Genomic DNA, 282873 nt, shown 5'->3' with positions numbered 1-282873 from the left:
GGCAGAGACAGGAGGATCGCGCAGGTTCGAAGCATGGGGGGTGGCTCAGAATGAATACACCCCAAGGCTACTTCTTGACCTGCCCACTAATGATTTATGTTTAGTAATAAACAAGAGAGAGAATCTGAGGAGTAAGGGGTTTTATCTCTGGACTTAGAACTCTTCGAGGTGTCTAACTTTAGCTATGGCCTAAGCCGCTTGTTCACTCTTCTCCTGACACCCTTCGAGGGCCTGCTCTGGGTCCTGATTTCAGCCATCCCTGCTTCCAGATGCCTCCCCAGAGGGCGTCTGGCTCTGGGTCTCGGCTTCTTGTACATCTCTGTAGTTGTGGCCCTGCCTCAACACTGACCGAGGCCTCTCTGCCTCAGGGGCCCTTCTTCCTAGCATCCTGTCCTCAGGCCTGGGACATCCATCCTTATCTAGATCGATGGGTTCTGTGCAGACCTACATAGTAGCCAAGGCATCCTTTTTGCTTCTAGGAGCGGGCGTGCTGGTGTGGCTGAGGCCGTGTGAGTGTTGGATGTGATTGGCAGCGGCAGAAGAGGACGGGGCTGGGGTTGACAGCCCTGGGAACCAGGCACCATGCTGCCACTCGCCAGGCAAAAAGGTTGAGTGGGCTCTCCAAGACTTCACCTCCCTATCTATGAGGTGGGGAGGTTAATGGCCCCTGTCCAAGAGGGAGCATGTGCTTTACTGGATTATAAATAATGAAAAAGAAGGAGCAGGCTTTTGAGCTGTGATTATGAGTCTGAGACCACCCAAGTCATTTGCCAGAACACCTTGACCATAATCCGAGACTTTTTCATCTTTCCTTTCATTGCTGACAAGCTTCATATGTGCCTTTGACCACCCGTCTCTCATTGTTACTGTTGGCTGATGGTGATCCAAACCCACCCATGTGCAACCTGAAGGAAACTGAGGGAGTTCTAGGAGGCATCCTTCCTTGGGCCAGCCACACCATGCTATTCCCAGGAAGGTAGACCTTGTTGGGTTGAGTTTCTGGATCAAGGAATGTATTCAAAGACCAAAGGTACCAAATAAAGATGTCACATCTCTAAAACATAGAAAGAGGGGGAAGAGAGAGAGGGGAGAGGAGGGAGGACTCGAGGTAGGGAGGGAGGGAGAGAGAGATTGATTGGAAACACAGAGGAAGGGATGGTTCAATTTCTACTTGGCTTCAGAAAAGTGTGCTCAAATAGGTCTCCTCTGATGTGTTTGATTAGGCAGCCAAGCCAGGGCCTGGTGGTGGTGTACTGGGGCCATCCTGAGAGAGAGAGAAAGAGAGAGGGGGGAATGAATGTGTGTGTGTGTATGTGTGTCAGAGAGAGAGAGAGAGAGAGAGAGAGAGAGAGAGAGAATAAACATGAGAGAAATCCACCTGTTTAGCTATGAAAAACATCACTATAGTCTCTCCCACGACCCCAACTACCAAAGAACAAGGAAACCCAAATTTCTCTTTCTATGTTATATAAGGCCTGTCATGGTCTAAATGTGTCTTCCCCCCCAAAAAAAAAAAAATTGTGTCCTGGAATCCTAACCCCCATATTGATGGTATTAGGTGGGGCAGTTAGGAGGTGACTAGGTCATGAGGGTGGAGCCCTCCTGCATGGGATTCGTGCCCTGTTAGAGATATAAAAAATCCCCTAAACAACACATTTGTTAATATTCAGGGTTCATATAGTAGAGTCATGAGGGTTGTAATGCCAGCAGTGGATGGATAATGGTGATGGGTTTCGCTGAGTGTACCTGGTGAGCCAGTCGGGTATGGCTGGAGGTGGATACCTGGGGTGCAGGCTTGAAGATTATATATAGTTCCCCCTGCCCTCTCTCTTGCTTCCGGCCTCCATGATGTGAGGAGCGCAGCCCATGTCCTCTCCTTCTCTCCACCTCCTGCCACCATGCCCTGAGATCCGTGGTCTCTGGCCTCACATGGACTGAACCTGAAACCGTAAGAAAATAAATCTTCTTTTCTCTAAGGTATATGGTTAATCTTTAGATTACAGCTAGAGAATGCTGGCTGGAACGTGCCCCTACAGAAGAGAAACAAGGATCTCTCTCTCTCTCTCTCTCTCTCTCTCTCTCTCTCTTGCTCTCACTCTCTCTCGCTCTCTCGCTCTCTCTCTGCTCCACCATGTAAGAACACAGCACCACAATAGCCATTTATGAGCCAAGAAGCAGCCCTCACCAGAAACCAAATCTGGCAGCTATTTGACCTCACATTCCCAGCTTCCAGAACTGTGAAAAACAAATTTGTGTTGTTCATAAGCCACTCAAAATGTGGTATTTTTTAGCAGCCCAAATGGACCAAGATAGGCATGTTATACAATTGGTGTTGGGCAAAAAAATTAAATTATGTGCTCATATTCCCTAAAAGCAAAAGTTTAGAAAAGGGTTTTCCATAATTACCTTTGTGGAAACATTGACCAAAGTGGGTAAACTCGATGTAGGTGGGATCTTAGTTTAAGATAATCAGTGATAGACTCCTTCATCTCCTTTTCAGAACCCTCTGTAGAAAGCTGAGCCTGTTGCAAGCTAAGGAGCAGCCATCAGTTTAATAAGAGTTCTGGAAAAGAGATTTGAAAATGAATGACCCAGAGGGGACTTTCCATTTCTTCCCTGAGGGATATGTCCCCAAATTTGCCCATTCATAGGACTGAAGAGCCACTTATTTTATATGATGGGCAGCTGACTTTTCTCTAAAGAACTGACTTAGAACTTGAAATAAACTCGGAATGAGTTATCTGTCCAGGGTTACATCACAGTTCTTGGAAGAAAAGACTGAAGATGGTGGGGGATCAGGAAATAAAGGCAGACTCTCTCTACAGTGCTCCTCCTGGGAAGATAAGCTTGTGGCCCAGTGTCTGCATCAGAGGTGGAGGGGGCTGCACCAAGGCAGGTAAAGAAAGTTATAATTTTAAAAGTTGGGTGCTCACTTTGCTAAGATGTATGCTAAAATTAGAACGATAAAGAGAAGATTGGCATGGCACCCATGTGAGGATGACATGCAAATTCATGAAGCGTTCCTTATTTTTGGAACTGGAAAACATCATGCTAAGTTGGATCAGCCAGACTCAGAAAATCAAGGGCTGCAAGTTTTCTCTCATATGTGAAAGCTAGAGAGAAGAAAGGGAAGAAAAGGGACATGATTAAAATTAGGAAAGAAACCAGTAAAATAGTGCACATGTGAATATATCACTCTCAATCTCATTTCATGTACAATTGCAGTGCACCAATAAAAATTTTAAGTAAATAAAAATAAAAAGTTGAGTGAGGAGAGAATAGAGATATTGAGGGAGATGGGTCAGATGGCCAGTAGTTGTGGACATGCTACCTCTTCTTCAGGAGAACTGGATATTTTCATCTGATAAAATATCCCCCTCCCCTACCTGCACTGGAGTCCCAGGTTGGTGAAATATTCTGCTGGGAAGGATGGGCTGATACCAACATTGGTTCCTTTTAAGTTTTGTTCCTCCCCTTTCCTCCAAAAGGCCACAGTTTGAAATGGAAAATGCCCAAGCATGCATCCATGACCCATATGACCACCCCTTGTTTTCTAGATGCCCTTTGAGGACTGTTGCAAATCAGCACAACAGACAGCCCCCCCCTTGCTCCCTCCTTCCCTGCCTCCACTGTCCACCCCACCTTCAGCCCACCACCCAGCAGAGAGTGCAAAGTGAGTGCCATTGTATTCGATGATGTTTCTTGCCACACAGTAATAAAAACAGTCCTAATGAGAGACCATCCTGCCGGATGTCCTTGGGGCTAGATCTGCAGGCAGTTTGCTCCAGAGATTCATCAACAGAATTTCTAGCGTTAGACTGGGGGTGGGGGGAGGTTATATGGTAAAAATCCAGAACTTCTCTTTCTCCCAACCTCAGATCCCTATCATCAGTGCTGAGATTCCCTCTCTGGCTGCTGCTTGTCTCAGGTTCTTTGGGACTTCCCCTATCTACCCCCTTGACCTTTATCCTCAGCCTTTATTCAAGCTTCAAGAGCAAGTGTTCCACCGTTGCAGGGCTTCTGCTCCCTGGGTGCGGACGCTCCATGCAGTGTACTGTACACCAAGAGGAGGGCGCTGCCTGGCAGGCCACCCACTTACCTCCTTACTTACGACTCCCTAGCCCTCATCATTGTTTCCCTTCCTGAGCCAGCTGCTCCTGATGCTTAGATGCAAGAAGCCTTTTGCCCAACCAGAGGCCACCCTCTGCTCACACCAACACCAGCCAGCACCCAGAGGTTTCTACCCCAACCACGCTCATCCCTCCCCCACTGTGCACAAAGGAAAAGGCACACACACGTGTTATTAAAATGAACTGTTTATATTATCTCAGTTGAGTCAATACATTATAATGTATTAAAATGGAAAGGTACAAAATTGAAATAAATACTTTCTGATTCATGTATAAATCTTTTTTTTTTGTCAAGATGACTTTTATCGTCATTACATGTCACAAGAAAACATTTAAAATGACACCAAAACAATCATTGAAATCATGGTGCATGGAGGAAAAAGGTAAAGAAAACAGCTGTTGGCTTGTTTTGGCATGAGACCTTGATACAATTTGGGTTCCCCAAAACCATGTGAAGGGTTGGAAAATAGAAATGCTCGAAACTGACTTAAAAAAATAAACAGGCTTTACAAAAACCCTCTTTTTTTTTTTTCTTAACCCAGCCACTTCTTCACACGGTCTGCACTTACAATAGATACATTCATTATTGTCCAAGGGAAGACAGCAACTGCCTTTCATTTAAAGAGCTTGGTGGAGAGGCTGAAGAAATAATGCTGTAGCTGAAGGTGAGTAGAATGTTCCAGAGAACAAAACAGAACAAAGCAAACAAAACAAAAAGTCGAGATGGTCTTCAGGAACAGCACTGAGCATGGGGGGGGCGGGAGGGGGAGGAGGACAGGGGGAGAGGGAGGAGTCCAGATCCGAAGCGATGGAGGCTGAAGGACGGAGCCGGGTTGTGGTGGTCACAGTGGGCACCACAATCTCTCCACCTGAGCAGTCCTGGGTTTGTCCCAAGCCTGGGAGCATCTCTCTGGCAGGAAGAGGAGAACCCTGGGCTTGGGAGATGGGGCTCGGACTCGTTCAGGCACAGCAACCCTGGGGAGATGGGAAGGGGAGGGACTTCTCTCCTGGTTCTGACTGCTTATTAGGTGGTTGTTAAGGCAATAAGGACTTTAGCAAACTAGAAGTTAAGGGCAGCTAAATTCAGCCAGATAGAAGGTAAACGAAAGGTGAGAAGGGGCCCTTTCTCCTTAGCTCCCCCCGCGCCCCCCCCCAAGTACAGGAAGCCTCGGCTCCCAAAGCGCTGAATTTAAAGTACGAAATCACGGAGGGCCTGCCCTTTGAAAGGCTCCATGGGCAGAAGGCTTGTCCCCGACTTGAGGCAGCTTAACTGAAGTTCCTACGCTCCAGAATCTCTTTCCTGTGGCCACTTGGCTAGAGATGGGGCAAGGGTAGAAGCACCAAGGTTCCTGCAGAACTAAGTCAGTGCCTTCGCTGTCTACTGTCTGGCCATCCCTGTGGCCTCGAAGGCCCAGCGTCCCAGAAATCCGGGCAGATGCTCACACAACCCCTGACACCTATGCTCAGCTGGAGAAGAGGGTTCCGGAATGGGCCCCTCAGAACAAAGGGAAGAAGAGCTGGGACGGCTATGGGGATGTGGCACCCTGGCTGGTCTCCAGGGAGTAAGGGACGCTCCTTTGGCTTCAGTCTGCTCACGGAAACGTGCAGAAGACTGGCCAGGGCAAGCTGTGACCTTGGAAGGCCACGGGAGTGGGAGCTCTGAGCCGCCTGTTGCTCTGGGCCAACTCCCGCCAAGACGTTGGGCGATTTCATCTGACACCCTGGAACTGAAGAACTGACTCGCAAGCAGTTGCGGCCAGTGGGTGAAACTGCTACTCCCACAGTGAACCAGGTGTGACCTTGGTGGGCCAGACAGAAACTCTGCCTTCCCTCCTCATGAGAAGGCAGAGTCCAAAGGACAGTCTCCAGGAGATGTCTGGGCCTGCAGGGGCAGCGACTACACTCCAATCACTCAGGATTACCTCAGAGTGGGACACTGGTGGAGACAAGGCAGTCATGATGGCTGGCCATCTGGGACCAGTGCCCTGCCTGCCTTTCTCTGATGGAAGTTATCTTTATTTTGGTCCAAAGAAAAATGGGCAAACAAGATTGGCCATTATTGTTAAGGTGAACTGGTAGATCCAGAGGACTTCTTCAGGACAATTCTATTTTAATATGTGTTTAGATATATGTTCTTAGCTATCCACAATGCAAAACAAGTCCTCTTGTTGTCTAGATTAAACCCCTCATTGCACAGGCAGACTTCAGTGGGTAGGGCCCACAGTCACGTAGGGCGTCATCACAGAGACAGAGCTAGAGTTCAGGCCTCTTTCGGCAGGGATCAGGGCCTTGTGGTTGGGTTTTTAGTCTTAAATCAATGTGATGTTCTGCAGCTCTGCTCTTACCACGGTGAAAAGCAGGCAGTGATCTTTAGAACTCCTGCCAGGGAGCCTGAGTAGCATAATAGAAATGCCCTTTATCACTTTGCTGAGCTTGCAGACATGTGTCTGGGCAGCCAGCTAGTTCAGTGGAGACAGAGCCCCGGGTTTGGATGTTTCTGTGGGCAATGGGATGTGTACTGGCAGCAGCAGCCACCAGCTCAAGTTTTGTGCTCACCTACCCTGCCTATTTCTAGGTAAGTCTCAAAAGATGGGGGACATAGGAGCTCTGCTGACTGACTGTAGAAAACCAACAAGAACACCTAAGAATGGGGTTTGCTATGGCCGCAGCAGCAACTACATAGAGAAGGCACGCACGGAAGGATGAGGAGGGCATGGTACGTTAACTGGGAACTCAAGACAGTACAGAAAAAGTCATGCCAGGATGCTGGAGTGGGCTCATAAAATAACATGCTTCCAAATTCTATCATGGTTTTTAGTTTTGTTTTTTAAAAGAGAGATGATAATCATTATTGTTAATATCAAGCAAATTAGTTTCAGGACCCGTGGCCCTAACTTGGGGGTGGTAGCTGCTGCTCCTTTTCTTGACAGAGCTGTCTGGCCATATGGTTAATTGACCAAATCTGGATGTGCCCTCCTCCCGTGAGGCCACCAGGGGCGCTCTTTAGCACCAGCATTTTCAGATGAGAACCCCACCCCCTGTGCCCGAGAGGACACACAGGTTACTATACCAGCCCGCCTCTTCACGAGAGAAAGCCTACTAGGTATGGACACTAAAGGTCTTTCTGGCTGTGGCACAGGCTTCTCTGGAGCTTGATGGAGGGGCCTGGGGAGGGAGTGAGTGAGTGTCATATTTAGAAAATGGGATGGGAGTGGGGGTGGGGCATTAGGGCCAAGATAGTTGTCCCTTAAGGGAATAAATGAAGCCCTTTAAAACACCCTTCAAGAGTTTGGTCTCCTTTGAAAGTTACTGCCTCAATATAATCAGAAGCAAAGACATTTCTCCATTTAATAAGAAAAAGACTTCAGAACTGGAGGCTAGGGAGAGGGAGGCCAGAGGCCAGAGGCCAGATGCATGGGTCCTTCTCTGTGATGGCAGTCAGAATCAGGAGGCCTCAGTAGCAAATTGCAGACTGTGGTCCAAAAAGTCAGATAAAAACACATTCAGATTAGGTCTTTTCAAGCTTTGGGGGATAAAGGTCAGAGAGGAAAAGAGACCAGGGACACCAGGCACTTTCAAGCTCCTTAAAGGGAGACTGTGAGGCCGGGCCATACGGCCACTATTAGGAAGTAACACCCAAAGAGGTCTCTGGGCCTATCGTTTTGTTTTGTTTTCATGAGGAAAAATACCCTTTGGCTTCTGGAAGCGCAATAGAAAGAAAAGGTGCATTAAAAAACAAAAACAAACAGAAGGGGTGTGTAATAAATGTCCGGGAGACTCACTGGGGTTAAAACGTTGTGGAGTATCCTGAAAAAGATTGCTGAAAGGAGCCGTAGAATGCTCTCCCTAGGGCTACCAGATGCCTCAGGAGTGCAGCCATCCAGGAAGGATAGAATGAAGACGTTAGCGGAGGGTTGAATGACCGGGGACGATGGATGGATGGTCAAGCCACTGAGTGATTATTTGGAAAAATGTTTCAGCTCGAGTCTTAGGGAAGTTAGAGACTGAGATTCTGCTGTTTCCTCTTCTCTTTGTTCTTCCTCATCTCTCAAACAAGGTACTTAGAACATCAGTGTATTTCTTATCCCAAACAACAACCTGCTTAACTTGGCTTATCCAGGGCTGGGTAGAGAGAATGGAATGTATACACACGTGATAACACTGGCTATGGTCACTGAGAAAATAAACTCTTCTTTCCCAGGGACTTATATCAGCATGATGGCTGGGGAAATATCTGTATTTCACAAATCAAAAGTCCCCACTGAGAGTCTCTATTGAGGATTCTGAGTTACGGTTATAAGTCAGGAAGGATGAAGGAGCCCCGGGCAGCAGTATCTGGTGAGACTCTGCTCAGTTCCAGCTGTGTTTCTTTGGGCACACCACTTCCTCTCTCTGGGCCGCTTTCCTCATCCACCAAGGAAGAAGGTCAGACCGCATGAGATGCTGGGATTTCAAAGATGCCATCAGTCTGGAAGGAGCATGATGTAGTGGCTGGATTCTAGGATCTTGTTGGTCCCTACAGCTTTGCACCCATACAGAGCTAACCCTGCTCTGGGGAGTAGTGAGCAAACTTCAGAACAGCTTCCTTGAGACTCCTGACTGATGCCAGCGCCTTCCCACTGCTCCATCTGAATCCCGCATGGAGGAGGTGCTAGAGATGAGCGGCACGTGCCACATCTCTGTTGAGCCCCACCCCTTTGAAGCCACCTGTGACTTCAGGGAAAAGAAGAAAATGCACTCAAACTCAAGGGAAATGTCAACATATTTGGAAAGATGTCCAGCAGCAATGAAAGGCAACATGACTGAGGCTCATGGTCATGTATGTCACTGAGGAGTAAAATATCATGAGAAAGAAGATGCTCATGAAGAATCCGAGCTCTAAGCTCTTAACTTGGAAGAGGGAGAGAGACAGAGACACCTAAGCATTGGGCTCCACTTGCTGGCCATCAGATGGATGCTGGGCTCTACTTGGTGGCCATCGGATGGATGCTGGGCTCCACTTGCTGGCCATCGGATGGATGCTGCAGAGCCAATTGACCCAAGGACCTTAGGGAACTACCTGTCACTCCAGCTTAAGGAGGATGGAGTGGCCTGTTTGCAGAGAGATGCACTGTTCTGTCAGAGAACTGCATCTGAGAGACAGAGATTTCAGAAATATCTGCTTAGATGCTTCTACCACTAACTGTACACGTTGGCTCCTAGCAGGGGTATAAGAGAGTCTGTCAGAGTTTGGGGTAAGAAAATATAGAATGGCAAACTCTTCGCATGGTCAGGGGAAAATCAAGCTGATGGATTCTGATCCAATTAGAGAAAAGATCAGATTCTGGGACAGGGGCCAGAGACACTGCTTGTTGATTTCCTCCTTCCCAGCCATGCAAGAGGCACCTGGCTGAAGAAATGAGTGTAGACCCCAGGGTCATCTTGAGTCAGAGTAGCTTGTGCCCTTTAAGATGTGCCTCCCCCCTGAGCAAGTCTCGATGTTCAGAGGAGGAGAGGGATGCGGAGAACACTGTCTCCAGACATATGCAATTCAATCACTTCTGTAGTGAGGGATCCACTTTTGCTTTAAGTTCGCCCAAGACCCAAGAAAATGTAGTTGCCTCTCCCGGCTCCCAACACTGCCCTTCCCATTCTTACACAGGGTGAAACTGAGGCACAAGGTAGCCACCATTTTTCTGCAGTCTTTGTGTGGACCTGATGACACTCCTGGTAGGAAAGCCCAGGGTCTCTCTTTCTGAATCCTTCACTGTCTTCCATCACCTTCCGCCTTAATTCACATTTAACGTCTGCCTGCCTGCCTATCTATCTACAATATATTATATGTACTATTTTGTATAAAATATAGATAATTCTTAGATTCCCGCTTACCTTCCTGTCCTTGTCTTCTGCTTTATATAACTAGGATTGAAAAACAAAAACAAAACAAAGGCTGCTCCATGCTAAGGGAAAACCACAGGACTGCTCAAAGGAATAGACCTCTGGAAGGAGAGGCAACGGGCTCATCCATGGGGCCTGGGGTGCTTCAGATCTGGGCTGTACAGCAATCGGGTGAAACAGTTCAACAGAAATCAGCATGGAGACACCTGTGCCGGATGAAGTGAACTTCCACAACCTGGTTTTAAGGAACAGTAAATACAATAGAGATAGATAGATACACTATGTTGAGTCTTGAGTATTAAAACAAGTCATAAACAGAATTATGCTAAATCAAAGAAGACAGACGTCATTGGGAATCATCTGGCCAACGACCAGTCACCATGAGAATCATAAAGTAAGCCGGCCTTTTCACGGGGTACCTCCACGACAGTTCTCAATGCACTAAGTACATTTTAACCATGCAAAAATACACAAACATCTTAACTAGGTTGGGTTTTTTTTGTAAAAAAAATCAAACACCAACATTATGCATTTTTGTTAATTATATTGGTTAAAGTAACAGCCGGTGGCTGCCAAATATCAGATACATCATATACATATTTTTATACAGAATCTGGACAACACAACATTACACATCAGAGAGATAAAGAGAGAAAAAGAGAAAGATTATTTGTTCCTTTGTGGGTTTGTTGTTGTTGTTCAGTAAAAAAATAAAGTAAAATATGAGAAGCAATGCTAAGAAGGAAAACACTTCAACAGTTAGGAATACATCGGGAGAATTGCTAATCAGAAATACAGGAGGAAAAGAGTTCATATTTAGGTCTGTGTCTAGAATTTTCTTCACTAAGGAACCACAGAACACAACAGGTGTATTGGTTTGGGAAAGCAGAAAGAGCGGTAACAGCATGCTGTTTCCCAGCACGTTTCCAGCAAGGAGAAGAAAAAAAAATCAGAATCACAAATTAATTTCACAAGTTTTGTTGTCAAAAATGTCCTCCCTCACCCAGGACACTGGGTGATGCAGGGTGGGGGGCAGCTCAGTTGAGAGAGTCCTTGGCAAAGGTTTGGCCAAAACTGCTGGCCTTGACTTAGTTGGAGATGTGAACTGTCTGTGGGAATTCACGCAGTGGAATGCGACTTCGGCTTGCTCCGTCTAGGCAAGAGTTTCTGTTGCCAGCCAGTCGCCTGGCTGGGAGACCACCCCCACGACAAGTTCTGCGAGCCAGGCCCCAGTCCTGCCCCTTACACTTTTGGTGTCAACACAATCTTAAGAATTCCACCTGGAAAGAAAACAAGATCTGAACACATGCTACGGAAGCACTACCGTGGTCACGGTTAGATACAAAAACGTGAAAATTCAGATGTAATCAAAAATACAAAATCAGTTTCAATAAGATTTGCTCTTTTTTTTTGAAACCATTACAGTGCAAGGTTTTTCAAATTACAGTAAAAGTTATGTGTCTGCTTACAGTAACTAGAATAAATAGCTGATTTTGTTCTCCTAGAATCAGAGGTCCCTGATAAGAAAGAATGCACCAATCCGAAATCAACCCAGCACAACTGATGGAGAGCTTAACAGAAATACAATCCACTACTGCCTTTGCCCCTTCGCACCGTAACAAAAGCATGGTGTTATTTGTACAACTCATCGGTGCGAAGTTATTCCCCACTTAAAAAATGATAATAAGTAGATGGTATAAAAATCCCAACAAGGAAAGAACTGGAAACAGGGGCTGAGGGTGGAGGATCCCAAGGGAATTTTCCACATCACTGAGCTTTTTTTTTTTTTTTAAACCATTGTACTTTTTTTTTTTTAAAAAAAAAAGAATGTTCTAGCAGGAGCCTCCTTGGGCAATGCTGCTTTATACTTCAACCCCCTGCACCAGGCTGTAGGGAGAGGGGGAGGCAGCTCCTACTCAACAGAAATAAAATGGAACAGGGGTCAGGCCCATTGCACCATCATCGCACCATCTTGTTTTGAGACAAAACAAGAGTGGGGGACAGAGGAGCCCCAGTCTCACACATGGTGGTCCTTGGCAAGGCCATGGAGTCTCTTAAGGTCTCTTGGAAAGAAAAGATGAGAAAGAATCAAGGATGCAAAAAGGACATCTGAGAACAGGAGCCTCACCTTGGGGCGAGAGGCTGAAAAGGAGGGACATGGCTACAGGAAGTGACCAGGCAAACATCTTCCACGTTCATGTTGTGGGTCAAGGTAAAGAAAGGAGGATGTAGAAGAAGAGCTCTTGAGATGTGCAACGCCATCGGGTCTGGACAGGGTTAAGAGGGACTCAAGCCCTCCTGTCCATGGCCAAGAGGAATGGAATGACATTTGGCACCTCAGGCACAGACAGTAGGCAGAAGCCCAGGGGAGCCAGGCAGCATGCCAGGGGGGGGCTTTGGCTTTCTCCTGCATCCCTTCCTAGCCCTCTCCTGGTCCCAACAGCCCCTTCCCCAAACAGTCTTTGACTCATCTGATTGGCCCCTTCCACTCCTTAAGTCCCTTCTAGCAGTGTGGGACAAGCTCTTTTCAAGTGTGTTGTATGTTAAGAGGGGCCTCTTCTAGACAACAAGAGACTGCTACTTAGGATATAGGATGGGCCAGTCCCATGTGGGATGTGAGCTGCACCCTCTCCCATCTCCCTTGGGTTGTGGCTAGTGGTTTGAACCACAATGCATATAGATGAATGAACCCTTTTCTCACACCTACAACCGAGAAAAGAAAGAAATGCAAAATCCTCTGCTACCTTGGCAGTTTCCAATCCTTGAGACAGAGTGTAAAGTGGTTCTGTGAGCCCAGGAAGCACCTATTTGGTTAAGACCCAGACACTAGAGTTAGTCTGGGATTCCATTGAAAACTTGCCTATGTCCCTCAAGAAGAAGTGAGTGCCCCACAAGGCTCAGTGCCCACCAGCATCCATGTTGCTCTGGGTCGCCATCTCACGGGTCAGGTGGGTGAGCACGCTCGGCCAGTGCCTGATTTTACAATGAGCACCCTGCAGCGTGTTCTAAGAGCGACCAGGATCAGGCAGAACCTGTGTGCTTGTTCCTCTGTTTTTGCATAAACAGCTCACTCTTCCTCATTTCCATCCCTACCTTCCTAGGCTTCTGAATTTGCTTCTTACTAAGCTTGCCCAGAGTTCTGGACCCATCAATGGCCTCTTTAGCAAAGTAGTTGTCCTGGAATATAACACACTCTGTGCTCCTTTAGCCCACACCTAAAAGGCAGCCTGGTCCTTTACTCATTGCTTGCATACTACTACGTGGTTGGCCCTCTGAGCTAGCCGAGGTCTGCAGGGACTGCTGACCTGGCTCTCCACTTGGATGGAGGGTCTTTAGGAGCTGATTTAGTCAGCTGCCCTCATAAATTCCTGTGCCTTTTGGACAAACCCCCAGAGCTCTACCTAGCTAGAGCTGCTCTGATCAAATGGAGCATTTCAAATCTGGCAGTCTGTGGTTGAAACAACATTTAAGGGTTAGTGATCATAGATATATTTACATAAGCAAGGGGACAGAATGAAATTGGGGTATGGGATGATTAGGAGTGTATCTTAAGGGTTAAAGAAATGCTCCAAGGGTCTGGAAAATGCCTGAGACAAGGCTAGGTTGCCCTGCTCTTGGTGAGATATTTGGTCTCCTTTTCCTCAAGTCAGGAGCCACCCGTTACTGAAGGTCACTCCCAGGAATAGCATTAGGAGATCAGACAGCGTCTGCAAAGGCATTGGTGGGGCTGGAGGTCTGTGTTCTTCTAGCTCTCAAGAGAAGGGCTTGCACATCCAGCTGGAGTCTTGCTCCTTGGGAGTATTGTGACCTCAGACAGGTTGCCTTCACTGACCCTTATAAAGGGCAGAGGAGTTTGCAGGATTCCTTTTTGCTTGGTTTTGTTTTATTTAGTCAACAATCTCTGTAGATACAATGTGGCCAATACTATCTCATGACAAGCTAACACCCTGGTCTTAAACCCAATACACTTTAACTGCCTGACATAAGTCACAAAAAAGAGGTTGAAGAAGGAAAGATAAGGGTGTTGAGTGTGTTTATTAGGTTGGTGAGAAGTTGGGTTCCTCTTCTCTTTCAAATAAAGAGAAAAATGATTTAGGAGATATTTACTTTCCATTTGAGAGGGGATATCCCTGGGTTCCTATGCTTATAAACATTAGCATGGGCTAGGAAGGGAATAATTTTTCTCAACTTGTTGAATGAGTGGATGTGTTGATAACAGAATTTAGAAGGAAAAGCACTTCTGGGGGTGTCTGCTTCATTTTCAGGAGAAAAACCGTGCTGGGTTAGTGTAGTAGGCTGCTTGGGAGTCTTGGGCTATAGAGAGACCTGGACTGGCTTGGAGGGGAGGAGAGGCTGGACAGATGCTGTCCATGGTCCTGGAAGAGCTTCCTAAACTCTGCACTTTTACTTACAGAAGTCATTCTGGACCAGTTCTTGCCAAGAAATGCTTAGAGAAAATTGCTGGGTACATTCTTTGTGGTCTTGTAGTGGCTCAGTTTGCTGAACTGAACCAGGAGATCAAGGAGGAAATGGTATTTATTTCTTGAAGGTTTAAAAAAAGGACACTCTTTCTCATCACTCTTAAATGGCAAGGATTTAAAAAAAAAAAAGAAATCACTTGCTATTGACATGATCTTCAGTTTTAAAATGGATTTCCTTGAAGGTTAATACATAACATCTTAGAGATGTGGCCCTGGTAAATGGTGAACACAATAGATACAATATGCCTTAATGTCAGAAACTTCTCAATAAAGTATCTCAAGGCAGATCTTGGCATTGATAAATAAAAAAGTGACAAAGAATAATTCTTAGAAAGAATTAAGATGATCCACTGTTGTCTAACGGTGCATTGTGGGATTGGTCTAGGGCTTCCTATCTCACAGGGACTCTCTGTGAGATTAGCTGACTGATACAAGGCCACTGTTGGCCCTTGTGACATGCTATTGGGCCCCATGTCTCTTTTGGCTGTTCCTAAGAAAATACCCTTCACTGTTCTCTATCACTCACATAGCCCTTCATTGCATATGGCCTAACCTAGTCACTGTAAGTCCATAGGATTCAGGATGGCAGTGTATGATTTATGGACATGAAGAACTGATGGATAAGAATGATAGCAAGCATGGTGCAGTGTTGTGGAGTTCTCTGCCTTTCATTTCTCCTGGAGGTAAGCAAAGGGACTCATTCTTCCATCTCTCGGTTGAGGCCAACAGCATTAGCAGGGGTGGGGGGAATCTACTTTTCTTTCTAGAACAATCTATCTCAAGGAATCTTTTCTTACTCTATCCTCCTTTGCCTTTTCTTTCCAGTCCAGCCTTTTTTTCCCCCAAGAGAGTATTGCTTTGGATAAAGCTCTTACTGATTTTGCAAGAAGCATCCTCTAAAAATGGTGGTCAAGAAAGACAAAATATTTGTGTACAGTGGGGCTACTCTTAGGGAAAGAAGGGGAAGAAGAGGGAACACACTGTGTTCACAGGACAGGTGAAGACAGAGAGCTCATGAGGCTCCATGTCATCTCCTCTGTCTTTGAGCTCACTGGTCCTAGGCGTCTTCCTTCCTTTTCCTTTGCATTCCAGAAGCTCAGAGGCTCTATCTGCATTCAATGCTTTCAGTCTTATTTTTCAGCCTTTGAACTCCCTGCCTTCTCTCTCCTTTCCCAGACTGTGAGTTGTTTGGCCACAGGGTCCAGTCAAGTGGATCTCTGCTAGGTGAATGATGAGTAAGATGGATAGAATGAAATGGCTGTGTGGGAGCTCAGGAACCCATGGTTCTCAAGAGAGGAAATACCTTCCTTAACCTCAGGGAAGATGGCTACCAGTGTGGGCGTCAGACAAAGCCGAAGTCTCAGCAAGCTTCCTGAAGCACAGTAACAGCTCATTTCTTTGGGTCGGCCAATTTGGAAGCAGTGGCTCTTGTTAGATCCAGAGCTTTGTTGCTTTTAGTTCTTTTTAGTGATTTGGGCTCAAAAAGTTAATGGTGCCATCATCCAGTGCCTTGATCCTTTCTCTACTACATGGAGGAATACTGCCAAAGGGGCCTCCATGGGAAGTTCAGAGGATACCAACTGACCTATGAAGTAAGTTCTTACAGGATCTATGCCAGGCAACTTTTTAGGAATATCTCTGGAAATAAGGGGAAGAATTTCTTTTCCATAGGTCAGAGTAGACCATATTCTACAGAGCCCTGATTCTCAGACATCTCAAGATGGGTTGTTTTTACACAGATAAAGCCATTCTCTGCTGTTCCAGGCCCAGATTAAATGTACCATTGTACGGGGTGAATAGTCAAAGTCCCACTAGGCAACAGGAAGTGGAAAAAAGTTAAAACACCCCCACCAAATTAAGCAAGGGAGTGCATGGTCAGAGGTGTGGTAGAAAAGGAATGGGGCTTTTGATCGAGACCCCTTATTAAGGGAGGGAAGTTGGGAAGATCACTCAAGCATACAAGTTCCATTTCCTCATCTGTAGCTTAAAGCTGTATGTCACATTCCTCTAGATACTAAGGTCACTATGAAGATAGGAAAATTAGGAAAATAAGTTAGGAAAATTAAATAAGAAAAAAGACAGAAAAGCACTTAGCAGATTGACATGAAGCAAAAGTTCAGCCAATATGAGTCACGTCTGAGAAGAATAGCACTCTGGGTAACACATTCCTGGCAGCCGACACAGTGAGCAAGGTACACAATGCGGTGTGCAAGGTACGCAACACGGTGTGCAGTGTGTGCGGGACACGGGAACCAGCGAAGATCTGTGTGTCACCCTCAGTAATTGGGCATGGGTGGCTAGACTCATCCAAAGCACAGCTGGTGGGTGGTAAAGGGAATTATTAAAATTTAACATATTAAAGCCTGGAGTCTAAAATGGCTTGTATATAGCAGAAGTCACTTTCTCTGAACAGATGATGGGCTGAGGATCACCTCAGGGCAGAAGGTGGACACCAACCGGTCTATATTGAAAAGATTTGGGGCTACTGACTGGCAGCATTATTATTATTAACAATTATTATGTTGTTGCTGTTCTTGTTGTGCTGAGTATCAAACCCATCCTACTGCCAAGCTATACTCCCAACCCTATTTTATTTCTTATTTAGATGCAGAGTCTCACTTAGTTGCTGAGGGACTTGCTAAGTTGTTGAGGCTGGCCTTGAACCTGTGATCCTCCTGTCTCAGGTTAAAGAGAGAACGATATGGGGAATCAGACCAAGAGACCTGTAGGAATTTCCATTTTGTTTGTTTTGATAATAAGTCCTAAGGTTCAGAACTGCCATCCCTGCATTGCCACTTAGACATGCTGAGTTCTGAGCTCTATACCAAAGGCAAGGCCACACTCTCCAAGGTAAATGCCAGTTCCAGGAACAGACCTACCTCTGGGGAGGTTCTTACACTGACTCTATTCTTTGTGTCTTTGCATCTCTCATCCAACATCCAAATGTTTTTGTCTTTATATTTTTCTAAACTTCAGAACATAAGATCTTGCCAAACATACTGTGGAAGAATCTGTGTTTAGGGTTGGGGACATTGGGGACCAGAAAAAATCATCTTGGCCTCCTTTTCTATACTCTCGGTGGTATCTTGAAAGGCCAGAACCATTGCACAAACGATAGGAGGAAATGGGACTTGCCCCAATCAAAAGACCCGGGCTCCCATCAGGATATGTCTGCTGTGCCTACTGTGACCAACTGCCACCACAGTCGGTAGGGGCCCTGGCTGGTGAGGACACTACCTCCATGTTGGGGGTCCTGGGATGACTGAAGCCTGCATGGCTGGACCATCTTATAAGGCTGTGGTGGTCTCAAAGATTCCAGAAGTTTGGCCTTGTCAAAGTGGAACTGAGACCTTATTAAGAAACAGAAGCTGGACTCTTCTGTGTCTCTTGGGAAGCTTAGGCTTTAAGAAATTTCATCTGCTATCCAAATTCCTTCCCTTTGGCCTTAAAAACTCAGTGTTTCCAGAAGAAGGGTCAGTTGATGTTTTGCAATCTTCTTCAGTCTGTCACTGGGGGAGATGAACAAGTCACCACTTTGGACCTCATCCCTCATGGCTTCTACCATGTATGCAGGACCAGAGGGACAGGTTTCAGATGTACCAAGGCTACAGTGAACTGAACTTTGAGCCATGGCATACACACCAAACCCATGTGAGCACCATGGCATATGCACTGGACACCTATGAGCACCACGGCATACACATTGGACACCTATGAGCACCACGGTATACACACTGGACACCTATGAGCACCACGGTATACACACAGGACACCTATGAGCACCTGCAAGCCCAGCTCTGGGTGGGGTGTCCTTGAAGCCTTTGAAGAAGGAACGTGGGTATCCAGAAGAGGTTCCATTCCCTGGATCACATTTCCAACCCAGAGACCACCCAGCTGCAGCTAAAGGACTGTCCTTTCAACAGTTGGGTGAATGTTAACAGATGGTGAGATGTGGTCTGGTGTGAATATGCATTGCTGGCAATTGTCTTGCTTTCTTCTCAGAAAGCAGACAACATCTCAAATGAATGAATGATACAGCATGACAGTGGGCATGGCCATCCCTGTTCACCCGCCTCCATCTCCTGTGACTCCTTCCCAACCAGACCTGAGTTGCACTCGCTTCAAGGCCGCCTTTGTTACCTCTGCTTGGAAGTATCACCTCTTCTTTTGGATGCCCACTGTACTTTGTGCCTCTCTTTGGGCTCTGTTTTTCACTGTATTGTGGTTATTGATGTACAACGCTTAGCTCGCCTATTACATTCCCGGGAGCTTGTCTTGCCTTTAGATCCTCTACGCTTCTAGACCTGTGCTTGGCATAGCAAATGTTCAACGAACACTTGAGAAGCGACTGGAATTGGAAGTGGAAATACTGTTCTGGCAGGAGGGCACCCATGTGCCAAGCCTGGTTCATTCATTATCTGCCACCCTGTGCAAGGAGAGCCAGAGTGTGGCAGACCCCATGGCCTGAGAAATCCAAACGTGAGTCTCTACCATGGTGCTACGGCACCTTGGTAGAGAAGTCTTCGTGCTGTTTGCAATAGCCCATGGAAACCTGCCTTTGGTCCAGGGAATTCCAACTTCCTCAGGCCTGCAAGTTGTTCTTGTTCAGAAGCAGAGCACCCAGAAATCAGCCGGGGGATCAGAAGTGGGGTTTAAATTGAGGATTTCAAGAGCAGCTGGAAACTGTTCCCAGGACCCAAAGCATCCATCCTGAAACGGTCACTCCTGGGACAACACCTTCTTCCTTCCCAGAGGCAAAGAGGTGCCAGATCGGTAACAATGGGAGAACCTGCCTAGCCTCCTCAGAGCGGTGCAGAGCACTCCCACAACCACCCAACAACAGCAGTCAAGCCCGAGGACCAGCCCACCCTGCAGAGAGATGCGGGGGAGAGAAGAAAACACATTTTTACAGACACTTGACTCTCACCTTCCTTTCCCCCTTTCCCATGCTGCTCTGACAAACCAGGGATTCCCTCCAACCAAGAGGACTTTGTCCTTGAGGGGCAGAAGGTTGCTATGTGGACAGAGCTGGCTCAGCTGAGTCAGAGTCCGATCCATGCTCTTGCTTGGGTGACCATCAGCATCTGGTCCATTTGGACCCTACCACTAAAAGAAATAGAAGAAACCTCTTGCTCTGAGCTGCCAGCACTTCACTTAGAATGTCTCCTTGAGATGCAGGAAGAAACTCCCTAGCTATGCCTGACATTCCTGTTCTCTGTGCCCTGGGGAAAATAGGTGTGTCCACCATGGAGGTGGCCCTGAGCCCTCGTGGAGGGAGGAGTCAGCCCAGCATCAAACTGCAGAAGGGTCTGCGTCTGTGCTAAGCAAGTCCTCCACGGAAACCAACCGGAGACCACAGTGCATGCAAAGGCGAAGCCGACATGAACAGCTGTATGTGCACCTGCCGCCAACTTTCTCTTGCTGTCTGATGGGATAGAAGGTACAAGAAAGAACTCCGCAAAAAAAGACCTAGGAATAGGCTCCTCTGAACCCACCCCAGCTATGGCCCCCAAAGAATAGGAAATAGTAAGAATTGTGCTTTCTAGTACCAAAGTAAATAAATAAATACATAAATAAACATGAAAACAAAAATTTGAAAAGTAGCAAACATTTTTGAGCATTTAATGATTTCATTGGAAATCTTGGAATTATAGGAAGCTCAGTGAGGTAGAAAATTCCTCTGAATCAGAAACCAACTTTGGAAGCATACTGTTATTGTGCTCGTGTGTGTGTGTGTGTGTGTGTGTGTGTGTGTGTGCGTGTGCGTGTGTGTGCACACATGTTTCTTGTGTGTGTGAATATATCATATATTCCCACTCACCTACTTATACATATGTATATATACATATAAATAAATATTTATCATTATATTTTTCCCACCAAATCAACTCCAGTGTGTTCCATCTTCAGTTTACATTTTCTCTGCATTTTAATTCATAGACAGACCATTATACCACAAAAAGAGGGAACCAGCCAAGGATAAGCAAAGTACAACCCGGCCAGAATTGTTTTGAATGACAGTTCAGCATTGCTAAAGAACAAAGCAAACCTTCCCAAACACAAGTTAAAGTGTCAACTATCAATACACACCAGTAATTCTGTATGATTATCAGAAGAAAAAAGATTATGAAATTGAATCTCAGATGTTTTCATATTTTGTAGCATTGTATGTATTTTATGGAAAAAGTCACCATTTGTAGAAATGATTTTCCCCCCCTCCAATTACTATTTTTCCTAGCTCCCCGGAGCTAGGGAATAATAAAATACTTATAGGGTTTTACAGAAGGGTCACTTTAAAAATATTTTACTCTAATTTATTAGACTTTTCTTCATGGATTTGAGAGAAGTCTTACATAGTTTTGGCCAAAAACACAGATGAACAGGGATTGTTAAACCACACAACTCACAACCTAGATGTGCTTAGCTAAAGGATAGTAGTTCTGTTGAAACACACAGATAAAAAGAATTCATTGCAGACTATCCACCTTCTATTCAAGATCCCATGAACCTGTCTTCTAATCGGTCAGGACTCTTCTGAAAAACTTGTCTTTCTGGAGTCGCTGGCTTGTAGACTACAAATGTTTCCAAAGTATCATCCCTCTTACCAAATGGTACAGAAGAGAGTTCCAGAGGGTTTAGAGAAGAGGTGGGGGCTGGGCACAGCATAGTTCACCACCAAATAGCACAATGCACAAAATCAGCCTAGAGGAAACGGCAAAGTCAAAAAGTAGGAAGCAGACAGATCAGACAAGAAAGCCAGGGGGTCAGGGAGTACCATTATTCCATGCCAAGACGTGGAAGTGACAAAACAAACAAGCGGATGTCAAAAGCTTCAGAAAGTCAAAGCCAAACCAATGTTTCCTTTTTCCCCCTCCACACAAACCTGTCTTTCAGAACCCAAAGCACAATGACGTGGAGATCGATAATTTTATCTGGAAGATTAGAGTCTGCAGAGACACTTCCGTTTGATCATTCGAGTCCACAGAAATAAAGCACCTTTGAAACCAAGAGTTGTTCAAGAATCCTAGTGTCTTATTCAATGTGTCAAAAAATATAGTCAAAAGAATTAGGATAATTTTTCCAATGACAAACACAACAATATTGACTCTAATGAGTAGGCAAAAGGGCTCCCGAGGACAATCCACAGCTAAGAAGATAGAGCACGAGAAAAGGCTATGACATTTCATGAATATTCTGTGTTATAGCTTTGAACTTTATTGCAAAGCAAAAATATATATTTTTATATATATATATTTTTATCTACATTTCACCTCTGACATTGTACACAACACGAAAGCACAGGAAACCAAAAAAATCATAATGAGGTAGATACATAACACAGATGGAGGAGACTAAAGATTTTAAATTTGGCTTAATACTGTGGTCACCAATGTCTGCATTTTCAACACAGCAGCAAGCATTAATGCATGGGGCGAGAAGCCCAGTGATCTCAAATCCCAAAATAATCCCCACTGAAAAATACTTGCTTTCAAATGAAAATTATATATATATATATATATTTTTTTTTAAAGTTAGGGTTACAGATGTGTTCAATTGAAAACCCCAATGAAATCAAGAAAAATTTGCTTTTGCTTTTGTGCCCAGAAAAAAAAAAGTAATTTTACCTTATCTAGCCAGGAGTAACCTGTCCCGTAGGGTTGTTCAGTGAGTTCTTTCCAGGTGAGGCTGACGTACCTGATGAGCTCAGCAGCCAGGGGCTGATGGCCATGAAGTCAGGGAAGCTACTAGGTGGGGACCACTGGCCTGGGGGACTTTCGGAGCATGCTGGCTGGAAATTGCTGTGGCTGTGAAGTCTCTGAAAAGCTTCTCCTTTTTAGGATCAGCTGCTCTCGGAGCGGTTAAAGCGAGGGATACCTAGCACTTGGGGACCATGGGACACTTCTTTTCCCTTTGTCATTCCTAGAACTGAACAGGCCACCGAGAAGGGCACTCTCCAGACTTGACTTTTAACTCCAGGTGCATGGTGGCACTGCCAGCAGTGGTAGCTGCTGCAGAGAGCAGCTCCCTCTCTGTCCTCAGGCCTGCGTCCCAGGTGACAATATGAGTAGGTAAGGAGAGTGGGCAGGAGAGAGGGCCCTTGGCTGGCTGAGGCAGTGACTGGGAGAAGACAGCCATGAAACAGCCAACCAAGGAAGGGGCAGCTTGGTCCAGGGCAGGCAGCCAAGGGAGGTCTGTGGCTCCAACCAGATTGCCAAGGAGTACCTGTCAGCTTTGTCCTAAGTCTAGAGACTAGAAGGCTCTAGAGACACTAGAGAAAGATGTGGAGGAAACAGGGCTCAGATCCATCTACAGAACTCAACGTGGATCAATCTTTCTAAGATGGTTTTAAGTCATTTTCGCACTTGACATGATCCTGCTTTGGGTGAGATCTGCTCTACTGAGAAATAGCTGGGAACAGCCTTGGACCAGAGCAAAGACTGAGGGGTCCTGGTGGAAGGCCTGGTTCCTTTGGGAAGGATGGGCAGGGGCATATGTCTGGGTGGGAAGATGGGCATGGGCAAGGACACCTTAGGAAGTGTGAGGTTGGCCTCTGCTGGGCAGGAGCACCCTGTTCTCCCTGAGCCTGGAGCCATCTGGACTGCCCCATGTGTTTGTGCTTCATCTCCCCGGGAAGCTGTGACTGCCTTGGGAGACCCTCTTTGTCTTCCCAGAGCTGAGCACAGCACCAGCCCATGGAGGGGGCCACCCAGTGTTTGGAGAATGCAACAAAAGGATTGGGTTTGGGGCATAAGGGGAGGTATCTGTGGTTCTCTTGGGGCTTTGGAGACCCCATGAATATCTGTTCCCACCCAGGCAATAGCAGGGTCTCTTCTTGCCTTCCTTGGTCTATCCCGTGGGGAGATGAACATTTGAACTTTGGACATAAGATACTGGGCACAGGGGAAGCAGTTGGAGTCCATTCATCTGGTCTGTCTCCAGGCTGGCTGGGCAGGAGTTGGAGAACAAGGTGCTTCTGTCTTGAGCAATCACATTTTAGAGGTGAGCTTCTGGCTCCTATTTCTGCCTCAGGAGTTCCTGAGCGAGGCAAGGCCAGCAGCACTTCAGGGATCCCAAAGTTCATTAACCCAGAGCCTGGGTCTCTGTCCCCTGGAGACCCAAGGCAAGAGAAATCATTAGGACTGTAGCAGGTGACATGTGGCCAGTGCTAAAGGGGAGTGGGCTGGTGGCCTGGTTTCCAGGCTCCTGGCAGTATCTTCAGGGGCCTTGGAGAAAGGTTTGCTATCGTCTTGTCTGTGGTCAAGCGGACAGGCAAAACTGAGGTGGTGAATCTTCTTTGCACCCTGAGGTCCCAGTGTGTCTTGTGCTTTGTGAAGGCCCAGGTCTGCTTGGGACTGAGAACTTTTCCCCCTGGATAACTGTTGTGATTAGGGACGGAATGGGAGTGTGTGTGTGTGTGTGTGTGTGTGTGTGTGTGTGTGTGCATACACACCTGCCCAGTAGACAGTCGACTCATATCATTGCTGTAAACCAACCTGTAAAACGTGAAGCCTTAGGATTCCCTTCCTGTAAACCCTTCTTCCTTTCTTCCTTCACCTGCCCATTTCCTCTCTCATCCCTTTTCTGCTCCCTTCTGCTCTCCTCATCATTGGTATTGCTTTCCCCTGTAATCAGTTGATGAGCTGCACACATCACTTTCTTAAACCTCCTATTTTGAGAGAAAGAGAGGGCACTGCATTCCCTGGCTCAGGTGAGCACGGTGGTTTTTCCTTCCGAATCCTAATACCTCCCGTCAGCATGGGGGAGGTTTTCCATCGTAGCCGTCACTGCGGCACTGCTCCATCTCTTTTTGATTTGGATCAATCACAGAGGTCATCGGGCTTACTCTTGTGTTTTAGAGATGGGAAACTGAGGCTCATGGAAGGCAAGTGATTGGCCTGGGAATGTGGGGACAGGAGTGGATGTGGTCCCCTCTATGCTCATCCCTGATCTCAAGCTGTTCTCCACCCAGCACAGGAAGTTTCTTGCCAGATCTTCCCTGCCGCAAGCCACAGCCATCATCTTCAAAACGGACACAAAACTGACCCTGAAAAGCTCTATTCTAATACCAACTGTCAACTTCTTTCATGAATCCTTAGAGAAATAATTTAATTATCCGGGAGTCATCTTTTTGAGATCATGGAAAACCTAGTCCAAACCAAAGGGGACACAGTGTTATCAGGACAGTAAGACAGACGCCTGGAAGTGTCTGGAGCCCATAGTTCCAGGGAGCTCCAAGGCCATGCTTGGGGTGAACGTGGGAAGCAGGTGCCTTTCCCGCAGGGGCACCCCATTTCATAAACAGTCTATGCCCTCAGAGGTGAGATGCCTCGCCTCTGAGGGCATCCAAATGGAAATGATGCTAACATCCTGGGCATCTTTTTCAGCAGTGCTATCAAGCACCAGGAGCCACTTGGTCCTTGTGAGCCATGGGAGAAGGGCAAGGAGGAGGAACCTAGACAGGAGTGGACCACGAGGTGGACCAGAACCAGAATCCAGGTCTGACCACCAGGACCTTGCCTAAGTTCACGGCCACTCCTTGAGCCTCAGTTTCCTTGTTCCTAAGATCCAGGGGGAAATCTGCATGAGCACTCCAGCACAGGACTTTGCCCTGCACTGGCCTTGCTTATCTTCAGCCAAATCTGACATCCCTGTTCCCAAAAGGTCACCACCACCGTTGGCTAATGTCACTCACCACCCAGGTCACTCTGGGCTTATTCTATACCTGTCATTCCTGGGCTCACAGTAATGCTAAGTGCTTCTCTCCTGGAAAGAGCTGTCTCCTGCTCTCAGCAGAGGGAGCACAGTCCTTCTGACCACAGTCCCTCTTTAGAAGCACCAGCGTGGGAGGGCTGGGGCCACAGCTGACGTCTCTGGCCCCACTATTCAGAACTCTACAGCTCTGAGCCCTGCAGGGTCTCAGGTGCTGATGGATGGCAAGACCCCATATAAAGGGATGGCCTGAAGTTCATCTCAGGGCACAGCTACTCCCATAGGAAGGCTCCCTCGGCAAAGTTCATCTGTGCTGCCAAGGAGCTGTCGGGCTCTGGGTTGGGTCCAGGTCAGCAGAAGCCACTTGATCCTGCCACTGTCCCCAGAGGGAGGCATGTCCCTTCACAGCCCCAGGGTGCTGAGCCATCTGACTTGGCCCCTGGAGAGGAACACAGGATGTAGAAACATCTACCTTGTGGATTCTCCTCACTGCGCCCTAAACTCTGAGCCTCTTGGAAGACCTGGACACGGCATCTGCAAGGCCATTCTGAGCCTGAGTATAGATGGGGCAGGCCAGAGAAGGAGGGCACCCAGGTGAGGAGCCCCTGAGACACCCAGCCCCCAGTTGCTTCTTAGGGAGTGTCAGGACTGGGGGACATGGCCTGTGTCTGGGAGACTCATCCCCTCGGGATTTTCTAGGGCTTAAAGACAGGTTGGCTCCTGGGAAGACTGGTGGGGGGTGCTTGTGCAAGGCTGGAGCTTGCTATAGGGTAAAGAGGACCCTTGTTTCAGGAGAAAGAAAGAGTGAGGCATTCCTGGGTCTCCACGGCTGTGATGTGTGAGTGGGCGAAAGCAAAGGAACAGTACTTTGTTTAGATCCCCTGAGTAGCTAAGAGAGGGTGGGAGGTGGGAGAAGGGCAAGGAATGAGGTGCTAAGGACCACGTGCTCTCATCCCAAGACCCTCTTTCTTCCGCATCCCAAGGGAAGTCTAGTGAGGCTCCCACTGGCCGTGGAGTGGGAGCCCATTGTGCTGTAACACATAGGCAGTGTCTGCATTTGTCTTTTAAAACCTGTCTCGGATGGCTTGGCCACCTTGTGCAAGATTTGTAAACCGTGAGCAAAACTCAGACTTGTGCAGAGTCACAACCAAAAGAAAAATAATAATAATAAATAAGTAAAACAAAAGGTGAGAAGCTGCCTTCCATGCCGCCATCGTTTGTGCTTTGCGTATTACCGGGTCCTCTTTCTTTTCTCCCCTGCAACTACTTCTTAAGACCTTGCGAAGGGATGCCAGCTCAGCCAAATTGGCTTCCTGGTAGTTTGAGAATGTGCTAGAACCTGCTGCCCTTCTTGGTAGCTAAGAGTTAAGTTTCAAATGTACCTCCAAATGGTGTGCAGCCTGAGGGCTGGCTTCCTGAGCGCTTTTGATACCAGGCCCTTGAAGATTCCCCTCATACCTACGTCTAAAGTGAAAGCAGGAACACATTTACCTGGCCGGAGAAAGTTGCCCTCGGTGGCAGGGGTGGCAGGGCTGTTAGCAAGGGCAGGAAAGTGGGGTTTGGCACTGGGTGTGGTGCATAGCTGGGAGAGTAGCTAAGAAGGATGGAGATGGCTGAAAGCTAAGGCAGGAAGTTCTAGGTGACCCAGTGGGGACAGGTTACTCCATAGAGATGACCACAAAGAAGGAAAGAAAAATATCTCACATTGGTCAAACCCTTCCCAGAGTACACCAGCAACCCACCATGGTCTTCATCTGGGACCAGGAGGCAGGGCTCTGACGTCAACAAGTGCACCGCATCCCCTCCCAGAGTACACCAGCAACCCGCCATGGTCTTCATTTGGGACCAGGAGGCAGGGCTCTGACGTCAACAAGTGCACCGCATCCCCTCCCCAACCCCAGCAGACACCTGCTCATTGTTCCACATAAGCCAAATTTTTGTTTCTTGCCTTAAGTCAACACATCCCCCAAACAAACACTGTATAAAAAAGCAGAATCTCTAAGGAAAAGGAATCATCTCAAACTCAAAAGAGAATGAAAGCAAGTTGTAAACGCGTCACCGAAACATAAATCGCATATTAGTTCACTTACAGAACCCCGTGGGTACATTGAGTCACTTCAAAGGAAAGGAAAGGAAACCTTTTGTTGTTGTCTTTGTTGTCAGCTCTTAAATTAGGACACGAATCGCTGTAGCATGCTCACCTTGAACCAGGGATTGAATATTGTGATTCTTGGACAAAGGAAAAAATTCTGTGAGGGATATGGAAACGAGTTTGAAGATTTGAGGTGAAGGAGGGAGGGGAGAGAACTGGAAGATTGCATAGTTGTGAAATAGTGGCTTCTCATCAAGGTGAATGAGTGTATCATTTGACAAAATAGCATCTGATATATATTTTTCTCTGTTCATTTCTGTTTACGGTATTTTTGTTCTCTGTCCACCAGACATATCATACACCGAAACATATACACACTACACACACACACACACATACACACACGCACACGCATGCCAGCACTAAACACCTGAATTACACAGCCATCCTCTTGAAAGGACCCCTGGCCGCTTGTTTGGCAAAGTTTGGATTCACCAATATACTTTTTCTGCACCCTGACCCCCACTTCCTATCAAAAATCATCTCCCAGATTTCTGCCTTTTAGTATCAACTAAAAGAGAGAGTGGGGGGTGAGGGTATGAAGAAAAAGCACCAGAAATGGTTCAGTTCTCTTATTGAACTTTTGTGGAAGTGCCCCACATTTTGGTTGGGGGGGGTCACTACTTTTTAAGAGTTCGGAGAAAATAACAACTGCCTCTTTTTTTTTTTTTTAAGCATTCTCAAGGTAAACATTATTTGTTAACACCCTAGGCAGTAGCCATTTTTTACAGTGCTGTTGAGAAACCCTCAAGTAAAGAAGAAACAACACCAAAGGGTAACATCGATGCTTAGAACATTAAAAAGCACATCCACATCTTAATTTATTTTTCTTTCCTCTAGTTCAGCCTATACCTTCTAATAACATATGGAATGAAACAGAAATAAATTCTTCTATTGCACTGAGCATCCCTCGTGGGAGCCCACCAAAAAACCTCTCTTGCGCACACATTAAAAGTTGTGAACCAAGTGAAATTAAAATAAAGATGAGCATACTGTCCGTTTTCCCATTCTTTCTATCTGCCTTAAGCACATATATATGTATTATATATATATATATATTTATTTATATGGTAGTTACATCAATATAGGAAATAGCAAAGGTCTTTTAGTTACATTTTATACAGAATCTCTGCATTTTATCTTTATTTTCTATTCTCTCTCACTTTTTGGATAAACAATTGGCTATAACAATCTATATAGTAAGGCTTCACAGAAAGAATTCTGCATGTTTTGTTTTTTTCTCTAAGAACCAAAGTATATAAAATGAGGTTTGATTCTAGCACCTTATACAGTATTAGTGATGTTGTTCCCTTGGGAGAAATTAGCACTACCCGATGCTCTAGCGAATCTCGACCAGTGACACAGCATAAAAAGGTATTACCAGAGGGAGGACACAAAATGGAGTTGGAACGAAAGAGGGGGCTGAAGCGAACCCCAAGATTAACATGGCAGCAACATACAAATACAATCTCCAAAGCAAGCCAAGTTGCTGTCTCCAAATTAAAAATGATTAATTGATTCAGTGCCGCCAATTAGTCCTTTTAAAAAGTTACCCTCCCACTATGAGGTCAGGAAATAGTGTGAGACCCATTTTAAATGGAGAATCTAAGCCCGGGAGAACCATGCGGGTCATAGAGGTAACTGCCCGAGTTAGCACTCAAGGTCAGCCTCTGACTCCCAGACTGGCCCTTGCCACCTGGGATTGGTGAGTTGAGATCATTTTGGAAAAGCAGCTTATCGGCCACTGGCAGGAAAGCAAAAGGAACAAACAAGAGGTTTAAAAAAAAATATATATATATATATATATCAGCACCAAAGGAAGTCTCAAAAGAAGCCGCGCTTAGCTCCCTTGTCAAAAACAACCCATGTGATGGAGACAGCAACTTTCACAGAGAAGAAGAAAGAAAGTTTGTTGCAGAAAAACAACGCCACTCATTGTTGGTGTCTGTCCCCAACACCACTCGCAAGAGAGACCTCCATCCCCACCGAGTAGTAGCAACTCCCACCAAAGCTGCATCAGAACCTCAATTATATAATCGTATAGCTCTAGTGATATATCTATATCTATTTATAGGTGTATATGTTAAGTCTCTTATTGTACAAGCACATAATACCAAGGAGAAATACTGGCACTGCTGTTTGCTGCACGTGGCTGCCTCGAGTGGGGTTACAGGACAAAAAAGCACCGCCAGGAAAGGCACCACAAGGTTTCGAGAAGTTAAATTGCCCATCCTCACCGCCTGCCTCACCATGGTGGAGGAATTGCCGTCTTTCACCCTTTGCAAGGAGTCGAGCCATGGGTTCAAAAGATCTCAGCCCCCCGGACATCTGTCAGTTCCAACTCAACAGGGAGAGAGGGAAGGAAGAGCCAGGGGTTGTTCTTTTGCCTGCCATTTTTCTTTTGGGCTTAGAGAAAAGGAAAAAAAAATGATTTCGGTTTCTAAAAAGAAATGACACTGGAAAAAAAGCCCTTGGAGAGAGAAAAAAAAAAAAAAGGACAAAAGTCTGTGCTAAGGGACGTCTGACATGGAAATCTGTCTTGCTAACATCATTATCTGGTGATAATGCATTAGGAAAACAACATGCTGGAAAAGACATCTATAGGCACAGTTTGCCACAAATAGCACCGGGGCTAGATGATGAGGATGGATGGGGTGTGTGCTGACTTAGCATTGATGTCACTCCATCCTCAGAGTCTGGCCATGAAAACAAAAGTCACTGGCCACCTGGAGCACCAAGAATTCTGAGTGCTGCTGACGAACAGGGAAAAAACGCAGAGTGAAGGGTATGTGAGCTGACATTAACATGCTGGGCCCTCTTGACATTTCCCTTCCTGTGTTTCTTGTTGAAAGCACAAAACCTGCATTTGTGGCAGGAAGGTATGGGCATGAGCTGGGGAATGCAGATTTTGTCTTACTAGACATTGCCCTTGCCTGGCTCTGTGAAGGGGTGGGGGAAGCCACTAGCCAAGCTGCTGCAGCCTTCAGGGTCTCAGGACCTCATTTCCACCATCCAAGCCCGTGATGCCAAGATGGCGAGACCTGGGTCCAGCATTGAGATAGCTATCTGTACAGGGACCTCTCTTTTCCCACTGGGGCCAAAGCATCTCATCTCCTGAAAGTAGGAGGCTGGTCATGGTGGGAATTTGACCTGGCAGTTTCTGTGGTTTACTAAATTAAAAGGAATCCTTGCCTTTTCTGCGGGTTTCTAGAGCTGGGGGTTCTAGCTTTAACAGTTTTCAAATCCAAATGCTTATCTAGACCAAAAGTGATCCTCCTGTTGAAAAAGAAGGGAAATGAGTGGCTCTGACCACCTTCTAACATTCTGAATTATTAATCCAAGCCTAATTCTGGGAAATTGACAGCAGAGACAGACAAAAGACTTCGGCCAAAGGGACTTCCTCCACTGCCTTCATGGAACCAAGAAAAGCCACCTGTCCTGACACTTTCCCAAGTCTCCTTTGATGTTCTTTGCCACACATGCCTTCTGTGTTTGTGGTCCTAGGTGTCTGGACAGCCCTGTTTGTCCTGAGTTTCATGAGAATGGCCTCTGCCCATTTCTTCCTTCCTGGGCTTTGCAGGACTTCCTTCTGGATTAGAAACGCATCACTGGCTTCCAGACCCTGATCTTCCTCAGACCTAGGGTTCCAGGTTGCTCCTGACCACTGGGTGAAACCTCAGAGCAAGATGGCAGGCTCTAGCGGCTGCTGGTCACCAGAGCAGAAAGGGAGGGAAATCCCAAGTTATTATCAGGCACTCCCTAAGGGAGGCCTGGTGGAGATGGAATGCATGGTGCACAGGGGAATTTTAGAACTAAAGGGAACCGTCTGCAAACAAGGAAAGCCATAACTAAATAACTGACCCAAGACCACAGAGTTCAGATTTAATGACTTCCTCCTGGGAGTCTTTATGCCCTCCCATTATGACAGACTGAGATTTTCTTTTCGGCCTCGACATCTTCTAGATTGTTATGTGGTAGTTTTCCTCCCTTCTTGCTTTGTCCATGGGCAGGGATTATGTTTGGCATAGACTAAATGCTCAGTTAAATGATACTTTAGAAGAATCAGGACATCCTTCCCCCTCCAAAGGGGTGGATTAATTAGATGGCATGTCACCTGCCACATGCATTTGTGCACACCTTGGCTTCTCAGGGGTCATAGAGCAGTGCCTGTGCAATTTCTTGTGCGATAAGAAGTAGGTTACTGCCCAGCCCTCTCCTAATCTACGTCCGCACCAATCACTTCAGAGAGAAGAGGACTAGAAACGAGCTCACTTATATTCCCTTGGGTAAAGCATGTGGTTGACAGCCGGTGGCCATGAGCATGTTTGGGTGGGCCTTGTTCTTAGCCCACAACTGGTTCTCTATTATTATTAACAGCAAAGTCAACAGTAAAGGAAGGCATGGCCTGGGGTATGGACGCTGTATTCGCCTCCCTAGCTTTGCTCGGGGGATGAGAACCAACCATGTCAAGCAGATAGTACAGGAAAAGAGAAGAAAAGAATCCTGCCTGGACACGGTGAATTTGCCTCTTCAGAAAATTGCCTGCCTTGTGAGATCTGGCAGGAAGGGGCCGAGATACCTGCCATTAGTTGCAAATGCCCAAGCTCTAGAACTTTGCCTTCATGGATGAAGCCCCAATCAGTTGCCTATGGAGGGAAATATTTGAGAGTTTCAAATTAATGGTGTTTATGACCCTGTTTCTTTGAAACCCAAGAATGAACACACAACCCCATTTCTTGGAGAGCCAATTCTCAGAGTTGATAGAAGCAGCTGGAAAATTGTTAGCCCTTTAGGGAAAATTACAAAGCATACACACTCAAGGCTTTGAGTTACCTGAGAAATTCAACTAGTTCTGCTCTCTAGAGAGCTAGTTAGCTACTCACATCATTGGCCTTATTGGGTTAGATGGAAGAGTGGTAAAAGAGTATCTAAGAAAAGCCAAATAAATGTAAGAAAATAACCAATGAAAACTATTCTCAGAAGAGAGATTGGATTTTAGGCTTCTGAGTCCTATAGGCTGCCTCCCTGAAGTGGGCAGAGGAAGGCAAAACCTAACCAGGGCAGGGTCAATGAGGCTGGAGCCATCATGATGCCATGGCTGGTTCTCAACAGACAAGGAGCTAGAAAGTGCTGGAAGGCTCAGCCCAGTGGCAGGGAGGAAAACACATTTGCTTTGAATAGCAAACCACAGAGGCAACCTCATGACACCAAGATGGTGAGATCCCACGAGGGTCATTGTCCTTCCTTCTCTTCTCTTCTCTTTTCTTCTCTTCTCTCCTCTTATATATTTTTTTCTGTAACCCACCTGTCATTTATCTTAGTAGTAAAAGAGTAAAGCCCCCCTGAAGGTGTGCTACCTGCTGACCCCTAGTTCTGCCAACTCATGTCCATCTTTCTTGCCTTTCCTCCCAAGGAGCTGCTTTCTGCAACACCAGGTGAGTGTTGTTTTTCAAACAGGAAAGCCAGTTTCCTGAAAACATGCTTTGTTGCAAAAGAGTCTATCGGGGGAAATATAATGGAAATATTACATAGTCCAGTGGAACTGGGCTTTAGGGGGCCTGATAATGTTTTTAGGGCCTTAAACATATTTGGATGTAATAGGGGATGTAGAATTAACATGCTGCCTGTGCGACTCTGGGGCTACTGTAGGACAGCTGGGGTAAGGCAAAGCAGGAGGGATGACAGGTGTGATGGGTGGTTTTGCTGACCTCACAGCACACCACTGGGTGTTAGGAGACAGATGAGAACAGGGGCTCCCAAATCTACTCCTGGGTACCTGGGCTGGGAATGTTCTAGGGCCATTGGATAGACCCTGGGATCTTCTTACACCTTACACTGGGCCTTTCAGGTGGTGGGTGGCCACCTTCACAAGCACCTCCTTAGACCTCAGCTCTCCTGGTACGTGGACGGTATCACTGCTAGTGGACATCTGGGCTCTTCCAGCCAGAAGAGGCACCTGAGGAGGCGTGTGCCTACACATGCTGCTACATGCACACCTTGTCCCTCCAACCTCTAGAATGTTCTTTATCTTTCTGAGGGAAGATTCTTTCCATATATCCAAATGCCTGTCATCTTAGCCATGAAGATTTTGTTGCCAGTGCATGAGGGAACAGGAGTGGCCTTGTTGTGCCCTGTACACCTGTGCTTCTGAAGTTGCTTGGAGAAACTCCACACTTGCAGCCCCTGAAACAGGGAAGTACATGGCCATGCGAAATCTGGCTCTGCCTTACATGAAGAAATATCTCAGACCTCTCAGAGCCACCAGGAGGGCTTTGTATTTAGACAGGGGAGTCCCTAAGTCCTCATGTGGCTTTTCCAGGCTAGTCTTGCCTCACTTGCAGATATTGACCCGACAGGTCACACAGGTCACTGTCTCAAAACCCTAGTGGCCAAAGAGCATCTAACAGTGGCTGGTGTGGAGCCCTTCATATGCCTGGTTCTCTTTACCTGTTCTTGTGAGTCATGCCATGAGGCAGGTCTCCTTGGTATGATGGGAATTCAAGAAAATAGGGAGTACTTACAAAGCAGCTTTCTGGAGCTCACTCTTAGCCTGTGAATATGCTAGGAATATTGTTAGCAACTAGAGTCTCTCAAATGCCAGGCTAACCCTGCTATTGGCTTTCTGTCGCAGATCAAGGAAATCAAGGCATTTACTAGCACAGGAGTTTCTTTATGACCCTGTGCCTAGGAAAAAGAAAAAAAAATCCAATTAGGCTAGATCTATCCCAAGTCTGGCAAGAGCTCTAGACATGAGAATGCTCTTTCTCATCAAGCTTTTTAAAGCCCTTTGAGAAAAAAAAATATATATATATATACACACATTGATGTAATCAATATGCTTAGAATACAATTATATGGCCATGCACCCCACAATTCTGCAAAATTCATGATAATGCCATCATTTCAGATGGCCTTCTAGTTTGTGTGGTTTGGGGTGTGGGTATTCTTTTTCTCTCGGGAATTTTATAATCAATATGATTTCAAGCAAATACAAATGAAGTCAGCCATCAATAAGGAGCAGATACAATAGGGCAGTTAGGGGGATATGGTGAGGGTTTTTGGTGGAGATAATGCCCAAGGGGCTGTGTAATTTTGCCTTTTCATTTCGTGGCCCATGGTGGCCTCATGGGTTATCAGTACCCTGACTGTATAAGTCCCACTATCTGTCCCTCTTGCCTCTGAAAGATCTCTGCTAGGACCCAGGGTCACGCCTTTTAAAGGCACATGGACTTAGAAGGAAGAAACAGCACCTGTCCTTGACTCCAGGCAGGTAAGATCAGGGTGACGTTGGAGGCCGTGGCGCAGAGGGGTGACAGGACGTATTTGGCAGAAGCTCTTAACAGCGATAGTGCCGTCAAGTGAGAGCCATAGGGTAATGGTGCAGTCAACAGTCCTAACCCAAACCCCCATGCATGTAAGGTCTGGCCACACAAAGAAAGGCCTGCTGTAATCAACAAGTCAGTGCCAGGGCTAGGAGCTGCTCATCAGCATAGGTTAGAGAAAGGCGGAGAGCAGCTGGAAGCTCAGAATGATCCAGAGCAAGTTGGCAGCACCAACACCAAAACAGAACCTCTTTCCCAGTCCTGCCTTAAGTGCCTAAGGGAACTTGTCCTGGGCTTCCCAGTCAGAGGAGACCACTACAGAACTCTGAGTCCCATGTCTCTTTCTGCAACTAAAGGGTCCATTCTTCAAACCAAACAACCTTTCCTTTTTCTTTCTCAGCCTTCTCTCTGATAGAAAAAGAAAATAATTCCCTTCTGTCCTTAAAGGCTAGCATCATATAATGATTTTCAAAATAACAAATGCTTTTACTCTGGTTCTGCAACACTGAAGAACCTGCTGGGTCCTAAGGCCGTCCTTTTGTGGCAGGAGAATTTCTGAGGAGTTGGGGACATAGTCCATGATGCTGAAAGAGCATTCCTAAAGCTGCAAGCCTGCCGGGAACATTTCCAGGAAGCTTTGGTTTGGGGCTAGAATCCCCACCAGCTCAAGGGGTGGTTTGGCTTTTTGCAAAAACTAGTGAATCCCAGGCATAGAACTCTCCAAATCATTTGAGATGCACTATATTTTAGAATCCAGATTAGATTTGTCATGGGTGTTTGGGAACGAAAAAAAAATTTCTGCAGACGGAAAAAGAAAGAAATTTTAAAAAGCTTAGTTTTTTGTGAGGCTAAAAAAGTGAAGACTCCTCCCACCAAAAACAAGGAAAAAAAGAGAGTCACATTTTTTTTTACTTTTCTAGTAAAGACTTTTGGCTTTGGAAGCCAAGACTTTTTCAGCAAACAGTGTACCAGACTTCCCGAGGAAACGGACTAACCAAAAAGTACCTGCTATTCCAGGACAGCAGAAGCAAATCGCTCTTTTGGTCTGAAGAGAGAAGATGAAGGCCATGGCCAAACTGAAGTTGAGCCCAGGAAGAACGAGTGAAATAACAGAACCATGTGCGCTGGTCACAGAGAGCGCTGGCATTTGCCTTCATCTTCCCATAAAGGGAGTAGAATGACCAGTATCTATTTGCTTCTCGGAAGAGCATTCTCTGATGGAAGCCAAAAGATTTGAAGCCCTTCTTTCTTGCCCAAATACTTGGGAAGGACAGGAGAGTAGCCTTTCTGGAGAAGGAAGACAGAGAACACCTTTCTCGCCCACAGGGAGACAACTCTGCTATCCTTCTCTCTGTTATCCTTTTAAAATACCCTTAATTCGCAGAGAGCAGAGGAGTTAGCTCACATCTCTCCACTGCACCTAACACGCTGCCTTGAATACAGTAGGTGCTAAATTAATATTCAAAAGGATTTTAAATGAGAAGCAAACTTGATAACCATAACACTTTTACCCTCAAAATGTTTTCCTAGACATTAATTACTTAAGCCTCACAACACCCCTGTGAGGTAGGTAAGCAATATTCTTTTCATTTCATAGAAAGAGAAACTGGCCCCAGAGTGACTTAACTTAGGTGAGTCTGCAGAACAAGAGAATCATGAATATATGTGTGTTTGTGTGTATGTAGATATATTTATACATATATACATTTATATATATGTATATATATTTACTTCCAAAGACATAATCTGTTCATGAGACTGTGCTTCTCTTTAGATGTGTTCTCTGACCTTTTAAAAAAGAAAAAATGCTTAAATATATCACTCTGTGAAGTCATCTTCCTGTTTGAAAAGAATATGCTTGGTTCTTTCTGCTCCAAAGAGTTAGGAAAGACTGACTAGCTGGTCATTACTGTTTCCTCTTCTTTGACACTCTTCCTACCATCTCCTCAAGTTCCCTGTGGCTCCGACTGTCCGCCGTCAAAGTGCTCATCACACAGGCTGTACGGTCCATTGGCCAATCGAGAGGGGTGCTGGTGACAGCAGGGGTGAGTCTGAGGTTCCATGCACCCCTTCCTTCTGTTACCAGCAGAAAGACCTTGTGAAAATAAGCAACCCCAGTGGGGCTTGGCAAGCCACAGAACAACCAGACACAAAATCCAATGGCAGCCATCCCCGAATTCCAGATGAGAACCCGGTCCCTCGTGCAGTCACAGTATTAACCTGGTGGAGCAGAGTCAGAGCAGGTGGGAAGGGGGTTCTAGCCAGGGCTCCAGTCAAAGAGCAGGGGAATTTGGCAACAGCAGCTGAGACCTGTCCTGGCGAGCCCTCTGTTCCTCTGGGACAGTCTCAGGAGGTGACTTTCCTATCTTATCTTTTCTTTTTGGTGAGAATTTCTAGATCAGAATATACCTGGCCAGGGCCAGGTTGACTGATCACAACAGTAGAAGCTTCTAAAGTTCAAGGTTCTCAGAGCCAATACAAAATTAGTGTAGAAGCTGGCACCCCTGAGTACTGGTGTCCTCTGTGGATCCCACCTGCCCTCACTCTGGATTAGGTCCTAAGAAGAAAACAGAGGTTCTTAGAATGGGTCTGTTTTCTTGCTTAAAGTATATCTTGGTAGTTGAAATGATAACAGTCAAACCATAGTAAAAAGGAAAAAGAAAAAAAAAGGAAATTCAACTTAAAACTTTTCCAATTCAAATTACAGGGGGAAAAGAATATCCTAATTTTGCAAAGAAAAACTGGCAGTGTTCCCTGGTCCTGTTTATCCCTGAATCTCTGCCTAAGCACATAGGGAGTGATGAAGACCACCACGGGAACCTACAAATTTGGCAGACGGGGTGACTGCTTACAAAGCAAAGCTGTGTTTCCCGTACTTTGCAGAGAAGGGGAGAGAAGGTGATTCCATTTGATCAGAAGGGTCACAGGGCCTAGAAGAAAGGCAAGAGCTACTTCTTGAAGAGTTTCCAATCACCTTTAAACCAACCTCCAGCATCCCATTTACTCTGCTCCTGCCTGCCCAAAGCTCAGCCAATACCAGTTTTCAAATGGATACTCCCAAGTGTTCTCTGGTCCTTCAGAAAAAATTAACAGTAGGCAATTTGGTTTAAGAATTACAAGTGGCCAGGTTGAGTCAGGTCACCTGGGTCACCTGGCTGGGATACCATGGTACCAGGTTCACAGTGCTGTGAGGTGTCTAAGGACTGCAGCGATGTGAGACGTCCCCCCCGTCTACCGGTCCTTCCCACTCATCCTGTGGGCTTCTGGATGCCACTGCATCCAGAAACCCCGTCTCTTCCTGAGGTTCCACTTGTCAAGGGACGAGGTCACCACTCTTCCTTAGACGTCACCTTCTCTACGAGCAATGCTGAATCCTCATGGCATCCCTGAGCCAGGAGAGAGCAGAGGTGGCCCGCTTTCCCTCCACTTGAAAGATGGGGAAATCAAGGCACCGAGAGGTGAGCTGGGTGAGCTGTGATCACAGTGGGGCCCCTGAATCAGCCTGTGGCATTCCCTGATCTTTCTGGGTATGAGAAGAGTGTCTAGGAGCTGTGCCACTAAAACAAGTCTCCAGGCTGACTCTTACAGAAGGGCCCCAGAGCTGCACGGTGGATGGACCAGAGGAGTTCACCTAGTGGACTAATGCATCTTTGTACCCGCCATGACAGATGGACAAAGGCTGCTTATGGACAGATGTTCACCGAGTTACCATTTGGTACCACACCAAAGGGAATAAATAATAAATGTCATTCTCCCCGGTTTGAGATGACTTTTTAAGAGCGGTACTCCCAAGAGGCAGGAGCAGAGACTCGCTGACTGACCAGTTTGGCGTGGGGTCTTGGGATTCCTGCTCGGAATGCCAAGGGCAGTGTCTCCTACCAGGGTCTGTCTGTTGTTCAGCCCGGGGCAGGTGTCCCTAGGTCCCACCTGCTCATGTTCACTGTGGTCTATTCTTAGCCCTTGACACACGGTGTTGGTGTCTAGAGAAGGGGGAACTCCTATGGCGGCCCGTCTGCTGCCCTTAGGAGGGGCTGTCATTAATAGTACTCACGACCTTTGGCTGGAGAACAGATGAGCCTCAGCCTGCCAGCCAATGCAAAGAAAGGCACAGAGAGCGAGAAGAAGCAGATGGTGCCCCAGGAGTCGAGGAAGGCAGACAGAGCCAGGCAGGCAAGGGAAGAAAGGTACAGCTGGGTTGAGCCAGTATCTTTAGATATTTGGCCAATAGCACAGGATGCAGCGTTTTAAGAAGTGGAACCTTTAGGACAGCTCAGGGTGGATGAGGGAGATGCTTGCAGGGAAAACGCAAGAATTAGGGTAAGCATCCTCTTTTGTTCCCCAGGGAGGGGCTCGTGGAAAATCTCTGAGAGGACAGACTTGCCTCTGGACACTAGTACACGTTTTGAAGTTGGGACAGGCACACACTCATTCCGGGTACCCAGGGACTCTTCTTGCCAGCTAAGGGATTGTAATCTACAGTTGGCTAGCTACTGCCATTTCCATGGTGCAGAGGCTGGGCTCAGATGAGGATGGAATGCTGCTCCTGTGCCCGTGGTCAGAGAGGGACAGGGGAAAGGGTCACTGGGTGTAAGCTGGAGGAAATGACCATTGTGTGCGTCTCGTTCACACCTGAACTCTGAAGAGCAGGGTTGACCTTGACTGATGTTCCCTTCCTGTAGGCTGCTGCTCTGTGAGCTAGAGTGTGGCCCTCCAGAACATGGCCATCAGGAGATGCTGGGAACTGCTCCCCATAGGCCTGGCCCAGCTCCTGAGAGGTCAACCCTGGTCCTCTCTATTCACGCAGCATGGTCTCTCTCATGGCTCCCTCGATGGTCTCCAGCCTTCCCCGGACTGTCTACACTGACAGTGTCACTTGGATCTAGGTGAAATTATAATGAGCTTTCCTCCCTTTACATCCTCCAAATTTATATCTCAGACCCCCACCTCCCACCCCCAGCCAAATCTAGTAATGTTACTTTAATATTTTTTAAGTTTAGCAAAGAGAGTGCCACTCTTTGGGCCAACGAATGCTAGCTGACCATCCCCAGTCCCCATCTGAGAGGGCACGGGGGCCATAGAAAGCACCCTAGCCTTGCTCTCTTTTAGGATCAGACATGGTTTTCTTCATACCAGAGGCCCTGACCTGCACACTGCTGTCCTCTTATTCCATCCTTAGATGATGGATAGAGAGCATTTTGCTCGGGTGTGGAAGCACCAAGCCTTGTGGCTTGTTAGGGCCCCCATGCACAAGGAGCAGACTAGACAGGGAAGAGGAAAGCATGCAGTCTCTATCAGGCACCTACAAACTGTGAAGGGAACCTAGGTGTATGTGAAGACGCCGGGCCATGGCCCACCCAGTGCACTCCAAAGGAGCTCAGCATCTTCTGTCCTGATGACTAGGTACTGGTGGAGGATGTAAAACTGAAGAAAGAATGGAGAAAAGGATATAATTGGGCACTTTTTTAAAGACCTACAGGTTTTTCTCTCTGGAAATCAGGCTTCTGTTGGGATGGGGTTTGACGCCTATGGCCTGAGACCATGCAGACAGTAGAACCATCCCCAGAGCTAGAAAGGATTTGCCTTCTCTTGGCTGCCATGGGACTTGAGGGGCCCCAGGGACCACATGGTACTGGGCGATCCTGTGCCTGGGGAGGTGGGGTATGGAGGACATGCTATCTTCCTCCATCCAGGTCACATCATGGCTATGCACATCCGAGGGTCTGTCCCCTTCAGGAGCCAGCTGCTTAGGGCATGTGGGTTCCCTGTAGCATCCCCGGCTCCCAAGTTGTTGGGGGCAAGTCAGACCCTCAAGGACAAGGTGACGCCTTCCAGAGACAGAGGGATGTGTCCAAGATGAAAAACTTTGGGATTAAGTGAGGTTAGGGAGTGCTGAGTCGATGAACTTAGACCTTTCTCAGCTCCCCTCCTCGTGGCCTTAAGAGACACGAAGCTTCCACTTGGGAGGTCGCAGACTGTGACAGTGAGCTCAAGGCACTTCACTCCCAACTCATCTGAGCAGGCTGAGGTCTCCTTTCATGCAGAGGCTGCGAGAGGAGCAGTCTACCTGGGCCGGGGGATGGAGCCTGCGGAACTGATGCTAAGGAAAGCAGTCCTGTCTGGGTGATCTGACCCCACTTCACAGAACAAAAAGAAGAGCCAGGTGTTCCATGTGGCTAAAGGGATGGAATGTGGGCTTGTAGCATGAATGCAAGAGGCGATGAGGACAGACGGGAAGAGTTGGTTTGATCCTACGTCCCTGCTACCAACAGGCCTATTTCATACCAGTGCTAAAGGCTAGTTGATTCTTTGTTATCAGGGTGGGAGGTGGGGGTCCTGGGAAAGAATTAGGTCTGGCAGTTTCTTTTTAAAACCACTGTAGATGGTCCACTGAGAGGCAGTTGGGGCAGAAGGACTTGGCACCATGGGTCCAGAAAGGAAAGGTTGTCGGGGCCCAGGCAAATGGCTAAGAGCAGGTGCCCAATGGAAGAGGCCACTGTGTCTCACTGCGTGCAGGGGCCCGATGCACAGTACCCTTAAGCATCTGAGTTTTCAGGATTGCAGTCATTCCAAGAGGGAGACGGACTTACAGGGAGGGAGCTCAGAGTACTGATATGTGGGGGTCCCTGCAATGATGTGCCATAGCCCTCTGCAGGGGTAGAGAGGACGGCAGGGCTGCTGATGTGGGGGCCATGGGGGAGGGTTTCCTTGTGACAGGGAAGGCAGGGATGGCTAGGGCACAGGGAAGACCCCCTCCTCTGGGCACACCTTTGTTTCCCTTCTTCTGCTCTTCCCTACTGTCCGCTTCTTTTCTCATGTTCCCTGGCTTTCCCTGTGCTGCTCACAGATGCACATATTCAGCTGCTGGCATTGTGGAGGGGCTTGTGGGCAAGGTGGCAGCATCACAGGATGGCGAGTTCACGGAGCCATTTGAGGTGTAAATAAAGGGCCGCCCTTCCTCGGCTCTCCAGGGAAGCTGCCCCCCAACTCCTCGTGCTCCAGGTCAACACCCACAGTTCTCTTTCTAAGTTTCATGTAAACCTGAATGCACACACGCGTGTGCACACACTCACATACACACACGTGTGCGCAGTGTGGTGTAGTAAAACAGGTGGCAAATGGAGCGCTACGGTAAGGTGGGGATGAAGAGGAAATTAGAGGGAAATACACCCAAGGGTAGATGAACAAGCCAAAGTGGTCGAGCTCCCAAGGGGATCGTGGGGCTAGCATGGAGCCCCAGACCTGGGCAGCCCACAGCTGGCACTTGGCCACCAAAGACGATGACCGCCGTGAGTGGCCTCACCTTCCCTGTCTCTGCAGAGTACGGGGCTCAGGAGGAGCAGAGCGCTTGGCCGCTGAGTGGGATAACAGGGATGTTCCCTAAGTAGGCACCTCTGCCCATGGCCGGCTCCCAAGTGGCTGGGTGTGACCACAGGCTGCACCCTGGCTGGGCAGAGCTGGCCCGGCTGGTCCTCACCACAACTTAAGTGTGCTTGGCTCCATCTTGCTTCCTAGAATGGAGACCAGGGAGTGTCCCAGGGGACACTGCCAGGGAGGGGTTGAGACACACTGCAATGCCAGCTAGCAACACATGGGACCCAGAAGACCCGAACAAGGGAGGAGCTTGGGCTTCACAACTGATATATATATGTAAAGGGGTAAGAAGGAGAAGCCTCTTTGAATAATAATTTAAAAAGCTCCACAAACAAACAAAAAGTCCTCAGTTTCTGAACTTCTGTTAAGAATAGTTCAGTGTGAGTTCTTGCACCCTAAGCAGTTATATCTGGATTTTTTAAAATTGTAACTACACACAACAAAGACTAACCGTTTACTTAAAATATTGTGTGTATGTGTATATATAGGTATATATATACTTCTCTATATATATTTGTGTGGAGATATTTTTCTTTTTCTTTTTTATAATTTTTTTTCTTTTCCTTTTTTTTTTGTGCCCAAGTACAGATACAATGGTCTTGAAATGATGCCCCAGAACACAAATCGTCTTTAAAAAGAACAATACTTAAAAAAAAAATCCCAGAAATTTTACAAATGGTTGAACATACAACACCTCCAGAAATTCAACTGGATACAGTGAGAAAAACCAAATCCTCCCCAGATGCCACGGTTGCTAGATCTGCACTGCTGCCGGTGGAGACCGCTCTCTGGGGAGGGGTCTCCACACGGGAGCGGCAGACCCCACTCTCACCTCGGCCTGGAGCCGCCCTCTGCTGATTACAGCAACATCTGCTTCACATCGGTTTTGTGTATTTCTGGCAAGACCTTACAGCAAAGACACATGCTTGTGCTGTGGGCACACACATGTACAAACACACACATGCACGCACACACACACACACACACACACACACACACCACATACACACATGCGCAAATTTCTCACACAACCCAGATGCACCAGATGAGCTGAGTGATCTTCAGCCAACCACATTGACAGAAGCACCAAACAGTCTTTGAAATGGGTCAGTTATTACAATTTGATTTTTTATGGATATATATATTTTTCTAGTTTTCCTCTTAGTGTTATGTTTTTTTTTTAAAAAAAAAAAGAAAGAAAGAAAGAAAAGGAAAAAAAAAAAAGCACAAATGAAAAAAATGAAGATTTTTTTCCAGATCAGTTTAAGGCTTCCCACCGAATGGAAACGGAGACCTTACACGCTATCACATGTGACAAATGGGTACCATTCTCAGCCTTAAAATGATGGAAGAGATCATCATTACCAGTCACGGGTTAAGTATTGTGCCTTGTTTTTGATGTCATTCTTTTTGCTACTATGCTGAGTTTTATTATTACTGATTCTTGCTGATGGCATATATGGAAATCTCCTCGGATTGGCCTCAGAATTTCTTGACCTTGCCAAATTATTAGGGCGGCTTTTCATTTTGTTCTATTTTTCTTTTTGCCAGGGAACAAATGTAATTCTTGCTAGGTGAATGCTAACTGGCACATAGTCAGCCTTCAAGTAGCTCTTCTGGCCATTTGAGATCCAAATAGCCCTTTAGCTTCTAGAAGGCTCTGCAAAGTGGGGGCAGGGACAAGAGAGGAAGGGGGAAGATAGAGGGACAGGCTTCTATGCTTTTGCTTTGGGTAAATTTGATTTCCTCAATACAAATAATCAGAGAGCTAGGAAGAGAGATTGCTTTGTATTGTATTTGTTGGTTGTTTTTTGTTTGTTTGTTTCATTTGATTATTTAATTTTCCCTCTCCTGGTACAAAAATCACCAGAGAGTTTTGCTTGAGAAAACATGACAGTACTTAATGAAACTCAGCACCTAAGGGCATAAGGCAGCTGAAGGTTTGTTTGTTTGTTTGTTGTTTGTTTGTTTGCGTTTTATTTTGTTTTGATTTGTTCTTTCAATCAGCACCAATCCCATTAATGATCTACACTTGGTGTAAGGTATAAAACTGTTTTTTTCTTTTGGAGTGGAGACGACGCCTCCTTCTCCACCCTATTAACCATAGTGTGGGATTTTTCAATACTGTTTCTTATGTGTAAAAAACAAAAGAAAGGTCTTCTTTTTGTTTTTACTTACAAAACATAGAGAATATCTTTGTGTACATATAGCGACTGGAAAGAAAGCTTATCTGAAGGGGACGTGACTTATTCGGTTTTTTTTGTTTTTTTTTTTGGAGTGGTGGTGTTGGTGTTGGTGTTGGTGGTGGTGGTTTGGGTATTGGGGGAAGGGAGGGTTATATTTCTTGCAAGCGGCTTTGACCGCAAACCCAGCTTAAGGTCCCCTTCTCAACTCGGGTGGCGGTGCTATTAGAGTGAGGACTCATACTGTAGCAGCTCATAGAGAAGCGGCCCGTCTCGATAGCGGATGCCTACTGCCGTGGGGGTGACATACTGCAGGATGTTAATAGTCCTTCTCAGCCTCCTGTCCACAAAATGAGCATCCCAAGCTGGGTACCTCTTTCTTGGCATGTCAATCTTAATGAGGGGCCCTTCTGGGTGGTAAGGACGCCCCGACGGGGTAGAGGGCACCATGGGTCTCACTTGGAAAACGGGCAAGCAAGTGTCAGCCGTGAGATCCTCCTGTTGTTCCGTCACGGCTCTGGTGGGCGTGACCTGGGTCCCCCGGTACCCAGGGGTCTGAGGTGCCATGGGCTCAATATCGGGGGGCAAAGGGATGCCCCAGAGCAGCTCGGCACAACAGGAGCTGGCAAAGATCTTAGCCCGTGGCCCCATGGGGTGCAGCACTCCATAGTATAAGAGCATCAACGTGATCCCGGCCACAAAGCTAACAAAGACACAACACAGTGCTGGCACCGCGTAGGAGTCAGTGGTCTCCGGGTTTCTGTAAAAATACCAAAGGAACGTCAAGGCAGCGTTCTCGGTCAAGACTATCGTGTAATATGCAAACATTCGATATCGAGTCCGCCCTTCCTTGACGTTAAACCAGCAGAAAATGTACACAATCCCTACCACCATGTTGAAGAGGATCTCCTCCCACTTGGACATGCAGAAGTCTGTCCCGCCATGGATGATCCAGAAGGCCATGGCGCACCAGTGCACCACCACGAAGATCCCGAAGTAGAGCTGGAAGATGGAAGCAAAGAGGGCAAAAGAAATAACTCGGGATGAGATGGTGAAGAGGCGCCAGAAGAGGTGGATGAGGGCCCCTCTGTAGCTCATGCTCTTCTTGTCGTCCCTGGAGTCCCGCAGCAGCTTGTGATAGGAGGCTAGCACCCAAGCCAGGGACATCAGGGAAGTCACAGAGGAGACACCTGCCGGAAAGACACAAACCCACACAGTCAAAACCTTGGATATCAACCGCAGGGCCCAGCGGGGCTGCCGGCCGAGGAGATGCCCACACGCACCGCGATCTAAAGGAGGAGGGAGAAAGAAAAACAGAGTAAGGAACCGGACCGGCATCCCAGCCGCTTCCCACACTGGCAGCGTTGGGAATCTAGTTTCACTCCCCCCCCCAACCCTCCCACCCTGTTTGGGATTTCAGGAGCTTTGTGGCTCAGGAGTGAAGCCGAAGCTGCTGTGTTTGGAATTGGGGCCGCATCTGCAGCAGTCAGGGCTGCACGTGTTCTATCTCAAGGGATCCTTCGTTGCGTGTGGATGCGTGGCTGGCATCGGTATCCCTTGTCCTCTGTAGCCCGTGCTCCCAGAGGAGCCCGCGACACAGGCCGCCAATTGTGGAGAGGAGTGGCATTCTCCCCAGCTCAAGCCCTTGACCGTCTTCCCCTGCTAAGGTTCTGGAATGTTCTCATGCCCATCTTCCTCTTACTCAAGGACCCTGGGAGCCTTTCCTGAGCCTTCTTCCACATGGCTCCTCCCCATCTACCACCCAAGGCCACCAGACCAAAGACCCCCTTGAGCCATCCACTTCTCTCCCTTCTGTTGTCTCTCAGCCTCTGCAACCCTCCTGTTTGCTCCAACCAATGCCTGCTCCAATTCTCCCAGCCCTGGGCTTGCGAGGCTGTCCTCTGCCTTCCCTCGCAGTTCAGCTTTGGGGAGCCCCTTCCCCTTACTGTTATGGCGAGGTGTCAACGGCTTCTGTATTCTGTCCCCTGCATTTTCCCTGACCCAGTAAACCAAGGTTCAGAGAGTTTGAATGAGTCCGACCCCAAGTGATACTTGAATCGCTGTCAGGCAATTTTCTTTCTTTCTTTCTTTCTTTCTTTCTTTCTTTCTTTCTTTCTTTTCTTTTCTTTTTTTTTTTTTGCGGGTCTGGGGGTGGAACCCAGGGGCATTTGATCTCCAAGCTACACCCCCTGCCCTATTTTTTTCTATTCTTTATTTTGAAACTGGGTCTCACTGAGTTGCAGAGGGCCTCACTAAGTAGCTGAGACTGTCCGCGAACCAAGATCCTCCAGGTCTCAGCCTCCCGAATGCTGGGATTACAAGCGTGCGCCACCACGCCCGGCAAGGCAATTTTATTTCTAACTCTGCCTACGGAATATTTGTAGCTCAGTCAAATGAAACACCATCGATGGTTCCTGGCCTCTGCAGATCCACCGTGAACAAGCACTCATGGCGCTTTGCTGCTGTGTAGTCTCCTCCCAAGCAAGGTCCTGCCCCCGCTCATCTCCCCGAGCATGGCTTCATTCAATGCACCGAGCGCCTCTCTTGCTGCTCCTTTTGCCCCAAACTTCAGAACTAAATGCACCAGAGGCCAGAATGTTGTCCCATTGGTAAGCATCCTCTCGCTCCCTCCCAGAGCATGATTCCCCTAAAGTCAACGTTATTTGTTCATTTTTCTTTCCTCTTAAGCAGGTTGGATGGATTTGGGAGCCCCTTACATCCAGAAGCTAATTAAGCTGCCCCAGACCCTCCTTACCCTGCTTCTCTCTCCAGGTCCCTGCCCACCTCCTGCAACCATCCCAGCCTCAAAGCAGAATCAAAGTCCTGCCACTTGACAGACCCAGCATTCACACGCCCCAGCCCACCTCACAGGCCCCCGCCCCTCAGCCCAGGTCCCTGCTCTGCTCTCAGATTGCAGGACAGTATGGTGCCATAACCACACAGTACGTTGGCCCAGGCAGAGAAAACACCGGACAGTCCACACTGTGGACACCACAACGTGTGCTGCGTTTATAATAACAACCCATATTCAAAACAACCAGGAGAGGTGAGACACGATGCCAGTCTTTCCGTGGAAACCAGTCTGGAAAAGGCCTTATGAGCAGCCATGCGGTTTCCCCACTTCTCTGGAAAGTTCTGCAGGAGACCTTCACATATCTCGCCTGTGCGTGGCACACAGGGCTTCTCCTGCGTCTCCCAGGTGGCGCATGGTTCCTGGGCTAAGCTGGTGAAGACCAACTGTGTTCATGCCATTCGGTTAGGACAGGGAGCAGAAGAGGTTCTATTAGGATCGACGTGACTTAGATGTGGGTTTCTAGGGGGCAGGAAACATGTAGTTACATCTTGGCAGGCTTTACAAGACTGATTCCCAGTGCTGAGACACCCTCAGAACGTTCCTCCCAGGCACTCTTGTGACTCCACCGCCCTCCAGCTCAACTCATCCTCCATATTCATCGTGTCGCATCTGGTGGGAAGTGTCAACCCCTGGAAGCCGCACAGGAAGAAGGCTTGATTCGGGGCTTCCCTCTAATAAAGCAAGACCTATTGATGTCTCTTTTACTTTCCACCCAGGAAAACATGAGTGTTGAGCTCATAGAGCAAGAAAAAGCAGCTTGGCTTTTGCAGGAGCGTGGTCTAATTTGGTTTAATTCTGAGTGTGTTTTTTTATAAACTTTTATGAGTGCACTGCAGTTATAGCGTTCAGTGTGGTTATAGGTTCAGTGTGGTGCAGACGTACATGCACACAGCTGTCGGTGCACGTCCCTCCAGATCCCTCCCACGGTGCCCTCTCCCCTTCCTGCACACGATGGTAGGGCCACTAAGTACCTTCGTCCCCTGCCATAGCACTATTTGAACTCTTTCCTTCCTCAGCCCTCCTTTTTCCCCTCTTCCACCCTCCCTCAATAGCCCTCCACCATTCTACCAGCCTCTCTCCGTGTTTATCCAAAGCCCCTTCTGTTTCCTATTTTCTCTTAACTTCCACATATGAGAAAAGACATATAACCCCTGACTAGCTGATTTCACTTGGCATAACAGTCTCTCATTCCATCCATTTTCCTGCAAATGATATAATTTTGTTCTTCTTTACAGCTGAGAAGAATTCCATTGTGTGTAGACACCACATTTTCTTTGTCCGTTCACCTGTTGATGGGCACCTGGGCTGGTTCCACAGTTTGGCTGCTGTGGTTTGCCACTGTGTGTCAGGGTGCGCTTCTGAATCGACTCGGGGCGCCAGAACAGGACAGTCTTCAGCCTTTTGTTCTAACTGCACTGTCTGTGTGCTGTGACATTAGCCCCATGCGTGTGGAATCCAAGCCAACAGGAATCTGAGTGCATGCAATCACCAGTAGCCAAGCCAAACACAGTTCTTCGTGTCCCACCTGTGGGCCTCCTGTGTCCATCCAGCTTTGTCGCTGGGGGTCTCAGGACTGGTCTGTTCTTTCCTCCTTCTAGGGTGTGGCTGAAAACTCCCTCCTCTTAGCTGACCAGGCACCGCCTTGGTTCTTGGCTAGGCTTCTAGATCCTCTCTTTAGCGTATGGCTCAAACTTTCCCCGAATACTGGAAGACGCCACAAGGAGGGCTTGGGAAGTGGTCACATGGAAGGCTGGGACGCTGAGCACGGGGCCGGTGCTGACCTGCTGGGGCCATCGACGGTCCAGCCTCTCTGCCTCGTCTGTGGCTGACTTGGTAAAGTAGGTTCAACCTCCACTCGCTGTGTCCAAGGGGAGCTTCCTAACCACAAAGTGCAGCCTGCTCACCCCACAGGAAGCAGAGGACAGGTGCCGGGGTGGAGAGGGGCCTCATGCTCCTCTCTCTGTCAGCAGCAGGGGTTCATGTAGGAAGGGGCCTTCCTGCAGGGGCCCAACCCTCACAATGGCCACCCTCCTGTTCACAGCCTTGCCAATGAACTTTCTGTTCTACCCGAGGCTTTCTGCACTTTTTTTTTTTGGTTCAGAGTCAGTGCTGCTAGAGGACTAAGTCTATCCATAGAGGAGACCAGAAAGCCAGGCCAACTCCAGGCCCCCTTGGGAAACTGGATTTTCCCTCACTGCTCCCACCAGAGAGTGCCCACCCTCACTGATGCCCTCAGAGCCCTGGGGACCGAAGACATGAGCAGCACTCGGGGCTGTCTTCAGCCCAGCCCCAAGGGACTTGCCTGGACCTGGCTGGCACATCGGCCACACTGATGTCCAGCTGATGGACTAAACGTCCTTTGCTGAGCCACCTCCACATCTTTTCCCTGGACAAGGCCTGTGGAGTCACCGACCCATAGGACTAAAAGTTCAGCTCCCTGGAGGGCCATCAGGAGGGCGCCTGGGCAGCCCGCTAACTCTGGGGGCTCCATAAAGAGAGAAGATGGGATCGGTGCTCTGAAATCCCCCTGTCTGTGCCTGGCCGATCCAGGGAATGCAGGGGTGACTCGGGAGCCCACACAGCGCTAGAGCAGCCTGTTAGCGATGACCTGCTCCTGGGCTCTGTTTCACCCGCTCCCAGTTCCTACACTGGGGTCTTAACCCCTGTACCTTAAGATGTGGAAACAGAGTCTTTTCAGAGGTAGTTAAGATGGGTTACCCTAACCAATCTGACTGGCATCCTTTTAAAAAAGGAAGTTTAAGCTGGGTGTGGTGGCACATGCCTGTAATCCTAGTACTTGGGCGACTGAGCTAGAAGGATCATGGGTTCTAGGTCAGCCTCAGCAACCTAGTGAGACCCTGTTTCAAAACAAAACAAGAAAATAAAATAGGGCTGGGGGTGTAGCTCAGAAGTAGAATGCACCTGGGCTCAATCCCCGGTAACCACACACACACACACACACACACACACACACACACACACACACGGGGCACATGTGCGAGGGTAGCAGCTGCAAACAAGGGAGAAGGGCCCCAGGAGGAACCAACCCGGGGACAGGACACCTTGATTTTGCACTTCAGCCTCCAGACTGGGAGGAGAGCAGTCGGCTGTTGAAGCAGCCCTGGGAAACTCATGTAGTTCTCTACTTAATCTTGTTTATTAAATAAAGAACCCTCCCCCCAATATGTCTACCAAGAGACAGAGCAGGATTTCTTTCTTTCTTTCTTTTGGTGGTACTGGGGTTCCTGGCAGCCCTTCTACCTTCGGGCTACACTCCCAGACCTATTTTATATTTTTTATTTATTTGGAAACAAGGTCTCTCAAGTCAGCGAGACTGACTACGAATCTGCACGATCTTCCTGTCTCTGCCTCCCAAGTGCGGGGATTACAAGTGTGTGCCACCACACTTGGCCAAAAGCAGGGTTTAAAATCATGGTCCTGCTCTAGGGACCTTAAGAGTAACCACTGTACACCGGGCATGGGGGCGCACGCTCGTCATCCCAGCATTTGGGAGGCTGAGACAGGAGGATCATGATTCCTGGCCAGACTCAGCTACTTAGTGAGGCCCTTTGCAACTCAATGAGACCCTGTTTCGAAATAAAGAATAAAAAATAAGGCTGGGGTGTAGCTCAGAGGTAGAATGCCCCTGGGTTCCATCCCCAGTACCACAGAAGAAGGAGGAGGAGGAGGAGGAGGAGGAGGAGGAGGAGGAGGAGGAGGAGAAGAAAAGTAACTACTGTGCCCCAGTCCCCGGGATGCTGGTTTGGGAGAGGCTGGGCAGGAAGATAAAGAAGCTGGGAAGGACTTGAATCTTGCAGGCGTGGATGGGAAGCGTGGGAGCTGTGGGAATCTGCGAGGCCCTCGATTCTTGCGATGAAATCCACATTTGAATTCTACGCAGCCTTCCCTAGGAGAGTAACATTCAAGCCACAGAGAAAGAGGGGACTTCAGTAGAATGAGCTACCGTCACCATCCTGGCATTTGGTGGTTAATTCTCAAAGGCCCGCAGGGGACTCCATTACCCAAGAGGCGACGTAGGCTGTTCCTTCTGCAGCACTTGGAAGGTTTCTGTCTTGCCCGAGGTCAACCCCAACATTGACGAAGTCTCCCAAGCCAGACCCCAGCCCACAGGGCCCCGTGAGACCCCCGGGCAATGCCGGGCCAGGCCTGGGTGAACTGTGACTCCCTCCCACTTACAGTTTGGTCACTTTGTGCACGCCAAAGGGCACACTAGGAATTGTTGAAATCTTCGTGTTCAGCAATGACAAGTTCTGGGCCGCGACCTTCACAACTCACTCCGTTTCCCTAATGCAGATCAGCAGCTGGGATGTGCGGTTTGTCCACAGAACTGACCTGAGTCTGGCCTGGTCACCTGGGAAACTGCTGAGCTGGACCCTTCTGGAAGAGACTGTGCTGGCGCAGGATTGGAGAGAAGGCCTTCAGGCTCTGACCGCTGGCCTGGGAGTCTCAGGACCCACAAGTGTAATGACCACACTGTTACGGTTTAGATCTGAAGCATCCCCCAGAAAAGCTCATGTGTTGGCCGTAGAGCAAGGTTAGAGGTGGGTTGCTGGAGGAGGTGGGTCCCAGAGGGCGGGGCCTCCAGCACCGTCTCTGTCCCTGGCAGATTCCTGTTTCTGTGCTTCCCACTGTGATGAGCTGAGCGCCTTCCTCTACCATGTCCCACCACGTGGAGCTTCTGTCTTGGAGCCAGCCAACCATGAACGGAACCTCTGAAACCATAAGCCCAAATAAACCTTTCCTCTTCTAAGCTGCTCTTGTCGGGTATTCTGGTCATGGGGATGCAAAAGCTACTAAGACAAACGCCTTGTGGCCTGCTGGGTGGAGCAGCAGGGAGGGTTCAACTTGGTCTCGATGGCATACTCAAGGGCCACTGCCACTTTAACTTGGACCAGCTGGGGAACAGAGCAAAAAGTGTGAGCATGGGTATCCCACCTAGTGAGCCACACAGTCACAGGGTTCCTGGGGAAGGATGCGACTCAAATCTGGATGAAGCCGATGAGAGGTGAGGAAGTGCCAGGCAGGAGGAGGGCCTAGGGCAGCAGGGCGCCCAGACACCCAGGAGGCGGAGACCTCAAGATCAGGCAGGGCCGCCACCCAGGGCGGCCGGGCCGAGCATCACCGACACATTAGCAGAAAGGAGCCCAAAGGAGGAAGGAGAGCGGCAGAGCTCCTGCAGGAGAGGTTAGCGCCGCGCAGAAGGGACGTGCTGGTGAGCCACGGCAGTGCCTAGAGATGCCTAGCAAGCCGCTTCCCAGCAAGAGCCCCTGGCAGCCTCTTCTGCCCTTCTGTCCTCTGCACCCAGCCCCAGAGCCAAACCACATGATAGGAAGCCACTTGAAGGAGAGGGGACTCGGGGGCACTGAGCGCAGAGCAGGGGCTGAGAGGAGGCCGGGCCACACGTGGGCCCCCAGCCCCCAGCTCCCTCTCCCTGAGCTCCTCCCATCAGCAGGGGCCACAGTCAGGTATCTCCAGGCTATGGAGAACAGCGCTGCACCTGCTCCTGATGCCATCCCGCCTGCCTCTTTGCAACCTTCCTGAGGACCGGCCCATGGCTCCCTTCCTTCTCCCTCCCTGTCCCCAACCCCAGCTGCAAGCTCACACAAAGGCGGCCAGCCAGCCCCCAAGTGAGGCCTGCATTGCTGGAGGGGTGGACGGGAGCAGCCTGGCTGTGCACGACACTGGGGCCTGGGATCCGCGCTGCCATCCAGACTGAACTGCCCCTGCTTCTCCTCCTGCTGGCCTGGGCTTGTGACCACGGCTCTCCAACCTGGGCACACTGCCCCATGGCACAGATGAGGAAAGCGGACCTGAGATAAAGGGACTTAGGTGTGGTCACAGCCCCGTGCCAACACCGCGCACCTGCACAGTGGCCTGGGCCTGCTCCCGACCGGTGGTCTCCTAGAGGTTCCTCCAAACAGGCACACGCTTAGCTGGGCACTTGTCCATCTGCCTGTTAAGGACAGTGTCTGCCTCTCAGCCTGGCCTCCTCCTGCCGGCCTTTGACACCAGTGCTGGGGCGAGGAAGGGCGTCCCCTGCTGGGCCAGTTCCTGCTTTGTATTTTCCCTACAAGTTCCTTTTAGCGGCAATCTTCCTGCACCATCCTATCAAAATCACCCCTATCTTCCTACAGTCTTTTTAAAGAGCTCAGTCCCTTCTTGTAAACATTTCCAGAAAAAGATGTCCCCACCACCCCTCCAAGCACACCCCTCTGTCTCCTTCCTGGCTTTTGGCCAGTTGACCTGCAAGGAAGGTGTGGGGCAGAGGCACTTTTTTCTCCAGGAACCCAAGGTGGCAGGAAATGGGCACAGAGATGTTAAGAGACTTGGCCAAGGTCACACCGTTGGTGAGGGAGCTGTTGACTGAAGTGTGGGGCCAAGGTCAGAGAGAGTGGGCGCTGCAGCCACCAATGGCTAAAATGTCAGAGATTTCTAGGCTGGCTAACGTCACACTGAAGGCTTAAGGTTGGCAGGGTGGGAATATTTACACCATGAAAATTGGCAAGTGCTACCAAGCAGGGCTCACCCAGTCCTGCCCAGGACTGTGGTTCCACACTTACCAGCCCACCACTGGTCAGGATCAACCGCCCCTTCTAGAAATCTTGGTGAGTATCTAGGAAAATTAGAAGGGCCTGGCCCCATCATCCTGGTATGTTGTGGGAAAGACAGGTGCTACCTCTAGTAATCTGGCTATCAGTCAGGACTGACTGCACCCCTTAAGTCACACAGGAAAGCCACAAAACAAGCAATCTCCTTTTAAACCTTCACGGAAAGTACATTCACAGTAAATAATTCCAGGTGTCCTCAGAACGTAACCTTTCACAAGCACAACACACTCATTTTCCTCCCACCATTTCTTTTCTCTTTCTTTCTTCTTTCTTTCTTTCTTTCTTTCTTTCTTTCTTTCTTTCTTTCTTTCTTTTTTGGTGGTACTGCGGTTCCTGGAAACCCTTCTACCTCCGGGCTACACTCCCAGACACCTATTTTTTATATTTTTATTTGGAAATAGGGTCTCTTAAGCTAGCAAAGCTGGCTTTGAACCTGCGCTATCCTCCTGTCTCTGCCTCCCAAGAGCGGGGATTACAAGCGTGCACCACCACACCTGGTGTTTTTTTTTTTTTCTTTTCTTTTTTTTTTCTTTTTTTGTGCAATACTGGGGATGGAACCCAAGGACATTCTACCTCCGAGCTCTACCCCCAGCCCTATATTTTATTCTTTATTTTGAAACAGGGTCTCACTAAGTTGCAGAGGCCTCAGTAAGTAGCTGAGGCTGATCGTGAACTACAATCCTCCTGTCTCAGCCTCCCAAGTACTGTGATTACAAGTGTGGGCCACCACGCCCAGCTATTCCTCCCATTTCTGTTTCTTGAGAGGCTGTGGTCCCCTGAGGTTCTCACATGGGGTAATCTATGGAACCCAGACACTTCCAGACGGGCCCTCAGGAAGGGCGAGAGGGTGTGAGACGGCGTCCACCATCTGTGGCCTAACCCTCAGGCCTGACGCATCTGTGGGGTTAGGAAACCTCCACAGCTGAGCAAAGTGAAATGGGGTCCACACAGGAAGGAGGACTGGGGGCTCAGGGAAGCTGAAAGAAAAGTGCTTCAACACAGGGAGAAGGTCGGAGGCAGACAGAATCTGAATCTGACCCCTGTGTGGGTAGTTTCTATTGTACAGCATCATGTCTTATCAGTTACACACATGTCTCTTTCTTGGCTCTGCGTCTTGCATATCGCATCATCTGCTAAATTTCTAATAAGTTTTCAATAACAAGAATTCTTCTTTTTTCTTGAATGGCTGCTTGGGCCCAGACTCTGAGCTAGACACTTGACCCAGACTAACTCCATTATTCTTCCTGACGAAACTCTCTGAGGCAGTTTTAAGACGGGGAGACTGATGCTCATAGGCTAAGTTTTTTTTTTTTCTTATCAAGTAGTTAGAAAGTTGCAGAAATAGATTTGGAACATAGACTCGCCTGAATCCAAAACTCAATTTTTTTTTTTTTTTTATTCCTAGGAAAGTTCTATCTCCCCATCTTCACCTGCAAAATAATGAATATGCATTCAGGTTTATCCGTGGTTCCTTATCAGTTTGGTTACTGCATGCCAGCCCCTCTGATCCTCTGAGTGATGACAAAGTCATGGTTGTGTCCCTGCAAAACAGAGGACCCAGCCCAGGAGGCCCTGAGTGTTCAGGCAGCTTTGGAGATAGAGACGCTGTTCTGTCCTTCTTGCCTGGATTTTGAAACAGCCTCCTTGCTAGTCTCCCTGAATCTGCCCATGTCCCGGCACACTATTCACACTGTGGCAGATGAGGTGGTAAAGCCAAAGTCTGTCCCAACATGAGGCTCCCTGTGCCCAGGACACTGCCAGTAGGCACCTGCTCTCCTGCCTTTCTCAGAGAAAGGATCTGCCTTCCCCTTCTGCTGCATCCAGGTGTGGCTGTGACTTGCTTTGTCCAGTGACGCTGGAGCAGAAGTCCGTGTGGCCCTGCCAGGTGGAATGGCCTGCTGGCGAGCTCGCAAAAGGGCAGCTCCACAGTGACCCTGAAATCACGTGCAGTGAACACAAAGGAAGCTGAAGCTGCCTGAGGTCCCTGCTTTCTAAGCTCTGCACGGCTGGTCTGTCCTGGCCACTCCAGTAAAAACCACAGTCCTAAAAGCATCTTCAGAGCCCCACACGATGTGGGCTGCCTCACTGCACGTGGAGCCTGCTGATCCCCTGCTCCGCCTACCGGGAGTCTCCATTTCCAACAAGCTCTGATCTAAACTCCTTCAGTGGCATCGAAGCCGGCATCCAGGTCCTTTCTGAGTTCTCTCCTGGAGGACGCTCCTCCAGCTCCTCCAGGCACGCTCCCATGCCTGTGTATTCACACTGGCTAGTCTCTACCTGAAGAGCTCTTCCCAAGAGCCACACATTGGCCCCCAAATGTCACCTCACTGAAACCTTGGCCAGGCCATCTCTGACCACTGTGCGTAAAAATGGAACCTCCTAAGGGGGATGGAAGGGGAAGAGGGTAGTTCCCTAATATACATCACATATATTCACAAACATATCAAAGTCAGTCACTAAGCCAAACCTGAGAAGGAGGGAGGAGGAGGGAACGGGGTGGGAACTGGGGAAGGGCTAAATGAGCGATGTGTGCACGCACGCCTCCAGCATCTTGTGCTCCATTAACATGTCTGACTACAATGCACCATTAAAAAATTTAAAAAAGAAAAGATGCCACCTCCACCCACAACTGTCCTCCCTCTCCTGCTCCGCTCTTCACCCTGGCATGTCCCAACAACCTGGATATGCCAAATCTCCTACTTGTGACTTCTGGTCTTTTGGTTTCTATGTCCCCAAATGGCTCCCCTGCAGCTTTGGTCTGGTCTTTCTGGAATTACATGCAAGTCTGTGTAAGTGCTCTTCTGGGGAGGAGTCCATAGCTATCCTGGGATTCTGGAGCAGGTGTCCAGGGGCAGGGTCGTGACCCCTCCCCACCCCCAATGTGACCCTTTCCCGACCCTCCCCACACCTAGCCATCACAACTTCCCACGTCTCTCTGATTTGGAAAGGGCAGTTCCAGGGAGCCTCCATTTGTGGTTCTCCATCCATTAAGAAGAAAACTTTGGAAGCAGAAAACAGGGGAAAAAAGGAACTAACATTTTCTGAAGGTTTCTAATGCATCAGACATTGTGCCAAGTGCTTGGTGTACCATTTCTTTTAATCTTGACAATAAGTTCGTCAGAATGCCTATTAGTGACCCCATTTTGCAAAAAAAAAAAAAAAAAAAAAAAAGGTAACTGAGGCTCAGAGAAGTAAGAGGATACTTACTGTATCTTTTGAGCTGGGTATTGTGGCACATGATTGTAATCCCAGTACTTGGGAGGCCAAGACCAGAGGATCGCAGGTGCAAGCCCAGACCTGGCAACTTTGGGAGACCCTTAGTGACTTAGCGAGACCCTGTTTCAAATTTAAAAAGTAAAATAGGTCTGGGAGTGTATCTCAGAGGCAGAGTGCTCCTAGGTTCAATCTCCAGTGCCACACACATACAAAGGCATGTCTTTGTAATTAATAGTATGCACACTCTATTAGGCATGTTTTTGTTTGTTTGTTTGTGGGGTTTTTGTGTGGTACTACAAATTGAACCCAGGAACATTCTACCTCAGAGCTACACCTCCTGACCTTTTTTATTTTGAAACCAGGTATTGCTAAGTGCCTGAGGCTAGCTTTGAACCTATGATCCTCCGGTCTCAACATCCCAAATATTGGAATTACAGGTGTGCACCACCACACCTGAACAAAACCTATACTTTAAGGTAGTTAAATTAACAAGCTATTGGAGAGGGGGATTCATACTTAGTACACCCAGCTCCAAAGTCCCAAATGCCTTGGGCTTCAGTGGGAAAAGCATCAGTAAGTTCCTTCCCCAACAAACTCAAACGTGGTGCCTGAGGCCTGAGTCCGGGCCAGGCTTCTGGGCGCATGCTCAGGACTAGAAAGATCAGGCTGCTCACAGAGATGGGAGGACACCGAGCTCCTGAGTATTATTTTAGCTTGAGGCCAGAGCTTCCAGCTTCCTGACACAAGATGCTGGGTATCCCACCTACCTCCTCATCTGTAAAAAGGTGACAAGAACTGAAAACCCTTGTGAGGCTGCTGCAAGGATTGAAGGAGACAAGGCTGTGCAGGGCTGAGTTCCTACACAGCTCAGAGCAGACCAAGGTGCCCAGGGTGAACAGAGTCCCACAGCCCACCTACATGCAGCCTCTCTGTCTCTGCTCACACCATTTCTTCTACCTAGAGTAGTTTCCCCTGCCTTCCTGCTTGACCAGCTCCTGCTCATTTTCCAGGCTGAGCTCAGCTTTGCCTCTTCCCGGGAGCCCCGTCGGCTCCACAGTGGAGACCTCCTCTGAGCTCACCACTGCCTCGCCTAAGATGGCTGCTATTTTATAACCATGGTTTCTATAGACCGTTCCCCTCCCTCCTCTGGCTGCAGCTTCCCTTTACATAGAACTCACATGTATTCTTGAGGGTAGAGAAACTGTCCGACCCATTCCTGTAAGCTCCATGCCTGCAGAGTGCTCCCCATCAAATAATTCTTGAGCTGATGCCTCAAGGACATCTGACCACAGGATGCTGGCGACACGCCCGTCTCTGATTCCTGTCCTGAAATCCTCTCAGGTGAACAGAGCACAATGGCTCCCATTGTTCAGCTAAATCTACCTTTCATACTGTATTAGTTTCCTACGGCTGCTGCAACAAATGAGCACAAATTTATTGGTTGAAAACAGCCAAATCTCTCATCATGTGATTCAGGAAGATGGAGATGGATCAGCAGAGCTGGGTACCCGCTGGAGGCTCTTGGGAGAATCTGTTGTCTTGCTTTTTCAGCTTTTTGAGCTGCCTGCATCCCTCTGCTCATGGCCCCTCCCTTCACCTCCAAAGCTAGCATCTGTACATCTTTCTTTTGGCTTTCATTGTTATGGTGCCTCCTGTCCCTCTGATCCCCTGCTTCCTTTGTATCATGTCCAGCTGGGTAATAGGATAATCTCCCCATCTCAAAATTCTTAGCTTAGTTCATGCCTGCAAAGTCCCTTTGGCACATAACATGATATTTAGGGGTCCAGGTTAGGAAATAGACATGGAGGGTCACATTCAGCCAACACCATTCTCCATTGGGGGACAGTAAGCAACATCTGGAGATGTTTGATTCTCATAGCTTGGTACAGGTGCTATTGGCATGTAGGGGTGGAAACTGCTAAATATCCTGCTGTGCCCAGTACAGCTCCCCAGACAGAGTCCTCTGGCCCCAGATCCAACTGCATAGAGGTTGAGACACCTCACGACATAGTATCCCTACTCCCTTGGTGTCCTATACAAGTTAAACCAACTAAACCTAGCTGTGTCCAACATCTGGAGACTCAGGCTTGCCAAGGAGCTCCCCGGAGAAGTGGTGAAGAGTCAGAAAGAGGCCCATGAGGTACAGACGCAGGGACCTCAAGAAGCAGAGAGAAAGAATCTCTCCCCATCTGATAAAGTGTGGCTGGTTCCTAAAGAAAGAATCACCAGCCCCCAAATGGGTTTCTCCTGAAGCAGAAAAATGTAACCAATACCACAGGGGCTTTAATGACACCAAGACACTTCTGAGCAGCCCACAGAGGGCTCGTGGCCACTCCAGGGACGTGGCAGACCTCAGAGAGATACCAGCCTTCCCTTCAAGGACAGCCAAGGTCAAACACCCACATTCCAAGGACCCAGCAAGAGAAAAGCCAACTCTAGCCTACGCCTCCCTTGTCTCTTCCTTCTAAGATGCTGTCAGAGATATCAAAATACCATCTTCTCAGCCATCTGGATGGAGGCAAGCTGTGGAGAGCCTAGAACAAACGTCAGCCACTCGGCTGGCATGGCATGGGGCTGTTGGCTGCCTGACTCCTGGTTGGCCGGGAGCGCCCTAGGAAGAGGGCTGTCCACTGTACCTGGAGAGCTCCAGAAAGTCCCTTCTTGTAGAGGTGCAAACAGCTGGCCAGGCCCTGTGGCTCCCAGAAGTGACAAGTCCAAACAGGGGCAATGGCATGCCCTGGGCAGATGGCTCTGCTGCGGCAGTGTTTGGGTCCAGCTGTGCGGTCTCAGGCAAGGGCCCTGCTGAGCCTCAGTCTACTGTTTGTGAACAGTGGGTAAAAATATAGACTTTGAATATGTAACAAATTATGAATGTAAAATGTGTAGGCAAATCTTTGGTTAAACACACACACATACCCCATATATACACACGCACTATTTATATACATAGTGCATACATATATAGATTATGTATATATAGAATGCATACAGAGAGCATAAACAGAGCTTCAGGAAGCTCAGTGAGCAACATCTTCCCTGTAGCTGGAAGTTCCTCTGAGCCTGAGAATCCTTTGTTGCCTCCAACATGAATAAAGCCTCATAATGGGAGAGCGCTACTGCCCGTGTCTCGCAGGGTCTTCCCACTTCCTCCTCCTCAGCGCCACAGCCGGAGGGCAGAGAGGGGCTTCGGGAGCGGCCGCCACCCTCCGGCACACTGCCGAGGCCCAGAGGAGATGAGAGCAGAGAGCTTGCCCCAAACCCCTCACAGAACACCAGCTCAGCTCAAGAGACTTGGGTGCTTCTGTGCGAGACAAGAAGGGAAGGACCTCACAGAGAGAGCTCTATGCCCCATGTTGGGCAGAGCTGAACTGTGAAGACAGGGGCCCCCGGACCTGTCCCCTGTGCCACGGGACACATACTGGGGTTACCCCATCCCCCTTTGCCTCCAGCTGCACCCCAAACACCTGAGGCTTCGTTTGACCAAGGCCTCTTCCCTCCCCTGCAAGACTCTTCCAGCTAGCTGCCAGCCCGGACCTCTCCTCCTGCACATCCTGGCTCTCCAGTCACCTCTGTGATGCCCTGGCTGCAGGGCTGGGAGCTGTGCATCTTCCTTGGTGTTTGTGATTCTCTAATAAATAAAACAAAATATTTGCTTTTTTCTTACTGTCACCTGTTTTTACAGGAAACCTGTGTTCCAAGAGGGTAGGGAGCTGCTTATTCTGATTCTCGTTGTATGCATCTGCAGCTCCTATGGCCATGCTAGGTGCATAATAGGTGATTAATGAGTCACTTCTAAAACAAATGGTCCGATTGCAATCACTGCTCAGGGTCTGAACTTGCCACCCTCAGGTCTTCCCTGGTAAAGCCACCTTGGTCACCTGTGCTTGGGAAGCTGCACCACGTCCCTCTTTGTCTGGCACAAACATTTCCAAATGGCCAATGGCCATTTTGTTTTTATTAACTGTGATGAAATCAATTTAGTTTGTTTTTCTCATATTTTTCTGCTGCTTTTAAGACCCTCCCTCTCTCCTGTTGTTAGGGGCAACCTGGGCCTGATTCAGACTAGACGGAGATGGTGGATGGGCTTCGATCTGTGTTTAAAAGCATGGCAAAGTCTGTTTCACAGCACAATATTTTCATTGACCTTGTACAGGGAGCCTTTGGAGCTAGGAGTTGCGTGGCCTGAGGACCCTGTGGGTAAGACACCAAGCGGATCCCTCATGCTGTTGCCACAAAAGGAGGAAAAGAAACAGAATTGGAGAGGGGCACTTCTGTGTTCTGGCCAGAGAAGGAGGTCGTGTCTTTAACACGCCTCTCTCCATTTCAGTGCTGGGCAAAGATGCCAGACAGCCAGGAGAAGGGGATGACAGGGAACTGCACCTTTGCCTGCATTTATCTACTTGTGACCAAGCCAAAGAAGGGCAGTGAGCATCCTGGAAGCCGAGACCAAATGTGGGCAGATTTATATTCCACTCAGTCTACGAGCCTGGAGCATTTGCCAGAGATGGTCCACCCCTGGACTGGCAGAGCGTGAGTCAGAATGGGGGCTTTCCTTGGCTGGGGTCCCATCTTACAGCACTGGCAAAGGGTTGGGGGACGCAGAAATGCCCTGTGAGCCTGGACAAGGTGATTCATTATCCAGTGCTATTTGATGCAGCGAGTTGGTTTTGCCAATAACAAATTTCACTTCTTGTTTATGGGGGGTATTCACCGCTCTGACATAAAGCACAGACACTCAACCTTCAACTCCCACAGCAAGACCACATGGCCTTCCAAGCAGCAACCTCGCCCTATCACCCTATTTTAACCCAAGGGATAAACGCAATGGTTTGAATATGTCCTCTTGAAGTTCATGTGCTGGAATCTTACTCCTCAAACTTATATGTTAATGGTATATGGAGATGAAGCTTTGGGGAAGTAATTAGGATTAAGTGAGGTCATGAAAGTAGGGCCCCTGTGGGGTCCTGGGTGGCTTTATAAGGAAAGGAAGGAGACCTGAGCTGGTGCACCGGATCTGTGCTCATCTCTGATGCTCTCCACCATATTCAGATGCAGCTAGAAGGCCCTCATCAGATACTAGCGCCATGCTCTTGGACTGGCCCGCCTCTCAAACTGTGAGCTAAAGACACTTCTTTACAAATTACCCCATCTCAAGTATTTTGTTATGGCAAGAGAAAGACAATGAAGTCATTGCCTTTTGTGTCCTAGACTTTGAGAGAGAGACACCTGATGTCCATGTAAGTGGGACTGGAAAGGGACCAGAAACCATTCTCTACATGAGAAAATAAAATAAAAAGAGACAGAGATGCTCCAACAGGGGAGGCATGGATGTGGTCCCTTGTGGGGAGAAGAGAGAAGAGAGGTTGTCACACAGATCAGCAGCCCAGGGCCAGGGCTCTAGCCTTCCCACCCTGTGGGCCAGCACGGGGAAGCTCTGCCTTCCAAGGAGGAGAGGCCAGGCATGCAGCAGGAGCTGAGGCTTCCTGGGGGACGCTCTTCATCCCCACTCAGGGAAGAAAGAAGAGCTGGCAGCTGAAGAGAAAGGCGCGGGCATTTTAGCTTAATGGGAGCAGAAAAAAAGGGAACGAACACTCGCTTTCCTGGGTCGCTGGGATGCTGTCAGTTGAGCTCTCGCTAGAAAAAGAAGCGAGTGTGTCGCTCAAGTGCAAGCCAGTGGAAGGCTTTTGATGTGAACGAAGCTGGCAGGGGAGCCAGGGAAGGAGAAAGCTGCAGGAGGCTGACACCACACACAGGCAGAGAGCTCCCTGACTGTGTCTTAGACTCCCCGGGTGCTGGGGGGCTTACACGCAGGGCTTAATATTTGCTCCCACTTCTCCGCCTTAGTAACAATGTTTGTCTGGGCATACATTGGGCCCTGGGTATCTGCAGCTATTGATGGCTCGGAGTGGGGGTGGGGAACCCCCCAGGGCAGAGCATGGCATTTGGGGGGGTCCGCGACACACCTCACTCCCATCTCAACTGCCCGCCCTGGCTGGGGGCCGACAAGCAGGAGAGCCTTTGTGAGTGGCTGCCTTGCTCTGTGACCTTGGGCCACTTCCATTCCTCGCGTGTTTTGTGGGCCGTGTTAGACAGGAGGAGTGGGCTCGAGGGCCTCTGTGGGTGTCATCTCCCCAGCTCCACTCACGGGTCTCTGAGCTCCTGCAAAGTGTCTCTTAAGAGAACAGATCAGCCCCTGCCTTGATCACTTCTGCCCTATAGGGACCAGGTCCTCGAATGTGTCCCCTGAGTAGGGCTGGTGTTACCCCACCAGCTGCCCCATTTTGGAGTCTTAGGTCACTCCACCTCAAGATTTGGCCTTAGCCCAAGCCCTGATCCCATCCAGAGATTTCTAGTCTTACACCCTAGCTGAATTAAGGGGGTACACGTGGCTCTGAGGATGCCAAGGCTTTTCTATGATAGTCATCAGGGGAGCCCTGGCTCCTCAGAGCCAGAAGAATCTAAGAAGACCCAAGAAATGCCTGCCATATTGGAAATGTGGGGCCCTGGTTTCAATACCAAACCTCTCACTAATTAGTGAGTCTCCTTGGACAAATGTCTTGGAAAAGTGTTAGACAACATAATATCTAAAATCCCAGGCCCTAGCACAAAGATTCTGCTCTTTCACACACAGGGAGGCAGACGGGCAGGCAGCCTTAGAAGAGGCTGGACTCTGGTTGGCTCTCAGGAACCTCACGGCCCTCAGAGTTTTCAAGGCCAAAATGGTGGCGGGTGCTCAGGTATCACCACTTATCCAACCGTTTCTCCAGAGCTGGTGGTTCTTCAGTCTTTGTGTCTAGACAAGGCCTTTCAGTTTCTGGGCCTAGAAAAGAAACCATCTCCAAGGAGCACCAGGAAAAATGATGTGATTTGTGCATCAGCAGGGGTGTCCTGGGGAGCTGGGGGGTCCCCAGTGTCAGGTCCATCCCTTCCCTTTCTGGTCCCCCAACCCTTGAGTTCTATAGCAAGACAGCAAGGCTTCTCCCTGAGCACCCAGAAGAGGTGGCTCAGGCAAGACACTCTTAAAGACTGAGGACATGTTCAAAGTGCCAGGCTACGGCAGAGACTCAGGGTCCAAGAGGCAGAAGCATCATTTCCTGACCGGGCCATTTGTGATCGTCCTGGGGTCCACACACGTGCACGCTGGTCCTGACAGGGGCACGTGCACATCCGTCTCCCCTACTTCCCACCCCCGTGACCAGTCCGCAAAGGACGCACACAGCTGTCTCTTCAAGGCTCAGCACAGCTGACCTGGGGGCCTGGCCACTTAGGCAAAAGCCCTGTTTCCACTTACAAGCCTTGTCACATTGTGCCCAGTATTTCCCCTCTGTAGACTCAGTTTCATCATCCAGAGAATGGCTGCGCTGGGACGTCAGTGACCTCATTCAGCCATGTCGACCTCTCAGATTAGACCCCCTAGACTCAGTTGAGCTCCCCAGAGTGTTAGCACTGCTGGCAACACTGCCACCATCACCACCACCCTCCCTGACGTGCCTGCGTCCTGGCCACCCAGAGCCACTCCGCGTCTGCCTCCAGGCTCTCTTGGGCCTCTGCCCAGCCTTCTCCTCTAAGCAAACTCCTACTTACCCATCAGGACCCAGATTGAATGTCACCAGAAGTTATTCACCTGCCCTGTGCTCCCAGAGCATCTAAAATATGTCTATTACCACATTCTAAAATGTAGAGGCCAGGCCCTAAACTGAAGGGTGGGTGTCTCTGCAGTTGTGTTCCCTATTTCTCTGGCCCGTGGCAGGATAAGAGAGAGGCTCCTCAGAGTGGGCTTGGCCAGAAAGAGCAGACTCACCCTGGCACCATGGGGGTGCAGCAAGTCCCCATCCTGACCTCCTGTAAAGTCTGGGAGATATTAGGTCCTGATCGGTCCCTGAGACCCACCCTGTAGGCCCAGTTCAAATCCAGCGTGCCCAGTTAGAAGCTGCCACCTTTCCATCACTGCCCATGTCGGCACGCTGCGTCCTGTGTCTCCTCTTCAGATCACCTCCAGTCTACTCAGGGCTTGGTTTCCCAACTCTCAATCCTTACAACCTCACGCCTTGACCACCCAGTGGCCCCCAGTGGTGATCCTGGCTCAGCCTGCCTTTGTCTCTGTATGTGAAAGGGTGGCTTTTTTGAGGCAGACGTCAGTGCACGGCTTTTATATATTCTCCTCCTTGTACACGATGTAGGCCCAAGCTTGGGGCCCTGGAGGTCCTTCCTCCTGGCCTTCCCTTTAGCTCCACTCCCTCTCTCCAGTCACCACCAAGTTCCAGTCGTGTCATGTCCTTCAGCTTTCTGGCACAGATTTTCCTACCTCAGGGCCTTTGAACATGCTATTCCCATGGCCTGGAAGGCCGTTTCTGCTTCTCCTTCCTCCTTGTTTACACTCAGCCTCCATGGCAGCCCTCTGGAGTGGCTTTCTCTGAGCCCTACCTCCTCCGCCTCAGCACCATGTTTGTTTGTATTAAAATGCTTTGTACATCATGTCTGTCTGACTGTCTTGTGGAAGATTCACCAGGGTGCGGGTGTGGCTGCTATGTTTCCTAACGTTCCTCTGCACATGGGTGCCTGGCTTAATACACCCTTGTGGAATGACCGATTGTATCGTGTGCCCGCAACATGGTAGACATAATGGAGCTTTGCGTGTCGCTCAGTCAACCTTCATAACAGTCCTACAAGGTGTTATTATTCCCACCTTGTGGATGAAGAAACAGGAAGTTACCCTGACCCGAGTCATGAAGTCAGACTGTGGCCAAGCTGGAAGCTGCTCACAGCTCTGCCGGCCTTTCCCACCTTGCCAGGCAGCCTCGGGCTCGCCACAGTGGGGGTACGGCATGTCAGAATGGCGGGCTCTCTTTATATCTTTATTTTATCTTTACTTAAACTTTCAAGACATCAGATTTAAGAAGACTGCAGAAATGCCCAAAAGATTCTAGTGTAATATTTCATCATTATTAATATCACTATTATTTCACCTGCGTTCATAGGTATGGGAACACTAGAAAAACCCCATGTTCTTGCAGGCTGAGCACTGTTCTGTGAGCCCAGGGACTGGGGAGTAGCAGAGTGTGGAGAGATGGCGGGGGCGGGAGGTGCCAAGATCGATGGGAACTTGACTAGCAAAGCAATAGCCCCAGGGAGCTCTCCGACCGTCTACAGCACTAACGGTGGAGGGTGGCTAGGAGCCATCACAAACCCACCAAAGAGAGGCCAATCCACTGCAGATCTCACTAGCAAAGCCTGGAGGTGGGAGCCCAGGAGCCCAGGAGGCCCACTGGCCAGGGAGAGCAGGGGCAGAAGCTGGGCCCCTCTGCCCAGATGCCTTGCTGCCAGGTCATGGATGCCCCTGCAAGCCTCTGGAGTCAGGGCTGAGTCCCCTTAGCAAGTTCTCTGCTCAAATCCTAGCCAAGAAACTCACCACCTCCCAAGACAGGCTTCCATTGCTGGATGGGATATCAATGTCGAACTGATAATAGTCTCCCTGCCCCTCAGGACGACTGTTCTTCCCCATGAAATCTCACATGCTGGGAGTCACCTCTCCCAAGTCTTCCCAGACTAAACACCTACGCCCCAAGGAGTCACCTTTGCTGGGCCCGTCTCGTCCTAGATCCTGCCCCCAGCATACGCTCTGCGGCTCAGCCTGGCACTTGGAGACTGGACTGGCCATGCAGCCTGACCGTGCAACTGCTTCTCTGGCAGCCGAGGCGCCCTAAATCCTTTCTGCTGCTGCAGGCCTTGATGTCTGCCCTGTGCCGGGCTCCTTGGAGAACACCCAGGCAGCAGGGGCTCTTCAGAGGATGGCTAGTAGCTGGCGTGGGCTCCTCCATCTGGAGGACTTCCACGTGAACTCCAATGTAAGCTTGAAGCAAGAGCGCCACAGTTTTAAGTGTCCCCGACCACGAGAGATGCGTACCATGACTGCATCCTCGGCTATCTCCAGACCTAAGCTCCCCCATCCCGAGATGTGCCGGCACTGGGTCTCAGGCCACAGCACCCCAGGAAAGGGCCAGCCCACCTGACTGGGAGACTCGGAGCTGTCCAGCCCTGCTGGGGGTCCTCTGCTGCCCCGAGATACACTAGGTACCTCCATTCTGCACTGCTCACCAAAACAGTGTCTTGGGGAGGCTGAGCAGGCCCGCATGCACATGGGTGTTGGGGAAACACCGGTTACTCTTGTCTGCCATGTAGGCTAGGTCAGCTTTGCTTGGGGACTTGACGGCCCGGGGAATAAGGGCCAGGCCCGAGATGCCCTGCGGTCCCATGCGGGAGGTGGGGCCTGGTGGAGGGCGTGGCCGGGCGGAGGGCGTGGCCGGGGCGGAGGGCGTGGCCGGGCGGGGGTGGGCACTCACAGGGCAGCGTCTCAGCGTGGTTCTTCTGGATCATTATGCAGAGCTGTAGCACCAGTTGGGGGGCGCTCTCCAGGAAGGTCTCCAGGAGGCGCAGCATGTTGACATCTGCATACTCGTACATCATAGCCCAGTAGAAGCGTCGCTGGTGTTCCTTCTGCCGCTGGCTCTGAATCCCCAAGTACATGGTGCGGATATACCTGCCGGACGACAGGGGACAGAACACAGAAGCGTGGGTGAGGGCTGCAGAAAGACTCTGGCCTTCCCCCTAAAAACAAAAGCCCCCCCCCGCCCTCCCGCCCTCCCGCCCCCATGGGGAGGCTTGGCGGGGGCTCTGTGGTCTCCCACCCGAGGTCATGGGTCATGAGCCAGGCGTGGGGCATGCCCTCCGGCTCCAGGCACCTGCCATGTGCTCCTCTGGAAGATGGGAGGGTGGGGCCGGATGGTTGCCTAGGGCCAGCTGGAGTGAGTGGGCTTCCTCGGGTTCAGGATCACAGGGGGAATGTCCCAGCAAGACTGTCACCATTGCTGCTCTGGGCGGGATGGAAATTAATTTTATGGACCTTCCCCTAAGTGTCACTCTCTGGCTGGTGTGCGTAGGCAGGTCCAGTGCTCTTAAATGACAGACAGGGACCAGCTAGAGCCCTAAAAAGTCACGGCACGCTCACAGGCTGGCAGAACAAGAAAGAGGTGGCCTCAGGCCCCTGTGCACCAAGGCCTGTGAGTTCCCCTCTATGCCAGGGAGACCCAGAGCCTGAAAGGGAGGTTCCACCCCCGCAGCCACGAAGCCACTGAGCCCTCTCAGGATGGCGCCATGGCGAAGAGTGAGGGGTAAAGAAAGCGCCAATAGGTAAAAAGCATGGGTTCCAGCCGGGCGTGGTGGCACACTTGTAATCAGCACTTGGGAGGCTGAGACAGGAGGATCGCGGTTGGCGGCCAGCCTCAGCTACTTAGTGAGGCCCTCTGCAACTCAGGCTCCTGTTTCAAAATAAAGACTAAAAAATAGGGCTGGGTGTGTAGTTCAGAGGCAGCATCCCCGTGGGTTCCATCCCCAGTACCACCAAAAAAAACCATGGGCTCTCGGGTGAACCCATAAACTGAGGGACCTTGAACTAGCAATTCCAGCTGTGTGCCCGCTCCCCTTTTTAATGAGGGCGCCTCCTGGGGGGATGGGCAATTAGCGAGATAATACGCTTAGCGAGCCTCCTCTCTGGGTGAGTCTCATTTTTACCAGAATTTTCTGTAGCTGTGTCTCCAGGGCCCAAGTAAGCGGAGAGTCTAAGTGCCATCTAAACCCACCAGTGGCCCCTGAGGCAAGGCCAGGGTCAGGGGTGTGGGTGGGATGGGCCCCAAAGGAAGAATCCAAGAATATGGCTCTGTGGGCCCAGTTAGGACCAGCAGCAAGAGCCATAAGCCAGGCCCACGCAGAGCCTGCTTCCCCACTCGGCAAGCAGTGATGACCCATTTCCCCTCATGGCCAATGGATAGAATGTGAGCCCCTGGGAAGGAGTGTTCTGTACACATTACTGAGCCTTCCAGAACACCTGCCTGGATCAGAGATGGGGTGCTTGGCTGACACCTCAGCTGTCCTGAAGCGTTTCCAAGTGCCCGCTTGGGGCTTCTAGATGGTCCTCTGTCCCCCTCACCGCCGCCTCCCCCCTTGCCTGCATCGACACGGGGCCTCCTCGCCGGTCTACGCCTGCACTCCTGCCCCATAACAACCCCTTTCACACGCAACCCAAGTGCTCTTTGGAGATCCTCAGGGTGACGCTGCCACCCCATCCACAGCCTCCTGTCCTGCTTAGAATAACTCAAAGCCCTCCTCATGGCCAGGGACGGCCACCGCTCCAGCCTCACCTCGGTCCCCTCGCCCCTTTCTCTTCTGTCTCTCTGCCTCTCGCCAGAGCCTGGAAGCACCCTGAGAGCAGAGACCTCGCTGGTGATTCACTGCCACATCCAAGACAAGACCCAGAACACGGCAAGGTGCGCAGAAGGCGTTTGCCAAGGGAGCGGTCCACGGAAGGATGCCTGTCCCCTGCTCCAGCGCCGAGGAGTCCAGACAGGACAGCACCGCCACATGTCAGAGGTGGATCCCGCATGCACGGGCAGAGAATTTGCACAATACAGCACAAGGTGGGTCCCTGAGAGGGGCCTGTGTCCCCACGGGAGCAGTAGGGACTGATGCCACAGAAGCATGAAGCCAAGACCCGACAGCCTCCACTTGGGATGGAATTTCAAACTGTGACGCTATGCTCCGCCCCGGCTGTGAGCCCTGAGCCGCACTCCAGGGGCTAATCCATACTAGACCCGCGACAGACGAGCGCTGCGGGCCCCTCAAGGGCACCCCAGGACACGCGTCACTGAGCCACAGGTGTGGCCTCCCATCAGTGTGCTAGCAGCAGTGATACCCCTGTGATATCTGGGGCGTAGGGACAGGCCATTCTCGCTAAACTCCTAAGGGACTTTGGGGAGGCTTGGGTCACTCTCTGTCTTGAAGCCCTGGAGCCAGGTACCCACCAACACCTCATTTCTCTCCAGACACATCTGGAGTGAGCGGGGACACACCCCTGCTGAGAACTAAAGCGGGGTGCACTGGAGTGGCAAGATCAGCAGGTAGGGACACAGGGGCAGCTCAGGAGTGCCGGCTCCCCTCCCTGAGCACCGGTGGAGGCGTGGGCGTGCCCGCAGGGGTATGGGTCTGCTTATCACCCTTGGCAAGTGGGGACCTGAGGCTCTGAGGTGATGCAAAGCGCTGAATTCTGGTCCTGTTTATGTTTGGACACTTGCTGGCAGCGGCATTTCCCATCAGTTGTGTCTGTCTGTCTGTCTGTCTGTCTCTCTGCCCTTGTTTGTGAATCCACAGCAACAGGGGACCAGAGGAGAGGCTCAGGAAGAGGGAGACTGGTTCTGGATCTGTAAAGCTAGGTGGGGAGACGGAGACAGAAACAGAGACAGAGAGAAGAGAGGTAGGAGGGGATTGAAGGAGGAGGGGAGAAGGTGAGGAGGGGTGTTCGTTTGGGGCTGAGGGCTTCCTGGGCAGGTGATGGCTGATGGCAGTAGCGGGAGGGGAGGTCCTATAAAGAGCCATTCACTTGTGAGGGAGTGGGGAGTTGGCCCCTGAGCGACAGATGCAGAAGGAGGGACTGACGGGCATGGCTGCAGCTTGGAAGGCGGAACCGTAGAGGATGAGGTGCACTGGTTGAGCTTCTGAGGTTCTGTATCTGTAGCTAGAATAGCCGGGTGCCTGGGGCAGCCATGATGCTGTGGGTGTCACCAAGACAAGTAACCTCCGATCCCAAACTCAGCTGTATCCACAGGCTGTGAGCCATGGACACATACCAGGGACCAGACCACAAATCTACATTCTTCCAAGGAAACACTCAGACCACAGACTCTGCCTCTCCCACCTAACAAGTGGCTCAGCTGCTGAATGAATGATTTTGTGGCAGAATTCTACCTATCCATCTAGATCCCAAGGTAATGTCAACACTCAGGTCTACCCACCTCTGCCCTGCCGGAGCACCGACGCCCCTCCATCCTCCGTTTTCTCTAAGGCACAAGCTCTGTGCCCACAAGGCCATGGCCAAGGAAGACAGTGAGCCCACCGCACACTGATCGGACTTGAAGCCCTCCAGGAGAAGCCAAGCTGAATCTCTTCCATGAGAGAAACTGGTGGCCCACCCAGCTGGTCTGCAGACAGAGGCCAGGCAGGGTGCACCAGGATCACCTCAGGAATCAAGCTCGGACGACATACTTTGCGGCCACCAGCCCAGCATCCTCTGCCCACGGATAAGAGCTGAGTCAGGGGCCAGCTGAGGATTCCCCCGTGGATGCCAGGCCCCAGAGCCAGGCCCCCACCACCCCTGCACTCTCTTCCTCTGCCCTTCAGTCCTGGGGTCCCCTGCAGGCAACAGCAGGTGCCGGCTCGAAGTAAAAATAGACCAGGACGCGGAGCCCGGCATTCACAGCGAGCTTTATAGGTGGGATTTCAGGGTCCAGAACAAGCTCCTTCTCAATCAGTCAACCAGGGTCAGAGTGCATGTGGGTATGGGGGGTCTGACCCCCCGATCTTGCCGGTCCCCCCAGACACATGCAAAGCTGTGGTCCTACCTCTCCTGAACTTCTCTAGAGCACGTTCTCTCCCCCAGTCTACGGAGCTATCCAGAAAAAAAGCAGCTGGGCGGGCTGAGGCACAGAGCCTCTCCTCTGAACGCCGGCACTGGCACTCTCCTCTCCCTCCATCTCGATTTCCCACACGTAGCACCCAGAGTTGGTCTGGGTGACCTCTGAGGTGGCCCTGCCAGCTGCCTCTTGCTGGTCTCCAATTCCCTGTGCAGACCGTTATGGCTGTGGCCACACGGTGGCGCCAGACCCCAAGCATGGCGGGAAGGATGCTCCACACCGGTGATCTCATACCTAAAGGCCCGTGCCTCCTATGCGACAACGTGGGCTGTAGGGGCCATGGGTGAGGCTGTGGTGCCAGCTCAGATGTGCGGGTCCTAAGGGGGGCACCACATCTGCAGGAGACACCATGGCTGCCCTGCCTCTGCACTCCCGTGTTCTCTTCTTCTGAAGGTTCCAGAAAGCTTACCTCCCGCAACAAGGTGGCTCTGGAGGGAAGACGCCCAACCTCTCCTTCTGGATCTGCATCTGGCGTCACCTCTGGTCACGCCACCTCTCCCCTAAAAGCACCGGATTGTGCAGCGCACAGGTGTAAATGTAGACAGACCAAATGTCTGTCATGGAGTGAGGACCCAGGGAAGCTGGGCCGGCCCGTGGCCAGCGGCGTGCGACCTTGAGCAGGTCGCTTCCAGGGGCTGGGCCCTGATGTCCACCCCTCACAAGACGGGCAGGCTGGGGGCTTCCTCAGCTCCCACCAGCCTTGTATCATTCCATCCTTCCAGTGACTGGTATTAAAGAGCAAAAAATATAGCCCTCATTTCTTTTCAAGTAATAAGGCCTGGTGTTTGTAGGGCACTCATATGTGCCAGACACCACCCTGAGCATTTTGCATTAAAGAATTCATGGCATTACCTTAATGCTGAGGACAAGCCTAGGAGGAGGCTCAATACTGACCACATTTTACAGATGACACAGGAAGCACTGGAGCCTTTGCTCCTCAGTTTACCAGCTATGCAAGTGGCCGAACAGAGCTTCAGGCCTGGCGCCCTTGCTATACACTTATTGGGAAGATCATGTGTCCTGGCTTTCTGGACTTCAGTCTAACCTGTTCCTCTCACAATGGTGGAGGAGCAGAGTCTGCCCAAAGCACCTGGGGTCCCTTCCAGCCCTGCCACACACGGCCACTTTATGGAACATCTCCTGACTTCTCTAAGCCCTAGCTTTCCTCATCTATAAAATGCACAGTCCAGAGTAGGAACCCAGGGCGTGGTCCCCTCAGAGGGCCGCTGAGGCCTTTGAGAAGGGGTGGGAGGGCAGCCCCACTATTGGACTCCTGCTCCTCAGCGCTCTCCTCCTTCTCCCCCTCGGCCCACCATGCTCACGTTCTCCCCTCCTTTATAAGCATAAAATTGCTTGAAGCTCTTTCTACCTGCTTCCAGAAGGCTCTGTTTCTCTGAGCACATTTTCATTTTTCTACCAGCACTTTCAGGAAAAATAGTTGTCATCTTTTTTTGTGTTGGCTCATCTGGGCTCAGAGTGGCTGAGTGATTTCTCCAAAGTCAGCCACACAGCCAGTCACGGTTCAGGCAAGTCAGACTCTAAGTCCTGCCCAGACTGTGTCGTTCCCCTGGAAGTTAGCCAGGACTCTGCCCAAGACTGGATGAAATGGAAAGTCAGTGATTTCTACCAGGGCAGGAGGCTGAAGAGGTTCGCCTCGCTGGGCCCAGTCCCTGGCTGATACTCACGACCTTCTCAGAAGTGGCATTTTGAAACCTCTGATTGTGGGAACATACCACCTTCAAAGTCCCAACGAGGGCTGACCTGAAGCTTAGAGAACCGCTCTTGAAGAAAAATAGTAAATTCTACCAAGAACTTAAAAATATAAACAGCACCGGCTCTGTACATTCTTCTCCAGAAAACAAAAAAAAAGGAAAGAATACTTCTCATTCATTTTATGAGGCCAACATTGTTCTGATAATAATGCCAAACAAACTGGGTACCACCACCACCAACAAACTACAGACAATATCAAAACAGAGATGCATAAACAAAGGGGCAAAAACCCCCAACAAAATATTAGCAAATTAAATTCAATAGCATGTAGAAAGAATGACACACCAGAGCCACTGGGATTTATCTTAGAAATGTAAGGCTGATTATATATTAAAAATCAATGTAATCTATGATATTGATAACAAGAACCACACATCACATCAGTTGATATAGTAAAAGCAGTTAATGAGATTGAACAGCCATTCATGACAAAATGCTCAGCAAACCAACCATGGAAGGGAACTTCCTGATCCTGATATAGATATTTACAGAAATCCACAGATACTATCACACTTAATGATGAAAGACTGAGAGGAATAAGGCTATGACATTCTTTCACCACTCTTATTCAGCATCATACTGGAAGGCCTAGCCAAGACAGGAAGTCAAGGAAAAGAAATACATAAAGTACATACATACTACAAAGGCAGAGGCAAAACTCTAATTATAAATGACATTACTGCCTAGAATGAAAATCCTAAGTCAGATAAAAAAATTTATCACATCTCACACTGCAAGGTCATCATATAAAAATCAATTGCATTTCTATGCACTGTAAATACACAATTAAAATTAAAATTTAAAAGTATATGCCATTCAAATTTTCCCCAAAAAATGAAATTCTTAGATATAAATCTAATATAGCATACAATATTTGTATACTGAAGCTACAAAATCCTAATAAAGGAAAGAAAAGAAAAACTGATAGAGGCTTACCATGTTCATGGATGTGAAGATGCAATATGGTTAAGATGACAATTGCTCTAAAGTTTATCTATAGATTCAATATAATTCCAATAAAAATTCTAGCAGGATTTTTTTTGTAAATATAGACAAACAGATTCTGAAATTTAAATGGAAAGGCAAAGGAACTAGAATAGCCAAAGTAACTCTAGGGGGAAAAAGAATAAATTTGAAGAACTTACAGGATTTGATTTTATGACTTACTATAAAGTAGTTAAGATAGTGTGATATTGGCAAAAAAAGAGAAACATGGATCAGTGGGATGGGACAGAGTTCAGAAACACCATACAAATATGGCCAATTGATGTTTTCACAAAGTTGTAAAGACAATTTAATGGAGAAAAGAAAGTCCTCCCAATGCTGTAGAAACAATTAGTCATCGATAGGCAGCAACTAACTTAAAGGGTAGCCTAGGCTAAATTGTAAAATGATAACACTCTTAAAAGAAAACATAGAGGCAAATCTTTGTGATCTTGCATTTGATAGAGTTACTATCCATGTCAGCAAAATCATGACCCATAAAAGTAAAAGCTGATGAATTAAATTTCATTAAAAACAACAACCTTTTTCTCTGTCAATGCATTGTTGAGGGGCTGTGGCTCCCTGCATGCCCTGGCACAGCGGCGCTGCACCCCAGCTGCACAGGAAGCACTTCTGAGAGGCCTCGGGGTCTGCGTGGTTGTTCATGTGGCCAGGGTGAGCTGCAGCCTCAGGGCAGGGTGTGGTTCACCGTGCACCTTTCTGGGTAGGCCTGTCCCTGCGCGGCTCCATGGCCTGTCCCCTGTCTGGCTTTAGAACTGGGTTGTGCGTGTTCCTCAATGAATGAGGGGTGGACTCTGAGAAGCCCACCTCTATTTTTTTTTCTTGATACTGGGGATTGAACCCAGGGACATTCTACCTTGAAGTTACCTCCAGAACTCCTCCCCCTCTTTTGAGACAGGATCTCCCTAAATTGTTGAGGCTGTCCTTGAACCTGTGAGCCTCCTGTCTCAGCCTCCAAGTACCGGGATTACAAGATTAATTCCATTTTAAGTTGAAAGTACAGTAAGTCCAGAATGCTTTTGTGAGACTGGGGTATGACTTGATAGTAGAGCATGTGTGAGACCCTGTGTTCAATCCCCAGTACCACACACGCACACACACACACACACACACACACACACACACACACACACACACGTTAGATACACCTAACCCAGGGACCCTCGTGTTTACGACAGGCGGAGTTCTTTCTCCTGTCATCATGTGGCTGGCTTCTGCTGCCCGGCCTCATGAGAGAGGATGCTACTGCATAGCACCAGCCTGGGGAAAGACACACACTCAAAATTCCCAGTACAGTTTCCACTGAGTACAGACTGTTTTTGCACTATTAGAAGGTCGACGCATTGTAAGCTGGACCCCCTTAAGTCCAGACAAGTTTGTACTTAAGTTTGTGGTAAAAGGAAGAAGGAAAGGAATGGAGGGGAGGAGAGGAAATAGAGACAAGAGGAAGGAAGGGAGGAGACACGGAGAGCAAGAAAGCAAGAAGAGAAAGGAGGGAGAGGCGAGAGGAGAAGCATGAAAAGCAGAAATAAAAGAAATGGGCTGGACTCCGACAGCAAGCTGCCGACAGCACTGGGCCCACCTTGCTCCTCTGCCCGGGCCCTGGTGGCCATGTAGCCTGGCTCAGGGAGCACAGCTATCACTGCTAAAAGGCTATGGCTTTCTCTCCAGAGCTTGTGGGCCAGTCAGGAGGGATGCAAGACCCCAGGATGTCACTAGACATCTGTGGGTGTAGACTGGGGGGAGACCATGACAGGCCCTTAACTCCACCTGTGACCCCCCAAGTGGCAGAGCAGGTCTTTCTGAATCTCTGTCCATCCCCACATCCCCCAAACAGAGCCCCAGCCCTTCAAGAGACCCCAAGTGCTCTGGAAGGCCTCAGATGCAGAACCACCTGCTGAGTAGGGACATGGGCGCAGGAATCGGGGAGATGGTGTAATGCCCGCAATAATGAAGTCATAACCAAGGGCAGCAGTCGTAGCCAAGGCCGTAGTCCCGGTTAGGAGCATGCGGCACATGGCTCTATCTGCACTAACTCCACAGGGCCGGCAGATGGGGAATCTGGGGCCAAAGACTGGCTGAGATCACCCAGCTGGCGTTGGTGACCCTGGTGCTCCTGTGCTGCTGAGGATCTGTGACTCTGGGTTAAGATCTCTCTCTCAACAGGACTCCAAGCCCCAGAGGCAGCCCCCAGCCCTAGCAGCATCCAGCTCACAGGAAGACCCTGCAGGACATCTGCTGATGGGTGGCTCCAGTGCCGGCCTCCAGACCTCAGAGCCCACGGTCTGCAAGGCCACGTGGCCTGGCCACTGCTTGGGCTATTGAGGAGGCTGGAGGGGCTGGGCCAGGCTGCTGGGCTTCCTGGGAGGTCTCCTCCTTGGCCTGGCCACTGAGTCAGCAGGATCTTGAATGGTATTCCCTGGAAACCCCCGGGGTCACTAAGGAGGCCCCTGAGCCCCAAGGTCACGGCAACCTGTGGGCCAGTGATGACTTACCCAGGCCTGTCCAGGGCTGCCTCCACCACGCACCCAGGCCTGGGGCCGCACTGGGACCCCCCCCATGGCCAAGCACTGTTCAGGCTCTTTCCAGAAAGACTAGGAAAAGCGGACCTCAGAGGCAGGATCAGACTGTTCTCTGAAGTTAATAAAAGTCATCCACCTGCAGCACTCTTTGCTGGGTTAACAAGGCCTTTGTACTTGAATCGATTTGAATTCAAGTAGCCATGCCTTGGGGGCCGCCCATGGCATCTTTACCCTCACCCTGGGTGGGTACTGCATGCACACACTGTCTTCCACACACACATACATACACCTGCACCCAGAAAACCGCCCACACTCCATGCAGACACACCACACGCTGACCTGCACCACTGCACTCACAACACACACACACACACACACACACACACACACACACACTACAATGCAAAACCTTCATATACCCACGTGATCACTCTACACAGACGTGCACACACAGAATACCAGATATATGTCTGTGTGACACACACCCGCATCCCCTCCTATGCAGACCCCTGTAGACACACAGTCTCATCTGCACAGCTCTGCCTCCACAACCAATCTGAATTACTGGGAGGGGGAGATCTCTGTTCCTTTTCCACCTTCCAGGGCCGGCCACTTGCTCCTGGCCATTCGCTATCACCATGGCCTCCATAGGAAGATGGGCAGACACAGAGGAAGAACCCGAAGCCACCAGGCCTTTCTTGTACTGTAGAACACTGAGGAAGAGCAGGGACCTGCTAATTACTGGTCTAATGAGAAGGGAGAGGGCCTCCAGACTCCATGACAGCTGCCCAGTTATTAGCCAGGCCACGCTCGCTGCCGCCAAAGCACCCCTCCCAGAGCTTGCTAGCACCCCAGCTTGGCAAGTCTCCCCTGCCCCCAGGTGACACGATTCCACTTCCTCTCACCCCCACTGGGCTGATCTGGGAGCCCCGCCTTGCCCTAGCAGCGTGACGTGTTGAGACCCTGGAAGATCTGCACGCTCTGCTGAGGATGGGGTGGGTGGTTGCCTTCCTGGTGTCCTGTCCATTTCTGACCACATCCCAGGCTGAGAAGGTCCAGCAAGGTGGCCATGTGCAGCAGCTGGGGAGAAAGTGGCCCCAGGAGGGCAGGGAGGCCCCCGCACGGGCTACGGGGCTGCCTGAGTCTCTTCACATTCATTTCACAGCTGAGGAAGCTGAGGTCTAAGGACCAGAGTGGCCCCGGCCCCTGAGTCCTGGAGTGCAGTCTCCTGCAGTCAGCACCCCCTGCCCTCCCTCCGGCCATGCCGATGGTGCTCCATGCCCAGACCCTCCTGGTATGCCCCTCCCTGTGCCTTGGCCTCCTCCTGGAGACCCCTGGTGGGCAGGCCAACCCCCCCAAGCCTCACTCCTTCCCAAGGCATGTGACTTCCTGTCTCTGATCCTCACAGGGACTTGGTATAACAGTGGCCCCCATTTCTGTTCTTCTTCTTCCCAGCACAAGTGAAGCACTCTACACATAGTAGGTGGTGCAACCCTCCTGGAAACCTCAGGATGGCCTCAAGCTGAGGCAAGAGGGTGCCCAGAGAGGTACCAGGGTGCGCAACCGGGAGGCAGACCGGGGATGCAATTCTAATCCGCAGGCATCTCCTCTGTTTCTGTCTTTCTTCCATTTGCTGTCTCCCCTCTTCACTTACCCCTTCAACAACCCTAGAATTCGGTCATCTATTAGCCCATCCTAGAGATAAAGAAACAGGTTCCAAGGTGTTAAGTGGTGTGCCCGTGCCAGAAAGCCAGCGGTAAGCCTCCGACTGGCTGTGTCCGGTGCCTCTGTTACCGCCCTGGAGACCTCTCTCCTCTGCGATCAGAGCTCTCCTCCTCCTCCTCCTCTTTACACCCTGCTCTGGAGCTACTTATGAATACAGATGCCTGTCCATCTAGACTTTAACTGCCAGGGCGCAGCCAGGGTAGATGTCCACACGGAGTAGAGCGGACTTTGCACACCGATGGGAAGCTGGTCTCCTTGGCCATCAGAACCCTACAACCTGATGCACCTGATACACATTCCCAGAAGTAGCCGGTCAGAGCAGGGGCTCAGTCAAAGCGGGAAAGATTTACCAGTTAGACGGAGCCAGGTTTTCTGCCCTGCAGAGTTGGAGAAGATGGAAGCCATCTCCTGCGACTATCAGATGCTCCAGCTTTTCAGGAGAGGGGTTGATGCCATGGACTCTCTCAAAACCACCCCAATGGGAGGCTGAGACAGAAGGAGTGTGGTTCTTGGACAGCCTCAGCTACTTAGTGAGGCCCTTTTGCAATTCAGTGAGACCCTGTTTCAAACTAAAGCACAAAAAATAGGGCTGGGGGTGGAGCTCAGAGGTAGAATGCCCCTGGGGTCCATCCTCAGTTCCACAAGAAAATAAACAAACAAAAAAATGGACCATCTGATGCCTGATGCCTGAGGCCTCAAGGGGTCTGCATAGCCCCAGCTAGGGGCCAAAGGCTCCATGGCTCTCTCTGAGTATGAGGATGGATTCTAGAGCCTTCCACATCCTGGCTGGCTCTGGGGGACTCTCTAATGCCTCCTCAAGTGAAGACAGCCCTGGCTTAGAGGGAAGGCGAAGGGGGCAGCCACTCTGGGAACAGCGCAGCACCTCGGAGCTATTTTTAGCCCTTCTCTCGCGGGTTCTAACATCAGCAGAGCGACAGTGATGGGCCCAGGGCACACATCTGAGAGAGCAGGCATGAGATGGTACTCCTTCCCTGGCCCCCGGGGAGAGCACCCTGAGGCCTCAAGAAATAGGCTCTGCGATAGCCATGCTGAGAGATCTTTCTGGATGCAGGGTCTGGATCACAGGGTAGCTTGAGCCCCTGCCTGGGCCAGACCTCTCTGAACATCCCAAGGCTGGGAACAGCAGGCCAAGGCTAGACAGGGCCCGTCACACCCCACTCCAACCTCATTTTCCTACCAGCGTTGAAGGGCATCTTCTGCAGGACGTTGCAAAAAAAAAAAAAAAAAAAGACTCCATTAAAAAAGCAAATGCCACGCCAGGTGTGGTGGAGCACACTTGTAATCCCAGCACTTGGGAGGCGGGGACAGGAGGATCGCGCAGGTTCGAAGCCAGGCTTGCTAGCTTAAGAGACCCTGTTTCCAAATTAAAAAATATAAAAATAGGCCTGAGAGTGTGGCCCGGAAGTAGAAGGGTTTCTAGGAACCCCAGAACCACAAAAAAAAAAAAAAAAAAAAGCAAATGCCTAGGCAGGCCCATGGATTGGAGAGGTGTCTTTTGCTCCCCAGTCTCAGCTCCCAGGACAGAGACCAAGTTCAGGGGTGATGTCATCTTCCTGTGCCTGGTATGCGGTGCACTAATAGGTGCTCGGCATTGTCTAATGACTGAGTGGACAGACTGTGGGACTTGCAAGAGCCTTACACTCTAGGGTACGCAGATCTTTGCACCTCAAGTTCCCCGGAAGTCCTTCTTCCCAGGCTCTGGCACGTCCCAGTGTCTATGGCAGGGGCTGAGAGCTAGAGGAGCTGGGAGCAGCTCCTGGGGCTCTGCCCTGCTCCGCCCTTCCCTCTCTTGACTTTGAGCCTCACTTTGGGCCCAGCCAGAGTCCCCACTCCTGAGTGTCAAAGATGGCTGCATTGACTTCCTCCCGGCTGCTCCTGGTCTATCCACCAGCAGGACAAGCACATCTGGGTTCTTCCTGCTTGGAGTTATCACGGCCGCCATGCCTGCAACTGGAAGGGCCGCTTCACCTTTACCCAAATTAGGGCTGTAGACTTGTGACAAGAGGCTCCTGCTGGTGTTGCCGCTGTATTCAGCCTAAATGAATTTGCCAGGGGACTCTAATGCCCTCAGGCAGCCATCCAAAGCAGCCCACATCATCAAGAGGGGACCCGTGCGTCTAAGGTAAAGCCTGCTGCATACCACCAAGGGCTTCCAATTGCAAAACAAACATGTGACTCAGAGCACAGGGTGGAGCCGCTCAGTGCAGGGCCCAGAGAAACCCTGGGCATCCGCGGACAGGATGCAGATCCATGCAGGAGGCCAGGGAGGTGCAGAGCGGATGTCCACATTAGACAGCTGTCTCTAGCTGCAGCAGGAGGACGGGCAGGAGCCAGGGAACATGGCACCCCAGGGACTGTGAGAGGGGAGCCTGGGAGCCCCTGGGGAGGCATGGATGACTTCACAGTTCGAGCCGCAGAGGGATGGGGAGGAAACTGAGGCAGGGCTGAGGGAGGTTCTGTGGGCCAGATGGGTGGGGCTGCCCTGAGATGGACCCAAGAGGGGTTGGCTATGGATGAAGTCCCAGGGGACAGCCCGGCAGGTACTGGTAGGAAGCACGGGCTGGAGGTGGGGGCTGGAGCTGCAGACCCCAGAGTCAGGGGCCCAGGTGCTGAAGCCAGGGCCATGCTGGGGCCAGGGGGCTTCCAGAGAGCACACAGAGAGAGGACACTGTAGGGTGACCCCGAGGACAGCGGCACTTAGCTCCAGGAGAGGATGATCAGAAGGAGCAGGATGTCCCTGGTGACTCTGAAAGAGAACTCTGCCCAACCAGGCTCAGAGAAGGACAAAGACAGCTTAGCCTGGTCACCTAGGGCCCTGAGCCCAGTGCAGCACCCTTCCGTATTTATAAATTCCACATCTGCATATGCAACCAACTAAGGACCAAATATATATATATATACTGGGCGTGATGGCGGATGCTTGTAATCCCAGTACTCGGGAGGCTGAGATGAGGATTGTGGGTTCTTGTCTGGCCAGGCTCAGCTACTTAGTGAGGCCCTCTGTAACTCAGGGAGGCCCTGTTTCAAAATAAAGAATAAAAACTCGGGCTGGAGGTGTAGTTCAGCATAGAATGCCCCTGGGAGGATGGACACAGGTTTTCGGGCAAACGCCACAGCGTTTTCTGTGAAGCACTTCAGCACCCAGGACCCTCTGGAGCCAGGCCCTTGGGGACACCAAGGAGTGAGCACCTGGGCCCGGGGTTCTTGAGGCTGGAAGGTTCCGTTCTGTTCCTCCCTGTCTCCGCTGTGCAGACATAAAAACGATCTTCACCCTGTGTCTCCTTCTCAGTGAGATGGGCAGAAACCAGATGAGCGCCAAGGCGCTGGCATCCACCCCTCTGCAGGCCTGGCGAGACCTGGTGTGCTGCCCAGGGACCACCTCGCAGGACCTGGACCACCCTCCTCGGGCACCCTCCCCGGTGCCTTCCTGCCCTGGAGGAGCTCGGCCTGTCCCAGCCTGACTCCCTCCCCTGCCCGCACCCTTCTGGGCAGCCAGACACTGCTATGTGTGATGTTCCTGGAGCCTCCCTGGGAAACAGGCTAGAAATAGAAACAGAAGGTGACATTTGGTGGAGTTTGCACAGCACCACCCACGGTGGCCAGTGACAGTCCCACGTCATAGGGCCCACGTCACTGGGGGCTCGCTGGGCAGCTCCCCAACGTCATTGGGGGACAGGGCAGCAGGGGCCTTAGACGCCGCTGAGCGAGCCTTGCCCACTCAGTTCTCCATCCACTGCTGGGCTCTGGGATGCAGGATGCGCACGGGCTGAGAGTGCAGCAGCCCGAGGCCCGGGGCTCCTCTGCAGTGGCCGGCGCTGGGGCTCCGACAAATCCTGCTCCTGCACCAGCCCACCTCCTGTGGCTCCTAAGCTGGGCACAGAGAACACTCATTTCTAAGGCCCTCCCCATCTCAGACTCCGGGCCAGGGGCACCCAGGTCTGACAGCCTCACTGAAATAGGCTAAGAGAAAAGAGCAATCCTAGGAGCCAGCTCTGCCCCCTTGCCTCCTGGGTGGCAGCAGGGCCAGCAACTAGGTTATAAGGTGACCCTTTGGGGATGTGGTGGGGCAGGGGCTGGCCCTACCATGCTGGGACCGGCTCTACAGGGCGGGGCAGGGAAGTGGCCTCTGCCCTTGGGCTTCAGTACCTGCCAGGCTGCCGGGGGAGGCGGAAGCTCAGGGACAGAGGTGACACAGGCCTTTCCCAGGCCATCCCACCAATCCCATTTCCAGGCACTAGGTCTCTACTGCCCACATCAAGGGAGAAGGAAGAACAAGAAGGAAGAGGCGAATCTCCATTCTTTATACGTACCGCTAATATAAGGCCAAGGAATACAACCACAGTACATTCACCCTCTCTGTTTCTGTGCCCTCTCCTGGCCCTCCGGCCTTCCTGGGACACACCTGCACAGCCCCTTCTCACCTCCTCTGTGCATCCACCTCGGGTGTCTGAGTCTCTCCTACAAGTGGAAGCAGTCAGACCACGGCAGCGCCGTGTATAGCTGGAGGGGCCAGAGCCAACCCTGGGCACTGTCTCCTCCTGAGGCCCCGGCCCTTGCTCTTGTGCCAGGAGGGCACAGTGTTCATCAATCACCTCAAAGAAGGTAGCAAGGCCTCCTGTGAGCCAGGCACAGGCTGGGTGGGGCTGGCCCTCCCTAGGCGCTCCCGGGGAGTGGAGGGGCACCTTTCCTGCTCTGTGCTCCCATAGGGCCACAGGACAGCGTATAGCCCCAGGGCTATTGTTATCCCCAGGCCCACAGGCCACAGAGGAGGCCAAGCCCAGGGCTCCAGCGCCCTCTGCTGGCTCTTCCTAGCGAGCAGTTACAGGAAGGCCAGGAACAAGGTGCGCCTGCCTCCCCATCCCTTCTCGCCCAGGAGTGGGTGACAGCGGGCATGTGTGGTAGAATGAACTGAGAGCTGGCCGGCGGGGTCGGTAGTGTTGGAGAGAGAGGAGCAGCTCCTAGCAGGGAAGGTACCGCCTCCTCCAGGCCTGCATCCCGACCCACAGGTTGTGAGGGACTGCGCAGGGCTGGGCGCGGGGGCAGCCTCCTCCAGAGTCAGCATGCTAGGGTGCCCTCCCTGTCCAGGCCAGCTCAGGGACCTCATCTCCCCAGGGGCGCCCAGGCCAGTCTGGTTGAAGCAGAGCGTGTAGCGCTGGGGCAGCAGCCCTGAGCCAGGCAGGCTGGTGTGCAGGGACCCAGCACCAGCCTTCTCTGCCATTCCCAAGAACCAGCCCGAGCTGGCCTGCCTAAAAGGGCATCATGTCACGATGGAGTGCCATGAGCCTCCATCGCCTCCTCCATCGAATGGAGAGGGGAATCTCTCCATTCTCTTCCGACTTCTCGCAGGCGTGAACGCAGAATGCCAGGTGTCCCCGCGGCAGCCTTGGTCTAAGCGCACAGAACCAGAACAGAGCGGCCCCGTCTCTCCCTCAGACGGAGGGTGCTTAATAATTCATGCGCTCGTACCTCAGCACATTTGGAGAAGAATCTGAGATGGCCGGAGCGTGCGATACAGCTGGCAAGCTCGGCCCCCCGCACAAGGTCACCCGCGAGCAACTGTGGGACGTGTTCTGAGGCAGGCAGCCTGCTAGAAATGACTCGCATGCCATCTTGGGAACCCGCCGGGCGGCTCCTATCCTCATATCATTCCACGACTAAGAAACCGGAGGCCCAGAGATGGCGGGTTGCTTGCCCAAGGTCACACAGCGAGGATGAGGAAGCATAACCTCCACCGCCTCTCCCTGAGCTTCCAAATTGCCCAGTGGAGCCACGCCTCTGTCGGGGGAATAGGATATGCAGGGGAAGGAGAGGAGGGAGATCCCGTGGGGGCGACACAGGGCACAGACCCCAGGAGCAAGGACTGACAGAGCCGCGCCAAGAGAGGCGGCGGCCCACGGCTACAAAAGGGTAAGAAGGAGAGCAAGAGCAACGCGGGCAGACTGCCGGGGGCACGGGCGGGCTGCAGGAGATGGGGCTGCGCCGTGGAGGAACCTGGCTTTGGCCTCAGAGGACCGAAGCAGCGCCATGGGAGCCCCGCACAGCGCCTCTGTCCCCGGCTCGCTCTGCCCTCGGGGTCCTTCTCTCTCAAATGGAAGGGGGCGACCTTCCGATCCTCCTGTCCTCATCGCCTTCTGTGCCCAGTGCTGATGGCTGGACATTTGGGACAGGATCTGCTCCTCCCCTGGTGGCAGCCTCTGTAGGAGGGGCCGCCCTGGAGCTTTTGCTCAGCCGTCCCCTAGGGGACGTCAGTGACCCGGCCCACGCGGGGGAACTGGGACTGTATCAGAGGCCCCGTCACCCTCTTGGTGCGTGGGAGCGAGGGATGAGGCTTGCTCTCTGACAGGCCTGAGCTAGAATGAGATCCTGAGCCCGAGCCCAGGAGGGTTCGGGGAGCAGTCCTGAGCCCCCACATCACGAGGGCCAAGCTTTGCTGTGCAGTAGGTGACGGGGTAACGCTGAGCCGGCAAGGGGGGATTGCCAAGGAGAGGGACCAGGGATAAAGGAATTCATTTCCCTGAGCCCAGCAAGGGTCTGCCCCGCAGCCTCCTCCCGACCCCCCATCAGTGTTTCCCAAAGCCCCCGCCCCACCCCACACCTCGGCTCTACCCGCTCGAGCCTCTGGCCAGGAAGGGGGCCGGCTCACCTGTTATATCTATTACATAATATACACGCTCGTGAATTATACACACGGCCCATGAGCCTCCCACCACGCACTAATGAAATAAATAAATCAGAGCCCCTTGTGACGGTAGCCTGCCGTGGCGTTCTGAATGCTCACCCCCTCGCTCTGATGTCTGAGTCTTGCAGGGATTGTGTGGATTTTTCTGTGACTAGAAGCGGGGCCTCCAAGGAGAGGACGGAGGAGGTGAAGTCATAGGGTGGCCCCATGTGTAGGATTTGTGTCCCACCAAAAGAAGAAGAAAGCCCATGAACCCCTCTTTCTCCGCACCTACCCAGAGCAAAGGCCAGGCAAGAACGGGAGAGAAGGCGGTGACCCCAGCCAAGGGACCAGGCCTCAGGGGATCAACACCTTGATCCTAGACTTCCAGCTTCCAGAACAAGTGAAATACACGTCGGTTGTTTAAGGGGCCCAGTCTGTAGGCTGAGCAGACCCATAGTCTTGGGACCGCTCAAAGAGAAAGGAGCCTCCAGTTATTCATTCCACACACAGTACCGTGTGGCTCCTGACCCACGGCCGCCCGGCCAGGACAGGCTGGCATGGAGCGTGCACTCAGGGCTTCTGAGCCCCGGTTCCAATTGTCAACTTTTCCTGCCATTAGACAGGCCATAGTTCATCAATGCTCTGGCATAAACCAAGTGAGAGAATGCCTTCCACCTCACCTTGCACAACAAAAGAGACAGGGAGAGGGCGAGGGGTGAGGAAGGGGCCCTCCTCCCTACACAGATGAAGAAATCTGAGCCCCAAGAGGGCTCAGCCCCATCCTCCCACCTCCCAGCCTGCGTCTGTCATACCGCCTGGCTGTCTCCCCTCATGAGCCCTCGGCTGGGGCAGGGGAGGAAGGAAGGGGCGCTGGGCCGCTAGGACCCTGCTACAAGTGTCTGGGGCTGACCCTCGAGAGTAAGAACTGTCTGCTATTTGGCTTACTATGGTGGTACATCCCAGTAAGCCCACTGTAAGTGAAAATAGACTAATAATAATAATAATAATAATAATAACAACAACAACAACAAACCAAAAATGCACTTATGATACCTGAACTTCTGAATCTCCTGGCTTAACAACACAGAGTACTGACCAGGGGTCTGGACAAGAGCTGCCCAGCAGCCTGACAGGACCGGGCTGCAGACCGCCCATCGCTGGCCCTGGAAAGCTCCAGATTCAAGACTCGAATTACAAGCCAGGAACAGTGGCACACAACTGTAATCCCAGTCCTTGAGAGGCTGAGACAGGAGGATCTCAGGTTCAAAGCCAGCCTCATCAACCTAGCGAGACCCTGTTTCAAAATAAACTAGGCTAGGGGTGTAGCTCAGAGGTAGAATGTCCCTGGGTTCAATCCCCAGTACCAAAAAAAGAAAAAAAAAAAAAACCTTGAAGTATAGTTCCTACTCGTTTGTGTTCCCACACCATCAGGAAATGGACAAGTCTTGTTGGAACTATAAGCCAGGGACAGTCTCCTGCAGGGCGGCACACCTGCGGCCGAGGGCTGGTGGCCCGCCTCATTCTACCATCTGCTCACTTGGCCTCCTCTACCCCCGCTGAGCAGCACCTCTGTGTCCTCAGAGGTGGGGAAGACACCAGCGGCTCTCCCCATCTCTCTTTTGCCCTGAGACCCACCTTCTCTGCCCTGGTACACCGGTTTTTCACCTTCTGGAGCAGCACTGGGCCTGCCCTGTGCTCTCAGATGGGATCCCAAGAGGCCAAGAGCTCGCCCAAGGCTGGAGAGGGTGAAGGCCTCCCAGCGACTGTCCCCCCGTGATGCCCAGAGTCCACTGAGGATGGAGAGCCCGGAGGGTGGATCCCGGCGACCAGCTTTGGGCATCTATGGCCACACGGGCTACATGCTCACTCTTCCAGGAGACCCTCAACACATGCCAAGAAAGGGGTGGAGCCAGTGGCTTCACGGGGCCCACAGAAGGGCTGGCACCCCACTCCGCACCTCTGCAGAGTCAGGGTGAGAGGTTGGACTGGAACTGGGGAGTACCATGGCTTCAGCTTCTCAGATGTGATGAGCCCTATCTCCTGTCCTCATCCCCAGAGAAGGAAGGACCCCGCTTCTGTTTTGTTGTAGTTATTCTTGCCATGCTGGGATTGAATGCAAGGCCTTGTGCGTGCCAGGTAACTGCTCTACTGCTGACCTACATCACCAGCCCAGGACCCATCCCCTCTTGCAGGCCCTCCCATTTCCTGGGGTCTCCAGAGTTGGAGGGAGCCTCAAGGAGCCGCACTGGGGGTCCACAGTGTGTTCTGTCCCAGCCATCTCCTTGGTAGTGATGGGCTCCCGGTGGCTGGGTCAAAGTGGCCACCTCATGCCAACTGCTGGGAGATGGGCAGGCAGCCCTGGGACCCGACGACGCAGCCTCCCATGGGGAGGGAAGATGGGCAGAGACTGCAGGCAGATGGGGAGTCCGCCTGTTCCTGTCCCTCCTGGCTGCTCCCCCATCCTAGCAGGGGTGGGCCATCCCAGCACCGGCCTCTCCTTCCTGCCTCAGAACAAGTCAAACTCTTACAGGGAAATCCATGCAGTTCCTAATCAGTTGTTTTTGTTCCAAGAACTTGAACTAAATCAAATTAGGAGTCTACAAGTATGCCAAATCTAAAAATGATCCTCAGTATTACTATTCTTTAACTAAACCAAAGTTAAGGAAAAAGACTTAGTGAACTAGAGTTGGATTTGCAATTAAACTTGGACGTCTTCTAAATTTACCGAACCAACACTAACACAAGAAGTCCCTAATGACTGGGAAAGTGTGTTGGCCCAGTTATGTGCTGTGCGGCCTTGGGTAAGTAGCTTGCCCTTCCTGGTTCCCAGTTTCCTTCATTTATGTCCAACTAGAAAACCTAAACGGTTCGTATTGCTGTTTACCTAATCTCTAAATCTCAAAAGAGTCTCCAAATGGGCTCTTCCAGTCCTTCCACGAGGCTCCAGGTCCCACTGGACAATGGCCAAGCCATCTGGAGAAGGAACACTCTATCTGTGCCATCTGTGAGGAGCCAGAGAAGCAGGGGCCCAGACCCTGGGACTTGGGAACGCTCTGGCTCTCTGGCACCGGCACTAATATGATGATGTGACCAGGACATTTTTCTTGGTTTTCTCTTGCTCTGCTTGGTTAAATGTAAAAGGACAATGGGCAGGCGACTGGGTGCCTCCCTCTCCCAGAAGGGCCGGGGCATCCACAGCAGGGTGGCCAGTTGAGGAGGCTTGGCACCAAGGCCACCGGGGGTGGGAGGCACAGAGCTGGGGTGGGTGCAGGGGCGTCCCCAGCCAGCCCTTCTTTCCTGAGGGAGAAGCAGACTAAGAGCCTGGGCTCCGGCTATCGCTGCTGGTGCCCTTCACACCTGTGCTTCTTGTCTCCGAAACAGAGTGACTTACACATTCCCAGTTCACAGTGAAATGGTGAGCTGGCCCCTTGGTGGAAAAGGACGTGTGGCCCGAGAGGAGCAGAGAGAACTGGGGCATTAGGAGACGTTGTCACTGTGGCCATGCTGGGGAGGGGCTCTGCTTTGGTGCAAAGCTATGGCCGCATCTCAGCGCAAAGCACTCAGTGGACCACAGGGCCTCCCCCGTGTGCAGGATGGCAGACAGATGTGGGGGTGCCGTAACCTGAGGATACTCGACGCTCTGGGTTGTGACTCCTTTCCTGGGTTACCTTGGGCACTGGCTTGCTTTGCGGATCCCTGGACATGAGCTCACGCAGAGAGGATGGTTCACGCAGCTTTCTCTAGTCTCCTCCTGATGGTGGGGTCTCTCCGTTGCCTCTCCCCTCTCCACTCTACAGCTAGGGCCTGGCCCAGATACCCCAGGAAAGGGAGATGACTGGGTTCCATATGCTGACCACACAGAAAGGGTCCTGGCTAGGGGAGGCAGGAGCACTGGGCATCATTCCAAGTTTGGCCCAGGGCCGTGGTCAGTGTGAGCTGCCCTGAGCAGACATCACAGTGAGAAAAAACTGCTTAGACAGTGGACACTTAGTCCTCCCAGCTCTGGAGTCTAGAGCCCAAGGCCAAGGTGTCCGCAGGCCTAGTTAACAAGGGCTCACCTCCTACCTGCAGGTAGACACCTTCTTTTTTTTTCCTTCTAAGAATCTTTTTTAAAAAATTTTTTTATTGGTGCATTATATTCAAACATCATATTGGGGTAAAAACTTGTGTGTACAAACATGTACACATCACTGATTTAACCCCTACCCAATGGTAGACACCTTCTTGCTGTCCTCATGTGGTGGAGACAGAGTGTGCCTTCTGGTGTCCCTGCTCTTCTTACAAAGACACTAGTCCCATCATCCTCCTCATGACCTAATCACCTCCCCAAAGCCCTGCCTCCGGAAGCCACCCGCACAGGAATTAGAGGACACGAACATTCAGTCTAGTATCAGAGGAATATGGAATGGCCAGTAGCTTAGGCCTCTGTGCTCCACTGGCAAGAAAGCTCTGGAAGGAGTCCAAGAATGAGCGGAAGGCAGTTAGCTCTCAATGGTCCCTTCTAAACATGAGTTTTGTTCCATCAGGGCTGAAACTAGTGAGGTGCCCAGGGCATAAGATTTAAGGTGGCGCTCCTCCTCAAGGGCCGCCCCGGGTCTGCACACACTTGAAGGTGAGGGCCTCCTTAAAACATGAGCCTGCCATCTTGCTTGTCTTGACTGGTCCCACCTTGTCAGTGACCCTTCCACTTGCCCCTGACCCCGTCTCTCTTCCAATCAGGATCCTGCAAAACCCACGCGCCACCCACCGGGCATTGATGTAGGCACTGCCCCGTCTCCCAGGGCACAGGTAGGGACTAGATGATCATGTGACATCCTAGGCCCCTCCTTTGATTCAGGGAATGATCCCCTGTCCTACCAGAGAGGAAAACACCCATGGAGTTTCCACTTGGGCCGGGCTGCCTGCCCTTCTGTGTGGTGATCTTATTTGATCCTAAACACAGTCCAGTAAGAGGGTGTTGTTCTCCATGGAGAGTCAGAGGTGTAAATCAACTAGCTCCAGGGCACAGAGAATGTGCGCCTTAGGTCTGACACGAGGCCAGCTGTGAGCCCGGAGGCTGAGGCCTCACCCCTTCTCTCTCCCACACCTCCTCTCCACCCACTCCTCAACACACACCTGCGGCAAGAGCGACTCCAGGAGCCAGGAAGTAAAACCTGAACAGAGAAACCAACAACCCACAGGGAGGGGTCAAGAGGAGACCAGGCCGGCGGGTGAGCGAGGGAAGGGCCAGCTCCTCTCACTGACCAGAGAGGCCTGGCCGAGGAGGGAAATTGGGTGCCAGAGCTGACTGCCATGCGGAGGGCTGCATAAGCCCCCCGGGCAGAGGGCCTGGGGTCTTTTGCAAGCAAGGACTGCGATGGCATTGCCCCAAGTCATGGGGGGTGCTATCCGAGCCCCGCATAAGAAGTGGGGTTTATTCTAAGTACTCAAGAAGCCACCGACGAGGTTTGGATCTTGAAGCAGCAAGATCCAATTTACCAATGAAGAGGAAGGCGGTGGCCCTGGTGCCTGATCAGAAAGACCTTCTAGAAGGCTGGGGCTGGGGAGACCTTTGCTGACCGACTCCTGGTCTTGGGTGGGTGAAGGAGACAGGCTGGAGGCAGGTCCCTTGAGAGCGGGCAGCCACGCGGCCTCACACAGCAGCACCAATGAACAAAGGCATCCGAAGGGCTGATCCAGGATGTCCCCTCAGGCAGAACCTCATGTCCAGGGACCTCCCTAGATGGGTACCATTCGTAGACCCAGCCTGCAACCAGCCCCCATGGGTGGAGAGAGAAAGCCATAGTCCAGTTGTCAGAAAGACAGGCTCGGGGACTCTGTCCCAGGTTAGCTTGCTATGTAGAATTCCGGTAGCTGGATTTGTCCACAATTCCCCATCCTTGGGCCAGCAGGAGCAGCCCTGCCTCCCTAGGACAACCTCCCAGCACCAAGGGAGGCCAGTGAGCGGGGGCGGAGCCTGTAAGCACGCGGAGGCTCCGAGAATCATTATGTCACTGACAACAAAACCGAGGCACTGAGCATTCACCGGGCACAAATGCACGTCTAATTATCTGCAGCTTCGTGGGAGCAGAACGATGCTTTCGATGCGGGGAGGGCAGCGGGCACCTCCACCACTTAAGACGCCAGGCTTGCTGTGCGCTGTTCCCGAGGTACAATGGGCAGCCGGGCCTAATCATGGCTGCGTGCAGGCCTGCGGCAGGGCGAGGAGGCGGCCCCTCCCAGGGGCACCGAGGGACTTATTTTCAATCTTTTTTAAGAAGTAAGAAAATGCAAACCCTAAGTAGGCTTAAATGCTTTTTTTTTTCCTGAAGCATAATATTATCATACAATAGAGGGGTTATTAAGTTGCATAATGCAACTTGTTCTATAACCAGCTTTGGGCAACATAATTGCACCGCCTTTCTGGGGCCCACTATGGGCCAGGTCCCCACAGTGGGGCTGGGAGCCCCGGAAGGAAGTCCCCTGGTGCTCTCCGGGATGGGACTTCATTTTCTTTCTGGAGATGTGGCCCAGGGAGAACTATCTCAAGGAGACACAGCATTTGATGGTTTTTGTTTTTGTTTTGTACTAAGGGTTGAACCCAGAGGGTATTCTACTTCTGATTTACACACCCAGCCCTTTTTATGTTTTTATTTTCTTTGTGTTCACATGCGTGAAACAGGCCCCAAGTGAGCGTAGCATGTCACCACGAGCTCACCAGGCCTTCGTTCCACAGCTGCATGAGAGGGCAGGTGAGGCTTGTCTGACACCATGAACAGTGCAGAATACACAGTCAGTAGACGCCAGCCTCCTGCCACCCCCTTTGAGTTGGTGGTGAGGGCCCCTCGGCAGGGCAATGCTGCTGGAGGCTGGCAGAGCCCTGGCCCTCGCTTCTCCAGCAGCCGCAGCCCAGGCACAGCTTTGCTGCCAGACCTGGTGCCCTGGGTAGGAGTCCTGGACTTATGCCATGGCATTCTCCGAAGCCCTTTTCCCCCGACAAGGTACAGGGCTATGGAAACTGTGCTCTGACTCAATTTCCCTGACCAGCACCCCAGGGCCCTGTGACCTGGAGTCCACAACACCTAGCACATACTGCTCCAGGCCTCGACCACAGGGGGAAAATTCCATTTTCATACGGCTCGCTCTCCCTCTTCCTCAAAGGAGTTGGCCAAGAGCCACTAACTCGGGGGACCATCTCCGTGAGCCTGCTCAGGGGACCCAGCCTGTCTGTCCCCTGAGAAGCCACATTTCCAAGATTGCCAAAATACCCCAGGACCTGTACACCAGCTACCGAGCTCTAGTGTCATAGATGGTGGGTCCCTGGGTCCTCTGAGCACCTCTCCATTCTAAGCCTCCCTTCCAGTTCTGGGAAAACCCACAGTGCTATTCTGAGCTCTGAGCTGGGGACTAGCCCTAGAGGCACGGCTGCAGCCCGGAGACCCTGCTGTGATTTGCTCATAGCAGAAGGATGAAACTGCGGACTGGATAAAACACATGAAACCATCGGCTGCGCAGATGCGGGGAGGCGGCTACGAGAACATTTCCGGTTGTTTGACAGATAAACTCAGTGCAGGGGGCCTGTGGGAGCAGGTCTCTTTCCAGAAGGAAAAACCAAGACAGCAAACAGCTGGCTTGAGACTTGGGGAGAGGGGCTGGGTGCCCGGAGGCAGCTGCAGGGTGTTGCCTGGGCAACAGACGGCTGTCTAACAGGATTTGGGGATTTAACTCTTTCTTGCACCAAACACCAACCAGAGAACGCCTGAACAGCTGCGCCCACTTCCGACAGCCGAGCCAGGGAGAGACGCCTGCCCGCCTGTGAGGCTGAGGCGTCTGGCCCCGGCACCGTGAAAGCATTTCCAATCTCCGCACCATCCGTCTCTTGTGAGCAGGGCCACCTGGCTCCCCAGGATTCGAAGAATGGTTTTCAGCACCACAATACCAGGTCCTCCAGGCCCCAAGCTGGCTTTGCAGCCGCAGCCCATGCTGGGGAGGCTGAGCTGGGACCCTTTTCAGGTGAACTAAGCCAAAAGATTCGATGGTGCTCAGACATAAGGTGCCCCCAAATGACTGGGATAGGGTGAGGGCTGCAAAACACAGATTGCGAGGTGCCATTCCCAAAGTGACTGATTCAGTGTGTCTGGGGTAAGGCCCAGGAATGTATATTTCTGTTTTTGTTTGGTCTTATGGAGCTGGGGATTGAATCCAGGGGCACTCTACCTCTGAATTATACCCTCAGCCCTTTTTATTTATTTTTTATTTTGAAATAGGGTCTTGCTAATTTGCTGAGGCTGGCCTCAAATCTGTGATTTTCCCATCTCAGCCTCTCAAGTACTGAGATTACAGGCCTGTGCCACCACACTTGGCTAGGTGTTTGCATTTCTTTTTTTAAAAAATCAATATCACATTTATTTATTTATTTATTTATTAAATTTTTGCGGTACTGGGGATGAAACCCAGGGGCACTCTACATCTGAGTGACACACCCAGCCCTATTTTTTATTCTTTATTTTGAAACAGGGTCTCATTGAATTGCAAAGGGCCTCACTAACCGAAAACCATGATCCTCCTGTCTCACCCTCCCAAATGCTGGGATCACAAGCGTGAGCCACCAAGCCTGGCAGATATTTGCATTTCCAACAAACTCCCAAATGACGCAGATGCTCTTTGGTCCACCATAGAGCCTCTCCACCTGCTGTGTGGTCCACACTTAGAAATCACTTAGGGATGCAAGTTCTTGGGCATTGCCCTTAGACCTCCAGAACAGAATCTCTGGTGAGAACTTGGCTCCTCAAGCCCTCTAGGGGATTCTGATGCACCAGGCTGTAGAGGAGAGCCCCGCCACACACCTCTAAGAGGGTGAGGCCCCTGCACCAGCTGCCTCTCCTGCTCAGAGGCCTCTTGTCTGACAGCCAGGGTCTTCCCACAGCTCCTTGCCCAGGCCTGTGTCCCTGGGCCTAGCACCAGGAGCATAGCAGCCACCTCTTTTCTGCCCAGTAGTCTGGCCCAGGCTGGCTGGTGCTCCGGCGGCTTCTCGGGTTTGTTCTGTGGCCTCCCTGGCACTCCTTTCTCCCATTGGCCGATCCCAGGTCTCCCGGCACTGAAGGGATAGGTACATTCATAGACAGGACACAATTCACCCATTTGAAAAATTAAGGGCAAAGAGACTGTCATTGTAATCAACAAGTTATAAAGAACACACACCTGTCTCTGTTCCCTGTGGCCCTGGTACCTCCTGCTAACCTGCAGGTCCTCTCCCCTGCCCCGGGTCCCAGGGGCCAACCTCAGCATTCATCCCCTCTGGATGCCCTGGGCTGAGTTTAGGTAATGGGGCATGGGAGGCAGCTGTGGATAAAGAGAGGCGAGAGGCTGGCTGCATCCCTGACTGGGCTCCGTTGTGGCCTCTCTGACCATTGGCCCTGGCCCGTAGGCCCCAGTGCTAGCAGCTCCCACTCCTAGCCCCCTGTCAGTTGGTGACTAAACTCCACCCGCATCAGCACTGTTTGACCCAATTCCCAGTTAGAGAGGGCCCACTTCCTGCTAGATCCTAACTGATCTGCCAATCAGGGAGTGTGCGGGAAAGAAAACCAGAATATAGGGAAGAAGAAACTTCCTCTAGAGAAGAAAGACGGGTAAGGAGCCGGGTTTCCAGGCACAGGCTCCAGCAGGTGTAGGCTGGCTGTCCGGGGCTCAGGGGCCAGGGAAAGCAAGCCCCCGTCTCTCTGAACAGCTGGATGCCTCTCTCCCCATCACAGAGTGACCGTCCTTTGGCTTTTAACTTCAAACTCAGTAAGTTAAATGAAGACCTATTTTTCACCAAGAAGCTGCAGTTTAGAAAGGGACCAAAATGTCTGAGATTGTTAGAAATGTTCTTAGGAGATGCAAGCAGAGGGCCCCAAACTGGAGTGTGCCTCTTCCACATGCTTGAGGTCCCGAACAAAAATCCGAATCCTAGGAAAGTCCCCCTAGATATCTTTATTCCCGAGGTCAGAGGTGAGCCTGGGAATCAGGAGTCCTGGGCAGGTGGTCCAGCTGCAGAGCTCTCCCAGGCCCCGCGCCCATCGGCTGCCAGGCTGATGCCCGCTGCTCTCAGCGGCTGCTCAGAGCCTCTGGTTCCCGCAGTCCAGGCGGGGGCTGGTCGTCCCCAGTGATCTCCAAAGGATTCCCAGAAAAAGACCATTCAGGGTAGATTTAATTAAAGGTGACAGATTTGTTCCTATAAATTAATAGCTGCACACACTCTCCCTTTGCGGCAACATGAATGACAGATGTGGGTGCTTATCCTACACAGGCATGCCTGGCCAGAACCACAGCGTAAGAGATAACAAGATCATGGCGGAGGTCCAAAGGGAAGTCCTAAGACAGCATCTAGGCAAAGTAGGTCGTTCTGAAAGGCCTAAGGAACGGGAAAATCAGCCGAGAGACAGAACTGAAGCCACGCCTCCAATGTGAAGGGTTTTGCTAAAGGACATAAGTCTCTTGGCCAAGGAATGAGCCTGGGGCGCAGCCTCCATCCCTGCCCTGAGATCAGAGTGCACTGAGGCCACAGGGCGTGCTGGATGGGAATGGATGTCCAGCCTGGCTCCCAGCCTAAGGTGGCACATCTGCAGTCTGACACAGGCTGCCCAGACCTCCGGCAGAGCCCTGGGGAGCCTCAAACCTGCCGGGAGAGCAGGCGAGTGCGTCCCAGAGTCCCCTGTGCATTCTTCACAGAAGCCCCTGTGGACCGCAGGGGCCCTGCTCCCGCTGAGGCCCACCCGCCCAGCGACATTGCTCACTGCAGGCACTGGGCACTCAGAACCGACTGTTCTGGGCAGGCCTTGGACACCCTGCCAATGGTGGGTGCTGAGATCCTGTTCAGATACCCTGGCCCTGTTCCAGGCCCTGGACCACCTTTCACCTGGCACTCTGCAGGCCAAGAGATGGACTCAGTGCTTCAACCGCTCAGACGCACCTGCCATCCTAAAAGGACTGAGACCAGACCTTGGAGCAACGCCATGCTGGGCAGGGGTCTGGGGAACGGGCCTGGGCTCCAGACCCGACCAGCCACCAACACTGCGTGATCCTGTGAGTGTAGACGACCTCCTGCGTGATGCCCATAAGTGACGGGGTGGAACCTACCATGGGATTCCACAGATATTCATTCCCTTCCTCATGCCGGGTACTGCCCTAGGTGCCAAGACACAAAGCCTCACATTAGCAGCACAGCAGGCCTCCTCTAAGAATTTAAACACCAAACGCCCACGACCCAGAAATGCCCAGCTCACTAGAGACATCAGTGTTCGCAAGACACAGCAGGGAAGGCTGTTCATTCCTGTAGATCTCAACATTTTTCCTCATGGAGGTGGATTATTAATTCATTAAATATTTATCAGGCCTCAGTTTTGTCACAACATACGTAGGCTAAATTATTTTAATTACCTTCCCTGGAATTAAAAAAAAATGCTTTCCCTGGGATAAGAGGTAATGCTTTTTACTCTTGGATTTTATGAAAGAGTAAAATTAGAAAGGCCCATTTGAAAAAGCATTCTGTTTCAGCCAGACATTGTTCTTTCTGCCTTGGATATAGAACTTAGATTTAAAAAAAAAAAAAGAAAGAAAATTATTTCAGTGCCAGGAAGACGTGTCTCTCTTAATGAATCTGAAGCACTCTTTTATCAGAAAATATATGCCATGTTCCCTTTTTGCCACAGCTGTCAGGAAGCTCAGAGGCAATTGAGCACTTGACCGCAGTCATGTTCAACTCAAGAATGTGGCATGTCTGTCTCCAGCCTCTTCTAACTGGGTCTTAAAATTCTGTATTCTTTTGTTTCCTGTATCTGTGCATTTAAACTTGTGAGTGGACTCCATACATTTTGGACTTGAGTCGGGAGATACATTCCAAGGAGTCAGAGAACGTGAAAATCGAAGGGCCCACCTATTCCCTCGGGGAGGAAACTTGGGCTCAGAGAGGGTGACAGCTCACCTGAGGCTGGGCAGCGGTTTGTGTCAAGGGAGGGCTCCAGCCAAAGACCGACTCCTGGCTCACCAGTCCCAACCATCTCCCCTTTGGCACTGTCTCCCGGAGCCCCTGGAAATACCAACGGAAACACTGGGACCCCACAGGGTGGGGTGTGGGCTCTGCACGCCCAGGGGAAATCGCGGCTGCCCATACCCCGCCCGGCCTTTGCTCAGACCTCGGGCCACCGTGGAGCCAAGCGCAGGAACGGGACTCACACCTGGGGCAGGGGTGAGCCATTCACTGCACCAGGCGTCTGACACGATGATAAGATGTTTCTTGCGGCCAAATTCCTCAACCTTGAATTCCTAAAGCAGGCTGACCAGCCTGTCGTCTCCTGATCGCATCTCTCTCTCCACTGCTGGGAAATCCCACTGGGACCGGGTTCCAGAAGTGACACCCTCCACTGTCCAGCACCACAGACATGCTGTCAACTCCTGCACTGAGACCCACTCACCAGGGGCCAGGGGCCAAGTGCCCCTACCCCAACCTCACCAGCTCGGCCCAGGACTGAGGGGCCGCGCGGGACCTTTCTTGTGCCTCCCTGCCTGGCCCATATATTAATTCCCCAGCCTAAGTGAAACAGAGTCTAGGAGAAATGGTATAAAATCTGGAATTTGACCAGCATCTGACCTTCTGGCTTGCCAGTTACCGATGCATGGCTTCGGGTGCTTACTTAACCTCTTACTGACTTTGGGTGCTTACTTAACCTCTTACTGAGCCCACACGAGCACTGATGTAAACATATATAGATGTGCTCTGTCTTGGAATGAGTCAGTCCAGGGAGATTGGACAAGCTGTTGATGGACATTCTTCCAAGAAAGGATAGAATATTCATATCTTTCATCCTTAAGAAGGAGGGAATCCTGGCAGGCACTGTAGTGTGGCAGGACCTTGAAGAGGCCGTGCCGAGCAAGCCAGTCCCGGAAGGCAAATACTGCACGGTTCCGCAGTATTTGAAATCCTGGCTGCCAAGGTCTAAGAGGGTCAAGTGACATGCCCCACAGTGCAAAGCTAATAAGGTTTTCTGACCTCAAGTCCAGGTTCTTTTGCAGCCTCAAGAGCCCTCATCTAGTGGAAGCTTCCTTCAGGAGCAGCCCCAGTGCCTCACACATTGGTGGGGACCCGAGAGCTGCCCCTGCCGGCGCCCACATTCCACCAAGGTGGAACCCAGGGAGTGTGAGCTGCCTGGAATCGCAGAGGCCCTTAGTAGCAGCTCAGAGCTCAAGGCTGCAGGTGCCCTGGGCCCCCGGGACCACTCTGCCCTCTAGGGCCAGCTGGGGAGCGCCCATGGAGAATGACAGGTCTTCTCCAACCCCTAAGCAGGTGGACAAACAAGAAGCAGTCCATCAGTGGGCCAGGGGAGGTAGTGAGTGCCCCAGCACTGGAGGGATTTGGAATGAGACTCAATTACAACCCTAGATGTGACCCAAATAGATGGCAACAGGCTGGGCATGGTGATGCACGCCTATAATCCCAGTACTTGGGAGGCTAAGGCAGGGAGCATCACAGGTTTGAAGCCAGCCTCAGCAAATTAGCCAGGTCCTTGGAAACTTAGTAAGAGCCTGTTTCAAAAAAATAAAAATGGCTGGTATGGAGTTCAGAGGTAAAATGCCCCTGAGTTCAATTCCTACTACCAAAAAAAGAAAAATAAGAAAGAGAAAAATGACAGCTTAGACCGTACTTGTACCAACCAATTGGTAAGAATAGTCTTCAACAACCCAACAGCAGGCTCAACTAAAAGTGTCCACTATCACCTCTCAGTAAGCACACAAGGATCCTGTCTCTACTGGGCTATAATCCAGGCTGGTTCTAAAATGGAGCGAGTGGAGGGTCACAGAAGATGACTTTGGAGTTAGACAAGAACCTGGGGAATTTATGCGCTATGATTGGAGAAAACATTTCTCTTTCAAGTATGTATAAGAACTGTAATTTTTTGAAAATTCACAGTGTACAGTAGGTTAGGCCCTCAGTTAATGGCAGATGACGATGTTTCAGCAACAGGTGGAGATTCAGTCTATGGCACCAGAACACAGATTTTTTTTTTTCTTTTTTGAGTAGAAACACAACTACACCTCTCTAGCTCTCGGGTTTTTCGGGTTTTTGCCATTTTGATTAACATCAGAAACCTAAAGGGTTGGCTTGGTTCTATGTCCTCAATCCATCAGTGGGAAAAATAGAAAGAGGCTGGCTCCTGCACAGCCCCTAAGGTCCCAGTGACACCCAGTGACAGTCTACACCGCCCAACTACCACCTAAACCCTAACGCGCCAGGATTCAGAACAGCTTTATAGGAGAAAATAGATTTATTGCCTGATATGCATATTTAATGACTTTCAAAGATAGTTCATAAATATACCATGCAATTTATTGGTATTTAATATTATGCATTAATGAAAAAAATTTAAGCCATCCAACACTGGCCAATTTGAAAAAAACTTAATAGAACATTCAATAACCCTTGTCAAGACTTAATAAATTCCTGCAGATTTATACATCCTGTGAAGTGCACTCCATCTCAAACAAATTAAATAATACATGTGATAGGATGGAGGAGGAGGCAGGCAATTTGTTGAGGCCCAATTTAATAGAAAATAGGTGCGTTTTATCACTGGGGCTTTTTATTAGGGTCTCTTAAGCACTCTCTTCTAGAGACAGAGAGCAGGCTCTGGGCGCTGGGCTCCAGGTGCGGTCGTCTCTGGTGCTTTCTCCCTTCCCTCTGGGTCTGTCGTGCCCTCCTCTCTCCCCTGCATTGGCTCTTCACTTGAACTAAAGTCTCACCTTCAGCCATTGCCCAGCCACTCCCCCTCCCCACCCCAGAGGCCACCCCATGAGCCCACTGCTGAGCTTGACCTGTGGCCTTGTCCTGTCCCTCTTCTGCCTGGGAGGCTCTGAAGGCCCTTTGACCTCCAGGCAAGGCCACCCTCCTTCCTGGACCTTCCAGGCCTCCTGAATGCTCCTTTCTCAGCCACAGCACTATAGAATCCCACACAAAACGTCCCCTTTGCACCAGTGACCCTGCAGCAGTGGCCAGCCCCATCTCGGCCCCTCCTCCCAGTTCCCTGATAGTCCAGCCTCTAATGAAGTCCTGCTTGACTTTAAGGACCCAGCCCATCTTCAGAGCCACCTGTCTCCGCAGTCTGAGCTGCGAAGGCCCTTGACTGTGGGTCTCACGGGGGGTCTTGTGTGTCCTGCTTCACCCCCTTCTCTGCTGTCTCCCACTAGAAAGCTGCTCCTGGTCCCCACCCCACCCAGCAGGGCCCCCTGGGGCTCACAATGCATTTGTTGAAAGAATACTTGTGTAAAAACTACTCCTGTTCCTCTGTCTTTGCAGAACAAAGCAGATAGACACCTTGCTCCGGGCCCTCTGTATATTTGGTCCTACAAACAGCCAGCAGGTTCCTGGCTCCTGGAGGGATCCAGGCCAACTTCCACTGGGATGAGGCAGTGAGGCTCTTTAACAATACCCCTGTCCCTCTCACAACAGGCCAGTGGGCAAGTGGCTTCACCTGTCTGGGCCATTTCCTTATTGCTGGGCCCACCCTTCCTTCGGGAGGCACCACATGAAACTCTGTGTTTGCAGGTGCCTTGAGGTCAAGGCTGGGCTGCCTGGGACTGACCCTGGCCCTCTGCAATGCTTAAGCCACCCCAAGCTGGAACAGGGGCTCTGGGCATCAACCTAGTGCCTGGGGCTGAGGAGGTGCCTGGCTGCAGGCTCTGGATCAGACTCACGGGCTGAGGCCCTTCCCAAGGCTGGGGCGAACACTCCTCCTGTGTTTCTTGGGGACGTAAAAGGATCTCTGGAGGAAGGCTGTGCTAGCTCACCCGCCCTCCCTCAAGCAGGCTGCTCCAGTCTGCCATGCCCCACCGGGTTTCACACCAGACCCCAGCGGGCTCCCGACTGAGACCCACAGACATGCAGGAAGCTGATGATCCATTTTGCAGGACAGGCTCAGACAGGAGCAGCCTCGGGGAGCTCTTCGTGGGAAGGGATGTGCAAGCGGGGTGCTGGAGCATGGGGACAGAGGTCCCTCTTTAGGGCAGCGGGAGCCCGGGAGGGACCCCGGGCGTACTTGCTTGCAGGGGTAAGGGGTAGAGATGGATCCGAAAGGCCCTCTGTCAGCTGGAGGAGGGCTCTGAGACCAAGGCAAAAATGTCTGTGCCAGATCCCAGGGTGATGAAAGGGAGCTACCAACACATGTTAACCAGGGACTGATCTGATCTGGCTGATACATAAGGGAGACCACTCAGCACATCACAAGGACAGGGGTTCCCAGCGACTGTGTTCATGGCTGTCTCCTCAACACTGACTGTGCTCAGCAGAGAGTAAGCATCCTTAACCATGGAATGGATAAGGACTGGTGGGTTATGAGATCTACCTACCTATCTGGATTATGACTGATGGATTATAATATTTAAATTGTATAGATTATGACGGATGAGTTATGATATCCATCCATGTGCCTATCTATCTATGTTACGTGGATTATGATATCTAAATTGCATAGATTATGACTGACGGATTATGATATGTAAATTGTATAGCTTATGACTGGTGAAGTATGATATCCATCCATGTAGCTAGGTTGTATGGATTATGGTATCTAAATTGTATAGATTAGACTGATGGGTTGTGACCTATATTCATGTACTTACCTATGTTGTAGAGTATGACTGGTGGAGTCTATCTATATATGTTGTGTGGATGACGATGGATAACCTCGAGTCTGGAAGGACTAGAGACAAGGCTACGGAGGGGAAGCGGTGGGACTCTGTAGGCAATAGCGGGAGAGAGACAGAAGAGAGCCCGATATTTTTCTTTCCTAAACTCCTAGGGACAAAATACCAGGGAAATAGCGACTTTTTTCATCTTCACATTCCTACCCCACGCTGCCCCCAACCTTTTTTCCTGCCTTGACTCATCCACTGTCAACTGGCTCAGAAGACAGAAACTCAGACACAGGTCAGCGTGGTTCAGTGCACAGCGGGGAAAGAGCCCGTGTTCTCCAAATGAAACTATTCATAGCTGCTACGGAGGGATTAGTTCTGTCAACAGTCCCTGTGGCTTGGGAGCCACTGGACCAGAGGTAAAGAGGACCAGGTTCAAAAAGGGGGGTCCTGGGAATCAGCCAGATCTCACTGTACCCCACAGACAGGATTGCAGAGAAGCGGTTGAACAGGAAAAGCCATCCTACTATGCTCTAATCTCAGCTCTCCTGGAATCTAGACGTTAATAAAACTACAGGCCCCATGATCTAGAATGAATCCCCCAAGTTAATGTCACCTATACTTCCCAGATGACAGCACGAAACAATTTCTCCTAAAGATGTCCGGGCAGTGACAGCCTCGCCTCCTCTCACAACTCTTCTAGCGCTGATCACCCTCATCTCCAACAATTTCTTCCTTACCAGCGAAATTAATCCTCCGCACCCTAGCTTAAGTTTTTCTTCAGTTACTCCAGTGGAAGTGCTACCATCTTGTTGTGGCAAATAACACAGGACCTATGATTATGTAGAAAAGTTACACCTCAAATCCAAACGATGGCTGATTTAAAAAAAAAAAAACGGGCAAATCCATGAGTTTGCTTTTTTCTAAGCACTAGTTGTTAACAACAACAACACAACAACAACAAAAGGTAGTGGCTTGCATTAAGGCTATTTGGCATTCCAAAGTCCCGTGGCATACACAAAGCAAGGCTCACCCCCTCCAAACACACTCTCGCACACTCAGGCCGTGAGCACCCTAGAAGACTCAGCTGCTTCCTGAGGTGAGCTGTGGCCAGCACAGGGCTCGGCTCCACTGGGCCCGGTGGCCCTCTAGTCGGCTCGGCTTCAAAGGCTGGTTGATGGCAGGTGGCAAAATTAATAAGGACAGCAGAATAAAGCTAAGGAAAAGATCCAGCGAGAACCGCACTTCCCCTCTGGCTTCGGCCAGCTGGAGTCATTTCTGAGACAGCAAATGAGATGCTTAGCAGTCTCCAAGACTTCCTCACCAAGAAGGAGATCTGGGGAGATTTCTGCTGTGTCCTGAGGTTTTAATCTAAGATGTCATAACAGAGAACAGTTTTGAAAGTGGCAGGCACGTTGACTTTCTGGGCTTTGGGTCCTACTCCTGTGAAAAAGAGGACGTGCCTCGCAACTCTGAGCCCCCCCTCTGCCCCCCCAGTCCTGTGCTTACACAAGCGTTTGACCTGGCCCTGAGGCTGGGAAGGCGTTCAGTGGCCCTGTAACAGAGGGGGAAAGGCGGGATGTCCTGCTCACTGGGACTGGTGAGAAGGCCTCCGTGCAGGGAGGCCCTGCCCGAGCCAGCGATTTGGGTGCAGGCTCAGAAAGGCACTGGAAGCTGACCTGTGGCTGGAATCGGAGCCCCTGGCGTGCCTCAATGGCGCCGGCCTGCGTGCTGGGATCTGAGCCTGCTGCGGCTGCGCAGATGGAGCGGCCAAAGGGAGGCTTTGGGAGGAGCAGCCCGCAGGCCGGGGAAGGCGTGGCTGCGGGTCTGAGGACCCGCCGGTCAAGAGCACCTGGGCTCTGTTGCCCCCAGGAATCTAGTGGGGGTCTTCCCAGCCCTGCGGCCTTTGTCTGTCACACAGAGGTCTCTACCAACTATCAGGGCTGGAAGCATCACACGAAGGACAACATAGGAAAATGTCTTGCAATGTAGGAATCGTGTTCTACACGTGCTGGGGATGTAGCTCCGTGCAGAGTGCTGCCTAGCAGGAACAGGCCCTGGCTTCGCCCTCCAGCAACACAAAATGATGATGACGACGACGATAATGTTGATGGTAATGGGGATGTTCTACAAACGTAAGCTCTGCTGTGGATCTGAAGAGAAATAAAGATAAGGAAGGTAAAGGGGCAGAAGTAACACTGATAAAATGAATTAGTAAAACAAAACAAAACAAAACAAAACATACCATTGATAAACTCAAGATCTTCATTGGGAAATATAAAATAAATTGTTAGCTTGGATCAAGAAGAGAAGAAAGAAGTCAAAGTGCACAGAATAAGAGATGGTGGCAGAGACAACCACAGATCCCAAGACATTCAAGAGGTCACGCAAGGGTCTCTTGCTTCATTCTAGAGAGATCATCTGTGGACTTGAGTTAAGTAAAATAGCTTATGGAAAAATAGAAACCACCAAGGCCAATCTCTGGAAAGACAGAAAGGTAAAGAAAACAATATTGCTAGTGGCGGTGGCACACATCTGTAAACCCATTGCTTGGGAGGCTGAGACAGGAGGATCACAGGTTTGAGGCCAGCCTTAGCAACTTAGTGAGACCCTGTTGTAAAATAAAATAAAAAGCCTGGGGATATAGCTTGGAGACAGAATGTCCCTAGTTTCAATACCTAATTCAGAGAGAGAGAGAGAGAGAGAGAGAGAGAGAGAGAGAGAGAGAACATATCATTGAAGAAAAATTGTCACAGAGCTGAACTCACTAAAAGAACTGGATCCAACTGGTTTTACGGAGAAGATTATATCTAAAGAAACAGATGACGACAAAACTATTTAAACTGGTCCAGAGCACAGAGAACAAAGAAAGCTTATAGATACTCTTTATAAAATTAACATAATATTGACAGCAAAACCCAAAGAGATAAAACAAAATGAAAGTATAAGCTGATCTTATAAACATTGCAAAATTCTTAAATAAAACATTAGCAAACAGAATCCTGCAGCACAATAAGGGAAAGACACATCTTAGACAAATGAGTCATGTACTCCACAAACACCAGGCTGTATTAGGAAATCTATTACCATAACTTTCCATATTAATGGATCAAAAGAGCAGAATCATACAATCATCTCCATGGATACTGAAAAGGCATTTTGTAAAATTTGACATCCATTACCAATCAAAATAAAACTCTGGGTTTTATTTTTAAAATAAAATACTTACATGGATACATCATCAAATGCACAAACTCACACAACTCAACTCACCCCGAATTCATGTGTATTTAGGAATCACCAAAAGTACCCCAAGATGGCTGTTATCAATATGAATTTTTAGCATCAGTCTGAAGGTATTAGTCAACTCAGGTAGAAAGAAGTACAAAAAAATAGAAAGGAGGGAATGAAATTGTCACTGTTTTCAGAGAAAGACTCCAGAGAATCAACTGAAAAGTGATTAAAACAGCAAAGGAATGCAAGGAATTTGCTGAGTACAAAATTAAGAAGAAGCAGAAATCGCTGGCTTCCAAATGAAAACTGCCAGTAACACTAAAGAAAAAATACACAGGCGCACGCTTATTAAGGAGTGCGTATAAAGAAAGCCTTAAAAACTGCTCGGGGATAACAGACGTAAACAATGGAAAGATAGCTTATGGGCTTAGAGAGGAAATCTCAGCACTGTAAAGATATATATTCTCCCAAATTTAATGCATAAACATGGTGTGAAACTGATAAATACCAGGGGGGCTTTGTTTAACTAGATGGTCTGATTCTCAAATTCACATGGGAAAATAAACAAGTAAGAAAACAGGGGAAGTTTCTGGGGGAGAAAATAGAAGTAATAAAAGAAGACTACTATCAGATGATAAAAATATTGCAAGCCTATATATTAGTAAAACCACCCAAGGTGCCAAATAGATTTGAAAAGGCAGAAGTAGACCAAAAAATATACAGGAATACAATAAATGACAAAGGTGGGGGAGCGCACATCAAATATTTAGAAAAATGAAGAACAGAGAGCTACTTCACAACACAGGCTGGACAAATCTCAGGTGGATCAAATATTTAAGAATAAAGTGAAATCAGCTTGCAATTAGTAAACAAGTAGGGGGGTATTTTTATAATATCACCCAGGCAGCCTTTCCAAATACAAAACTATGCTCAGAAAAAGTGATATATAAATATGATTAGAGGACACTGGACGTTGAACCCAGAGGCATCCTACCACAGGGCTATACCCTCAGCATAATTTTATTTTATTTTAAATGGGGTCTTGTTAAGTTCCTAAGACTGGCCTTAAACTTGAAATCCTCCTGTCTCAGCCTTCTAAGTACTGGAATTACAATTATACACCACCATACCTGGCTTAGATATGATTTTAAAAAATCTGCCTGAAGCCTGGCGTGGTGGCGCACGCTTGTAATCCCCGCGCTTGGGAGGCGGAGACAGGAGGATCGCGCAGGTTCGAAGCCAGCCGCGCTGGCGTAAGAGACCCTGTTTCAAAAATATAAAATAGGTCTGGGAGTGTAGCCCGGAGGTAGAAGGGCTTCCAGGAACCCCAGTACCACCAAATAAATAAATAAATAATAAAAAAGAAAAAAATCTGCCTGAAGAAAAAAAAGTAACATAAAACCAAGGCCCTCAGCTAACAGGGAAAAAAAATTTGTAACTTACATGAAAAAAAATTTTAACTCAGTCATCTTTACATTCCCTGATCGGAAGTTTGCGGAGAAGTTTTACAAGAATTTTTTTTTCTAAAAAAAAAAAAAAAGGCAGAATTCTTTGGTCAATGAAAGAAGTTTGTGATATTTTCGAGAGAAAGGGGGGAAAAAGAAATGAAGAGCTAAGGGTGTGGTGAAGAGAACAATTTTAGAGTTGCTTTAGAATGAGACACACCTGGCTTGGATTGCCGCTGTACCAATGCCAGCTGAATGGCCGTGGACAACACTGCTTTTTCATCTCAACTTCAGTGTCCTTATCTATGAAGTAAGACTAGTAAGAGCTTTCTTATGGTTTGTTGGGGGATCAAGTGACGCTTACGTGATGGTTCAGCCGAGTGCGTGATATATGGCCATCTATAAGTATTACATGTATATTAAGAGAGAAATGTCCAAGCATTTCTAATCTTAGACACTACAGTATGTAAGAGACGCATCTAAGAGGAGGTGTGCGATGGGTACCACATTGCTGCACCCTTTGAAGAAGTGCTCACTGTCCTGAGACTCTAACGTGGTCTGCTAGCTGATCTCGAAGTCTGTTATATAGATTGTTCAATCAGACCAGCATTATTATCATCAATTTATGATTGAGATGCATGAGAAACCCATTGATCAAGCTGTCCAGGTCCAAATCCTGGATTCAGCCTTGATTCTTCCTCTCACCCCTCATGCCCAATTATTGTGTATGATGCCTGCAGATATATCTTAAGGTTCCAGCCACTTCACCCCAACCTTTGCGCACCCCCATAGCATTCAGTCCTGTCATCTCTCACCCGGATCCCTTCTACACGATGGATATTATCTCCCATCCATTTCCCTACAGTTTATTCTTCCCCATAGCCAGAGGAATCGACTGTAGCCCAACAGGCCCAGCCTGAACTGTGAGTCTATGAATTCCACATCTGGAATCCTTCATGAGCTCACTGCAGACTCCAGTTGCAGATTCACCCTTCTGATCAGCAGCTTTGTGGAGTGTTTCCTGAGCAAGTCTCTTCTCTGTTCAAAAGCCTGCCATGACTCCCCATTTCACTGAGATAGAAACTGAAAGTATTTTCAGTGGCCCCAAGACCTCATATAGAATGAGCCTTAATTTCCACTTTGGTGTCCTCTCCCCTGCCTTCCCTGTCACCTCTTGTTCTTTCAGCCTGAGTAACCTCCTTGCTGGTTCTCACATGCTCCAGGTGAGCTCCTGCCTCCAGGCCTCTGGAGGAACTGGGAATGCTCTTTCACCAATGTCTGCATGGCTCACACTTCCCCTCTCTCAGGTCTTTGTGCAGTAACCACCTGCCCAGGGTCTTGGACACACAAGGGTTACTGACACTAATCTCTACTTTGGAATACATTTAATTTCTTTCTATTAAAAACTCCAAGCCAGGTGTGGTGGCACATGTTAGTAATCCCATTACTTGGGAGGATGAGACAGGAGGATTGCAGGTTTGTGGCCAGTGTCAGCTACTTAGTGAGGCCCTTTACAACTTTGTGAGAACTGTTTCAAAATAAAGAATAAAAAAAGGGCTGGGGTGTGACTTAGAGATAGAATGCCCGTGCACTCCATCCCCAGTACCACAAATAAATAAATAAATAAATCTCCATAATTTAAGCCAGCTATGGTAGTGCAAGCCTGTCATCCCAGTACTTACTTGGGAGGCTGAGACAGGATGATCATGGGTTTGCAGCCAGCCTTAGCAACTTGGCAAGGCCCTCTGCAACTTAGTGAGGCCTTGTTTCAAAATACAAAAATAAAATAGGGCTAGTGGTGTAGCTCAGAGGTAGAATGCCCCTGGATATTCCATCTGCAGTCTCAATATCTCTCTCTCTCTCTCTCTCTCTCTCTCTCTCTCTCTCTCTCTCTCTCTCTCTCTCTCTCTCTCTCATTTAAATCAACTTCCTAGTGGGGCTTTCCCTGGCCATCCAATCACCTTCCACTCTCACCACCACCAATTCCACATCTCTATCCTCTGCTTTGATTTTTGTTCCTTATTTCTTTGTCACATTTTCCTTAGTTACCTATGACAATACCTGGTTCCATTCTAGAGTGGGAATTGCATGGAACCACAGATTCTTGATCTGTTCTGTCTGCCGTCCTCTTCCCAGCTCAAGCACCTGGCACAGAGGAGGTGCCCCACACATTTTTGCTAAACAAAGAAGTAGAGGGATGAACTCGGTCACGCTCTGTTATTCAGTCATTGTGTCTGGTGGCTCCTCTTCTCCCCCGTTCTTTGGAAATCCTCCTAAGACCGTATAGGCAGTATACAGACACCCCAGTGGGGCTGAAACACCTCCCCTTGACCTGTAAATGTAACTGAGTATCAAAGAGAGGGGGACTCGCCCTCACCTCTTTTCTGCCTTCCCATGCAAGGCACACACAGAAACAAGAGTTGATGTCCTGCTTACAGAGGGGATAACCCCAGGCCTCCTTTGGGACCTGTCAGCAGCTTAGAGCTGAGGGGAACACAGTATTTCACAATCGCAGAAACTGGCACCAACCTAAGACACCAAAGAAAGGAGAGAGATCAGTGAGAGGTCTGGTCCCAACTCTTCCTCAAAAAATAAACCTTCAAAAACTGTGAACAGTGATTCTTTTTTTTCCCAGTACTGGGAATTAAACTCAGGGCACTCTACCTCTGAAATACACCCAAAGACCTTTTAATCTTTCATTTTGAAGTAGGGCCTCGCTAAGTTGTTGAGGTTCTCACTAAATTGCTGAAGCTGGCCTTGAATCCGTGGTCCTGTCTCGGCCTCCCAAGTACTAGGATTACAGATGTGCACTAATAGGCCTAGCCCTAACTGTGATTCTGTGAGTTCAGCATTTAGAATCTGTCAAAAGCACACCAAAGACTCAAGGTGCAGATTGACCTTGATCTATGGCATGACGAAACATCACAGCACTGGGGCAGTTCACAGCAAAAGCAGAAGGTAGTATCCTGGGCACATAAGGGACTACGTGACACTGGCAGTGGGACCCAATGCTGATGGCCGTGGAGCACTGCTGAGGGAGTCCCATGGTCCTGCTGATTCACCACCCACCTGGGTTGGGTGCCAAGAACAGGCAGTGGGGCGACCGCTCCAGCCAGGTAAGGGGGGGCAGCATGGAGGTTTTATAAGGCACTGGGTGATGCCTATCAGAGGCAGTATCTAGGTAATTCAGTGGTTGTCTGTTGGAAAATGAGACTGCCAGAGGGTCATTACACAATGATTTACAACAGGACACAATGGTTAACCAAAACTTCGCTAGCTCCAGATCACAAACCAGGTGAGACATAAGACCACTATCTACATTAGACTCAACTCTAGAAGCCGATCCATTTCAATGGGGAGGGGAAGAAACAGTTAAAACAACATCTCTCAAAGTAGCAGGGAGGCTGGAAGAATAGGTTCGAATCCTGGTTCTACCACCTGCTTCATATATGACATTAAGTAAGTTCCTCAGCTTCTCTGAAAATCAGGCTTATCCATAAAATAAGGTCAATAGCAGTATCTGCCTTGTAGAATTAAGGTTATGAAAGTTAAATGAGGTAGCACACAGAAATCAATGTGTATGGTCCCAAGCCATAGCATGTACTTTAAAAAGTACTATTAAAAATATTTTTACGGCACAAGGGGCAAAGTACACAAGCAAAAACCCTCCCTAGGCCACAGACCATCACCAAAACTCTGCTGCCTTATGAATGGGAAGTAGTCTCACAGACACCGTGTAAGGAAATGACCTAGACACGCCACCTCCTCACTCCTGGTCCGTGTAACAGAATCAGATGAAGTGCCAGGACTCAGTCTTGGCTCCTCTATATCCAGGAGACCAGTGGTCTGCTAGCAGGCTTCAAACTTGGACTCCAGGGATGCCACTTCTTCAGCGTATGATGTAAAGGTGTTGTCCATTCTCTCAGTGGCTGGAGATCATGATACTTCCCACCTCATAAGAGAGGTTGCAAGAATGACAGCCCCACTCTATTAATCCAAACAAAAGCTTTTGTGACGTCCAGGATTTGGGAGTCATGGTAGCACTCATGATCTTCAATGCAGTGGTCGCAGTGAAGTGCCCCAGGACACGGATGTCACTAAGGAGAGGAGGTTGAGAGCGTGGCTCTGCTGCAAAGCATCTCACTATATCCTCATGCCATTGGGGGATGGGGATGCTGTCCATGGTCCTGAAAACCTGAGCATAGATGGCTGCTGTCCATGGTCCTGAAATTCCGGGCTCAACAGTAGTTGTCCACGTTCACAATCTACTGTGGCTGGAGACATCAGAGTGTGGAGCTGCTGCAGGGTATCTCATTGTCATTTCATGTCAGTGGCTGTTTGCCATTGTCCTGATATCATATCCTGGGTTCATCGGTCATTGTTCATGGTCACAACCCACTTTGGCTGCAAAATTAGAGTGCTCCAGAGTATCTGACTGTTCCTACTCCACTGGTGAGAGGAAGGATGCTAGCCATAGTCCTCAAACCCTGCTCTGAGCCCACCATCACAAACCACCGTGGCTGGGAAACATTGGAGTGTGGAATGTTCATAGCGGATCTGACTGTAACTGGTAGGGGGAGAGAGGATGGTGGTGCTGACCATGGTCCTGGAGTCTCACGGGGGGGGGGGGTGTGAGACAGTAGCTGTCCGTGGTCCTGAAATCCTATCCAGGGCTCAGTAGATGCTGTTTGAGTATCTCACTGCATTCTTAAACTGATGTGGGTGGGGCACTGGTCACAGTCCTGAAATTCTGCTCTGTGCCCAACAGTAGCTATCTATGGTCATAGTCCACCATGGCTCAGTCCTCAGTGTTCAAAGCTTTGCTTATGCTGAAACTGCCTTTCTCATTTTCTTTGAATTCTAGTCGGTTCTTCCTGTCCCTCTAATAGGCTGGCTTAGGTATCATTATAATTCAGAGCCTATGCAAAGAAGCAGGTTCTACCTCAAGATTAATTTGAATGTTAAGATCAGAACAAGATATCTATCATTTCTGGTCCTGGTGGTTGCCAAAAGTCTTAATTTGTAGCAGAACAACAGTTGAAATCAATATAAACACATATTCTAGAAAACCTTATGCACATATAATGACCCAATTTCAGGCAAAGTTTGCTATGCATGTAAGTGGGCAGTCAGTGGTTAACCTGAGACCTGGACTGGGCCAGAATCATGGTTTCTAATATAAGTTTCACTAAAGGTGGGGTGTCAGAGCTATTGTCTTCAATAAGTTGTCTCCAATATGTATTCTGGATCCCCTCTCGATGTTCCCAATACTTTCTGAGACAAAATTTTTCTTTTTACTCCTGGCCATGTACTCAGTTTGGAATTAGTTCAAACACTTTTCTCTGCTTTTTCCTTCCAGATACGCAGAATAAATAAAATTGAGCAAATAAATAAAAAAATAAAGGTAGGAAAATAGAACTGGAAAAATTTCCTTCTTCATTTAGACCCTGGATCTACATTTTAATCTCCTGCCTGAAAAACAGGTGGTTAAAAATTGATGTCATAAGACACCCATGTGATAGGTACAGCAGGAAACACAGAACTGGGCATGAATCCTACCTACAGGTTTTCACAGTCTGAATACCAAGATCTGCACTCTTCAGGGGATGGAGCTCTATAAATAGCACAGAGATGAGATCATCATCTTCCAGCCTGTTGCTGTTCAGATGTCAATTATTTTTTAAAAATTAATGTGATTGTAAGTTCTATAGCATTTAGACCTTAAATTCCCTCTCTCTCTCTCTCTCTCTCTCTCTCTCTCTCTCTCTCTCTCTCTCTGTGTGTGTGTATAAAACTGATTTTATTAGCTATTTGTTAAAATGAAGAATTCATCTATATAAAACCCCACCCTTTGATTCTGCCAGAGCTCTTATGTGTACCTAGTCTCTAATGTCCTTTCCATTTAGACGGCCAGATGTATTTATCTCTCCACCTCACTAGACCGTCTCTAAACAAGGTCTCTATTTCTTTGGCTAGTGAGAAACTCAAGGTTCAGCCTTAAATGAGTGGTAGCCTGTGATGCTTTAAATGAACCTAATGTGTTAAAGAGAGCTCTAGATACTCTTATTCTTATTATGGAGGGAGACGCAGGCTGGACATCAAGAGAAAGGAAGTGGAGCTGGAGTCTCTGCTTGCCACTGACCTTGAAAAAATTCCTTGAGCTCTTCCATCCTGTTAGCCAGGCAGCAACTGTGTACCAAGTCAATTCTGCATCTAGAAAGTCCCCACAAGGACTCTTGATGCTGTAGCTATAACATAGGAAGTGAAGGGAGGTCTGGTCCTTGAGGCACATCCCCAGCCCCACCAAACTGATTTCCAGAGCCCGAAGGTACAAGCCAGCATCCATACTGACCCAAGGCAACAAAACACCTTGAAGGTCAGAGAATGTTACCTATGCCCAGCAACTGTGGATCCTTTACATGCCTTTGAAAAATCAGCCTCTGATCTCTGCTAGCAAATAGCAAAAAGAAAAAGAAGAGGGGAGGTGGGAAATAGAGGCATGACTATATTTTATGTACATATGTGTGTATCTCCATTTATATAAATAGCAACCAAAATGGAACATGGTGGCGGTGGGGGGAACATTTTCTATTTTAAGGACAAGCTCCAGTAGTAAAGTCCTCTCCCAAATGACGCCATTGCTGGCTGCGTGCCCTCGCGTCCAGGCGAAGCCGTGCTGCTTTCTATTCAAGTCACATTGAATGCATCTTACCAATCCATCCATCTTAATCAGCACCTACCACTCGCAGCAGCAGCCCGCAGCCAGTAAGCCAGGGGACGACGGGGTGTGGGGGCAGTGGCGAGAGGTGACGTCACAGAAAGGAGGAAGGAAAGATGGGGTGGAAAAGAGCTGATGAGGAGAGGGCAGAGGCAAAGACCAGCCATCCCACACCCTCAGATCTCTCCCTCAACAAGGTGGCTGGCTGAATAGGGAGCCTGCCCTGGGTCTGCACTGTCATGGAGGACACGCTACAGTGCTCAGCTCTGATGCAGCGCACAACGGAAGAGAGACCAGTGGCTGCCCTCTTGGCCTCTCTGCGCTGCACCTCCTCTTGCTCCAGCTGCTCCCACTCTTTGTCCCCCAGCCATTTGTCTCACCCTGACTCCTCCTTTGTGCTCCTTTGCAATGCTTCTGTGAGAGGTCTAATCCCCCAAAGCCCAGCAATTTCACAGTGTCTCACTCAGGCATGATGGCACAGCCCCACACCTGCAGCCTCAGTCCCTCCATCTGCCAATCAGGATGTAGCCTGAAGTGGATTCTGCAACTGCAGACCAGAGCTCAGAAAATCCTTGTGCCCACCGAGGATTGCTCTGCCACTCCATAGCGCCTAGAAGATGATATTTCACTAGTTGAAACTCACTGGAAACCGTAGTGCCTTGGCCAGACCCCAGAAGCCCTGATAGCCTGGGGCCTGGATCTCCAGCCCCTAACTGGGAGGGGGCCCCCTCTGCAAAGTGCCCACAATACCATGTGGGCATCCACAGTCAGCTGGCTAGGGGGCTCCTAAGACCCACCCCCTGGGGAAATCATCTCCAATCTGAATCAAGTCTGAGCTTGTCATACACCTTTAGACCCTGTCATTCTGAATTACTCCGCATCTTCAGGGTCAGTCCCCAGGCCTGGTTCCAGGCTCCTTTCTTGAGGACAATATTCAGCTAAATCCTCTATCACTTGATGGTCCTGTGTAGTGCAGGAGGACCTGGATTGCAGATAGTGGGGGTCTGGCTACCTCAAAGGTCAAAATTAGTGGAGCGGGGAGGCAGCAGGAAAAGCTCTGACCAGAAGAAGAGCAGAGGGGAGCTTTGCACGATGGTCATCTTCATGCCTGACCACCACAATGTCACATCTGCCCTGAGAATCAAGTCTTACTAGGCGACTCCACCATCAGGACTGGAAGCGGGCTCTGTGTGATGCGCACGCCACTGCCACACTGGTGCGCGCCAGAGGGTTAGAGGCTTGTGTGTGCATTACATGCTACCTTCACTTTCTCATCAGGGCAGCTAGAGAAAAGAAGACCGCACTCACCTAGGAGATGACCACGCTAGCTCAGGGGGCTTCAGTGACTTGCCCCTCAGCACACAGAACTAATCAATGATAGAGTGAACAAGTACATAAAAACCTGTTTCATTCCAAAGCTCCTGACTCTTTCTCCCTTTCGGCCCCTGAAAAGAACCACAGGGCATCAGACACAAAGGACGAAGGGAGAAGATGGGTGGAGACCCACAGAAAACACACCTTCTCTGTCCCAAGTCACATCTCAGTCACAGCTGTCTTAAGAGAAAAACTCAAGCGGGAATTACTCTTGGCTTGTGGCAAGGCCTCCGGGGCACAGACAGCATGGCTGAGAACACATAGTATTAGGAGGTGAGGCATGAGAGTAAAGCTCTCACCAACAGTGCCCTTATATGAGACCTCAGAGAGCTCCCTTCTGCCCTGTGAAGACCAAGCAGAAGGGTGCCTGTCCATGAACTAGGAAGCAGGCCTTCACTGGGTACTGAGACTGTCAGCACCTTGATCTTGGGCCTTTCAGAACTGTGGGAAGAAAATTCCCTTAGTTTAGAAGCTGCCAGCCTGCAGTACTTTGTTATCCAACAGCAGTGAATAACCCACAGATGTCTCCCCTTCCCCTCATTTGATTTTGCTGCAAGGCCTGGACCCTCTGGCAACATCTCTTTTCCTTGGTGACTGTTGTCATGGTGGGCAAGGCCCAAGCCACAGGAAAGACTCGCTGGCCCCTGGCCTCTGTCCCTGACCAGTCATCTCCTCTCAGGCCTAAGTTCCTTATCTATATGAAAAAGTGGGGTTAAGAAGATCCCCTCTAAATTTTTCAGTACTAAAGTTCTGGAATTCTATACAACAAAACCATGTAGACAGAGAGCAGAATGGTTAGAATTTAGAATGCCCCACAGCCCTCATGGAAATTAGGCAGCCATGTTGGAGGCGGGGCTTGGTTGCCATGGAGAGGTCTTTGGGGGTGTGTCCTCAGGGCTTATAGATGGCCTTTCCTCCCTCTGCACTTTCTCTTGCTTCTGGCCTCCATGATATGAGAACAGAGCCCTTGCTCCCTCCCTTTCTTTCCTTCCCACTGCCATGTGCTGAGCTCTACAGATCTGGCCTGACGTGGAATGAATCTCTGAAATCTCCATAACTGTGAGCAAATAAATCTTCCTCCCTCTAAGTTGAATTTAGTCAGGCTCTTTGGGTCATGGCAGTGAGAATGCTGTCTGAAGCACAGAGAGAGACTTTAATGGCAGTAATACCTAGAAAATTAAACTTTTATTCAGTAATCATTTTTATTTTTATTCAATAATCAGCTTCCCAAATCAACAATATTTTTCATGGAGATGGACCAGAAGATTCATTTGTGATTCACCATGAGTTTGTTTGTTCTCTTTCTTTGTGACTCACCATGAGGGTTTTGTTCTGTTTTGTTGTTTGGTTTTTATGGAATTAGAGTTTTAATTCAGGGGCATTCTACCTCTGAGCTGCACCCCTAGCCCTACTTTATTTTTTATTTTAAAACAGGGCCTAAGTTGCTGAGACTGGCCTCAAACTTGTAATCATTCTGTCTCAGACTCCCAAGTACTGATTACAGGCATGCGCCACCACACCCAACTTCACCATGAGTTTTCACAAGCTACCAAGAGGCATTTGCCAGGGTGTGCAGGCTGGAGGCTGTCTCTAGCTGTCTGTTAGTTGGTGTCAGGAGCCCTCACAGGAGCCTTGCTCCTCCATCAGTTATTTCTGCCTGCTGCTGACATCTTTTCTGATTACTCCCAGCTAATCTGAAGAATGACTTTGGGTTACTTTTCTATGTCTCCTCCTCCTCCTCCTCCTCCTCCTCCTCCTCCTCCTCCTCCTCCTCCTCACATTTTTCACATACAGAAGAAGAAAGAAGAAACCTCCTCTCTGTAATGCTGAGAACAAGAAATAAACATCTTCAATTACAGGTGACCCTTACAACTGATCTCCTTGAAGAATACAACATGACACACACCCCCAACCCATTCTCTGGCTTTCTGGCTTTTGTATTTGGAGATAGTGTGAACTGAAGTGTGTGTGTGTGTGTGTGTGTGTGTGTGTGTGTGTGTACATGCGTGTGTGCACACACACATGTGTGGATATACATGTATGCTGCTCTGCTCAATAAGAAAAGATCTGGCTTGAGGAAAGAAGAGACTAATAATTCAAGTGTGCCTTTAACTCTGCCCCCACTCCCCACCACCCAAACAAACACCAAACACACTCACACCCTTTCTAATAGTATGTGCTTCCTCACCAGGAAGACGGCCAGTGTCCTCATATTTCTCTCTCAAACGGCTTTGTGTGCAAGCATACTCTCTATGTACCTCATTATAAACAACTCCAATCCATAAAGACTTCCAGGGTGTCTGGTCTGTGTCAGCCGCCCTGCGTGGCTGAAGCTGCAACATCACCCTACAAGTCTCTGATTCCTTCTCTGCAAGTGCCTCTGGTGAGTATTATAACGCGTGGATCCTCAGAATGACCCCACAAGCGGAGTATCTCCATCGTGTAGATGGGGATGCAGGGTTCATGGGGACCCTCAGCTGTGCAAAGTATTCAGGGTAGCCAGAGGGGAACTCAGAGAAAACTGGGTCCTGCTGTGTGTGTGTGTGTGTGTGTGTGTGTGTGTGTGTGTGTGTGTTTCTGGGGATTGAACCCAGGGTCATTCTACCTCTGAGCTACACCCCCCAGATGCCTTTATATTTTATTTGGAAACAGGGTATTGCTAGATTGCTGAGGCTGACCTGAAATCTGTGATCCTCCTGCCTCAGCCTCCCTAATACTGGTATTACAGCCACATGCCGCCATGCCCAGCTCAAGTCCTGCCCTTCACCATGCACATACCTGCCTCCCCATCCCAGATGGCAAGGTGACCAGGTGAAAAACAAGTCTACACAGGTAAACTTTCTTCCTATAGATGAAGGAAGGTCACAGACAGGAGGCTGCTCCAGGGCTGGGACCAGGACGGGCAGTGGCCACAGACATGAACATCGGCAGAGGGCCTGAAGAAGACCTGGGGCAAAGAGTACAAGGTGGGAAGTGCCAGGTGACGAAAAGAGAAAGGCAGGTGGGGCCCAGGTCGTGCGGAGCAGCTGGGCTGGAGAGGGGATTGTTGACAAGAAACCACTGTCAATGATAGGGTGGTTGGCCTGTGGGCTCCAGTGGGGCCTGTGCAGAAACTCCTGGGTGGCCAAGACAACCTCTCAGTCCCCAATCCCAGGCACCTCCTAGGAGGGTCCCTGAGGCCCCCACCCCACCTGTGTTTTCAGTAGGGGAGGAGGTGACGGGAATAAAGCAGGGCCCTTGAGCGCAGTGGGGAGCCCCGCTCTCCTGAGACACTGGGAATGGAACCCAGGGGCATTCTACCTCCGAGCTACACCCCAGCCCTATTTTTTATTCTTTATTTTGAAACAGGGTCTCACTAAGTTGCTGAGAGCCTCACTAAGTAGTGAGGCTGGCCACGAACTGCAATCCTCCTGTCTCAGCCTCCTGAATGCTGGGATTCCAAGCGTGTGTCACCATGCCCGGCTCTGTGCCCACTTCTAAGGTCACCCTCCTCCCACTGATGCAGCTGGCCCGGTGCAGGCATTTCTAGGAAAGTGTTCCTACAATCTGGGGAAAGAAAGAAAAGGCAGGCACACTCACATGTGCATGCACACACACACACACACACACACACACACACACACGCACGCACGTGCACACACACACGCATGCGCGCATCACTTGGTTGTCATTTTGAGCCTAATTGTTTTAGCACCAGCTGTCACATCTGCAGAATTCTTCTCTGGTACTGGTGACCTGCAAGCACTAGGATAACGAGGATGTGTTTAAAAATAGCCCAAATTCCTAGAACTCACCTCCTTCTCGCCCTCCCTTCTCCATCGTGCTGACAGGCCTGGTAAGAGCTCCACTTCAGATTTATGAGTATAAAGCCAAAAATTTTGATTCAGATTTACAGGGTAGATACAGCAAAGAGGCAGACAAAGGTGGCAGCCAAGGAGGCCGGGCCTGGGCTCTGTCTCCAGGAAAGAAGGCTGCGAACCTGGGTGATGCCGCGTGGAGCCCAGGGCATCGACTCCTCGGTCTCTCAACTAGCTGTCCATTTAATCAGCAGCCCCAGGGCGGCTCCATTTCCCCTGGGCTCTCTGCAGCCACACAGCACCTACAATCCGACCACAGCTCCTTGTCTAAGAGCACAGTAGTGGAAAAAAATAATCTTGCATCCGGACAGGTCAAAAATCAAACTCTGACGTGGCCACCGACCACCTGTGTGCCTGGAGTCAAACTCCTGAATATCTCCAAGCCTCAGTCTCTCGCCCATCAAGCCCAGCTCCCCGCACTGGTTAGTGCTCCGCACGCCATGCTGGGAAGATAACAGAAACTCTCCAGCGCTGGTTCTTTTCTCCTCTTTCTTACCCCCGGCTGTTGCTCTTTCAAATCCGTCGAGCACGCTTTGATTTCAGGCTTGACATCTGCTGTGCTTGTGAAGGAAGTTGATCATGGTGTTCTACACGGTGCTGAGACTCTGACGGCGAGTTTAATGCCCAATATCAAGGAAATGACCGCTATGGTTCATCTCTTCTAGGGAGGTAGTGGATGGGCATTCAAATCTAATTTTATTGACTGAGGAAATGCTCTGAAGACGATGTTAAGAGAAACAAGTCTGGATACAAATTGTACTTACAGTACGTTCTCATTATTGTGAATGAAAATACTAAAATGAAATTAGGCAGAATGTTGACAGATGGTTTCTAGGTACAGGGCTTATTCATGAGACTTTTTTTTCCTCTTTTATTATACCTCTATTTCCAGAAGAAAAATGTTTAAAGAAATAAATCAGCGGTTCCCAGATTCCACTTTCAAAAGAAGAGAGTTTGATCAATATTGTGGGGAGGAGAGTGGAGATCTCCACAGAGTCACCAAATAAACCAAGAGTTCTGAAAAGAGATGTTCTCCAGATATAAAGACACAGTGAGGAGGGCCCATGAGAACGAGGAGATGAGTCCTGTCCTACATCCTGCTGGTTGGTACAGGCCAGCTAGATGGCATGGGGTGCTAAGCTCCAGACCACCGCCAAGCCACGGGCCAGGTCAAGATGGCTTCTCCAGAAACCCCAAGATTTGCTGGGCATGGTGGTACAGCGTGTAATCTCAGCACTTGGGAGGCTGAAAACGGATTGCACTAAAAAAGGAGGGTCGCAGGTTTGAGACCAGCATGGGCTAAGTTGGCAAGACTCTGCAACCTAGCAAGACATTGTTTCAAAACAAAACAAAACAAAAAATAAAGCCAGCCATGGTGGCGCATGCGTGTGATCTCAGCATTCAGGAGGCGGAGACGGGGGATGGCGGTTCGTAGACAGCCTCAGCTACTTAGCGAGGCCCTTTGCAAGTCAGTGAGACCCTGGTTCAAAAAAATTAAAAAGACTAATAAAATAAGGCTGGGGAAGTAGCTCAGAGGTAGAATGCCCCTGGGTTCCATCTCCAGTACCATAAAAATAAATAAATAAATAAATAAATAAATAAATAAATAAATAGTGCTGGGGATGTAGCTGGGAGGTAGAATTCCCCAGATTCAAACTTCAATGGAAGAAAGGAAGGAAAGATAGAAGGAAAGAAGGAAGGAAGGCCGGCCAGCCAAGACTTAAGACCAACCAGGAGAATGTCAATGCTTCCTATGAGTCAACGAAAGAGTTAGAGAAACAGGAGAGAGGAAGGCTCCCAACTGCACTATCTCCACGAGAACTTTCAGACCATTGGTTTATGAGGACAGAATTTTACCTGTCGGACAATCTCAAAATTCTACACAAAGTAGCTTGAAGATCACCTAAGCCTCTTGTGTAACAGATGAAGGGATATACCCATGGCATGAAATGATTCTCCAGAGACACCAAGACTAACCAAAGCATATTTCGGATAAGACCCAAGCCTTCTTGACTCCTGGTCCAGTCCTCTTTCCACTAATTCTTGTTGGTGGGCCCATCCAAAGGTTTGGGGGAGTGGAGAGCCAAAGGGCAGTCTTACTGGCGCCCTCTAGTGATGAAATAAGGTCGCTGCAGCCATGCAGTTTGCAAGGCTAACAAGGTGTCCAAAAGAAAACCAAGCTATCAATGCATCACAATGTGTTCTTTTCTTCCTGGCTGAGCACATAATTGCACTCCGATATGCATATGCACATATTTTTGAGAATCATGATTCTACCCTAGAGAGTCTCTGCTATTTCATCTCCTCAGGATGGACAAGGTCGTTTTAAATTGGATGTGAAGATTTTGGATGGAAGCGAGATGCTCAAACTGGGAAGAAAATCCCAGGATGAGAGTCCAGGAGCCCTCTCTGGACACAGAGTCCAAAAAGCTTATCCCCCTGAACTTGACCCAACGCCTGAGCCCCTCCCTGGCCTCAGCTGTTGCCATTCTGAAAGCAAGGGTCTTTTGGACCACATAACTCACCCTGTCTCTGAAATGTTTCTTAAATTCCAGCTGCTTTCGCCAACAAATAATTATGCTAGCTCATACTAAGTTGCCAGAGTGCACATGCCAAGGGCCGTGCTGCCAGTGGGGGCTGAGCAGGGCAGGATCAGGACCAGGTGGGCGAACACACAATCCCGGATGCTACCGCATGGGCTTGCCAGGCACATCACCGACAGCCCTCAGTCATCCTCAGGTGCATGAAGGACCTAGGAGGAGGACTGGGACATAAGAGGCCCCATCAGGGCACATGGAGGAGAGGCCCAGCCACATCAACTGTGCCCAGGGCCACAGGAGCCACCCTGACCTGGCACTCCAGCATCCCAGCAGCCCCACCCCTAGCTCCAACGGGAGGACATCAGGGAAGGTCACCAGGGAAGGTCACAGACTCCCGAGTCCCTTCGGGAATCTCAGCTGTTAGGGAATGGCCCTGCAGTCCGATTCCACCTGACAAACTTCTTAACCCTCCTGGCCGTCCACCGTCTCGTGGTGTGGCGGGGTCATCACAGACCCACCTCGTGAGCTTGCGGACGTGGAGTGTCCCCGGCACCACCCGCACTGCAGCAGGAGCTCAACCGCTGCCGGCGTCTATCACTGTGGTGCAGCTGGTCCAGCTGCTATTCTTCCCAGTAGCAGCAGCGTTGCTATTGGCAACAGCCCCAAACCCCACCCTCCATCCACCTGAGAGCTGTCATGGCTGTGGGGAGGGAGGCAGAGGAGCCGCAAGTGGAAAGGTGTCCCTCCCTCCACTTCCTGTCTACCCCACCCAGCCATCTGCGCCACCACCAATCCTGCACCGCCCTCTCTCTGGATTCGTCTGGCTCTGCTCTCTTCCCTGGGTTACTCTTGGGGCCCCAGTAACTCACCGGTAAGTATACTAACAGCTCACTAGCCACCACAAACGAATGGTTTATCTCGTGTCAGGCCATCTCTCATCAATGGCCGCAGTGAATGCCAATCCATGCTAGCGTGCTCTGTGCTTCAGGACAGCCTCCCCCGGAGACCTTGCAGAGGTCCCAAGGAAGAGGCCGTACTTGGCCAGAGCAGAGCCAGGAGAACCCAACTCATCTGCAGACCAACCTTTACCCCTCAGTTTTGATGAAGATATAAGGTTCAGAGAGGACAAGTGGATTTCCCCATGCTGCACAGCAGGCTGGGCAGCCGCTGAAACAGGAACCTGGGTTTCTAAGCAAACAGTTTCAAAACCCTAACCGCAAGCCAAGCATTTAAGCCTACTGGAGCCCTAAGAGGCTTAGTGTGTTTAAATACCTCCATTTAGAGGATAAGGACAAGCTGGGCATGATGGTGCATGCCTATAATCCCAGTACTTCGGAGGCTGAGACAGGAGGATTGCAGGTTTGAAGTCAGCCTCAGTAACTTAGCACAAAGACCCTCAGCAACTTAGATCCTGTTTCAGTTTTTTTTTTTAAAGGGCTGGGGATGTAACTTGGAGGTAGAATGCATCTGAGTTTAATTTTTATTATAGGAAGGAAGGGAGGAAGGAAGGAAGGAAGGAAGGAAGGAAGGAAGGAAGGAAGGAAGCAGCAAGGCTCAGAGAAGTTAACTTGCCCACGGTCTTGGGGAGGAGGCTGAGGGGGACCAACCCAACCACCACATGGTTTTCTAGTGGCCTCCATCAAAGGGGAGAGAAGAGGATGAGAAGCTTTTTCTTAGAACTCTGTTCACCAGGCACAGTCCTGGACCATGGCCTCCAGAGGCCCTGGAGGGCAGAAGGGAAGCAGGGCTCTGTCTGTGCTGAGACTGCTCGAGTCCCCAGAGCTGCCCCTGAAGGGACACAGGGGTCAGGCGGGCAGAGAAATGGCCACAGACTTGCTTCCCCTCAGCAATCTGTCTCTACAAACTCATCAAGAGAGAGGCTTGGGCCCTGCCCTCTTTTTGTTAAATAGCAATGTGCGGAGCTGGGCAGGAGCTGAGTGGCTGGTGGCAAACACGCTCCCCTAAGCCTGGTTCTCCTATAGAACTCCTTCTATACTGAGTTGGTAGAGAAGCCGTGCCTCCAGTATTTATATTGGTGCATGCTTTGCAAAACAGATTAAAGATCAAAACCAACTTGGGAGGGGGTCCGTAAGCAGCAAGGATTTGCTACATGTAGTGCTAGGGTCACCAGCGGGCCTCCAGGCGCACCCTGCCCACAGCCCTGGGGCTGCTTTCCAGCCTAGCTGAAGCCCAGACACTAGTCAGGTTCCTTGTGAGGCCGCCAGCTCCTCCAGCATCTACTCCCCTCTCCAGTATCCAGGCCTGCGGGACAGACCCCGGCCCAGGCCTGGCCCTATGTAAACAGCTTTGCCCAAACACGCCTCCCCTTACATGGCAGACAGGCCGAATGTCTGCCTAACGGGCCAGAATAGATTTGGTAGCTCTCTAGATCCATCATAATGGGGGTGTTTAAAGGTTCCCAAATGCCCGTTAGACAATCCATGTTTCCTAACAGCCAGTAAATACTCTGGACCTGGTCAGCGTTTTTAAAGGTCCTTAAATAGCTCATTTGCATAATCCATATTTCCAGAGCCCCTAAGCTTGTGTCCTCCTACCTAATCTAAAGCTTTATTACATGCGAGGAAAAGAGGCTCCCAAGGAGTGTGGCGGACCTTTGCTCCCCTTCTGGGAAAATTGATTCTTGTTTTAAAAATGCCCACATTTTCAAAACAGGCACAGATCTAACCACATATTGAAAGGGAAGCTGTTTCCCTGTGCAGGCCTGCAAATATTCTTTCCTGGGACACCAGAAAACCCTCTGCGGGCTCCCTGAGGATGCTAACTACATGTGTGGCCCCTGCCACAGCTGCGGTGTGTTGGGACACCTGCCCCCCCCCCCACCCGGTCCCTCCTGGAGGCGCCGAGGGATGAACAGGTGGGTCGTCAACATCCCTTTCTCAGGTTTAGTCTCCACCTAAAGATTTTACTGGGGAAAAGGGCAATTTGCCAAGAGAAGCATAGGAGTCAGGATCGTGGACCAACAAGCACAGTCTCGGGGTAAAGCCTGTGCCCCAGGGGCGACAGCTTAGTCCCCAGAGGGAAGTCCCAGGGCACAGTGAGAGAGACCCAGTGCGATGAAGCCCAGAATCCCGCACTGCTGCCCCTCTGCTCTGCGAGAAAGAAGCTATCTCTCCTTCAGAAGGTGAAATTCCAGACCATCTGCAGGGAACGTGCAATCTGCACCAACATGATGTTGAGCCTAGAAGCCAGCCGAGAGGGAGCACAGACTGTGCAGTTCTGTTCCTGTAAACTTCTAGAACAGACATGACTAATCGATGGCTGGAGAAGTCAGGACTATGGCCATGCTGGGGTTGGGAAGACCCCTGTGCGGGGGCGCTTCCAAGACACTGCCAACTGCTCCTGGATGCTATCTACCTGGCTGCTCTCGCTCTGGGAAAAGTACTGAGATCTCCACCGTGGTCGTTGTTTTCTTATTGTTGAGGTTTTTTTTCTTTTTCTTTTAAGTGATGCAGGCCCTTCCTTCCAGCTTCCTTTCCCGGTGGCTTTGATCTGCAGCCCCCCCACCCCCACCCCGCCGCTATACTTCCATTTTTATTCTTCTGAGAACATCTGGGATTTCCAACTCTTGAAAAAGAATCTTTTTCCACTGTCCAGATTCTTGAGGGTTTTTAAACCTCAAGAGGGCAGAGAATATTTATTGTAACAGGCACATCTCTCTGTAAATGATGGGTTCTGCACCTGCTAGAATAGCCCCACAGCCCCGGGAAGGCACCAGGTGGGGAGAGAGTCGGGGATATGAGGAGGCTGACAAGATGGCTGTCCCCCGTTGAGTGTCTGAAGTTGGGAGGGCCCCAGGCCAGGTGGCCCTGGGCTCCCTCGGCCTCAGGCTGGCTGCAGGGCTGGCTGGCTTGGGACCCCCGTCAAAGCCCTCCAAAACCTGGCTGACTTCAGAAGGAACCAGGAAGGTTCCTGGGAGGGGTGGGCTGGGAGTGGGGGCGAAGTGTGAGGGGCCGTGAGAGACGGGAGGGGAGATGGCCGGTGTGGAGGGTCAGCATGTCGCCCACCGTGCGTCGGGACAGCCCCTCCCTGGACCACCGCTTCCACCTGCGCCAAGAATCCCGGCGAGGAAGCGCTGCGCCGGCGCCACCGCTGGTGGGCGGTGGTGCGACCGTCAGACCCAGGCCTCTCCTAGGCTCGGCTCCCTCCGAGGGGGCTGCAGGCCCGAGCGACCAGGGCCGGCAGGAGGACTGGGGCCACCGCCATCCGGCTCCCTCCCGCCCTCACGTGACCCTGGCGGGCCCAGAGCATCCCTGGGAGAGCCGACGAGGCTCGGTTCCTCCCCTTGGACCCCGCGCCCAGGACAGAGAGGTCTGAGTGGACGCACATTGCCGTCTGCGCGCTCGGGCTGGCGACCCCGGGGCTAGGGGTGCGGGGCGCAGAGGGTGCGCGCGGGCTGGGGGGCTCTGCACCCAAGCCAGAGAGACGGGTCTCTCCGCCGGCTCCTCCCGGGGTCCCTGGGGCTGTCACCAGGAAGCCCCTGCGCCGCCCGCAGCCTGGCTTCCGAGCCGGCCCCCAGCGGGGGCGTCCGACGCCCCCCCTCCTCAGCGCCAGGAATGACATCATCCCCTGGAGGCCCCGCCCCGCACCTTCGCGCCGCAGCCGGCATCCGGGCCGCGGTGTGCCCGCGCTGCTCTCCGCACCCTGCTCGAGCCAGGGCATCGCTCCTTCCCTGCTTCCTCTCCCTGCGCCGAGCAGGCCTGACCCAAACCCTACAGCCCTCCCCTTCCTCCTTCCCAGGCCCTCTCCCACCCCCACCTCCTCTCAGACCCTTCCTCCCTCTGTCCTGAGCCACTCACCTGTCCTTTAGACGGACAGACAGCCATGATAATGGGAGGGATGTACAGAGATAGGTCATAGGTAAATGTATAGATTGATAGCCTTTAGATGGCAGATGAATGGAAGATATAGACGATCAATAATTACGGAGTTTTAAAAGATATATTTAGCCGGGCGTGGTGGCACACGCTTTTTATCCCAGTACTTGGGAGGCTGAGCAGGAGGATCGCACAGGTTCGAAGCCAGACTCGGCTACTGAGTGCGGCTCTCAGCAACTTAGTGAGGCCCTGTTTCCAAATAAAGTATAAAATAGGTGGTCAGGGGTGTAGCTCAGAGGTAGAAGACCCCTGAGTTCCATCCCCAGTAACACACACACACACACACACACACACACACACACACACACACACTACCCAGGTTTTGGCAACCTAATCAACAGAAATGGAGCTGCAGGATTCCAGCTGTGGATGCCGGGCAGACTCCAGGCGGCTCAGCACACGGCTCTGGGGGCTGGCTGGCCGCCCACACCAGCACGTTCATTCATCATCTCTGAACACTGGTGGGTCTCGCTGCCTGGAGATGAGGAGCCCATGCACCTGCTTGACAAGGGTCAACATTTAGTGACATCAGAGATACCTAGGCAGTACCAAACCTGACCCATGCGGCAGGTGTTCCCTTTCTAGGAACAGAAGCCCAGGAAGGGGGGCTTCTGCCTGGGTCTTGAGGGTGGGCTGGGGTCCCCAGGAGAGGGCGAGTCTATTAGAGCCCAGCAGGTGTGCGCCTGAGCTCTCCTGGGACAGGGGCAGCTTTCCAGGCTGGCTCCGAGATGCCAAGGGGACAGTGGTGCAGGGTGTGGCCTGTGCTTAGGGAGAAGGGGGGGTCAGCTGAGGCCAGGCTGAGAGGAGCCTTGAAGCCAGGCTGCGTCTTCCGTTCTTGTCTCTTCTGCTCTGCCCAGGTCCCAAGCATCTGAGGTGACACAGGGTAGACCCTGTGTCCAGGCCCAGGACAATCCACAAGTCCCTCAGGCTTCCTCTAGGAACACTGCTGCCAGCAGGCCCTTCCTCTGTCTAACCGGAACCCCCACCCAGTCAGGGACAGCCTCAGGCTCAGAGTGACTCAGCCCCTGCTCACAGTTCCCTTCCTGCCTCCAGCTGAGCCATGTGACCGGTTGCCATGGAGACCCCAAGGAGCCCAGTTCATACCTATCCTTCCTGGTGAGACCTGGATGTCTGAGTTGCTCCTGGAATGAGTGCCACGCACAGCCACTCGCCCGCTGGGTATTTAGCAGGCGGTGTCTCGGGGGCCTCCTCCCCTGCACAAGCTGGGAAAGGGGGCAGTGACGGATGCCCTCACCATTAGCACTCCGTGCTGGTATTTCTTACTCTAAGTTTCAGGGCCCCAGAAGGAAGGTGAGTTAGTCAGCCTTCTGTTAATACAGCAGATACCTGAGCTAGTCACACTTCTAAAGAACAAAGGTTTCTTGGGGCTCACACAGTTGTGGAGTTTCCAGTCCCTGTCTCGCTTCTGAGATGAGGGAGCAGCATGTTATCACAGATATGTGTAAGAGACCAGAGCCACCCGCCTCCTGGTGGGGAGAGCAAAGGAGAGCAAGGGGGAGGGGCCGGGTCCCACTGTCCCCTTCCAGAGCATCCCCAATGACCTAAGGACCTCCCGCCAGGCCCTACCTCTTACTGTCCCACCACCTCACACGAGGTGGGGAAGCATGCTGGGGAATGGGCCTCAGCACAGGAGACCTGGGGAGACCCAAACTAGAGCAAAGGGTGGCAAAGATCGTGAAAGCAGCTGATGGGTGGCAGAGGGGCTGCGTGTGGAGGAGAATCTGTGGTCACGAGGGGAGCTCCCACGTTCCAGGCCGTGACATGTGTCCGCTCTGGGAACGCACTTCTGCGTGCTCATTTGTCAAATGCTGTCATACTCATCAGAGTTACACACACCACCACCACCACCACCACCACCACCACCAAGACCACTGTGTTAGTCTGCTTTTCGTTACTGTAACAAATAGCTGAAACAATCAACTTTTTTTTCTGGTACTGGGGATGGAACCCAAAGCATTCTACCTCCGAGCTACAGCCCCATCCCTATTTATTTTAGTCTTCATTTTGAAATAGGATCTCACTGAGTTGCAAAGGGCCTCACTAAGTAGTAGCTGAGGCTGTCTGTGAACCCTGATCCTCCTGTCTCAGCCTCCCAAATGCTGGGATTACAAGCGTGCGCCACCACGCCTGGCTGAAACAATCAACTTTTAAAAACCAAAGGCGGCACACTGTAATACCAGCAGTTGGGAGGCTGAGAGAGGAGGCTCGCAGGTTTGCGGCCAGCCTCCGCAACTTAGTGAGGCCCTCTGCAACTTAGTGAGACCCTGTTTCAAAATACAATAATAAAATAGAGCTGGGGTTGTAGCTTGGAGATAGAATGCCCCTGAGTTCAATCCCCAGTAACAAATTATAAAAAATTTAAAAAGAGCAGAGGTCTGTTTGGGCTCACAGCTGGGGAGGTTAGGGTCCAGCACTGACTGGCCACGCTGCTTTGGGTCTGTGCAGCACAGCACATCTTGACGGAAGAGCTCTGCAGACGAGGCCATTTGCCTCGTGGCTGGGCGTGAGAGAGAGAAGGGAAGAGCCCGGCACCCTAAGCCTTTCAACAGCACACTTCCGGTAACCTGGAACATCCCTCTAGGCCCCACCCCTTCATCCTCTCCGCCACCTTCTACTAGCACCAAGCTCAGGACCAAGACTTTAACCCAAGGGCCCCTGAAGGACATTCCCGATCTGAAGTATAGCAACCACCAAAATATGTTTCCTGAAATACTTTCCTATCCAGATCATCAATTTGCCAAGAAAGGAGATCCAAACTCCTCACCCTGGCCTCGGCCTCCTCTTAAAATCTCTCTCATGCTCTACTTAGTAACTAGTGCCTTGCTTTGCCGACCCTACAAAGGCTACCTGCCCACCCCTGCCGCAGCCTCAGCAGACCGCCTCCTGCTTCCCAGAGGTGTGGTCTCCCCAGCCTGGCCACCGTCCCTTCACACTCACACCTAAGTCATCCTTGCCCCTAAGACACGGCTCCGTACCCAGGCCCCTCCACCTCCCGCCCCTTCCGGCTTTCCCACCTCAGTTAAAGTCTGATCATTCCCCCCTTTATCCTTCCTGCTTGCATTTTAGACCTCTGTTAGGACCCCAGTCTGCCACGTAGCATGAGGGCTCAGTGTGTCTGTCACCCCTGGGTGTCTAACCCCTGAAAGGCAAGTCCTTGGTCTTCACTTTGGCATCACAGGGCCCAGCATGGGGACAGAGTCAGTGTGCACGGCACAGCACTGAAACACTCCTTCCTCTGCCCGGGCCACAGACCTCCACCGGAGACAGCCGAGGGGCGCTGGACGGGCAGTGTGTGCTTAGATACCGCGTGTCCCCCGGCAAAGCTCCTGTATTGGCAATGCAGAAATGTCCAGAGGCGAAATAATCAAATCAGGGCCCTAATTTCATCAGCGGGTTAATCAATTGATGGAGTAATCATTTGAATTTTCTAGGTGGTCTCTGCAGGCAGGTAAGCACAGCTGTGGAGGTGTCACTGGACATGGCCTTGAAGACTCTCAGTCCTGGCCGCTTCCTCGCTCCTGCGCTGCTTCCGGCCTCTGTGAGGGAGAGCAGCTCTTCCTCTGCTGTGTCCTGAAACCCTGCTGCTGGGCCATTTCTGCCTTGGAGTGAGCCCACCGTGGACTGAACTTTGAACCCGTGAGCCAATAAAGGTTTCTTCTACGTGGTGCTTGTGAGGCATCTCGGTCACAGCATCAGAAAAGCAAACTAAACCAGGCAGTCGCCCCACACCCCACACAGATGTGTCTGTCCTCTGGGAAAGAGACGGGCCCAACTCCTTTGCTTCTGGACCCTGGGCCACCTCTCATAATCGGCTCCTCCCTCCCAGCTCTGCAGAGGAATATCTGGACAAAGGGGCCTTCTCTTCTGGGGGTGTGGAAGGGCTCCCCGGCATTGAGCAAAGAAGCAAGACACAGGAGCAGGCTGCTGGAATGTGTGGACAATGCTCCAGATACACCCAGGCCTGGTCCGGCCCATTCTGGCCACTGGGGTGGCTGGCTTCGGGGCCATAACCCCGACAGGCCTCTATCATGCAGTGAGCACAGCCCTGGGAAGCAGAGGCCATGACAGTTAATTGGCTCCAACCCTGCGCTAAGAGTGGGAGCATTGATTGGGCACCTGTGGGGCCCAGAGCTGTGACCTCTAAGGAAGCTTTACTTCCCTATAAGCCTGAACCCAGAAAAGAGAAATCCAATCTGAGGTCACGGTACTTACTTCCCAGCTGGGTCATAGCAGGGCAGAGAGGCGGAGGGTTATAAATAGCAGAGCAGCAGCCACTGAGAAATCAATGGAGAGCAGGAAAATGGCCCTCTTCCCTGCTGGGGTGGGGTAGGGCGGGGCACGAGGGTACCCAGGAGGGCCAGGCCCATCACAGAAGACAGGAGACACGCCCTGCTCCACCCCTCAGCACCGGTCACGGTTCTCTTCCCTGTCTCAGAAGGGCTTCCATCTGCCCTGACACCCTGGGGCAAAATTTTAAATTTTAAAAATTGAATTGGGCTAGGGACGCTGCTCAGATGTAGCACGCCCTGGGTTTAATCCCCAATACCAAAACCAAAACAAGCCAACAAACAAACAAATGCTCCTGACTTTGAGGCATATCAGGAGCTCTCTCCCCAGACTCCATCCCATTCCAGACAGCTTCCTCCTTGGGGAGGAGAAATGGGCCGCTCTCCCACTTCTGGACCAGAGGCAGCTCTGCATCCTACCGTACCAACAGAATTCAGTGAGCACAGGGACTGCGGGGGGGTGGGGGGGAGGCTATGAAGATCCCCGGCTCCCCCCTTCCTGCAAGCCCGTGGGTAAAGAGCTGGATTTCTGTGGTGCTGGGAGTAGATCCCGGATGCAACCACAGCGATGGGCTGCCCAGAATTTCCGGATGCCGCCGGCTTCCATTAAGTTCCGTCAGATTAAGGATGCTCTTAACATAAACCCATGGGCAGAGGCACTGTCTTGTTTAAGTAATGGTTTCCATTCATAGTGCAAATATAAATTGATAGTTATTTCTTTCTTTAGAGCCCGGCGCAATTCATAGTAGCTTCTAGCCTTCTGCCCCTTCCAAGCAGAAAATACTTAGCGGAAAGACAGCAGGAGGCGGCTATGTCCAGGAGGATCCCCAGAGCTTTGGAGTCTCCAAATGGTCCCTCTCTTGCAAAGTCCGACCCTTCTCACTGTTTTGAACATGGCGTCTAGGAAACAGCAGGGCCAAGGACTCAAAGAGTGGGAAAAGAAGCCAGAGCAGCATGCCCCTGAGCACCCTGGGAAAGGTCCAGGGGTCATGAACAAGCCTGCTGTCCACTGTGTTACCATGGCCACCACTAGAGTGTGGCATGGGTGTTCCTGCTCTGTCTGCAGGGAACCCAAAGGCGCTCACCTGCAGAAGTGGCCAAGTCGTCCATGGGGTCCAAAGCAGAAGGTCCACTCCAGGAAGGGCAGCATGGGAGGACACCAGGCAGATGCCAGCAGTTGGGCAGGGCGTGTATGTGACCAAGACTCAAAACCCTGGCACGGCGAGCCAATGGATGAAGCGGACAGGGGAGCAGAGGCCCAGGGCCCACGTGTTATACTTTCAGCCCTCAGGACATGGCCCACACCCAGTGCGCCTGAGTCTTTTTACAGATGTAGAAACTGAGGCTCACAGGCGTGCTCCTGCCCAACATCCCACAAACAGTAAGTGGCTGTTGAAGCTGGGGCCCTGCCAGCTATAGTGGGCAGCTTATAAAAGTGAAGAGACCATTTCCATTTTTATATTTGTTACTGGTCATTAATGAATGCACACTTGAATCCCCGGGGACCTCTGAAACAGCCCCGTGTCCTGGGCAGGCGCCAGGGGCCCTCACCCCCAGGCAGGCTGGGGGGCAAGCCCTGCATCCAGGTGGTGGCTAAGTGTCCCTCCGCCTTCCACCTGCACAGGCCCGAGCTGGCAGTGATGCTCCTGGTGCCTGCTGAGGCGATCTCAGCTCCAATTTGCGCAGACTCCAGAACAAAGGCTCAGCTTCAGCCTCTGATGTCCTGAACCCAAACCCAAGACAGGAACGTCTCAATCACAAGGGCGGCGGTAACCAGGCCGCGGGCGGGAGGATGGCGGGTCTCCCTGCTGTCCCTGAGCCCCTTTATCCCAGCGGCAGAGCCTCACAGCCCTACAGCCCTACCCCCTCTTCCCAAGCTGCTCCAATGTGCCTTAGGACTCCGAACTCTGGCCCCTACCCTACCCTGTGGCAACTGGGATGCCTCGCAGGCCCCTCAGGACATCTGACACCAGCGATCTGTAGCCCCAGCACACCACAGGGCCAGGCTGGGTCCTAGGCTGGGCAGGTTCACTTCCTAGAGATATTTTTTCCCACCGTTGGAAAGTCCCTTGCAGACAGAGGTGGTAGGAGATGGCATAGAGGTGTCCTAGGCCCTGCAGGGCTGAGAGCCCCATGTCCCGAAGTCCCCCTCCCATGTCCCTTAGGCATATCCCAGAGTGCATTTCCTCAGCCGCAACCTCCAAGCCTCTCTCTCCACGCGACCCGCTTGCCATGCTCCTGAGGCTGGCAGCAGCCTCTGACCGTCCCCTCCTCCGCCGTATCTAGACCTGGGCACACTGTCTTCCTCCAGCGAGGTGGACTACAGAGGAGGGAATATTTGCCAGAGGGAGACTGAAAATCCTTCTAGGAGGATAGGGTGGGGAGGACCAGGAGGGCAAATGAACACAGGAGAGTCCTTACAGATCCTCCTCCCCACACCACACCACAGCGTCCCCCAAAGCCAGCCACGCTTCTTAGAGGAGTCAGAGGTGAGCGACAACTAGTTTCCTCCTGTGCTCTGTAGATACGGTCCAGGCGTCCACTTCCCAGTGGTCTCAAGCGGAATATTGATAAATGATATTTGCCTTGCTGCAGACAACATACCTATTAAGGTGTGTGTGTGTGTGTGTGTGTGTGTGTGTGTGTGTGTGTGTGTGTGTTCTCTGTCTGAACGGCCACGGCTCTCTCACTTTATGATTCGGCTGTTCACTGCCGTCCCTCCCCTCTGTCCTGCGCAGTTGGGTGACCTGGGACGAGTCAGCTACCCGCCTCCGAGCGCCTCGTCAGGGTGGTGGGCTCCAGCAGCACCTGAGTTGTAGGCATGCGCCAAGGCGTGCCTGAGGCGACCCCGGCGCAGCGCCCGGTGAGGTTCTAACTTAGGATAGCACTTAATTCAGGTTCAGTAAACGGCAGCTGTTCACTTGTTACCATTGCTGTGTTGTTGCTGTTGTTGTTGTTGTTGTTGTTGTTGTTGTTGTTTTTGCGACACTGGGGGTGAAACCCAGGGGCATTCTACCCCTGAGTTACACCCCAGCCCTATTTTTTATTTTGAAACAGGGTCTCACTGAGTTGCAGAGGGCCCAAGTAGCTGAGGCTGGCCACAAGCACCCGCGATCCTCCTGTCTCAGCCTCCCAAATGCTGAGGTTGCAAGCGTGTGCCACCACGCCCGGCTCTGCTTTGGGTTTTGTTTTGAGGTATCGAGGATTGAACCCAGGGGCATTCTACCTCCAAGCTACACCCGGGTCTTGCTAAGTCTCTGAGGGTCTCCTTGCTAAGTTGTTGAGGCTGGCCTCAAACCTGCAATTCTCCTGTCTCAGTGTCCCAAGTACAGGGATTACAGGCATGTGCCACCAGGCCTGGCTGATATCTCTTAATGATACAGCAGAGGTGGGCAGATGGCTGCAAAGAATGAGTGTGCAGGCTGGAAGCTTCCAGAACTGGACCTGCTCTCCCCCTCCCGGAGGCACCGGCCTGGCCTGGGTTGGGCTGAGAGCCACAGGGTTTCCAGCAGGCCAGTCAAAGCCTGCACCCTGCAGAGGCTGCCTCCTGTGCCCTGTGGTTCCCAGGACCCAGAGTCACAGGAGACGCCAGCTTGGGCCTGGAGAGAGAGGTGTGCAGGTGTGCAGGAGAAGGACAAGGCACCCAGTCCAGGGCTGCTTGGCCTTGGAGAAATTGGCGCTCATCACACGGGGTGAGCAGGTTTATTTCACAACACGTTTAAGTGCCCAGGACAGATTTCCAGACACTTCCACTCCTGCCTTGTCTCCCAAACACACCCATCTGCAGAAGCCCTGTACTCACCTCTGCCAGATTCATGTCTACGTGAATAAAAACTTCAATTCCGTGGTTACCTTTGATGTCCCCAATGGCTTTCAACACATTTTTACATAACCCGACTTCAGAGCCTGTTCTTTATGATACATTTCTCTTTTAAAAGGACCTGATGCCTTTGGTTGATGGAATCTATTCAAAAAATACCTATTGAAGACCCACCAGGGCCGGCTGAGAGCTAGACAGTCGGGGTGCAGGGTAGGGTGGCGGGGAGAGGATGCTGGCGACATAGCTTTCTTTCCAAGGGGCTTGGAGTGGGGGCCACATGGGGACAGACTCACCCCGTCGGAACACACACACCGGGACTGGTAAGTACACTGAAAGAGGGAACTTTAAGAGCCAAAGACTAATTCCTGTGTTGGCATGGGCATTTGATTGCAAATTTGTGAATTCATGAGTTCAGGTTTATGAATATATATCATGGTGTGTGAAATAAAGCTCTAATAATACTAATAAATACCAGCTAGTGTGTAAACTGGATTAATAATGAATGGAGCTCTGAACTATGACCTTGTTACCCCATTTGTAGAGTGAGAGAAAGTGCCTGTATTTATACACAGCTGCTTTTTTTTTCCTTTGCAGTACTGAGGATTGAACCCAGGGGCATTCTACCCCCAAGCTATCCCCCTACCCCTATTTCTTATTCTTTATTTTGAAACAAAGTCTCACTAAGTTGCAGAGGGCCTCACTAAGTAGCTGAGGCTGGCTGCAAACCTGAGATCCTCCTGTCTCAGCCTCCCAGGCGCTGGGATAACAAGCGTGGGCCACCACGCCTGGCCACAGCTGTTCTTTCTAGTATGGAGACCATGACCACATGTGGCCAGTCCAAACTGAGTGGTGCTGTTAAAAACATACCAGTTATCAAAGAATCAGAATTTTAGCCAAAGACTTAAAGAACTCATAAATGAAGGTTATATTGGTTACATACTTAAATGATAATTTTTCATATATTAGGTTAAATATGATAAATAATTAAAATCAATTACCTCTATTTCTTACTTTTTCAATGTAATTTCAAAGAAACTAAAGATCCCAACTGTGGTTTGTGTGCAAGGTCCAACCTTACTTCTAGAGGCCAGTGGCGATCTAAAACTTTCATGTCCGTCTCAATTTAATCGTCAGCACGAGCCTCCAAGGTGGGCATGGGCCCATTTTAAAGACAAGTTAATTGAGGTCCAGAGAAGCTGTAAATTGTCCCAGATCACTCTGTGTTATAGGCTCCAGCAACTTACTGGAGACGAGGATTATCCAGGGTTAGTGGTTCGGGATCTTGCTGCAAAACGACGGCCAAGATAGCCCCGCTTCGTGGCTGCGCGGACTCGGGCAGGTGGTTTGTTCACTCCTCTTTACCTATAATGTAGAGCTCACGTCGCTCCGACGTGGCGGGACAGAAGGAAAACACTTGGTGCTCAGTAAGTGTTGGCAGTCATCATGTTCCAAAAGAAGAATGTGCTCCTGGTGCCTTCCACCTTCAAAGCCCATGGCGACAGCCTCGGGGGCTGGGCCGGGAGCCCCAGGTCGTCGTCACCGGTGGCTCCTCACCCCTCGCCTTGCGGGGCCCTTGGCGCCGGTCACCATGTGCAGCGTTAGGGCTCCTGCTGACACCCCCGCCTGGTACTGTGGGTCCCACGCAGAGTCCATGCTCAAGACATTGCTTCATTAATTCATTATCTGAAATCAGACAGGGCTTCTGTATGGCCGCAGGACTTTTTGTTTCTGAATAACTGACATTAGGCCAGGAGTGATGGCGCATGCCTATAATCACAGTATTTTGGAAGTTGACACAGGGGGATTGCAGGTTCACGGCCAGCCTCAGCAATTTAGCAAGGCCCTCTGCAACTTAGTGACACCCCCATTTCAAAATAAAAAATATATATAAGCCGGGCGTGGTGGTGCACGCTTGTAATCCCAGCGCTTGGGAGGCTGAGACAGGAGGATCGCACAGGTTCAAAGCCAGCCTCAGCTACTTAGTGAGGCTCTCAGCAACTTAGTTTCCAAATAAAGTATAAAATAGGTCTGGGAGTATAGCATGGAGGTAGAAAAGCTCCTCAGTTCCACCCCCTGTACCACACACACACACACAAATTTATATATATATATATATATATATATATATATATATATATATATATATTAGAGTTAGAATATAGCTCAGAGGTAGGATGCCTCTGGGTTTAATCCCCAGTGCCACCAAAATAATAATAAAAATAAAATAACTCAAGTTATCTTTGTAGCAGTTTTAGGTTCACACTAACCCCAGAGGAAGGTATTCTCCAACTCCACTCCACACGTGCACAGCGCCCCATCATCTAGCTCCCGCCAGAGTGATGCATGTTTTCTAATCCATGAACCACCACTGACAGGTTGTCATGAAAGGCCAAACTTTATCTTAGGGGTCACTCTTGATGTACATTCTGTGGGTTTGGACAAATGTATAAGGAGGCGCATCCCCCATCCTAATACCATGCAGAATGGTTTCACTGCCTTGAAAACCCTCTGCAATCTTTCCCCTCAACCTCTGGAAGGCACTGATTTTTTTTTCTTTGCTTCCATAGTTCTGTGTTTTCTAGAATGTCCTAAATTGGAATCAGATAGGATACAGCCTTTTCAGACAGGCCCTTGTTCACTTAGTAATATGCATTTAAGACATATATAATTTTACCAGGCATGGTGGTGCAAGCCTGTAATTCCAGGACTTGGGAACTGAGACAGGAAGAATGCAGGTTCAAGGCTAGCCTTAGCAACTTAGGAAGACTCTCAGCAACCTAGTGAGACCTTGTTTCAAGACAAAAAATAAAAAGGTCTGGGGGTGTAGCTCAAAGGTAGAACTCTCCTGGGTTCAATTCCTAGTACCTCCAAAAAGGACATATAATTTTAATTTCATATCTTATGTTTTATTTAGCCTCACATAAGAATGTTTCCTGGCTTGATAGCACTTTTTAGTGCTGAGTAATATTCCACTGTCTGAGTACACTACAGTTTGTTTTTCCAGTCACCTAATGGGAAACATCTTGGTTGCTTCCACATTTTGGCAGTTATGAATAAAACTGCTCTAAACATCCATGTGCAAGTTTTTGCGTGGACAGAAGTTTTCAGCTCCTTTGGGTAAATCCAGGAGCATGATTCTTGAGCATGTGGTAAGAGTATGTTCCGTCTCACAGCAAACCGCAAAGCTGGTTTTTCCAAATGACCACATGGTTTTCTGTCCCCATCAGCAAAACAAACGAGAGACTGAAGAACCTCCACTGAGCTCATCCCACCTCTGTGCCCAGAGCCCAGCCATCCCATCTCACAGTCTCCCGGGGCTTCCTGCAGGCAGCAGACAGCATTCAGAATGGTGCCTCTGTGCAGCGGTAGCTACAGCCGATGGCAAGCGCTGACCCAGAGCCAGCACGGGGCGGAGCCTGTCTACATACAGCCTGCTAGTCCCCCATCATCCCGAGGCCCCTGCACTCCCCCTCACCCCACTGACCCGGGGAAAACTGAGGCTCACACATGGTCAGCGGCCTGTCCAAGGTCACATTCCTTTCGGGTAGCAGAGGTAGGATTTGAACCCCCATCCTGGTGCCCCTGACTCAGCTGTGAGCCTCTGCAGCTTACTTAGCTACGAGCTCGCTCAGGGCCAAGCCTTCCTCACAGCCAGGGGCATCAGCCCTGCCCCTCGTGTAAGTTGTCCAGGACCCTCACCTGTCTCCCATCGTCTCTCCATGGCTAATCAGGGATCGGAAGCAAAGACTGAGAGGAATGGAGATGGAGATGGTGACAGGGCCCCACAGAGGCACCTGGGCTCTTCTGAGCGCCCCCTTCCTGATCCATGGTGGGCGGGCCTGTCTGCCCTCTTGCTGGGGGTCTCCTGAGCTGCCCCTGAGGCTGGTGCCAGCTCGGTGGGTTTCTGTCTTGATGGAAGAGAAGCGGGAGTTTCTGAAGTAGGACTCACGACATCCCCAAAGCCACAATGACTGGAGACCCTGGGTTCCGGCTCTGGTAGGCCAGGCACACCACAGAAAGCAGGGCTCTGGGAGGTAGGCACAGGGTGGGAAGACACTGGGGTCTCAGAAATGAGCCCGGCAAGGGGAAGACTCGGGGAAGCCGCAGCCGAGGGGCTCTGTACATCCACAGAAGAGGTGTACTCCGAGCAGGCCCAGGGAGAGGGCAGAGGGTAGGCGGGTTCAGGTCTGGCTCATACGAGACCCAGTTCTAGCGCACTAGAGAAGGACCCCTCTAGACAGTCCAAATGGCACCTCTTCCTCCAAATGACGCCTCGCTCTCAGCTCAATGACCCTCACGTAGGAGATGAAGGCATCCCCACATTTCGTCACCAATACACTGCATTTTCTACTCAGTGTTTACAGGAATTTCTATTCAAGTCTTCACTCCTGTGCCGAGCTGTAAAGTGCTGACGCAGAGTCCAGGTCTGGTTTATTGGGGCAGCCCTAAAGCACCCGGCCCCGTATCCAGCTGATCATAATAAAGTCCGGAAGGTTATTTGCTAAATAAAGAAGACGCCCCCAGAGGGCAACCCTGCCCTGCCAGTTGTTTCCAAGCAGGCACGCGTCCCCCCTTTAGGGCTTCCCAGAAGGGGCCTTCCAGCGGGCCAGGAGACTGGCTCACTCCAGGTCACCGACTGTGGGCTGTGTGCCCCTCTCGGAGAATCCTGCATTTGCTCGTCTAGTTTCTCTGTTGCTTCTTCTACAAGTTGGCACTAGACATAGGGCTGAGAGCCAGATTAGCGACGAAAGCTGTCAAAAAATATCTCCCCTCCAGAAAAAGCAAAGGAAAACAACATCTTGGTGGGGTTTTCCAGGGGAAGTAAAAGTGAAATAATCTCTTTTGCCTTCTATGTGTTGCCCAAAAATGGCAGTTTTGCAGAAAGAAAACATATTTTCTCTGAGCAAAGCCGTTTGTGGTGTGAAAGATAGAGGGTGCGTGCTGAACACAAAGACACAAATTGGCCTCAAGGCTCAGCTACGCACGCTATTTTCACGGGAGTTTAGACTGGGCAGAAAGGGGTTGGAGAGAAGGAAATACACTCTTTGTTTTGGGAATATGGAAAAAAACTGTTGGCCTGGATCAGATTCAAAGCTGGGGCCTGGCAGGAAGCAGGCCTGTGATAGAGATGGGCCTCAGGAGGCGATGGGAGTCTAGGGGGCAGCACCCTATCTGCCCTCTCCTGAAGGTGCAGGCTCCATCTAACAACCAGGGGACTCGGCAGCAGGGGCCACTGCAGACTGGAGCCCAGGTCAGCCGCGGGGCCTGGCCACACATCCCCTAAAGTCCTGTCTCCCACCCTGTCAGGACTTAGCTCGAAAGACTCTTGAGGAATTGGCCAGAAAGGCAGTGATGGGCACCAGTGCTGGCTCTACCTCGAGAACACAGAGGGGCTTTGCTGACAATAGAGATGGTGATAGTGATGGTGAAGATGAAGATGGTGGTGATAGTGACAATGATGGGGGTAGTTATGATGATGAGAAAAGGGTCATGATGTTACTGACGGTGAGGACGGGGAGGGTCATGAGGTGATGATGGTGATGAAGAAGATGCTCATTATGATGATGATGATGATGGTGATGGTGATCATGGTGATAATGATGATGGTGATGGTGAGGATGGTGATAATGATGGTGATGATGATGATGGTGATGGTGATGATGCTGATAATGATGGTGATGATGGTGATGGTGAGGATGGTGATGATGATAATGGTGATGGTGGTGATGGTGATGATGGAGATGGTGATAATGATGATGGTGATGGTGAGGATGACGATGATGGTGATGGTGAGGATGGTGATGATGATGATGGTGATGGTGATGGTGATGATGATAGTGATGGTGATGATGGTGATAATGATGGTGATGATGGTGATGGTGAGGATGGTGATGATGATGAGGAGGAGGATGGTGATGGTGATGGTGATAGTGATGGTGATGATGGTGATAATGATGGTGATGATGGAGATGGTGATAATGATGATGGTGATGGTGATGGTGGTGATGGTGGTGATGATGGCGAGGATGGTGATGGTGGTGATGGTCATGATCATGATTATGAAGTAGTGATGATGATGATAAAGAAAAACATGAGGAACATAACAGTGCTGGTGGTGATGATGAGAGTGACGGTGAAAAATAATTTGGTGAGGAATATAATAGTGATGATGATGAAGAAAATCATCACGATGGTAGAGGTGACGCTATCACAAGAGTGTTATGACTGTCATCACACGGATGGCTATGCTAGTGATGATGGTCATGTGATGATGATGAAGAGGGTCGCCATGGTACTGCTGGTGATGATGAGGGCACTGGTGGTGCTGACAGTGACCTCTGGCTCAGTCATGGTAGGGACCACTTCAGAGCCCCTCCTTCCTGGCCCAGCTCTCCCAGCCCCTCAGAGCTACCTGGACCTCCTCAAAGAAAAATCTGAGAACCACCTGCATCAGCTAACCTCCTGGGTGTGTGTGAATTATGCAGATCCTCAGGCCCACCAGACCTTCAGATTATGGTCCTCAAGAGAGAGCCCAGGAGTATACATTTTAAACACCCCACTCCCTGCCCCCCAAAACGTGCCAGGTAGTTCTTATGAATACTATACTGAAGAGCATTCTGTGGATGTTCTTTTTTAGAAACAAGGAAACTGGGGCCTGGAGGAAACTGGCCAGGCCGGAATGACAGGGCCAAGACTAGAATCAGATCCTCCGTTTCCAGAACCCATCCCTTGACGCTCTAGCATGGCCTTATTCAGCAGGATGAGGCAAAGGCCAGCTGTCCGCGAAGCACAGCCCAGGACCCGAACTAGACCAGACGAACAGAGTCAGATGAGTTGCTGCCCTTGCAGTGCCCCCACTGGGTGGGGTGAAAGGGAAGTGGTGAGCTTCACTCAAGGTGGACAGAGGCTCAGTGGAAAGGGCTGCATGGGTGGGAGACGGGGGCATGGAGGACCTCCGCGATCCAAGACAACAGCCTGGAGGAGACAGAACCTAGGCTGGAGCTTGGGGCAGCAGAGAGCCGGGAGGTTTTCCAGGAAGGGAATGATGTACGTCTCAGAAAGTCAGCTTGACAACAGCTTCCATCTAGACTGGATGGGAGACAACCTGTCCCTGAGCTCAGGCCCCTAAAGGTGCCAGTATGTGACTTGCAGTGCCCCCCACTCAAATGGGGGAGGGCAGCTGCAAACTCCCAAGGCCTGCCTACCCTCCCACTTCCCTCTGTCTCTAACAGGGCAGGGAGGATGGACGGGAGGCGATGTGTGACATTTACCATGGCCAGACTGTGCTGGGCTCTGCCCCAACCCAGCACACCCATCCCCACCCATATCCAGCCAAGCTCGCCTGTTTCCTCGCATCAGTGACTAGATAGGCTTCTCCTGAGGTCGGTGCTGATGTGCTGGCCCAACCCCAAGGGGCCAGTGCAGTGGGCGAAGGCAGTGGAGTCACCACTTGGTGTTCCAAAGGCTCTGAGTTTCACATGCACGCCACTTAGAAGCAGTGTGACCTTGGCCGTGCCTTGGTGTGGATATTGTTTGTCCCCAAAAGCTCACATGCTGGAAGCTTGGTACCCCGGGCAACACTACTGGCAGGTGCTGTGGAACTTTATAAAGAGGGGCTTAGTGATAGGCCCTTGTCAATTGGAAGCATGTACATGAAAGAGATTGTGGTGTTTCCTGGAGGACCCTGACTGGTTCTTACAAGAGGGTTATTATGATATTTGAACCTGGCCCCACCCAGCTTGCTTGCCTCCTGCGTGGTGATGTGACCACTCCCTAGCACACATGCTACAGTCATCTGGCCCTGGCCAGAGCCTGCACCATAATGTCTGGACCTTCAGTCTACCACACTGTGAGCTACATAAACCTCTTTTTCTTTAGCAGTCTCTTGCCGCAGGTATTTTGTCATAGTAAAGAAAAGCTGACAAACGCACCTATTACTAATTTTTCTCTAAGCTTCCAATTCCTCATCTATAAAATGTGAATGATGATACTTACCTGAAGGGGCTGCCATGAGTTTGAAAGACAAAGTGTGACAAGCAGCCAGCCCAGTGCCCAGTTCACCTGGATGCAAGCCACCTGGTGGCTGCTCTGATGATGGATGATGATGATGATGATGGTGATAATGATGGTAATGATGATGATGACGATGACGTGCCGCACCATTTCAAGCTTGCACCACTGGCATCACCACCAGCATCAGCAGCATCATTAAGCTACCTTTCTGCACTGCAACACTGCTCCCCGTAGATCAAAATGCGAAGTGTGCCTCCAGGAGACAGGGTTACAGCCCCATCTCTGCACCCAAGGGCCAAAGAACCCAAGTGTGGCAAACAGCAACCTAGTGAGGTTGCAGTGGGAAGGAAGGAGGCCCCAGGGCAGACCAGGGAGGCACCCCAGAGGTCAGAGAGCAGGTTCTGCTGACCGCTAACCCCCAGAACCTGGTACATCTTGAGGTTTTTCCTGAAATGTCCCATTCTGCCCTGAAATGGCACAAATAAGGATTTCACAGATAACTGATTGATTATAGGCGCTCATTACGTTATAGACAGTGGTGGGTCGTTTACAAAACATTTTCAGAGCCATCATCCCTGTGGGGGATGGGAGATGAATGAGTGGGGGTTTGAGGTGGGGAAACTGAGGCAAGATAAGTGGTTTTTCTGAAATGCCTAGACTTACTAGGGGAAAGGCAGGTTTGACTCGGCCTCCACCTTGTGTTCTTCTGTGTGTGTGGCTAGATACAGGTGAAAAATCTGAGCAGAGGTCACCTGTGAAAGCCTCTTCCAGCAAGGCAGAGAGACAAGAGCATTCCTCAGCTTAGAGGACTCTCAGAAAGTTTCTAGTCCAATCTCTTCATGTCATAGAGGGCGGAAGGTGACCCAGAGAAATAACTGGGTCCTGTCTAGACTCCTGCATGTGTGCAGTAAAAAAGGATCCCAAGAGAGCACTGGTCAAGAAGCTTCCAAAGTGTTAAACTTGAATCTCACTACCAGCACATCAGCAGCACTAGCAGCTCGTTGAGAACGGCAGTTCTCACACCCACCCAAGACCTGCTAAGGTAGATTCTTCTGGTGGTGGGGCCCAGAAATCTTCATTTTAACAAACCCCCCTGGGGAATTGCACTCCACATTTTGAGAACTTAGCATGCTAAGTCTGATGCATGCTAACGTTTGAGAAACATTACTCCCAAACTGGGGAGATGGGTTCCTTTAGAGAGTCAAGAGGTTTGGAGCAAATTTCATTAGGTTGACATAACTAAGTTTTTAAACCACAATTTTAAAACAGTGCTTGCATTTGAAGTTCTGCCCATAATCTTGACACCTTGAGGCTAGCTAGGACCACGGCTTAGGTCCTCTCCTCCTGGCTGGATTCTCAGGAAGATGCCTGCAGCTGTGAGCGTCTCCTGTGAGCAAAGGACAGGGAAGCTCTGCTCAGCGGGCGCAGGCTGGCCTCGGCTAGCCCCCCTCCACGTGGTGTGGCAGCCGGCCGCAAGCATTAGTGCCGCCCGCAGGTTTTGAATTTATTACAATCCAACTCATACTTATGATGAGAAACACACGACTCCTGTCAAGTTGCAGATGTTTTGTCCAAGAGGGAAGAGCCTGACAATTACAAGCTGATCTGTTAGAAAACTTGATGCCATCGACAACCACCACTTCCTGGAGTTGATCGGAACGTCCTTCATACCGTGCTCCACTTTGCAAAGAGGAGATGGTTGGATGCTGAGAGTGAGGGATGTGACCAACTATTAACTGGAATCTGTGATTTCAAATATGTCATCAGATAGGCCCACTGTTCTCATTTGCCAATTGAATAAGTGAATATTCTGAGTTTTAGCATAGGGGGTCCTTTACATGAAACGTATTACCTATTTGGGACAAAGACGATGTAGGATTTACTTTGAAAAAAGAGCCAGGTGTAGTACACGCTTCTAATTCCAGCATTTGGGAGGCCGAGAGAGGAGGATCGCAGTTCTCAGACAGCCTCAGCTACTGAGAACATTTGCAACTCAGTGAGGCCCTGTTTCAAAATAAAGAATTAAAAAAATAATAAGGCTGAGGGTGTAGCTCAGAGGTAGAATGTCCCTGGGTTCCATCCCCAGTACAGCAAACAAAAAAAAAAAAAGAAAGAAAGAAAGAAAGAAAGAAAAAATATCAAGAAAAAAGATGTTTCTGCTTTTTCAAATATTAGAAAATCACTATTTTAGGCCAACTCTTACATTTAGATATAAAGTATTCGACGCCGGGTGTGGTGGCACACACTTGTAATCCCCACGCTTGGGAGGCGGAGACAGGAGGATCGCACAGGTTCGAAGCCAGCCACGCTGGCTTAAGAGACCCTGTTTCCAAATAAAAAAGTATAAAAAATAGGTCTGGGAGTGTAGCCTGGAGGTAGAAGGGCTTCCAGGAAGCCCAGTATCAGCACCAAAATAAATAAATAAATAAATATATATATATAAATAAAGTATCCAAACCCCCTCTGAGGTCATGCAGCTACCCAAGGTGTTTTAAGTATGATTAAACCAGGGAGTAGAGAGATTTTTTCCCTGTGAGGGGACACTAATAAATTGGTGGGATTCTGAGAAATAATTTTAGTTTTTAATAAACGTGGCTGACTTTCACCCTCACTTCAGGGATTTGGAGAAAGGTCCATTTCTGCTGAATTGGGCCAGTGGTGGTCACGTGGGCTTCTGTTTCTTCTGGTTCCAGGTTGTGTTCACCATTTTCCACCCAGGAAGCCCTCTGCTAGCTCTCGGTACCAGGGAGTGTGGGTCCTTGGGATCCGCCAGCCAGGGCTCATGTCCCTGCCCACGTGCCACGTTCAGGGGCGGCCCAGGCCCAGTTGCAGCAGCCAGACCTGCAGGGACTGTGGCAGGGAGAGGCCTGTGGTCACAGCCGGCACGGAGGCGGGTGGCCGCTCAGCTGCCTTCTGACTCCGAGCTGAGAGACGCCACAGTCTGAGGTACTCTAGTTCTAAGACTCTAGTTCACCTTGGACCCGACTGGAGATCGGAAAAGGGGCAAGTGCAGGTCAGAGGCAGCGGGGCGACGTGGAAGGGGGCACTGATGGTCTTTCCTAGCAAAGGAATAGCTGGACGCAGGCTCCGTTTTGTAAAGCTGTCATTGTGCGTAACTTTTGTAAAGACAGCATTGCCTGGAGATTGGAGTACCACCCCCTCCCCTCGGACCCCTCAGCCAGTGGCGTAAAGACCGTGAGGCTCTGTCCCCACCCGCAGGAGCACAGCCCAGAAGCCCTGCGCTGGGAAGGCAATGGCCAGCGGTGCCCGACACACTGTTCCCGCACGCCTGACTTGCTGGCGGCAGGATCCCTTTTGCAAAAAGTACAGTTCACCTGTGAAGCTGCTTTCAAGTATGTGCCTTTTCTTATGGTGGCATAGAAATTTATTTCTGGAGCCGGGCGTGGTGGCGCACGCTTGTAATCCCAGCATTTGGGAGGCTGAGACTGGAGGATCGCGGTTCGCGGACAGCCTCAGCTACTTAGTGAGGCCCTCTGCAACTCAGTGAGACCCGGTTTCAAAATAAAGAATAAAAAATTGGGCAGGGGGTGTAGCTCGGAGGTCAAATGCCTCTGGGTTCCATCCCCAGACCCGCAAAAAAAAAAAAAAAAAAAAAAAAGAAATTTGTTTCTGAACTCTGGACCAGCTACCAAGAGGGACCAGTCGGCGAGGCCCTGGGCAGAAGGCTCTGAGCCTGGTGTGGCCCCGCAGCGGTGGTGGGCAGGCGGGGACTGTGTGTTGGACGGGTGTCACGGCTCCCTGCAGGCTTCTGTCCCTCCAGACAGACACCTGGTGGGTGCCGACAAGGGACGTGGAGTAGAAAACACTGCGGGGGAATGGGCGGCAGCATCCCCTGGGGACCCCGCCCTCACATGCACACCCATCCCGGGGCTTGGTCAGGCTCTGCAGGACAAACCAGCAAACGTCCAGCCCGGCCTGTGCACAGGACACCCGGCTAGCAGGCCAGGCCCCAGCCACAGCCCCGGGCTCTCCAAGAGTGAGAGGTGTCAGCTCCAGCAGGGTGAGCTTCCTGCCTGTCTCACCCCGAAAGGCATGAGCTGTCAATCCCTGCCACACTGATTTATCTGTGCCACCCGGCTGGGCTCCTGCCTCAGTGCTCGCCTTCCCAGGAGCTCAGTCTAGGGAGCAAGTGTGAAGAAGGGGATCTAGGCGGTTCTCAGGAAGGGGAAGGCCTAGCAGAGTCCGAACAGGCGCAGACAGGCAAGGGCGCCCCCTCTCCAGCACCCTTCCCGGAAGTGGGGCCTTCCTGCTGGGTGCAGGCCTGTCCCTGTCCTTTCTGGCTGCTGTGATGAACCACACTGGGCGGTTTCTGGAAGCTTCTCGCAGGCCTGAAGGCTGTGGAGCCCAGGAGCAGCCTCACTGGCTGTCTGGTGAGGCGTCTTCCTGGTTGAGTGACGACACTCTCCCCTGTGAACAGCCCCTTGGCACTGACCGTCCTGAGGGCTCCACCCTCTTGACCTGTGGCCCCCAAGGCCTCCTCGAATTCCAACACCTGGGGGTTAGGATTCCAACCCGCAAACCTGGGAAATGCGCAGTTAATCCCCGGCAAACCAGACCCTGCTCAGAGCTGACTCTTCTGTACAGAAGAACCTAAGGAGAACATAAATCAGATCTCCATGTTGAAGGGGCTCCTGGCCACAGGCGTGTCTAGGTGGCACCAATGCCTGAAGTGGGGTTTTTTTAGTGGGTTTTTTTTTTTGGTGGTGGTTCTGAGGATGGAACCCAGAGGCATTCAACCCCCGAGCTACACCCCCTGCCCAATTTTTTATTCTTTATTTTAAAGCAGGATCTCACTAAGTTGCGGAGGGCCTCACTAAGTCTCCTGAATGCTGGGGTTACAAGCATGCCCACCACGCCCGGCCTCGAGGTGTTTTGAGTACCTCCTCACACCTGTGGGCTTGACGGACGCGTCCCACGCTCTCACCAACGTTACTGGAGTGCTCAGGACCACAGCCAGTGCCAGAACAGAACTGCTGTTTAGACAGGAGGGGACCTCTCCACAATACCTTTTAGAAATGTATTCTTGAGCAGTTTTTTAAAAACTTGGAAAATGCTTACAACAGAGTATTCGGGGGACACAAGCAGAACAGAAAATTATACAGACAGCATGATACCAACCATGATACCAACCGAGGCCGAAAATCACAGCAGCGGTGCAAACGTCAACGAGGTGAGGGAGAAGAGGAGCCATCTCGGGCAGGGGTGGTGGTCATACTAGAGGAACAGGACCCGGAGCCTGGGGGGCTAGAAGGCTCCTCCGGCAGCCACCCCTCTGCCCTCTGGCTCCAACCATATCAGGGAAGTCTTTAGGGCCTCTTGCTACTGGTATAAGACATCCTAAATGGCGTTAATACATTGAATAGCTCAAACCCTCCCTAGGCACACACATACACATCTGCGCCGTACATATGCATGTGTATGAAGTCCCCTGCCCATGACACGGGGCCCCACAGGTAATCAGCGCACTCTAATTTCTTTGCGCGTACCTAAGCAGACACCCATGCACCGTTGCCTGCCCCCTTTTGCCCGGGGCAGCCGCTGAGCGCACAGTTCCGCATTTCAGCTTCACAGCACCGCCTGGCAGTTCACAGCCTGCGGGGGCCTGGTGGGCCCTGTCGTGCTCTCTGGCTTTGCAGAAGTGGGGGCAGCTCCCCTGGGTGTCCCCTAAGCCCAGAGGAGACCCCACACTCCTCTCCTTATGGGACTCGGTGGCCGCTGCCCCCTCCAGGAGATCCTGGAGGGGAACCCATTTGCTCAGAGGCCAGGGCAGAGGTGGCCCACCAGCCCAAGTGCCATCCAGCCCGTGACCTGCCAACCCTGCGGGACTCAGCAAGCAACTGCTGGGCCGCTCCTGGCAGGGATGGCCAAGGGCCCAAGAGGGCTCCTTGTGAGGCGGGGCCTCCCTGGAGGACCGGGAGCACACCAGGCTCTCCGGGACTCGGTGCATTAAGGGTGGATGAAATATTTAAACCTATAAAATATAAAATATTAACTTAATTATTATAAATAATACATGCCAATGCACCTCAACTGAAGAGGAAGAGGAAAAAAAAAGAAAGACTAACTTTTAGGAGAAGGACTGCCCAGAAGGAGGGGTGGGGGTGCCGGGATAATCCCGGACAGACGGGGCGCAGCAGGCACTCAGCCCCACGGCTGGAGTTTGGGGGCTCCAGGAGTCACGCACCCCCCCTGGGCCAACCTGCTGCCGCCCTCACCCTTACGGAGCCACCTTGATTTCTATGCAGGAAGTCTTCCCTTTGCAATCAGCCCCGGGGACTCCCTTCGTGGCCCCTGTGCCCTGGCTCTTTGGCTGGGGATGGGGAGGGCAAGGGGGCAGCACGGGGGATTGTACACCCGTGCACAGTCGGCCTGGGAAGTGTCTACCAGGTGGAAGACCGTCCCCAGCTCTGGCCGCTCTCCTCCACCACTGCAGACCCGAGCTGCGCGGCGCGGCTCAGAAGCGCATCCCGGCCATGGCCTCCCGCACGCAGGGGAGGGCTAGCTGGGCCACAGCCCGCTCCCACGATCCGCCCGTACCTAAAACAGGGCCTTATTTGTTCTGTGTGTTACGTTTTCTGCGTGTGTGTATATCCACACGTATATATTAAACACAAATATATTACCTATAAGTAAATAAACGCCATCGCGCCATCCCACATCACACCTTTCTCCTGGTCCTCCCTTCCCTACTCGGTGTCTGTGGTCTCCACCCCATAGCCAGCGTGTGGCTTAGGGACGCCACTGAGAAAAGAGACATTTGCTACGTCTCACCCCTAATGAGTTTGAAAACAGTCAGACAGCTCTTTCTTCCTTCCTTTCTTTCTTTCTTTCTTTCTTTCTTTCTTTCTTTCTTTCTTCCTTTCTTTCTTTCTTTTTGGTGGTACTGGGGATGGAACCCTTCTACCTCCGGGCTACACTCCCAGGCCTATTTTATATTTTTATTTGGAAACAGGGTCTCTTAAGCCAGCAAGGCTGGCTTCAAACCAGCGCGATCCTCCTGTCTCCGCCTCCCAAGCGCGGGGATTACAAGCCTGCGCCACCACGCCCGGCTCAGACAGATTTTATTTTTTAAAAAAATCAGAAAATAGTAAGTGTTGTCAAGAGTGTGGAAACATTGGAATCCTTGGGCTCTGCTGTGCCAGTGGTAATTAAAATGGTGCAGCCACTGAGGACAAGAGAAGGTACTCTTCAAAAAAATTAAAAATGCACGCTTGTAATCTCAGCATTTGGGAGGCTGAGACGGGAGGATCATGGTTTGCGGACAGCCTCAGCTACTCAGGCCTTTGCAACTCAGTGAGACCCTGCTTCAAAATAAAGAATAAAAAACAGGGCTGGGGGTGTAGCTCGGAGATAGAATGCCCCTGGGTTCTATCCCCAGTACTGAAAAAAAATTATATAATCCAGGAATTCTACTTCGGGGGATGTGCCCAAAAGAAGTGGAAGCAGGGGCTCCCAGATACTTGCACACCCACTGCACGCAGCACCGCACACAGGAGCCAAATGTGAAAGTAACCCAAGTCTTTCAAAAGGTAGATGAAGAAACAAAATGTGGCTTATATGTAAAATGGAGTATTACTCAGTCATAAAAAGGAAGGAACTTTTGACACATGCCACGGTATGAATGAGATTTGAAAACACTGGTCTCAGTGAAATAGACCAGTTAGTTGCTTATCCACAATAGCCCGGGTTTGGAATCAATCTATGTGTACATTGGTGGGTGAATAAAGAAAATCTGATACACACCCACCCACACACATAATTATACATAAACACACACATAGGTATATATACACATAATAAAGAGAAAGACAGAAAGCCATTCAATGGAAATATGGCTATTTAAAAGATATTTAATAAAAAAATGGATATTTAAAAGGAAATCCTGGCCGGGCGTGGTGGCGCACGTTTGTGATCCCCACGCTTGGGAGGCTGAGACAGGAGGATCGCACGGGTTCGAAGCCAGCCTCAGCTACTTAGTGAGGCTCTCGGCAACTTAGTGAGACCCTGTTTCCAAATAAAAGTATAAAATAGGTCTGGGAGTATAGCCCGGAGGTAGAAAGCCTCTGGGGTTCCTCCCCCAGTACCACCAAAATAATAATAATAATAATAATAATAATAATAATAATAAATAAAAGGAAATCCTGTCATTTGTGACTACCTGGAGGACATTATGTTCAGTGAAAAAAATCCAGGCACAGAAAGACAAATACTGCATGACCTCTCTCATATATGGGATTTAAAAAGTCAAATTCACAGAAGCAGAACACGGAAGGATGGTTGCCCAGGGGCTGCGGCAGGAGAACGGGCGGTGATGGCCAGAGGGTGCAGGGTTCCAGTTAGGCAGCAGAAATAAAGTTCTGGGACTCTGATGTGTAGCAGGGCGTGGAGATGTCTTAGTAATTCGTTGGATACTTGAAATTTTCTGATATTTTAAACGTTCTCACCCCCCCAAAAAACCACTGCAGCTGCGTGAGGTGCTGGATATGTTTATTGGCTGGACCGTGGTGATCATTTCAAGATGTATGTATACATGAACACGTGTGCGCAGTAAATTATACAAATTTTATTCTGACATATCTCAAGGAAGCCGGGGAAGAGGGGCAAACACAGTTCATAAAACTAGTAACACAAAAGATAGCTAGACCAGCTGCAGTGTGCACATCTGTGATCTCAGTACTTGGGAGGCTGAGGCAGGAGGATTGCAGGTTGGAGGCCAGCTTCTACAACTTAGTGAGACTTGGCTTCAAAATAAAAAAAATAAAATGAAATAGGGCTCTGGGTGTGGCTTGGAGGTAGAACACCCCTGGGCTCAATCCTCAGAGCCAAAGGAGAAAGAGGAGGAGGAAGAGAAGAAAGAGGAGGAGGTGGAAGAGAAGAAAGAGGAGGAGGAAGAGGAACAGGAGGAGGAGATATGCTAAGACTCTTTGGATACGACCGTTGATTTTTCAATTTGTAATCATGGATACGCATGACTTTGAGAGTTTCTCCAGAGGACGGTGATTCCATGTCCTTTTTTTCTTTAATGAAGATGTGGAACTAAATCCAGAGCATATCAGACCATATCAGCTGAGATGACGTAACCTCCCTAGGTCCCCATCCTGCTCTGCTCTCAGAGAAGACCGGAGTCAGACGTGAAGAGGAGAAACCTGGGGCTTTCGGGGCTTCCCTGGAAACGTGGGTGATACTGAGCGGCTCCCTGGGCCGGAGGCCCTGTATCTGCAACTCAAAGATGCAAACAAGGAGAAATCACCCCCCACCCCAATCACACACACACCCGAGCAAACTGCTCTTGGTGTCAGACAGACAGACAGACAGACAGCAGAAGGCATGGAGGACCAGCCCCTGCTCTCAGGAAAACGAATCTCCAACAGCGAGAAGCAGCCGCAGCAGCGAGTTCAGAGGGTGATAAACACTATCCGTCACGCGGCTCCTCGGGCCAGCTCAGGCAGAGGGTTTGGAGCTGTTTGCCTGGGCTGGTGCTTTCTTTTGTTTATTGGTGTGTAGAATTCAGTGCCCTGAAGTGGAGCCAGAGCTCCGGGGGGGCCCCTCGGCAGGGACTGGGGGCCAGCACCCTCCAGAGGTGGCCCCACCCGCAGGGATGAAAGGGCTGAAGAGCCCAGGCCTATGGGTCTGCTCCACCCACCCCACAACAAGCTAGGAAGCGAAAGGCCCCCGCTGCCAGGCCTGGGTCAGCCCTCTGCAGGCGGCTGTGCCCCGGCAGGCTCCCACTCCCTGGCTTCAGGAGCACACTCGTGTGGGCAGAGGAAACAGAAGCCCCCCGAGAGCCAAAGGCTCCCACTGACAAGTGAGAAGTAAGAAAACCAAAAAGTTAACCCCAGCTGCTGAGCAGATTTTCTACTGCCTTTTTCTATGTTTGTTTATTTATTTCTACCTCCAAGATATACCCCTAGACCTAGAGTCTCAGTAATCACTGAGGAGGGCCTCCAACCTGCCATCCTCTTGTCTCAGCCTCCCCAGTACTGGGATTACAGGGTGTATGCCACTACGCCCAGCTTTATTTATCTTTCAAAAGCCTTCAAGAATCACCAAACAGCAAGTTTGAAGCTAGCCTCAGCAACTTAGTGAAATACTATTATAAAAAAATAAAATAAAATAGGGCTAGGTTGTAGCTCAGAAGTACATGCCCTGGATCCAGTCCCCAGTAACAAAAGAAAAGAAGAGAAAAGAAAAGAACCATCAAACAGTAGACAGAGCAGACAAGGCCAGGTCAGGCCAGCATCCACTGTCAAAAGGCTGAAAGGACACTCTTCTGGACCGTGCCTCAGTTTACCACTGAACAGGAGGAATCACACATAGCACTCACTGCCTTCTGGGGTGCCCTGTCAGGAAGCCGCGTGGTCTCTGGTTGCTCTGTGACCAAGGGCAACCAGCTCTGCTGGGGAGGGGGCTCTTTGCAACACGTGAAATGAGCAATGGAATGTCACGACTGGTGCCTCCTGTTCCCGGAGCGCAGCAGCTGCTGGAAAGACTAGGTCACAGTGCTGAGGGCTTAAGTCAGAGGAGGGCCCTGGATTGCTGTGGAGGGGCCCAGCCAGGACGCCCCTGCCCGGCCAGCCTGCACCCAGGGCACGACCATGGCTGCTCAAGGGGGGGGTACGCTTTCTTCTAAGCTCCTGACGCCCCCTCCTAAGGTGCCTGCTTCCTTTGGGACTCACTTCCTCAGCCCCTAAGAGCAGGGCGGGGCAAGGTTCAGGGACAGGGCTGATTAGGTTTCCAAAGTTCTCACGTGGAGGCACCTCTCACCCTCTCCAGGGCCTGCCTCCGATGAACCCATCAACCCAGATCAATCCTGGGTCCTCCTCCCAGGAACTAGGGAGAAAGCTGGCCGCCTTCCTGCTTCCCAGACGCATGAATGATCATGCGCAGGAGGAGGAGGGCGTGGCTTGGGCGTCCTTCTCCAGGTGGACTCTGCCCTCCCTCCCCTCTCCTTCCTTCTCTCCCCTCCCTTCCCTTCCCGGCCTGGCTCTCAGAAACAGATGAGCTCGGACTGAGCAGGCAGTGCTGGAATTCATCAATGGCTTGTTCTCTCTGGAAACAGTGTCCATTGATCAAATCTGTTTCTAGCCTTCTGTTCCTGAGAATTCCCACGGGGACAGGATGCACTGGCGCTGCCCTGTGGATAGAAGTAAAAACGTCCCCCCCATCTATCTCTCCCCTTCTGTTCTCTCTGACAACCCCCACGCCCCCCACACACACCCAGGGGAGGAGAAGCAACCCTCCCCCCTGGCCACCTAGGCAGGGGGGAAGGAGCTGTCTTTCTGCTCCTTAGAATTCATTCAGTGGCCTCCAAAGCGTGTGCACGCTGGGTTTTCAGCTGCACGCCAACACCTGTGTGCATGAGCGAGCTTGAGATGAGACACAAGAAAACCAAAAGAAGCGCTGAATCATGGGCTGCAAAGATGTGATGCTGGGGGGGGTTTTCTTCTTTGAGTACTCGCCAATGTGGTGATCGTACTGTGGTATGACAAATAAAACCTAGTGGGACTGTTGGATGGGAACACAGGGGGCCCAAGCCCAGAGCAGTCTTGGCATGGCTGCTGGAGGGCAGAACCTGCTGAGGACATAACGTTGGCAGCTTAAGGAGGTTGACTAGGAGAGGAGCCATTCCCCTGCCTGCTCCTGGCCTCCCGTGGGCTCACGGCCAGCCACCTCAGGCTGGGATGTTGAGCAGGACCAGAGATGGAGGCAGACGGCTCAAGGTGAGTCAGTCTCCTCTGTTAACTCTCTAGTGACGGTCACTAGAAGCCAAGAGGCCTAAGTGTGAAGCTTAGCTCACAGGCCGAGCACCCTGGATGTTAGATTTACCCAGGTACCAATATTCAAGCTGTACGCTGCCCAAGTAGGCATTGTTATGGGGAGGGATGCTGTTTGCATTGTAGACATGTACTGACTTATCTGAGAATGTGTGTGTGGGCACCAAGGTTCCAGGCTTCAGAAAAGAAGTCCTTCCTAAGCTGGGCGTGGTGGCATACACCTGTAATCCCAGCACTTGGGAAACTGAGACAGGAGGATTGTGGCTCACGGACAGCCTCAGATACTTAGTGAGGTCCTCTGCAACTCAGTGAGACCCTGTTTCAAAATAAAGAATAAAAATAGGGCTGTGGGTATAGCTTGGAGGTTAAATGCCCCTGGGTTCCATCCTCAGTACCATGAGAGAGAGAGAGAGAGAGAGAGAGAGAGAGAGAGAGAGAGAGAGAGAGAGAAAAGAAGTCCTTCCTACATAGACCCATCTGGTAAGCCCATTAGCACACAGGCATGCCTGCATCATGGCCCCTTATCCCAACCACACTCTGGGAAGGACCCCTGTCACTTCTCATTCCTGTCTGCCCTTTAGGAAGCCCCGTTCCTGCCCCACTGAGGGACAACCCGGGGCAGTCACCTCACCCTGGAGATAGGTGGGAAGTGAGACAAAGGACTGTGGGGTGATCTAGCATGGCATTGCTGGTGAGTGGGGGTCAGAGTTGGAGGCCCACCAGGGCACTGCTCACCAGAGCCCCAAGAACTCCCAGCAGAGGCGGGCTGGCTCTCCCAGGCCCAGGCTGCACAAGCACTGCGTGCCTTTTGCATTCATGCAAGGGGGCTGGTGGAGGCCTGGTATGGGGGAGGCTGTTGCCCTAAGGAAGGAGAATGGTGGCCGGGGAGGCTGCAGAGGGCCAGGGCAAGCCAGAGGCTTTGCTTGGGTATTTGCAGGAGGAGGTGCTAACAAAACTGCCTCATGACCCCCTTAAGACAGCCAAGCAGTCTTTATTTAGGAGGACTATTGTGGGGACCAGTGCACCAGGGTTTGCCGTGGTGGGGGAGAGCGGGCTCAGCTACAGATACAAGTGTGGTGTGGAGCCAGGAGCAGGCGGCAGCAGGTGGAACAGCTGGCCTAGAGGAAAGAGTGAGGGTTCTTGTTCTGGGCCTGGCCTGCCTACGGACAGCCACAAAGTCCAGTGACAGCAAGAGGCTGACGGGCATCCCTTCCCGGCTGCAGTGACCCTGCAGCTCCTGCTGCCCCAGAAACACTTGCAGCCCTCATCCTCTCACCGCCCCCTGCTGGACGCTCCCTAGGAAGCCCCTAGGAGATGCGCCCACCAGAGCAGCTGTGCTCTGGCTCCCCCGGCTCCAGGTTCTGCAGTCAGGAGGGCATGGACTTTACCACTTTTCTTTAAATCGGGGGTCACCAGGGATTGAACTCAGGGATGGTCTATCTCCGAGCTCCATCCCCAGCCCCCTGAGCCCCTTAGCCAGGCCTGGCTAAGTCCTGCGACTCCCATCGGACTCAGGAAGGCAGAGCCAGCAGGGCCTGATTACTATTCCCAGGGGTTGCCGCCTGCTTTTTACGTATGGGTTACTGGGAAGTTCTCTATTTACATTGCTGTAATTTACATTTCCCACTCCTGCCTCCTCCCGCCGCTCCTCTCCCTTCCCCACGTTGCTAAACTCCTGAGTTCCGGTTGTTCCCAAACGCCCGCGGCCCATCGGCTCTCGGGAGGACTAGCAGGTGAGTACTCTCCATGGTCACTGGGCATCCAGGGAGGCACTCACTTTACCACACTCTTGATATATGGCTCAGAAAGATGCACTGCCCCGAGGCAATGGCCCTGAGAGATCTGTCCAACCAGAGCACCTCTGGCCCTCACACTCTACTTCCTGCTGGTAGGACAGGTGGCCAGGAGCCTGAGTGGTCCATAGACCTGGCCCCACAGGTGTGACAGCTGGCACATCCTTAGCTGTCTCCTATGGGACACGAAGCCATTGACCTTTCTGAGCTCCTCCCTGCCCCCTCCCTTCCCAGACTCCAGGCAGACGATCAGTCAGGGGGATAAGATGTGTGTGCCCCTTGTCAGATCTCTTGACACACTCTGGCCTTTCCTCTTCCTGTCCAGGTTGGTTCCGGCTGTGCCAACCAGGCCCAGGCAAGGTGCGATATGACCCATGCCAGGGCTGCCAGCCCAGGTCTGGGCCTCGTTCTTGCCTGCCCCTGCTCTCCCTTCCCACTGCCAGTGTTTCCCGGCTGCCGGCCCCACCCCTCAGTCAGGAGCAGCTGCCTTAACATCCTGGATCATGGCTCCAATCATGCCAGTTTCCTCCGAACCGAACCCGAGGCGACAGTAACCCTAACTGCTCCATACGGACCCTCTCGTGCACCCTGACCCTGCTTTGTCTATCTCACTTGTCACAGTCTAGACTCACTTTTTAAAAATGTACTCCTCAGCCAGGCATGGTGGCGCATGCTTGTAATCCCAGCAATTGGAAGGCTGAGACAGGAGGATCACAGTTCTCCGACAGCCTACTACTACCACTAAGCTACTACTTAGTGAGGCTCTTCGCAACTCAGTGAGACCTTGTTTCAAAATAAAGAATAGCCGGGCGTGGTGGCGCAGGCTTGTAAACCCCGTACTTGGGAGGCAGAGACAGGAGGATCGCACAGGTTTGAAGCCAGCCATGCTGGCTTAAAAGACCCTGTTTCCAAATAAAAAGTATAAAAATAGGTCTGGGAGTGTAGCCTGGAGGTAGAAGGGTTTCCAGGAACCCCAGTACCACCACCAAAAAAAAAAAAAAAGAATAAAAAAATAGGGCTTGGGGGAAAGCTCAGAGGTAGAATGCCCTTGGGTTCCATCCCTAGTACCATAAAAAATAAATAAGTACTTCTTGCCAGGTACGGTGGCGCACACTTGTAATCCCAGCATTTTGGAGGCTGAGACAGGAGGATCGTGGTTTACAGACAGCCTCAGCTACTTAGTGAGGCCCTTTGCAACTCAGTGAGACCTGTTTAAATAAAGAATAAAAAATAGGGCTAGGGGTGTAACTCAAAGATGGAATGCCCCTGGGTTCCATCCCCAGTACTACAAAAAAAAAAAAAAGTACTTCTCCTCTGCTCTGCCTTCTTCACTACAGTGTAAGCTCTACATGGGAAGGGCTTTTACCTGTCTTGTTCATTGCTGAGAAGCGAACAGGGGCAGGGGCTCAAAATCCACACAATAAGCAAATGAACAAGAAGCGATGCCTACTCATTGGCCCCAGGGCTCGCCCCGCTCCCACGCAGTGGCCCAGCTCACCCTGCCGGCAGCACTAGGAGGAGGTGCTGCTACCGTCCCCGGCCACACTGAGCGCAGCCCAGTGCCCAGAGTCACCACCGCTCCCCGCCCCAAGCCATCTCCCCACCTCTCCACCTCTTTCCCCGCTCGCCACTGTCCTTATCTTGCACACTGGGCTTCCTCAGACCCACAGCACGCCCTGGAGTTTTTAATCACTTTTTTAAACCTTTTATTCCACTCACCTCCACCTTCTACTAGTGAATGGGAAGCCCTGGAGGACGCGCTGCATGGATCTGACTCCTGGTCCCCGGCTCATGCAGCATCGTACAAAGAGAGTCAGAGAGTCCATGGCAGAGAAGAAACCATGGTTCTGAGGTTGTTTGTGGATGTGAGGCTTGTGGCCCACGTGTTGCCCTTAACTCTAAATGACCACCCTTGTCCCTGACTTGTTTTATTCCCATAAGCCATCCTAGAATACTCCACGGGTTGGTGATATTCTGTGTCTTGACAGCACGTGAAGCGTGTCCCTGCCCGGGCGGCACACAGTGTGGGCCACACGGCAGCAGGGAGCGGGAGGACGGATGGGGCGAGTCTAAGTAGAGAGGGAGGGTAGACATCCCACAACATTTTGCCTAAGTTTTCACTATAGGATGTTTAGAAAACACTGAAAAGAGAGGAAGAGCAAGGCCAGCAGGCAAGGAGACGACCACAAGGGGGACTAGTTTGTTAGAGTTCCCCAGAGGAGAGCAGGCAAGCCACAGAGGGCCACAGGGAGAAAGACAGGCCAGGTCAGGAGGACGCAAAGAGGAAGAAGTGTGGGCCCGAGCCTTGCCGTGACTTCTGCAGGAAAGAACGGGCGAGGCAGGCCGTGAAGGCTGAAGGAACCTGAAGGAACGGCAGGCATGGGGCTGCCCCTCCCAGCCTGGTATGGGCCCTGGGGTGATGGGGCAGGGACAGTGGCCGGGGCTGTGAGGGCTCCGTTGGAGGATGTGGTGAGGATGTGGGTTCGTATTTTTCAGATGTGCTTGTGGGTGAGTTGTCAGCCATCTCTAGGAACTGGCCAACCCTGGGAGGGGCCGTCTCTCCAGGGTCAGGGAGGCCCATCAGGATACAAACGATGAATGGCAGGGCGAGGCAGTGGGCTGGGGGAGGACCCTTGAGGGCGGGCCTGTGAGGCTTGGGCTCCCAGACCCCTTATCACACCAGCCTGCGCCCATTCTCCTCCAAAGAAAACACTTCCCTGGGCCTTCCTGCTGAGCAAGGCCTGCCCAGACACACGTGATCACAGTCCTCAGCCCACCTCTGGGGGAAAACAGAGGCACTGGGAGGTGAAGGGCCCACAGTGAATGTCAAGAAACAGCAGAGTAACTGGCAAAGCCAGGGTGCCTTGGTGGGTCTCCCTGCACCTGCAGCCAGCCCTAAGCCCTCGCTTTTCAGGACAGAAGAAACAGCCCGAGAATGGAATAGCCAGAATAGGATCAGGATCAGCGCCTGGATTCTCGTTGACTACTCTGCTCTTCACATCACACCACCCGGGTTATTCCATGGGAAAGAATCGCTTTATCCACATGAGCATCAGAATCAGCATCTTTCAGGCTTTCTCCCAAATGGAAGGACGCAGCTCTCCCTCCATTGCTCCTGATGCAGTAAGGAAGCACAGGAGGGACACTGGGCTTCTGAAAACTCCGAGTCAGGCAGCCGGATGCCAGGACTCACGCTCCGATGGCCCCGGCACCAGAGTGAGCTGAGCTGCTGTCCAGGGGAGGAGAAGAGCAGGCTGGGAGTGTGGGAGTGGCGCTCCTGGAGCACTGTGGCCACACCAGGGTGGGTGCAGTGGGGGTGGGTGGGCCTGGAACAGCTCCGCCCAGGGAAGGCCAGAGCTTCAGGGCCTCTCCACCGTGCACCTGCGCCCTTCTGCCCTCCCACTCCACTGGTCAGCTCCCCCCCAGCCGTCCACACCCAGGCACCTGTTCCCTCCGCTGTGCAGCTTTTCAATGCTCCAAACCTCTGGGCCCTGCACAACACCTGTCTGCCATCTGTGATGGACTTCAGGAAAGAAGACAGCTAGGAGTTACTGTTTAAAAAAAAAAATGTGGGCTACCACTTTTGCACCAACTAGACCATGCCAGTTACTTCCAGCCATTTATTTTCTCCAACACATCTGCCCTGCAAGGAGAGGAACCTTCCACTTACAGAGAGCGAGCTGCCATGGACAGGGCTGAAGCCAGTGCTCAGGGCCCCTTAGCCAGCCCTCCAAGCGGGGTGGGGCTCCCAGGCCTCCCCCAGGGATTCCTGAGTCCCACGCCTGGTCTGCCCTGGCCAAACCTTCTGCTTTCTATCCAGGTAAGAAGCTGGCGATGGAGGTGGCTTCCTTCTAGCTTTGGGCGGGGTGTCTACTGGGCCGCCTGGATCCAGCAAGGTCCTTGCACATTGTCAATCTTTGTGGAATGAATGAATGAATGAATGAATGGATGACACAAACAGGAGGTGCGCCTGGAGGCCGCTGGCTGGTGCTTGTCCTCTCCATCCCCCAGAGAGCCAGGCAAGGGCTAGGTGCCCAGGCGGCCTGTGTCCCGGCCCCCCAGCCTGCCGCGTCCTCGGCGCCTGGGAGCCCCCGCATCCTCTCCCTCCTGGGCGCATCCTCTCCCTCCCGGGGAGGCCCCGCGGGCAGCTGCGGAGCCATCTGCTGCGAGGGCGGCCAGCACCCGCTCCAGGGTTTGTTTACAAACTGGGTTCTGCGTGCAAGAGAAACAGGGATCCTCTTCCAGGCGGAGGTGCCAGGCAGGAGGCGGGGCCGCCAGGGAAGGCTCACGGGGCCAGGGTGGGGGAGCAGGGGAGACTCGCCTGGCACCGCCCCCTTCTCTACCCTGCCAGGGAAGGCAGTAATCCAGCAGCAACAGCATCCAGATTGAGGGAGTGCACACAGTGGCGCCTAATAAACAGTCACTATTGGGTACCACTGCCGGTGACAGTCAGCGTTTTACAGAATGTCTCTCTACCCAACCTCACCCCAAAGGAGATTTCCTCTTCTGACAGTTGCCAGGTGCAGGTGAGGAGGCTTGGATTCAAATTCATCCAGGAGGAGGAAAAATATGTTCTAAAAGGATACCAGCATCCTGTGGTGAGAGGGTTTCTACAGTGACCCGCCCCTCTCCCCTGGAGCCGCCAGCCCAGGGTGGGGTCAAAGCTCAGGAGGGTGGCAGGTGGAATTTGGAGAATAATCCAAAATCCTGGCCTCGGGGGGCTAGCTTGCCGGTACAGGTGGAAACTCAGCTGGGTGGGGCTCTGGGCAGCAGCTGCAGAGAGCCAGGCCATGGGACAGAGAGGGGGAGGGGAGGGCCCGGACACAGCTCCCCCCTCCCACACCCTCTCCCACCCTTCCTGGGAACCTTTCTTAGACAACACCTGGGTTCACATCTGCTTCCTCTGCAACCCGCAGTGCCTCGAGGTGCCCCCGGCAGGGAGCTAGAGGTGTCCTCTGTACACTCACAAGGGGACAGAGAAACCCTGACCTGGATTCTCCAGCGCTCAGGGACTTGCTTCTACACCAGTATTGGGCAGCGTGGGTGTTTTTCTGGATACGAAGGATGGAAGAGGTCACAGAGTGCTGCCAGGGGGCAGCCGCGCTTTCTGCCCAGCCAGGAGCTGGCACTCTGCATCTGGGAGGGGGGGACGTGCAGGAACCGCTGCCGGGCACTGCACTTCCTGCCTCTTAGGTGCCAAGTGCTAAATCGGGTGTTTCTCTGACAATTCTCTCAATATGCTTGTGGTGCTACACACTGCTGGGCCCGGAGGAAGAAGCAGAGGACCAGTGATGAAGATGAGGGGAGACCATTAAAAAATTATTCCAAGCTGGGTGGTGGCACACACCTGTCATCCCAGTACTTGGGAGGCTGAGATAGGTAGACAGCAGGTTCAAGGCCAGCCTCAGCAAAATAGCAAGATGCTGTTTCAAAATAAAAAATAAAATAGGGCTAGGGGTGTAGCTTGAAGGTAGAACACTCCTGGACATTATGAAATTCCCATTATGAAATGATGATGATGATAATTATTGTTATTCAATGCTAATAAGGGTGCCATAAAGGAAATACCTATTTTAGTTCTAATACTGACGCTGATCACAACTCTGAATGGTAGATATTATTATCCACATTTTACAAGTAACAGCTTAGAAAGGAGAAGCGACTTGTCGGGATCCAAGCCAGGCTTGGAGCCACTTCGCAGCCTGGGTTCTGACTGCAGCGCCCACCAGGTGAGGGGCCGGGGATGACCTGCCTCTCGATCCAGACTGCAACAGCTAGACGGCAGTGTCATGTTGAGATCTGACCCCAGGTCTGGTGATGGTGAAGATTCCTTGCTGGAGGTAAAGCACAGTGAGCCCACTAGCAGCACCCTGTTTTAAAAATTCCAAACCTGTAAGAATAGCAGATGCTTTGACAAGGAGCAGCTACCTAACAATCTCACTGGGCAGAAGCACTGGCCTGTTAAGGCTGCCCCCAAATCTGGGTGAATCTCCCCTGGTGCAAATCCCATTCATTCATTCAACATGCCCTGAAACAAAACAAAACAAAACAATCATGCCCAGGAGAACTAACTAACGTCCTGCCCTTAAAGAAAGAGCTGGCAGGCTCTGTCCAGGGTGCTGAAAAGGCCAGGAAGCAGAACGGGAATTAGAAATCCTTGCCCCTCTTTCTGAAACGGGGGCCTCAGCAACTCAAGCTCATTAAGTCTACCAGGCCCAAAGATGGAGGAGGAGGAGGGAAGCCGGGCAGGCAGGGAGAGAAGGAGGCCAGGTATGGGGACTGCACCCAGAGCCCTTCAAGTGAGGCTGTCTGTGGGGGTCAGACCAGGACACACCGGGAGGAGCTGCTGCCGCCCTGGCTCCTGCCTGTCCCTCGGCCAGGCTCCTCCCTGTGAAGTGCAGACAGGAACGGGGTGAAATCAGGACAGCAGCAGCCAATACATCAGAGCAAAGTGATGCGAAAACACAGAATTCCATGGAACAGACAGGCCAGGAAGCCGGGCTGCTGAGAGAAGCCGGACGTGACAGCAGACAGAAAATAAGAGCCAATCTGTAAGTTTAGCAGGGCAGGAGGAGGCGCCGTGTGCCTGGGGCCCGTCCTGCCGCCGGCTGGCGTTGTTCAGACACTGGGTAAGCTGGCTGCACAGAGCAATGCAGACCCGCAGACCCCAGAGCTCCACACAGACCCCAGAGCTCCCTTGGGGTGGGAAGGGAGGGACCGCAGGCTTCTCAGAAGAGCCGGGAGCAACTGTGACCTGTGATCCACAAATTGACTGAGGATAAATGGAATCAGATCTCTTGGGTTGATGCCTTGAGGTGCATGTTCCCCCATTTACATGGCACTCTCCCCTCCATCCCCTGGGAAGACCTTTGCAACCAAATTTATATGCCCGATACCCCCAAGCCCACAAGGTCAGGAGACACCTACAGCATCTCTCCTTTCCATGCCTGATGGAGCACAGGCCCACACAGGTGGGGTTACATTAGTTGATCGAATGCCCTATAGGTGAAAGGTTCCTAGTTGAAGCAACTTTTCTGGATCTTTTAAAATACCAAAGAAACCCACAATAATAAATATAATTCCACTCTAATGTGACATGTCTTTCAAGTTTGAGTTTCATTTTTTATGGGACAAATTCTTTTTTTAAATACTGTGATATAGGGCCAGGCGTGGTGGCACACACTTGTAATCCCCGCACTTGGGAGGCGGAGACAGGAGGATCGCGCTGGTTCGGAGCCAGCCTTGCTGGCTTAAGAGACCCTGTTTCCAAATAAAAATATAAAATAGGTCTGGGAGTGTAGCCCGGAGGTAGAAGGGCTTCCAAGAACCCCAGTACCACCAAAAAAAAAAAAAAAAAAAAGTGTTTCAAAGACTTTACAACAGGAACAGCAAAATGCACCAGCACACTGAGCATGCGCTCTAGCGCTGACCACTGAGGTCTTTATTACTCTGTTTTCCTTTTGGCTTTGTCTCTGAGTATGGTTGTGTTGAAACCTAGGACTCAATTTTATGCTGGATGACGATTAGTATCCTTAGCCTACAGTATACCAATCTGTGAATCGTGTCAGTTTCTTAATTGGTTCATATTCTTTCATGTTATAAGCTCTTTTATTATTTATGTACCTTCTATTGTGAGCTGTCACAGTTCTCTTTGGAAGTAGAAGAATTATAAATACCTGGAGGAAAAAAAAAGAAATGAAAGAATAAGTATGCAAGTATTTGAAACATGCTTGGAAATGATAGAAGTTAGAAGTTAACCTATATTTGTTAATATGGCAGAAAAATGGAATGTTTAAAGAGGTGAAAGATGAGGTTAAAGATGAGAACAAGTCAAAGACAATTCTTGCAATGTACTTTCCTTCCTTCTTTCCTTCTTTCCTTCCTTCCTTTTTTTTTTTTTTTGATACTGGGAATTGAACCCAACCAAGGTCATTCTACCTCTGATCAATACCCCCAGCCCTTTTTATTTTTTTTTTTATTTTGAAACAGGATCTTGCTAAGTTGTTGAGGTCCTCATTAAGTTGCTGAGGCTGGCCTTGAACTTGCAATTCTCCTGTCTCAGCCTGCTAAGTACTGGGATTACAGGTGTGTACCAACACGCCTGGCTGTAATGAACTTTTGTTTTGAGTTTTTTGTCTATTTGTTTGTTTTTCTGTACTAGGGATTGAACTCAGGGCATTCTACCTACAAGCTACATCCTTAGCCCTTTTTATTTATTTATTTTTGTTGTTGTGAAACAGAATCTTACTAACTTTCTAAGTTGCCGAGGCTGGTCTTGAACTTGTGATCCTCCTGTCTTAGCCTCCCAAGTACTGTAGTGGGATTACGGGGGAGATACACTGTACTTTTTTTGTGGTACTAGGGATGGAACACTGGGGCATTCTACCTCCACGCTACACCCCAGCCCTATTTTCTGTTCTCTTATTTTGAAACAGGGTCTCACCAGGTTGCAAATGGACCTCACTAAGTAGCTGAGGCTGGTTGTGAACCCAGATCCTCCTCTCTCGGCCTCCCAAATGCTGAGATTACAAGTGTGTGCCACCATGCCTGGCTGCAATGTTCTTTTGACTAAGCATTTATTATTCTTTCTATAATGAGCTTCCTTTCCTGAAAGGAAGGAAAAGATACTGTAAGGTAGGACTGTCCCCTCTCAGCATGAGAGGCATAGGGGCTCCCCTTCCCGTGAGCGGGAATGACAGTGGCCAGCTGCTTCTCAGTTTGCCCTCTCTGTGGCTGACTTAACCAAGGCAGAGGTGTGCAGGCGTGAAGGGGGCGTCTTGAGCTCTCGCTGAAAGACTGACGGGAGGGAGCACACCTCAGAGAACTCGGGGTTGTGGGTGGAGCTCAGAGAGGGGAGGAAACACACGGAAGATGGAGGAAATCATTTATTGGTTTCATTGGAAAAGAAAAAAGGAAATGGGAAAAGAAAAAAGAAAACGGACAGAGCAGCGAGGGAGCTGGAAGACTTGAAGACGTGATGCGAAGAAGTGGTGCGTGAAAGAGAGACGCCAGGATGCAGGCTGAATGGGAGGATTGATGGACGGCGCTGCGAAAGAGAATTTGGGAAGGTCGCAGGAAATAGAGGGGTGCGGCTGTGCGCTCAGTAAGCTCTTGTCACATCCAGCAGCAAGTTCAGAAGATTAAGGGAAATTAGTAGCTCGAGGAAAAAAAGTTCGAAGAGAAAGAGATGCGCTCACTCAATCTCTAATTGAAAAAAACCCGGGGCCATCAGTTAAAACCAAATGTCTGGCAGAAGAGCCCTCCCCTAAGGGGGTGAGTAGATAGACAGCGACATCAGCATGTCTGTGGCCAGGTCCAAGGTGCAGAGACAGGAAAGGGGGAAGGAAAAGGAAGTTCCCCAAAATTATTATTTTTACTGGAACCTTCAGAACTCTTTGCCTTGGTAAGATGTTCCTAGCATTAGCCCCCTTCCCTTATATTAAAACTCGACCCTTACCTATCCGTTCCCCACCCAGCCTGGCTTGCCATGAGCTATGTACATCATACCTGTGCGTCTTAGGTTAATGCTTGGCACTGGATGCATAAATTGTGGGCGATCATCCTCTATTCTCCATTTCTGGGGCACTGGAGTTCACTTCCAGCCAGTACTTCTACAAAAATTATGGAGGATCACATCACCCACGGATGGGTCCTGGGGCCAGGTGTGGGAGGGTGCTCACTTCTATGCACTTGGCTAAACTCAAGGGACATGGGCACCTTGGTTGCTAAGGAGGCTGGACAATGTGGTCCAGCCTCATGCCCTGGGAGAAGAAGGAGTCATTTTGATAAGTACAGAGCAGTTCATATCACAGTATTTACTTACTTATTTATTTATTTATTTATTTATTTATTTATTTATTTATTTTGGTGGTACTGGGGTTCCTGGAAGCCCTTCTACCACTGGGCTACACTCCCAGACCTATTTTATATTTTTATTTGGAAACAAGGTCTCTTAAGAGAGCGAGGCTGGCTTTGAACCTGCGCAATCCTCCTGTCTCTACCTCCCAAGCGTGCACCACCACGCCTGGCAAAACACTTTTAAAATATTTCTTTACATCCTGCCTCTTTTGCTAAAAGGATAAGACATGGCATAAAGTTAAAAAATCATTATGAAGCCGAGCGTGGTGGTGCACGCTTGTAATCCCCACTCTTGGGAGGCTGAGACAGGAGGATTGCACAGGTTTGAAGCCAGCCTCAGCTACTTAGTGAGGCTCTCAGCAACTTAGTGAGACCCTGTTTCCAAATAAAATATAAAATAGGTCTGGGAGAAGTAGCAAAGAACCAGAGGAGGAGGGAGTTTGCGAGCATCCCTTGAGCAGTGTGGTCTCACTTGCCAGTTATTGCACAGATGCGGGGACTGAGGCCCAGCAAGGTGGTAGAAAGCTTTTGGGTTCCACCCCCAGTACCACCAAAAAAAAATCATTATCATTTAAATAAAGACAAGAGATATGATAAATGTGGATCTGTGTGTGAAAGGAAGAATAATTACAACTTTCTTTTAAAAGGCGAGACTCAGGGACTGAACACCCTTGCAGAACATTAGTCCTTAGCTGCCCAGCACCATGGCAAAGAGTGAAATGTGGGCGACGACAACCCTGGGTTCCCCTAACCAGTCTCAGGTGACAGCCTCCCAAATGCGCGCTACGGGAGCTGTCCCGTGAGTCTGATTGGTCTACATCATCTTCAGAAAGAACTTTCCAAGGATTTGCCCGTGTGATCTTCAAGCTCCGTGGCTGACTCCACTGTCGATGGACTCAGCAAATTACCCAGCTCTTGGCCTCAGCCACGGGCATTCCTTTGTCCTCTGAGGCATCTGCCCTTGGGTACCATGGCATGACGAGTGCCCTGTGGCCAAACCGACTGCGGGCTCATCTACTTACTTTTTCCTTTCGCTCTACTTGCATTTTTACCTAAACTCTGTGTTATCTTCAGAAGCTCCAGCTTTGTTGGGTCAATAGCCTTGGGGAGCAGTGTCATCCTGCCTACCTTGTGAAGACCTCCTTCCTCACGCTCCACGTGAACTCTGTCTGCCTCCAAGCCTGGTTCTAGTTCCCATCCTGCACGAAGCCTTCCCTGGCTAGTCCACCTTGCCGGGCCTCGGTTCCCGCATCTGTGCAATAGCTGGCCAGTGAGACCACACTGCTCGAGGGATGCTCACAAATTCCCTCCTCCCCTGGTTCTTTGCTACTCCTCAGACCCAGCTCAGGTCGCCCCACAATCCGTTCTACCAGCCAACAGGGCCAACCTCATGAAGAGCGTTCCCTCTAAGCATGCACACTGCACTCAGAGTTCACACATTATTCTCTCCTCTGCTGCCCTTTGATCCTCGAACAGTCATAGCAATGATAATAATTGAGGAATTACAATCGCTGTGACCACTGTCCGGGTGAGGAAGCTGAAACTCAAGTCTCTCCCAGAATATGCATGGGGATCCAGTGGCCAGCACTGTGGGGCATGGCGTTGCAAGCCTGGGGTCCTAGCTACTTGAGGCCAATTAGCAAGATACTTGAGGCCAATTAGCACAATCTTGTCTCAAAATAAAATAAAAATGGTGGTGGGAGTAAGTGATAGAGCAGTCACCTAGCGTGTGTGAGGACTTTGGTTGATATGTGTGCATGTATGTGTACAAACACCCACACCCACACACACACACACACACACACACACACACACACACACACAGCTGGCATTCCCCAGCCCCATTGGTGAGGGGATGCTTGAGAGGCACATCTGAGCGGCAGGTGTCCTTCTGCACTTAGGGATTTGAGAATGGTGGCCTCCCCTCCGGGGAGTGGATGCACAGGTGCACGTGGAAGTTTCGATGTGAAGTGAGGACAAGACGGCAGGCCCAGGTGAGGGTGAGGACCGTGCTATGTGGCACTGCCTCCCCTCGCAGGAGAGAGGACCCACGTACACTGTAGCTTAGGTTCTATAGCAGCAGACAGACGCCATGGCCCGCGTGGGATGCAGGACACAGGCATCTGAGTCATTTCGGCTGCGGAGGGGGCGGCACTGACTCCCAGCGGGGGCAGAGGCAGGCACCGGGGTGGCGGCAGCAGGGTCTGGAACCAACACGCACATCTAGCTTGAACTCGCTCCCTTGTGTGGATTCCCTTGAATCCCAGACACCTGGGCCAGCCACCAGGGGCAGAGTGCCACCCCTGGGTGACCTTGACCTCTGAGCAGGGCCCCTTCCAGTATCAAAAGCGCCAAACTGGATGACTCCTGAGGTCCCTGTGAGTGCCAGCAACCCATGACGCTAAGTGTGTACTTTGGGGTCATTAACTACATCTGACATAGTAACGTCACTTATCTCAAAAACCGACGGAGCAAAGACAGATGTTTCTTTAAGATACGTGCCACGTTCCCACCACCACACCCTCTGTGCCGCTTCTCTCCCTGGGGCAGGAACGGCTTGTGGTTTGCCAACAGCCAGCTTCTTCTTCCTGGGCCCCTCCCCAGCTTCGCGCAGCTGGAAGTGGCCAGAGAATGGGATGGGAGTCCCCAGGGCTCTGCCACCACCAGGACAAGATGCTTAAGAGGTGGACAGGCCTCCTGGGTTGGATCCTGGAACTAAACGCTGGAAAAACTACTGGAACGCAGATAAAGCCTAGAATTTGGTTAACAGTAATGGACTGGTGTTGCTTTTGTAGCGCTCACCGACATACCACGTCACTTAGAGTTTACCACTGGAGGAAACTGGGCGAGGGGGTGTGGTGACTCTGTATTCTCTCTACAACTCTCTCTTCCACCTATCTCTTCCACCTATCTAAAATTATCCCACAATAACAAGTTTATTACTATGTGTGGACAGGCCGCTCCTCTCTCTTGGCCCCTCTGTTGGGTGGATGCAGACAGTAGTGCAGAGATGGGTCACACGTGGGAAGAAAGCCACCCACCAACAAAAGCATGCTGTGGCTCCAGGCTACTGAGCCGGTGGGGCCTACTTGTCATGCACCACAGCTGCCCTCCCCTACTAGCTGATACACTCACACTGTGGCGCCTGGAACCCTATGCTGTGAGTACTGTGTGTCTTTCTGTTCCTCTGCTGGATTCTGAGCTCCTTTAAACAGCCTCTTCGAGCTCATCTGCTCTTGGTCATCTTCAGCATGGGAAGCTGAATGTCCAGCTCCACCCAGCCCAATGTCCGAGATGAAGGGCCTCATGGGCACCCTGACCCAAGGCAGCCTGGGGCCCTGGAGGCGCCTGAGGTGGCCCTAGTTGTCGTGTGCCCAGGTGAGGGGCATCCCTGGCGTATGGCAGGTGGGGCTGACAGGCTAAACATTTCTCCATAAACATTTCCCACAATGAAGGACTGCCCTGCCCGAATGCCATTGGTGCCCTGACGCCAGCACTCCTCCAGGGCTGTGGCTGACCCTGGCCCAGCTGGGTGCTTTGACAGTGACATCTGCCAGCAAGCAGCCCAGCCTGGCTAAGCGCCCCTCCATACACGTGCGCCGGTGCTACCAGGGAGCAGCTACCTGCACCAGATCCTGGGTGCCTCCACGCTGGTTCTAGTTATTTCTTCCTTTATCTTCCATCCTCAGATGCGCACCTGACCACTTTCTCCCATCTGCCACTCATCCCAGGTGGCTCCTTTCAATGGGGAACCTCTCCTACTGCTCCATTGCAGCCCAAATTCGGAATCCTTGGTGACGGCAAACACAGAAGGTGATGGCCAGGACTTGTGTGTGGCCTCCCGGACCCTCCATCAGCAGGGTGCCATGATCTTTGCCACCGAGTGGAGCCCCTCAGTAAAGAAAAATGGCCCTAAGGGTCCTCCTTCCTAGGGTAGAGGAGGCCCTGTGTCTTTGATGAGGCAAGCTTCTGCTCTGATAGAGATCCAGGAAGGCTGGGAAATCTGCACTTGGAGGTGTCTTGATCTGCCCCTTGGCCTCACGGAGTCCTGGGCTCCCTCTCTGTTGGAAGCAGAAGCAGCCCCCAGAACCCCCCCCCCCAGGGGAGGAAGCCAGTGCTCCCGCTGGCTCCAGACTCCACCTGCAAAGTCTCCTTGTGAGGACACTCTGGAGCCTGGTGGGGCCTCGTGCTGGCGACCTCAGGGCCACACAGGCTTTGGGTTGGCGGCTGCACACAGCTCTTCTCCAGTGCCTCTGATGACTCTTGTGGTGGGTCACCTACACCTTGGTGTCGCAGCACCCCAGTCCCCAAGCCCGTCCTCCCCAACCCTAACGCTGCGCATTAGGAAGAGTGCCTGCACCCACTGACATTTCCTAAAGAGTGTTCCAGAACGCCTCATAATCATGTGCAGGGGAGAGGAGAGCGCTCGAATGTCAGGGTTTCCTCGCTGCCTGGAGCCTTCGACACACAGTTGGGCACTGAGGATTTCCATGGGGGGCATACCCTAAGGTCTGCGGCAGCCCCGGGGCAGGCCGGCCTTTCTGACGTTCCTAGAGTCCTAGAAACATCTCGTGGGAAAGACCATTCGAGTCAACCTTGGGAACTTTGATCTTTTCAGAAGGGCCAAGGATTAGTCACCCACAGGCCAGGTGTTTTTGATTGGATATAGAAGGTCCCCTGGCAATGCAAAAATGCTCAGAGGTGAAATCACTGCACCATGAAGGCTCTACTCTCATCAGTGGATAAACGGAGTGATGGGTGAGCGGTACAAATGGATTTGGAGGGTGTTAGGAGGCAGGGCTCGGGGGGCCGTCGGGGGTAAGGTTCTGAGGACTGCAAATGCCCACCAGCCCCCCTCGCTCTCTGCTTCCAGCTCTGTGGTGTGAGGTGGTGCCCCTCCGCACGCGTGCTTAGAGCCTATGGGCTAAGAGCTCTGAAGGCCCTAGCCCCAGCCCGCCTGCCTGCTCCATATTCTGTGTGTCAGACATTTGGACCACAGAAGTGAGAAGGCTGGACCATAACTTCCGCCCGTGTGTGGGCGCTTGCCCAGCACTCTCCCGAGTACTGCCTGAAACTGAGTCATGAATTATGCAGAATCGCCCTCCCCCGTGGACTCATCCATGGTCCACGGCTTCACCTGAATCCTATCTTCCAGGGACTGGATATGGAGTCCAGGCCACACACGTGTGGAAGAAATGAAAGGCAGAGCCCACAAGAGTGGGGGGTTCACGCGCGGCTGGTGTGGGGCCCCAGAATCGCCATTTCCCTCCCCATTCACCTGCTCACTGTGTGCATTGATTTGTATTTCTGGAGAATACAGACGTTATGAATCCATGACTCACAAGTCCCTAGCAAGAGATTCGAGTAAAATATGGGAGCTGGGTACATACCAGTATACATTTAGTGTGTGTGTGTGTGTGTGTGTGTGTGTGTGTGTGTGTGGTGTGTGTCTAATCCTGGAGATTAAACCCAGGGGCATTCTACTTCTGAGCTATACCCAGACTTATATTTTTGTTTGTTTTGAAACAGGCCAATATACTTCACTGAAAAAAAATTTATTTTCCTCAATGATTCTAAAAAAAAATTCTTTTTACTATATTTCAGGTATGTGGGAAGAAATCCAAACCTCTGATTTAGGACCATTTTCTGGGTAGTGAGATAATCAGGGAGAAGCAAGCTGGAGTGGCAGAATGGTGACAGCTCTTACAAAGTAAAACCAAATAAACAACAAAAACGGGCAGTGAGTGAGCAGATGCCCCAGAGCCCATCTCTAAGCTAGTCTCCTCCTAAGCAGGATGCCCCTCAGCACCCGATCCCAAAGGGAGACCATGGGAAAGTCAAACAACAAGAGAAAAACGTGGACATAATGGCTCCTCACAGGAGAATAGCACCTTCTAATCACAAGATGCTTTCACACACTGGATTCCATTTGAACTTTGTAACCTCCTTACATAGTGTGAAAACTAGAAAGAATGCCCATTTTATGGGCCCGGGATCAGCCATCAGGTGGCTTGCTGGGATCTTCCACCCTAGTGGAAAACAAAGAACAAAGATGGCAGCCTTTGCGTTTCTGCCCACCACCCCTCGTCCCTCCCGCCAAGCCCCCAGACCAAGAGCATCAGGAGGGCGAAGCACCCAATAGGTGGATGGGCAAACCAGCCTGGAGGTCCAGGGTGCCGCCCCAGGAAGCTCATCCCACTCACTGGAACAGGGTCATGAGAAAAAGTGCAAGTTCACTGATGGACCCCCCATCCTCGTTCTCAGAGCTGGACCCTGGCTGTGCAGCTTGTAAGAAGGCGGCCAGGGGGCATGGTGGTGCATGCCTGTAATCCTAGTGCTGGGAGGCTGAGATAGGAGGATTGCAGGTTAGAGGACAGCTTCAGCAAGTAGCGAGACTCTCAGTAATCTAGCAAGACCCTATTTCAAAATAAAATTACATATATATATATATATATATATATATATATATATATATATATATATTTAGGCTGGGGGTGAGACTTGGAAGTAGAACAGCCCTAAGTTCAATCTAGAAGAAGAAGGAAGAGGAAAAGCAAAAGAAAAAGGAGGAAAGGAGGAAAAGGAGGAGGAAACGTAAGAGGAGGAGGAGGAAGAGGAGGAGGAGGAAGAAGAAGCCCATCTTCTCTACAAGTATGTGGTCATTGTTTGGCAGTGGGGGTCCTGGAAGGGCCAAGAAATACTAACAAAGACCAGGATGAGGACTGCCATGGTTTGGGCTGTGTCTCTCCACAGTTCAGATGTGGAAGTATCAACTCCCAGGCCCTCAGCGTGCGAGTATATTCGGAGATGGTATATGAGGTAATATGAGGTCGTATGGGCCCTCATCCAAGCTTACTGCTGTCTGCAGAAGCAGCAGAGAGTAGGACAGAGGCAGACACTGGAGGACCCTGCGGGGCAGGTACAGAGACGGCCGCGTTTACAAGCCAGGGCAGAGGCCTCAGGAGACAGCCACACCCTGAGCTTAGACTTCCAGCCTCGAGAAATATGAAAAACTAGACAAACAGCAACAGCAGGAACAACTAAACAGTGTATTCTCAGAGCCGTCTGGACTTGCTATGGCCGTCATAGCCGACTGATAGGAGCCCCAGGGCCAGCCTGGGATTCGGAAGGGACTGTAAGGCGGCCCGGCACCCTCTCTCCACTGGGGAGTCATCCATGCACACATCTGTCTGTCGACATCAAAGGCCAGCCATGCTCCCTTTCCCAGTACTGTGTTCCCTGAGTATATGCACTAAGCCAAGAGAATCAGACCACATAAAGACCTTAAAATCACATAAAGACCTTAAAATCTAGTAGGAGAACAAGCTAGAAGCATATCATCAAAACAAATACAGAGACAATGAAGAGAGAGAAAACACTCCATTTTTTTCCTCAAACACAATGTGTCCGAAAGCCAGTTTGAGAGTTAATTGTTTGGACCCAGAACACATATTCCCCGAGGCAGCGAGCTCTGCGGTGTCTGGCTGCGTCCCCAGCTAACCCTGTGACGCCCAGCCAGCAGACATCAGTGACGGTAAATAACAGAGCTGCCCTCTTCCCTGTGGCCCCTCTGACGCTCCAGGCTCACCCTGGAGCGGAGCAGGACTCCGCTCAGCGGCCGCGCTTCAAGTGGGAGTTGGAGGCTTAGACAGAGAAAGGGACTTGCCCAAGGTCATGTGGCCCAGGTGGAACGGAGAGCCCCCCAGTCTGGCTTTGAGTGGAAAGAAAAAGAGGAGGACTCCACTTCCTGCCCAGCTCCCTACTCTGCCCCCGACACCGGTAGAGAAAGCTTGGCCACACCAACTAGCAAGGTCAGGGTCGTGTCAGGTAGGGGACAGTGGTGGTCAGAGCTGGGTGGCTGTGGCGGAATGTCCAATCCGCTGGCCAAAGCTGCCCCAGAGGAACCTAGGATTGGCAGGCATCAGTGACAGAAAGTGACAGCGCCCGCGGGGTCCTGACGGGATTTCCCCAGGCTGGGCACTCGTTCATTAGTACTCTTAGTGTGGCTGATTTTCAGAATCTCGCCCAGAATTCGAGTGCTAAGGAATTCAGACGCGTGGCAAACTAACTCAGAGTGTCAGTGGAGACTGGGGGTGTGCCAGATGCAGAGCTGAGGCCCCACGTCCAGGCCGTGGCGGTTAGAAGGTTACTTCAGAGGTGCATTCTATCCACAGACAATTTGCACTCAAACACTAGGCAGACATGAAGGACTGTAAAAGGCAGAGTGGACCCAGGCGCAGTGGTGCATGACTTAATCCCAGTTCTTAGAATTGGGATAGGAGCATCACAAGTTCGAGGACAGCCTCGGCAACCTTGAAAGACCCTGTTTCAAAAACAACAGAAAAGCCAGGCATGGTGGCGCAGGCTTGTAATCCCTGCACTTGGGAGGCGGAGACAGGAGGATCACGCAGGTTCGAAGCCAGCCGCGCTGGCTTGAGACCCTGTTTCCAAAAAATATATAAAAATAGGTCTGGGAGTGTATCCCGGGGGTAGAAGGGCTTTCAGGAACCCCAGTACCACAAAAAAAAAAAAAAAACCAGAAGTAAAAATATATAAAAATAAAAAGGGATGGGGGTGTAGCTACTCAGTAAAATGTCCCTGAGGTCAATCCTCAGTAACAAAACACACACACACACACACACACACACACACACACACAGAGGCAGGCAGAGTGGGAGGTGCATTAACATGACAATGGTCCTGGGACAATGCCCTGAACTCAGACACTCTGGTAGCAACATTCCCTGTTTACCTGAAACAGCCAAGATCCAGCCTTCTGCAGTAACATATGCACCGATCAATACCAAAGATGAATTAAACTGATGAAAATCAATCCCAAAGCCAGTTTTTCTTTCCAGACCAAAAATTTTCATCAATAATAAAGAATTAAAAGATGCCACTAGATTCTGATACCTGCTCTGCACATAGTTCAATCACAGGTTGTGAAAATAGATTAAGAAGTAGAAAACCTGCCAAGAAGCTGCTCAGGGCCCCTGGCCGACTCAGAATGCCCATTTATAACACACAGTGCCAGAGGGAAGCGCCGGCCCTGGAGGTGGGCTGGCCAGCCCAGGAAGGAAGCCAGGGGCTCTACTGCTGGCTGTGTGGGCTGCAAGGCCAGACAGTAGATTCCAGAATGCTGCCAGGAAGCAAGGCAGACACACAGAGAACACCCAGTGGTCTGCATGGCTGATCTGAAGAAGAGACTGGAAAAAAGTAAGTGCAGAAACATTGATTTGGGCACCATTGCAGAGGACTTGCACGAAGGCTTTGTTGCTGAAGGCCTATAAGCAGAAAGGCAAGACTCTTAAGCGAAGCAGCCTGGGGATACTCGAGGAAACGGAGCCTCAGTATGTTTTCAAATGTCCTAACTCTGAGGCTCATGGTCAGAGCAAAAGGGCTGTGCCAACTGCTCCTGTAGACATAGAAGGAAGCCAGGCCACGTGGAGGTGTGAAGCTGCACTGGAACTGGTCCCTCCGACTCTACCCCTTCTTCCATGCCCACCGCCAGGTCACCATGGTAACTGTATGGTGATGACGATGATGACAATGATGGTGATGATGGTGATGTGGGGACGATGCAGCAAGATCCACCCTGCAGTCCTGCCCAGTCCTACGCTGGGCTTGCGGAGGCTTCAGCCTCATGATTCATTCATTTATTCACTTATCCAATCAATCATTTCCTGGGCTCTGGCCACGTACCAGGCACTCTGCCAGATGTGGGGGAGGGAAAAAGAAATGGAGGTGATTACTGAGTCATAGGCCCGACCCTTGAGAGCACGTCCAGCCAGGAGGACCTCTGTGCCATCAACAAGTGGTCTCTAAGCGCATGGTGCATAGGGTGACGCAGGGCTCCAGGTCCAGGGGACAGATGGGCAGAGAGGTGCTAGAGTGGGATGAGGGGCGGGAGCCTGGGGTGCTTTGTGGTCTGAACCCCACAGAGAGGCCGCAAAGCTGAGGCCGCAGGTCCCTCATAAGCAGCTGCCAAATGAAGCCCTAACCAGGGAAACATCTGGAGACAGCTGTCTTCAGAGCAGGATGAGGCTGAACAGCAGCAGACCCATGATGAGGGAGGAGGGGCAGCAGCGGGGACACCGTTCCAGGAGAGCACCATGATACTCTGTGGGGCAGAAGCTCCCAACAGGCCACAGGTCCCGGAGCTGAGGCACCAGTGGACGTGGAGGCCGCCTGGGCCTGCAGAAGTACCCATAGGGTGGCCGCCATGTCTGGGGTGGGGAGTGCAGGAACCCCGCCAGGGCTTGAACTGTGACGAGAGCACAGAAGATCCATTCCAGAGTTAGAAGTCCCTTGGAGAGAAACTGAGTCAAGTTCATCTTGCTTGATCCTACTGAAGAAGTCACCAGAGATTGGGTGTGGTGGTTAAGTCTATGCATCACTTGACTGGGCTAAGGAATGCCCAGGTGGCTGGTAACGCGTTATTGCTGGACTGGCATTGGCACCAGTGAAAGGTGTGCCCTCACAGTGCCCAAGGCATCGCCCAGTCCACTGAGGGCCCTGACAGGGTAGAATGGAGTGGGAAGGGCGAATCCATCTCTCTGTGTGGGCTGGGACCTCCATCTTCTGCTGGCCTTGGACATCGGTGCTCCTGACTCTTGGGCCCTTTGGACTCGAACTGAATTATGCCCCTGGCTTTGCTCATCTGATAATCTCACGAGTCAGTTTTTATAATAAATAATTTGTGTGTGTACACACACACACACACACACACACACACACACACACACACACACTGTAGCCTTGGAGATTTCCAACTGCTGCACATGGACGACAAACCTGGGCTTATGTCTGCGCTCCAGGCCCTTTACTGGTGCTTTAGTTGTTTTCCTCTCATGACAAGTGGCGTTCCTCCCAGAGCTGGGGTTAAGGCATGTCCCCAGCAACATGCAGTTGGTGCTCCACTCCTCGTGGGCCAAGCCGAGCCTCCCCAGTCTAAGCTTGCTCTGTAGTCATCCCCGTACTGGACACCACCGAGCACTCCACCCGCAGACAGCAGCACTGCTCGTCACAGCCAAATCACGGTGACAATCCAAGCATCTCTCAACAGCTGACCGGGGAGCAGAGTGTGATCTATACAGGCGACAGCATGTTGCTCAGGCTTAGGAAGAAGGAAAGGCTAATACTTGTTATGACATGGGTGAACTTTAAAGACATTAGGCCTGGTGAAACGAACCAGGCACAAAAAGACAAATACCACATTCTGTCACTTGTATGAGGTCACTGGAGTAGCCAGACTCATAGAGACGGGGCAGAGTGGTGGTCCCAGGGCTGGGGAAGGGACAGACGGCTAGTGTGCAGTGGGCGCAGAGTTTCTGTCGGGGAAGATCAGGGTAGCGGAGAGGGCTGCACAGCGCGGTGAGCTGTGCATTTCAAAGTGCTTATCATGGCAAATCCCACATTATGTGTACGTTAGCACAATTAAGACTTTTTAAAACATCACATTTTGGGGGGCGGTACTGGGGATTGAGCCCAGAGGCATTGTACCTCTGAGCTATACCCCTAGCCCTATTTTTTGTTTTTTATTTTTGAAACAGCATCTTGCTAAGTTGCAGAGGCCTCACTAAGTAGCTGAGGCTGGCCGCGAACATGCAATCCTCCTGTCTTAGCCTCCCAAGTACCAGGATTACAAGTGTGCACCACCACGCCCGGCTAAAACACCGCATTTTAAAGTGCCTCAAACCCAGATCTTCTAGCTATCAGGTCGCTGAGCCACACCCTACACCATGGGCTGAGGCTTGAGGAGGCTTTGGGGACACTAACACGCAGCTAGACTAGCCACAGGGAGTGAGGGGCCATGTGAGCCTGGGCTCCTGGGCCTCCCTGCCTCCTCTGGGCTGCAACCTTCTACCCTATGAGTCGACAGGACTACACAATACTGACTGTAGGTGCCCCCATGTGGGGCAGGCACCCGGGGAAAGCCACACAGGATAACAAGGAAGGCCCGGCCACACCCTCCCAGACACAGGGCCTTGGCACTGTCCGACCACTGCCGTACCTGTGGGTGACAGACAGAATATCAATGTGCCTGCTGTAACCGTGAGCCCCCATCCGCTGGATGAACAAGTCCAGTCCTTTATGAGTGAGGCTGGGAAGCCCTGGCAGCACCATGGACAGTGCCCCTGGGGTCCAGCTGGCCCAGAGTAGCCTCTCCTCCCATGAGGCCTTGGGTGCGTCCCTTAATTCCTTCCAGCACTGTCCAGGAAGTTCAGGGACTCACAGTCCTCCCTGGCTGTGGACACAGGGTCAAATGAGGTCGTGGTCCAGGAGGACCTGCACACCAGAGGTCTCAGTAAGGTTATCTCCTTTAGGTGTAGCCCTGAGTGTTTGGAGAAGAGACGGTGGAGCTGTGTGAAGGGTCCCTCTCCATCCGCACTGCACTCCAGGAGGTGTGGGAGGAACTGGTGGCCCCCGGTGGACAGGTGAGGGCCCAGGGCTGTCCTGAGCACGCACCATGAATCCCCAGGAGGAGGGGACTGTCACAGTCCAGGCCTCCTCTGGTCAGGTTTGGCTGAAGCAGCTAGCACCACCCTGAGTCCTCCACAGCGTCAAAGCGCCCACTTCTCTGGGGAGGAGCCCCATCCTGTCTTCTCAGCTTCGAGAAACACATCTGGGTACAGACTCTGGTCCCCATGGCAACCACTCCATCTGTGTCGGCAGGAGTGCAGGCTGCTGCTCCTGCTGCAGGAGCGGGGAACCCCTCACGTGCTCCTCAGAACCTGGGCCCCCAGGGAACAAGGAAGAGCGCTAAGCTCGGGAGAGGCCTCCCAGTGTCCACCTGGGCGGCAGGTGGGGGTCTGGGCGGGCAGATGTGAAGTGGCGCTGGCCCTCGGGTGGAAGGGCTGCAGTGCTGACCTTGAGAGTGACCCCAGACCACTTCAGGCAGCTGTGCGGGGAAGAGAGGGCTCTGGGGTAGGGACACACTGCGGCCCCATTGGTACCTTAATTGAGGATTTTATTGGGTCTCTCTGAGTCTATTGGGAAGACAGGTCTATTTTTAAAATTCCACCTGAAAAGATAAAACTGGGGGAGGCATTCCAGAGGGAACAGAGAATGGACCCGTATTGAATTTCTTACTGTGTCCCCTGGCCTTCATTGACGTTGTCAATGTCTGTCAGCACCAAGAGCCTGTGGGTAGCTGTCACTGTTCTACAGCTGAGAAAATGAAGCCCAGAGAGTGCAAGTGGCTTGTCCAAGGCCACATGGCTTGGAAAACCAGTACCAGAATCCAAACCCACATGCCCTGCTGCCAGCACGCTGCTGACCCCATGTAGGGAAGCCTACACCCTCCTGCCAGAAACCTTGGGCTATGTGCTCCTGGGAGTCCTAAGGAAAGGAAGGCGTGGGGAGGGAGCACACTGGGACCAGCCAGGGTGTGACAGGAGCAGCCTCAACAGGACCTGGGCGTCCTGTCCCTTCCCAGGAGCCACAGGACTCCTGCACGCTCCACAGAGGCCACCCTGGGAGGGGAAGACCCATCTCCATGGCTATTCGGGAAGCACCCGGCAGGTGGGCTTGTCAGTCTCCATGGGAGGTGTTGGCATGGTGTGAGGGGAAGGGAGCCCTGCCCAAGCCCTGGGGGCCTCCTGTCTCTGACCCAAGAGATCAGAGTGGACCTGTGAGGACTGGACGCCTGTCCTCGTGAGCAGGGTGTTCTGACAGACTTGGCTGATGGCTGAATGCTTTGCTGCTGGCCAAAGCCCAGGAGCCCGGGAGCCACACTGGACCCTCCAGTGGGGGAAATGGAGCCAAACCAGGAAACAGGGCCTGGAGGGTCGTCAAAGCCCCATTCCTTCTGCTGCCTGAACTCTGCTATTTCAGGAGCAGGGAGCTGGATGTGATGACACACTATAGTTTCTAGCCGCCTGCTCCCAGGCGGAAAATGCCTCTTCTCTAAGAAAGAGTGGTCTGGATGGGGGTGCCAAGGTGCACAGCTCTGTGCCTCCCCACTTGTTTGCAATGGCAAAAGGAGGCACGTGTGTCAAAAGCCAGGAAAAAGAAGCAGCCTATGCCGGGCATGGTGGTGCATGCTTGTAATCCCCGCGCTTGGGAGGCAGAGACAGGAGGATCGCGCAGGTTTGAAGCCAGCCGCGCTGGCTTAGGAGACCCTGTTTCCAAAAATAAAATAAAATAGGTCTGGGAGTGTAGCCGGAGATAGACAGGCTTCCAGGAACCCCAGTACCACCAAAAAAAAAAAAAAAAAAAAAAAGCAGCCTAAAAGTGGGTACCAACAGGGGAATACAGGAATCCATTTGGGTGCATAATGGTATGTCAAATAACAGAATAAATGCAGCTTTTAAAAATGATGAGGCAGATCCCTCTATCTGACTCAAGAAATCCACAGCAAATAGAGCAAGTTGTAGAACAAACACGATGCTACTATCATCCCAATGGCGTAATGTGAGATCTGCACATCTGTGTATGAGCCTGATCAAGCACCACACAGAAGTCTGGAAGTCTGGACCACACCAACTGCTGGAAGCCGTCACCTCTAGAATAAGGCGCAGCTAGAACCAGGAGAGGGTTGAGGAAGGAAGGAGAGAACGCCAGTTTACTCCTCGGGATGTTGTTATAAAAGCCAGGTAGCAACATAAAACATAGTAACATAAAAACATAATAAAGGCAAACAGGATAATTACCAGAGATCCCCAAACACCCCTAAACAAGAGCATGTGCTTTAGACCAGTGTTTCCACACGTCAGCAATACCCTAAACTGTTTGCAGAGACTCTCCTCAAAAGGCAAAAAAGAATCAAAATTTCAAGTTTAATTCACTGTTTTAATTGCCTTTTTTTTTGTTACCCAAGGGCATTTCATTCTCCAAGCTATACTCCTAGCCCTTTTGATTTTGAAACAGGGTCTTATGAAGGTCCTGAAGGTCTTGCTAAGTTTCTGGGGCTGGTTTCAAACCTATGATCCTCCTGTCTCAGCCTCAAATACTGGGGCCACTGTGCCTGACTTAATTGCATATTTTCATTCCTTGACCGGTTAAGAAATTCTAAGGTTCTCCAGTCCTTTGAGTCCAGAGAGCCAGATAGCTCCCAAGAAAACCAAGCTCCGCACACAACTTGACCACGCAACAGCATATGCCGAGTTGGGTATTTGTTTCTTTGTAAGAAAGAACAGATTTGAGGAGGAAGATGAAGAAGGAGGAAAAAGAGATCATTACACATCAAAAGAGGTAGCTTCCACAATTTTGGGGACCTGATCATTGGGCTCATTTTAGCAATTTATGTATCTATTCCTTATTCTCTGAACTGTAGGATATAATGGTCAAAACTTTGGCGGTATGAAGCAATGCTGGGCCCCGCTCTGAGTGTATCCCCAGCTTACAGTCATGGTGGCAGGCGGGGCAGCTCCCCCAGCCTGCCTCCAGAGCATCACTTGGCACGGCCCACTGCTGCTCCGTTAATCTCTGCTGAGCACTGGCTTGGCTCCTACCAGGAAATAATTTAGTGGCAGAGGCAGGCAGCCCCTGACTACACAAAGTATGTAACTTCTTGGAAAGAGAAGAGCCCCAGAAAGAGCAGGATGACCACAGAGGTGTCAAGATGATCTTGTAGTTCACATAGGCCTCTCCAGGTGCCCATTTCAGCCACCAAGCTCTTTGGAAAGAATCTATGATGGCCCCTGTTTACACAGGAGGAAGCTGAGCGTCAAGGAGGAAGGTGGGAACGATAAAGACAGAACATGCAGCCTGTCAATAGCAACTGATGGTGACGAAACCCAGCAGTGTACAATCACTTAGGACCGAGCCACCCCCTGCAAACCTTTGGGTGAAAGTGAACCCGTAACTTCAGCGGACAGCCACATTCTCTTCTTCTAGGGGACAAGCAGGAGTCCCCTACTTCCTGAGCTACTTGCCTCCAAAAAAGAGCACAGTTCTCATGCAAAGAAGTTCAAGTTTTGAGAAAAGTATGAACACTTGAGAAAAGCATTAAAATCATGCCCTACAAATGGTTGCTCCCACTGAAAACCAGAAGGTACCAGCAAAACTCCAAAAGATAGACTTTAACTTTATTCTGACCTCGGCTTCCTAATACATTAATCACTCAAATGGAATAAATCTATTCCTGCCGGGGCAGAATTACACAGTCATCTGTGATCCAATGTCAAATAGGTTATCCCTTGATTAAGGTCTTAGCATGGATGAGAACTTTATTGAAATGATTTCCATTATCTGCACAGCAGTTCATCACAAATCTATTTGGCCCAGTGTATTTCAAATATGATTTGATCACACGTCAAAATGTGGCCATTTAACTCATTTTAAATGAGAAATTAAATGCTTCTGCTTTGGCTTCCTGTTCTGGGGCTGTTGCAGCTCGGCAAATTCCCACGCCAGCACGTTCAGACAAGTCCTGGGCAGTCCGGGCCCTCGGCTGGGCTTCTCTCCCTTCCCCAGGGCGCCCGCATGCACCTGGTCCCCGCGTAACACCAGGTCCCGCCGCGGAGGGTGAACGAGACCCATTGTCGCCTTTGCTCGCCGAGGGGGCAGCGGCCGAGGGACTCCCCGTGCTTCCCGACGGACTCTGTGAGCACAAGCCCCTTGTCTCTCCACACGAGCCCTCTCAGAATCTCCCAATGGGCTCTAAGAGCCCAGGGGTTCTTCTGCACTCTGTCCATGCACCGCTGGCGGCTCGGGGACTCCCTGTGAGCGCAGCAGAGGAAAGCGCTTCTCTTCCTTGAGCTTCAAGCCAACTGGCCCGCCAAGCGGTCTCCTCCACTCCCCGTGAGGGCTCTGGGGTGTCAGAGCTTGAACCCCAGTGGGGAGCCACCTGTCAGAGTGCCATCACTCCTCTGTGGGGTTGGATGGGCTGCAGCATCCTGGTTTGAAACCAGCTTTACTCACTTTCGTTCCACGCCCCATGGGCTATTTACTCCCCAGCCTGGGTCCCAAGCTTCCCTGTCAACTCTCACCGAAAAGGAAACTCCATTGGTGCTGGGCTGGGTTTCCCCTTGAGAGCCCGGAGAGCTCTCAGTGAGGACAGAGGACAAGAAACTAGCAGAAGAAGAAAAGGCTGAAGGTGTCAACATGTTTTTTCTGGCATTGCATGCCAGGGGAAAGTGTGGAAGCACCAAAGTGTCCAACAGGAAGGGGGTTCGCAGCACTGGGAACTCCACGAGCTGTCAAAAAAGTGATTCTGGAAGCCACGCCACCAGAGCCAAATGGGCTTTTTTGGGGGGGTTTTTTTGGTGGTACTGGGGTTCCTGGAAGCCCTTCTACCTCCGGGCTACACTCCCAGACCTATTTTTACATGTTTATTTGGAAACAGGGTCTCCTAAGCCAGCGCGCGCGGCTGGCTTCGAACCTGCGCGATCCTCCTGTCTCTGCCTCCCAAGTGCGGGGATTACAAGCGTGCGCCACCACACCCAGCGAGCCAAATGGGGTTTAAATATGCCGAGGAAGAGCACACCGCTGTGTGTCCATTATGACTACAACTGCATATTTCAAGGTTTTTTTTATAAGAGAATGCAGAAATAAGTAAATAAATCTCGAGATAGGGAGATTACAAGTTAGTTTTTTTAACTTCTTTCATACTATATTATTTTTATAATGAGTAACACCGAAAGAAAAACAATTAAGGTATACAGAGAGAAAGGGATCCCCTATGAGTCTCTTTGCCCTGACTTCCAGCCCCGTTTCTGCCCCTTGTACAATATGGTGTTGGGCACTCCCGTGTGTGTGTGTGTGTGTGTGTGTGTGTGTGTGTGTGTGTGTGTGTGTTACTGGGGATTGAACCCAGGGGTTCTCCACCACTGAGTACACCCCCAGCTCTTTTTATTTTTCATTCTGAAACAGGGTCTTACTAAGCTGCTGAGCATTTCGCTAGGTAGCTGAGGCTGGCCTGGAACCTGAGACCCTCGTGTCTCAGCCTCCCAAGCACTGGGATGACAAGCGTGCACCTCCATGCCTAGCTCTGGGCACACCTTAATAAGCCTTGATTCCATAAGTACGCACTAGGTTGCACAGGGTCATTGCCTGTATCTTCAGATCTGACCTCCTGCAGTGTCCACACACGTGCTTACTAACCTCATTAGAACCTCGCTTTGACCATGGATGTTGGCTAGACCAGGAAGATGGAGATCTGCTCGGAGCACCAGCGGCGGGACTCCCTGAGCCATGCGGGGCCACTTGCCACCTAGGACTTCGGCCGACTCTGCCTTCCCTGTGCATGGATACCAGCGACTATACCGTGTATCACTTCCAGGCTGGTTCCTACAATCCAGATAAGATCTACACTGCCATTTTAAAATAAAACTCTCAGAATAAAACTCTCCTGCATCTAAGAACTATGCTATTTTTCCACGGAGCATATCCTAATTTTGGAAGGGGGGGGGAAGGAAAATATTTATTCAGAAAGCTCTTCGTATTTACATAGCACCTAACGCTAATGAAACATCTTATCCGCTCTTAATGATGAGATTAAGGTGTAAATTTAGAGCATGTTCCTTATTCAGTCCAAGTCTGTTGGAAATAAGTCACCAGGCTCCGCGAGCTTTCAGAGTTGACGCGTGGGATCTATTTCTTCCCTTCTACAGCGAGGCACTTGCCAGGAACATTTCAGCTATTTCCCAAGGCTCAGAGAAGGTTCTCTTCCGTGTCAGTGCCGGGCCTGCCGCCAGCCTGAGGGGAAGGGAGAGGTCCTGCGCACATTCGCTGGGGCCTGGGACAACTTCTGTCTCTCTCACGCACTTGCAGAAAACCCAGCTTACTCCTGTGAAGAAGCTGTGGATAAAACAATCCAAAGAGCAGTCTAGTCTGTCCTGGGGTAAGGCCCACCTCCTGAGCCTGAAAAGCGAGACTCTGGGATCTTTAGCCTCTAGCCGAAGCCGGCCTTGACTCAACCCCCGGCTGTCACTCTGCCTGGTGATGGGGTGGCCTTCCCCAGCCTCTTGTGTCCACTGGGTGGCTTCCCTGTCCTCCTCCCTAGTCCCTTCGGGCTATGCTGCCCCCTCCTGAGCCATGTGCACAAAGCTTGGCACCAGCTCTGAGCTCATCCCATGTCCCCACGGGCCCACCTCTGGAGCTCCCGGGGTACATCAGGGCCTCCGAGGACGACCATGTCTCTGTGTCTCCAGTGACAGGTCAGGTTCATTCTCTTTCAGCAGGTATTCTGGAGGTGTCTGCTATGACCACCAGGTAGCTGAGCAGGGGGTCCTGATCTCCAGGTGCCCCCAGGCCCCTGCGGGAAGCCTGGTCTACACCAAGTGTTCTGCACGTGTCTGTCAGATGATCTGACCCTATGATAATCATCACCTCATGATGATCACCACCCTCATCTCACAGATACAATCGCCGATACCCTCGGGGAAATTCACGTTGCTCAGGACCAGGAGAGCAGGGAGTGGACGATTTGGAAGATGGGGACACCAGGGTGGGAAATCATGCACTACGGGGCCCGGGAAAGAGTGCCTGCAGGAGGTTGGGCTCCTGGTAACTATTCCCTTCTGTCCAGCCCTGGTTAGACAGGAGACTAAAGTGGTATGTGTCAGGCTCCCAAGGGCCTCTCTTCGGGAGTCTAGCCCTCAGCAAGCCGGGGTGGACTTGGGACGGCAATATCTCCATGCTGCTGCCACCCCCCACCCCCACACACAGGTACAGAAACCCAAGCCCAGAGTTATCACCTCCAGAGGAAGGCATCTTGGCCTGCCCTTGCTGTCCACACAGCCCCACTTCCCCAAGAGCCCGTGGTGCCTCCTTTGCCCCGGCTCAGCCGCTCTGCCCACTGACACGTAGGCAGGTGTCGGCACAGCTGAGAGGCAGACCCTCTACCTCACACTACTTGGAGCCTGTGAGGATGCAGAGTCCAGGCCCCACCCGAGGCCTGCAGAGCCCCAGTGTCCACAGGTGGGACCGGATATCTGTGTTTTTCATAAATACCCCTGAGACTCTATGCTCGCCACGGTCTGAGAGCGTACGCTAAACTCTAAGCGTCTGTGTCAGAGGACCAGCGTCTCCAGGGAGCACTCTATGGCACTACCAGCCCCCCACGTGTCCCCAATGAAGAACTGGGCCAGAAGTCAATGTCTTTTTAGAAAAGATGAAAACAAAACAAAGAAAACCCACAAGAGCTTCTATCCCTGCTCTGGCCTCTTATGAATACAGTGGTTCACTATTTATGAAGAGTTGCTTAAATATAAATTAGCTAGATATGGTGGCATGCACCTGTAGTTCCAGTACTTGAGAGGCCGGGACAAGAGGATCCGTTTGGAAGCCAGCCTCAGAAACACAGCAGGATACTCAGCAACTTACTGAGACCCTGTTCAAAAAGAAAAAAAAATTAAAGCGTTGGTCGTGGTGGTGGCGTGTTGCTCTGAGGTAGAATGACCCTGAGAGCAATCCCCAGTTCCAAAAAAGAAAAGACACTGAACTCCTCCTTGTCATTTCATTACTGCAGTCGTCGAAAGCAGCCTAATGGGATGAACAGTCTACCCAGCCCAGTCCACATTAAGAACACCCCAGACTGTCAAGTCTAAAACCTCAGAAATAGAAAGCTTTCACTAACAATGAGTCGAGTTGCACAAACTAGAAAGACATGCCATGAGGTTAAGTGACTCACTTTAGCTACAAAGCCACTCCCCAGCAGAGGCCGGCTTCGAATCCAGAATCCAGGTCTCCAGTGTCCCACCGACAGCATCTCTTTACGAGATCCTGCTGCCTCTCCACTCAAAGAGGAGACTTCAGATAAAAGGCCGCACAGTCTCTCGGGCTGCTGCTAATAGAGGCAGTGCTATGGCTTCTGCCAGGTTCCTCTGAAAAAACTAGACACTAGCAATACATGAAGCAGAGCAGAGGCCTCGGGGTCACCGGGCCACCTGTCCTGCGGGGATCAGTCCTGCCCTTCTTAGCCATCCCGGGGTAGGGGCAGGAGCTCGGCGGCCAGCTTCCCAGAGGCTGAGACCGCTTCCCACAGCCCTGGCCTCCATTCAAGGCCGGAGTGTGGAGAGCAGAGCTCGGAGGCCCCAGGCCCCCTCCCGATCTGTTCTCCTGCCTCTCCCTCCTCCTCCCACGCCGTACTAGGGTCTGGCATCTTGTACACGCTAGAAGTCTTTCTATCTAGCTCACCGCTTCCCCTCTTCCCCCGTCCTGTGGTACCTGAGCATGGGACTTGGGTGTCTCTCTTTTTTTTTTCTTTCTTTTCTTTCTTTTTTTTTTTCAGTGCTGGGAATGAAATTCCAGGGCATTTTACCTCCGAGCTACACCCCCGCCCTGTTTTTTTTATTATTATTATTCTTTATTTTGAAGCAGGGTCTCACTGAGATGCAAAGGGCCTCACTAAGTAGTAGCTGAGGCTGTCCGCGAACCGCAATCCTCCTGTCTCAGCCTCCCAAATGCCTGGATTACAAGCGTCTGCCATCACACCTGGCTTTGGAGTCTAACTCTTGCTACATCTACCCTTTGTGGCACTCAGTGACTGTCTCAATGAAGGGCACTTGGGCTTTCAAACTGGTAACCACCCACATCCATTTCTCCTTTTATTCTTTGCTAATAGAATTCTTTTTTTTTTTTTTTGCGGGTCTGGGGATGGAACCCAGGGGCATTTGACCTCCGAGCTACACCCCCTGCCCTACTTTTTATTCTTTATTTTGAAATCGGGTCTCACTGAGTTGCAGAGGGCCTCACTAAGTAGCTGAGGCTGTCCGCGAACCGCGATCCTCCGATCTCAGGCTCCCGAATGCTGGGATTATAAGCGTGCGCCACCACGCCCAGCTGCTAATGGAATTCTGATCTTTAACCCACCCACCCACCCCGGAAAGCTGACTGATCTCAGGCTCAGGATAAATTTCAACCTCAACACCCCGTTTCTCTTTCCAGAGATTCATTCTGAGCTCAGCAACGTGGTAAAGTCCAGCTAATTAGACAGGAAAGAAGTCAATTTAATAATTTGGGGGAGGGGCTTATAAAAAAGTTTTTCTCATTTCCTCCTCTTCCTCCTTTTTTTTTTTTTTTTCTCTTTTGGCAATAGGGATTGAACCCAGGGGTGTTCTACTTCCAAGCTACACCTCCAGCCCTTTTATTTCTTATTTTGAAATAGGGTCTCACTAAATTGCTGAGGCTGGCCTCAAACCCGTGACCCTCCTGTCTCCGTCTCCCAAGTACTGGGATTATTCCTTCTTAAAGAGAGACAGAGAAGAGACCTCCCCTCTTTCCCCAGATGTTCTCATAGCTCTAGATGATGCTAGTAACGATGAAAGTCATCTTGTCACCACACAAAGAACCAGCCTGGCATTCTGCAAATGGCAGAGCAAAGAGATGGAAGGAGCCTGGGTCTCAATTGAGCTACCGAGTTAATCAAGTCTAGAGTCCCATTGCCGGCAACTTCTTGTTAAGTAATACCAATATGCTTTTCCTTATCTAAGCTACCATAACATACATTTCCTGTATTTGTAGCCCAGAGCTTCCTAACTGATTAGCAATCTTTCTTCTCAATATGGTCTTAGCATTTAATTAATGAGACAGAATATTACCAGCACCAATTTCCAAACTACACTTAAGATCAACATATTACACATTAGCATAATGTTTTAGCATTTTGGAAATTCTCCTCGAGTGAATGGGATGTAAACTGAACTCCCTTGCCTTTTACATTTAGATAAAAATAATGGCCCTGTGGTAAATGGGAAGGGTTTTTCATGGTGCTTAGTAACTCTGGGGGAATGACAAGCACACAGCACCACGTCACTCACAGCATACGCTGGCAGGGTCTCTGGGACAGGGAGGAGCTGTGTCATAACCAAATGCCACCGGCTGCTTATGGCGGCATTACTTAACACAAATAATTTTTGCTTGAAGATAGATATATCAGGGGTCAGACAAGGGCTCCCAATTTTAAAAAATACAACAAATAATCAATACCTATGTAGGCTCCAGGATATGCTGGGATGTGGAGCCGCCACATGGATTGATGTGAAGCAGCTATCCTCCTTTGGACCAGAAACTGGCTTTTGACTACCTTGTGCCATAGTTCCTGATACTGGAGGAGAACAGAAATTGGCATCCCTTTCTAACACCAAAGAAACTGTCCTGGCACAAAGCCCCTCAAACCAGAAAATGTAGTCAGGTTTACAGGATGAGGTAGGAAGGGGGCCTTCCTCAGCAGTCCTTCAGGAACTACTGGGGACCCAGCTGACCCTCTGCACTGTCCAGCATCTGGACCAGGCACCACCCACGACACTCAGCTTGGCACTGTACTTTTGCACATCTTTATCTTTCCAGATTGTAAGAGCTGGGGGGGCACGAACCATGGTTTATGTTTCTTTGAATCCCCCATCATATCTTAGCTAAGGTCTAAGCAATAGACATAATTGTAAGTAGATAACAATTGATCAACACCATATTCATGAACCGTGTGGAAGAGATGGGCCAGTGGGCAGAAGGTGCCCAACACCTGCTCACACCTGGCACCTGGTTGGGTCAGTCACAAGTGATACCCCTGGTGTTTGAGTGAATAAGGCCCATTTGATCATCCACTAGGAGGGAAAGAGGACAAGGGGTCCAGACCATCCCTTCTCCACTAAGAGCACACTGTGACATCAGTCACAGGTCTTTTTTTTTTTTTTTTTTTGGTGGTACTGGGGTTCCTACAAACCCTTCTACCTCCGGCCTACACTCCCAGACCTATTTTTTTATACTTTTTTATTTGGAAACAGGGTCTCTTAAGCCAGCACGGCTGGCTTCGAACCTGCGCGATCCTCCTGTCTCCGCCTCCCAAACGCGGGATTACAAGTGTGTGCCACTACGCCTGGCCACAGGTCTTCTTGATGGCAAGAGTTTGTGTTGCCATCAGGATCCTAGAAGACAGTGGGTGTCTCCAGATCTGATGATTAATGGCTCCTAACCCTGACCCTATCAACAGGTCCACTTCTAAGAGCAGACGATGCCAATTTAGCGGCTCCCCCACCAGCCTCTCTCCCTGGGCCTTTCGGATCACCTGGAGGCCAGATGAGGCCCAGCTGCCCGAGCCACATGTGCTCAGGGGAGCAATAAGGCTCCCAGCAGTGGCGGCTTGCTGGGGGGAGGCACAGACTGTCTGGCCTGCTACAGTCTCCTAAAAGGGCTTTACACGGACCCTTGACAGCCTACAACGTGGCCACTCTGCTGGGACGGAGGGAAGCAACCCCGATAGAGGAGGGCCATGCACAGGAGGGGACAGAGATGGTCGCTGGCGTCAGATCGCACCTGTGCCGCTCGCCAGCCGGCTGAGCCTATAGGAGTCACTGCCAATGCTTTCACCAGCCTGTTTCCTCATCTTCAATCAGGGACAGTCACGTGCAGTGACAGCTAACTCTCACAAGCTTTCCATAGAGCAGGGGACGTCCGGCACCTTACGCAGAAAACCGCTGCCGATTTCGTGGGGCTGTTTGCAAGGCCCGAAGGAGGTGGCTGTGAAGCACCTGCCCACCTCTCCTGCAAGGGGTGGGTAAACCAATTACAGTGGGGTCCACCCTCCATGGGGCGTTCTCTCGAGGCTGGCCCGCTCTCCGGGATCCCCAGGTCCAAGGGTCTCGCTGCTCTGATCACAAGATCGGCCTCCCAGAAAGAACACGTTCTTTCTCTGGCCCCTTAGATGGTTTTCCTTATCTTGCTTGAGAAGTCTGTCTAAGGCTCTGTTCCTCATTCATATATTGCAGGTACACCCTGGGTACTTCAGCACTGCAGGCTGCTTCCCATGGGGAAATTGAGAGAGTTCCTAATTTGGAAGAGGTTCACACAGACAGTAGGGGGAAGGGGCTGGGGCAACTGAGCACAGGGTGCAGTAGGGCCAGGCAGGCGGGGAGTCCTGAGAAGACGGACCGCAGCCTCCCCGCCCGCCGTCGTCCTCAGAGGGGAAGCCAGCCCTGGCCGCAATCCCACCCTGCATGGGTGTGAAGAAAGGGGCTCTACACTCCACTTCAGCACTTCCTGGAGATGGCTTCCCTGCCACATCCTCACTGACACCCCCACGCTCACCACCAGATCCCACCAGTGGAGCGCTCCCTGGGTCCTGGGCACCACGGGGACACGGTGGGGAGGAGACACGACCCCTACCCTCAGGCTGCTACTGCCCAAGGCCAGGTGGAGTGGGACCAGGTGGTGGGAGGAGCAGGCACCACCCCAGCCGGAGGGACCCAGAAAGGCTCCCCCAGGAAGCCACGCCTGGCTGCAGAAGAGTGGGAACTGACACCAAGCAATGGCCATGCAACCAACAGCACACATCTGGGGCCACACACCATCTGGCCAAGCTCAGCCAAGAGAAGCCTCCATTTCCCCAGATTCAGGCTCAGGACATTCCCGAGAAGCATCCGTCCTCTGCCTTGGAAGAAAGCGGCTGGTCACAGAGCAAGCTCTTCTCCAGATCCGAGCATGGGTCCTGGCCAAGCGCTCTGGCTCAGCTCACCAAGACTCTGTTCTGACCTCACCTGGAAACCAGAGCCACAGCTTCTCAGAGGAGCAAACCTGGCTCTGCCACCCCTGCCTACCCCCACCCCGGCCCTTCCCTTCTTCACAAGGTGCAGTGCGCGGAGAGACTGAGATCCGGCCACAGCCACGGACGTCTTCCTCAGCATCACAACAGTGCAACTGCCACACAATGACTTCATCACTAGGAATTTCCAGTTTCATATTTAACACTCCATTCTGCACTTTCTGTGAGGAAATACGATTTTGTTATTTATTTATTTATTTATTTATTTATTTATTTATTTATTTATTTATTTATTTATGGTACTGGGGAATGGAACCCAGGTGCATTCTACCTCTGAGCTATACCCCCAGCCCTATTTTTTATTCTCTATTTGAAAACAGGCTCTCACTGAGTTGCAAAGGGCCTCACTAAGTAGCTGAGGCTGGCCGTGAACCCAGATCCTCCTGTCTCAGCCTCCCGAATGCTGGGATTCTAACCATGCGCCACCACGCCCGGCTCAGGAAATAAGATTTTAAAAATGAGACTCCTAGTGGTGCACACCTGTAATCCCAATACTTGGGAGGCTAAGACGGAAGGATCAGGGGTTTGAGGCCAGCCCCTGCAACTCAGTGAGATTCTGTTTGAAAAGAAAAGATGGGCTAGGGGTATAGCTCAGAGAGAGAATGCCCCTGGAATCAGTTCCTAGTACCAAAAAATAAAAAAATAAATCAGAAATATATTTCTTTTCTTTTAAAATTAGAATGATCCCTTCATGAAATGAGTTCTTCTGTGTCAAAATCTTAGAGCCAGGCATGGTGGCACACGCCTATAATCCCAGTACTTGGGAGGTTGAGACAGGAAGTTTGCAGATTTGAGGCCAGCCTCAGCAATATAGTGAGACTCTCAACAACCTAGCAAGGCCATGTTTCCACACAAACAAAAATAATAAAAATAAAAAGAGTAGGGGGTATAACTTGGAGGTAGAATGGTTCAATTCCCAGTAACACACACACACACACACACACACACACACACACACACCTTAATCAGGAAAATAGACTCCATCTATAACCAGATACCTTATGTGGTAACCCCCAAGCCCTGCCACACCACACTTCTAGGTTGAGATGGAACCTCTGGGTCCAAGATGGATGGGAGAGGCAGATGGGACTAGAACAGCGTGATCAGCCATCCTCTGAGCTTCTCAAAAATACTGTCCCTGCAAACCCACCACACCACTCCAACATGCACACTGGCTGCAGGAAGGAAGACACAAGAATAACGCTGCCACTCAGGCTCTGTCCCTGGCCCGAGCTTTTCGCTAGACAATTTCCAGTGCCACAGCCCCTGCCCATCTTCAGGACTCAGAGGCAGGTGGGATTCATCTGTAAGAGGCGGGAACTGAGACTCAAGCTACGCGCCTGGAACGTGGACCTGGGATTCAATGCCAGGCTGGTCTTTCCCGAAAGGCTGTGCTTCCTACAGGATGCAACTGGACTGGTCACACGCACTGAGCTGGATGTCTGTGCTATCCAGCTGTCTTCCTCAGTGTCCCACAGGGCAAGTGCCGTCAGGACCGCTCTGCAGAGAGGCCGGGGCTTGGGCAGTATCTTGTAGGTGGATCCCATTTTTCTTTCTCCTTAAAAGGAATCAACTAGCACTAGTAACCGAGGGCAGCATATGAGACCAAGTCCCTAGGCTGGCGCAGGCTGGCAAGACAACCTACCTATAACCACTCCAGGAAGAAGCACACCCAGTAAAAACCACAACCTGACCAGCTCCCAAGAGAGCTGGAAATACAGACTGCAGCTCTGTCCATATTTGTGTGGCAACCAGGTCTGATGTGAGTATGAACCAATGCCCTTCTGCTCCGTAAACTGCTATTACACAGGTTGTACGTGGCCATGTCCGCTTACCAGTTTGGCCCAACCTCAGTGGCCTTGGCACTAAACAGTCCAGCCATTAAAGGGTGTTCCTGGCCGGGCAGGGGTCCAGCTCATGGCCACATCAGTCCTGATTAGTAGGGCCCATGCCTTCTGGGTCCTTCCACAGTGAGAATCATATCTGCCTGATGGATCTTCTGTTCTATCGTGGATATTAATTATCCAGCAAGAAGCGCCCACTCCTGTTACTCCTGCAGACTATAAACCATAATTTCCTTGCAGCTCAAAGCCAGTTGTGTTTATAACCATGGCTTTTAAGAAACATTGCTCCTGAAAAGGGCGCCTACTATTTCTGTTCACATTACACAGATAGGACCAGGACCTGGGCTTTTCTAGAATCCAAGTCCCCCTCCCTCCCCATCCGAAGACCTCTCTATCAGGTCCATCAGGTAAAAGTACAAGGGGGACCCTGAGGAGAAGAGGACGTGCGTTCAGGGGGCACAGGAGCAAGGTGGGTGGAACAGGAGGCCACCGAGATGGTGCAGACGGCGGAGGTGTGGTCACACCGCCAAAGCCCAGGCAGACACAGCTCAGACTGGGCCTATGAGGCCCACACTGACATCTAAACTCCAGCAATGTTCGCTCTGGTTTTTGATTACTCAAGAAGAGATGGACTATGCTGTACAAGGGAAGAGCATACAGCCATGAAGGAACTTCGTGTTCCTTGGAAACATCCCCCTAAAGCCAGCTCCAGCCTGGTCTCGGCAGGCAATCGCTGGACCCTATTAGCCGGGCCCAGCTGGCTCGGGTTCCATCACTAACTCACATTTACGTCCCGCCAACGGAACAGGCCTGCCAGGGCGTACGCCAAAGAGCAGGGAAGACGGAGCCGATTCAGTTTTTTCTCTTTTCGGGATACAGTTGTGTCATGTAACACAGTGACTGTAGGATTTCCTGCAAGTTTGGGATCCTGTTGCTTTTACAGCTATCCAGCAGCCGGGCTGGCCCCTGGCAGGGCAGTATTGGGTGGAGGTGGCAGCCCTGGCCACCCAGAGGTGGAGAGCTCGACGCCCTCCTCCTTTATCTTTGGCCAGGAGGCAACTCGGGAGGAGGGACACAGGCTCCATCTGGACCAGCTGGAGGCACTAACCAGGACCCCAACTGCTTAGAAAGTGCACAGAACTGCGGAGAGGGCTTTACCAGGGCTTCTGCTGCCTCCCCTGCTCTGCCGGTCTCTGGTCCAGCCTGTATGTGGCCCCAAGTTCTCCCTGTACCTTCGAGCACATTCTACCCACCCCTCACTGGCAGGCGCAGAGCCAGACACAGGAAGCTGACAGCTGCCATTTGCAATGATCTTTCTTTTTTTGTTTTTCATACTGAGGATTGAACATTGAATTTAGGGACATTCTAACTACGATTATACTCCCAGTCTTGTTTATTTTTTATTTTGAAACAGGATCTCATTAGGTTGTTGAAAGTGTCCTTATTGCAGAGGCTGGTCTCAAATCTGTGATCCTTCTGTCTCAGCCTCCTAAGTACTGCGATTACAGGTGTGTGCCACCATGCCTAGCTTTATAATGATCTTAAAGTGAAAATTTAAGATCTGTTCTCGAGACTGTTCCTGAGGCTCTCAGCATTCAAGACTTCACCAGTGCCAGGGCTCAAAGAAAGCTGCAATAAACTTACTGTTCCATGGTCCAGCAGACTCGGAAGCTTCTACTCCAGTGCACAGTCCCAACTGCCCCTACCTCCAGACCACCTATGAGTCTCGGATCTCTCTCATTAAGGTTATCACCAGTGAGAAACAGTGAGTCCCCTCACCAGCAACACTCGAGGAGAAGCAGAGGCAGAGTCAGACCTCTGTGCTGCCAAGAGTGACATCTTCAAAGACCAAAGTCTACAAATGGTAGATGCAGATAAGGAAAAACCATGAGAACAATCAACCTGTAACCAGCTGTTGGAAACGTAACACATGGCCACTGTATAGTGAAAACCATTCCTGGAATGTATTCAGGAGGCAGGGCCGTTACTAGCTCTGCATTCACAGACATCTATCTGAAACAGTTCAAAGGAAAGTCCATCCAGCATCAGGTCAGAAAGACACATCAGGCTCACACCTTGTAAAACTGTGATATCAGAAGACATCTGCAAATCTGCACCCGCGTGTCAGCTTACACTTAATAGAGATGCTGTTAAATATCTACTTGAGCCAAAACATATATATTTTACAGAAACCCAATCTGACATAAAATGATAATTCTGACCCAGATCCTCTTGCAAAAGAATGAACTTCTCAAAGCCCATTTTATACAGCCAAGCACAGAACAAGCTGCCTCATCACGGGCCATGTCAGATCATGATGCTGGCACCGTTTACTTGGCCCACACCTCACACTGTTCTGTCAGGTGACTAATTTTGGGTGGCACTGTCTTCCCTCTCCAAACAAAAGCAGAGTCCCATGAGAGCAAGCTCATGCCTGATGTACGAGCCTCTAGATTCTCGGTAAATATGGGTGCAGAATGGCAGACATGGGACCTAATATCCTTCCCTCCTTCCTCTGGGTGGCAAAGACAGAGGGGAGTATAGGGTGCTGGTGGGAAATGATGTGCTAGAGACACTACCTATTCTGCTTTAAATCATGAGGACTAAACCATAATCTTAACATTGATTTTGATGTGCCTGACATACAATCTGAAATGCATTTTATTTCTTCAGCCAATATTTAATGAGCTTTTGTAAGTATGAGTCATTAAAAATGAATGGGATGGTATCTGCCCTTCAGTGCCTCGTCTAGCAAGATAAAATAAACTTGAATGTGATACGTTCCAAGGTAGATGCATGAGGCTGTATGGGGATTCTGTACAAACCGGGATTATTTATGGAGGGGCAAATCCAGGGTGGGCTATGTGTGCCTTGGCATTGAAGATGCTCCATAAATAAATGGATGATGGATGGATGGAGCTGTGGATTAGTACACAGGTTAGTACAGAGATAGGTGGTAGATAGGTGGATAGATAGGGGAATGGGTGGATGGGAAGGTGGGTAAGCAGGTGGATGGTAGATGGATGGGTGGGTAGATGGATGAGAAGATGGGGCAACATTTTAATGGGCCTTGAAAGGAGGCTCATGAGTAACAGATAAGAAGTTCCCAGCCAAACAGTCCACACAGGCCAGGAAAGCACTGAGCATAGTACTTGGCTCCCATGCTGGGCCATCAGGTCCATCAAGGCAAGTCCTAGAGTGCAAGGCTGGGAACAGAGGCTGAGGCCAGAAGCCCAGACCCACTGCCAGGGGAGGGCCTGGACTCTACCTGTCAGGTACATAGAAATCTTAGAAGCCGTCCTAATCGGGTGGAAGGAATATTTACAACAAACCCACTACCAAGTGATTTCCCAAAATAAAATTTTTCTTTTCCTTCCCTTTCTTTTTTCTTCTTTTCTTTCTTTTTTTTTTTTTTTTTCTCTTGTGGTACTGGGAATTGAACCCAGGGGGACATTCTACCTCTGAGCTATACTCTCAATTTTATTTTATTTCATTTTGAAACAGAGCCTTGCTAAGTTTCCAAGGCTGGTATCAAACCTGAGATCCTTCTGTCTCAGCCTCCCAAGTACTGGGATGACAGGCATGCACCACCACTCCTGGCTCCAAGAAGACTAATTATAATGACGCAGAGGACACTTGTATACCCAATGGGTTTGTCAAAATTTAACAGCTTGCATTTATTTCCTTTTGTGTGTGTGTGTGGTACTGGGGATGGAACCCAGGGGCCTTCTACCTCTGGGCTACACTCCCGGATCTATTTTATATATTTTATTTGGAAACAGGGTCTCTTAAACTAGCAGAGGCTGGCTTCTAACCTGCGCGATCCTCCTGTCTCCGCCTCCCAAGTGCGGGGATGACAAGCGTGCGCCACCACGCCCGGCTCAACAGCTGGCATTTACAGCTTCACATTCTTTTTGAATAACAAATCATTTAGCACACAATTGAAAACTTCTCTATCCTTTCTTCCTGAAGCAGCCACTGCACTGATTTTTTAAATAATTTCCTTGCATATTTTACTAGACAAATATTACCTGTATATACATATAAACACTTGTATATGAATATATGCTATATAAAACATAATTTAAATTTTTAAGCCAGGTGTGGTGGCACACACGTGTAATCCCCATACTTAAGAGGCTGAGACAGGAGGATCGCAGGCTCACGGCCAGCCTTAGCTATTTAGTGAGGCTCTCCACAGCTTAGTGGGACCCTGTTTCAAAATAAATAATAAAAAAATAGGGCTGTGGGAATAGCTCAGAGTTAGACTGTCTCTGGGCTCAATGCCCAGCACTGCAATAATAAGAAGAATAAGAATAAGAATAGGTTTTAGCCGGGCGTGGTGGCGCACACTTGTAATCCCAGCATTCGGGAGGTTGAGGACAGGAGGATCGCGGTTCGCGGCCAGCCTCAGCTACTTAGTGAGGCCCTCCGCAACTCAGTGAGACCCTGTTTCAAAATAAATAATAAAAAAACAGGGCAGAGGGTGTAGCTCGGAGGTCGAATGCCCCTGGATTCCATCCCCGGACCCCCCCACACAAGAAACGAATAGGTTTTATACTGTAGATATGTTGTAGTTTGCCATCTTCATTGAAGTTAAAAAGATTTATTCATGATGGCACAAATGTAGCTTTAATTCACTTAACAGTTCCATCATATTTCATTAAATGAATATCTACAATTTATCCAGTCTCCCTTTAATGATATTTTACTATTTCTAATGCTTTTGGCACCAAAATCAAAGCTGCAAAGGATAGACCTGGCAATGAAATTAACAGCTTCAGAACTATTAGATACTGCTAATTGCCTTCAAGAAGAAAGTGAGTCCGTTTACACCACCAGCAATGTGTGGATTACTACTGTTTGACACACTTCTACATACATCTTGTGGCATGATATGTGAGACAGTGTGCGTGTATGTGTGCATGTGTGTGTGTTTGTGTGTGTGTCGGGCGCAAACCTGAGGCTTTGCTCACACCAGGTCAGCACTGAGCCACTGAGCTATGGCCCTAGTCCATGGCGTCTTGCTTTGCATTTTCTGAGTTGCTAGTGTAGACATCTTTTTACATATTTATTGGTCTTTCACTTTTTCTAAAATTTCCTATGGATTTTTTTCTTAACAGTATGAAAGAAGTTCTTTATAAATTCTTTTTATTTATTTATTATTATTATTATTATTATTATTATTATTATTATTATTATTATTGGTGGTGGTTTGGTGGTACTGGGGGTGGAACCCAGAGGCTTTCTACCTCCAGGCTACACCCCACCCCTATTTTATATTTTATTTGGAAACAGGGTCTCACTAAGTTGCTGAGAGCCTCACTAAGTAGCTGAGGCTAGCTTCGAACCTGTGCGATCCTCCTGTCTCAGTCTCCCAAACCCGGGGTTTACAAGCGTGCGCCACCACGCCCGGCTCTCTTTATAAATTCTGACAGTACTCTGGTTAGTTCAATAGCCTGTAAATATCGGCACATGGTCTGTACCTTATCCTTTCGCATGCTTTTGGTGTTCATGTACCCTGGTACATTCTCATTTCTAATTACAAATCACAAAATACTTGTCATCAACCCCAGTTTACAGATGCAAATGGATCCTGTGTACTGAGGTCCCTCTGCTACAATGGGGCAGAGATGCAACTTGAGCCCAGGTCCTTATGACCCCAAGACCCTTCCTTGTTCCCTTCTAGATCTTTCTACCTTTTGGATGGAGATCGAGCATCGGTACCAGCACGTGTCACTGAGAGAGGCGAAAGGAGGCAAGAACTATTGCTGGGGGGAGCTGAGAGGCATGGACCAGCTGGGCGCCATGATACACGCCTGTGATCCCAGTATTTAGACGGCTAAGACAGGAGGATGATCACGGGTTGAAAGCCAGCCTCAGCAACTTAGCAAGATCATTTCAAAATAAAAAATAAAAAGGGCTGAAGGATAGCTCAGAGATAGAATGCCCCTGGCTTCAATCCCAGCTTAACCATGAGTAATGACAGTACCAAGCTCAAGGATAAAGCTATGTGTATGTGCAAGCGACAGGCGTACCACCCAGGGTACATGAATACCGGAGGAAGCAGGCGGGAGCTTGGTTTTCAGTGTCCTGAGCTGAAGTACTGGTGTGTCATCTTGCAGAAGAGTGGGAAAGGTCATGAGGGCAGCATGGAAGCCCTGTACAGCTCTCTCCCTGGAGCTGTGGGTCTGGGCGAGCTAAACAAGAAGAGGAGCTTGAAGCAAAGTCCAGCACAATGCCAAGCCCAAACTGAGCATTCCAGAAATGTTTGAATGAATGGAGTGTTACTTTTCCCATGCAGATCCGCACCCTCTTATGCAAGAACCCTGAGATTCAGAATTTCTAGGCGCTCAGAAAAGTAGTCAAGTGCAACACACCCCTGAGGTCAGAGTACAACTCCATCTTGCATTTGAGTGTACAGACACTGGCAGTAAGTGGGATAGAGACTATAAATAACTTTAAATCACATCAGGTCATGTTCTGCTGCCAAACAACCTTGTGCCAAACTTAAACCAAACTTGGAATGTGGATTGCAGATTAGGGATTCTGTGAGCCCACAACAGTGTTTAAATTTTGTTTTCTGATTATAACCCAGAATAAGAAACAGTTCCCACTGTAACTCAATGACTGTGAGTTCATGTGCACATGTGCGTCCAAGCGCGCATACACACCCGCCTATGACTATAAAACATAAAGCCATGTTTTGTTGAATAATTCTTGCCCTTACTATGTGTGAGGCACTTTGATGTGTTTTATTTCATCTGAGTTATTTTATGTTTAGAATTCTTGCTGTGGCCCATTTGACTCTTTCCATAGCCCACATGAAACACTTTGACCCGGGACCCCACTCTAAGTTTTGGGGGTAAGTGAGAAAGACGCGATCGTCTGGAGCCGGGGTGTGAGGCACTCTGCGGGGGCCGGGGTTGGGGCACCCTGGGTCACACAAGGTTAGGAGGAGAGCTGCCATCTTGTCGGCTTGGCGGGTGTTGGCCACTGTGCTGCCCTGCGAAGATTAACAGGAAGACTTAAGATCCAGGGAGACACTTCCTCCTGGATGGGGCCCAAGAAGCTCATTTCATTGGCTTCCGGCCAGAAAAGAGCTCAGACTCCCTTCCACCCCCTCTTGAGCTTTCTGGCTCATGACAATCAATAAATGGGTTTTTCATCATGGAACACCAGAGCTGAAAGGGGCGGAAGGCCAGACAATCCAGCCGGTAGGGTCCCTCATCTTGTAGGAGGCACTCAGGGACAGGAAGACCTGGAGCAGTGGACCAATCTCACGCCGCCACAGAGGGGACACCTGGCTGGGCTGCCCAACTGGCCCTCCAGTGCCAGTCAGCCAACCCTGGGGCACGTTCTCCTGCCCAGAAATCACACTCAGCTCTCAATGCAAGTCACTGCCCTCCACAGAAAAGTGGCAAAAAATTCTGCTCTGAGCTGGGCGTGAGGGTGCACCTGGAATTCCAGTACTTGGGAGGCTGAGATAACAGGACTACAGGTTCAAGGCCAGCCTCAGTAAGTAGCAAGACTCAACAACCTAGCAAGATCCTACTTCAAAACAAAATTAAAAAAAAAAAAAAGGGCCGGGGTGTATGTTGGATTCAATCCTTAATGCTACAATTAAAAAAAAGAAATTCTGCTCTGATGGCCAAGCGAGGTGGCGCATGCCTGTAATTCCATTCTTTGGAAGCTGAGACGGGACAGTCACAGGTTCAAGGTCAACCTCAGCAATTCAGTAAGACTGTTTCAAAATAAAAACAAAAGAGGGTTAGGGTGTAGCTTGGAGGTAGAATGCCTCTGGGTTCAATGCCTTTGGGTTCAATTTCTTGCATCAAGAAAAAAATCTGCTCTAACTAAAAGCCCTGCTCTCCCGATCCCAAGGCCGCTGTGGGTGTGTCTTGTGGGTGTGTCTTGCACGGTGGCATTTAGAGTCTCCCTCAGACGTAGTCTCCCAGCTACAACACTGAGTTTGGGGCAGCTGTGGCCCAAATTTCTTCTCAAAATCACCTATAATTTATTCATATATGGTTTAAGTATTTTACACACAAAAATGATATTAAAATTATTGACTACTTCAGGCAATGCCTCTCCCCCCCCCCCTTTTTTTTGGTGGTACTGGGGTTCCTGGAAGCCCTTCTATCTCCGGGCTACACTCCCAGACCTATTTTTACATTTTTATTTGGAAACGGGGTCTCTTAAGCCAGCGTGCGCGGCTAGCTTCGAACCTGCGCGATCCTCCGGTCTCTGCCTCCCAAGCACGGGGATGACAAGCGTGCCCACCACGCCCGGCATTCTCCCTTTTTGAATTTCATATAAATAATCAACTTACCATGTATGACACAAAATTTAGCACTTTGTCCTTGAGAATCCATCACCTATTTTTTGTTTGGGTCACATATGATTTTCCTGATCAGAGGACCTCAAAAACAAAAGAACCACCCCTAAAGGCCCTCTGCCTGTCTTGCCCACCCAAACATACTCCCCTCTTCAAGCCACCTGCTGAGGTGAATGGAGGAGACAGGAAGACCCATGTTGGTGGGGCAGTCGCCAGTCGCCAGACACTGGGCATAAATCCCTGCACACACTCCTCCTCCTCTCTTGATGAGGTGGTTGTATCATCCTAACATTAGTATTATCATATCTGAGGCTCAGAGAGTCCTAAGTCATCTGCCCAAAGCCAAGTGGACCTCCCCAGCTGCTCTTCATCCACAGAACTGCCTACCAGGCAGACACTAAGAAACGTGAGCTGATTCAGAGACAGATTTCCTTACAAACAAGTCTGCAACTGAGAGGAGCTTTGCTTGATTTTGTCCAGAGATGTAAATGACAATTTTTGGTTTGACTTTTCCCCCCACATTCTCAGTATCATTCTGCAAAATACTATACTCCACTTCATAGGAGATTCTATTGTATATCAAAGAGCAATGACTCAATTCAAAATATTATACAAATGTAATATATTATTAAGTCCGCTTAGTCTAAGAGTGTGTGTGTGTGTGTGTGTGTGTGTGTGTGTGTAGTACTAGAAATTGAACCCAGAGGCATTCTACCTCCAAGCTACATCCCCCAAACCGATTATATACCTTATTTGGAAACAGGGTCTCACTAGATTGCTGAAAGTTTTACTAAATTGCTGAGGCTGTCTTTGAACCTGCAATCATACTGTCTCAGCCTCCCAAGTACTAGGATTATAAGTGTGTTCCACCATGCCTGGCCTAAGTTTTTTATTTTTATTTGTGTGTGTGTGTGTGTGTGTGTGTGTGTGTGTGTGTGTGTGTTACTGGAGGTAGAACCCAGAGGCTTTCTACCTCCGGGCCATACTCCAGACCTATTTTTTAATTTTTTTAAATTTGGAAACATGGTCTCACTAAGTTGCTGAGGCTTGGAAATTGCACAATCCTCCTGTCTCAGCCTCCCAAGCGTGGAAGTTACAAGCCTGCGCCACCATGCCTGGCTGGCTTAGGTTTTTTGAAAGCAAGCCAAAAAGATTAAAAAAGAGAAAAAGGAAGGAAGGAAGGAAGAGAGGGAGAGAGGAAGGGAGCAAAGCTACTTGCTAGGGTATATTAATACCCTAGGCAGAAACAGGAATCAGGCATGGAACTCAGAAATAATCCTGTGGACATCAAATAATGCTACTTGTGAGGCGGGTGCTTTCAGAAAAACAGCACAACCGTGCAGGGAGCTCCCCACACACGCACACACAGTGTTGGATCCCCCTTTGCATGGAAGCCAGAACACAGCTCTAATTCTCACTCTGAACAGATGGCCATGACTATGCCAAGACACACCCACTGCACTAATAAAATCTAATGCGCAAACCAAGCAAAAGAAAAGAAAAATCACCTGCAACTTGGACCTTTGAAATCAGGCAGACTTCTATAAGATATTTTTAAAAACTATTTGACCCAGTGGATCTGAGATGTGACCCAAGCATAGACAATCTTTAGCAGCTCAGAGAGGGGAATCTGATGGACGCATCTGGTTGACGCCACCACATTTAAGTGTTGTAGTTTTCTCAAAACACTTACTAGTAATTCCACTGTCTTCCAATTAAGCCTACAATTAAAAATAAATTTAGTAGTCACTTTATTTCAGGGGCAGGAAGGCATTTTTAGGCATAAAAGCAGAAGAAAGCATAAAATAAAAGCTTGATAATTTTGACTCGATAAAAGCATAAAATTTTCTGAATGTCAAAAAATACTGCTGGGTTCAGTGCCTTATAGACCCAGCTATCTGGGGAGCTGAGGCAGGAAGATCTCAACTATGAGGTCAGCCTCAGCAACTTAGTGAGACCTTGTCTCAAAATAAAAATTTTGAAAATGACAAGGGGTATAGCTCAGTGGAAAAACTCTTGCCCAGGTCCAATCCCCAGTATCAAACATACAAAAATACATATACAATAAAGCTAAAGAAAAAATGAGGGATAATATCTATAAAGGTGATAAAAGTTAATAATTCATCTAACAAATATTTAAAATAAATTTTTTGCATTAGTAATTTCACTTCTTAGTAATTTTCCAGGGGAATGAGCAGAGACATACCCAAAGACTTAATATAAGGATTCTTCCTAGCAGCCTAACACATAAAACAAAAGAAAACCTAAATGTTTTATTTTTTTTATCTTTTATTTTTGGTGGTACTGGGGTTCCTGGAAGCCTGTCTACCTCCGGGCTACACTCCCAGACCTATTTTATAAGTTTTTTTATTTGGAAACAGGGTCTCTTAAGCCAGCGGGCGTGGCTGGCTTCGAACCTGCGTGATCCTCCTGTCTCTGCCTCCCAAGCGCGGGGATTACAAGCGTGCGCCACCACGCCCGGCTAAATGTTTTAAATGTAAGAGGTAACACATAAAATATAGTTCATCCATCTGATGGGATTTCAAGTAGCAAAAATATAAATACTCTTAATATTTCAAAATGAGGCAAACCATTCTTTCTAATCTTCTTATATAAAAGAGCAGGTTACAAAATTTTCGTTATAAAAACCCAACAAACAAATTTAGTGTGACCATCTCAGATTGTTAAATACACTCATGAATGATACTCACCACACTAGCCACAGTCATCTCATAGTTACGTGTTCCTTTCATGTCCAAGGTTTTTGCAGTGACCATGCATGCGTGTATGAGAGCGCTCCAAAATGAAGGTGTGCGTATGTGAGCTGGATAAAATACCAAAGGAATCCAATCCTTCGGGGCCACCGCTGGATCGCTCGGGAATGACACCCGAGAGACTACGGCAAAGGAGAGGATGGACCTGACACCAGTAACCAAGCAGCCTCTTCCTGGAGAAAGTCGAGTCCTCTGGTGTCCCCATGGCCCAGGCCTCCTGTGGACAGTGGGGCTCAGGGGCCAGCTCACGAATGCCCCCTCTGATGCCCACGCTGGAGTCTGGAGCTCCTCATTCCACCGCATGTAACTATTTCTCAGCACGTAACATATGCAGAATATGCATAAGGCCTCATTGAACGTCACCCAAACGCCCAACTAAAACCTAGCTGGAATAGAGCCCTTGCTGGTTTGCAAATTCTGAGGCCCAGCCTATTTGCATACGATCTGCACGTCCAATGGATGGTGCTCCACTGACCAACGGCACTGAGCTCCTCAGTGCTGGCCTCATCTAGAAGGTGGAAGGCTGGCTACCTGAGGCCAGATTGAACCAGATTTCCCCAAAGAACATCAACTATGTTTGTCACCAGCAGGACACCTGCCATGTGCCCTGCCTCCTATTGCCAAGGTTTGCTCACCCTCATCCCCCTAGCTCTCCCTCGTCAGACCCTGAGAGACAGTCCTAATAGCAGAGGAAACCCTTTGGGTTTCCAAGCCCATCGACACCCAGATCAGAATCTGCACGGCGCCAGCAGCGCGGGAGCAGGGCTGGGGCCATCTGCCCACTGCGCCTATTTTGTTACGTGTAAAGGTAGGTCACTCCAGCTCTGCCAACTCCCAGGACAGTTAGAAAGCTTACATGTGATCAGGGCAAACCAAAGGTCCTGGCAAGCTGAGACCTGCTGGTACTACCGCTACCCCACGAGCCAGCTGGGGAGGAGGAATGCCAAGCCCCACGCCAGGAAAGCCCAGCGAGAATCTGCAACTGTGCTAGCCACCCCGGTGACGGGACACACTTGTGCAGTTTGAGAAGGGCTGGGCGGGAGGACCCGTCCATCCTCACAGCGCTATTTCCAAGAGTTGGTGCGTGAGCACGAGATCCCGGCAGGCGGGCTGGGCGTGAGGTCCTGTCTTGTCAGTCTCTGGCTTCCCCTGCTGTGACTGTGCACTGGCCCTTCTCACTCCCAGGACGCCGTATGTCAGAGAGCACACCAAGGAGCTGTATTCCGGTAATTTCATAGACAGAACGGGATTTCCACCCCATCGGAACTTTTGCAGGGCAGCAGCCGGCACGGGTTGAGATTACTGTCCTCCATAAACAGTCACTCCTTCCAGAAAAGTCCAAGGGGCCTCTTTCAGAGTACTGGAAGAATTTATCTTTGAATAATTGACTTTTGCAGAACTCTTGTATTATTGTAAAAGCGAGAAGAACCCCTTGGGAGCCCTGACCTCTTAAGTCTATTCACATTCCTGGAGAATTAGGAAGTCACCTTGTTTTCCTTTTTCTTCCTCTACTCCTTTCTTTTGAATCTTACAGAGGGAAGGAGGAAATAAAAATTTTTGATATGTTTTAAAAGCTGGTTTTTCAATAGATTTTCTGGGTCTTGGAACTTTCTGGAATACCCACACACATACTTAAAAAGATTATTAAATTCTGAATTGAATCTATAGAAGTCTAACCTAGAAAGAGTAATAAAAACAAGAGTACTACAAACGCCCTCCATTTCCCTGGGCCCTGGGGACCCCTAAGCACCCTGAGGTGGGCTCATTCCTTCTCCCCTCTGCCCAGAAACCAGAACTACAAGCCAGCCCACCACTGCCCCTGAGCAGCCAGGTTCCACAGAACCACTCTGTCCCAGGCAACATGGCTTCCCTCTTGCACCCCTTCGCCAGAGGTGGGAGGAGGGCACCCTGCAAGCTCACCCACCAAACCCATGCTCTGCAGAGCTGTCAGCGTGGTGGGTGTGACCGAGCACCCTCTGCAACTCTGCCTTCCAACAGGATGTCTGGTGGCTGCTGTAGGCTGGATCAATGCACCTCAATGCACCCTGTTTTAAACAGTGATACTTAGTATTGTCACAAGTCAACTCCAACTGGGAAGACTTTAGGCCCTGGCTCCCATGAACACTCGGGCTAGGAGCTGGGGTAGGTGCTGCTGGACAGGAAAGGCTTGCCTGTTCCACCCTGAGGACAGCTGCCCTGAGGCAGAGGTTGCTCTCCTGAAAACCCTTTGTTAATGCCTCTAAATCCAGAGTCCTTAAAGTCTCCAAGTCCCTTCATTCACTCATCCAAATAGGAGATTGACTTTGCAACAAGTATCAGGAACTGTTCTAGGTCTTAAAGAAACAGTCACAAACCAAACAGCACCCCTGCCCTGTCTGAGCTTACAGCCTGGTGAAGGGGGCAAAAGTGATTGCCACACTGCAATCACTTACGAGTAAATCGGGAGACAATGAGAGGTGTTACTTCAGATAGGCTGCTCAGAGGCTTCTGTGGACATGTCAGCGAGCTCAGGATGCCAGGGGCAAGCCTTGTGAGCACCGTGGGTGGGGGGCATTCCTAGCCCAGGGGGCAATGAGTGCAAAGGCCTCTGACAGGCTGGAGTTGAAGGGGGGGGGGCTACAGCTCCAGTTTGCTAAGTAGAGCTCATTTTTAAAGAACTAAACCCAGCCAGTGGTGGCGCACGTTTGTAATCCCAGCATTCGGGAGGCTGAGACCTGGAGGATGGCGGTTCGCGGACAGCCTCAGCTACTTAGTGAGGCCCTCTGCAACTCAGTGAGACCCGGTTTCAAAATAGAATAAAAAATAGGGCAGGGGGTGTAGCTCGGAGGTCAAATGCCCCTGGGTTCCATCCCCAGACCCGCCAAAAAAAAAAAAAGAAAAAAAAAGAACTAAGCCCACCTTCCACATAACAGTACTCGGAGTTCTTAACTCTCCCGAGTTCTGCTCGTTGTGTTTAGTGCCAGGAGCTGGCGAGTACAATCCTAGGTTGAAGCCTCCACTGAGCAGCCCTGGTGTGCAAGCGCCATCGGACCACTTCCACCAGAGGAGCCTTTCCCTCGATGACAATGACAACCTCCTCAGATGGAGAAAGGCACCGGGCCTTGCTGTAAGCTTTCCAACCTCCCCCAGAAGCGTGTTGTGTCTTTGATCTGCCTAATTAAGCTCGTAGAACTTGGAATCAAAGCAGTTTTGTGGGAGGGAACGAGGAAGCTGTTTGCAGCCTGGCGGTGACTCTGCTGATCACTTTACCCCGCATCTTCTCTTGGCGTTGGTCTGGGAGTCAGCGCCAGAAACCTGGCTGCAGGCGAGCTGCACAGCAACAGGTGTGAGGCAGGTGTGCACCCGGAGGAGCAGCGCTGGGTTCGCTCGCCCGAGTGGAGATCACCATCCATTTTCTGTGCACCCCCTGCCGGCATGTCCCATCGATCTGAAGCAAGAATCTGTTGCTTAAGTGTTTTGAAAGGCATGCACGCAAAATGCTCCAAGATAATATCTCACAGCACTAAATCCCAGTATTGTGCATCTCAAATACAGATGATGTTTGAAGTGTCTGTCATTGATGCCAAGGTGATAGCTGGGTAAGTACAGAAATTAGACAGGAGGGCAGTCATTGAAACTGAGTTTGTAAGAATGGGAAACTAGGAAGAACCTGAGTAACAAAAAACATAAACCACTTAATTTCCAACAAGAGGGATTTGGTCACATAAACAGAGAATAGCCACTAAAGAGCGGGCCGTCAGCATGGGTAACACGCACATCTGGCTGAGAACAAGTGTGAAGCGAGGAAGAATGAATTATCAACAGTAATGCTGGCAAACTTTGGTTCTTTTAAATTTCCTGCATAGTTTTTATATTACAAATTGTACCATCTTTATAAGGAAAAAATCTGCATTTTGGGAAAAAAAGGTATTGAGAGAAAGGAGTAAATTTTTACTAAGCACCTTTTCTTCCATGCCTCCTTTGCCATATTATACACTGAAAACCCACTGCAGCCAAAGGACCATTGCCCTGCTCAGCGGAATCCCACAGGGAACCCCCAGAGTTCCCATGCCTTAACGGGAGATGTGGGTCTTCGATGATCCGTCTTAACTGCCCGTACGCTTGACCCTTCGCACACTGTCTGCTTGAGCATGGGGTGCTCCGTGGGCCTCGACTGCAGACCCTTAGGAAGCGGGGCTCACCCTGGAGGATCACTCCAGAAGCCTGCCCATACCTTCTTCTGGAGGAGCTTCTGCACTCCTGTCATACCCTCGCGGCCCAGTCTGTTACTATCCACCTCCACAGATAACGTCAGGAGTTGCCTTCTGAGCTGGCCTTGGGGGGCGGGGTGGGGGATGGAGACAGGAGCAATGAGGAGCGTGCAAGCTGAACTCAGCTGCAGTTCGCATCTAGCGTGGGGGAGGCGTGGCTGCAAAGGCGGTCAGTCCAGGTCTTAACATAGTAAGTGAACAATTCCAAAAATACACAATTCACAGATTTTAAATTTCACACCATCCTGACTGGCACAGGACGAGATTGATCACGCTATCCTGGGTATGCACCCGCACTGTTTTTGCACGTGAAAAGACACAGTAAACACTGCTGGGCATGGCTGTGGTTTCAGTTACCCACTGCAGTCGTGCCTGCACACAAGGGGAACTACTGCCCTGGCCCGCTTGTTGCCATGGATCCTACCATATTCTAATCCACTGCTCGTTGTCTGTTTGCCCCGGCTAGAATACAAAATCCATACTTTTTATCTTTGTCTCCAAGAGCCCAGAGCAGTGCCCAGAACCAGTAAGAGCCCACTGACAAACTGCAGAAATGACTCACTCACTTTTGAACTACGTCGGGCTGTGCCATGTCTGACAAGTTTCCCTAACTTAAGAGCTCTTTGAAAAAAGGATTTCACTGCAAACTGTCATATGAAAACAGGGGGAGAAACAGAATGGAGACGAGCGTGGTGGTGCACACCTGCAATCCCAGGACTTGGGGACTGAGGCAGGAGGATCCCAGGTTTGAGGACCACCTCGGCAATTACTGAGGCTCTTATCAACCTAGACCCTGCTTCGAATATAAAAAATAAATAAGGCTGGGGGTATAGCGTGGAGGCTGAATGCCCTGGGTTCAATCCCCAGTACCACAATAAACAAATGGTTATCATGAAACGTGACAACTTCCAGCTGTTGAGAAACACACTTTCCCCACTATTCAGCAGAGTCTCCGGGTGGGAGAAATCCCACCCACTCGGTCTGAAGCCCGCCTGGCACAGGGTACCAGCACACTAAGACATTTCTTTTGCGGCACTGAAGCACAACCTAAGAATTCAGGTTTCCATCAGGCAGGAGGAGGATGAGGATGAGGAGAAGAGTTGGTGGGCAAGTACTGGGCAGTCATCAGCACACCAGGGCCGGTGCTTGCCCGGGGGCATCCAGGCCACGCCTGGCCGCCACTCTTCACCCTGCAGTGCTCTTGATCCCAAAGAAGCTGCTGGCCTAAGGCAGCCAACAGCTCCGCTCAAAAGGTGCAGAGACCTGGCCATCAGCACCGGGTGCAGAGTGGGAGAAAGGGCTTTTAGTTTTCTGCTCCACTCCATATCAAAAAATCATCTGTTCATATTTTAAGATTTTATATAGAGATGTGCACCGCCTATCTACCTATATAGATATATCTATATGTAGGCATAACTGCGTAGAGATGTGTCTATAAATCATGTCATCTATGCATATAGATGTACCTATTGACATACATGAAGGTAACTACATCATACAGATAATGAATATAGAGTCTTAGGTCAGCTGCTAGTGGTAATCTATTTTTTTTTTTTTACAAGAAATGGCAGCTATTGAATTAATCCTATTTTGATTCCAACTTAAACAGATAAATATAAAAAGGAAATTTACAGGAAGGGAGACTATAATTTGCTACAAAGGCTTCCTGGAGAAATGTTTTCAAAAACTGTTTATGGAAGATACATAAAGCAGTACCCCAACACCTGCCTAAAACTTTGTAAAATCATCAAGAAATTCAACTGCTCAGAGGTTCAGTCACACCTCTCAGCCAGAGACCTGCCGAGTCTGGCCTAGCAGACCTGGGATGAGGCCCAAGCCAGCGGTGCGCGGCACCCTGGCCTGCACCGGTCCCAGTCAGGAGTGGCTGCTTCCTTCTCAGTGACTTCAATCTTTTAGTAAGTTCTAGAAGACTCCACAGCCTGTAATCCCAGTACTCAGGAGGCCGCGTCAGGAAGATCACAGGTTCTCAGGCAGCCTCAGGCTCATGGCAATTTAGTGAGACCCTAAACAGAAGAAAATAAAATAGGGCTAAGGGCATAACTCAGGTGTAGAATGTCCCTGGGTTCAATCTCCAGAACCACAAACAAGAAAGAAAAAAAGAAAAAAAGATTCCACAAAGAGGGCTCTTGCAATTGCCCGTTTGCTCATCCTGCTACGCACGTTTCTAAGGGGACACATGGTTCCTGCAGAGCCCACTCCCGAGCCCAAGGAAACCTGACTTTTAAGGAAAACCTGAGATGTCATTTGAGCAAAAACGTAACTAGCCTGGAGCAACAGAGATGCTGGGGAGAAAAGAGCAAGCTTCCCGCGTACAGCTGTGTGATCAGTGAGCCCGCGCTCTTTCTTCAAAGTACAACAGACTACACTTTGGATTCCGCCATATTTTGGTGAAATTACTCAGTATATAACAATTTCTAATCTTTACTGCAAAATGGGGACGGTTCAAAGTTCTTAATATTTAATCCAAACTTAACTTTAACGAAAGATACCTTGCGGTGCCGTGAAATTCAAAAGCCGTTGCGGATGGCCGTCCACCCAGAGAGGGGAGGCAGAGCAGCTACACCAGAGGCCCACAATCCCCTCCCCTCCCGCCAGTGAGTCCCTGAGAAAACGGGAAGCAGGTGTCTGCCTAACTCACGGCAGCCCCAGCTTCGTGACGCGATGCGGGGAGCCTCCCTAATGAGCAATCCCGTGAGGACGCTGCAGTCCCCAGAGGTAAGCAGAGTGCTGTACTCTGGAGCGCTGTAAAGCAGGCCGGATCACGGACTCCCTCTGAACTTCCTCTCCACCTGCACTTGGGATGGATACCAACTCTGCTTTGTTGTTTTTTTTTTTTGGGGGGGGTACCGAATCAAGGGGCAGCAAATCTAACACTGAGCTAGACCCTCAGCCCTTTTTATTTTGAAAGTCTTGCTAAACTACTAAGGCTGGCCTCAAACCCGAGATCCTTCTGCCTCAGCCTCCCAAATACCAGATTACAGATGTGTGTTACCTTCTAAGGCTCTGACTTTACTCTTGAAGGAAACAAAAATCCCTGTCTTCCCTGGAAGTGTACTTCCTGACACATCATATACAGAGCACGTAGCACAGTGACCTGAAAGTAGACAAGATCTAAAAATTGGTACTATTGGGTTTAAACTTCTGGCAAATGCCCTTCCACTCGGAAGAGGGTGACCACGCGGTTCACACAGTTGTCCAGTCCCGGAAAGCTAATTAAGAAACGCACTACACAAACTTATCAACGCCCGTCTCAGTGTCGTGCGCAGGGAGGGCCGAGGTGTGGGAGCCGGGGCAGGCTCCCCCAGGGCTATGTGCGTGTGTCTTTAGTGTCTCTGGATCTCATCACGCTGCATGAATTCAAGGCACCAATAAAAACTAATGAAACTCCCCCAAAGAGAGTCATATATGACCATAACATATAAAGCCAACCTTCTCACTCAAGTTAGGACCAGTGCCTTCCTTCTGGTCATAGCTGCGTAGTTACTTTGCAGGTTGGGGAGTGCTGTGCAGACTAGCAGGTTATCAACAAGGTTCCACAAGTGCTTTCCTGAAGGTCAGCGTGGATCTTTCAGTAATCTGAGCGCTTCCAGAACGCTGGTCAAGAACAGATGGGAAGATCACTCTAGTTGTCCTTTGAACTGCCACCACGGCAGGTATGGAAAATGAGGGCTCCACTGCACAGTGGAGCTCACGCAATTACCTAAACTGCTCCCCAGCTCCCCAGGGACCCGACTAGTGCCGTGAGTTATGGGTAAACAAAACTTGCATGAGCGCTTCAAGCAGAACTGAGAATTCAAAGTACTAATATTTACAGTTTGGAGAAACAGTAGCTTCCAGTTCTTCACAGACCAATAAAAATTTGATTAAAGAACTCAGGATTACACTTTTCATTTTTGGTGGTGGTGGTACTACTGGAGATTGAAGCCAAAGCAATCTACCTCTGAGCTACACCTCCAGCCCTTTTTATTATTTTGCAACGGCGTCACTAAGTTGCAGGAGCTGAGATCAGCCCAGTGATCCTCCTATCCCAGCCTCATAAGTACTGGGATTACAGCCATGTGCCACCTGGCCTGGCTGAGATCAGAAACGTCTTAATTTTACAAAATGATGACGTACAGCAGAGGGGAGGGCATCAAAGTTCAAAAGACAAAGATTACACTGAAAATAATATTTGAAGTCCCACCTTGTCCTTCTTTTCTTCTTCCTGTTTTTCAACAAATGGGCACCATCCTCTGCCAGTCACACCAGACCGTGGGGTGGACTCCGGTATCCGAGCTCCCTTGATCTTGGTTTCAAGCCCAAAGGACACAGCCGAGCAGGCCAGCCACACCCCTGCAGACTCCAGATGGGGCCCCTCCCCTGGAACCACAAGTCCATCCACGCCCTGTCCCACTGCTGCTGCCTCCCTGGCGCTGCTGACTGGGTAGGGAAGTGCACAAGGCCTGGCTTAGAATATCATATCCACCTACACTTTTGTTCCTTTCCTTTAACACACACTCATGTGTTTAAAACACAATTTTCCTTGTTAAAAGCTCTTTCAGAATGCAAAGCTACTATATCTGGACAGTTTGCTACATCTACAGAAAAACACTGAGAGGTGTTTGCGACACCCACCCCCCCCCACAGCATCTGGTGATTACAAACGTTCAGTTCCACTGGGGGAAATACACAGAGCCTAATACATGTGGGTACACATATGCAGCTTCTGAGAATATCTGTATATTACAAGAAAGTAAACAGTCAGGCTTTAAAATGTTTCTCAAAAGTAATTTAAAACTATTAGGCTTTGAATTAGAACATTTAACTTTTATTGGAGCAAGAGTCACAAAATTATTATACACAGTGTATCACCTCATACACAAAATACATCTGCAGTGGTGCTGAAAACTACATAGAAATTGAGTATCTTATTTTTAACATATTAGTGTAGTAGGGCAATCTGAAAGGGCTATATGTCTCTCTATATTTTTAAATAAGACACCTGGATACTCAATGTGGGTTCAATGGAGGCCTAGGGACCTGTCCTATTTTTGGACAAATTCTTACTGATATCACCGCTTTCTCTGCACATGTGTTTTTACTGACATCTGAAGGAAATGGGTGGCCTTCTTCAGCGCCTCTTAACGGACACCTCCAGGCCCCAGCTCTGAGTCTCCCCACGCCCGTTCCCGAGGCATGCTGGGGTCCACTCTGGGCTTGGAGAATGCGGCTGGAAGCACACCTTTGCAGTGCCCGGGGCAGACGTCCTAAAGGCCACAGGTGGGATTCAGTGCTGTGGTTTCCATAGTCAAAACACAGACGCCAAGACCCCCAAGTCTAAACCAACCTCCTTCGCACTGGAACAAAATGCAGCCGGCAGACCTGAGCCAGGCGGCGGGAGAGCTCCATCCTCTGCAGAAGTCTGACCTCGGAGGAGGAACACCAACCTGATGGCGAGCCTCCTGTCTTGACTTAAGAAGGGGCTAAAACTGGGCAGTAGTTTGAAAAGTTGGAAGGGAAATGTACTAAATTGACTTGGGAAGGACAGGCAGGAGATCCACAAGATCCCCACCCATGTTAGGATCCCTCGAGCTCGATGTCTGCCCCACAGAGAACAGGGGTCTGAGGCGTGGGTGGGCACGGGTTCCTCTCCGCTCACTGCATGTTGTAGAAGCCCTAAACACTGCTATGAAAGGAGCTGCAAAGGCACCTCCAAATTCTGAATGAAGGATGTTTAACCCCAGTCAAGTTCCCTGATCCATGCTCCCCTCCACCTATGTGGGCTTCTGTAGCAACAGAAAGGGTTCACGAGATCACCTCAGGTCTACAGGACCAAGTCTTCAGGGACAGTCAAGCCCCGTCTCGTGAACAAGCCTCTCAGACATTTCCACCGCGGGGCCACCTGCCGGCACCCTTCTGCTGACGTAGTCCCAGCAGTAGCCGAGTCTTCAGATTTCTTAATTTCCCAGGCTGTTCTTCTGAGTGAAGCTGTCCTGCAGGACAGTCCAGTGAGCGGCAGGACAAGCAGGTGGCCCAGAGTCCACAGTGGGGGCGCCCATGGACTAACAATGTAATCAAATGCATCCATTCTGTCAAGATGCGAACGGGAGACAGTCTTCTATAAATTTATAAATGGATTAATAAAATTTAGAAATAACAATACATTCAGAAATCTGAAGGAAATGAAAACGGAATGATCTGGGAATCTTGACACCCTGAAATGATGTGTTGTGAACCTAAAAGTTACAAAACAAATCTCCCACTTCCAATCCCTATTATAATAGAAGCATACGTTTAATACCATGAATCTGAATCCCAAGATATGAGAAAGTCATACTTAAGGAGAAAGCCTTCATAATAACTGGAAATTTTAAGGAAAAAAGTATGCTTAATTCAAAAACAAGACAATGATTCTCCTCTTGTGAGGGCGGCGACCTCTGCCAGCCAGACGCATCCCAGGCCTCTGGCCTGGCTCTATTCCCACCACTTATGCTTCGGGCCACATTTGCAGACAGTTCTGGTCCGTTTACTACGAAGTTCTCAACTGACGTGCTGTCCCATATGGAGGGCAGGGAGGATCCTTCAAGAGGGGACAACGAGTTCCAAGATAACAGAGCCACTGATGGTGGGAGAAGGAGGTGGAGCAAAGACGGAAGTAAAAGGAAGAGGATCTTTTAGATAAGGACTTCCTGACACACGGCCAAGGGCCGCCCTGCGTGGCAGAACTGCGTGAAAACACACGTGTACAGTCTCCCCGGGGAAAGGACGCAGGTCTGCAGATTCCCTGCAGCTTGCCTCAAAGTTCCAAGCGCAAAGCGTCTTATTTTAGCTCACTTTCTCTGGGTCCCATTGTTCTAAGTGCACTTAGGCTCAAAGGCGCTGCTTCTCTTTGGGTAAACAGAGTCAGGTTTCTGAAATGTCAGTGACGTGCCAGCCTGTGAAGGGCAGTGAGCTGGAACGTGCAGACTTCCACAGACACACATTAAAATGCTCGTGACACAAATGGAGCAAATATGACATTTGAATACAAATTTAAAACCTTATTTAGGCAATCATCAAACACAACTGGACTCAGACCTGCGAGTCTCCACTAAGCACAAGAGTCTATATGTATTTTCTTCAGGTACACCACAGGGACAAAAGAACTTTATTGATAATATTTACTCTGATATCTATCGCAAATATTTATTTGAAATTAAGTTAATCTTGAGTCACATACCCATTTAGAACATACCAGAGTAAAATCAAACTCATTGTTAGGAAATGCACTAATATTTCCAAAGCTCACATCACTATCCTTAAAAAACTGCCGCATGCTGGTGTGAGCTTGCCAAGAAAAGCGAATGTCCCTGGCCAGGGCCCTTCACACCAGGAAAACTCCTTCCCCTTCCTGGCCTTCAGGGGAGCTGTTTGAGGCCTACCCCTTCCTGGCCTTCAGGGGGCTCTATGAGGCCCGCCCCTTCCTGGCCTTCAGGGGGCTCTACGAGGCCCAACCCCCAGCCACCCCACTCCATCTGCTTGGCGCTCACATTTTCTCTCTCTTGGGTCTCTTTCATTGGTGCTCACAGTTTTCAGAATTTAAGATCTTTAAAATATTCACTCGCGTAAGAACCAAGATTTTCCTGCCTGGCCAATTCCTTCCGAGTATATCAAATGCCTAAGCCCAGTCAATACTGTGGCTAGAATTGGCTAAGAGGAAACACCTCTATTGACAAAAGTATCACAGAAAGTTTTCATTTTCTTTCATTTTTATTTTTTAAAGCCAGTTGTAATGGGAAAGCAGTTAAACAGGCAACACATGTTTAGAAGAGACTGTGACTAGATTTTTTAAAATCTAGCTAGTGAGCAGGGCGTCTAGGCGCGCGCTTATCATCCCAGTACTTGGGAGGCTGAGACAGGAGGATCGTGGTTCACGGACAGCCTCAGCTCCTTAGTGAGAGACTGCAACTCAGTGAGACCCTGTTTCAAAATAAAGTAAAAAAAAAAAAATAGGGCTGGGGGTGTAGCTCGGAGGTAGAACGCCCCTGGGTTCCATCCCTAGTACCACACACAGAAAAAAAAAAAAAATCTAGTGAGTGTTCTCAATGTGCCTTCTATTAAACATATACCAGCCAATTCAACAAACAAAACAAAAAGGCGGGGAAGCAGGGTAGCCCTTCAGCTTCTAGGAGCCTTCTATTAGCGATCCTAGGAAAACTGCTGCGGCTGGACACTGTTTTCAGGAACACCAGTAACCTATCAATAACTCAACTTGCAGTAAGCGGACACATGAACGTTCCCCTGATACTGCTCAGTCTCTAGAGTTCCCTGGATTCTCTTCAGACTCTCCCTTTAATCCTTTTCCAAGTTGCTATGAATATGGCCTTAACAATCAGTCTTCTCCAGCTTGGACAGAAGAGCTGGGAGGAAGTCATCTGTGACCATCAAAGTAACTGTGCACTGGGCATGGGGGCACACACTGGTAATCCCAGCACTTGGGAGGCTGAGACAGGAGGATGGCAGGTTCACCCCAGCTGGCCTCAGCTGCTTAGAGAGGCCCTCTGCAACTTAGTGAGATCCTGTTTCAGAAAAAGAATAAAAAATAGGGCTGGGGATATAGCTCAGAGGTAGAATGCCCCTGGGTTCAATCCCTTGTACCAAAAAACCAAAAAACTGCCCCAGGACATTCCTCAAGTCTTTTCATCTCAGCAGGAACAGGCCAGGGTGGTTAAAGACAACACAAGGAATGGCTCACGGCCACTCAAGGCCTGTCCGACCATCGATAACCAGTTCTCCACCCATCTGGCAGTGAGGAACACCCTAACCGCATGCCAAGCCTACAGGACAGCAGTCCACAGCTGGACACGCGAGTGCAGGCACAGGGAAAAACTTCAAGTGTGTGAAGGGAACTAAGCCTTCCAGGAGATTAAAGCTTCTTTCCTCCTCCTCCTCTTAATTCAGTGCCTGCCTTTCAGCCTCTACGCTTGCCACCGATTCACCCACCTGGCAGGAGGGAGGGAAGAGCAGGGAAAGCCAGCTCTCCCCCTACACACTATAACGTCCATCCTACAAAATAATGTCTAACTCTGAAAACTGGGAGCATTGGGTAGAATTTGCATATCGGGAAGTAGACCATTCTGAGGCCATTTCCAGGTGGAAATCTTGTAATTACTGACTTCAGGATTACCATTTGCTCTTTCTCTTTCTTTATTCCTGATCAATAGTTACCTCAGCAACTAATACTGCAAGGTAGATAGAAGACAAGTTAACTGAACAAGCATGGGAGAAATTACATAAACTGCCAAGGAAAATATGAGATCCATCGGAATTCCTGAAACTTAAAAAAATCACCTCCAGAGTACAACACTGAAACTGACAGCTAATATTTTAAGACATGTATGCCAACTTACAAAGTTATTTTATATACTTTTATTAAATCTACGAATTCACCTAGTAAGTCATTATATATATGAGAAACAACATAATTTCCAGGGTTCCTATACACATTTCCAACACATTGAATTTAGGGATCCAAGATTCTGAACATGCCATCACCAAAAAAAATGGCAAACCTAAAAAACAAAAAAGGAAAAAAATTAAACAATGTCAAAGGAAAAGACTTTCTCAGAAAAGGTATTTATTTTTATAATTTTCAGAACATTTTAATGCTAATGCTATTTCTCAGCTTATATTTAGCTATTAAGTCTGATATTAAAGTTTTACTTAAAAACAAGGCAGTTTACATATAGAAAACATTAAACTTTTCATATATACAACTTACCTATCTAATATTTACTGGGTTAAAATATTTTCACACTTATAATTTAAAGCGGCATTAGTCTACCTTATTTTTTAAAGTTTTTATAACACGGTGATGAACATTTAGATGTAGAAGTGAAGGATGATAGACCTCCTCAGCTCATATCTTTAGAAACTGGCTTCTAAGCCGATCAGCAGTAGTTTTTGTCCTAATATATTAACTTCTAGTACATGAAATAAAGATGCTCTCCCAAGTTCTTTTAACTGAAAAAGGCTCAGATAAAAAAAAGAAATAAAGGGGAAAAAGCCAATTTTGTTTGGGCAAATAGAAAAAATCAGAATTTCCAAAAAGACAGGTATCAGTAATTGTTTTTTCATTAAGATTATTACTGATACACAAAATTAAACCTCACGAATAGCTCTTCTACTCTTAAAGACCATGCTACTTATTAGACCAGCTATTCTCCAGAAAACCAAGAAGTCAAAGTTTCCATGTCCAGAAGTAGAAAACTACACATCAGGCGGTAAGGCCAAAGGAGCTCCTCTTACTGCTTTCTCTAGAACGAGGCAAGACCGGCCTGTGAGCGCAGGCTGAGGCCACAGACAGCGCTCGGCGCTCCGGGACCCGGCAGGGCACAGGCTGCGGCCAGCTCCTGGGCAGTACTCACTTGGTTCACGTGAACAACTCAACATCAGAAAAGTCACATACACTAGAAAAAAAAGTATGTCTGTGTCTGTGTGTGTGATACTGAAGACTGAACCGAGGGGCACTCTATCACTGAACACAACCCCAGGCCTTCTTGGTTGGTTGTTTGTTTGTTTGAGACAGGGTCTCACTAAGTTGATTTCAAATCCGCCATCTTCCTGCCTCAGCCTCTGAAGTACTGGGATTCAGGTGGCAGCATGGCACCTGGCTCTATTTTCTAAATTTTAAGTCACTCTCAAATTCTAAGAACAGGGAGTTTTAAAACACTGTAGGAAATGAGGCAACAGACAGAATTAGTGACCAATGAGCCCCTAGAAGGAAGCATGAAATCAACGTGACTTGAAAAATAAAAGTACTGCACACCAAAGAGGACTGCGCTCTGTGCCCTTCCGTGGTGCCCTCGCAACTAGGATGAAACTATTTCCTCAGCTTCTCATCTAAGTAAACAAATGTACCATTTAGACCAAAGACAAGTAAATCTGTGACGCTGTTCTTGCCATTAATGCTATTGCATGGAGTACAGGAAATGAAATAGGATAAAGAACCACTTATTTGAAATAACGGCTTGGTGAAAAATCTGAACTTGCGCAAAAACCCTTCTCCCTAGGAGCTGCCTGCTCAGCGCTGGTCTCGGAGGCGCCATCTACGTCCGTAAACGGACCGGAGCCACCGAATAAGCCCGGTAAGTGAGGCGTCCCTCTAAGTTTTACTACAGTGAAAAAGAGCTTTATTGGTTTTGTTACTATAAAATGTTCTGAACGTGTAATAACTGAAGCTGAGTTTAACTCATACATGTTAAATACTTAAAGCAAAGTTAACTGAATGACTAACATTCTCAATAGGCATTTTATATTTTGAAAAATAAAAACACATATATACATAAAATAACATTCTTTATCATAGGAAAAGAATGTTGTGGTAAGAATCTTTTCTAGTCTAAAAATATGTATTAATCATAGACTCTTTTAAGAGTAAACTCTACTGCTTTTTAAAGAAAAAATTTATTTCATGTTCAAATTCCCAATGGCTTACAGTTTTCGCATAGAGTAAGTATTTCATTGACAGTTACGCAGCTCAAGACCTCACAACAGCAGCCCTGTTCCAACAACCGTAAAAGGTTGATTAGCACAGAGACTGTGATTTGAAGCTGTGGTTAAGATGTGAATCTGCTACGACTGTGTCAGCAGAGGCCTGGTGCCTCTGGGTCCCAGCTCTAAAGGTTTCCCAGTCTGACAGGGGAGGAGAAACGGAGACGCAGCGGCCCTCCCACCCTCGCTCGGTGTGCCGTTACCATTCTGTGTGAGGTGGTTCAGGACGAGGCGACCGCACACTTCTAGCCAGAATCGGATGACCTCAAAACAACCCCATTCAGGCTGAGGCCTCATGTCTTTCGCTTAGAGCTAAAAACAGAAATACATGTGAATGAGCAAATGACCATGAAATGAAATGTCTAACACGACACTAACATACAGAATATCAGGCTGCTCTTACTCAGAGAAATGAAAAGGTCCACACAGACTCGCAGTCCTGCTTTGAAGGGAAAGGCGCTCTTTTAGATCCTGCGAGCTGTGGGGTATAATACTGACAATTTAACTCCAACTTAGTTTGTAAAGCTAAAATGGACTTTCATTCATTTCCTGAGACTGACACATTTATTTCCATAAATATAACAATATCACTAATGAAGCTCCCGCAGTGATCTAACTCGTGTGCATGCAGACATGAACGGGAGAAGAAGCAAGTAGCGCTGACACGATGTGTCTGGCCCGAGGAAGCGTCGATGCGCAGAATCTTCGCTCCACAGCGAAGCCAGAGGAAAGAAGCCAGGGAACGCCGGCATCAAGTCCTCCTCCCCAAGGGGGCGTCCGCCTACTCGGCCAACACGGGCGCTTCTCAGCCAACGCCGCGGACAGCACACAGGTTCAAAGCCTCGCGGCGCAGCTGGAGCCCAGGGTGCATTTCCCTCGAGTCTGGCTGGGTGCGGGAGGCAGTGTGGACTGTGGTTGGGCGGTGTACACTACTCCACGCTGTCTACACCAGAGGGGAGGGCGGTGTACACTACTACTCCACTGTCTACACCAGAGGGGAGGGCGGTGTACACTACTACTCCACTGTCTACACCAGAGGGGAGGGCAGTGTACACTACTCCACGGCTGTCTACACCAGAGGGGAGGGCGGTGTACACTACTCCATGGCTGTCTACACTAGAGGAAGAGGGCGGTGTACACTACTCCATGGCTGTCTACACCAGAGGGGAGGGCGGTGTACACTACTACTCCACTGTCTACACCAGAGGGGAGGGCGGTGTACACTACTCCACGGCTGTCTACACCAGAGGGGAGGGCGGTGTACACTACTACTCCACTGTCTACACCAGAGGGGAGGGCAGTGTACACTACTCCATTCGATTCAACACAAGAGTCTGTAGAGCAAAAAGCCAAATTCACCAAGAACTCTGGACCTCAAATGGTGTTTCTTTTCAGTGTCAATTTTATGTGCTTAAAATCTTGTATTTCCTGAAAATGAATTCTTCATTTGAATGCTGGTAATTCTGATCTCAAATGTAATGTCTCCGGCTATTCTGAAAGGTTAAGTCGGCCAAAAACCTCCAAAGATCACTTAACACAAGAGTACTTGAAGCCACAATTTAAAATTAAAGAAATTTTGCTGCCAAAGTTATTCTTAAAGAACTGGCCCTAAAGCACAGTACAATGAAGACAAATATGAATTTTATGCCATTCATACATACCATTAAATTAAATGTAATTTGTATATTACCAAGTAGTCTACACCAATAATATTGTTCAATGTTTTGCATTTCTCTGTTGAGTCTATGTATACTATAAAATTCTTTAATTCTGTAGAAATAATTCATTACCAAAAAAACAAAAATATATGCTCCTGATTCAATTTAAACCCAATTTTCATCTTAAGAAACATTACAGAGTCAAGTAGTTCACTCTGAAGGTCACAGGTCTCAGAACCATGCCTTATTTTTTTTCTTTTATTTTTTTGGTGGTACTGGGGGTGGAACCCAGGGGCTTTCTGCCTCCAGGCTACACTCCCAGACCTATTTTATACTTTATTTGGAAAGAGGGTCTCACTAAGTTGCTGAGAGCCTCACCAAGTAGCTGAGGCTGGCTTTGAACCTGTGCGATCCTCCTGTCTCAGCCCCCCAAGCGCCGGGATTACAAGTGTGCGCCACCACACCCAGCACCATATGCTTTAAATTAATACACTGCAATGTATGCTTGTTTACCTAGAATGTATAATAAAAAGAACTGTCTGGAATCAGATCTAGATTCTGGTTGTATCTAAATCTTAGGCAAATCAAAGCTCAAACAGTTCATTTCTTACTGATAGCGATTCTGTGAGTTTTATACGCTGGTGGACTAAAATTTTAATCAAGGAACTCTTCTCATTTTTCCTCTTCACCATGTATATCACAGAGTCCTGACGTGTATTTCAGAAAACACGTAACTAAGTAATAGAGACGCTCTTTCTACCTTGAGCTTTAAACATGTGCTATCAAAACCCCAAATCCATCCTGCATCAAGAGAAAGAACCTGGGACTTCCGGGAAGATGGCGACCGAGAAAAGCGGGGCTTAAGAGCCCCGCTAACAACCAATCTCCATTACCACAAAATCAGCACCTTTCATAGCCAGAAAACACCATCACCAGAGAAACAAAAAAATCACCAGGCTCCAGAGAGAAAACGGACTGAGAACAGAGCTCAGAGCCACAGAGGAGATACACCAGCCTCACGCCCGAGGACACGGCAGCGGCGACTTCACCGGACGGCTACAGCAAGCCAAGGTGAGCCGCTGCGGAACAGCCAGGCGGGATTTCTCGCCACAGGTAAAATCTAAAGCTCCCAGTGGCTGAGCTCAGCACACGCCGCAGGGATTCAGAGTGGAAATCAAAACCAAGAAGAAATACGCCAGCCTCACGGCCGAGGGCGTGACAGCAGCGCCATATTGCCACCGGCAGCAGCAGCAGAGAATTCACCGAATCCAGTACAGCTACATCTGCGTACTCAAGAACAGTGAGTCAAATTGCGGGCCACAGAGGAGAAATCCCAGTACTGTACTCCCTGGGACTTGACCAGTGGGGGAGGGGCGGTGGCAGTGATATCACACCATAGAAGAACGTGCAACCTGGCACCCCCCACAGTCTAAAGCAGCCTCTATCGACTCTCTGGGTCGGAGACTCTGTGATACAACCCAGTAAAGGAGTAGTGGGGTCTGAGATACTACTGACTCTAGATCCAGAGCACCTTAAATGAAGTCATAGTGACCCAAGGGAAGAACCCAGAGAAGGCACAAACTTCCGAAATCATGGGAAAGAGGAATGACACTGGAGCAATGAATGCCCACAACCCCACAACATCAGAACCCGATAAAACAGAAAATCAAAGATTTCTAGAAGATCAAATCAGGAAAATAACTGTAGAAATAATAGAGGTGTTTCGAAAGGAATTCAGAGAGAGCCAAAAAAAAGATAAAGGATGCAATTAATGAAGTAAAGGCCTAAATTCAAAGCACAAACAACCGATTAGAACACATGGAGAACAGAATCTCGCTCTTAGAAGATGATCATTCCAAAACTGAACGCATAGTTTCTAATCTAGGAAAAATTATCCGACAGTAGGAATCTGATATTGAAGAAATATGGGCCCATTTTAAGAGAGCTAACCTAAGAATAACTGGAATAGAGGAGGGAAAAGAAAGTGAAACCAAAGGGATCAACAATCTCTTCAAGGAAGTAATAGCAGAAAATTTTCCAAACATAGAGCAAGAGGTCGATACACAGGTCCAGGAAACTTATAGAACTCCCTTTAGACAGGATCGGAGAAGAGGATCCCCACGCCACATCATTGTCAAAATGACCAATGTGGAAGCCAAGCAGAGAATCTTAAAGGCAACAAAAGCAAAGGGCCAAGTGACATTCAGAGGCAAGGCAATTAGAATCACTCCAGACTTACCAAACCAAGTCATGAGAGCCAGAAGGGCTTGGAGTAACATATTCCAAACTCTGAAAGAAAACAACTTCCAGCCAAAAATTTCCTACCCAGCAAAACTTTCTATCAAATTAGATGGAGAAATAAGAAGCTTCCATGACAAACAGAAACTGAAGGAATTTATGTCTTCAAAACCAGCACTAGAGAAAATACTCAAAGAGATTAACTACAAAGAAGAAATAGGTAACACACACCAGAACCAGAGAAACAAGAGTTTCCATTCAACAGTCAACTAAGATTGGTTATCTGTGGAGATTCATTACTTATGTTAGTCTTTTACCTATCTCTAAAGGGTATTGTTTGCCTTTATTGTTGTTATTTTTAGGATGTCTAGTTGGAATATTAATATACCTTCAGATATAGCATTTGGAAATATTTTATCCCATTCTATTAGTAACTGTTAACTCTGTTTACATTGTCTTTGGATATACAATATTTTTTTTTTTATTTTTTAGGGAGTTTGTATACTCTTCTGTTGCCTGTGCCATTGAAATCATATCCAAGAAATCACTGCCAATTTCAGTGTTGTGAGGTTTTATGACCCAGATTTTCTCCTAAAAGTTTATAGTCGTAAGATTTATATTTAGGTCTTTTATCTATTTTGAGTTAATATTTGTATATGGGATTAGGTAAGGGTCCAACTTTATTCTTTTCCATGTAATTATTATGTTTCAACAGTATTTAAAGTATTATTATTTCTACCACCAAATGTTCGTGGAAACCTTGTCAAAAATAACTTGACAATATAGGGAAGAATTTAGCTCTAGGCTTTTATTTAACTCCAATGGTTTATATATCTGCCTTTAGAATAGTACTACACTGTTTCAATTACTGCAGCTTTATATGGTTTGAAATCAGAAAATATATATCTTCTAGCTTTGTTCTTTTTCAAGATCGTTTTGGGTATCTAGAGTCCATATTCCATATTAGGATAGATTTTTTTCTGAAAAATAAATATATAAATATATGATAGTTTCACCTAAAAAAATAGAAAAAAAAATATTCTCTGATAAGAAAGAAAGTAAAAAGAAATATTGAAATGTTATCTTTAAGTCATCAAAAGCTTGGTATCAGACAAATGAAACTGTTATGTGAGATTATCATTTTTAATTTAGGATAAATTGCTATAATACTAGATGTCAACCACTAAGCCAAGCATGGGAGGGAGGGATGGGGAGAGAATGGGGTGGGGATAGGGTGGGGGCTGACTGGGCGATGTGTGCATGTATGTCTACAAAAGTTTGTATCCCACTATGATGTATGAATACAGTGCACCAATAAAAAAAATAATAAATAAATAAATAAAAGGCATTTTATCTATTAAAAAAAAAAAGAGAGAAAGAACCCTTCATTCAACCCTCAGCTCTCCCAACCCGTGCTGCCTACCACTCATCTCCCCGGACCCCAGCCCTCGGCTCTGCTGCCCTCAGCCTGAGCCTCGTCCTCCAGCATGGCACGTGATGCCCCACAGCAAGCCACAACGGCGGCGCTGTGCCAACCCACAGTGTGTGCCAACTCTGGTCAAGACCTTAGATGATAAAGTAATGAGGTTTTACTAGTTAGCAGACACACTTTAGCTAAGCTAAAGTTATAGTAACTATAAAACTCTACTGGCCAAATCAGGAATATTAACAATGAGTTCCTTAGCAGAACCAATGAACTCTAATGAGTTAGTTTTAAATTTTGACAAACTAATACTATATGTTTCTGTAAAAACAATCTCTCCCTGTATACACTGGATACAATGTCAACCCTATTCTCCTGAAACACTGCCTCCTTAGTTCTGAGCAGCCTCTTTCTGTGGAGGCCGAGGCCTCAGCACAAGGGCTGGCCTGCAAAGCCCTTTCTGACAAGCCCGCCTCGGCTCCTGCCTTCACACCAGTCACTCCTCACCAGCCGCACCCCAACTCCCCATGCACGGGTCCCATCTGGACACTATTCTGAGTCCAACACGTCTACCAGTCGGAAAGCCTCCAAGTGAAGGGCTCTGCGGGCACCTGCCAGAGAGCTGCACACAGCTGCTGAGCAGCTGGACGGCTGTTTGGACACAGTACTGCGCACCCAGAGGTGCCCACACACCGCATCCTGAAGTCTAAGCACGAGGCCAGAAAAACGCTCTAAGAAATACTGGGTGAAATTTTCAAAAATGCATTTTTTGGGGGGGCGGGTCTGAGGATGGAACCCAGGGACATTCGACCTCTCAGCTACACCCCCTGCCCTCTTTTTTATTCTTTATTTTGAAACCAGGTCTCACTGAGTTGCAGAGGACCTCACTAAGTAGCTGAGGCTGTCCGTGAACTTTGTCCGAATGCTGGGATTATGTCTGGCTCAAAAATGCATTTTGACTCTTTTTCGTGGCGCCGGGTAGGCGATCAGCTGCGCCAAGATGAAGCTGAATATCTCCTTCCCAGCCACTGGCTGCCAGAAACTCATTGAAGTGGACGATGAACGCAAACTTCGTATATTTTACGAGAAGCGTATGGCCACAGAAGTTGCCGCTGATGCTCTGGGTGAAGAATGGAAGGGTTATGTGGTCCGAATCAGTGGTGGGAACGACAAACAAGGTTTCCCCATGAAGCAGGGTGTCTTGACCCACGGCCGTGTTCGCCTACTGCTGAGTAAGGGGCATTCCTGCTATAGACCAAGGAGAACTGGAGAGAGAAAGCGCAAATCTGTTCGGGGTTGCATTGTGGATGCCAATCTGAGCGTTCTCAACTTGGTTATTGTAAAAAAAGGAGAGAAGGATATTCCTGGACTGACGGATACCACTGTGCCTCGTCGCCTGGGGCCCAAAAGAGCCAGCAGAATTCGAAAACTTTTCAATCTCTCCAAAGAAGACAATGTCCGCCAATATGTTGTCAGAAAGCCCTTAAATAAGGAAGGTAAGAAACCCAGGACCAAAGCACCTAAGATTCAGCGTCTTGTTACTCCACGCGTCCTGCAACACAAACGCCGGCGTATTGCTCTGAAGAAACAGCGTACTAAGAAAAACAAGGAAGAGGCTGCAGAATATGCTAAACTTTTGGCCAAGAGAATGAAGGAAGCCAAAGAAAAACGCCAGGAATAGATTGCCAAGAGACGCAGGCTGTCCTCTCTGAGAGCTTCTACTTCTAAGTCTGAGTCCAGTCAAAAATAAGAATTTTAAAGTGTAACAAATAAAGATCAGACCTTAGATCTCAAAAACAAACAAAAAAAAAATGCATTTTGAAGGAAAGACTTTAACTAGATGTTAAACCTGGAAGCCAAAAACAGATACAAATGGCTTTTTTTTTTTTTTTTTTTGGTGGTACTGGGGGGTGGAACCCAGGGGCTTTCTACCTCCTAATCCTTTATTTGGAAACAGGGCCTCACTCAGTAGCTGAGGCTGGCTTCGAAGCTGCGCGATCCTCCTGTCTCAGCCTCCCAAGCGCGGGGATTACAAGCGTGCGCCACCATGCTTGGCTACAAATGGCTTTTTAAGAGGTAGAAAACCATACTCAAAAGGAAAAAACCATATAAAAACAAACTGAGGAAAATATCTGTAGCAAATATTAATATGGGTTGAGTTAGAAACTGCTAAGGAAAAGATAAAATCACCCAATGAAATGTGGGGACAATCACAGATAGCTCCCCAAAGGAAGATGACCAGAAAACATATGAACGTATTTTCAGATGCGCCCAAAACTAAAGAAACCCAATGCAACCGAGACGCAACAAACGGATGGGCGTGAGTGTGGCTCAGCACAAGAGGTAGATATTGCAGTTCTTTGTCACCTTTTAAAAAGCCCACAGGATAGTGCCTGGTCCTAGAAGTAGTCACAGCAGTGAACACATGGATCTTTCTACAAAGCAAATAAAAACGTCCTCTTAGGTTCTTGTACTCAGTCGTCTTGCTTGCACATTCTCTTTATTTTATAACAATGACTGAGAAGGTTCTAACAGTCATATTATTGATTAAAAACCCTCCTCCTTTTTATTATATTTTAAAATGGCTTCATGATCAGACTACAGCTGAGGCTCAATGTGTCTAGTGTTACAAAGCTTCTGTTCTCCCAGCTCTGACTCTCCTGGTAGCAGAGATATTTTCAGAACTTGGGTGCTGCAGTCCTGCTAAGAGAGCCCACACTGTCCAAAAGAAAGGATGAGACTAGCAATGGATACATCTTATAAATGGGTGGCTTATCCCAACCCTGATGAAGACAAAAAGTCTCTGGGACACCAGTTAGAATCAACTCTCCTGATGTAGAGCCATTCATCCATTAATGGACACCTCTAACTTTCTTCTAATGAGGATGCTACTGTGAACAGGGGTGTAGACATGGCTCTTTAAGGCCTCACTCTCAGTTTCTTAGATATATACCCGAAGGAGAATTGCTGGATCAAACAGCAAATCTATTTTTCACTTTTGGAGAAAGTTGAGTATTGTTTTACATTCTAGTTGTACCAGTTTACATTCCCACCAACAGTGCACAGCGTGATAAATAGTCCTTCTTAAGGCAACTAGCACTTGAAAAAAATTAGAATTTGCAAAGTGCTTTCATATACATTATGCAAACCTTCGTCCATGATTCATTAGCTGAAAGCCTCCTTCTGTTGGCAAGTATTCAAGGTCCTTTTTCTATTTTTCTTTATTTCTAAATAAATGTTCTTTTCTAATCAGATTGGTATAAGCCAACTATACTATATATGTAGCTAGCTAAACACTAACAATGTAAATCACAGCGCAGGACTTAAGAAGACACACAAATAAAACCGTGAACACAATGGGTGATCCTTGAGGCTCCCGGGGGCAGGACACTCACCGCGGCGAGCGCCTCCACGGCAGCCTGCATCAGCACGGCTGGATGTGCTCAGAGTACAAAGTACTTCTAGATAACAAAAATGGCCTAACAGTATCAGTAAAAACTCAAAATTCAAAAACAGTTAGGGAGAAGGACCCCTCCCCCGACTGGTGGGGATTAAACCCAGGGCCTCATGCACGCTAGGCACACTCTACCACTGAGCTACAATCCCAGCCCGGGAAAACTTTAAATATCACCCAGTGTGACATCCTAGAGGAACGCAGTCTTTAAGTTAGTGACCTACTTCACGTAATTCTCTCAGATAAATAACCCTTTGGCATAATCTTCAAAAGTTTGGAGAGCTATGTGGTATTAATGATGTTAAGTTCTCAGGAAGAATCTAGGCCAGAAAAATAAGTATGCAATTATATTCATTATCTAGCAGTGGAGCAGCCAAATTTAATAACACTGTAAAATGTATGTGTTTCAACTTGGAAAGTCAATGCTCTATACATTAATCAGTGATAAATGTTTATTTTGGGTCCTTTGCTTCTTACATTGATTTATATGTTTACCTTGCACCAGTACCAATTACAATGTTTTTTATAATTATCAATGTTCAAGTTTTTTAAATTAAACTCACTACTAAGAATTGTAAGTACACACACACACAACACACACACATTTTTGACAACTTGCTTTCAGTTGTTAACAATCTTTTTTTTTTTTTTTTTTTTTTGGTGGTACTGGGGTTCCTGGAAACCCTTCTACCTCTGGGCTACACTCCCAGACCTATTTTTATATTTTTATTTGAAAACAGGGTCTCTTAAGCCAGCGAGGCTGGCTTCGAACCTGCTCGATCCTCCCCAAGCGCAGGGACTACAAGCGTGCGCCACCACGCCTGGCCAGTTGTTAACCATCTCATTTCAGATGTTACATTCTTGTTGGAAAGCAAAACTTTAGAAAATATTAGCCGTGTGTGTGTGTGTGTGTGTGTGTGGAGTACAGGGCTTGACCCAGGGACAGTCTACTTCTAAGCTACACCCCAGCCCTTTTTATTTTTGGAGCATGGTCCTGCTAGGTTCCTGAGAGTCTCACTAGGTTGCTGAAAATTTCCCAAATTGCTAAGGCTGTTCTTGAACTGTCTCAGCCTTCCAAGTATCGAGATTACAGTAGTCATTTTTTAAACATAAATTAAAGATAATTAGGAAAATCTGGACTAATACTCTAATTCAGAAATCTGCTTTTCTACTTCATATTGGACAGTCAACCAAAGGAGTCACATCGCACAAAGATAGTCCCACCTTTAAGAGCATCACCTTTATACAAACGCTGCGTCCTCAGGGAAACCACCCCAACCACCCCAACAAAAACAGCCCGATCACCCATTCCACCACAACCTACCTGCGGCCCCCCTTACCTGTGGGAGCTTGCTTGCCAGCACAACATACTACTAAATACTGTATTTTCACTATCTATTTTCTACCACCCCTCCTAGAATGATTCTCTCCTGCAAGAATGATTCTAATTTCCTGGCATTTATATATATGAAACTATATTCCATAGTTTTCTCATTCAAGGAAGGAAAAACAAAAAGCCTTAATGCTATTCTATTAATCTAGACAATTCATTTTACCAATGAGGAAGCTGACGCCCTCCCATTTACGAGTAAGTTACGAGTAAGTTTCTATCCTTAGTCTCAGCGGGACTCGTGAGATCATGCATAACTCACGGCTCCACGGATACCTCAGTGTGAACGCAGGCCAGCTTTAGCTAAACACAGATGGAACTGGTCACAAAGAAGCACAGGCATCTTTTGAAGTTTGAAGCAGAAGTCACAGGCAGAAGCTGAAGACCCTGGATTACCACTGACACTCCTCAACAGAATTAGAGTAATCACTTCTGTCGAAGGTCAAGAAAGTACTGCAGCTCACTGTTCAGCTGGTGAAGCAATAATAAAACCCAAGCTCTATGAGTTTAAAGGCACTGTGAGGGTGGCTGAGGTAGACAAAAATGAAGAAAAGAAAGCTCACACAAACACGCACACACGCATGCATGCACACGCACACGTACACACGCGCACAAGCCAACACAGGGATCCAGGGAGCAGGCCATGGCTAAAAGCTCACTGGCAGGGGCTGCATGACTTGCATAGCCTAGGGTGCGATGGAGATGCAGGGCACTTCAGAGTGACCATGGGCTTCAAGATGGCAACGAGGAACTGCACCACGGGCTGGGAAGGAGAGCGGGGCGGAGGCCGTGGGCACCGGGCGGAGCGGAGGCCCTCAGAGGCCGTGGGCACCAGGGCAGCCTTCACAGCACTGCAAGGTCCAACTGTGTCTTCACACACCCTGGGTGGCGGGGAGGAGACTGTGTTTAAATAAAGGGGAAGGAAGGGTAGGCACATTAAGATCTTAAAAACAATTCCGTGGTTGAGTAGAAGATTAATTACCACAGAGCAGATGGGCACTTACTTAGACAGGAAATACAAAATTGATACGTTTTGTTGTGAGGATCATAATGAAGACGCTCTGGAGTCTGTCAGTACCCAGGAAAGATCAATATGGCTTCTTGAGAGCACAATGACAAGAGCCTGCACATTATGGCTGCAATACTAACGTAAGAGGGACAGGAAGTGCCAGCGACAAATGTCCCCCTACTCATGGCTTAGAGCTAGCCAGGGCAAAGGCAGAGAGGCGGAAGGAAGGGGGAGGGAGGGAGGGAAGGCACGCCACACCTTAATCTAGGAACCTCAGCGCTACACACGCATTCAACTAACTGGGGGCAGCACACGTGTTCCCCAATACTAGATCCTGTAGTCACACAACCGCACTGCTCAGCAGGTCAGAAACTGACGTGCTGACATCACACACGATGACGTGCATCTACACATGACTGAGTGCCCCATTTTAGAGAGTCTGTCCCGGGGGACTTGCTGTTTTTTCTGTGGTAATCCTTATTCATGGCTAAGATCGCATTTTAAGAACACAAATTAAGATCTCATTTTAAGAACACGGTGCAAGACTACACTGTGGTGCCTTCCGCCTTTATGCGCTTTTCCGCCCACTGTACCTGCGTGGCTCCAGCCTCTCTCTTCCCTGGTCACACACATGCAATTCAACCGCCCCCTCTTTCTCTTCCTTTTAAGGTCTTCATATGGATTACGCCTCTTTCAATTTCTATGTGGGAGAGGGAGAAAGGAAGAAAGGGAGGTGGAGGGGGGGAGGGGGAGAATTAAGATTGGGAGCTGAAATACACCTGAATTACATTACGACACAAAAGAGTGGTAATTAAAATAGAAGATATGACAGAAATTGTTTTCCTGAGTTTGTCTTTTAAATTTATAATGTTGAAGTGGAAAATACCTTAAGAACCATTAAATTTCATTATTTAAGTACAGCTAGTTTTTAAAAACTACTCTGGAGCTGAGGATAAAGGTCAGTGGTAGAGCTCTTATCTAACATTCACAAGAACCCCAGCACTAAAAACAAAACCTGTTTAAAATGGTTTAACGTCAAAATCACAAGATAAAGAAGGGCACCCAGGGAAAGGTCTCTGTGTGTCCTGGTCCATTAGCCACAAGTCTCCCCAGAGCCAGTGCTGCCCGCTGTCCCGTCCACTGCAGGAGCCCAGCAATGCCTGGAGGCTGCAGAGCACTGGTCCCTACGCTGCTGCTTTTCTTACACATACATACAATAAAGTCCTATTTATAAATTGGGTGCAATAAAAAGAATAAATAAAAGATTTCACTTTTCAGAATGGCACACAACTTAAAACTTACAAATTGTTCATTTCTGGAATATTCCAACTAGTATTTCTATACTATGGCTGACTGCAGGTTAACTGACTTCAGAAATTGAAACCAGAATGGTGTGTGGGGGGTTAATATACTGTTTCCCCCCTAACACCAAGAGTCATTTTTTCTCTGCATTCTATGTTCTAACACAGTGGATCTCAAATTTCAGGACTTTGAGTTACTGCTGAAAAGAATTAAGCTAAGAAGGCAGCAATCGCTGAGTTGTGTACTTCTGTGAGGGGCACTCTACCTCTGAGCTACACCCCCAGCCCTAGTGTCCCCCCCCCCCTGAAACAGAGTCTCAACAAGTTGCAAAAGGCCTCACTGAACTGCTGAGGTTGGCCAGGAACCTGTGGTCCTCCTGGCTCAATCTCCCAAGTAAGGGATTACAGGCATGTGTCACCACACCCAGATGAATTCTAATTTTTTAATCTTAATCTTCCTTCTTGGGCCCTCTCCAAGTCCATGCAACAAAGAGAGTAGCCAGTTTTGTTTTTTTTAATAAAAATAAAAATATTCTCAGAACTAGGCATGGTGGCAATCACTTGTAATCTTGGTACTTGGAAGGCTCAGACAGGAGGACTGGAGGTTCAAGGGCAAGCTGAGCAAGTTAGCAAGAGTCCCAGCAACCTAACACGATTGCTAGACTGCTCCAAAACAGAAATTTTTAAAAAAAAGGATTAGGGGTATAGCTTAGAGATAGTGTGCCTCTGGGTTCAATCCCCAGGATAACACACACACACACACACACACACACACACACACACACACACACACACACCATTAACAGGATAGTCTTAGAATCAAGGAGGTCTTCAAGTTGAGAAAATCAGAGAGATTATGATTAGTATATCAGGAAGGACAGTTAAGTTCCCAGTTCTCTGAATTTTTACAAAATGACTAATTTTATCTGACATGTTCTATATTCTCTAGGCAAAACTACATAAAACAAATAAATTATGCCCCAAAGTCATAAGCTTTTTTTTTGCACTAAAGTATCTGGAACACTTCATTAGCTAATAGTAAAAACTGACCTCAAGAAAATTTTTCAATAATGTACTAATATATACTCTACTAGTTGCCACATTCTGGATAATTTTTAATTACTTGTTAGTGATTAGTAAAAGTAATTAGTTCTCTAGTACACTGTATGATAATTCCACAAGAACACTATCAGCCTTCAGTATTAAGTGAGGATTGTAAATTTAACAGTTTCACTCTTAGTCTTCATGACAAGGATGTCAACTTGATGAAGGGAGATTCTTGTCTCTGAATAAGACAAACCACTTCTCTGTAAACTACAATTCTCCACGTGATCTATACAACTGGCCAGGTACCGAAGCCAAACACTCAGGCATCATTTCTGATGTGCACTGCTAACAAAAACTCTCAGGACTGCAAAGCACAGAAAAGCAAGTAGGAACAAATCACCGCAGCCAGTGGCCAAGGTGCTGGACGCCCTCGGCAGGAGCAGGGCCGGCGCCTGGGCGCTCACTGGGAAAGACTCGGGCCACTTTCAGGACAGAGCTCTAGTGGGAGGGGCTCTGCCCACTCCTCAGCACTGGGAAGTGCAGGCGTGAGGCTGGACCACTCAACTCCATGGGCCCTGCAAATTGACCTCAAGAGCGCCCTCCAGGCCAGGCCTCCCACTGAGGAGAAAGTGCTGCAGGGGAATCAAGCAGTGAAAGGGACACAGAGACAAAGACACAGGTAAAAAAAAAGGGGAAGCAGGCCACCTCAGAGCAAGCTGCCTGGGCAAAGCCACACAGAAGGAAGGAGCACTGAAAGGGTTAAAAGGAAACCTATACAAGCAAGCCTCCTCTGAGAGGTGAGAAAAACTAACAGATAGCAAAGGTACTGAGACCTGGAGCCAGGTAAAGCTCAGGGCGAGCTCAGGGTGAGCTCTCACCTAGCAAGCACAGGTGCTGCTCCAACAGCACAGAGAAAAGTTATAAAGTGTTGCCATCAAAAGCAGTGCACAGTTCTTAACAAAAATAAACAGCTAATGTTTCTACAATGAAGCCTACCCAAAGCACACAATTTCCAAATAAGCTAAAATATAATGAAAATGATTTTTTTAAAAAATCAGAAGAGGTAAATAAACCCAAGTCCAAGTAACATTCACAAGTAAAAAAAAAAAAATCATTTCAGAAATGAAGATTATATAGAAAATGAAGGTAAAGCCGGGCGTGGTGGCGCACGCTTGTAATCCCTGCGCTTGGGAGGCGGAGACAGGAGGATCGCGCAGGTTTGAAGCCAGCCGTGCTGGCTTAAGAGATCCTGTTTCCAAATAAAAATACAAAATATTTCTGGGAGTGTACCCCGGAGGTAGAAGGGCTTCCAGGAACCCCAGTACCACCAAAAATAGATAAATAAATAAATATATATATATATATATATATATATATATAAAATAAAAAATGGTCTGAAGCTATATACTGAAAACTAACCTTATGTCTGAGACTACCAAGCACAACAACAGCTTTACTGGACTTGAAAGAAGTCCTTTAAAAACTTCTAAGCAAACACAGCTTATAGCTCAAAGGAAACTACATTTAATTTTGCCATTAGTAATCTATGCCAGAAAAAAAAAACAGAAACATATTTAAGATCTTAAAATGCAAAACAACAATTTTATACCCAGCAAAAGTGTTCTTCAGGTATCAATAGAGCCTATTAAGAATTCAAAAGTTGTTGTTGAGCTGACAATAGTCTCCTAGACAATAAGCTTTTAGAAAAACAAAATGACTTTAGAGAAATACTATATTAAAACTACTGTGAGCATAAACTACGCACAGACCATCGTTTACTTGCAGAACTAAGGGAAAGTGTGGGTTAAGAGGAAGTGACTCTAAGATGATGGCTGTATGGTATGTGGATACAGTATGAGGAGAATGGAGAGAACATATGCAAAAACAAATTTAACTGTATCCCATAGTTATCATTACTGTTTTTAATACCAGTACTATCATTCAGAAGTCCAATAAGTATTATGGGACAAAGCAAATGATATTCTATCACCCATAGGATGTGCACTGAATGCATGCGCCTCTCCAAAACTCCTATGTTCAAACCTTCTCTCCAAGGTGATGGTCCTGGGAGGAGGGAACATCAGGAGGTCATGAGTGTGGGGCCCATGATGGGATTAATGCCCTCATAAAGGGTCCAGAGAGCTTGTTCTGTGTTACTCCGCTTCCTAGTACAAGTACCTGGGATAATCAGCTTAAGAGAGAGATTTGTGTTGCCTCCCAACCCTGGGGATTTCAGCCATGACCAGTAGACTCACGCCTCTGGGCCCACCGTGAGGTGGCAGGAGAAGGCCCATCCCCTCATGGAAGGTAGAGAAAGGAAGAAGCAGGGTCCTCATATCCCCTTCAAGGCCAGGCCCCTAAGGAAGGACAGCCTCTGACTACACCCTACCTCTGCGAGTTCCAACCACCTGCCACTAACACCCACCTGGAAACCAAGCCTTGCATTAGTTCCTGAGTGGGCAGCCCTGCCTCCAGGGGTGGGGGACTGGAATGAGATACAGATACATAAAAGGATGCAATATGTCACTGCAGCTGTTATTTGCTTAAGGAAAGTAAATTTTAGGGCGGAGGCACTGGATAATTATTTTTCTGAAAAGAGGGCAGTAGGTCAAATTTAAGTTTGGGAACCTCTGCAACAGATGGGCCTTTGGAGGAAACTCCAGATCCAAACTACAGCATTCTATCTTCTCACATTAGGCAGACTTCAAGGAGGGACCCATCTGCAAACCAGGAACAGACCCCTTTTCAGGAACGGAATGAGCTGGCACCCTGATCCTCCAGCCTTTGAAACCGTTAGGAATATGTTTGGTGTTTAAGCCACCCAGTCTGACCGAGACCACACGTGAAGCTGAGAAGCCAGGCATCTCCTCATACAGAAGAGATTACATAAACACACGATAATCCGCAGAGAATGGTACTTCCCAAGAGAGACAAGTCAGATCCATGCTCTGATCTGAAGCCCATCTCGAGCCAGGCTCCACACAAAGCACCAGGCTCCACGAGGTCACTGAGGGTTCATGGGGAAAGTGAGAGGCATTCCTCAGCTGGCAACAACCACCACTGCTTATGTGAAACTTGAGCCTGTCTCTCAGCCCTTGACCGGTCCCTAATCACACTCTCAAAGACAGAGCTGAGGACCGACAGCCAAAGCCAACCTGCGCCCTTAAAAGTCAGGACAAACCCAGGCATGACGACACACGCCTGTAATCCCAGTACTTGGGAGGCTCAGACAGGAGGACGGCAGACCCAAGGGGTCGTGTGGCTGGGAAGGGATCGGGGGTGGTGAATGCACAACTGCAGCTTCATGAAACACACCACCTGGCCACCTAAGACTTGTGTTCTTCTGTTTATATACTAAATACTTCAATAAAAAGTAACACAGAAAGATGTAGTTCTGAACGGAGCATCAGCATGGACTAGGACACTTCATGCTGGTTCATATGCATATGCTCCTGCTCACCAGGAAGGCTCAGAACCGGGATCAACCCAGCAACGAGCACTGCTGCCTACACTAGGTCTTGAAATACTGGTTCTCATTTAGAGGCCTACTCAGGAGTGAATCTGAGGGGCTCCTGCTGCCCAAGGATGGCACAATCTGGCTTTAATGAAGATTAAAACTACAACTGATTTTAAACTATTGACTATGCTAAAATCCGATTTTAATCCTTAAAAAAAGGAGCCGGGCGTGGTGATCGTGGTTCGCAGACAGCCTCAGCTACTTAGTGAGGGCCTCTGCAACTCAGTGAGACCTGGTTTCAAAATAAAGAATAAAATATAGGGCAGGGGGTGTAGCTTGGAGGTCAAATGTCCCTGGGTTCCACCCCCAGGCCGGGGGGGGGGGGCGGGGGGGGGATGAACTGGCCAATTTCTGAGGATAAAAGAGAATCTTAAAAACTGTATAAATGCCAGGCTTAGTGGCACACACTTGTAATCCCCACACTTGGGAGGCGGAACTAGGAGGATCGCGCAGGTACTAAGCCAGCCGCGCTGGCTTAAGAGACCCTGTTTCCAAATTTAAAAAAGTATAAAAATAGGTCTGGGAGTGTAGCCCGGAGGTAGAAGGGCTTCCAGGAACCCCAGTACCACAAAAAAAAAAAAAAAACTGTATAAATAAAAAGAATCAAATATTTATCCTGACTTTCCTAAATAAACAGCCAAATAGGAGATAAAACAAACATATTTTTATATAATTATTCCAGTTAATAAATGAAAACAAAATGACAGGATTCAAATATCATCATCTTACAACTTTTAATGAGATAATAAATCTAAGCATTGCACATCAACAACTAACACTTCCAAGAGCTGAAAAACAGACATTATATGTCTTTTGATAGAAAAATAAACACTACAACATATAATTTTGCTGAAGGGATAAACCCCAAATCTGATCAAGCACTGGAATTCAGCTGCCAATCTTAAAAAAAAAAAAAAATACAAGAGGGCAAGGAGGATGTTAAATTATACCGGAGAGGACAGACTGAGAACACAGGGGTCAAATGGCTGGAAAAGCCTTAAAACAGAGGAAAAGCCTTAAAAACAATCTAAAAAGAAAAAAAGCCAAAACTGCAGTGTCTGTCAATTATAGGGAAACAAAACCTAAAGAATTTTTTAAAAAGTAACTCCCAGAAAAGTCAGGAGAGTGGCTACTTCTGGAGGAAGGGACAGGGCAGTGATGGGCTGGGACCGGAGGAGTTCCCATCTACCACCCTCGCGGTGGGTCCTAGATGGGAGCTACATTCATACAGTCCACTGAGCCACTGTATTCGTGTGTCAGGGCTCCACAGACTGGGGTCCTTTAACAACAGACACCTCTTTCCTCACACAGTTCTGGAGGCAGGAGGTACAAGGCAGAGGTGCCGCAGGGCTGTGTTCTCTGGGGCCACCGCCCCGTGTGTCCACATGTGGTCCTTAGTCTGTGAAGTGCTTCCCTGGAGTCTCCTCCTCTTCCGAGAGGATCCGGCTCCATCCTCACGGCCTCCCTCAACCTTAATTACCTCTTCAAAAACCCCACCTACATATGCAGTCACTCTGGGAGTTACGGCTTCACATCTGAGTTGAGAAGGAGGATAATTAATTCAGTCCATCACTACTACTACATTCATACGATGCTGCTTTATGAGAAACGTGTGTGTGTGTGTGTGTGTGTGTGTGTGTGTGTGTGTGTGTGTACACAAAGCAGGCTTTATGGGTCTTCTCTCTCCCTCTTGGAATTCCACTAAAATGAAGAAAAATAAATTCAGAAGGAAAAGGAAAATTCTGGGTAACAGACATGTGCCACCATGCCCAGCTAGTTTAATCATCTTTAAAGGCGCTTTCTTCAAACCCAGATATTATGTAGTCCTAGGCTTGGGAGGAGGCCCCAACCCGTAACATTTGCCAACACTTGGACCCGATAAGGATGTTTATCACTGATAAGAATTCAATATAACCTGTAAATCACTACTCAGAATTTTAAGGGAGGACTGAATCATAAATGCACCAAACAGAAAACGAGAACATGGAAAATATCAAATCAGAGAATAAGATCCACATAAATAAGCATTTGCAAAAAAGGGGGGGGGAGGCAGCAAAATTGACTGTTAAAACAAACAGAAAAGTTATAGTAAGCCTACGTGAAAACACCCTGGAAGAAAGTGAGAAAGCACAAAACCACATACCCCAAATCAAGTCTACCAAGACTTCATTAGTGATCTCTTATATTGTGATGGAATAAGTCATTCTAATGCAATTTAAATGTTCCTCCCAGCAGATAAAAAGAAATTCTGCCAATTCTTTTAACAAAGAATAACAGAACACACTGAAAAAGAAAAACCAAGAAGACACATCAATCTCACTGAGTACTCAAATAAAATAATATCTCATAGAATCTAGCAATACATTAAAGAAATAATATAATTTATCCAGGCTTTCATTCCAATTAGAAGATTAAAAGGAAGAATAGTATTCACACGTTTGAAAGCATAAAAAAATGATGAATCCACTTAGTAAGAAATGTATCTATATAAAGAAATACAACTATGAAACACAAAAGATGCTTCAAAGTAACTGGAAACACAAATTTTATTCTCAACCAGAAGGCTCAATATTGCAAAGCTGCCAATTCATACCAATGTAATTTAAATTCAACAAAACTCTATGTAAAAATCCCAGCACGCTTATTTTTTAAACTTCAAAATGACCTGAGAGCTCACCCTGATGAAAAACACACAAGGCTCATCAGAACATTCTGAAATGAGAAAACTGCCGAGACTGAAACCGAGCACCAGGTACACTAACACGGGATGGACTCTGCAGACCCCACAGAACCAGCAAAATGACACAGAGAAACAGCAAATATCAGCCAGGATGCACGGCGATCAGCTCGTGGAGTGTAAGAGGAGCCAATGACTTTATGAAAATGTCTGGTGGTATCTGTTAGAGCTGGTCATAAGACAAAATGCAGAAAGGAAAAAGAAAAAAAGACATAAAAATAGCAAGGAAAGTAACATGACAGAAAGCTACACTAAATATGAAGCTATTACAGTGAATGAAAGAGTCATCCAAATAAAGGAGGCTACCACATAGCAATTTTACCATATGATTTAGATTCAGACCCTCTTGTGTTAGGCAATGCAGCTAGGCTCAGAGGCGGGCATGCCTGGGGCGGCAGGTCTCTGGGGGCGTGGCCTCAAGGACCTATCTGTCCAGGCCCCTTCCACACCTGTTCTCTCCTTCCAGCTGCCACAAGTTGAGCAGATCCTCTCCAACATGCCCCGCTCCCATGATCCTCCTGCACTAGCGCCAGGTGGCCATGGGCTAAGCCCCTCCCGGGAGGCTGAATGAGCCTTCCTCCTCTGAGTGGGTCTCATTAGGTATTCTGGTCATTGCCACAAAAAAGACAGTTAAGACACCTCTAGAACCAGATCTAGAAGCCGGCACTTATGTTCAACAGAAGATAAATGCAAAAATGGTCACAGCTATGCTATTCTTAAAACCTAGAAACTGAGCCAAACCAAATGGCCATCGTAGTAAACTAGGTAAGGAAACTCTATATTCACAGACTGGAACACGACCCGAGAAAGAACAGTCTACAAGATGGCAGAATCTCAGAAACGATACTGAGCTAAGAAGTCGGACACCAGGATCTAGTGTGCATGATCAAGTGCGTGCATGATCACATCCACATAAAAGCCACGCGGTAAAATTCTCTGGTGTTCAGAAGTCAAGCTCACTGTTGGCCTTGTCTAGACAGGGGAAGGATTACTGTCAGTGCCTACATGGTCACTACGGGGTCACCTGGTTTCTTGAGCTAGATGCCATGTACAAAGCAGTGATTGTCAGAATTTACAAGACTAAGCCGGGCGTGGGGCGCACGCCTGTAATCCCAGCATTCAGAAGGCTGAGACAGGAGGATCGCGGTTCGCGGACAGCCTCAGCTACTTAGTGGGGCCCTCCCCCAACTTAGTGAGACCCTGTTTCAAAATAAAGAATAAAAAATAGGGCAGGGGCTCTATCTCAGAGGTAGAATGCCCCTGGATTCCATCTCCAGACCCACAAAAATTAATTAATTTATTTATTTATTTATTTATTTATCAGACTACTACAAAAAAAATTATTTTTTTAATTCACCAGACTAGGGCTGTTGTTATAGCCTGGTGGTAGAGCACTTGCTTAACCTGCATGAGGCCCTGGGTTCAATCTCCACTGCCTCAAAAACAAAAAATAAATTTAAAAATTCACCAGGCTAGCCCGGCGTGGTGGCGCACGCTTGCAATCCCCGCGCATGGGAAGCGGAGACAGGAGGATCGCGCAGGTTTGAAGCCAGCCGTGCTGGTTTAAGAGACCCTGTTTCCAAATAAAAAATATAAAATAGGTCTGGGAGTGTAGCCCGGAGGTAGAAGGATTCCATCCCCAGTACCACAAAAAAAAAAAAAAAAAAAAAATCACCAGGCTAAATGCATGTACTGTGCATTCTACTTTTCTATATATGTGTTCTTTTTCAATATAAAAATTTAATTTTAAATGTTTTAATAGAAGAGAGTTGGCATAAGAATAAACAGACAAGAACAGAGTTCAGAAACAAGTACGGGTAACTTAGTGAGACCCTGTTTCCAAATAAAATATAAAATAGGTCTGGGAGTGTAGCCCGGAGGTAGGAAGCCCCTGGGTTATTTCTAATATAATTAGAAATATGCGCAGAAGACACCCCCAGTACCACAAAAAAAAAAGAAAGAAAGAAACTAGTGCAAGTGAAATGAAGTAGCTAAGTACAGACCTCGATGCGTGGCGTTTCAAATCAGTAGTGATAAATGAGCTGAGCTAAGTACATTTTCCTCTTAAAATTCCAGTCAGGAGAGGGGCGTGGTGGCACACACTTAATCCCAGCATTCAAGAGGCAGATTGTGGTTCGCTACTTAGCGAGGCCCCTCGCAACTCAGTGAGATCCTGTGTCAAAAATAAAAAAGACTAAAAACTAGGGCTGGGGGTGCAGCTCAGAGGTAGTGCCCTTGAGCTCCATCCCCAGTACAGAAGAAAAAAAAAAAAAAAATCCAGTATTGAAATCCCAGTACTTGGGAGGCTGAAACAGGAGGATGGAAGATTCGAGGACAGTCTCAGCAAGTAGTGAGACTAGCATCAACCCAGCAATAGCCTGTTTCAAACTAAAAATGAAATAGGGCCGGGGTGCAGCTTGGAGGGCATGCTGGTATCCCAGTGTCCAGGAGGCTGAGACAGGAGGACCGCAGGTGGAGGCCAGCCTCAGCTACTCAGTGGGGCCCTCTGCAACTTAGTGAGACCCTGTTTCAAAATAAAGAACAAAAAATGGGGCTGGGGTGTAGCTCCGAGGTAGAACGCCCCTGGGGTTCAATCCCCAGCACCACAAATAAAGGGGGGGCTTCCTTTTGTGTACCTGTGAAGTGAGGAAGACCTGTGCAACATCTTACCACGCCCAGAAATTCACATATGAAAATAATTAAGGGAACACAATGTGTTAAATTTCTACAGAGTAAAAGACACATACAAACCACTATGTACCCACACATAGTCGTAAGATAAACTACAATATGGTGTGAAGTTTCTTCCCTTAGATGTGAAGAGCTCATAATTAGAAATATGCGCAGAAGACATGAACAAGTTATAAAAAAAAATCAAAAAATAACCATAAAACAAATTCAATTAAAGACCAAAAAATTAAGACATTTTAAATATCACATTAAAAGATCAACTGTACTTCCTTGAAGAAAATGCAATTTGCACCTATTTCAGATTTTTTTGTTTTTATACTGTGAATTCCAGAAATTTCTATCCTACTAAACACTAACGCAAATACAAAATATACCAAGAAACTTTTTGTATTCATATATCTTTTGTATTCACTAAAAAATTTATAAGTCAAAATTTCTAGTGTTTCCCACTAAAATTGTTATTAACAAGTTACATGGTACAAGGGAGTGTACAACACAAAGCACGGACATAAATACAACCAGAGGGAAACACTGATACAGAAAGACACCGCGATGTTAGGTAAAACGCCAAAGAGCAATCTAAGATAGAGCCCCGTTTCTATAAGATAAAACTGCATAAGGAAAATAGACAATAGTCAACAAACTCTTATTGCTTTTTGTTTGGTTTTGACACTGAACCCAGAGGCATTTTACCTCCAAGCTACACCCCAAGCCTGATTTTATATCTCATTTGGAAAGAGGGTCTCACTGTATATAAAAATGAGATGAAATTATTTTAAGGATGCTATGTTTCAAAATGTTTTGTAAAATGTTATTTTATATATAAGGCTCTTGTAGAAAACAAGGAGAAAGTAAAGGTGATAACAAGAATCCATCCTCCACTGTTCTGCCTATTTCTTACCTGATTCTACCCTATTTCTTAAATTGAAATATGATGAAAAATGAGAGCTGGACAGAAAGATCTTTTAAAATTCCTTTCAATCTTAATAAAAGATATGTGCTATTCACTATACTTGTTGAATGGCATTTTATGTGAAGTTTTCCTTAATTTAAAATTACAATGTTAGAATTCCTCCCAAGGAAAAAAGAAACCCCAACTAATCTACTCTCTACACAACTCTTGTGAGCACCCCGTAATCTCTTCAGGATACTCTTCCGGCTCCTGCCTATTTCTCCGGGAGCATAGGTACCCACTGGCTAGGAAACCCTCCCCATTAGGTTTGTGCCGGCCGGGGCGCCCCGCAGCCACCTGGGCCTGTAAGCAGCGCCCCTCGGCTACTCAGTCCATTCTTTCCCAGTTGTAAGCCAGATGTTTACTGAACTTTAATCCAAGTTGATGAATACTAATAAAAATATAATCACACTGCCACATTCTGACAGGTGTATGTATTTATAAAAAGCCATTACATTTCAAAATATTTACATTTGCTTTGGAAAGGTATTTTGCAGGACTGCAGATCACCATCTGAAGGGCAATAAACTTAAACAGCTTGTAGCAGCTTGTTATGACGGGATCAGTTGAGAATGGCAAGACTGTTACCTCGGTGCCTGCCCAGTGAGAGGCTAAGTTACCCTACCCACGTCGCACGGTGTGTCTTTCCCTATAGCTTGTGCTACAGCTTGAGGCACTGTTAGCAGAGAGACAGGACCATGCCAGTGAATTCAGATCAAATAACCCAAGTTCCCACTTCACACAATTTAGACCTAAGATCCACTGGAGAGTCTCTCAGCCAATAAGTATTTTATTTCTATTTTTCTCAAGCCTTTTCAATACATCCATTCACATTCTTTCTGCCTCACAGTTGCCCCCACTTTAAAAATATCGTTACACACCAGCCTTTAAGAGTTCCTGATGGTTCCTATCAGGCAAGGAAGCAACAACCAATAAGCCTGTGCTAACACAACAATTCTGCCATCGAGACACGATGGGACCCCGCTCGGGGTGTGCTGGGAGGAAGGGTACCAAGCACACAGCTGGCTGCGACCAAGTCAAAAGGACGGCTGGGGAAGGGAAACCAAGGAGCGCAAACTCACCAGCAAACTACCCCAAAAACAAGGAGCTGGCTTCCCCGCAGCTCACATTACGGAAATACGTGAAGCTTTGCATTCTACACAGTGAGATCAGGAAAATCTTCGCAGCAGTAGGATAAGTATGTGGAAGACACTAGTGACATCAGCTGCGTGCTGTGGACTGTGGGGGAAACGTGCAGTTTCAGGCCGTGCGAGGGTCCACGGCGGTGGCCTGAGGCGTTCTGGATAAGCATCGAGGTCCCTGACCTCAGGCATCCGGGCATATCACTGGTCTCACCGACATCGCTCAAGGCTGAACATTTTTAAAGCTAATATCGTACTTAGTGCCTTAATACTGAACCTAGATTTGATGAGGCGCGGGAAGGGAAAGGGGACAGGAAGTGAGAAGCAAACACACACGGGCACCTGTCAGTCCGTCCCCAACAGCACGAGATGTTCTCCAACTAGACAATGTCCACAGGGCTATTTTTAATAAATACACTTTGAACACAGATTTTCTCATTCCCGCTTTATTTAACTTTAATAACATCCAACTACTTTATCCCACTAATTTGTTTGCTTTCGTACAATAAGGGAATACAATTTAGTAACCCAGAGCCAAAAAAGGCAACCTGCTCAACTAGCTTTTGAACAAAATGTCTTTTTCTAGTTATTCCTCTTAACCATCATAATAAACAAACATAATTGGCCAGTCACAATTCCCAACAATGATAATTTACCTAGGCGAACTGTTTTTACTACCCATAACTCAGCAAAACTATCACTGGGTCACTCAGGCTTGACAAGAGCCAAAATTTCAACTGACAGATTTTTCACAGATGACCAGATGTGAACTGATATGAACAGACATGCAAACACTTGGTATCCTTCTGACCACACCACAGAATCAACAGAGTAATAATAACAAAATTCTGCTATTAGGAAGAATCGAATTGCTAATTTTTCAGTTACTGTTAGAATACAGTTAGGTTACTTGGGAGGCTGAGGACTGTAATTAGAGGCCAGTCTTGGCAACTAGTGAGACCTTGTTTCAGAATTAAAAAATAACAATAAAAAAAAAAAGGCTGGAGGTGTGAGTTGGAAATATAAACCCCGGGTTTAATCTTCAGTACTACAAAAAGAAAAAAATATATAAACCTATATGCGTGTGCGCACGTGCGCGCGCACACACACACACACACGAAACCAGAGAATTATAACAAATTGCTGACGTTCCATTTAATCAATGAAGAAAGTGAGTCTGTATAAAAATAATCAACACCAAAGTGGACAAAAAGCTTCATGAACAACTGAGTTCGATATCTCCGGTTCCCTTAGATCACTATTTGTGATTGACCCAAGTAAACCAATTTGCTGGGTCAGTAGAGAACATGAAGAAACTAAGGCCCCCTTAGAAATGAAGAAACATGGAGCGGCTCATGCGTGTAGCATGTACGCACACAGGGTAGGAACTGCTGGCGCGCGACTGGTCTCAACAGATCAAGTGGCTGTCGGTCCAGAACCTCTGGGACTGTTGCTATTTGGAAATAATTTAAAATGCCTATATATAATTCAGAAACTTAAACATTATCACTAGAGAGAAATCCATTTTAAAATAAAAACAAAAATTGACCTTTTGTTTGCTCGGAGCCCTCAGGTACACTAGATGTTTTCTGTATCTAAAACAGGAGCATGACCTTCTTTTAATGAGATGCAACACACAGTCAGCTCGGGAGGGATTTTGTGTTTCTTCTCCCCTGGTGGACAGACAACTGGTCTCCCAGTGCCTCAGCAACGGGACCTCCACCCTTGCAATCACTCAAGCCAAAGCTTCAAGAAGTACCTTAGACTCCATGTTCTCTTTCACACACCAACCCAGCAACAAATCCTGCTGCTCCTTCCCTTCTTGCCAAACTCAAATCACTAAACCACGCCCGCCTCGGTGAAGCCAACACCCCCCACTGTGAACGGTCTTCCCAACCGGGCTTTCCGCTTCCACCTGCCGTTGAGGGTCAGACCCACATGAAACGCAAATTAGTGCTTGCATTAAAGAAACCCACCTTGCCCACAGAAAGGTCGGCCTTTTGCCCTGCATTTCTGTAAGTTCATCTGTAGCATACGGAACAGAAGTGTCCTGTTTAGGGGGAAGCCAGTCACCCTGGATTTCAGGGTGGGGTTGGACACACAGGTGTTAGGGTGGAGACTGGCCATGCCACAAAGACACATCATGTGGTTTGAGGAGGCGGCTCTGGGTCGTGCTCTCAGTAGAACAGGCGAGAGTTCACCTTGTGAGCAGTCAGCTGAGCCTGTTAGCAATGATCTAGTAAAGCTCTGGACATCAAGTTCAGGGAAGCATCGCCGGGCGGAAGTCCTCTTGGCGTGCTGCCACACATCGGGGAGGGCCACACGGCCTGGCTCCTGCAGAGAAGGCTCACAATGGAGACCCCAGGCTCTGCCCTGTGCTCCCTCCCTTTGGCTGACTTTGATCCGTATCAAACCCCTCCCCACCCCTCTTTTTGTGCTGCTGGGGATCAAACCCAGGGCCTCCTTCTTGCTAGGCAAGAGTCTTGCTACACCCCAGCCCCAAATTCCACCCAATGGACGCTAACCGTGTGCAAGAGCGCTCGTGTGTCAGAGGCAAGGCAATCCGGCGCTGCACACAGCTTAGCTCGGCAAGCTCTGGAAACCCACCAGCCAGTGTTCCTGGAGTTTCCTTATAAATTGAGTAACAAGAGTTTCTAAAGTACATGCAGGCTCTCATTGTCTCTGCTTCTCTGCCTCTACCTAAGGTCTCCCGCTCATCTTTTATTTTGGTGATGGTACTAGGAATTGAACACACAGGCATTCTCTACGCCCCCCCCCTTTTATTTTGAAACAGGGTCTTACTAAGGTACTGCGGGCTGGCCTTGAACCTGAGACTTTCCTGTCGCAGGCTCCCAAGTACTGCAATTACAAGCAGGTACCACAGCACCCGCAACCCTCCCATCCTCCAGGATAATAAAGTGCCCTCCCCTAACTTCTCTTCATTCCACTCACTGGTCTATCCTCTTCAAATTCTCTCAGGACAGCAGTCTACACACCTTTGGGGAATCAAAACTAAATTCTAAAATTCTACCATATTCTTATAAATCTGCTATATAAAAGTTTCTATTAAAGGAAAGAGAAATCAAGGACTACAAAAGGACTTTGAGCAGCAAAGCCTCCTACTCTAGAGGTGAATACAAACAGGAGGCTTCTGGCCAGGATCAGCTGTCACCTGAGGCCTCCGACACCTGCTTGGACAGTCGAGACACTGCAAGCTCCCTGGAACTGTGCTCACTTTATAAGGTTGCTTCTTCTGCTAAAAAAACAAACAAAACAAAAACAAAACAAAACTTCACTTAGCGTGGCTACAGTCAGCACAGCCTCGCGTGCCGTACTGCTCCAGGCTTCCCAACCGTGACTGGCACTCGTTAACATTTGGGAAGATTAGATTCTCTCCTGACCAGTTAATTAATGGCCAAGTATTCCAGAGTGGCAGTCTGATATGTTTAAAACGAAAACAAAAACTGGGTTCTTTAATTCAGTATAACCAAAGACTTTATAATTTCAATATTTAAAAAACTCATTTTATAAAATAAAGGAAACCTTCCTAAGAGAAAATGATTTAATAACGACTTAACAATAGGTGTATATTATCTTTAGGATAAGGAATTCTACAGGAATCCCCTGAAAGGGATTAAAGAAGCAGATGCCGCAATTAACTTTTTACCCTTCTTCAGAGGCACAAACTTGCACATGGTTTCTGCTGCACTACCGCAGCCCCTCGGCAGAGCTCCAGCGCGCTCACTACGCTGGCATCTCCGCCGCAGAAGTTAATACAGGAGCTCGCCGGCCTTCCCGCCTATTTCTACCCCACTGCACTACTGCAGAGTGATTGCTCAAAATCCAAGGCTGGTCTCCTGGCAGTGGCCTTCTGGCATTCTGAGGAGAGCTGAAATCCCGACAAGCCCTCCCTGCCCCGGGGCCTGGTCTCCTGTCCTGAGTCCCCTCTGCTGAGCACACCTCGCCCACTCTGCAGAGTTCCCTACCAGAGGTGTTTGCTGATGCTTCGGTCACTCCACGCCCTGACTGACCCCGCCCCGCCTCCCGGCACTGTCCAGCCAGTCCAACCCACCCGCTCTGCGAGGCTGCTGGACTGAGCTGGGGAACCACGGCCTTCTCCCTGCCGTGCTCTGCACAGACGTACTGAATGATGACCCAGACGCAGATGATACGTACTGACCCTGGAGGCTTCCGTGTCTTTTATTAGTACAAATGACACAATTTTATTTGCATTTTTTTGCAAAAAGTCATCACAAAAAAAAAGTTTCTTTAATGTTAGAATTGTTTATTTAGGCTGGGCGTGGTGGCGCACGCTTGTAATCCCAGCATTCGGGAGGCTGCAACCAGAGGATCGCGGTTCGCGGACAGCCTCAGCTACTTAGTGAGGCCCTCTGCAACTCAGTGAGACCCTGTTTCAAAATAAAGAATAAAAAATAGGGCAGGGGGTGTAACTCTGAGGTCGAATGCCCCTGGGTTCCATCCCCGGACCCGCAAAAAAAATAAAAGAATTGTTTATTTATAGTCACTCACAATACTAGGTAGTTTTTCTAACAATAAATGTTGGTATATAGTTTTTTCGTATTTGGGGTAAAAAGAGAAGAAAGAATACAAATGCAGAAGTGATAGCTGCCTAGTGAGGTTTCATTTTAAATTAATTTCCAAAGTCAATTAATATGATACCCAAAGGGCTTTACAAACACAACCCAAAACCTCCTTTCATTAAGCAAGGGGGTCAAAACCTATGTTCAAACATGTGCTAAATTTCAAATTAGGAACAATTTCCCTCAAAAGTTTAATTCCTTTATAAATAATACCCACCAGGTTAGAAATTCACAATTAAGACAGTATGGTGTATGTTAAAAGAAAAAAGGCCACCATAAAAATCAGTCCTTTTCATGGGACACAGTTAGAAGCGTTTTTAAAGATTGGCGGGTGACGGAGACCTAAGGCTAACAGGTGGTTATGCCTGTAAGTAAAGACGATTTGGGGCAAGATGCACTGCAGACCTCGCTCTGCCCCAGCGCCCGTGAGGAGCCCGCGGCCCAGCCAGAGGACAGGCGCGCCCGCACCACAGGCCTCCTTGCCCTCAGCTGTCTACTCGACATCCGTGGTTACCGCGGCGAGTTCAAGAGCACTCTCTGTACTTCCACCACCAGGATGCAGACCTTAAATATACTAATACACTGACACGAGGAACAGCGCAAGTGAATACAGTAACAAGAAGGCTGGCGCTCAACTGGACTTGCCTCTAGGGCTCGCCAGGTTGATAGGGCTCTCTACGAACCGAGGCTGTCCTCAAGCCTGCAATCCTCCTGCCTCAGCCTCCCAAACACTGGGACTACAGGTGTGCACCAACACGCCCCACTGAGTCGGATCATTCTAAATCAATGCAGAGAAGACTGGACTAACTCTTCATTCTCTCCGGGTGAGATGGAGAAGGGCTGCTCTGTGGTAGGCCGACCGGCCCCTTCCTGGGGCCCAGTCCCGGACCCTCCTCCTCTACCGCTGCCGCCTTGCTTTCGGTGAGCACACCTGTCCCTTCCTGGATCTCACCGCTTTCGGTTCTGTTGGTGTCCCTGCCCTTCACACTCACTTTTCCAACACACAAGCCTACATTTCTTTACCCCTGCCTGACTCACGTGTGCGTGAATGCAAGCAGTCAATTACTGAGCCATAAAACTAAAGACAAAAATCATCTATATACGATTCATCATATAAACATCTGAAAGTCCTGAGGTTGAGAAGCTTACCTAATTCTCTTTCCATCCCACCCCCCACCTCCCACTCCTGGCGGACGGTGCCCAGGCCGGGGTTCCCTTCCGCCCCACGCAGCCTTCTGTTTTTCTGTCTGTGCCATTGGTGGTTGGTTGGTGCATCTGTCGGAATGTTTTTCTGATCTTCTTCTGATTTAATAACTCTTAAGGCCAAACCCCAGCGACGCTCTCCCCACGTGCTCCCGGAACTGTGCCCCGCCACGGGCGACATCACACCCTCATCTCCTTAGCTGCCTGTCTCTTCAACTGGGCTGAATTCCTGGAAGACAGATGCTGTTTTAATTTAAGCCATAAAGAGTTTAAAATATCTACGAAATCCCTAAAATTGTGTGTGAAATCGCATGTGTCTCAATGCCTTTGAAGAAAAAGTCTACAGCAGTTACGAGTTTCGCAAAGAGGCTTGTGACCCCAAAGAATGACTACCTGCCATTGCCTCTACCCCCAAACTAACGGCACCTGCACAGCAGCGCCCCTGGGTCTAACCTGACGGCAGATCCACAAAGTGACCGCAAGTGTGAACTGACCGGGCAAGAAGAGAAAGTCTGCAGCTTAATCACGATGCAGAGGCGCTGGGCTCGTAGCTGGGCCACGTGCTGCGCAATGGAGACGTTACCAAGGGCGCAGTCAAGCTAAGATTACTAAAAAATAAAAGTTTTAAGAGATTCTGTTTCGAGATCTTAAATAATTATTAGCAAACAGACCAGTTGTTCAACCTCCCTCAAGTCACATGACGTGTTATAAAAGGTACTACACAGAAACCAAAGCAAAGCCTCTCGCGTCCGTTATAAAGCCAGTGACTGGCACTCATTTCTTGCTAACAAAACTTCCAATATGAAATCAGTGACTTCAAGTCCGCACCACTCAGTCACTCCGCTCACAGGCTCCGCACCGGGCCGGAGCCTCGGCTAAGCGCGGGGAGCGCGGCCTGGCGAGTGCCTGCGGGGAGGGCAGGGTGCGAGCGGAGCAGGAGCACCATGATGACCCTGAAGGCCAGTGAACCCCAAGGCAGAGCTCAGCAGGTGCCTGTGGGGAGAAGCATCAGCCAAGAACGGGGAGGACGCGACCCAGGCAAGGGCGGCAGCCTGGCTTCTCAGCCTGTTTTGGGTGCCATGCCTAGACGCTTGGCCTGGCATGGCTTTCGCTTTCCCCACAACAATGGAGCAACCGAAACACATTTATATTTAACTTTTTAGCCGCCATTGAAGACCCTGACCAACACGGTCCTTCTTATGAAGAAAATCTGCCCCCAGACCACAGCATTCAGCAACAACAGAAATGTTTAACCAAAGGACTCTGTGCTCAATCCTATTTATGCAATTTTATTAGTCCTCAGTATGTGTATAAAAACAGAAAAGGAAGGCTTATAAAATGCAGAGATGGCAGCAGCTGGCACAGCTGCTTGCCATCAGCATCAGCTGCACTGTGAACACAGAGCACGATGGGAGGGCGGGAGGCTCCTGAACACCAGTCCCGCCCTTTGGCTAAGCCAAAAGCATAAAGCAAGCCTCGGCTTGTCCTCCCGTAGCACAGGGTCTGCCTGCGGTACACCGGACGATTCATGATTAACAGTGCGGGTCCTGAAACAGACGCGCATGGCTCTGAAGCCCAGACACAATCTACTTGCTGGATAATGCTCAGCAAATTAACGTGTTGGGTCTCAGTTTTTCTCCTCATGAAATGTGGATATTAACAGTACCAAATGTGTGGACCTGACTCCCAAAAGAGTTGATACAAGCCAGCGATTATTAAAGCGCGCTGCGAAAGGCACCCTGTACGTCCCTCTGGGGCCCGCAAGGACTGGCCGCTCCTCGCTCCCCCTCAAGAACAGGCCAGTAGAGGAACATGATTCCAGCCTACTCCAAGCACCCTCAAAACTCAGTTCACTGCTAATGGCACATTCTGTACAAGTAAACACTACACTTCAGGGCACACCTGAGCGAGACGCCCATCTAGACGCAAGAGAAGAGCGCTGCTGCCACCCACACCCTGATTCTGCGGGCTGCCAGTTAGCCACGCGCTCCCAGGGCACTGGGCCGTCATCCAGGAACTCGGACAGAGGCGCACACCCAAGACCCAACCCCAGCCTCAGACAGAAGCACGGTGTGGCCGGCAAGCCATGCTTTCGCAAGCTCCGCAGGCCACGCTGGCACAGACACGTTAGAAGCACGAAAGCTGCTAGCAACTTGGCAGCTCCTGTCAGTGACTGGTTTGGGAAGTCACTAGCCAGCAAGGACGACTTCTAGTTGTTTTGCTCACTCTGAAAAGGAAATGCAAAGGAAGGATCTTCCCTGGCCCTTCGATGCTGTCCACTGGTGATCTGATGCTGAAAACTGCTCCAGCACCTTACAGCCCCAAGAGGGCGAGCGAAACGCGCACCCGCCACGCCGGGGCCTCAACGTAACCAGCCAGTAAAACCGGTGACCACGGGCCACGCGACCCGTGAACGTCCCGAGACTTAACACCTCGTGCTCCATCAAGTCAAAGGCTCACGGCAGCAGCTGCATCGTTTAGAAATCACCACGGGAAAATGCTGCCACCTAATTGGCTTAAATGCCGTTTGCTCACATGTGCCATGGGTCTCAATTCCAGGAATGCTCAAATATAAAGACAATGGACATCTAGAATCAGGAAAAGTAAATGCCCAATGTTTAACCCAGATGAATAGAGGTCCTCTGGTTTTGCTTCTAAAGACACAATCGATTTCTTTAAAAGGATATTCTGCTTTATGTTGGGTATTCGTTAAGATGCAGAGTACATAAACCCGGGAGAGATTATTGTTGGAGAATCTTGAAATAGAAAGTAAGAAAGTGAAATCTATAGGCCAAGAAAATAGAGTTAAGACGGTTTCCTAAGGGTCCCCGCGTATCTGAGGGCTGGACCACTGAAAAGGGCTACAGCAGACAGACCCGGAAGCGGAGAGGCAGAGCAGAACGTAAGCCCCACACCACACAGCCTGCCCCCACCAATGGAGAACCGCCTTACAAATGGCCCGCTCATTCGAGGAGAAGCCGCTCTTCGGCAAGGAAGGGTACGCTTCCTGAGCTGCTCGGGGAAGGAGGGAGCTGCACAGTCAGGGGAGACACCTTCCAGAGCGGTCTTCTTTTTTCCTTTTCTTTTTGTGGTGCTGGGGATGGAGCCCAGGAGCATTCCACCTCCAAGGTACACTCTCAGCCCTATTTTATTTCTTATTTTGAAATAGGGTCTTGTTAACTCTGACAGCCAGATTAAGTTGTTATGGCTGGCTTCAACCTGTGAGCCTCCTGACTGAGCCTCCCAAGTATGGGAATTTCTTTAAAAAGAAACAGATTGGCCGGACGCGGTGGCACAAGCTTGTAATCCCAGCATTCGGGAGGTGAAGACCAGAGGATCTCAGTTCATGGACAGAGCCTCAGCTACTTGGTGAGGCCCTTCACAATATAATGAGGCCCTTTTAGCCAGGTGTGGTGGCGCACAGTTGTAATCCCAGTACTTGGGAGGCTGAGAGAGGAGGATCACAGGTTTGAGGCCATCTTCAGCTATTTTGTGAGGCCCTCCACAATTCAGTGAGCCCCCATTTCAAAATAAAGAATGAAAAATAGGGCTGGGGGTATAGCTCAGAGGTAGAATGCTCCTCGGTTCAATCCCCAGTAGTGCAAAAAATTATTAGAAAATATTAAAGCATACTCTGAGTCAGTCCTAATAACTAACACTTTTTCACACCTCAGAGGTTTTAAAAATACAGTTTTATGTAAAATGCAAGCCCTGCACAGCCTGTATTACCCAGAATAACGTATATTTCCAGACAGATGTGCTTAACTTGAATAAATAACTGCTGTTGCAGGGGGAATGTAATTTGCACATCAAAGTAGCTTTGGTCACCACTGTCGTTTCCCAGGTCTTGAGTCTGGGTTAAGACACAAAAATCTACCCACATCTGCATGTCTGTGTGTTTCTGTGGTCACACAGTTAGGCATTCCCTGCATGCACTGAGAGAGAAGTCCAGGAGAGGCCGCCAGGCCCCGTGATAAGACCCCAGGTAAGAGTCCGGAGGTGGCGGGGCGCTGCGGGGCGGGTCTAGCGCAGGCTCTGGGCCGCGCTCTGCCGCCCCGCGTGTTCAGGTCCCCGCAGCGCTTCCTCCGCGCCAGGCACTCAGCACCAGGCCCTCCGTGACCCGAGAGGGGGACTAGTGCCGCCTCCTCCCGCAACTGAGGCTCTGAGGCCCGGGCAGTCGGTTTACCCAAGGCCACCGGGCCAAAGGAAGGGTTTAAATGTCATTTGTTCTAAACCTTTTCAGTCCCTGCTCCAGCCCTCATCTGAAAGAAGCAAGCAGGAGAAAAGTGTAGAGGGCCATAAAAAAGACAGCCCCCACCCCGAGCCCCCACCTCGGCCAGTACACACGCCTCAGAAGGGCAATATGAAAGGAGTGTGGAGGTGCGCGCCATCCTCCCCAGCAGGGCCAGGCCCGCCTCCGCGCTTCCCTGCCGGCCCTGCCTGTTCAGGCGGAGCCTCGCATCAGCCCCAGGCCTCGGCAGGAGCAGGCTCTGAAGCACACAGGCTTGAGCGCGCCTCAAGCAGCGCCCAGAGTCCTCTGATCCTCTGCAACCTCCAGCTCTGCGCGAGGAGCGAGGCCAATTACTCAGGGAACTCTGGACTTCTCTTCTGCACCCCGCCGCCAGCCTCTTTGCCTGCACTACCCCGCGCAGTCCTTAGCTCTTTTCCCTCCGTGGAACTCCCAGTCTTCGCCCCTATGGATTTCCGCGGGGAAAATGAAAGCTATGAAAGAGAAAATGAGGGAAAAATTCAAGAGGTTCTTGTTTCAAGTCGCTGTTTTAAAAGGACATAGCCAGCGGGCATGGCAGCGCACACCTATAGTCCCAGGAGGATCACAGGTTTGAGGACAGCCTCGGCAATTAGGGAAGGCTCATCAACCTAGTGAGACCCTGTCACCAAGTAAGAAGTGAAACCAGGCTGAGGGTGCAGCTTGAAGGCAGAATGTCTCTGGGCTCAATCCCCAGGGCCACAGAAAAATAAAAACTAAAACATTCAACTAGGTGGTACACACCTATAATCCTTCTTGTCCACACTACCTTGGGAGGCTGAGCAGGAGAATCGCAGGTTGGCAGCCAACCCCAGCTACTTAGTGAGGGCCTCCAAAACTAAGAGACCCCATTTCAAAATAGAAAATAATACAGCAAGGGGGATGTCACTCAAAGGTAGAAAGCCCCTGGGTTCAATCCCAGGCACCAAAAAAAAATAAAAGGTATATAGCCAAAATATAACACATACACAAAGATGTTTATACAACTAAACACACATACACAAACATGTATGCCTTAAAAGAGTGAGGGTCAGCTGGGCGTAGCGGTGCACGCTTGTAATCCCAGCATTTGGGAGGCCGAGACAGGCGGATCGCGGTTGGCTACGTAGTGAGGCCCTTTGCAACTTAGTAAGAACCTGTTCAAAATAAAGAAGAAAAAATAAGGCTAGGGGTGTAGCTCAGAGGCAAAATGTCCCTGGGCTCTATCCCCAGTACTCAAAATAAATAAATAAATGAATAAGTCTCCCTCCCAACGCCTTCACGGCTGCAATGTCTCTCAGTGAGTCTGGAGAGGGCCTCTGAGCCACAGCATGCTCATTTCCCGATGCCATCTCACGCCATGAGGGGAGAAGCTTTGAGCATCACACGAGGCCGGCAGTGCTTAATGTCCCCCAAACATGCCTCATGTCCCACGAACTAATTAGAAAGGCACACTATCTGCCAAGGAGAGCGGCTTCGCTCTCTCCAGGAAATCCCCAGCCCAAAGGCTGCATATAAATTAAATCAGATTCACCACCATCTTGGGTCATTTAGAAAATTTTCACAAGGAAGAAAAATATCCAAAAAGGCGGCCGTAAGATATTATAAAAAGCAGGGCGTGGCGGCGCGCACCTGTGATCACAGAAGAGCAGCAGCTCAACACAAAACTATGCAACGCCTCAAAACCCTGCCTCAAAACGTACACCTGTGCTGGGGAAGCGGCTTAGTGAGGGAATGCTTGCCTAGCACACATGAGGCCCTGGGTTCAATCCCCAGCATCACAAATAATAATACGAGTAGCATAAAGAAGATCACAAGTTTCTTGTTAAGAACTGAGTGTTTGTGTCAAGCCAAAACCTGTAAATTGCAACTTAATCCCCAAAGTGCTATTATCAGGATGTGGGTCCTGGAAGGTGACTGGGCCATGAGGGTGGAGCCCTCCTGAATGAGATTAGTGCACTTGTAAGAGAGGCGGAGGGGCTAGCCTGCCCCTCCTACCAAGTGAGCCACAGGGGGCAGCTATGACACAGAAAGCGGGCCCTCTCCAGGCAGCCATCCTGCCACGCCTGGACCTCCGCTCTCAGGCAAATGGCTTGTCTGTTTGCAACCTACTACACTTTCACTCTGTGGTAGGAGCCTGAATGGACCAAGACAGCACTTAACATTTCACACTGAATGTTTATTTAAGCTAACATGTATTTGGGGAAATAGCAACACTAGTCATTAGTATTCAAGACAAACCTAAACTGAAAACGGAGCTGGGCGTGTGACGCACACTTGTAATCCCAGCATTCAGGAGGCAGGGACCGGAGGATCCCGGTTGGCAGACAGCCTCAGCTACTTAGCAAGGCCCTTCACAACTCAGTGAGACCTTGTTCCAAAAATAAAAAGACTAAAAAATAGGGCTGGGGGTGTAGCTTGGAGGTACAATGCCCCTGGGTTTCAACCCCAGGAAAGAAAGAAAGAAAGAAAGAAAGAAAGAAAGAAAGAAAGAAAGAAAGAAAGAAAGAAAGAAAGAAAGAAAGGTAAGCAGGCAATAGAACCTGAGGTGATGGCCAGGGAGATACAGGACAAGGGTCTGGCAAGCAAAGGTCATCGCTCAGCTGCAGGTGGAAGAACCCCGAATGCCCTGGTGGGTTTCTAAATGGATGGCTGCGTGAGAACAGCTTGGTAGGGTGACGCTGGAAAAATGGCAGAGTACAGTTCCACGGCCCACCCACCCCCTCACACCAGAAACATCAGAAAACAAGCACCAACTGTCAGAACTAACTTTGTCAGAACTCTGGAAGACAGTCAAAGGCTTGCAGGAACCAACTGAACAGCAAAGCAAGAAAAAAACCAGCTTGAAATAGTGGAAAAGCTTCGGAGCTTCCCTGGCCCTTGCTCTCTACCCTCCGGGGGCCGCGCAGCCACATTCCCAGAGGGGACCCTGGGAGTTGGTTCCAAGAGGAGCAGAGGCAGACCAGACCTCATCTGCAAAGTCCTGGGACCTCTACTCTACCCCTATCAGTGATACCAAAGGGCTGACACAGGGGCTCAGGCATTGTGCCCAACGCACAACTCACCCGGGCTGAAAAAGTGGCTGGCTCTGCTCAAAAACACTTGAGGTAAAACTCGACAACTGAAACATGAAACAGACCCTGGCGCCTAGGAAGAAAAGACGAGAGCGCTTCCTGGGAACCACCAAGCACCATATGCATGGGATTTCAGAAGGCCACACACATGCCCAGGGCAGGGTGCACGTGCGGAAAGATTGGGAGAAGACCTGCAGCTTTTCACCTTAGCTCAAACCTTAAGTGAGACCAAGTCTGGTAGTGGGGAGGACCCAGCAAAGGGCCAGTCTGCAACAACTAGTGGAGGTACTGTGCCTCTTGATTTAGTTCTTAGTACTCAAGGTCATCTCTGTCAGAACACATGCAGAACACAAGCTACAAAACTCTTCAGGGACTACACAAGGAATATAGTCCCTATGCAAATACTAGGGGGAGAAATCACATAAAAAATAGTCATTATCAGTCAAAAAAAGGCAAACTCGGGGAGGAGGATCTGATTTCCAGAGAAACGTTATACCTTTCAAATATCTGAATTAAAAAACACAACCGGGCATGGTGGCGCACGCTTGTAATCCCCGCGCTTGGGAGGCAGAGACAGGTGGATCGCGCAGGTTCAAAGCCAGCACACTGGCTTAAGAGACCCTGTTTCCAAATAAAAATATATAAAATATAGGTCTGAGAGTGTAGCCCAGAGGTAGAAGAGCTTCCGGGAACCCCAGTACCACCCCCCCCCAAAAAAAAGACATACAGAAGTAAAGTCCATTCAAAGGACCGTTATCCCAGCGGGGTAGACACTGTATTCACTATAAAAGATTTAAAAGCAGTTTTCTTAAATATGCTCCTGAAGTTGAGTTGAAATGAAAAGTTATCATATATTAATAAAGGGTCAATTCACCAAAAAGATGTAAGAATTATAAATGTAAATGGACCAACTACAGATCCCCAAATACAGGAAGCAGGCAGAACTAAGGGAAGGAACAAAACGTTCCCCACGAGTAGACGTCGGTAAGCCCCCCTCAGCACACAGAACCACCCAGTGGACGATAAGGAAGGAAATGGAGCATCTGTGCAGTGCACGAACCAACTAGGTCCAGCCAACAGCTAGAGGACCGCTGACACCAAGCCGCAACACGCTAGACGTTCTTTGTAGAAGAGACCATCTCAGTCCACAAAAGAAGTCTCAATATGTTAAAATGACCAAAATCATACAGCAAATTCTATTCTGCAATTATAATGCAGCAAGGATGGAAGTCAACAACTGGAAAATGTCCAAATATCGGAAGTTAAACTATATTCAAAACCAATTTAGAAAATACCTTAAAATGAATAAAAATGAAAGCAAAACATAGAAGTTTATTGGATGTAGCTACAACAGTACTCAGAGGGAAATTAGCAGTCATAAAACATCTGTATCCTAAAAGAATATCTCAAATCAACAGCCTAAGAAATAATGAGTTTAGGAGTTGCTTCTTAAAAAAAAAAAAAAATCAACAAAATTGACCTTTAGTTAGACTGGAAAGGAAAAAAGCAAATAACTAAATTCAGAAATTAGGTGGGGAATTGCCATTGACCTTAAAGAAATAAAAATGACTGCAAGGAAATTATGTGAACTATTACACATCAACAAATTACTAACCTCAGTGAAATAGACAAATTCCTAGAAGCACACAAATTCTATAATAAACTCAAAGAGAAGTAGAAAATCTCAGCAGACCTATGAAGCAATTGAATCAAGCACCAAAAACCTCCCAAAAAGAAAAATCCAGGCCAGCAGCTCCCCTGGCGAAGTCTAATCCAATCCTTAACTCTGCAAGTCCAAGGAGCCGGCCACTAGAGACCACGCGCTGCCATGGACTGTCCACACAGGCAGCTCTGCCCGGAGACCAGCGGGTGGTGGGTCCAAGGCCCGGGGAAAGCACACGCAGGGAATGGCTAGCGAGTGTACAAGTTTCTTATTTTGGAGAATGAAAATGTTCTAAAAGTGGACAGCAGTGATGATTACACAATTTTGTGGACATACTTAAACACAGAACTGTATACTCTAATTGGGTAAGATGTACAGTATGTTTTAATGAAACTGTTAATCACTGTTGACCTTTGACACTCTGACCCACATCTCAAGTCCTGAAGCAAAACCTCCAGGGGAGAGCAGAAGTGCAGCCATGCACGCTGTGCCTTCTTAAAACTACCCTTCGTTCTGTAAGTCTTTTAACGCCTGGGAATATTCTTAGATCTGCATAATTTACCGGGGAACACTATTAACCTTCACTATTATAAATACAAACACTACTCCAACACGAAGACTTAGCAATCTTGAATTCCCAAATCCAACTATGTTTAGACATTTCTAGCTGAGAAATATGAAGAACTTGAGCCACGTGTGGTGGCGCACACTTGTCATCCCAGCACTCAGGAGGCTGAGACCGGAGGATTGCAGTTCAAGGACAGCCTCAGCTACTTAGTGAGGCCCTCTGCAACTCAGTGAGACCCTGTTCAAAATAAAGACTAAAAAATAGGGCTGGGGGCGTAGCTCGGAGGTACACTGCCCCTGGGTTCCAACCCCAGTCCCTCAAAAAAAGAACTGAGAAAATACTTTGCAACACACGTTATACTTAAGCACACCCATATGCACAGCTTACTTAAAAGTTTCTAAGGGAAAACAAACCAGTCTAGGCCACACTGCCTGTTTCACACTAACTACTGGAGACTAAATTACATCTCTCAAAATGCCATCACTCCGCCATGGCGCGGACCCTCTATCGTGATGTCTGGCACCTTTCAAATCTACGCAAGGACCCTCTCCCAATGACAGCTTCTTCTGCGAGTCCCTCACTCATTACAGCAGTTCCAGGTACTTTCCATACACTACCCGCCCCCAATAAAATGGATTCGGTTTATGTTGCCAGAGACAGTTAATGCAGGAAGGAGGGTAGCTTTTTCCTTTTTCCGAACCACAATAAAGCTTCCACAGAAATCAATTTCAAATTGCAAAGCTTTTCTTTTCCTCTACTACATGGTAGTCTCCAGATGTTTGCCTACTCAGCAGGAGCAAAAGCCAGAGAGCATGCTGGCCCCAAGAAAGACATCGAGAACGCAACACTACAGAAGATTCCTGGGGAAACGTTGACTTCAACAAAGCAAAACCCAAGGGGACCGGATCCTGTAGAGGACAGTCAGTCTGTCAACAGTGGCACCAATTCAAGACCTGTATTCAAACCATTAACATAGCGGTAATTTCCATCTAACTGATCTGGAGACCAAAAGGTAGGTTCAAAGCCAGCCTCAGCTACTTAGTGAGGCCCTCTGCAATCTGCAACTCAGTGAGATCCTGTTTCAAAATAAAGAATAAAAAAATAGGGCGGGGGTGTAGCTTGGACGTTGAATGCCCCTGGGTTCAATCCTAGTACCAAGGGGGAAAAAGGGGTTTCCAGAGTACAACCCTGTAGATAAACTGGACTCTCTTAATAAAGCAGATGATGCCAGGCACGTGGTCACCTCTGCGCTTCAGTTCTCACATCTGTGAAGTGGGAACAACCCCACCTGCACCACCGCAAACCTGCCCTAGGCCTGGACCACAAGACGGCGGGGCAGGAAGCAGTCTGTGCACACAGGACTTCATGCCCTGCACACAGAAGGCCTCAACTTGAGGTTGTTATTGATGTTCGTTCAATTACACCTGGACAATGAACCTTCCTGGACAGGTCTCCAGTAAAGAGAGGTTCTTCTATTCAACCCAGCCCACCTTGAGGCCAACAAAATGTGTGAGATTAGTATGCACACAGCCACCAGTCACGAGTGGAACGAAGGATTCTGATTTAATGGAACGCGAGACAAAGGAGGATCCTTGAGGCCTTCACTGCTCAGGGCAGCTCTGTAAGGGGCAGCTCTGGCAGGTTACATATATTAGTATTTTTGTCTTACTGCTGACCACATCATGTATTTCCTTTAAGAAATGTTGTTTGCAATAACCACTGAAAACCATTCACTTTAAAATCTCAACAACTACTGACCAGGAACTGTTGAAGCGCATTTCTGACACCGTGTTCCACGCAGCTTGCTTGCTGAGGCTCCGAGGAAGCCAAAGGACCACATCTATCCATTACCTCCTTTGTCAAGGAAAGATGAAGAGGGCCCCCCAACTGCACTGGGAATGCGTGCGGAGCTTCCAGCTCTCCCGCTCTCGGCTGAAGCCTGCACTCCTCCCCTTCCAGATGGCAGGCGACACTCCAACAAAGCCCACATATTCAAAACAAGTGCAGGCATGCTTACTGGACATCCCTTTCCAAAGCAGCTGCTCCGGAGAGCACGCTCGCACAGCAACGCGGAAATCAAAGTGTGTCCAACTAACGAAGTCTCCAAGCAGAGCACCACACATACTTAGCACTGGTAGCTGCCAGCTGCTGCCCAAATACTATTTTCCAACATCTTCTGAAGGCTAGTAGTTACTCAAATAGACTTTTAAAAGAAAATGAATGCAAAATATTGTAATTATTAGAAGATTATAATAATCAGCATTCTGTCCTTTCCTTTGATGCAGGGAACAGAGGGGCTGCGACTGGTGGGGCAGCGGTGGGGCAGCGGTGCCTCCCACACCCCATCGGCCCCGCCCACCCCCAGGTCAGGCACCTGCCCAGCGCCCTCCAATTACAGCTCCCACCCAAGTCCCGAGCCGCTGCACGGTCTTCTCGTGACCTCATCCCACAGTGAGAAAGAGAGGAAGGACAGCAAAAGGCTGCATTTGCCCCCCCCAAGTCCCAAATCCACCTCTGGACAGTGCAGCCCCTGACCAGTGCTCCCACGGATTAGAAATGCTCTTCTCAAAAGTAAGGGAAGGAACGCAAAGTGTCTGCTCACCACACCCACTCTCAGAGCCCACGCAAAGCGACATAGAAACCTGCGCTAGCTTCGCGTTTCTACTTGGTTATCTTTATTTCACTTTGGAAGCACTGCAGGGTTTCTCAGCCCCGACCTCCACGCTTCCTTCTCCCACCAGACCAAGGTGGCCCAACACGATCACCAAAGCTTTCAAAGCATGGCGTCCACGTCTGCCAACAGCTTGCACCGCGCTCCATGGCATTCCCGCTAGACACAGTCCGCCAGTGCGATCTTTTGGGTCCACACATGTAAAACAAGGGCAAGAATACAAGTTTGCAACCTTATTCTAATGGGGAAAAACAGGGAAACATTGCCTGGCATGTAAAGCCTGGCCAATTAGTATCAATTTCCGACTCCTAAGGCAGATCTGCTGCAGGGCACTCTCCCACCCTTCAAACAAAAGCCTTGACAGTTCAGCCCAAGATTCCCAGCTTCCAAACTGCCATTGCACTGCCCCAATCTTAGCAACTTCAAAGCACCTTTGTGAATGTTCCAACTTCAAAATACTGAAGAATCTGGCCTGGCGTGGTGGTGCATGCTGGCAATCCAGCACTTGGGAGGCTGAGCCAGGAGGGTCGCAGGTTCAGGGCCAGCCTCAGCTACTTAAGAGAGGTCCTCTGCAACTTAGTGAGAAACTTTTTCAAAATAAAAAATAAAGTAGGGTTGGGGTGTAGCTCAGAGACAGAATGCCCCTAGGTTCCATCCCTAGCATGACATAAAAATTTTTTAAAACTGAAATAAATATGGGAAATTAATACAAAAGACAAACATGGGTCCAAACCCTTTTGTTTTGATCCTTAAAGCTACTTTAAGATTAGTAAAATGGGTATTTCCATTTCTAATCTGCAAAATCAGTGGGCTGATTCGTGAAATAAATGACACCTAAAAATTTGTTTGTGTTAAACTAAGAATAAAGTCCCCAAGAGAAAACTTAAGCATGATATTGATACTTGAAAGGGGGAAAATCATTTCAAATATACTGGTAAACTGGTGTTTTATTAAAACATCCCTTTTAATGAAATGTATGTTTTTCCAAAAGTATGTTAAGTCAAACTACGTATCAAATTCTTTACATGAATATCAAAATCCTGGCCCACAGCTCTCTCCACCCGCCCAGCCCTGCCTGAACCCTAGGTTGGAAAGGCCAGAGGTGGCTGTTCCAGGGCCCCGGCCCCTCCATGGGCCAGAACCCCGAAGCCTGGTGTGTCCTCCTCAAGCTGGGGCCTTTCTCAAGGAAAGCCCTGTGGCCAGGAGATGGGAGCAGGAGACCTCTAGCCACCTTCCTGGTGACTGCCCTCAGGCAGGAAGACGCTCCTGCAGGCAGCAGAGCTCTGGAGGCCAGCTCCGCTGACAGCCTCTTCCAGGGAGCCCATGCGACGCTACACCCCAGGAGGCCACCACCTGGTCCAAACTGTCACAGGCTGCCAGGGAGGCAGAGGTCCCCTTCTAAAGGGAGCCATTCTCTACGCTCTGAGAACTCGGGAACTTGCTGGGGAAACAGAACACGAGATCTGCAGGGTTAAAGTACAATGACGCCCCTGTATTCAACGTGCTACAGCACACAGCTAGTCCAACTGCGCACACCTCAGTGTCTGGCCAGGGCCTCTCCTTGTTGATCCTGCGGTGAGCTCTAGATTCGCCCTTCACAACCCCGTTACAGTTTCCTTTCTTTCCTTCTTTCTTTCTTTCTTTTTTTTTTTGGTGCGGGGATTGAACCCAGGGGCATTCTACCTCTGAGCCCTTCTCATATTTTACTTTGAAACTGGAGGCCTTGCTGAACTGCTGAGGCTGATCTTGAAGCTGCGAGCCTCCTGTCTCAGCTTCCAAGTACTGGTTCTACAGGCATGCATCACCATACCCAGCCATACTCTTTTAATTTAGTCTATGAAGGCCATTCTTATCTCAATAAAACTTCATCTGAAGAAAGAGTGCTTAAAACACTAGCTACAGAGCTAGAGGAATAGGTCAGAAACTGCTTGCGAACTGCAATACTCCTGTCTCACCCTCCCGAATGCTGGGATTGCAAGCATGCACCACAACACTCGGCAGCTATCACTTTTAAGGCTTATTTATTGTTACCTGTTTTAACAGACCCATGAAAACGAGCAATTTGTTTTTGTATGACCTGCAAGAATGGTTTTATATTTTCTAAAGGAATTATGCAACAGAAGCATTTTGTGGCCTCCGAATCCTAAAACATGTATTGAAAGAGAAAGCTGAGCCGGGCATGGTGGCACACACTTGTAATCCCAGCATTTGGGAGGCTGAGACAGGAGTATCGAGGTTCTCGGCCAGCCTCGGCTACTTAGTGAGGCCCTTTGCAACTCAGTGAGACTCTTTGAAAATAAAGAATAAAGAGAAAGCTTATTAGATAGGGTGGTGTACACCTGTTATCCCAGTACTTGGGAGGCTGAGACAGGAGGATCACAGCCAGCCTCAACAACTTAGTGAGGCCCTCTGTAACTTAGTGAGAATCTGTTTCAAAATAACAAGTAAAATGGGTTGAGGGTGTAGCTAGGAAGTAGACTGTCCCTGGGTTCCATCCGCAGTACAACAAAAATTATAAATAATCCTGCCATTATCTGAGGGTAATTGGTCTAAGCACAGAATTTGTTTCTTGTTGGTCTCTGCCCCCTAAAATTTGAGCTCCCTCTCACACAGGGTCAAGCTGCTGCCATACAGGGACGGCATGAACCAGCTCCTCGATCCAGGCACGGTCAGTGGCCAGCTGAGGACCAAATGGAGTGGTGCGTGACTCAGCTGCCCTACTCCAGTCTCTTTCTCTGGCTGGCTGCAGAGGGTGCTGCGTCCCAAAGTGCCCCCCAGCCACCGCCAGCTGGACCACCCACAGCAGACCAAACACGTCTATTAGTTAAGGCACCAACATATTTGTTATTACAGTTTCTGAAGAAGCAAACTGTAATAATCATTAACATACACATCAATCTGCTGCCTTTCCTGTTCAGCTAACTTCTACTTGATTTTGGAAGTTCTCCCAATCATCCTTCAAAAAAAGAAAAAAGTATGAAAACAGATTGTTTATATTGCAGGACGCCGTCTGTTTATTCTCCATCAGTCTCTTCCTGACAACTGGCTACTGTTGCTCTTTTTTTGTTTACTGTGTGCTCAGATGAATTTTCATTTGAAACCTCACTCTACCCATATTTCAAACGAACCCAAACTTGAAACCTCCCGGTTCTGCAACTGCTTGTTCACTGCCGCCAGCACTGGGACCATAACATTGCAAGGTGACTCCTCACAGAAGCAGACATTTAGAAGTGGCTCAAACAGCTCCTCCACTTCTTTACTTTACGCAAGGACCAGCAAAGCGTGGAGAGTAATAAGCTGCGCTTACCCGTGAACCACCACTGAGCAGCACCCAACCAGAACCCCCAAAGCAACCACACTGCACCCAATGTGACCAGTGCCTGCTTCTGGAAACAGGTTCCCTGGAACGGCAACAGTGCAACTGGGAAGCCGCCTGGCTGGAGGAGGTTTGTGGGTGATTCTTCCCAGCTGCTAACCTTTTGACGATACCAAGGACAGGATTTTTTTTTTTGCAAATGATGAGAAAGACTTAGAAAAAAAGGCAATAACAAAGATACCTTTCAAAAAACTCTTGCCAGAGTACCTTCTCTTTGGACAGTGGGTGATGCTGCGGGTAGCGTGAGGTGCCGAGAGTGACCACCCGCGTGTGACCGGGTCAGATGCCAGCAAAGTTGGCCCTGCAAGTCCTCTACTGGGCTGTCATGGCCCTTGACAGTGCTCTGCCTAGCTGTGCTTTTAAGTCTCTGGCCTGAATCCTGCCTTTTTTCCACAGACCATTATTTACATTATGTAGTTCTGCAGAATGGGAAGTTTTCTGAGGAACGCACATACTGCATTACAGGTTACATGCGCATCAAAAATCGAGGCAGTCGACCTGGGGATGCAGCTCAGCGGCAGAGTGCTTGCTTAGCACGCACAAGGCCCCAGAGTTCAACCCCAAACTGGGAAAAGAAAATAAAGGAGGGGAAAGTGCGACAGCGAGTTACAAATGCCAAGCAAAGAAAAAAAAACACACCCAACCTGGGGGGGAGGGGGGTCCTTCAAAATGAGGTGGTGTGCCCACAAGTGTGCCCTGGCTTCCTCACGGGCCTTGCTGCGAGGAGACTGCAACTTGACACTGGTTTATCACGGGTCCCATCAGTGGAAACCCAAACGAGGTCCACCAGTGCCACAGACATCTGAATCCCTCTTTCCAAACGTACACAGTTGCTTACCTTCCACTTCACTTGAGGGCTTTTGTTAATCTGCAGACTGAATACTGAGCCTGCTTCCATTTCTTATTTCCACTCCAAAGGCCCACAATGCCCGTCAGGTCTGACCACGACCCTTAAGGTACTGATGAGTCTCCAGGAACTTTGAATATGATTTCTTCTTTTTCTTTTTTTGGTGGGTCTGAGGGTGGAACCCAGAGGCATTCTAACTTCGAGCTACAACCCCTGCCCTATTTTTTTTTAATTCTTTATTTGAAACAGGGTCTCACTGAATTGCAAAGGGCCTCACTAAGTAGCTGAGGCTGTCAGCAAACTGCGGTCCTCCAGTCTCAGCCTCCCGAATGCTGGGATTGCAAGTGTGCACCACTGCACCCAGCTCGGATACGATTTCTTTATTGGAAGGTATACTCTTTACTTCTGGAGTGAGCATTAAGAAAAACTGTATATAAGACAAAATGGCAACATCTAAAATGCGTAGAGCTACTTCCAACTATTTACATGACTACTAAGAATAATTGTCTTCTTATCACCAAACAAAAATGCCACGTTTGGAGTTCTGCTCATTCGGATCCAGAGCCGCGACACGGGGGAGCATCCACCCCACTGCCTGTGGGCGTCCCCGCCCCTGGCGCCCTCCTCTGCCGGCCACCGCCTGGCCCCGGCCTTCTGGCTATGGGTTCCTGGGGTTTCCCACCACTGCCGCAGAGTGTGCCTAGGCGGAGCGCAGAGGGCATTATCCTCGTGTGTATAGACTTCAGGTGTGCTTGCAGTCAAGCCCTGCATGGTTCCTCCTCAGCCTCCTTCAGCTACTCCGACTCTGACTCTATCAAGCAAAGTATAGGCAGATCATTGTTCTCCACCCCCTTCGTTCCCATCTCTAATGGCACTCAATCCCTAGTAGGTCATGTCTCTCCTTTCATTCACCAGTTTCTTGTTCAGGAACCCTATCCTTGGCACTGAGTCCAACAAATAGAACATTTCTGAAAATCTGAGACGCAAAGTCCACTCTGGGTTGGGTATCAGTTTCCCCAGTACAATAATATGCCTTGAAGCTGGCGCCGCTGGGCACCAAGGCAATCACGCGGGCTCACAGCCGTGACTTGAGGTACTTCACACTTCCTAAGCAGCTTCCGAATCCAAGGAATATTCGGTTACACAGCCTGAACACCAGACATCCTCACAGGATTCTAAGTTTTAGGCAAAGTATATGGCAACAGCAGTTATATGACGAATAAATACTTTTTGCCAATCCATTCCAGCTTAAAGACACAATTAGAGAACGTTTTAACACTGCTGTTCTAATAAAATCATCTGCAGTGCCTCTTATACATTCCATCCCTCTAAACCTAACCTGCATAGAGTTAAATTTACACACACAAAAAGAATCTCACGTGATTCTAATAAGTTCTCCTCTTGGGAACTACTGTAAATACTGGTGGAAATCAGAATGCCGTGGTTCTGGTCCCTGCCCACACTCTGCTCGGGGAGCTTCCAATGTGCTCCACCTACTCCTAGTGGTGCTCCTCAGCCACTGCACTAGCCCACGGACGTCCTAGTGGTGCTCCTCATGGTGCTCCTCAGCCGCTGCCCTAGCCACACGGACGTCCTAGTGGTGCTCCTCATGGTGCTCCTCAGCCGCTGCCCTAGCCACACGGACGTCCTAGTGGTGCTCCTCATGGTGCTCAGCACGAGCCACACGGACGTCCTCCCTGCCTAACCAGGTGCACCACGTTACCCTGAAACTCACATGAAGCCTAAGCCCAACACTGCTCATTGGCAACCACCTGGGGCCACCCGCGATGGGGCCACCCGCGATTCAGACTCACATCCTCAGGACAGACTGCTTTAACCTTCAGGTCCTAGGTCCTACATCAAGTGGCCAGCAGACCTTCAAGAAGGCTGGAATTACTAGGAAGTCTGTTCAAAACACAGATCCCCTCCCCATCAACAATTTAATTATTAACTCCGGCAAGGATTCTCAGAGGGGGCAAAAACTATATGGTAAAATGTTTTTAGGAAACAAGAAACTGACACCATGCAAAGCCGACCTCCCAAGTTGCAGTGCCCCCTCCCACAGGCGATCCACTCCAAGTCCACTGGTGGCTGGCTGCCTGAAGCCTCAGACAGTGCCACCCTTATATAGACCACGTTTTCTTACATATACATATCCATAGTAAAGTTTAACTTATAAATTAGGTACAAAACTGGACACTGAAGTGCACACCTTTAATCCCACTACTTGGGACATTGAGACAAAAGGGTCAAGGGTTCGATGCTAGCCTCAATAACTAGTGAGGTCCCTCAGCAACGTAGTGACATTCTATTTCAAAATAAAAATAAAAAAGGGCTGGGGGTGTACTCAGAAGTACAATGCCCCTGGTTCAATTCACAGTTCTAAATTAATAATAATAATAATAATAGTGTGCACTAAGAGATTAGCAATGTGATAAGAGATTTAACAATTTGATAAAAAAACAATTATAATATATTGTAATAAAAGTTATTTAAAATTTGTTATTTCTAAAACATGTCACTTCCTATTAATATTTTCCAGCTACAGTGGGTGACAAAACTTAAAACTAAGGAAAGTAAGCCCCAGATAAAGGGGCCTCCTCACTGACTGCAAAGGAGGAAACATACCTCTTATGTGGTAAAATCTGACACAGCCCTTAACCCAGGAGATAAATCTTAGTGTCAAACAACGAGACAGGCCAGGAATAGACTCGGGACTGACAGATGCAGAATGGAGCAGAAAGCAGTACTGACAGAATAGGGAGCCGAAGAGAATCAGGCCCTAGACGCAACTTCAAGTGAGCCAGAAACTGGGCAAATGGAACCAGGAAGAAGCAACGAGGTGACAGAGAAAGCTCAGCCTGCGCTCTCCAGAACAGTTAATACCGTGAGAAACAAACAAAGCGGGCAACTGTTCTAACGCCACACAGACCCAAAGTGTGGATTCTGATTAATTCAGTTTGGCAGGAGGGAGGAGACTATTAACGATGTTGTTGGGGACAACAGGGAAATCTGATATGAAGAAGCAGTAAGATGACCTTACAGAATTACAAATAATCCTGAGACTGTGCACGCGGCCAGGACTTACTCGTAAACACTGCCTGCTAGAGGTACAGCATTCAGAGGCGCACCGTCCCCATGCGTGTGACACACAGCAAAGCAACTTCCTCCACAATTACAGGCACCAGTGTTCGCTCGGCTACTCTGCAGGCTCAGAGGCTTCCATAAGAGAATCAGCAGAAACACACATTCTGCATTCCCTGGCCCAGCTACCCAGGGCTCGGATTCCTTAAGTCTAAGGGACAGCTGCAAATCTGAACATCAAGGAGCCCGCTGACTGCTCTAACAGAAGATCCTGGGCCCCACCTGGAAGACCATGGCTACAAAGAAAGCCGGTGGGCTAGCTGCGCCAGGCAGCTGCGGGGCGTCCTCATCTCTGCTACCTTTCCTTATTGTCTAGAACACTGAAAGCAGCAGTGAGGTGGGGGGCAGAGAGGTGACTGAGCTTCCAGTTCACAGACCCAGGACTCTTTGACAGCAGGTGGGAAGGGAGAACAATAATTACCAACTCCATCTCCCTTCCCAGAGTGCTGTGAAGAAAGCTACTGTTCAAATTTCTTCCTAAAAATAAGTAACAGCGGGCATGGTGGTGCACACTTGTGATCCCAGTACTTGGGAGGCTGAGATAGAAGGATTGCGCAAGTTCGAAGCCAGCCTCAGCTACTTAGTGAGGCTCTCAGCAACCTAGTGAGACCTGTTTCCAAATAAAATATAAAATGGGTCTGGGAGTGTAGCCCAGAAATAAAAAACCTCTGGGCTCCACCCCCACATACACACAAAAAAAAGTAACAACCAGCCCGTGCTGTGTAAATCCATGACTAAGTTAACACAGAAACTGCTTCCTTACATTAAGAAACAAAATGACAATACTGCAATCAAGTATTACTTTAAAAATCACTTTTATGTCTCAAGATAAAAAGATAAACATACAGATGTCACTGCTATGGTTTGGATCTTAAATGTCTTCAAGGGTCTGTTCTGTCCCCCACTCCTTCCCCCTCTCCCCTTCTCCCTCTTTGCTTTGCAGCCAGAGGAGTGCACAGCTTCCTCCCGTTAGGATGTTCCCCTTCACCGCGGGCCCAAGGAGCCTCCCATGGACTGACAACATGAGGCAAAATAAACATTTCCCAGGGGTGCCCTACACCCGCAATCCCAGGACCTGGGAGGCCGACACAGGACGACCGCAGGATTGCAGTCAGCCTCAGCAACTTAGCAAGACCCTGTTTCCAAATAAGAAAAATTTTAAAAAGGACCGGGGATGTAGCTCAGAGGTACTCTGCCCCTAGGTTCAGTAACTAGAACCATAAAAACAAAACAAAATAAAACAAAAGGAGCAGGTTGTGGTGGCACACACCTATTATCCCAGTACTCAGGAGGCTGAGACAGGAGGGTCACAGGTTTGAGGACAGCCTTGGCAAGTAATGAGACTTGAGTCTCATCAACCTAGAGAAACTCTGTTTCAAAAGACAAAAATTAAAAAATTGGGCCGGGTGTGTGGCTTGGAGGTACAATAACCCTGGGTTCAATCTTTAGTACCACCAAAAAAAAAAAAAAAATTTAAGAAAAAATAAATAAAAGGACTGGAGTACATGTAGCTCAGAAGTATTCTGTCCCTGGGTTCAACCCCCAGAACCTCAAGAGGTAAGTAAACAAATAAACAAGTATTTCTTCCATTTAAGTTGTCTATATCAGATATTCTGTCAGAACAGGTAGAGTTGACGAACACAGTAATTATAACAATATTCACTGGATCCTCCAAGGAAATCCTAGCTTTCCCCAGAATTCAACTCAAGCCAAAAAAGAACCTTTACCTTCATCTAAGGGAAAGAAAATTCATAACCAAGCCTGTGACACACCCCTATCACCCCAGTACTCAGAAGGCTGAGACAGGAGGGTTATAGGTTTGAAGACAGCATCAGATCTTAGAGGGTCTCAGAGCAACCTAGTGAGAACCTGTTTCAAAACAAAAATATTTCTTTTTAAAAGGGCTGGGATTGTAGCTTAGAGATAGAATGCTCTAGTACCTACACACACACACACACACACACACACACACACACACACACACACTCTTAAAAAAATGGCTCAAAAAATCATACACATTTTTTTTAAAGGAAAAGCTCAAGAAATCATACATACTTTTTTTTCAAATCCAGAGTCTGAAATTCTTTTTGTTGGGGGGAGATGGCAGGGGGTGGAGGAGATATTGGGATTGAACCTAGGGGCATTCTACTTCTAAGCTATACCCTCAACCCCTATTTTATTTTACTTCTATGTTGAAAACAGAGTCTCACTAAATTGTGGAGGGCCTCAGTAAATGACTGAAGCTGGTGGTGAACTTACTTTCTTCCAGACTCAGCCTCCCAAGTACTGGGATTAGAAGCATGCACCACGGGCCTGGCTCTGAAGTTCCTTTTTAAAACTTGTTTTTACAGCTCCAATACCGACAGCACAACATGCTTCTCAAGCTGGGGGGCCCTGCGGGATGGGGACGTAGATCTCACTGGCAGGCAGAGGCTTGTCTAGCATGCATGAGGCCCTTGGTTTGATCCTCAACACTGCAAAATAAAAAAATAAATTAAGATACAAAAAAATAAAAGGAACACTAAAGATCAGCCACCTTAACTCATTTGACACATATGAGGAAACTGAGGGCAATAACTGTGACTTAGGAGAGTGATAAACCTGAGCCCACCCTCAGCCCGAGGACAGCCCGCACTGGTAAGCACTGGGCCACATACCCATTCCTAAACTGAATTTCTTAATACCAACGTATGTTCCCTGTATACCATACTATGTCTGTGTTTTCTATTTATTTTTTAGTTATCTCCACCAACAGTAATAAATAGCAGATTATCTTTAGGTTGTGAGTCAAAAGTCAGTGAATTTTTTAAAAACAAATCTATTTTCCTTGATTTAAAAAAAAAATTCAACTCTTATTCAGAGACGAATAGGAAAACAAGAAATCTTAGTAGAAGGAACTAGATAAACAGAACACAGTTTGCTCAGAGCATGTAGAGCCAGCCACTCGTGGGAAAACAGAAACGCCTGTGAGAGACTTTCTTCTTGCACCCAGAATCTTCCCAACACCCCAAGTTTAGCCACTGTGCAAGTCTGGCTGACTGAACTTCCGAATGAAGTCTGCAAAATCAAAGAAAGCAAATAATGTTGAAGGTAGAAATGAACCACTTTTGATTTCTGACAGGTGCTACTGGATTCCAATAAGCTGGGCTCTGTAATACCGATGCCCACGCTATGTGTCTGGGTCATTCTGAAAGTACCATGCAGCATCAGCAGTTACAATTTTACTCAAAGGCATGATTTTTCATCATGTTCCCTTGAAAATTCGCCATAAATGTTAAGGTTTTACTGCTAGTGTTCACTCAAAAACGAGAAATAATCTTCATGCTCATTCTCCTAGAAGCATCTCTATCTAAATTTAACTCTTTATCCTCACAACTAACCGTGTATTTCTAGAGTTTTCAAACAAGGGTAAGAAGAGGGAGCTAAACCAGACGAAGCAACTTTATATAGTTAAATCTGCCCCTTCTTGCCAGGCATGATGAGCACATCTGTAATCCCAGGACTTGGGAAGCTGAGATAGGAAGATCTCAGGTTCGAAGCCAGTCTCAGCAACTTAAGTGAAGCTTTCAGCAACTTGGTGAAACCCTGTTTCCAAATTAAAAAAAAAAAAAAAAATAGAGCTAGAGGAGTTCAATTTCCAGCACCACATACAAAATAAATCTGCCTTTTTTTGCTTGATGGTGTCAAAAGGTCTTGCAAAAGATGATAAAAAGTATCTTAGATTTTCTTCTAGTGTTTTTATTGTTTACCACAGTATATTCCATCTTTAATTCTTGTCAAGTTTTAATATGTAAAGGTCTATTATTTTTTCAACTGGAGAGTCAAATGCCCCAATATCTGTTTGTTTGTTTGTTTGTTTGTTTGTCTGTGTGCGGGGGACTGAGCCCAGGGCCTCATGCTAGGCAAGCACTCTCCCATACTGTTTGTTAAATAATTCTTTTTTTTATGCACTGATTAGAAATGCCTTCTCTGCTAAATACTAAAATCTCATAAATGTATCAATTTACTTCTAGATTCTTTATTCTGTCACTACCAATTTGTTTAATTCCTCTGCCAGCAGCAAACTGGTTTAATTGTTGACACAGCAAATTCACTTTCCAATAAGGTATGACATTTTTCTTCAACTTTTTTTGACTACTCAAACCATTTACTGTTCTCAGACCAATTGTATTCAAGTTTCCTCAAAAAACTCACCAAGTATCTTTTTTAACCTGAATTCCATAACGTTTATGGATAAAATTCATAAACCTGCTTTTACAGTATTGAGATTTCCACCCAATAAGCAGCTATAGCTCCCTACATCCACACACGTGCAATTTTTTTAATGTGACTGTGAATATGAGTCCCATAAAGATAAGTGTCCTTATTTGTAGGGTTACATTTCCATTGTGAAGTCATAAAATCTTGGCACAGTGACATTACAGATCACTTATTCTAAACCCACTTGTAATCCCAGTTATGCTTTCTTCAAACCTACTTAAATCATTTCAAAATTAAACAATTATTCAACCTTTTCCATGCAATATAATTATAAAGGTATAACTATCACACAAAAGGCAACGCGGTAGACTACCTTTACTGCAGACTGCTTTTAACTGGGGGAGCCTCTAAGAATGAGATTCAAACTTGGGCTCAAAGAAAGAGAAAACACTGAGAAGCCGAGAGCACTCCTCGGAGCCAGCCCCGAGGGCTTTGAGACACTTGTACTTCCAAGGTAGAGTGGGTCTGTCACAGTGCTGTTCAAGGACCTAAGCTCACAGTGCCAAGTCACTCCTTTCCCAGATGCTTCATCCTACCCCTAGATGCAATGAGCCTGAATCCAGTTCCTGCCTCTCAAGCCTGCTGCTGGCTGATCATCACCTGTGGCGCTTCAGTCGTCTCCTGAAGGCCCAGAAGCATGCAGGCACTTCTCTCTTTAAGAGCTACAGCAGGTTCTGCCCTCAGCTAGAATTAAGAACCACTACTTGAAAATACTCAACTTAAACAAAGACTCATAATACACTAAGACCCCCTCCCCGCCATCCCCCAACATATGAGGGTGGAGCAGAGGCAGGACTGAAAAAAAAAAAGCCAGGCATAGTGGCCCACACCTGTAATCCCAGTGCTCAGGAGGGTGAGACAAGAGGATCACAGGTTCAAAGCCAGCCTCAGCAACTTAGACCTTGTTTCCAAATAATAAAATAAAAAGGATTGGGGGTGTAGTCTGGAGATAGAATTCCCCGCATTCGATGCCCAGTGCCACAAAAACAAATAAAAAGAATCATCTTGAACAGCCAAGCCACATCCCACTGAGCATGTAGCGCTGGGTACCTATTATAGCAAGGTCTCAACACATAAACACCTACAGGGAAGCTTCAGAATGGTCAGCTTGATGATGACACGTGAGATGTGAAACTTTTTTTTTCTCCCTTGAAAGCCACCCTCTACCCCACTCCATCTCCCAGAATGAAGGACAGTGGACTTTCACTTTAAAAATGACCAATACAATTCTAGAGATGGTCTCTAGAACATCTCTAGAAAATACATCTTTATTCTATTTGATAAAGCAGAAGAAGGCAAACACACATTAAAAACAAAAAGATTCTAAAGGAGATTAATGATTTGGGTTCAATTCTGATGAAACTGTTGCTTCCTGAGGGAGGGGGCCGGCCAGCACACAAGCTTCCTCTGAAGGAGAAGAGAAGACAACGCACTACGAGAAACTACAGACCACTCAAGACGCAAACTCAAGCGCGTTCAGAGCCGCACACCCTCCAAGAAGTCACCTCGCTTTCTAACAATAGTGGCACACTCAAAGAAAACAGGTCGCTACGAGCGACTCACCTGCCCCCTTTCCCCGAGAAAGCATGTGAAAAGTAGAGCGCACAGAGCGAAACACAAGTTGCGTGTTTGGGAAGCAGTGCCACTGGAGCACCCCACAGGGCTCAGCTACTCCTCCACGCTCCAATCCCGCCCCAAAAATACACGCTTACATCCTGTAAAATCATTTGCTGAAAGATGTCACGCACATGTCATCTCCACAGGAAAGACAACAGTGTCAGGAGAAACTAAGTGCTCTTAAACAGGCACTGTGCTCTGTCCCAGCAAGGCTCAAGTAAGTCTACATTTTAAAAGAATAAAAAGGAAAGAAAAAGCATGTGAAGAGACAGGTATTCATGGTTTAATGGAATCGATTTTTGACAATGTACACCTTCACTGACATATTTTCTTAGTTATGTGGCCCAAATCAAATGACTGACTTCCAGGTCTTAACCTTTATGCCATGTGACCACATGAAATAGCACAATTTAACTCGCAAATATGATTAAGGAAACAACTCTAACCCCAAAAGATTGGCTGTAAAAACTGAGATGATGTGCGCTCATGCACAATAACAAGCACCTGTTTGCCAAGAGACGCAAACAAGAACAGAAACCTTTCTCCAGAGCTCCTACATATGAATGACTTCAGTGCAAGCAACATGTCTGGCAGGTACTGGGGAGCAGACCCTGCTCCTAGGGCACTTCACCAAGGCCAGCCACTCGAAAAATTAAAAGCACAATCTTTCCTTGGCCAATACTACTGAAATACAGCTAGCCACATTGGACAAAAACAGCATGAATGAATTAGCATGTCCTTTACCACCTAACTTTATTAGATATTTAGAGATTAGAATATATCTTAGGGGGAAAACTTTTTAAAAAAAACCTAGATGTACTCGAATCACAGGCAGACCTTGAAAGTTAGACCAAGATCAGAAAAAAATAAATCACTCCATTTTAACAACTTCAGGCAGACCTTGAAAGTTAGACCAAGATCAGAAAAAAATAAATCACTCCATTTTAACAACTTCAAAAGATAAATATATGCCTAAATGTTCTTTTCCGTTTATCCCAAAATGTGGACTTCTACTTTCCCCAAATAAAATTAAGGTTCCCATAAACTGGGGAAGGGTATGCTGCCTAAAAAGGCTTTGAAACTGAACTCCAACCCTCCAATCTCATGTGCCAAAAGCTTACTACTAATAAATATAATGGGTTATATTAGAAATATAATTTTAACCTGACACCAATCATTCTTACTGTCCACGCTCAGAAGTCCAAGCCAGGGAGGTAAGTAACTCCGGCCTGTTCAGCAGAAGCCTAGCTACTAGACACATTTTGTGAGATTCCACTCTCTGCTTCATACTTTTTGTCATCTCCCCCCTTCACTGAGTTCTACGTCTCCAAGACACTGGGGGCGGGGACCTCTCCCCAATACCAAGCACACTATCTTTGATTCAGTACAGAATGGGAGGGGTTAGACTTCAAGTTCAAAGCATATTTCAAATTTTTATTTGACCTCAAGCAATACTCTTAACAGCTAAAAGTTAATCAGCCTCTCTTCTATTTTATTCTACCTATTCTTACAAACTTTGCAGGAAACAAATTATCTGAAGACAAATGCAGCTAGAGAAATGGTTTTTTGGTTCAACCCAGGAATGCCAGTAAACCCTGAAAAGACCCAACACATAAAGAACAACTTTCACTTCCCTTATTCGTAATCTGCATGTCAATTCCGTAGGACAAAGTTCTTGCATTCACTCTCAAGATCTGACTTAATTAAATCCCCTGCTCTCTGAAACGTTTTTTATTTAAGATGCAGACTGGAGATCAGGACAGACCATCCAAAAGACAACAAACTTTCCTATAGCTAAGCAGAGGGTACCTTGGGGAGCTGACAGGAGACAGTGGGGCTCTCAGGAGCCAGGGCAGTCTAGGCCCACCGCCTTCTCCGGGAAGCACGGATACCAAGGGCTCTCCTTTCGGTAATTTGTCTTCCCTAAGATTTTTTCTCTTGCAAATAAACACTCTCCCCTACAACTCAGCAAAAGCCGATTTTGAGTCGGAGGGCGCAGACTCAGGTTTGATGGGACCACGACCACGGTGTAGCCAGTGAGGCAGCCACTTAAAGGCTCCTGGCGGAGACAGCATCTCCAAGTGGCTTGAAGATTCACCCGGCCCACGGGGAATTCACAGAAGGGGAAAGGGCCGCAAAGCCGAGCCTGGGTCTTGCCTTAACAGCAATCACTTGCACGCCGGCCTGGCTACCGGCAGAAGGTGTCCAGGCGGCCAGCTGCTCTTCTAGAGGTGAGCATTAACACCAAACGCTTGCTACCCGCACACACCAATTTTTTACCTGTCACTAAGAAAAGGGCACGTCTAATCCAGCAAAAAAAAAAAAAAAAAAAAAGTCATCTTTCCTTCAAGAGAGCAGCGCTTTGAAGTCGTTCGCAGGGGCTGAGATTGCGGGAAGGGGGGGGGGGGGTGTGAAATGAAGGCTAAAAGGAGAGGCAGCGAGGGTTTTTCCACTGGCCCCTACACTGGCCACAGCAGGGAGAAAACGGGGGAAGACGGGGAAATGTCTCCCCGGGGGCGGAAGGGGCAAAACCTAGTGCAGACCGGCCAGAGAGAGGAAGGTCCCCCCACAGGACGCGAGTCGGGGTGCAGTGAGCGCCAGCGGCTGGTTATGGGAGATCGGGGAAAGGGGCAACCGGGAGAGCCAGGTCTGCAGAAGAGGAGGGGAGGGCGGGCTGAGGCAGGGTCTCCGCCAAGAGCGGTCCAGGAAGGAGACCGCAGACAGCAGGACCCGGGCCTCCCCGGGCCAAAAGGCGTGGCCAGGCGTCCGGAGGGAACGACGGCCCCGAGCCGCCCGCCCGCCGGGGGCGTGCGCGCCAGCCCTCCCCCCGCCCGGCCCCCGCCCCCACCCCGCAGAGCTTACCTCCACACCTGCCCCATCTGCAGCAGGTGGATGACCGACTGCCAGATCCACACGGAGAGGCGGCACAGGCGCTGCGCCCCCGGCGTGGCCGAGCCCCCCGCGCCCGGGCCGCCGCGGGCCGCGCCGTGGCCGTAGCCGGCCCCCATCATGGGGGGGCCCCGGCTGCTGAGCCCCTCCACGGCGCCCAGCCCGCCGCCCGTGTAGTCCTGCACGAACCAGCGGAAGCTCAGGCTCTGCACCAGCAGCGACGGCACCAGCACGAAGAAGAGGGTCAGCCCGAAGTAGCCGTAGTCCCCCTTGCTGTAGTAGTCGAGGGCCAGCCACAGGTCGGTGCCCACGTCCCCGAAGAACACCAGCAGCGCCAGCACGATCCACAGGCAGTCGAGCCACGGCCGCTCCACCTGCGGCGGCTGCGGCCGGCCGGCCGGGGGCGTCGGGGGCTGGCGGGCGCCGGGCGGCTGCAGCGGCTGGTCCCCCCCGTCGGCGGCGGCGGCGGCGGCGCTGCGGCGCGGCGCCCTGCCCAGCAGCGAGCGCAGGCAGGCGGAGCGGCAGCCCCAGTAGCACGAGGAGGTGTTGCAGCAGTGGCAGATGTGCAGCGAGCTGCTCTCGCCGGGCTCGTCGCCGCCGCCGCCGCCGCAGCCGCCGCCCCCGGGCTCCCCGTCCTCCTCGCCGCCGCTGCCCACCGCCTCGTCCAGGTTGTGCAGCTGGGCGAAGCCCACCCCCACGCCACCGCCATCGGATTTCGCCGCCATCTTGACTCTCTTCCCAGCTCCGGAGGCGGGGGGGAGGGCCGGGCGGGGGGAGCGGGCGGGGGCCGGGGAGGGGGCCGGCGGAGAGGAGGGGGCGGGGGCAGCGGGCGCGCGCGGCGCGGGGAGCGGGCCAGGGAAGCCCTCCGCTTCCGGGCGCCTGGCGTCACTTCCGGGCGAGCCCCCCAATCGCACGGCGCCCGAGCTCCCCGGCCCGGCCCTCCCGGCCAAGATGGCCGCCCCTCGGCGCCTCAGCCGCGGGCCGGGGGGCCGGGGGGTTCTCCCCGCCAGGGCTCCCCGGCCCCTCTTCCGTTGACCCCGAAACCCATCAGGTTGACCCCTCGGCGTTGCAGAAAGCCGCCGGGCCGAGTGAGGCGGTCCGCGGCGCTCCCTGGAGGGGGCAGTGCCAGACGTGGTGGGGTCCCCTTCCTCGGCGTCGCAGCTCCCAGCCTTCCTCCTGGAGAAACGCCCCCCGACACCCCGGCGGCTGCGGGCGGAGGGGCGGGGCCTCCGGGGGAAGGGGCGGGCCCCGCCGAGCAGGTGATCGCGAGTCACTTCCGGGAGCTAGGATGACCTCATTGTGTAGTTAGACTCCCCCCGTCAAGATGGCTGGGTCTCACCTCTTTGGCTGGTTTTCCTTGTACCTTTCACTCTGATTCCTTCCTTCTTTCGAGGGGCTCGGAAAAGGGTGTCAGTCAGCTTAGAGTCCCACAGACAACTCACTGCTTCTCACCTCTGTTTAGAAACCTCTCCTCCTCCCTTCTCTCTGTGGACCCCCTGATTTTCTTGTCCCTGGCTACTTTACTATCTTCTGGGGCAAAGTTTCCACCATCCCCGTAAGAAAACTCCAGGCAAAATCCAGCTAGCCTCCAACCCGCTGGCGTCTTGTCTATGGGGGTGAGGAAAGAATGGGCGTATTTTGACCTTGAGTGTGTTTTCTCCACTATCAAACTATACTGCTACCAACTTTTTGCGTTTAGACTGTGTGATTTTAAATTTTCATGATCTTAATTTGAAAAAGTCAGAACCAGCCAGAGCTTGATCTGTATATTCAGTTATTTGTTGAGGCCACTTAAATGTGCGAAGGTTGTCTCTTGGAATTGGTGCTAAGGCTCTGTCAGTAAACATGGCTTTAAAGGAGTGAAAATGTTATTCATGTGCTATATCATTAAAATAGGTGCAGGGTACACTCCTTGAACTTAGCTAACAAATTACTTAGGTGAAGCGGCACTGAATGGATTTGAATTACAATGATGTTCCAGGAACGTGTCTTAAGCCAGGTAGAGCAAGCTTCGCAGAGTTGCTGCTGAGCAGGTAACTTGAGCATTTGGAAGCTAAAAGAGAGAAAACACTTGAATCTTCTCATCAATCTCCCTACTTTTCTGATTCTGTCCAGTTTCCCTTCGATAAAATCTTCCAGTAATGCCCATAACATTCTTTAGAATGTTACAAAGACAAATCGCTCAATTCTTGTGTGGCACTGAAGTTCTGAGGGAGAGAATAATTACTTTGGTATATATATAACATTTAGCATTAGAGCACCTAGTCAGATCTTGAGAGTAGCAGGATAAGATGATATTTTGAAGGGCATAACTTTTCGTGGTGCTGTGTGTGTGTGTGTGTGTGTGTGTGTGTGTGTGTGTGTGTGTTGGCACACGCGAGCGCGCTCCAGGATAGAGCCTATAAAGACTTTAAGAAAGAATTTACAGAGAACTTTACCCAACATTTGAGAGGGAGAAAAAGGATTCAAAAGTATATTTTTGGCTACAAGTCACATAACTGTATACTTTTTGTTTCATAATAGGGCTTGATCCTTAATTCCTATGGTAGTAAAACTTAGAGTTAAGAGGTAAAGATTATTTCTATGTGTACATGGGATTCTGTATGCCGAATTTGAAAGACCAACACCTTAAAATAAAGGGCATTAGTGTAGAGTACAATTACTCAGGTTTGGATCCCAGTTCCGATAAAATGATAACACCGATAGCATGTGTGTGTGTGTGTGTGTGTGTGTGTGTGTGTGTGTGTGTGTGTTCTGTCAGTCTGTGTTGTGCTGGAGCATTCTACCTCTGAGCTGTACCCCCAATCCCATGTTATTTGTTTGTTTGTTTTGGTGCTGGGAATTGAACCCAGAGACTTCTACCTCTGAGCTACACCCAGCCCTTTTTTATTTTATTTTATTTGGTTTGGGTACTTAGGATTGAACCCAGGGACATTCTGCCTCCAAGCTACACCCTTAGCCCAATTTATTTATTTATTTATTTATTTATTTATTTATTTACGGTACTGGGGATGAAACCCAGGGGCATTCTACCTCTAAGTGGCGTCCCCAGCCCCATTTTTTTTTTTATTCTTTCTAATTTCAAAACAGGGTCTCAGTTGCAAAGGGCCTCGCTTAGTAGCTGTCCTCAAACCACAATCCTCCACTCTCAGCCTCTTGAATGCTGGGATTATAAGCGTGTGCCACCACGCCTGGCTCCAATTTTTTTTTTTTTTTTTTTTACTTTGAAACAGGGTCTCACTAGGTTGATGAGAGTCTTACTACTTGCTGAGATTTTTCAGCCTCTCAAGTCTTAGGTTACAGGTGTGCCCTATAACGCCTGACTCTTAATTTTTTTATTTTTGAAACAGAGTCTCATCAAGCTGCTAAAGAGCCTCACTAAATTGCCGAAGTTGGCCTTGAAGCTGAGAACCTCCTGTCTGAGCCTCCCAAATACTGGGGTTACAGGCGTGTGTCACCGTGCCAGGATTTATTTTTTATTTTGAAGCAGCATCTCCCTTAGTTGTTGAGAGCCTCACTAAATTGCCGAGACTGGCTATGAACCTCCCAATTGCTGGGATTACAGGTGTGCACCACCAAACCCAGCTGATAAACCTCTTTGTTCTCTTTTTGTGGGGTAGAGGGCTGGACCTCCTATTCTAGGCAAGCAAGCGCTGTACAACTGAGTCATATCCCAGCCCAGGATAACCTCTTTAAACCTCTGTTTCCTCCTTTATATCACAGATATATTAACAGTGCCTTCTTTCAAAATTTGCTGGCTTGTTGGTAATCCAGTCAAAGCTCTCAAAATAGTACCTGATAAGTTGCACGGACTAAATAAGTAGCAATTGTTTTCACCATTGTTATTAGTGTTGTTGTTGTCATTGTATTTGCATAGCACTCACATATATCTACTTAAATTTCATCCAGTAAATTTGGTATCTCTAATAAAAGAAAGCATTTTGAAATACTTCTAGGATTAATTTGTCCTTTTAAATATATTTTTTCTGTTTAAGCTGTGAGGCTATGGAATGAGAAACAAAAGCAGGGAATAATGTCATATTTATGATTCCTATTTCTCTGTTCCCTGAAAGGACATAGTCTACTGGTGAAATTAGCTAAGCAAATTAGACCCACTATATAAGGCTGACAAATGAGATTACGAGCTCAAAAACGTTTATCACAATTTGCAGTTTCAAGTAGACAGATAAGATTTGCAGAGTGTCAAGTGATTTCAACCTTATATATACTTATCCAACAATCTTATCTTGTCTTCTTTGAAGGGGGATATATTGTAGAACCCAGAAGTTTCTAAAATCACAGTCAGTTACAATATAGTAACCCTATCATGAAGACTCACTGAAAGGTTAACATAAATGTGGACTGCACTATGAATTATACTTCTTTACATAGAATTTAGGGGCAATTAAAATGTTCCAAGTAAGCCCAACACTTAGCACAGTGTCAAAGACATAGTAGGTACTCAGTAAACATTAGATACACAAATTTTCTGC

General features: G+C 49.4%; 2 protein-coding genes across 2 annotated transcripts; one reads left to right on the top strand and one right to left on the bottom strand.

The window, feature by feature from the left end:
• Window positions 1–44451: 44451 nt before the first annotated feature.
• Window positions 44452–279105, bottom strand: XKR6 (XK related 6; the record flags this gene model as incomplete). The annotated part of the gene is made up of 3 exons (XM_080710778.1): window positions 44452–45416; window positions 67266–67462; window positions 278354–279105. The coding sequence occupies 3 exons, from the start codon at window positions 279103–279105 to the stop codon at window positions 44452–44454; spliced, it is 1914 nt and encodes a 637-aa protein (XP_080566904.1).
• On the top strand, window positions 225982–226662 carry LOC308273351 (small ribosomal subunit protein eS6-like; the record flags this gene model as incomplete). The annotated part of the gene is made up of 1 exon (XM_080710433.1): window positions 225982–226662. The coding sequence occupies one exon, from the start codon at window positions 225982–225984 to the stop codon at window positions 226660–226662; it is 681 nt and encodes a 226-aa protein (XP_080566559.1).
• Window positions 279106–282873: the final 3768 nt, after the last annotated feature.

This window comes from Muscardinus avellanarius, assembly GCF_963383645.1.
Source record: "Muscardinus avellanarius genome assembly, chromosome: 14".
NCBI lineage: Eukaryota > Metazoa > Chordata > Mammalia > Rodentia > Gliridae > Muscardinus > Muscardinus avellanarius.
This window is presented reverse-complemented; position numbering and strand designations above follow the sequence as displayed.